Below are 268,023 nucleotides of genomic sequence, written 5' to 3'. Positions count from 1 at the left end.
GGAGCTGCGTTTTGGAGTGTTGTAATGTACCGTGAAAAAGAGGCATACGCTGATGTCCTTTGTTCCTTATCTCAAACTCAGCACACATTTTGGTCTCACACTAAGTAGGCTTCTTCTTTCAGCCAATAGCGGGCAAGACGACAACGATGATGATCTCCTTGACAGTGAAAAGAAACTAGATGGTGTCCAGTAAAACAGAACCTCTGTATCACAGAAAGAAACAATAAGAGCCCATCAGTGCTAATTGCAACTAATGACAGCATTTCAACCCAATGCACATTTACAGTGCTTCAAGTGTGTGATGCATGCATTTGTTGTGCGTAAGAACTTATGATTATTTGTGTTTTTTTGTGTGTTGCAGCGTGTGCTCATGGCTGTGTGTATGAATATGTGTTTGGCAGGACTCCGGTAGATTCCGTGCCGGTGACTCCAGAGTCTGAACGGTGGTAGTTTGGCCGTGGCTCCGTGACACATACTGCCCCAGTGGCTGCACTAATGACGGGAGGGAGGAGGAGTGGCGGCACTTCCGAACAGCTCAGTCTGGACTGGGACTGGGCCCGGGTGGGTCAAAGGAGGCGTCGCGGCCTGACAGCACTGGGTGTCCCACGATTGAGCCTGAATGGAACGGACGACCCGCTAGAGAGAGAGAGAGAAAGAGAGAGTGAGAGAGAGAGAAAGAGAAAGGAAGAAAGAAAGAGATGAAGAAGGGGATAGAGTAATTCAGAAATATGGAAAGGATTTGCGCAGGGGCCAGAATTAGAGAGAGAACCAGGCCAATCAGAGAACAGTAATCATGTGGTATACTGACAAGTACCCATGATACCCACTACATCCAACTATACCCATTATATCCAACTATACCCACTATATCCAACTATACCCACTATATACAACTATACCCACCATATACATCTATACCCACTATATTCAACTATACCCACTACATCCAACTATACCCACTATATCCAACTATACCCACTATATCCAACTATACCCACTATATCCAACAATACCCACTATATACAACTATACCCACTATATACATCTATACCCACTATATTCAACTATACCCACTATATACAACTATACCCACCATATACATCTATACCCACTATATTCAACTATACCCACTATATCCAACTATACCCACTATATACATCTATACCCACTATATCCAACTATACCCACTATATACAACTATACCCACCATATACATCTATACCCACTATATTCAACTATACCCACTACATCCAACTATACCCACTATATCCAACTATACCCACTATATCCAACTATACCCACTATATCCAACTATACCCACTATATACAACTATACCCACTATATACATCTATACCCACTATATTCAACTGTACCCACTACATCCAACTATACCCACGATATCCAACTATACCCACTATATCCAACTATAGCCAATATAGATCCAACTATACCCACTATATCCAACTATAGCCAATGTATATCCAACTATACCCACTATATCCAACTATAGCCAATGTATATCCAACTATACCCACTATATCCAACTATACCCACCATATCCAACTATACCCACCATATCCAACTATACCCACTATATACAACTATACCCACCATATCCAACTACACCCACTATATCCAACTATACCCACTATATCCAACTATACCCACTATATCCAACTATACCCACCATTTCCAACTATACCCACTATATCCAACTATAGCCAATGTATATCCAACTATATCCTCTATATCCAACTACATACTGTACACTATGACAATTTTATCCACCTGCAACAGAGGCCAGTTTTTATTCTAGTATTACATTGTTGCATTGATGCTACAAAACTCAATACATGGTTTTAAGTCCTGATGTCCCTGAAGTATTTAATCTCAGATCTTTCCATTGTACTTGTGCAATTGAAGTATATTCAGTCTTTCAACTGATTTTGGTTAACAGTAAAGAGATATGCCAGTTAAGTGAATGTTAATATTATATGTTTTTCTTTAGAATGTCACATTGTGATTAAAATGTTCTACCATGAGTGAGCAGGTATAAGTACTGTATTGCGTTGAAATATCAGATAAAGTACAGAATACAGTACAAGGCCTAAAAAGACAAGCACTGTCCTGATTCTACTGTTCATAACCAGTTGTGTCTCTGAGGTGTATACAATTTTAGATACACAGCAAGTTCAGGATTTTCCAAAATTAGGTACCTCACACTTGCTCCAGCCAACGTTACCAGAAAGAAATAGCCAAAGAGATATTTCACTTCTCCACCATCTCAACTACTACTGCGCTACCTACTTTCACTGACTTAAGTCTGCCTGCCACCTAGTGGCAAATCCAATAACTGTGAATTAACGAATGACTTGAAGATCTGGGGCCTCTGTTCCATATGGTGGGCCGTAGGAGATGTGTTAGTTTGTCAGTTCAAAGATAGTTGTATCGGTGTACTTGAATTAAATGTTATTGAATTGATTATCAGTAATTCCGTGGAGGCTTGTATCTAGAGCAACTCACAGTAGTGGGTGTATACACATTAATATTTCATTTTCTCACCAGCCCCCAAGAAAGTATATTGGGCTTGCACAATAACATATCACCCTGTGAAAGCAAGGCAAATAAACAGAGGACAATGGAGTACCAGATGAAGCTCTTTCAAGCCTTTCAATTAGCTGACCGGTTGTTGGTTTGCAGTCTTTGCATAAATAGGCAGATCTTTTTGCTTCCTCTGGTGGCTCTTGGCCCTGCCTAGTGCCAGTCCTTTCGCAGTGTCCAGTCACTGTGAGTCCTGGGGGTTTGTCTTGTTCTGGGTCAAACTGCTCTGATTAGACCAGTCTTCCAGTTGGCAGTTCTTTCACTGCAGGTGAGTAACAAATCCTTGTCTTTCTGTCAACAAATCTATACTGTACATTGACTGCTCGATTAACAAGAGCTACTTAAACAAAGTTACTTTCACATAGTACTGAAAGCATTCCACTGATAAGTTGTCCCATGCAGAACTATTTTGAAAATATTATCATCAATTTAATCTTCTTTGTTTCATCTTCTTTGTAATTTCTTAGTTTTTCAGTTGCACTCTCTCTCTTCCAGGTATTTTAAGTGAAATATCTCTCTGGCTATTTCTGAGTTAGGTGGAGCAAGTGGAATGTACCAATTATCTAAACAATTTCCTAGTTTTGTGCCGCATCTGGGTCATGCAAATTAAAGCATGCCACAAGAGGTTTGTGTGAGGTTTTGTAAAAGACAACTTAAAGTAATATTTCCTTCTTTCTGTCTTTCTCTTCTTCTGTTTTTCTTCACTGTATAGTGAGATGGTAGTGTTGATGCATGATAAGCTATCCCATGGATATTCAACATTTCATAATGACAGCTGGAGGCAGAGGGGTGCTTTTAAATCTGGGGCCTAGAGGTATGTTCAGCAGCCTGTTGACAGCTGTTGTTATAGCAGACATCTCAACTTTGAGAAAAATGTTAACTCTCAAGTGTGACATGTTGGCTGAATCTAGGAGATTAGTAAACTGTTAGATTAGATATGATCTATGCTATCAGATTCTGGTACAAAGGCCCAGAAAACAAGTAAGCCATTGAATGATTTGTCTCAGTGCTGGAGGGATAGACAGATAATGAAGGAATAATGATGGGATGAAATAAAGGAAAAAATGGAAAAGAGAGGAGAGATAGTAGAGAGTAGATTGTGACTTCATTGATCCCAATTTGGGGAATGTTTAATCTCCCTGAATAACCTAAAAAGGACTGTGGTAAAGATATTTTTTAAGAAAAAAAAAAGGTACCACTGCCACAAAGCCACAGTTGACTGTACAATAAGGTTTCACAGACACAAATTAAAAAATCCAATTCAACAGAAAACTCAGCCGAGCTTGTTTTAGTCCTAGACTATATGTAGGATTATTCCGTATCTGCGAAACTGTCCCTAAAAGTTTCTGTGGAGAAAAATTTACCAGGATCAGCATTGTTATATTAAGAGAATGCAGGGCTCTGTCAGAGAGTTACCTTTTGTAAGGAATGATACAGGTATGAATAGCACTCCCCCCAGAAATAAAACAGGAAATTGCTAACTTTTTCTACATCACCACATTAATTTTATGAAACCAAAATGAATACCTACTGAGTGAGGCTAAGGAAAAATGTTGGCTCAATTCAAATTCACGTTTTCTTAAAACTGTTTCCATGTACAATTGTCTAACAATTTGATGGTACATTATAATGACATCTGACTATAAATCAGTTGGTGAACATTGAATATCACACAGATTTAACTTATATCTAGCAACATTTCTAAACCTCCTAATGTATTTTTTACTTTTTTTATTCTGCTTTGGTAATAGCCTAAAATAGATAAATGCTTTGTATGACTATCTTTTCTTAGTAGATGGCTCAAATGAAGGGAATCAGCCTAGGGTAAATTCTAAATAAATCTAGAATATGTTTAAAAAAAAGATATATCACATACTGTTTACCAGGGGTTGGTAATAACTGTCGAAATCCAGCCCAAGTTAAAACGGTTTGCATAGTGTAAAAATATATTTTGCACAGAATATAATATATATATATATACAATAATAATGATGAACTAATGATGAAATAATTAAATATTGGCTTACACTGATGATTTGTAATCTTATTTATTTGGTACTAATACAGTATGTATTACATCAGTTTTTAGTTTAGGCAATTAATTGCCTTTTCCTGTGGAACGTTAGCTCCAAAAAATATGTCCCGAGACCTAAGCGATTTTGCAACCCCTGCTGTCACTGGTCACTTACAAATAAAGATATGAAGTCTGCATTGGGGTGAATGTTAAGTTATGATAATGTGTGTGTTTCCAGGACTGCGTCCGTGACATCACAGATGTTCTGATTGTGCTCTGGGAGGAGGAGAAGGAGGATGAAGACACAACAATGCTGTCCAACACCCAGGGTATTAACACCGTTATCAACACCTTTGGTGAAAACACAACAATGCTGTCCAACACCCAGGTTATTAACACCGTTATCAACACCTTTGGTGAAAACACAACAATGCTGTCCAACACCCAGGTTATTAACACCGTTATCAACACCTTTGGTGAAAACACAACAATGCTGTCCAACACCCAGATTATACACACCTTCATCAACACCTTTGGCGAAGACACAGCAATGCTGTCCAAAACCCAGGTTATACACACCTTCATCAACACCGTTGGTGCAGGTGAGAGAATTGGAACAGAAACATTAGGCCACAGCATATTTGCTTTTACACAGTTTGCTAGTTCTTTACAAAATATTTTTGTAAACAGACCTTGGGGTTATTACATTTCCTTGTTTGTAATACTATGGGGTTATTACATTTCAAATCCAGATACGTTTTTTTTTTCTATCAATCAATCAAATTCAATCAATCAATCAAATGTATTTATAAAGCCCTTTTTACATTAGCAGTTGTCACAAAGTGCTTTTACAAAACACCCTGCCTTAAACCCCAAGGAACCAACAACAGTAGTGTTGAATTTCAGTGGCTAGGAAAAACTTCCTAAGAAGGCCGGAATTTAGGAAGAAACCTAGAGAGGACCCAGGCTCAGAGGGGTGACCAGTCCTCTTCTGGCTGTCCCGGATGAACATATTAAGAGTACAAATTGTAATAATTAATAAATGCATGTGGGCTGAGTCCAGAGTCTATTTAAACTTAGTCCAGGTTGGAAGCATGACCAGATGGTCAGGGAAAAAGACAACACAGGGGAGGTGTCAGCACAGTGACAGCTGAAATCGTCAGGTATCGTCTTGATCTGCAACACAACCAGGATGACTTTGGACAGGGACAGCAACGCGTCTTTCGAGCCAGGTACTCCTCAGGTGTGGGCCAGGACCAGACAGGGAAGATTTAGAAAATGCATTCCTTATATCTACAAGGATTTACAGTGGAGAAAGAAAACAGACCCTACTCCCCCAGCACAATAATAGACCATCTTCAATGCTCTTACTGAGGGAAGGAGGTTGTTGGCCAAGATCTCGCGATAAATTGCCCCATCCATCCTCCCCTCAATACGGTGCAGTCGTCCTGTCCCCTTTGCAGAAAAGCATCCCCAAAGAATGATGTTTCCACCTCCATGCTTCACGGTTGGGATGGTGTTCTTGGGGTTGTACTCATCCTTCTTCTTCCTCCAAACACGGCGAGTGGAGTTTAGACCAAAAAGCTCTATTTTTGTCTCATCAGACCACATGATCTTCTCCCACTCCTACTCTGGATCATCCAAATGGTCAATGGCAAACTTCAGACAGGCCTGGACATGCGCTGGCTTGAGCAGGGGGACCTTGCGTGCGCTGCAGGATTTTAATCCATGACGGCGTAATGTGTTACTAATGGTTTTCTTTTCTGAGACTGTGGTCCCAGCTCTCTTCAGGTCATTGACCAGGTCCTGCCATGTAGTTCTGGGCTGATCCCTCACCTTCCTTATAATCATTGATGCCCCACAAGGTGAGATCTTGCATGGAGCCCCAGACCGAGGGAGATTGACCATCATCTTGAATTTCTTTCATTTTCTAATAATTGCACTAACATTTGTTGCCTTCTCACCAAGCTGCTTGCTTATTGTCCTGTAGCCCATCCCAGCCTTGTGCAGGTCTACAATTTTATCCCTGATGTCCTTACACTGCTCTCTGTTCTTGGCCATTGTGGAGAGGTTGGAGTCTATTTGATTGAGTGTGTGGACAAGTGTCTTTTATACAGTTAACGAGTTCAAACAGGTGCAGTCAATACAGGTAATGAGTGGAGAACAGGAGGGCTTCTTAAAGAAAAACTAACAGGTCTGTGAGAGCTGGAATTCTTACTGGTTGGTAGGTGATCAAATACTTATGTCATGCAATAAAATGCTAATTAATTCATAAAAAATCATACAATGTGATTTTCTGGATTTTTGTTTTAGATTCCGTCTCTCACAGTTGAAGTGTACCTATGATAAAAAAATTACAGACCTCTACATGCTTTGTAAGTAGGAAAACCTGCAAAATCGGCAGTGCATCAAATACTTGTTCTCCACACTGTATGTTGACAAATTTTACCCTTCTTTGAGCATTATGATAATTATGACGATTGTAACAGTTCTTCAGTATATCTTTAGGTTTCAGAATTTGATGCCATCACAGTCGGTTTGCAGTGAAGGTTTTTTACGCCTCATCAAGTTTCCTGAAATCCAGGTCAAAGTTCACCAGCAGATTGGTCCTGAATTAATACTTTCTTCTAATTACATAAACTACAGAACTAATGTTGTACAGACTGGTGCTGTACATTGTGTAAACTTCTCATTTATGACTAAACAGGACAAGAGACCTATTGTATGAATTGACACTGTACTTTTCTGTAATCTTGTTAATAATTTTCCCTTACTAAACAGAACTAAAGAACTGATATTGATTAACATTATTTAGCTAAATAATCTCCTTACACCCCCTTATACACTAGCTACCTGCCAGGTATTATCACTTTGTTTTATAGAAATGTGTGGGAGCTGTTTAATTAAAGTCATGGGTGTGAGCTGTTTCATAAATTAACAGTACTTCCCTAGTTGACCAACAGCTGACGATCCTAACGACTAGAACTTTCTACAGTACCAGTCAGCTTGACAATTTCAATGGCCAATTGTATAGTTCCACATAATGACTCAGTATTTCGTAGACTGATTAATCCGCTTCCCATCCTGTTCTCAATGGCTAGAGACCATTGCTCACCAGACAAACACGCGAAAGGGCTGAGAAAAATGGTCTACCCAGAAAGGCACAAAAAAAATTGCATTCAGGGTCCCCAGAAATGTCACCACACAAGGAATCAACCACGTAAGTCATCCGCTCATGTAAGAACGGAAGTTCAAAGACAGACAGCAACAAGGCAACAGTTCCTGATTCTTATTTGGTGTCACATCACTGTGGACAGTTCTTCTGTAGATAAATATGTCATGTTTCAGCTCTGTCCGGTTCATGCGTCCACATTGGCCCTGCCAGGTCATCACGTTTTGAGGATGACCGCAGAATGTCTTTTACAGAAGCCTTCATATACAAGGTCTCAGTATCCAATGACTCAGCCTATGTCCTTTTCATCTTGTCACACTGGGGAAGCACTGACAACACACACGGGAAAGAAGACATTTGGAAACGACAGATTCAAACATTTACTACCTGTAATACAAAATAATATATTTCTTGAAAAATGGTTCAGCAAGTAAAGCAAGTGTTCCAAATAGTTCCAAATAGTTCTGTTCTGGTTAGGAGTCATTTTCTTAATTTGTGGCAATTTGTGGGGTGACTCAAATGTGTTTTAAAAAGTTGCCTTCTGGGTGAAAATGGACTGCTCAACACAAGACCGACAGAGAAGGTCATAATCTTTTGATGGGGGGAAAAGCCATTGCCAGGTAGACATGTTTCCCCAGTTTGAGATGTTTGTGTTCATTACCAAACGGCCCCACCAGAATGTTCTGGGGCTGGACCTCACTCCCTACTTTGGGCTCACCATGAAGCCGTACCCCTATAGGATCAGTGTCTCTTCACACCCCCAGATCCGTCCTGTACATATGGCATCAATTACAATAAGGCCACACCTGACATGACAGGCAGCACCCTTTCCACATCCTCATAACCTCAGGAAGCATGAATACCCAAACAAGAAAACATTAACAGTACAGACTGAATAAATCCTTACGGCTTTGGCCTCATGTCTTTTAAGAGTCAATTCAGAGTTAAGGAGACATGAAGTGTCCAGATCACACTTCGTTTGTCAAATGAATGAGTCATTATTGATATTAGCATAGAAGATTTTAGTTGAAGTATGTTAAATCCAACAATCCAATATTAAATAGAAGTCTCTCTAGATAACAACATCTGCAAAATTATAAATATTCAAAATGTAAATGTAGGTGGCATATTCTATAATGAATGTAGAATTTGAAAATGTAGAATATGATGTGTCAGTATTATCTTAAAATATGCGTTCCTGTGTTTGTACAGGGTCATCCCCAGGGTTATTTTAACTACTTGGGATGGTGATTGGTCCATCCACCTTCATCAAGTGGAACAAGCTTAGAAAGGCCTTTTATTAAAATCCTTATCTCCAGTTATTAATTACAACTAAACGCTTAGGGAGGGAGAGAGGAAGTGTTGTTTTAGATAAGGCATCAGAGCCTTGGGAACTGCGCAGCGTTCACTCAGAGTTCATCCCTACCCAATTCACTCTTCCACCATCTAATAGTCTGTTACTCCAGGGTGTAACGACGTCTCTTCCCCCTTCTCATTTAGTTGCCAGAGCTACTTTTAGTTAGAAGAGAATGGCCTTTTTTTCTCTCTCCCACAGACTAGATTAGACACAGTCCTTCGATTCTACCAGACTTTTTCCAGGGAGGTTAAGAGGACAGAAGAGGAACGACTTTAAAATTCTAATTTAGATGGCATGATGTTCTATTTTAATGGGATAAAATGAGAACTAAAAAGCCATGACAATAAATGTTTGAAAAAGATAAGTGTCTGACATTATCTGACATAATCTAGACTTGATTGCCCGTATAAGCATTCCACGGATGTCAGTGAAGCCGTTTGAGAGACGTCCTCTTATTCAGAGAGAATCAACAGAAAAAATTATGTTCTGTTAGCGCTTGCCTTGTGAAAACAACTTTAATATTTTTGTCATTTTTGTCTGTAAACAATTCTTTTTAATTAATAATGTGAAATGTGTGACTGAGAGTGCAAACGTTTTGTTTTCCTTTGTTGGTTTTCGTTTTTGTTTTCCCCTGGCATTCTCCTCAAGCAACAATGTTTAAATCAGGATTTAAACCTACAAAAGCCCGGGGATTGGATTTGAGAAATGTGACCTAGATAAAAATGATAACTTCATACATATTGCATAGTATATCTATCCTCACAACCTTAGTTTAAACATTTTGGCATATTGTTGTATTATATTGTTTATTTAAAAAATTGGGGGGAAAAACACTGTTTAAAAAGCAAGATTGTGAAGAAAATTTTGTGAACAAAATCCAATGTGAAGAAAATCTTAACAATATCTCAAATATTTTGAGTCAGAGACTTACCTACAAATTCAAGACAACTTTGAAGAAGTTAGGTTTTAATTCATTTTGGAAGAAAAATGTCCCTAAACCTTTGTTTATATAATATAGATATGTATTATAGTGTACAATATAGATGCACACTGGAATATTCAATTTGGTAACACTGACATTGGCCAAGTTACAACTGGATTCAACTAGTTATGAAGAATAACAAAGCATTTCTGATCATAAAGAGCCAATAAAGCAGGAAAACCTGAGGGAGCCAGTTGACTAATGGAGCTTCAGTTTTTATGTTGCAGACTGACCAACATGAGAGATTGCTGGAGCGCAGTGTGAATAGAAAATCCCTCCAGCAAGATTTCTACCCATCTGGGCAGTGATTGGTCAATACGCGCAGGGCCGGACTGGGGCCCCCTAGAGGTTGGGGACCCTAAGCGACCGCCTATGTTGCTTACGCCTTCAATATGCCCTGAATATGTGTCACCCCTATAGGACTTCTGCTTACGCCACTTATAATGCATAATAAAGAGCAAATCTGCGCTACACTGGAATGCAGTACTATAGACATTGTGCCTTGTGGGTGGCTGACATTTCTTTATTTAATGATTAGCACTATTAGAATATTCTCAGTGCTAAAAGATAAAAATGCTACAAACAAGTTGATTTAATTAGAATGTTTATTTGACTGCTAATTTTCCTAACCATCGTTACATGATAGGAGAACACAAAACTCTCAAAATACTAACTCCGAACACTGAACTCTGTGCAAACCAAACAAAAACCCACTGGGTTTAGACCCAATGCAGATTCAGTCAACCTGGGGTTAGATGTCCACATCATCCACTGGCTGTCCAGCCTTCAATTTCAAGATCACCTGTCAGAAATAAAAGAACAGTAAATCAGAGTGCAGGGACGTGTGCGTGTGTGTCTGTATGTGTGCGCACACACTCATAAAGGCGATACCACACATTTTTTATTTGCTGACAGACGGCTAATGTTGTATTTCATAATACAACATAATACAACAACTCACAGCCACCGCTAGATTAAGTATTTACACATTCAGTATGTTAATGAATATATTAATGAACAAAGCTCATACTGGCAGCGACTAAAGTGCAAACAGCCAAAATGACTTGGCAAAACGCGAAACCAACATGCTAACAACCACGCCCCATGTTAAACTGATGAGGCACTTAAACCAGTTAGATGACATGACACAACATTCTTACTTAAGGAAACAGCAACAACATACATCCATGCATTCAAAAGGTTTGTGATGCGTTGGCCCAGCCATGTAATCGCTAGGCCACCTGCCGCCCTGAGACACGCATCATCACATTCATGACAAGATTATGAACATAATAAAGTGAATGCGTTTCCAAGTTAATTAAAATACCACATTTGACGGCAAATGAGAAAGTTAACATTTTTATTTGAATAAAAAATTCGAACTCCACAACATAACGTAGGCTACTATCTTTGACAGCTTGCCAGTCTTTCTATACCCCGGCCCGGACAAAGACATTTCACTCGCCGGATAAAGAGGAGAGCAGGGAAGAAAAGAAAGCTAACCTCTTTGAGCTGTGCTATCTCTTTACTCTCCAGGTTTCTTTGTGCACTGTTGGTTATGGCTTTCACTCGTGTGGCGTAGCTAGAGGATCAAACGTATGAAACGGGGAGATGGTATGTGTTACATGACATCAACACACATCAGTCAAACATAATCAGGGAGAACAACCGAAGCAAGGAACACTCCGAAATGGCAACTTTTAGTGCGTCGGAATTCCATGACACTAGACAAACTGATTACCTATACTCTGCATATTACCACAGTGTTTACAGACTCCAGAGGCAAAAATAACAAAAAAATACAAATGCAACATTCAACAATTGAAAATGATTTTACTGAGTTACAGTCCGTATTAGGAAATTAGTCAATGTAAATCGTTTCCTTACTGGGTTTTCAATTGGTTTCACATGAATGGGAATATAGATATGCATGTATTGAATTTCTACAGTAGAATCCTTTTTCGGGTCATGAGACACTTAGCACATCGCATTTCTATATTTTTTCATTCTACAGTATTATGGGTTTAGAATGGGTCATTTAGGGCATACATTTATCTTTCGATATAATGTTTTGGAGATGTGTTTGGGAAGGTTCTCTCACGTCAGGGAAGTAAGCGTTTCTTCCAGGTTGCAGTCACAGGGTGAGACGTTAACGATCATGAGCGTCTTGGCGTTGCCGCCCAGAGAGTCCTGCATAATCTGGGTGAGCTTGCTGTTCCTGTAGGGAATGTGGGGCAACTCCAAAGACAAGGCAGAGATCACATCTCCCAGAGCACTCAGAGACTTGTTAATGGAGGTAGCTTCCTATAGAGGCAGAGTGAAGGGGGTAGTCACCAGGAATATCCATGGGGGAAAAGTAGTGCCATTCGTAAGGAGAAAATAAGGCTGTACCACATAGATATAAGACATAGTAACCTTGAGCTGGTCGTCTCTGGCCCCAGTTTTGGCTGCTCTCTCGCTTCCTGCTAGGTCCACCAGGCTCAACTTCCCAAAGCTCACGCTTCCATTTGTTAGATTTCTGCTCTCCAACATGATCCCAATGATCAGATGTGACCGGGAGCTCTCCACATTCATCTCTGTAACAACCACACAGAGGAGGGAGTCACATTATGATGCGTGGTACACAACATGAACCCTGGGAACTCCTGTCACGTCCACTTGGCAGTGCTCCCTCTCTGAGCCTGGATGTGTAAGTTAGCACCTAGCATCCACTCACTCTCTCTGCGACTAAACCAACCCATCCAAACCCTTTAACAGAGCCCTTTTTGGAGTGGGCCGTGAGCATTTGGACGTACTGGTGGCTGTGATATGGCGGCTGGCGCAGGCCTGTTGAAACATGGCGAAGAGCTCCCCGGCGCTGGAGGCCTCCTTTGTCTCTGCTCCCTGGGCAAACACAAGCCCCTTTCTGTTCCTCTTAATCTCCACCCGCCTGGTCTGGGCTCCAGCCCCACTCACAAAGAGGTCCTGGAGCCGGTCGTTGTACAGCTCCAGCATGTAGGCCGAGACCTAGGGAGAGAGGAGCATGAAGAGGAGAGAGAGGGAAAGAAAGGCGGAGAGAGGAGGAGCATGAAGAGGAGAGAGAGGGAAAGAAAGGGGGAGAGAGGAGGAGCATGAAGAGGAGGGAGAGGGAAAGAAAGGCAGAGAGAGGAGGAGCATGAAGAGGAGGGAGAGGGAAAGAAAGGTGGAAAAGAGAGGAGCAGAAAGGATGTCCTTTTATATTTACCATAAGGTTTACTTTGTTTTTATTTCATATGTGCACCCTTAGCTCAGAAATACTTCTAAGCCCTCACCTTGCACTCAAACTTTGTTGCATTCTCCTGGATAATGTCAAAAATGGCGTTGAATGCTCTCGGCATGATGCCTGGGTTCCTCTGGTCTCTGTCACCCACCATAGAAAAGGTCTTTCCAGAGCCCGTCTGACCATATGCAAAGATGCACACATTGTAGCCGTCGATGGCTGACTGGATCAGCCTAGAAACAAGACCAACACACATCAAGTTGCATGATGCCCTCATGAGCTACTGTGGGATAAATCTACATGATTTAAGACCAGGGTATTCGGTTTAGTTAAACAACAAGATGTACAATAAGCTGGTATTGTATATATAGACATTTCAATCACATTGAGACTAGAATATTCCACTACAGTCGTTGACCATTTCCAGTTCCACTATACAGTCGTTGACCAGTCTTTGACAATTGGAGTAATTTAACTTGCTGTGTTGAATTAAGTAGAAGGGGATTGTGATGGGCTTTGGCAGAATATTTGAAAGGGGTGGATATCTCCTTTAGACATATTGGAACATCACCTGTTGATGTCCTGGAAGACATCTTCCTGGGAGCTCTCCTCACTAAATACCTGGTCAAACTGGAACTCTCTGAGCCCCCTTGGGGTTACCACAGAAACAGAATATTGGTCTAGACGCTCCACAATGATGGCACCTCCCTGGGCAGTCTCCGCCCAGCACATGGGTCGTATCCGACAGTACACACGAATTTTACCTGCAGCAAGACGGAACAAGGCAATGGCCCCATAACAAATAATATTGTTTTGTGGCACTAAAACAACAGTTGAACACTTAATCATTCACAAAGATAGATACCCACCTTTCATATCATTCACCATGTTGTAGTACTTCTTCCTCATGATCCTTTCTGAAGTGTAGTTCTCTACGAGTTGCCTATTCTCCTCCCTCAACTGTTTCATCTGCCCAGAGGAGATAGAAAACAAAAACTGAGTACAGTGACACTGAGTCAACCAATGTTGAGACAACAACACTGAGACAACCACCACTGAGTCAACCAATGTTGAGACAACAACACTGAGACAACCAACACTGAGTCAACCAATGTTGAGACAACAACACTGAGACAACCAACAGTGAGACAACCAACAGTGAGACAACCAACAGTGAGACAACCAACAGTAAGACAACCAACACTGAGACCACCAATAGTGAGACAACCAACAGTAAGACAACAAACACTGAGACAATCAATATTGAGACAACCAACATTGAGACAACCAACAGTGAGACAATCAACAGAAAGACAATTCACAGAGACAACAACAGTTCAAACAACCAAGAGAGCATGCAGAGTGAATGAGATCCCTAAACACCTCCATAACCCTCTTATGAATAATGCTTGTTTGATTTTCAGGTCAAGTATGTTACTAGACACACATGTTGATGTTTTATCTAGGTAACTATGGGATAGTCACCCCACATCCCATTTCGTGCTTGGACAGCTCACCTGGTCTTGCAGGATTAAAAATTGCTGGCAAACGCTTTTCACTCCCTCGCCCTTCACCAAAATCTCCTCCAACTCTGGAGCTATGATACAGAGAGAGTGGGTATGAGAGTACATTATGGTGCTCTAATATGGTGCAGGGTTGCATTACATTGAAATGGAATTCAATCAATTTAGGAAATGAAAAAAGCAACAAAGAAACTGACATTTGCCATATCATGTTGAGACGTTATCTGTTTTCATGTAGATAAAATATACACACCTAATACTTTGAAGCACTGTGAGATGTGCAAGAATATACTGTGTTGGTGTTTTAACAAAAATACATAAAATAGCATTTGGAAATGGACACATGACCGCATGTATACTGCTTACTGTCTACAGAGGTTTCCCGGTACATAGTAAGTATGCTATAACAAAATACATATCTTGGTTGTTTGTGATTGGTTACTGCTTTTTTGTAATCGAAATGACATATTTTATTTGATACGCCACATGAGGGGTGCAGTACTCCAGAAGATACATGACATTTGCATGCGTTGCTACAATAGTGTATTTGTTATGAATAGAAAATGATCTAGTATCAATGATGCCCATTCACACACACAGATCTATAATATTACCGGAGAGAGAAGGACTGGCCCCAACTCTAATACAGTCCAAAGCCATCTGGGTAATCTCACATTCTCTCAGTGTCTCCTGTAGCAACAGTAATTTAGAGGCACGCTCATCTGATGAGTCCGACCTGTGGTACAGAACATTACAAGAGAGGTATTTGTTTGTCAAAGTATCTACAGTGTACATTACAGGGGCTAGGTGTTTGGCTAGTTATGGTCAAGTGATTCCACTCAGATTTGAATGAAAAAGGTGTCGGGTTTAAAATGTACCACAAACCCACAGCATAATCCTTAACTTAACCAACCCTATTTAGTTTCTACATTCAACCCAATCACTTATCCTAAACTCATATCTTTAGTATGGTTGAAGATTCAAGCCTGTACCTAGCCTTAAACTTAACTCTTCTCCTTGTTTCGTGCACATATCCTGCTTCAACCCTTAAACCCGAACAGTTTTAGCAAAGTCACCTCATCTGAGGTTTGATTAAGTGCTGAGGAGTGAATTAGGAGATATGTAGCTACAGTGAATATAAAAAGTATACACACCCCTGTTAAAATGCTAGGTTTTTTTGATGTAAAAGAATGAGACAAAGATAAATCATGTCAGAATTTTTCCACTTTTAATGTCACCTATAATGTGAACAATTCAATTGAAAAACAAACTGAAATCTTCGAGGGGGAAAAATGAAAACCTTACAATAACCTGGTTGCATAAGTGTGCACACCCTCTTATAACTGGGGATGTGGCTGTGTTCAGAATGAACCAATCACATTCAAACTCATGTTAAATAGAAGTCATTACACACCTGCCATCATTTAAAGTGACTGATTAATCACAAATAAACTTCAGCTGTTTTAGTAGGAATTTCCTGACATTTTCTTAGTTGAATCTCAGAGCAAAAGCCATGTCCGCAGAGAGCTTCCAAAGCATCAGAGGGATCTCATTGTTGAAAGATATCAGTCAAGAGAAGGGTAAAAAAGAATTTCCAAAGCATTACATATACCATGGAGCACAGTGAAGACAGTTATCATCAAGTGGAGAAAATATGGCAGAGACATTACCAAGTCATTACCAAGTCCCTCCAAAATGTATGAAAAGACTAGAAGAAAATTGGTCAGGGAGGCTTCCAAGAGGCCAACAGCAACATTAAATAAACTGCAGGAATTTCTGGCAAGTACTGGCTGTGTGCTACATGTGACAACAATCTCCCATATTCTTCATATGATTGGGCTATGGGGTAGGGTGGCAAGACGGAAGCCTTTTCTTACAAAGAAAAACATCCAAGCCCGGCTGAATTTTTCAAGTCTGCCAAAAGCACATGGGAAAATGTGTTATGGTCTGATGAAACCAAGGTTGAACTTTTTGGCCATAATTCCAAAAGGCATGTTTGGGGCAAAAACAACACTGCACATCACCCAAAGAACACCATACCCACAGTGAAACATGGTGGTGGCAGCATCATGCTTTGGGGCTGTTTCTCTTCAGCTGGAATCAGGGCCTTAGTCAGGGTGGAAGGAATTATGACACAGTTCCAAATACCAGGCCATTTTGGCACAAATCCTTCAAGTGTCCATTAGAAAGCTGAAGATGAATGAGGAAGTTCACCTTTCAGCACGACAAGCCCACATCCAAATCCACAAAAGCTTGGCTTCACAAGAAGATGGACGTTTTGGAGTGGCCCAGCCAGAACCCAGACCTGAATCCAATTGAACATCTGTGGGGAGGACTGTGCACAGGAGATGTCTTCGCAATCTGACGGATTTGGAGCGCTTCTGCAAAGTGGGCAAATATTGCCACGTCAAGATGTGCCATGCTAATAGACTCCTACCCCAAAAGACTGAATGCAGGTAATAAAATCAAAAGGTGCTTGAACAAAGTATTAGTTTAAGGGTATGCACACTTGTGCAACCAGGTTATTGAGTTTTTTCCCCCTCAAAGATTTCAGTTTGTTATTCAATATAATTGTTCACTTTATAGGTCACATTAAAGGTGGAAGTTCTGACATGATTTATCTTTGTCTCATTCTTTTACATCACAAGAACCTGGCATTTTAACAGGGGTGTGTATACTTTTTATATCCACTGTAGTCTAAAATCCATGATATTAAAATTAATCATCTTTGGGGCTATTCATTGTTTGTTTACATTGTCTCCAAACGTCAGAGTAAAACAAGTCTATATTTTGGATCAAACCTAACCTCGATACTTACCCGGACTCTCACCCAAACCCAAGCCTGATCTCCATAGCTGCAACCCTAAAGTCAACCCTAACTCTAACCTACTGTGACTGCTTTGCTAAACATAACAAGAAATGTTTCAGCCCTTCAGGCAGAGTCCTCAGAGCAATTGCACTGAAAGATAAACAGTGGGACCATCCAGTTATACAGCTAAAAATAAAACAAACATAAGTCAAAGTAAGTCAAACGTTTTAGTACGTATAGTCACCATTCTGGGTCAGGATTGTCTTCCTCTTTGCAGTTTGTGTCATCTTCAGTTATTGGTGACATATGGTCAAGAATGTCTCTTGCTTGGGCCAAGGCCACACAGTTATCCTCCAACATGTGGTCAAGAAGGAGCCTCGCCTCGCTCACTTTGCTACAGACATGATGCGCCTAAGACAAATTGTCACACAAATGATGCTAGATTAAGCCTGACACAGATTCAGCCTGACACAGATTAAGCCTGACACAGATCAAGCCTGACACAGGTTAGGCATGACACAGGTTAAGCCTGACACATATTCAGCCTGACACAGATTCAGCCAAACACAGGTTAAGCCTACACCTGGTAAAAAAAACATTGTCTATTGAGATTCTTCACTGAAAGGGTTCATTTGTCCGGGACTATATTTACAATGGCATAAGGGAATATGCTTAACCTTGTGGACCAGTTTGAGTTCTGGGTTTCTAAGACTGGGACTGTTTAACGGAGATGTTTCCATACTGCCCCACCTTCTCAACGACAGTGCGGAGCAGGACAGCACACGGGGGCTGTGCCACAGGGATTGGTGGGATGGGTGTCTGCTCCGCGTCCAGGAGCTCAGTAATCTCTCGCTCCCTCTTATACAGGCTCTCCTTCAACTCCTCCAGACGGGCTTGGGCCCCCTCCAGTGGCAGCTCTGTGTCACTGCACCCCTATGGACATCAAAGCCTGCTCAGTGCTGTCACAACACTGCACTCCGCTGTACCTTGCTTACATGCCATTAACTACTATATCAAGGGTCAGATTGCTCTACCCCACAATCTGGATCATGAATACAATCTATCTCAGTTTCTGTGAGTTGGGTGAACTTCTGTGAACTCTTCTTAAGAGTGAAAACAAACATACAGTAAATACACAACTAGCTACCTCCGTTTGATGGACAGGACCATAGACGTTATCTAAGGCGTGACCCGCTTCAGTGGAAAGGTCTTGTTGTTGGTTCTCCACCTGTGAGGAGGTCTTGAGCATCTCCTGGACTTTCCCCACCTCCTCTCTGGCCATCTGCAGCTCCTGCAGTGCTAATCACCATTGTGAACCATTAACAGCAGATATTAACCCTGTTATAAATATGTTGCACACGGCTGGTAATAGCAGATCTACGCCAGGGCGGCATAATGACGCTTAGAATGATACCTACAACTCAGGAAGCAATCCTTCTATCTCTAACACACACACACCAACACACCGACACACACAAACACACCAACACACACAAACACACAGAAACACACTGACACACACAAACACACAGACACACAGAAATACACTCACTAGATGCCTGGTGGCTGTGGAGAAGGTCTAATCTGGTAGAGAACAGCTCCAGCATTTTGTTCTGTTGACAAAGATGAAACAGGATGAGATTGTCTGAGCAGGGCCAGCTGTCATCAGTCCAGACTGGGTTGCATTGAATCCTGGATTCTGATTGGCTGATAGCTGTGGTATATGAGAACGTATACCACAGGAATATGATGATTACTTTTTACTGCTTTTAACTGCATTGGCAACCAGTTTATGCAATAAGGCCAAAATACCATGGTTAAATGCTGTTTCAAGTCCCTTTTAATGGAAAGAGCTTGTGAAATCGCATGTTAAAATACTTTTAAAAAGCAGAGCATTGGGACATGTGGGGTCTGTCCTTGAACAGACCTTCTCTCTCTGCCACTGCAGAGCTTCCTCTCTACTCCTGTTCTTCTCAGCTCTTAGATCTTCCTGCAGCGTCTCATTCTGCCGACTCACACTCTGAATGGAAAAGGGCCCAAATGAACCTTGGTACATGAACTCATGTCAAGGAAACACACGGAATGGTTAGTGAGAACAACAATGGTGGATAATCTGTAAATTGTCAGTTCATGGCACTGCTCTAAGGTCCCTAAATTTGCATCGTATGAGAATCATGTAATGATGTTTACATGTTCTCTGTACTGGATAAGGAAACGTATCTCACACTACATTCAAAGAATGTAACTACTAGCTACCCATGTTGGGGCATCAATGCAGAGTACTTCCAAAGTGAACTGCTCATGTAGCAGCAAACCTTCTGCTTTTCACTGGACTACATGCTACTACTCTTTCTATGCCCACACAAACGTATTGCATTCTCCACACTAACAGGCTATAGATTTGTTTTTCTTCACTTCCCATCCCTAATACTGACTCTCTTGCTCGGTTGCACATCTTTGTATTTATTCTGGTTATTTTGTTACAAAAAACAGCCTTCTGAGGGACAATAAAGACTGATGGAGTGCCATAGGATGGAGCCTTCTGATCAAGTTGTTCCTGGATGACAGATTGTGACGGATGATTGGTACAGTATGAGGGGACTCACATTGATTCTCTCCTCCCAGTGTGAGTTCTTCTTCTCTACCTTCTCTTGGTAAAGATCTAAGATCCTCTTCAGGGCATGCAGCTTGTTCTGGTAGTGGGAGCAGATGGTCTGCACTGTCCTCTCCTATAAGCATTAATCATGTTGAATTAAACGTGTGTGTGTGATGACAACAAGTCAATACACATATGCAGATACGCACATGCACGCGCTCTCACAACACATGATCACCTGATTCTCTCGTGATGCGATCCGGTAGTTCTCCTCCAACTCTTGCACCATCTCCTGATGTTTATTTTTCATAGTCTGCATGTCCCCGGCTATCTGTTGCCATGAGATACCATTAACTACAAGCAGGGGTGTACTTACATCATTAATATTTACCCAATAGAACAACAGTGACTTCCCAAGAATCAGTCAGCTGATAACAGGCCGGGACACATTTTGACTCAAACAAACAGGAATAAATACCAGAATTATAGACTTGATTACAAATGACATGGTGAAAGGGTCTGATACATCACAAACACTTGGTCTGCCCATACACGCAGGCACAAATGCATGCACACGCACACAAACTCAAACACACACACAGGCACACACACACACACAATGTCCCTCTCGGGAGAAGGAGCAGAAGCCATGTGAGTGAGGAGGACACCATCTTAACAATGAGCTCACTTGTGTATTTCTATTTACAAAGATACACATCCGCCCAGTCCTTTAGTCACACGATTGACTGTCTTATCTCATTATATCTCTGTAGAATCCGTAATATTTCGGTTACTGTGGGTTTACAGAACTGCTACTGTTATACTTGGATTAAAGACTATTTGAAAGCAATTTCTTCCCACGATCCTCTCTGACACAGGGATGTGACTATGTACCTGCATAATGCAGAATTCAGCCGACTCATAGGGGATGTAGATCTTGGCGTCCATCGCCTTCTCTGCTTTCATCCCTGGACTCGTCCCACTCTCATTAGAAGGCAGTGATTCAGTGATGACTAAAGGACAGCATTCACACAGTCAATTATTTTTCGAACAAACTCCTAAACCAATTATTTTGTTGGTAAATGTTTGTGCTATAATTTGGTATATTGTTAACAAAAAATTATTTGCATTTGAAAATGTTTGGCAACTCTTCCTTGATTACATATTTAATTACAACGATGTGTACCTCCAGTTCAGTGCCTTGCCTGTACCATACAATGTATGGTATTAAAATCTTTACTGTCACTGCCCACCCTGCTTGTCAAATGTTCAGTTTCTCTTCCCTTCCTGTATACAGCACCTTGCTCAACAGCCACACCTCCTGGCTCTTTTCTGTGGTCAGCTCCAATCCAGCGCCGAAATGCAGACCACCGCTTCAACCACAAGGCTTTTTGTGGAACTGCCACTTAAAAAGGCAAAAGTGGTTACAATCCGGATTATTGTTCAAACCTATTGTTCACAGGTTGGAGATGTAGTGTATGGACACTTTGGTCTGTTGTTGGTCTGTTGTGATCCGGATTTTCACAATTTGAAGCCCTGTCTACATGGAACTCTAGTCCACCTCACAAACTCATCTATTCAAAAACTTTCAAAGAGCAGCAACAGAGAAAGATCAACACATCACTGCACAGACTCAATCACACACATTTTAAATGTTTTCTTGTGATTTCCAGATGTTTTATTTAAGTTTGGACACCAGCTGGGGAAGAATGTGAGATCTACTAGTCAATATTTGATCTAGTGAGATGGGCTGTTGTAGATATACATAGATATTTACTGCATTGTGTACACTACTGTAAATATACTCTCCATCAGACACACACACACTCATTTGTTTTAAGTCAAGCGTTACATTTTATTCATTTTGTTTAAAACATGGTTTACATGGCTCTGATAATAACGGTTTAATACAAAGTTATGTTTTGTTATTATTAGGCACATATACAGAACACATCTTTAAAGGTGTGCTGTATGTCTTCAACAATATACTTAGTATTTAAATGCAGTATTTATGTAGAGGTTGGTCCCTAATTATGAAACACTATGAAAGGAACTTGGCTAAAGACCAGCAACACTGTTCATTGCTTGAGATCCGGCAGCCCTTAACACTTATCTTTCTTTCTGTCTCTTTAACTCAGTAGAAGAATGAGGGTGTAACCTCATGTTGCAACTCTCTTCCCAGAAAACCATTTTTGTAGAGAGAGTGAAATGATGGCATGAATAAAGGGACATTTGTTACATATACTAGATCATTAAGAGATATACAAGCTTTCTGCATTTCCATATTGCCTTCATACCTTAGGACCGTGATTCATTTACTAATTACAAGTTTGGATGAAAACAAAATTTGGAAGCAGGAAAATAAATTACTTGTTTTTTATATAATTTAAATGATTGACATCCTTATAAGCACTGTATAAAACACCATATATAAAATATTCCATACAAATATTGAACAATACTGTGTGCTCTAGATTTGGTTAATTATTATATTATGAGTGCAAGACTACTGCAGCAATACCAAGCATCCCATTCTAAATATTTGTCATACTTTGGTCTTTTAGAAGAAATGTCAACTATTTGGATGCTTTATTTGAAAGGAAAGTGGCGAGACGAGAGATTCTAACCCAGGTAGCTGTTCATGAACACAGTATCAGAGTGGATCAGAGGCAGCTGTTTTGACCCCTGGACCACCCTGGGACAAAGCATTTGTCAAACCTCAACAACAGGGATGAGATAGAGTAGGTCTACTTGAAAACTGGGATTAAAAAAACACTGTATCTTTCTTTTGCTTACTTTTGTTAAAATGCTTGTAAAAACATTCAGAAAACATTCATTGTGTATCTGGCTGTAAAAATATAGATGTTGTGTTTCTGTCTGTCAAAAATATGCATTTATTCAATAAAGAGCAACAAAAACTTCTAGTCTTGTCCAAAAGTAATACTTTGGTGCCAGATGACTTCAATGGAATTTTTTCTGTCCCTCAAGGAAGTAACCTTGAAGTACCATTGATCAGATGCAGAACAAAATCTGTATTGTAATCCTGGCGTAAGAAAGACCTATTAAAACATAATTCCGATAATTTTTACCCCTTTCAATAAAAAATAAAAACATTATTACAAGTTTCTTGGAGCAGTTGTAATGTATTACAAAATGTTTGATTATTTCTCACTCTTCTGAACTTACAATACAGTACAATGTGGCTTATTTGTCCCATTTATTTGATACAGTGTTTTTTTGCTCATCTTTATCAAATGTAAATTACTGTACCTAGGAAATATATAAAATCATATTAATGCATGGATCATATATCTTATATATCTGCAATATATGAAGATATTTGGTTGTGACTGGATCTCGAGGAGAAAATGTGTACGACTGATTTAAAGTTTAAAGATATAGAGTTATGTTGGATTCTAATTGGGTATTAGAACAAGACTTACTCATAAGGGAATGTTGGGGCAGGATCAAATGTTGACTGTAAATCACTTTCTCATGTTCCCGTTTATGGTGTGATGGCAGGTTTTGCTCTTGTGCTGACCTGTGTTCAGCTCCAGATCCAGGTGTGTGTTGTGTACTACCGGGCATGGTCGGCAGTGTTTGGCCTCCTCTCTCAAATCAGGTATACTCCCAGGTAACTCCTCCCCAACTCTCACTGCCACAGGGGCGTGGCCATTCCGCAAAGACCCCATTGGGACCTCAGGACATGGTGACCTGGTGTTTGTTTCCCAAGCACCTGAATAAAATACAAAACAGGTAATATTCCAGTAATACTACAGACTGGGATAAAAAAAACTGAAGGATGCCCAATGACTTGGAAGAAGCAGGTCAATGGTAGTTCAAATAAATGTGTAGGGGGGGTGTCTAGGGTTGTGTGTGTGGGGGGGGGGTGTCTGGGGTTGTGTGTGTCTGGGGATATGTATCGGGGTGTGGGTGTATGGAGGTGTGTGTGTCTGGGGTTGTGTGTGTGTGTGTGTGTTTGTGTGTGTGTGTGGGTGTGTGTCTGGGAGGGGTTTGCTGTGTGTGGGGGTGTGTGGGTGGGGTGTCGGGGTGTGTGTATGGGGGTGCGTGTGTCTTTGGTTGTGTGTGTGGGGGTGTGTGTATCTGGGGATGTGTGTGTGTCTGGAGTTGTCTGTGTGTGTGTGTGTGTGGGGGGGGGGGTATGTCCGGGGGTGTGTGTGCTGTGTGCATGTTTGCCAGTTGGCAGAGTACCTACGTAGTTTTGATGCTGGGGCAACAGAGCAGTGCCTCCCTACTTTCTTCCCCAGAAATGTCAGTGACAGGGATACATTCTCATTCCCAGAGGAATTCACATACATGATGCAGGATGTGAGAGTGTGGATGCCTGTTTGATGTGTGAGAGATTTTAGCTATTGTCCCAAAACTGCAAAACAGGGATGATGGTAGATTAATGACAGAACCACATGCATTTTCTAAATTACATAATATATTTGTGTGTGTGTGTGCGTGCAAGATTTATGCAAGAATGAAAATGTTCTAAGCCCAGAGATAGCAGATCTACCTAACATTAATACAGACTTCATAAGATTACATTACGAGTCCTGGAAATCTTTTGTGGAAATGCAATACATTCTAGTCATGGCATTCTCTCTTAGTTTAATGCTTACAGTTAGCCTGGTTGTATACATTATTAACTAATTGACATAGCAACATTATGAAATACAACATGTTCAAACATTTTCATCAACAATTTGCACACCATACTAGTTTTGATCTGTAACAAAAGGCTACTATCACTCAGCTACAGATACCTCGGTGTCACTAAGAAACAAAGACATTGCACCTTATATCAGACCAGGTCCCTGCTGTAGCCGTGTCGGAGACCTGCTTCTGTCCAAGTAAGAAGAGGGAAAAGCTAGATCTCTGCTTGCTTTTCTGTGGAACCGAGCTCTGAACACTCTTTAATTATTAAATTTTAGTGATCAAGTTTCACCCCTATGTATTAGATTGGCCTGGTTGTAGTGGAGACCGAGCAACAATTAGTCATCAGGTTTCCAGTGTGTGATTGAGATTGTTACTTGATGCTGTCTCTCTGGTCCATGCGCCCCACTCACCACCAAGTGCATGTATTCACAAGAAAGCCTCTCAGGTTGGTAGCACTGAACAAGGACCAGGTCTCCAATAAACTCTCATTCATTATCAACTGACAAGCAAAACTAGTTCCAAGAGCTTATTAAGTCGGAGATGCCTTACGGATATGGGCCAGGTCTGGGATCAGTGCCGTGCTATAGGTCCCTTCTCACAGTTGACATCACATGACTGGTAAACATATTGCCCTTGAAGCCAGTTCCACTACAGTTTTTCATTGCAACCCTCTAATCAGGGACTTATTCAGACTCAAGACACCAAGTGGGACCAATTAATGAGGCGGTAGAACAGAAAACCAGCACGCTCCGGACTATGACATATGGTATGCCAGAGATGTTACAAGTAAGGGAGGCAAAAATAAATAAAAAACGCTTTGGAGAGGTTGTTGCATAATCTATCCAAAGTACTGATGCTGTATCCAAATTTGATCATCCTGTAGTAATGTGTACTGTATTATCGATTAAAAAAGCTTAGAGAGTATTTATTTCCAATAAATTATTTGCCCCAATATCAAATGTATCACCCCTAGAAAATATAAGTTTACATAACAATTTACATTTCCAGTACCTGAAGCTATGTCTGCTGTGCCAAACTAGTTCTAATCAAGACATGGCATATGTTACTTGGCCAACCAGTTGTTCCGGTAGACTAAAGTAGCATCGGGTTCCAGACAATCTTTTGGCCTTGACACTAGCAAGAAATTGTTAGTAAATCACACACTTGAGATACTATTTTTTGACAGAAGAAACTCTTGAGGAATCGCTACTACAGGAGGATAGGGCTACAACTTCGAGAAACAAGTCCTATGAGCTCTTTCAAAAAGCCAGAAAAGAATTGTACTCTACTCAAATCCGCGACAGGAATGTATTCTCTCGACAAAGCTCAGCAATAAACAGAGCACGTTATTTTAGACAACAGGGCTATATAGTGGGCATGTTTGATTTGTTTTCTATCTTGTAATATTTATGAACTGAAGTTTCATTTCAATAGAAGATTAAGTGACAATAATCACAGATTGTTAAATGACTGCAGTTTCAGACAGGATGTATTGCCAGTCAGCTAGGTACCAAGCTAAAATGGGAGCTATCCAAAATTCAACATACACAACATTCTATAATACATTTATGATATTTCACACAACAAATTAAAGGCTATTTCCCTAATTTTGAGGTTGCTATTGAAAAATGGCTTCTGCCTGGTGGAGTTCAGTGCAATTGAACCAACAACCGGTTATATAGAAAAAAATAAACTTTTATTTTTGGTTGATCAGCTTAAAAAGCTTTAAACACACACCCATTCATTCAATCAATCACATTAAAATAATTTAGAAATATTATTTTGGATGGCACAATGACCCTCTACCCCTCTCAAACTACTGGACCTTGGGGCCAGTTCCAATCCACTCCATTTTATAATTGTTGAATATTTGGGGCTTGCTCATGTTGATGTTGCCACCGCATTGTCTAGGTAGACTAAGTGCATATTTTCAAGGTTGTTGCTAAAACCACCATTGTATAAAGCGTGGCACGTTTAAACAAGTTGAGCAGGTATTGTCAGGTAGTTTCAGGTCCTAGACAGAACTAATGAACCAAACTCTGGCACACTTCAGTTCCCGCCTCAAAGGAGAATGAATCAGTGCATTCATAGCTGAGTAGGACAGGGTTCATGCCTGTTTGGTTTAATGTACACCATGGCGCTGACATGACAAAAGTCTTACAGTGCAAATTTCCCAGGATTACAATAATATTTGTCAATTAAATAGTAAACGTGTTTTTACATTTAATAACTTTTTAACTTGCAGTTTGACTGATTTGAGCTCCCTCGAGATAGGGTTATGGTTATCTGTAACAATGCACAAACCATCTATGTATATGCCATCAATGCACAAACATCTACCAATTTCAGGAAATATTAATCCTTGAAAAAAATTATAGATACACTTCAATAAACATTTCAGGGTGGGAAACACAAACACAATTGGTTCACTTGGGAGGATCAAACAAAATGTATCCAGAAGAAAATGGTTTGTACTAAAGCTGAAAGATCAAAGTTGTAACTCACAGAGTTACAAATATTATTAATGTACTAAAGTGAAAAACTCCTTTGTGACTACAAGAAAATCAGATTCAACCCTACCTGTTACAATAACAAAACAGAAAATGCCAAACTAACTCAAACCATGAACACGCGTCCACAGCCAGCCCTCAGTGTTGAAATACGGGAGTTTCTGCATAACGGGGTAATTTCAATGGCAATGTGCGGGTAATATAGTCACTAATATCTGGCAACCCTGCCAGCCCTTACTGCACAAGCCAATCATGAGCCGTCTTTTGCTGAGTATATTCCATATTTTGTTTTCGCTGTGACGGAAACGTCGTGGTTTTTTAACCTTGACAATCGTTATTTCTATCACTAATCGTTAGTTCCATAGACATAATAAAGAGTAGACCCCGCATTGGCTGCTGGGCGCGAGAAATACGGCCGCCATCTTGGACCGGTCGTACTCCTAGTTGCGTAGCAGCAGAAGCAACGGCGCCAGAGCACTATGCAGCATATTCCTGCTCAAATCGGCGAACCATCGAAAGCAGGGCTCGGTGGATTACTTTTCACAAGTAAGATTTAACATTACCGTACTATTGGTTGTATTTTGTGACTAGAATATAACCAGAGAGTTGAGAAGGAGCAAGGTTCTTTGATATTACTGTACTGCACCAGCCGGTGTTCACCCAGCTATGAACTGAGACTTGATTAGTCATTTTCCATAACACTGGCTTAGATTACAACTGACATAAGAATGCTATTGTAGAAATAAAACAAATATTACTGGTATAACATTGGCCAGCTAATTTTACACAAGTGGCACAGACTGTATCATATATAGTCGTATATATAAATAAAAGACAGTATCATCAGTGTTGGGCAATACTAGCTTAGCTAGTAACTTAGTATTTTGGTGGTAGCTTCTCTATTTCCAGAGTCAAGGAACTTTTCAGTAGTAGTAACTCCTTTATTTACAAAGTAGCTTGGCCACACAAGCTACACTTTTCTTGTCATGTGAAATTAGCGCAACTTAAAGTAGCTTCCTATGTAGTGAACTAGCCTACTGCTGTGTTTTTTATATGCATTGTGTTCCTAAGATGCTCCTAACTGCTTTAGTTTTGTTTGTCTGAATTGTTATGTATTCAGTGTTTTTCAGGTCCTAGATGCTTCTAAATGGTATGTATTACATAACATCAACTTTATGCAGGTGTCAGAAAGATTGGTATGTATGTTGATATGATGTTATCTTGTTTAAATGTTTTTCAATATGCAGTTTGGTTTCTGTTGGCATTATCTTGTATTCAATGTGTTTTTCAGGTTCTAGATGCTTCTAAATGGTATGTATTACACAACATCAACTTTAGCAGGTGTCAGAAAGATTGGTATGTATGTTGATATGATGTTATCTTGTTTAAATGTTTTTCAATATGCAGTTTTGTTTCGGTTGGCAGTATCTTGTATTCAGTGTGTTTTTCAGGTCCTAGATGTTTCTAAATGGTATGTATTACACAACATCAAGTACATGTAGGTGTCAAAAGGGTAGGTATTGCATGTGTTGTTTTCAAGTTATCCCAGTTCTGCAATTACATTGTTACAAGTTAATGTTCCTTTGTGTACAAGTATACTGTATAAGTTAAACAAGAAACTGATCCCATTCCTAAAAACATGGATGCAAACTAATTATCTATCTGCCCATGTAGCTGTTTACCATTTTCATTCTCTTTGAGTTTGCACCCCTGTGATAGGCACTTTACTGCTTTGTATTAACAAAATCACATGGGGCTTTCTTGGGGTGTCTTTTCGCCATGATCAGAGTAATAAAACTTTTTTCTTTTGCAGGTACTTGTCGGTCATCGGATTTGTCATCTATAACGACGTGTGATGCTGATGATTCCTGAACTGCTTGGAGCTCCTATTTAATTCAATCAGAGCATCAGGTAGGGTTGGTGTTCTTTTAATTACAATTAATTTGGAAAATATACCTAATGAATAGCTTTATGTCTTGTGAGTAATGTATGTATTGTGTGCCTGTTATCCATACGAGGCGGCTGGAATAACAATCCATCGGCACGCCAGTTCCAGGCCATCTTCCGCCGGCTGATGGTTCGGTGTGGTGTCTCACCTGGTGAGACAGGCAATGTGGCAGCCCAGGATAACACTGTGTCCCTGTCTGCTGTGGAGATCTCTTCTCCTGAAACTGCTGAAGAGCACCCATCTCCATTCGCCAACATTTGGCCCTTGTGTGTGACCACAGTTATCTCCCCACTCGGTTTGGTGGTCTGGTGGCAAATGCTCTGGTCTACATAGCAGGGTTTGTAGTCCGGCAGATTCTACGGAAACTGTCCTGTGATGTGTGCCGTGCGAGCTTGGTCAGAGATGCTGTACCATCTTCATTTGACAAGAGCTACCACCTTCTAACCCTGAAAAACAACGGCGGCCTAGTTATTCCATCACAAGGCACAGTGAAGGCTTTTTTTATTTATTTTTTATTCTTTTAATCTTTGTATATTAAGGTTGCTTTGTTCTTATTTTCTCTGTTTCGTGCACTGTGTCTTTGAGCATTGTGTAAAGCGCTATATAAATATAATGTCTTTTTTATTTTTATTTTAATAAGGTGCTGAGAGCTGCAGAGGGGGTGATTCACCAATGCAAGCTCCTGAGGTGTCGACAGTCACACATATCGTCCGGGAGGAGATTGTAACGGAGGATGTTTTTTGCTTGGGGAACACATTGAGGAGACAGTTTGGCATCGACAACCATCAGTCTGACTTGTTGTTATTGGTTCTATCTGTGTTTCTTAAAATAAGTCCCGTACCACATTGCCAAACTCACCTCTCTTGAACTGCAGAAAGGGAGCACGAGGAAGAAGCTCTGCAAAACTGTCCTCTTTCAGGGGTTTTAGAGCGTGTGGGTGTGTGTTGTTCCATGACAATTCAAGACTTTAATCCTAAATTCCGGCATCCCAAAACTAATTCTAAGCTTTATATCTGTACTTTAACCTTACTCATCACATAGTATCTTTATGTCATATCTGTCATCATTCTGACAAGATTAACACTGAAACTGAAAGCAATTGTTTAAGAATGCCTGGAAACAGTGGTCTGTCACATTATATGTGAATACTGCTGTAAGTGCTGGTGGGTCTGTAAATACCTCTGTTTGTTTGTGTTTCATGAACTCTAGCCTCATGGTGTGTCTCCAGGAATCCAAATGTTGGTCTCCTTTGCCTTACACTGGGTTTGTGAGGTTGTGTATAGTGAAATGTATCTTTACATTATGTGTTTGTGATTGTCTTAACCCTGATCTCTTTCCCTCTGGGTTCTGTAAAGCACTTTGTAACTGTGTTTTGAAAATTGCTACATTAAGTTTGCAGACTTTTCTAGGGAGTTTCAACATAGTAAATGTGCAGTTTAAATAAAAACAGTCACTTTTCATTTCATCCTGCTATTTTAGACAGAGTACTGGGACCTGTGTGTGTATGTTGGGAGTGGGGCTGCGAAATTAAAGAGAGAGAGAGAATGAAAAAAAAAATATATGACTTTACTGCCACTATTTACACATTAGGTGTATCAATCAGAATGATCTGACGTCTGGTCACTTTATATCATATATCAGAAAATGATATTACTGTTAAGCCCACTATGAATATTAAATACCCTGAACCATGTGTCCTGTATCATAGCTACATGTATGACCTTTGCAGCAAAAAAAAAAAACGCGTGAAAATCAGTAAGGTATTCACTGAGGTATGATTAATTAAATGCGCTGACAGCTCATTTCACCTCCCAAAACAGATTACACTGAGTGGAGCGGCTGACCGGTCCAAGATGGCGGCCCCACGGCTCGTCAGCGCGAGTAGGAAGTAGCGGTCGATGCGGCGTCTACTCTTTATTATGTCTATGGTTAGTTATATCAAACTACATTAGTGGGTGGAGAGCAAAATGACCGGATGACCCTGCTCTTGAGTGTTGCTTGCGTCGAGACACGGCCAAACATATTACTTAAAGCGATGTAAAAACTTTGACAAATTGTAGATATTCATCATTATTCCCATTTAACATGAATTAAAAACCTTTACTACAACGGTTGTCATATATGCAACGTAAGGTAGTTTCCACGAAACATTGTGTCGGTGCTATTAGTTATTTTCTGCCGCTATTATAAATTTTCTCACACAACTGTACTGTACTGTGCTTGGAATGTTTCACGCAATCTTGCAATGATGGTAAGTGCCCGAGTCCAATACTGTCCAATAGAAGCGTCGAACGGGGGTGTGGGCTGCACGGTTGCTAGGTGGGGTTCATCATAAATACACGAGTGCAACTTCCCAACGCCCCTTAAATCTAGTCTGAGACATTTTCACAGTTGCATACCTCTGGACAAAAGGTAAGATAATGCCATTTTTTTTCTTCTTCAATAGAAACAATGGGGAACTGAGATCGAGCTAACAATTACTTTTCCTTTTTTCGAACTTTGAAACTTATTTAGATGGTGAATTAACCTTAACGCTTACGTTTTAAATATTACAGCGTAACGTTGATGTTGGGAACTCGTACATTTTGTTTCTTTGCTCATAGTTCAGGAAACCAGGTTGGTGAAATGTGGTAACATTTAATTGATTGTTTGATGAAGTGGCTCATGCGTAAACGAGGAACCACTCAAATATTCCTGAGAACTATTTTGTCTCCCCAAATAAGCACACCCTGTTAGGTCCTGGAAACCTTTGGAAACTAACAGTAAACCACTGTGAAGTAAGAGAGGATTTGTTGATACTAGTTAGGCGTGGTCCATACCACATTTCTCTTGCCATAACATTGCAAAATATACATTTAGACTTTTCATAAAATATATCCAGCTTGTTATGATGTGACCATGTATAACATCATCATATCAAATTTCTATTTTGATTTAATTGGGCATATCCTACTTTTATGTTATAGAATGATGCTGAGCTTGTACAAGTATCAATCCTGGCAACAAAGAATGAGCATTTCCACTAATTATTTCAGAAATGCAATAGACTTCCATGTTTAATACAGAGGTTATTATTAATACTGTTCTGCGGCAGCTCTTTAATACTCTTTTCTTTTTGCAGACGCCTGCCACCATGTCCTTTATTAGTGAATTCCTGCAGCAGACTGTGTATATGGGCAAGCGAGATGACTCAGTACGGTTCGGTTTCACTTCCTAGAGGGAACGCCTCAAATCTGCTCTTTCCCCCCCCCTCTTTTGGTACGCTAGTGTGGAAAAAATGACCCAGCAGTGTGGGGAGCTACAGCAAAATAACTATCCAAAAAGGATAGCGGATAGACAGATGGGTCGTGAGCTGGTAGAGAGAGAGAGAGTGAGAGAGAGAGCGAGAGAGAGAACCATTCTTAACTTGTGACTCAGAAGCAATTAAGGAGTAAAAGCACTTTCTGTTAAAACAAAAAAATACATGTCTGCTCTTATTTCCCCCGCTATCTTTAATGTAACCCATTTGCTCTCATACTTTTGCTCTGCATTTTAAGCTTTTCATTAATTTATGTGAAATTGTGCTCTCTCAGGCCTTTCCCAAACAGGGTGGCACCGTGACCCCTGACCCTCATTTCAGTGCCGTTGGGGACACTGGCATCTTGGATAAGGCCATCAAAGCCAAAGGTGAGAGAGAAACAATGTATGGTACGAAGCGGAATAGCTCCAGTTAACATAAGGATGTTGTTTCCTTACACGAGGTAGTGTAGGGGGACATTCTGCAAGGGAATATGAACGTGTGTGTATGGGTTCCTGCGGGTGACTAGTCGGAGGTCATGGCTTATGGTTAATATCCCTTCCCTCTCGTCTGTGACGTAGGTGTGGATGAGAACACCATCATTGATGTGCTGGCTAAGAGGAGCAATGCCCAGAGACAGCAGATCAAAGCTTCCTACGAAAAGTCTAGTGGCAAGGTAAGATGAGACTCACTGTATTTGGTTCAGCACGAGGCACATGTGTAGTTTGCACTTCAGGATCAGTGGAATTATGCAATACTTCAGCCAACGGTTAAGCTAAAACACACATACTTGTGTATGATGGTTGAAGTGTGTATGAACCCTCTCCCTGCAGCCTCTGGACGCTGCCTTGAAATCAGCCTTAAAGGGGGAGCTGGAGGATGTGGTTCTGGCACTGCTCAGAACGCCAGCCCAATATGATGCCCAACAGCTCAGACTGGCCATGAAGGTACCCATGCGCTGACAAATTAGTTTTTTATATTACAGGCATTTATAAGTTAGATCATTCAATAATCGATCCAGAAATAAATTTACTCCAGATGGGCCATGGTTCTTTCTAAAGAGGAAGCAATGATTCATCTTTTTATTTTGGGTCTACTGCACATCACACTCACTTCCTTTCAGTCCATTGTGACTCATTCTGCTTTATTATGCTGTTGTCCAACATGAAACACAATACATTACCAAGGGTGGGACTGTTTTAATCAGTAAGGAGGACATGATAAAAGGTAATGTGCAGTGTGTGTAATTAGGGTTCAGTGATCACCATCTGTGTTTACAGTAGCCCATACCTGGTACTACCTCCATATTGGAACCTTTTTGTTCCGTTTGAGGCATAATGAAGATGGCCCTGTGGCCTTTGAATGCTTTGACCTGACCATTACCTTTGACCCCTTTCACCCTTCCCTCACCCTCTCTCTCAGGGATTGGGTACCGATGAGGACACTCTGATTGAGATTCTGGCCTCCAGGACCAATAAGGAGATCAGAGAGATCAAAGTAGCCTATAAGGAAGGTTTGTACGTAAATGTAAATGTCCCTTATGTGATGTGATATTTACTCTTAGACCATAATCGTGTCCTTTTCTCATTGTTAGAATACAAAAAGGAGCTGGAGGATGAGATCAAGTCTGACACAAGCGGAGACTTTAGGACTGCCCTGCTCTCACTCTGCAAGGTGTGTTTTCGCAGGCACACAGGTTATAATTAGGGCTAGGCGAACCTTCTGAGTTGGGCTTGGGTCTGACGTGTATGTTAACCTCCCTCACAACCTGTAGGCCAACAGGAGTGAGGACACCACTGTGAACCTGGAGCTTGCTGACAGTGATGCCAGGGTATGGAACCAAGAGTGTCTAACAACCGTATGTTTGACTCCAGAGTCGGTGTGAAATGCATTTTCACTCCTGTCTTCCCCCATTGGTCCACAGACCCTGTATGAGGCTGGAGAGAAGAGGAAAGGGACCGACTGCTCGGTCTTCATAGACATTCTGACCACCAGAAGTGCTCCTCAGCTCCGCCAAAGTGAATATACAAAGAACATTTTTATGTAGTATTTCTGACAAAGGGTTTGCTTTCGGATATTCAACGTGGATCAGACGGTATCTTTTCCATGCATGTCAGCCTCCTGAATTAGAAACTATCAGTTAAAGTTACTTAAATCAGGTAGGACAAACATGGGAGATTGACAGACATGCTTGGCCGTGTCTTGTCTACGCATTATCTCAAGAACTGAAAGCAAGTAAGCCAACTTTAGCTAACTTCATAAAATGGAAACCTGATGGAACCCCAAACAATGTTTCAAGTTGTATTTCCGAGGGGAAATGTTGTAGGGTTACTAAGAATGGGAGACCTTAACCACAGACAACTGAACTGTAGTAGCCCAAAAGACATTCGATTTTTAAGTTTTTCCATTTTCAAGCCGGGTCTAAAACGACATGTCATTTCTTTTAACAAATTTGCAGATTAGGCTATTGTTAAAAATATCACCTTTTGCCTAATTAAATGCTGAACCAGTGTGGGTCCCAGATAAACTGTGCTTTGCAGGGTATTGTTGGGGAAAGTGTGGCTACTTTGAATGATCAGTGATGATTGATAATTAGTAGGAAGCCTTTCGAAGTGGGTTTTCAGAGAACATTTCAACGTGACACTAATGCAACATTGTAGAAGGAAACTTTGCCTGGACAAACCAATCTGGACTCCTTGGCCCCTCCATTATCTCAGCCATTCACCCGCTCTTCCTCAGTGCCTTCTCCTTGGCTAAACTGTGTAATTTAGGCTCATATTTACAGATCACATATGTTTGTTAATAAGGTATGTGACAGTTTATGCTCGGTGTGCTTTATAAGTACACTCAACAGAACGTCCGGGGTTGCTGTGATCCATTTGATGGTTCTAATGAAACCAGGACAGATAAAATTGCAAACTGGGGAAGGGGAATATTAAAAATCCCATCTTCAATTAGGCATTTCTGGAAAATGAAACGATGATAACAATCCTAATGTGACGTTTGCTTTGTTTTTGTCAAGAACATTGTTTTTGTCATCAGACACTAAAGTCAGTTGCAGTGTTTGCCAATACACCACATACTACTAAAATCTGCCAACTCTTTCAGCCTTTGAGAGGTACTCCAAATACAGTAAAGTGGATGTGGGAAAGGCTATTGACCTGGAACTGAAGGGAGACATTGAGAACTGCCTGAAAGCTGTAGGTGAGTAATCACATAATGGACAAAGCTTTAATGTCCCACTGCCTTTGTACTTCACCCACTAAGCATGTGTTGCAGTTGTATCATGTTTAATGGGTCTTAGTACCACAACGATCCACAAGGGATGCGACTGTCCAGATGCAGAAAAAGCACATGCTGTTGGTGGAATGGAACATTTATCCAAGGCACATCCAGTTTTCCAAACACTCCAGCAATGCACTGGTTTTTGAGTGTTTCTTTTGTGCTGTTTTTTTTGTCACCTAACTGGATTTCCTACCGGTCTTTCAGTTCAGTGTGCTGGAAGCAAGGCTGCTTTTTTTGCTGAGAAACTCAACTTGGCAATGAAGGTATGTATACTGATAAATGTATGTTTTGTATCAGATGACAGGTTGTTTAATACGGTATGCGAGTGAACTGAAATCACACTTTTTGGACAAATCCAGACTAATCATTTTGAATCAGTTTTTAAATATGACAGTCCTCACAACACCACAAACACTCTATAACATTCTATAGGACTAAACAAACAGACCAGGTTCAGGCTAAGGAGCTTGCTATACCTTGTATAAATCTTCCATTTGTGTGCCTGTCTCATTCCCCAGGGTAAAGGAACTAGGACCAAGGTTCTGACCCGGGTCATGGTGAGCCGGTCTGAAGTTGACCTGGCCTGGATCAAACAGGAGTACAAGAATAAATTTGGGAAAACCCTCTACCAGGATATTCTCGTAAGCCAACCTCTCTGTTGCAATGAAAGACAAGGAATCACTTTCCCGGAATCAGATATTTTAAAGTTACTTTCACAACCAAACTTATTTTGGACGCTACTAGGGTTCCCAATAGCACCTGAAGCAGCAGCAACACATTTCCCAGGGTACACTCATGACATCTGACATAACGTTCATGGACAAGTAGCTGACCCGTTCAAATGTAGACTATAGCAACCCTAGGATAAACTGTGTCATGCCCAATTACAATATGCAGGTCCATCAAGAAATACAAGACTGGTTTCAACCTGGAGATTTTCTTATTGCGTTCGCATTACAAAATATCATTGCCTGCTTGAGCCATGGACATGTCTACAATATTTTATAATAGTAGTAGCTTATGTTTAAGGGGCTCCCAAGTTTTCTTTGTCATGATGGCCTCACAGTGCATCTGCATTATAACGGCCAGGAGCCGCACTGTACTGACTGTTCCTCAGTGGGTCACATCGGCTCAGCTCCATCTGGTGTAAATGAGTAGGATGTCAAACAGGACTCCCTTGCCACACTTTAGGGACTCCTAGTCGGTTTGGCGCCTGCAACAATGGTATCTGCTTTTATCTCCCCAGATCTATGAAACACCACTTTGGTGCTTGTTTAAGGTCGCAACTTTGCACAAGTGGACAAATGTAACTTTTACATTTCAAATGGGGATGGTTAGAAAATGGGGAAAATGTTGTGCATGCTTTTAAAATGTTAAATTCTGTGTTTGACACAAGTGCAGCCCTAACGCCAGCCAAAAGGGTCTCAAGTGAAATTGGGAAATACATTTGAAAAACTAGACTTATGTTATGGCGTGAACATGATCAGAATTTCTGTAGTAAATTTTTGCTCTGTCCCTTACCCCTTTAGGATGACACCCAGGGAGACTACGAGAAGATCCTACTGGCCCTGTGTGGAAGTGAGAACTAACTTCCTCCAATCTCACCTGTCAATTACTATAACCGTGCCAATGGAGAATCCTTCCCAAAACATACACATCCAATGTGCATATTTCTATGTGCATAATATAATTATTCATGGCAACTGTTGGAAATTGCGGTCAACAGCAATGAGTATCTGTCAACAGCAATGAGTATAGTGAAGTGCAAAATTGAATGGGAAACATTTCCCTGTTGCTGTCTACTATATTAATTTAGTATAGCTTCAGCAGGCTTAGTAACCCATAGTGCAAGATTTCTTCACTTTTGTGCTCAAAGAATATTAAGTGGCATTGTACCAATTATGACTGCTCCTATGGCCAAATAAAGCTTTTTGTAATTTCAAATTTTCTATTGAATTTGTATGATTCCAATTATATGCTACATTGCACGTTTAATAGCCTATGCGTCTACTTTAAGAGACACCCACCCATTCAAAGTCTGTGAGATTACAACATTGTAAAAACACTAATATGCTGTGTGTAGTTGCAGCCTTATCTTGTTAATGGTTAGTAATTTATAGGCCTTGGAGTTATGCATATGAATATCCATCGCCTCCTCCTGAATCTTGACCAGGTGATACCATTAGCACATGTATACAGAACTGATGTTCTGGCTATCTCAATCTTGGAAATCTCACTAATCGAAGGTCTTCATTTCTGCATAGAATTTATTCTGTCAGGAAAGTCCTTTAAACGAGGAGGGCGGGGGGGCATCTATTGTAAGGGCTATCTACAATGTGCTGCCAAAATAAAAACTCCCATAGATCATCTTTACAGAGGTTCTCATAAGTATTCACCTTGGACCTCTCCACGTTTTTTGTTACACCATGAAATAAAAATTGATTGGGGTTTTTTCACACTGATCAATACAAAATCCACAATGTCAATATTAAAATGTTATCTACATATTTTCCTAAATTACAAATGCAAAACAAAGTCATTGCCTAAATATTCACCCAAATTGGTCAAGGCAGCCATAAGTATTGGGAGGAGTCTACTGGCTTTACACATCTGGACAGCATGTTCTGCCATTCATTGCAAAATTGCTCAAGCTCTTTCAAAACCGATAGGGACATTTGGTTAACAGCACTTCTACTATTTCCAGATATTCTTAATTGGTTTCTGTTCCTGGCAACACAAGGACATTGACCATTTTATTTTTAATCCACAATTGCTTTGGCTTATGTTTGGGGTCATTGTCCAGCTTGAGAGCCATTTCATTACTCTTGCAGTCTGCTATAGACCTCCCCTGCTAAGTGAACCTACTGTGCCTCATTTGCTCAGAGATTGTGTTACTAAACAACCCAAACCTGTACTGATCCAGTGGATGCTTTAAATTTTTCTCAAACTGTATAGATCCCACCAGATTCAACCCAAAGTCTATATACTCAGATATCACTGATGCAATTTATATACTCAAGCACATTACCCAACATAAATTGAAACTGCAACACCTTGCTCACCTAACATGTTCCTAAAGTTTCCTAAGGACTAGTCTTCTAATTCTTTGTTTTAGATGATTGCAACCAACTGGTGCATACACCAACACCTACTGTAAGGCCAGTCACTGCCTATGCATTCTTCATATTAAGCCTGTCCCCCCGAAAAACTTAAAGGTGCAATATGTACGAATTTGACTGCGCTACCAGAATAAACACAAGCCAGAATGACGATAAGACATCTGCAGTTATTTAAAGTTATTGTTCTAAAAACATTTAAACGTCCCTGCTGGTCCGTCTATTAGTTGAAATTTACTTGGACACCCACTGTACTGTTCTTCCAACCCTAAACCACCCTGAACTAGCTAATACTATTCCCGTCTCGGTCAATAAGGGAAGACAAAGAGGAGACAAGTCTTGTCATTGGCCGGATTCTACAACACAAACCTTTAAATAGCTAATGCCCTAATTAACCACCATGCCTGCACGCCACATCCCTCTACAACAACCGTTTTGCCTTCTTGAACCTTTCATAAAACCTTTCCCTCTCTAGTTCATACAATTCACAAAATTAGTGATGGGCAACTGAGGCTTTCTGAAGCCTTTGAGACCTTCATCAAAATGGTTTGAAAATCTGTTCAATTTCTCGAGGCTTTAAAACTCACTGCCCAGTGGTGTCACCTGTTAGTCAGAAATAAATATCCAAAGTTTAATGATCATATAGACGTCTTTTCCACATTATCCAAATATGTCTTTGTAGCAATTCAAGCTAGCATTTTTCAATACTGCATCCGTTCTAATTCAGAGGGTGATTAAAACAGCAGAGAGCATCACAAGGTCTGACCTGCCATCCCTGCAAGATCTCTACACAGAGAGGTCGAAGAGGAGTAAACGGATCATTACAGATCCCAGCCACCCATGCCACGGACTGTTTACCAAGCTGCCATCAGGCAGAAGGTACAGTAGTATTCAGTCCAAAACAAACAGGCTACGGGACAGCTTCGTTCCACAGGTTGTAAGGCTGCTCAACTCGGGAACCCATCTTCCCTTCCATCCATAGTCAATGCACACCTGTCACTTTATATCATTCACATCTGCCACTTATATCATGCACACCTGTCACTTTATATCATGCACACCTGTCACTTTATATCATGCATACCTGTCACTTTATATCATGCACACCTGTCACTTATACATTGCACTACGGTTGTATAGTTATTATTGATGTGTGTTTTTGTATACTGATTCAGAGGTCAGGGATTGGGAAGTCGATCCTGCTAAATCTATTTCAAAACTTTTATGGAAGAACAAAACCTGAATTTGTCCAGTAGAAATGCTTGCTTTCTTTCCTTTTATTTGGCAATTGAATAGTAAACAATTTGGTATGAACACACACGTACAGTAGCACTTTTGATAGAAGCAGCTTCTGGCAAAGTTAAATATTTAGCCAATACCATTGTGGACTGTGGCGTTACAGGGGCACTTTGGTAATGGCATAGTTGTATATCTTTAAGAGTCCACTACTGCTTTTCACTGTGTCGGTATTATCATTGTCAATAAAGAAATGCTGGATTTGACGTTGGACGAACATTTGTCACTAGGCAACGTAAACTATCAGTCACAATCTTGACCTGCATTAACCCTGCTAGTCTGTCTGCTACCTGTGTGCAGACCGCTTCCTCATAAAGTAGTACATTTTGGTTGATTTGTAACATGACTGAACACAATATTTAGACGAAATAAAAAGCATTTTCCTACCCAACCATAAACAAATGAAATAAAAACGAGTGGTAGACTGTCAATCTAACATTCTATGCCGGAACAGAATTCTCACGTCTGAAAGAGTACAGCCGCGTCTATACACTGCGTTCCAAATGATTATGCAAATGATATTTTACACTGATTTTCCAAAATAGTCGATGCAAATGACAGTCAGTATAAAGGTCAAGTCATCAACTGTCAGGTTACAAGTCCAATATCATTGAACAAACCACCCAATGAAAACAGTATGTTTTCCAAAAACAATAAAAAACTCAAAATGCACTCTTCCAAATTATCATGCACAACAGAGTTGCAAAACATTTTGCTTGCTTGCTTGCTTGCTTGCTTGCAAAAGAACTGAAAATGTTCATTGGCCACCAACCATCCACTACATCCATCTGGACCATCCAGGGTTACACGGCGCTCATCAGTGAACAAGACTGTTTGAAAATTTGTCTTCATGTATTTCTGGGCCCACTGCAACCGTATCTGCTTGTGAGAATTGGTCAGGGGTGGTCGAATATTAGGTTTATGCACAACTGCAAGCCTCTGGAGGATACCTGTCTGCTGCTTTATAATGGCAGTTTAGCAGCTGCTCTCTTAATCCGATTAATTTGTTTGGCAGTAACCATCCTCACTGTGCCTTTATCTATAGGTTTTCGTGAAATATCTAATGTTTTCATACCTTTTCCAAGGCATTGCACTATTTGACGCTTTTTCACAGCAGCGATATCCTTTTTCTTTCCCATACTGCTTGAAACCTGTGGCCTGCTTAATAATGTGGAAAATCCTTCTTAAGTAGTGTGCTTTTAATTGGGCTCACCTGGCAAACTAATTATCACAGGTGTCTGAGATTGATTTCAGTGATCCAAAGAGCCCGGAGACACAACACCATCCATGGGTTTGATAGAATAACTAAATATTTAATGTTTATGACACTAAATTCCAATTTGCATAATAATTTGGAACGCTGTGTAATGCGCCACTCTTTAATTGTCTGAAAAGTTATCAGTTGCTGGAATCTCATCTCTATAAATTAAGTCTCACACACCTGCACATCAGTATTTTTCTCTGTCTCTCTCTCTCTCTGTCAGGAGTGTTCATGTTTGGAAGTTTCCATGATGTCCTCTGAGGAAGAACTGACTTCCTTTACCCCTTCTTTGCCCCCTCCATCTGCACACTTTGTTAGCAGGAAGGAAAACTTGGTCCTGGCCAAGCATGTTACCAGGTTGGTCGGTGGAAGGGATGTGCTGGTCCTCTGCCACAAGGGCCAGCTCCACGCCACGGACATGCGCTGCTGCCGTAAGGATTGGGACAAAAATATATGTATGGGGAATGAATGTTGGGGAACAGAACAAATTGGGACTAGAGGATTCCACACCTCGAACTACCACTACCTTTGTCATACGATGGACAGCATACTTGTAAGGCCTTTAAAAGCAATTTGAAATAGAGTCTTTGTTGTAGTACAATTTCTGTGCCGGACATTAAAAACCAGGGATGCTGTAGTATATTGAGGTTCTATTCATCCTGTCTGGACAGATTCCGGTGGGCCACTGCAGGAGGGAGATATAGAGGTGAGGGTGAATTATCTGGATTTCCCTCTCACCTGCTGATTGCTATTATGTGACTGTTGAGTCTGTGATGGACAAACTGTATCTGAAGCGTCCATCATCTTAACTAAGCTGCCTTGCACTGCTTTGGCTGCTATTTGTCTCCAACTCTCAATAACTACACTAACTACTGTCTCAGCAAAAACACTGTGGTGGATAATGTCAGACCGCAGTCTAAGGACATTATTCAGCATTGTGTTTTTAGAAGGAAAAAAGAGTTGACATAAAGAACCCAACTCATCTCATCCCATTCTCATAGCTAAGCATGTCTTTTAAGTTACTAAAATGTAGATGTAAACACTAATGTCCACTATTTCTGTGTTTCTTTTGTTTATTATGATGAGTTAACTCTGATGTGACCAGGAGTTTGACGGGCGGATTTGCATTGTGTGTCCGTGGCACAAGTACAAGATTACCCTGGCGGAAGGCGAGGGGCTGTACCAGGCGGTGAACCCCTCGGCTACACCCCCCAAACCCACCTGGCAATCGAAAGGGGTCAAACAGAGGGTTCACAAGGTCACAGAAGTCAACAAAAATGTGTATGTCACCATCAATGACTCGCCAGATCCCATTGACTCTGACTTCTACCAGACTGAGAGATACAGGACCACTATGAATAAGGCCCAACCTAAGAATAAAAAATGACACGAAGGTGACTCACTGGAGTGTAAGGATTGTGATCAGGATAAAACCCCTGGTAATTTGTTCTTTAGCATTTGGGAATGTTATAAGGTAGCTACAGGACTATTTCAACACAAAACTAAAAGCCTCCCTATCATCAGCTCAAAGCATAATCTGGGTAAGATATTTATGTATTCTCCAGGGCAGCTGTATCTCATAATTGTCCCCAAATGTTCAAAACTTTTACAAATTTTTTCTGATGATGCTCTATTTTTGTACAGTTACATTACACCCCCCCCCCCTTTTTTTTAAACCTCCTCAAAATGAATGGAAAATGAAATCCCAATATACCTTAAAAATGTTGCTGTGATGATATAAGATGTGCCCTAGTTAGGTATACCCACACTGTGTACTTGGTGATCTGGGGTGTGTAGATAATACATTTAAAATATCTGTGAATCTAGTAATGTTATCCCGAATGGAACACTTAGATTACAAGTTGAATCATGTTAATAGAACATAGACATTCATCAAATTCAAAGGAGGGTCATTATTTTAGTTTTTGGTGGTGGATTTGCCCTTACTGATCTTATGTCCAATTGTCTTGCGGGGGGTGATGGGCTTTATCCTCTCCCCAATAATATGACATGATGGATTACTTTTTATTGCAATACTTCAGACCCCACCCAAAAGGATCCCATTCATAGTCCACCAAAATGCTGCATATTCCTATGTCTTACAGAAACATTTGAGTTACATTTGAGAGTTGCAGAAATACTACTTTGGGAAACTGTGATGAAGAGAGACTGACTGTGACTCCTTAGATAACATCTCTGTTGTGTGCAAATTTTTTATGCTTGTCTGAATTATTTTTTATGGGTAGATGAAATCTACCACTGGGAAAAACAAGCCTATTGTGATGTCATAACCAGTGTTCATGGAACCTGAATGGATCACAACATGATGTTATTACGTTAATTACCATTATGACATCACTAGTTGCTATGAATACGTGTCATAATGGCTGCCTCCTTATATAAGTCGTATAAATCACTTTTCATTCATTCCTTATATTGCTTACGGGAGCAGCAAAGTATTTTGTGTTTATTTTTTACCTTGACTAAAACTCAAGACGAGGATTAGACTGAGTAGACCTGCTTTAAGCTCAGATGGGTCAAATTCAGAGCCCAATTGTCCCCAAGAGGCAATCTGAGCATATTGAGGAGGATGTTCAAGTGCAGAAGAAGAAGAAGAAGAAGAAGAAAAGCCATCCGATTGTGGCTGCCTTCCAGTTTCTTTTAATGCTGTCCTGTTGTGGAATCAACTGTGATGAAAGGGAAGATAATCACGCTAACTCTGAAAATGTAAATGAGAACCAGAGCAGAGAAACCTTGTCTTTTTCCTCTGTTAAGTTTAGATCTTCCTCAGACAGAAAAAAGCCACCAGACCGTGATTTTGAAAAGTCGAACAAGAAATCTTCCAAATCAACATGTCCAGAGTCCTCCAGAAGAAAGAAAAGAGATCAGCGGAAACCAGACCCAGAAAAGGCCAGACTGTCTAAGGACAAGAACAGAGGATCAACCAGATCTAAAAAATTAGGTCATCCTGGTGGAAACCAAACTCAAGTTGAGGAGATCAGCATTTCCCCAGAATTGTTTCCAAACAGGCCTGTCAGCAAGCCTCCTAGCAACGTATCCGTCTGGTCAACAGTTTCAGTGTCCGTACATTCTCCCAAGACTCTCCAAACCTCAGCTTTAACCTCATGCCAATCTGGCACATCACTGTCGTCAGTGCAGACGTACACATGTTCCACGGACTGTTCATTGGACTGGCAGGTGTTGCCAGGTGTGCCATCCCTATCGTTTCCAGGAGATGAGAGAGGCAAAACCACTGGTGAGAAACAGGCTGGCAGCACATTTAGACAATGTTTGATAACCATTATTTCAGAAGATTCCAGCACAACTGACTCAGATGACATCTCAAGTGACAACCCACCCAGCTCTCTGACATCAGTGATAAGCTACCCCTGGTCAGAACTGTCAAGTCCTGATCTGAGCAAACTTGGAAAGGAGACTCTCATCGCTGGTGTACCTAAAACTGCTGATGAGAGTGATCAAGACCACAACAGCACCATCAGAGATCTGAACCCTACCAGGGGTTGTCAGAGCAGGTCAGAAATTGATACCAACCCTTCTGCCAAAGAAAGCACGACTGAGGGTGACGCCGCTGAATATAAACAGGACCCGAGCTCTAGCAGGCACACTACTCCTGAAAACCTGAGGCTGGAGGAACTGGAGAAGGAGGTTTCTCTGAGGGACATCTCTGATGATCAAGCAACTGAGCAACGACCAACTGACCAAGCAACCTAACAACCCATCCATCAATTCATCCAGCTATTCAGCAACCCTCCATTTGACTAGCAAGCTATCCAACTAATAAGTCTTTAACTTAGGACACAGCAGTCCTAATCATGACCCTGCAGAAGACCTAATAATCTAAGCACATTGTTCTGATTTACTAATAAATCAATGTTAGCATAAAATATAGCAGTTGATGTGATTCTGTTTTAGTGTAAGATAAGTGTTGAGCTTCAGGATAGATGGGTTTATATTAAAAAAGAGAAGCTGGTGACAAAGAGAAGAAACCCAATTAGTTTGCCATAACCCACTTACAGAGCAGAATATGAAGAGAATATACACTGCTCAAATATTTTAAGCGAACACTTAAATCACATATCTGGTCTTGATAAACTAAATATATTAAATATGAAAATTGTTACTGTACATTGTGTAATTCGTTGAGAACAAAATGACATAACAATCAATGGAAACCAAAATCACCAACCGAATGAGGGCTGGATTCAAACTCCCACCAAAAATCAAAGTAAACAATTGAAATCACAGGCTGTTCCAACTTGCGTGAATTTCATCACGGCAACTCATAATGTGACTCAGTAGTGCTGTTCTTTTCTAATGGCGACGTGTATCGTTTGCTTTTGGCTTCTCGTAATGGTTTTCATCCGATCTAACAAACAGATCCCTGATGAAATAAAGAAAATGGAGCAAAAGTACAGGGAGGCAAAGAGTCGGAAAGTGTTGGAACGACCGAAGGTGATACGATGCCATTGACTCAACATAAAAACGGAGCGCTGAGACTGAGCCCACAGAACATATAAAAACACAAAATTACCTCAGAATTCTCCCAAACCCTTTTATTAAAGATAGGTCGTTTTGACAAAATACTTATTAAACTGATTTAGTCGCAGGAGTTTGAAGAAGAAATTCATTTTATTTTTCAAGTTCAAACGCAGTATTGTAAAATGGCGTCATTGTATGTTTTGATACCAGAAAAATATCGCCTTTTATTTTTCGTAGTCGAAAAACCAAATCGCGTTGATAGTTTATTTCTCCCTCCCCACGCGAGCGCCTCCGTAGAACCATGGTACCAAATGTATTGTGAAAACAAAAGTCTGGAGACAATTAGCATAAATAAAATCTCGAAGCGAGCCTCGACACTACAAAAAATATCAGCACATGTTCCGCCATTTCCTCCTTAAAACTGTCACCACAGACCGGTATGGAACGCACAACTCTGAAAATGCAACCCGGTCTGATCCAATTGAAAGGGCCGAGGCCCTCGGTTTATCAATACCACAAGTTCAATGGCATCCGAAAGCTTGGTTTGATCACGTTTTTTTCAAAGCCTCTTTGAAAATATTTCAACGTATGTTGGACGTCTGAGACGATCAAACACCGACCTCTACTGGCCACCTTTTTAATAATTTAGCTAAAACAAAGGCCATAGCCATTGCGCCAAGAGTCTTGTTGGAGTTTCTGGAAAATACCTCTAATAACAAGTAAGCCCAAATCATATTCTACTCCACTCAACTTCCTCCCCTGAACCCCATATTCCACACCTGCTTCCATACCAGGTGCACACTATAATAGGGTTGCCAGATTGTGTGGACAGTATAGTGACTAATTCACAAACGAACAAACGCTGTTTTTACTATACATCCTGCATATCGACCCGCCCAAGCCCATTTTTGACCGCTCATGAAAAATAGCTGAAAATAGCCCATTTGGCCAGGAAACCACCACACCTGGCAACACTGCTGTGGATGAACAACTACTCTATCTGCTCTGTGACTGGATACAGACCTCCATGTTGTATGGGATGACTAATTTGCATTTCCACTTACTCTGAAACTAAGGACTTGTCCCCTTGACTTTATTTCCTTTCATCACTGTTACTCAAAATGTTTAAATATTAATTAATTGTATATGTTGAAGTCTAACACTTCCCCGAGTTGGTTTGATGAAAAGGAGAATAACACACCAGGAATCAGGTCAATTCCAATACCGTGTATTCCGTTTATTACAGAAGCTTCTGGAGACAGTGTCGCCCCACTATGTCCGAACATCAGCAGTAACACAAGTATTATTTATACTACCAATACGCCTAAAAAGCGGGGTATTGGTAAGCACGCTATATCTCATAGCGTCATGACTCTTGCGCTAGCTTTCCTACTCCTACAACAAGAGTTCCAGTTTTAGGATTTTGCCATCAAAATAAAAGTCTATGTTTAAACGTTACAAGGCTCATGCACCACCTCGATGGTTCGTAACATGGTTAGGAAAATCCATTTCTTATTTATGGACCCTTAACTAAAAAGAGTTTGCATTACTCTTTGAGATGGCAATGTTAGCATTAGCTAGCAAAGTTATGACGAATAATAGCGATGATAACATAGCTTGGTAAATTTTTGTGTACTCAGTATTAACCAGTTGGTTAACATTAGGCTATAGCTTACTGCTTCTACAATTAATTTGGTAACATCAAATTATGCCAAAAGTTTAGCTAATAATTATTTGCCTTATTTATTTAGAGATGGCCTTTTTTCTGAATTCTATTATATAATTTGAGGGCTTTATTTTCTACCTACTCATATTTCTGCAGGGCCACCTACCAACACAATATGTAAATATTTCAGAGGGTAATTCGTTCAGGGCATTTATTTAACATTGGATCATGTCTTAAAATCCACATTCCATGGAAAATGAATTGTTCGTGTTAGACACATAATTTTTGACATAGGACACTTTTCCACAATTACGGTACCAGTACCAATATTCTGAAATGCCTTGACCCGGAAGTACTTTCAGTATCGCTACTGTAAGCGAAACTGAAAGACGCTAGAATAACATTGGTATAGCTGCAGCGGCGAACATATTCAGGCTTCCCAGTATGTAACATCTCAATTATCAAAAGGGATTGCAGTCAGTCTAAAGCAAACAATTTATCTCGAATTCGCTAGCTACCTTTGGCACACGCAAATACTAGTTTTAAGTTGGTTGTCATGTCACTGGCTTATAGCGTTGCAACGGATGTTTATAGTAATAATTGCTTGCAAGTGTTTTTACCAGGACGTTATTAGCCTGCTACGCTTAAGGTCAACTGTTATTTCATTAAATTATATAGAGACTGTCCCATATATTACACAAATTAACTAGTTCAGTTTTGCTATTGATTAGGCTTGACACAACTGATCACTTTACCATAGTGATGTTCCTCTAGATACTTATTTTTTGTTTCATTCATTCAGATATGATAAAACTCAAAACTATTATGTTGAGTGCAAGCATGTTTTTGTCAGTAAAATAATCACCACTCTTTGTTCCCTATCTCTCCTAGGCTGATCGACCCATTTGATCAGCTCCCAAGAGATCATCGGCATGACCTGACAAATTGTCCCTCTTTTATTAAATTATGAATGACAAGCTGGTTTTCCTGGGCCTCCTGTACTTTGTCCAGGGGATCCCGTATGGGCTGCAGTCTTCTCTGCTCCCTGTCTACCTCCGTGGGGCAGGTCACTCCCTTACCCGCATCGGCCTAACTAAAATCCTCTACTTCCCCTGGGTGCTTAAGGTCCTGTGGGCGCCTTTAGTGGACCGCGTGGGCACCAAGCGGCGCTGGTTGGTGGCCACTGTTTCTGGCCTGGCTCTCACTTGCCTCTCCAGTGCTGCCTTAGCCCCAGAGGCCCACATCTGGGGTGTGGCAGGAACGCTTCTTGCCATGAATGCCCTGGCGTCAGTTCAGGACATTGCAGTGGACGGAGCTGCTGTGGGACTGCTCAAGGGCCGCAGCGAGCTGGGTTTCGGCAACACAGCCCAAGTAGTGGGCTACAAGGCCGGCTCTGTGTTTGCCGGGGGCGGGCTCCTAGCTGTGATTGATGTTGCTGGGTGGGGACCTATGTTCATGCTGTTGGCCTTTGTTTACTTTGGGGTGGCACTGTTTGTGTGGGGGGCCCCCATTCTGGACGACGACCTGTTGAAAGGCCAGGCAGAGGCGAGGAGGGGAGTCCAGTCCGACGCTGTGCATCCCTGGAGGGTGTGGCGAAAGCTGCTGTCCGTACCCGGGACACCCTGGACCATGCTCTACGTTCTCACATACAAACTGGGTAAGTCAGACGGGACTATACATGCAAACATTTAACTTTCTATATCCCTTGCTTCACCAGTAGGGCAAACAAAGAAAACACACTGAACGGGTTTAAGCATTCTGGGATTTATATCGAATCAGTGTATTTCATCACTGTTTCAGTCAGTTTTTTGGTGTCTAATGAACACGAACCAGGTGTCCTCTTGCATATTTTGTTAAGATTTTTACCACTAGATGTCTCTCTTGCCCTAACCAAGAGGGCTCGGATCTCTGCACTTGTCTACTAGTTGATGAATGAAGGGAACATGTAGGATTTGGTAGTAAGTCTAGAACCTACTGGAAATATGACATTTTGAGGAGAATTAGTAGTGTTAAGTATTTATTTGGCCTAGTACGACTTTAGGAATTGTCTTAAATGTTTCAGTATTTATTTACCTTATATTTGCAAGAAGAAAATATTATAAAGAAACAGTTAATTCTTTGGCTGTGTGTGTAGGTACGTGTGAGCGAGAGTTGATGTGGACAGTTTGGTGTTTGGCAGCAGAAGGGGATTATGTAAGGATTAGAGTGTCTTTGTGTCTGTGGCGTTTTATTCATGGAAACTGAAATGGAAGATGCAGCATCACCCTGGTCTGTGTGGGTGGTGGGAAAACGTGGATTTGCACATTTGCATGTTCTTGTTTATGTATGCGTGTGCCATTGTTTTTTCTTGTATGTTTGTAGGGTGTGGCGCAGTAATCGGATGAGCCCAGACAGACAGTAGACCAGACATTAACACTAGTTGCTAGCCCCCCCCCCCCCCCCCGCCCCTGTAATCTATGTTTGGGGTTCACTAGCATCATTATCACCATTGCAGTCATTGTCATCAGCCTTATGAATGTTAACATCCTCATAATGTTGTATTATCTTAATAATTATATTTAACAACAATTTTGTGATGATAAATAAACAGCTTAGCTTTTGTTCCTTTAAGTCATTCTAAAAGTTCAGTCTGTGTGTGACTAGCAGGTGAGTGTCAGCAGTCTGTGAAAATGTATTTTGCATGTTCAAGGGTATATCTAACTAACCTATTTGTGTTAGAGTTTGAACACACCACATCTCTCAGACCTCTTTCTCCCATCTCTTATTGAATGGAGTGTGTATACTCTATGTAACACTGCTCAGCCAATGGGAGTTAGCAGTGTTGATGACCCTCGTGCCATCTGAGGTCACGACCATGGGACATGCTGTCTAGCCCGGGAGTGGGGGTCGGTTGTTTCACTCCGAAATCACACACACACACACACACACACTCGCGCGCACACACACACGCTAGTTAGAAACACACAAAAACCTCCTTGAATGCACACCATACAGTGTACCATGTGTTAGTGTGTGTTGGAGTGTGTTTGTGAAGGGACAGGATGGAGCGTTCATCTGGGAAGTGGCCAGGTGGGTGAGGGAGAGAGGAGGGGCCAATGGTCGGGGCTTAGAAGAGACTGTCCCTCTGTCCCCGCCCATCTCTCGCCCATCAGAAAGATGATGATAATTAGGACGGCAGAGTGAGAGTGAGGGGGAGAGGGAGAGGGTGAGGGGGACAGAGGGGGTGTGCGATGAACGGAGAGAGAGTGCGGGTGAGAGGGTGTTGGTTAGGGGGATGGGAGGTGAGGGGGACAGAGGGGAGGTGAGGGGGACAGAGGGGAGGTGAGGGGGACAGAGGGGAGGTGAGGGGGACAGAGGGGAGGTGAGGGGGACAGAGGGGAGGTGAGGGGGACAGAGGGGAGGTGAGGGGGACAGAGGGGAGGTCAGGGGAACAGAGGGGTGGATGAGGGGAACAGAGGCGTGGATGAGGGGGACAGAGGGGTGGGTGAGGGGGACAGAGGTGTGGATGAGGGGGACAGTGGGGAGGTGAGGGGGACAGTGGGGAGGTGAGGGGGACAGAGGGCAGGTGAGGGGAACGGGATGGGTGGACTTGGGAACTGAGCAGTGCAGGCGTTAAGAGGGATTAGAGGATGACTGCAGCAAGACTGAAGGGATGATGAATGAATGAGGACCACTGCAGGGTAACCAGTCAGACAGAGAGATAGTGGTCATGTGTGGCTCAGTTTGGAGAGCTGGCGCCTGCAACGCCAGGTTGTGGACTTTCACAGCCGGCCTGTACATAAAAGTATGAACATATATGCACTAACTGCTGAGTGTCTCTTGGATAATAGTGTTAATTAACTGACTACAATTGAATTAATGTAAAAGATCAGATGGAATGATGAATGAAGCAACTGAAAGGGAGAATAGTTATCTTGGGGAACCATGCTTGGTAAATGTTTTTGCTAAGTCATCAACAAAAAGGTATAACATTGAAATAGGAAGACTCATATTTTTTTCCCCTAAATATGGTCACTGTCAAGTTACAAGGGGCTGGAAATAGTCTACCTACAGGTCAAACGTACTACCCACAGGTCAAATGTACTATCCACAGGTCAAATGTACTACCCACAGGCCAAATGTACTACCCACAGGTCAAATATTTTCACCCTACTAGTATCTGAAAGTACTAATTTCTCAAGTGAAAAAAGATCACAATGAGTTATTTCTTTTAGCTTTGTGTATCAGTATCTCATTATTACATGTATTGCTTGGCTTGATGTTAGTGTTTCATTTATACAGTGGAGAACACATTTTCCTTTGTTGATAGATTTTTTTAGTTGAAAGAAACATTTCCTGTAGCATATGTGCTTTATGTTTGTTCATCTGATTTGATTCTCCTGGCAACCTCACCTGCCTGCTGTGTTCACCGCTATGTCACCCTGAACGTCAGATTTGGTGGTAATTGGATCCGTCTGCTATTGGTAGAGCTGCAGAATGCTATTTGTGTTGCTGAATATCAGATATTGCCACTGTTTTGCTTGAAAGTGGCTCACATTTCCTATGTGGCTCTGTCACCACTTTCATTTGTTGAAAAAGATGTATCTTCCAGTTTAAAAGCTTTCTGACACCGCACTATATGTAAGATGACAGAACAGTAATCAGGGAGATTTCCATGCAAGAAAATCCCAAAATATGTTTTGTTATCTCTGATTGTTATGGCAACTCTTACATAGGCAATTCAATAGTTTTAACATGTAGCGCAACAATTCATCTGGGTAGTCATAATAAAAGTGGCCTTTGTGTGGAAAGATACATATTTATTATCTAGACAACATTAGTGTGACCACTCTGTGCAGACCCTTCTGTGACCTGTGTCCCTTCACCCTCCTCTCACTCTGTTTGTCTCACCTCCTGTTCCATCAGCAACTTGCCAGCTCTGCTCTGCCCCCCCCCCCCCAACTCCCCATACACACACCCACCAAATTCCTCAAACTTCACTGTTTCACACATTCTTCCCCCCTGAAACTCTGTCCCTGTCTGTCTCTGCCCCTGTCTGTCTCCGCCCCTGTCTGTCTCCACCCCTGTCTGTCTCCGCCCCTGTCTGTCTCCGCCCATGTTTGTCCCTGTCTGTCTCCGCCCCTGTCTGTCTCTGTCCCTGCCAGTATCTTTGTTTATCTTTATATAGACACAGACAGCCTTCCTCTTTTACCTGTTCTCTTTACCCCATCATTTGGCCTGTCTTTTCCCTGCTGTTTCTTTCCCTGTCTCTCTTTCCCCCTCTTTCTTCCCTTCTCTTCCCTCCCTCTCTTTTTCCCTTTTTATTTCCCCCCTCTATCTTTCTGTTTCTCTGTAACCTCTCCCTGTTTCCCCCTGTTTCCATCCTTTCCCCATCTCCCCCGTCTCCCTCTTCTCTCTCTCTTTCCCTTCTCTAGCTTTCCCCTTTCCCTATATCCCCTCTTCCCTATTCCCCACCCCTTCACTCTGTCTTCCCTAATTTTTCTCCCTTTTTCTGTCTGTTTTCTATGTCCCCAAGTGTTTGTCGTCTTCTGTCCATTTTCTACCAATCCGTGCATCTGTCTTCATCTCGCTGTCTTTCTTCCTTATCCCCCTCTACAAGTTTCTTCTTTCCGGATGCCTAATGAAATCCCCACTGAAATGGACAATTGTTGCGTTGAGAATATTTATAGTAATGAATAATCATCCTTGTTGTGTTTGTCTGCGCACCCATTTAGAGGAAATAATGAGTTTACAGCGGAAGCACTGAGTGCTGTAGAGACAGAACCACTGGTAAAGTATGAAGACATGGGTAATATTAGAAATAATTTGGTATGTGTTGTTTATTAGACATTAAGAAAAAGGCTGATATAGGCTTATAACAACATTTCCCAGAGTCAAACGTTTGATGTTTGGGAATAGTAAGCAGTATAGTGTTATAGGCCTGCCGTGCAGCTTCTGATGTAAGGGCTGTCGTGTAGAAACCGACATGGAATATGGAAGCTGAATGTGATGAATATGTCATCATAGCAGCCTCGGTTCATCCCACTCATTCTCCTGCCATACGTTTTGCCGGGCTGTCACACAGTATTGTCAAAACGTTTACATGCATGTTCTCGCAGCGTTCCGGCTTGCCGGGAGGTTTTTCAGCGTCTTCTCTGAGAACTATTTTCTTATTTCCTTATCTGTTTAATGTTGAGGATTCTCCCTCCCTCTCTCTCTCTCTCTCTCTCTCTATTTTTGTTCTTCTCCTGGCCAAGTTGGGTCGGTGGGGGTGTGTGTGTGTGTGTGCGCGTGTGTTTCGTCTCTTTGACAGCAGTCTCAGAGCTGTCACTCATTGCTCTGTCTCCCTGTCTATGTGAAGTCGCTCTCCATTAATAATGGCGGCAGCACTGAATATTTTACAGTCACTCTGCAGAACATTATCCCGCCTTCGATGCCACACAGCAACTGAAAGACTATTGTCTGGCTGACAAAAGTTGGATTTCAAGCAACAGCTCTGTGACTGAAGCATGTGTTATGTAAGGAAGTTTTGCGTTTCAAATTATATAGGATATAAACAACTTTGAAAGCTCCAGACACAACTATTGTTTAAAAATTGCCCATATTGTACCATTGACATTAGTGTTGTAAGCGTCACCATTTAATTTCATGTAATGGCGTAGCAATGGGTTCGGATTGTTACTTCGGTAATGTTGGTGCCAACTTGCACACACTACTAGAACAGGGTTTTAAAAAATACTGGTAGATACAGGACCATGAAAGAATACACATTGAAACCCCTCTGAACCTTTCTCCAGTATGGCTATGGCATATCGATGAAGCATCTACAACCACGTGAGCTGGGTCTGCCAGGTATAAAAAGACGTTAAATGATTGACAGAATGTATGTAAGAATGTGTCCACTCCTTGATTTCTGAAGATGCAATGATCAATAATTTTGATATTTGCAATTAAGATATTCATAGTGCTGACTGAGTTGTTTGGTGACCATATTGGAGAAATGGTACCAAACCCTTTTCTAGCTCTGTGTGTATGCAAATGCAATGACTCGATCACCAAATTCACAAATTTGACTCGTGAAAGTGTTTTGAATTTGTGTCATTCTTGTCACAAAACTGTGAATATTTAACCTTAGTTTACTTTTTCAAGGATATAGGATCATATTATAAAAAAGATGTCTTAATATTGATCTAAATCTTTATGCTTTTTTTACACTGTGCATTTGAAAAACACAGTGCAACCAAAAATCGATCAATTTCTGATTATATTAAGTTATCTTTCTCCATTTGTTTATAATATAACATCTAATCCTACGCTATATTGGACCCTCCAATTCGGCAGAAAGCTCTTGCCCCTCATATGTCCAGTGGTTTTCTACATAGCTTCCATGCAAGCTATATATGTATGGCTATGGAAATGGGAGGGAAAACCCTGAGTTCTCCTTACTCCTTTATTCTCTGTGTTAGAAACTGTTGGGAAAATCCATGAAATTCCATTCCCAGGGTTCAACATTAACGCTGGCCTGCTGGCGCTGGACCAGAGGTGGCACCTTAAGTCCAAAAGTGGTGGGGCAAAATTTGGGACTTCGGTACATTTCTCGGGGCCCAGACCATTTTTCCTCAACTTGTGAGGCAATCTGTTGTCCTACTTATATTCTTAGTTGACGAAATATAATTGTAATCATTCACATACATTTGAGTAACTCAGTAGACAATTCTCCAGACATGTAACTTTTATAAATAAGTATACAATCTTGTATATCCTATTATTCAATTAATCAACAGCTCACTTCAAGAAGGTGTTTATAAAATGATATTCCCATTCCGTACATCAGATTATATTGAATCACGTCACAATATACTGCACTGTTCTTACTAACTCTACTCTACTCTAACACTACTCTATCGCTGGATGGCTATCTGAGAAAGACAGTTTTGTTGTCGCTAGAATTCATTAGCTACTTATCCTAGTGCATTAGTCGTCATCCATCTGTTATGGTTGGACAAAATTATTTATATTTTCCGTGTATACGACTGGAATCTTTAGCTGGTTAGGTTTTGAAAGATTTTACAAATGTCAACGTAACAACCTCACGTCACCTGTCTTAATTTAACAAACTGACTTAATTAGTGTCCCTTGCCTTACCTTGTGTAGCAGCTGCAGCAGATAGTTTCATCTGTACTCGTCTGTTTACCGTGGCAAACATACTGCAATCAGTGAGCTTAAAATAATACTACTTAGCTAGCTAGTTAATAATGTTGTAAGGGTACTATATGTAACAATAGCAGTTTTGTCAGTTACGGATATGGTCATTCTATTATGATGGGGGCAAGTTAAGGGAATTTGACATACCTTGTTTTTTAACTAATAAAATGTCATCAGACTTGACGTTTTCACCTGACAAGGAGGCAGGCGATAGGGGAGCGTGAGCAAAGAAAAGTAGCTAGTAACCTTTTGCAATGACTCGATTCTAACGACCACCTGCGTTACTAAGCAATGATTTGTTGAGAGGCATTGTCGACGCTCTGCATCCGGGGCCGAGTTGGCTGTAGCTAGGAGATAAAACTGTGTGGTGCATTCACCTGGTGCAGTCAGCGTTTGAGGTAGTGCGTTATATTCAGCAGAGTAAATGGGCTGAAATTTGTGTTTTATCAACTTGTTCAATTGCAAAAAAATCACGTTTATTTTTAACATTTAGAATATTAGAAACATTGAATGCCCTCGATACTCTGCTGTGTTGAAAGTGGTGGGGTGGCACCACACCACTTTGGAAAGTACTGGGGCAAATGCCAGCTGGCCACATATTTTCCTGCGGCTCTGCCCTGGACCAGTAAGACCTAATGTCTGGCCAGTAGACAAAAACCTTCACGGGCCAGTGCTCAATTTCCCCATTTAAATTCATAGTACTGTATTAAAATGTTTGCTTAGTCAATCTTCCGACTTAAATTTGCATTCAAATGTGTATGTACCGCGCCCCCCTCCATCTGTTACATTACCAATGTTGTCATTTTGACCAATAGTATTCAATAGCTCGTCTGTTTTGACCAATCATAGTTTATAGTGCATTTTAGAGTGGGCCCAAACATCGTGTCATACGAAACAAAGCGAATGCAGTCATTTTTATTTTCGTGGAAAGAACAGGTTCCATGGGTCGAGAACAATAATGATAAGACGTTCCTGTTGTGCGTTCCCGACGAAACCTGATGTCCATGCACCATGTCGGGTGTATTACGGCCAAACGGGTTGCTGACAACCCTGCGGTTGCACGTCTGCCTGCCCTGCACGAATAAGGTGGCACGTAGCCAAATTGAAAACTACAGTGGGGCAAAAACGTATTTAGTCAGCCACCAATTGTGGAAGTTCTCCTCCTAAAAGATGAGAGAGGCCTGTAATTTTCATCATAGGTACATTTCAACTATGAGAGACAAAATGAGGAAAGAAAATCCAGAAAATCACATTGTAGGATTTTTAATGAATTTATTGGTAAATGATGGTGGAAATAAGTATTTAGTCAATAACAAAAGTTTATCTCAATACTTTATATACCCTTTGTTGGCAATGACAGAGGTCAAACATTTTCTGTAAGTCTTCACAAGGTTTTCACACACTGTTGCTGGTATTTTGGCCCATTCCTCCATGCAGATCTCCTCTAGAGCAGTGATGTTTTGGGGCTGTCGCTGGGCAACGCAGACTTTCAAATCCCTCCAAAGATGTTCTATGGGGTTGAGATCTGGTGACTGGCTAGGCCACTCCAAGACCTTGAAATGCTTCTTACGAAGCCACTCCTTCGTTGGTTTGGGATCATTGTCATGCTGAAAGAGCCAGCCACGTTTCATCTTCAATGCCCTTGCTGATGGAAGGAGGTTTTCACTCAAAATCTCACAATACATGGGCCCATTCATTCTTTCCTTTACACAGATCAGTCGTCCTGGTCACTTTGCAGAAAAACAGCCCCAAAGCATGATGTTTCCACCCCCATGCTTCACAGTAGGTATGATGTTCTTTGGATGCAACTCAGCATTCTTTCTCCTCCAAACACGACAAGTTGAATTTTTACCAAAAAGTTATATTCTGGTTTCATCTGACCATATGACATTCTCCCAATCCTCTTCTAGACCATCCAAATGCTCTCTAGCAAACCTCAGATGGGCCTGGACATTTACTGGCTTAAGGAGGGGGACACGTCTGGCACTGCAGGATTTGAGTCCCTGGCGGCGTAGTGTGTTACTGATGGTAGCCTTTGTTACTTTGGTCCCAGCTCTCTGCAGGTCATTCACTAGGTCCCCCTGTGTCGTTCTGGGATTTTTGCTCACCGTTCTTGTGATCATTTTGACAGAGTGAGATCTTGCGTGGAGCCCCGGATCAAGGGAGATTATCAGTGGTCTTGTATGTCTTCCATTTTCTTATAATTGCTCCCACAGTGGATTTCTTCACACCAAGCTGCTTACCTATTGCAGATTCAGTCTTCCCAGCCTGGTGCAGGTCTACAATTTTGTTTCTGGTGTCCTTTGACAGCTCTTTGGTCTTGGCCATAGTGGAGTTTAGAATGTGACTGTTTGAGGTTGTGGACAGGTGTTTTTTATACTGATAACAAGTTCAAACAGGTGCCATTAATACAGGTAACGAGTGGAGGACAGAGGAGCCTCTTAAAGAAGTTATTAAAGGTCTGTGACAGCCAGAAATCTTGCTTGTTTGTAGGTGACCAAATGCTTATTTTACTGAGGAATTTACCAATAAATTCATTACAAATCCTACAATGTGATTTTCTGGATTTCTTTCCTCTCATTTTGTCTCTCATAGTTGAAGTGTACCTATGATGAAAATTACAGGCCTCTGTTATCTTTTTAAGTTGGAGAACTTGCACAATTGGTGGCTGACTAAATACTTTTTTGCCCCAGTGTATTTAAGACTGCCTATCATGTTGTGAAGAGGAGATGGAGAAACAACTCACGGACTACATAGTAGGTGATCACTGATAGAGAAACCATACGGTTCTCCACTCATTACCTGTATTAACTGCACCTGTTTGAACTCGTTACCTGTATAAAAGACACCTGTCCACACACTCAATCAAACAGACTCCAACCTCTCCACAATGGCCAAGACCAGAGAGCTGTGTAAGGACATCAGGGATAAAATTGTAGACCTGCACAAGGCTGGGATGGGCTACAGGACAATAGGCAAGCAGCATGGTGAGAAGGCAACAACTGTTGGCGCAATTATTAGAAAATGAAAGTAGTTCAAGATGACGGTCAATCTCCCTCGGTCTGGGGCTCCATGCAAGATCTTTCCTCGTGGGGCATCAATGATTATAAGGAAGGTGAGGGATCAGCCCAGAACTACATGGCAGGACCTGGTCAATGACCTGAAGAGAGCTGGGACCACAGTCTCATAGTAACACACTACGCCGTCATGGATTCAAATCCGGCAGCGCACACAAAGTCTCCCAGCTCAAGCCAGCGCATGTCCAGGCCTGTCTGAAGTTGTCCAATGACCATCTGGATGATCCAGAGGAGGAATGTGAGAAGGTCATGTGGTCTGATGAGACAAAAATAGAGCTTTTTGGTCTAAACTCCACTCACCGTGTTTGGAGGGAGAATAAGGATGAGTACAGCCCCAAGAACACTATCCCAACCATGAAGCTTGGAGGTGGAAACATCATCTTTGGGGATGCTTTTCTGCAAAGGGGACAGGACGACTGCAACGTATTGAGGGGTGGATGGATGGGGCCATGTATCGCGAGATCTTGGCCAACAACCTCCTTCCCTCAGTAAGAGCATTGAAGATGGGTCGTGGCTGGGTCTTCCAGTATGACAACGACCCCAAACACACAGCCAGGGCAACTAAGGAGTGGCTCCGTAAGAAACATCTCAAGGTCCTGGAGTGGTCTAGCCAGTCTCCAGACCTGAACCCCATAGAAAATCTTTGGAGGGAGCTTAAAGTCCTTATTGCCCAGCGACAGCCCTGAAACCTGAAGGATCTGGAGAAGGTCTGTATGGAGGAGTGGGCCAAAATCCCTGCTGCAGTGTGTGCAAACCTGCTAAAAAACTACAGGAAACGAATGGTCTCTGTAATTGCGAACAAAGTTTTCTGTACCAAATATTAATTTCTGTTTTTCTGATGTATCAAATACTTATGTAATGCAATAAAATGCAAAATAATTACTTCAAAATCATACAATGTGATGTTTCAGGATTTTTGTTAGTGGGAAAACCTGCAAAATCGGCAGTGTATCAAATACTTGTTCTCCCCACTGTATATGTGTTTCCCGGAGGAAACAGCTTGGACACCTGGACCACCCTTGGCAACACGAGTGCCGTTTAAAGTGATTGTTGTCTCCCACCGAGGAAATTGGAAGGAGTACATTGTAAAAGGTTCCGTTTTTTAGATTGTTCATTTGTACACCTGTTTTAATGGTTATTTCTCTAGCCCTACTATGCATTCTTTGACAAAACTTGGGTAAATTATGTGTTTTACTGTTGTGAGCTGGCCTTTTCAAAATTATGTTGATTGGCACATGGAGAGAACAAAAAGAAATCCATTAACACGTCTGTTTTCATAGTTGTATATAGAACATTTGCTGGCCTGCTAAGCTGCTGTACATTTAGGAGGTCAGAGCAGATTTTGCTGCGTCCAAGCTCTGTGAGTTGGCAGCCAGGTTGAGGCTATGCTTTGGATTTTCATAGAAATTTGCCTACTCCTATATGACAATACTGTATTTTACTTCTAAACAACTCTTATCTTAACAACTCTTAATTTAAATGCACTTCAATCACTGATTGAAATTAAATGGTTACTAGGCTACTATGGAGTATGTCCTTCACGAATTCTGGGATTTTTTTGTGATGCAATGCTATTGCAGTGTTTTTTTTATTACACTATGCTATTAAATTTGTTTCTGGAATGCAGCACATTCTGACAGAACTTGGGTGAATGATGTGGTTTGCTTAGACGTTATAAATCCATTAAGACGTGTGCTTTCATATTTGTATATGGATAATTTGTATGCCAAGCAAAACTGCTGCATTGCTCAGCGCAACCCTCTATAACTCAGGAAGACTTAACCCCATGAAACGGTTTGAGATCAAATCGTTTGGCAAGTACTGTGAGTGAGACAACAAAAGTGGGGAACAGCATGTTTACTGATGCGTTGTTTAAAACTCCCATGAAAAGATCATGACTGGTCAAGATTAGGCCGTATTACAATGATAAAAGTTATAGGCCTAGGCCCACGGAAATCATAGACTACTTAAAAGTAGTGGAACATTGAAATGAATGGGATGGAGGGATGAAAAAGTGATGACACAGAAAGCTGCTATTGCTGCACTTTTATTATACATTTTGCAACTCTGAGGACCAACGCATTCAAAAAGTTAAACCCGGCTCATGGACTGTAGCTTTGATTGGTTCGTTCCTTATCTCTCTCCCTCCCACAGGTGAGCAGGGTGCCGTGACCATGTTCCCCCTCTTCCTGTTGGACCATCACATGACTGCACGGGAGCTGGGATTCTGGAATGGAGTGATTGCCATGGGCTTCTCCATCTGTGGCTCTTCACTTGGTGGCCTATTGCTCTCCCGGTTCAGGTAGCATTCATTGTTAACATTCTCCTGGTAGCATTTGTAGGCAACAGTTTCCTGGCTGCGTTCATAAGCAACACTGTCCTGATAACGTTCAAACACAACAGTGTCCTGGTAGCATTGAAAGACAACCCTGTCCGTGTAGCATTTATTGACAACACAGTCTTGACATAATTTATAGGCAACAGTCTTCTGGTAGCGTTCAAAGACAATATTGTCCGGGTAGTGTAGGCCCCAGATCAATTTCCAGACAAAAATAACTCACTTGTACAGAACCTACTGCTAGGACATAGAATAGTATAGTTGAAAAAGAATAGTAGCATAAACATTGTGCAAATTCAAATATTTTCCTTTAATTGCTAGTTTACCTTACAGTACATTTCCTAATTGGACAGTACTGTAACTGAACTTCTATTGGATAAGTCCATGCACCTGTCCATAGTCGCTTCCAACTTTGGTAGGTGATGCAATGTAGGCTAAAAACCTATGTATCCATCACTGGCACTTAAACTATAAATTGATTAATAATAATACTACCATTATTGCCAAGCCAAATAAACTATGGTCTGTACTATTGTATTAAGATCTCATTGTGGTTTCCACTAGTTATCCCAAGCTTTTTTTTACTTTACCTGTAAAATATGCTACAGAATACCACGTAATCCTTCAAGGGCAAACCTTTTATTTATAATTGTTTTTCACACCATGTTTTTTGGGTGCTTCTAGTCATTCTTTTGTTGTTAAGGACTGTGGCATAACTGTCACGTTTTCATACACAAGTGCGTTCACCTGACACTATACAGTCCCTAGAGATTCCCACTGAGTGACTCCGAGCCCCTCCACCCTCCATACACAGGAACACACACACACCAACCAATTCACACACACACGATACAGAGCCTATCCACCAGGCCTCCTTAATGCCCTAAAAGCTCATTTGGACATTTATACTGGGCCCCGTCAGAAATGCGTGACTGGCCAGAGACTGACTCCTTCATACAGGTCCCCATCGGCAACCTGAGAGCCTCTATCATAGCGGAGCACACCAGTGTGAGGTGTCAGTGGCGAGGCAGGTTCACCTCTCTCACTCCCCATCACCACAGTCACTCCCCCGAGAGGCGGATTTGAAAGCAAGTCATTGAGAAGGGAGGGAAACAAGGGAAAGAATGTCTTTAGCATGTGAATGATGGCAGATTGGTTTACAGGTTCTAAGGTGAAGCAGGAAAAGGAAAAAGACGAGAGGTGGTAGATCCTCTAGTATTGGATGCTGACAGAATTGACAGATGTGGACATGCTATGACTTGCCTTTAGATTTTGATACGACTTTTGCGTAGTTCCTGTCTGCTCATGTTATTAGCCTAAGTTGCATGGGATAGTTGGAGTTTTTGGTAATGAAGACCTTAACCGCCTTCCCCAGAGTCAGATGAACTTGTGGATGATACCTTGATTATGTCTCTGTGTTCAGGATAAAGGAAGTACAGATATGTTTTGTAAGCCACTGCTATGACTGGAAGTCTAAAGGAACCGATAGCTGTTCTCAAATAATCACCTCAAATTATTGGCATTCCTTGGGAAAAAAAGTCTGTGTAAAATAACACCTGCACTGAGCTTTATTGTTATTTCCCAATGGGTGAAATTGTTACAGAGAGAGAACGCAGAGAATGTACACAGGCTTTGAGGGTTAGGTCCTTTGGGGTCATTCATTGAAAAAAAAACAAAAAAAACAGTGAAAACGGAGTCAAATGGATGAATAAGTCAAGGCTTTTTTGTCCTGGGCTTCCCAGAGTGGAGGTTCTGGAGGTATTGGTGCAGGCAGCATCAAGGGCAATGTGGCCCGGCGTCGCACACACCCCTTCTTTCCTCTTCCCATTTCATCTCCTCAGGGGGAGCCCTTTTATCTTTACCCAAATGAGGCGTTGTTGGCTTCAGGTGTGCCTCATCATGAGGTGGCAGCTGAGCTGCATCTAAGAGACCCATGTTCCTGCAGTATGAGCCAAATGCTTCTCATAAGGGCATTGGTCCCACAATGATATTGTAGAGGGCATGCTTACATCACAGGAATTAATTTCAACTCATTAATGATTCACAGGAATCAAATAAATTACACATCTCAAATAATTTATTTATCCAAAATGTATATACTTAATGTTTTTGACAGCATCCTTCAAGCTGAATGCAGAGAAGAAAATTATCCATTAGTTAATCTGGTTCTGGGGAAGTAGGTAATGATAAGGCTTCATTGGACAAAATTGCAATTTCAACCTCAAATCAAACTATGCGGTAGTGTTTGATGGGGTACATAAACCTCAGATATTCATCTAAATGGCATGGTCTTTTCCTCAGTGGAAACCCTGTCTCAGACACAAACACGCACAAAACACTACTCTGAGGAGGTGAGACCACTGATAGTCATTAATTAATTTCAATGCTGGGGAGGTCCTTAGGATATTGATTAACTCATGGGACAGTCCCACTGGGAGACACAGCTCTTAGAATAACAGAGAATCAATAAGCCTGTGCGGACACTGTGTGTGTGTGTGTGGGTGGGCACGTGCATGCATGTACGTGTGGTTTTTGATGTGTGTAGGGGTGTATGCTCATTTGTTGAAGCTGCTGTAGAGAAAAATGTGGTGTTTAGTCTTTGTGACTGCTCATTGGATCTCTGATTTGCTTGGTCTTTGTGATTGGTCGTTGGTCTCGTGCGTCTGTCTCCACAGCATTGGTTCTCTAATGAGGCGGGTCTTTGTGATGCGGACGGTCAGCATGATCTTCCAGAGCTCCCTCCTGAGCGTGCTGGAACCCTCCCCGCTCATGAAAGGTGAGTGAGGACCAGATCGCTCCAGAACCACGGCCTGACTAGGAAGCATTGTGATCTGTTCCCACAGCTTAACCACAGACTTATATCATTGACTCCAACCTGCCTTACATGTTCTGCTGATCAACATTGATGCATCCCCAGTCCCCCGCTAGCAACATATATTTGTATCATCCATAGCTCAATATCAGTCCTTCACCTTACACGGAGGAGCACATGGCCAGCTTTTTATTTTTACTCTACCTGTAAAATATGCTACAGAATACCACGTAAGCCTTCAAGGGCAAACTTTTTTTTATAATTGTTTTTCACACCATGTTTTTTGGGTACTTCTAGTCATTCTTTTGTTGTTAAGGACTGTGGCATAACTGTCACGTTTTCATACACAAGTGCGTTCACCTGACACTATACAGTCCCTAGAGATTCCCACTGAGTGACTCCGTGCCCCTCCACCCTCCACCCTCCACACACAGGAACACACACACACCAACCAATTCACACACACACACGATACAGAGCCTATCCACCAGGCCTCCTTAATGCCCTAAAAGCTCATTTGGACATTTATACTGGGCCCCGTCAGAAATGCGTGACTGGCCAGAGACTGACTCCTTCATACAGGTCCCCATCGGCAACCTGAGAGCCTCTATCATATCGGAGCACGCCAGTGTGAGGTGTCAGTGGCGAGGCAGGTTCACCTCTCTCACTCCCCATCACCACAGTAACTCCCCCGAGAGGCGGATTTGAAAGCAAGTCATTGAGAAGGGAGGGAAACAAGGGAAAGAATGTCTTTAGCATGTGAATGATGGCAGATTGGTTTACAGGTTCTAAGGTGAAGCAGGAAAAGGAAAAAGAAGAGAGGTGGTAGATCCTCTAGTATTGGATGCTGACAGAATTGACAGATGTGGACATGCTATGACTTGCCTTTAGACTTTGATACGACTTTTGCATCGTTCCTGTCTGCTCATGTTATTAGCCTAAGTTGCATGGGATAGTTGGAGTTTTTGGTAATGAAGACCTTAACCGCCTTCCCTTCACTTCACACGGAGGCGCACGTGGCCAGGGATTGTGAGAGTCATAGATGACAGACACCTGGATGAGACCCCATTGACACGCAGCCGTGAAGCTCTATTCGCTAAATGCTACAGTGGTTGTTAGAAGTATTCACCCCCCTTTGACTTTTGCCAATTCTTTTTTGTTTTACGACATTAAATAAAAATGGATTGAATCAGGAGTTTCTTGCCACTGATCAACACAATGGCCTCGCTGGTCTCCCTGACCGGTGCCGGTCTCTTCCGGATACTCCCATTCACAGTTGCCGTATTCTCTTCTGACTTCATTATGGACTTTACTGTGCCACACACATGCCATGATACTTTGCATTAACCTATTGGCCGTGCGTACAGCCAAACAGGTGTAGTAGTAGAAATAGTTCCAGGAAGCCCTGCCAGAGTAGGACAGGTGGATGTGGACGTTTCATATCCTCAGCGTCTCTTGTCCATTCAAGGATTTCACCATTTAGCCCACTCAGCCCCCCCCCCACACACATGAAAATCCATTACTTGCAGATAATTGTCTGTCTTAAGATGAATGTCGCTCAGGATAAGAGCAAGAAGGACTCAGTTAAAATAACTTCTCCCTTGCCAATCAGCTAACACCACTGCGCACGCACACACACACACGCTACACACTTACACGTCATTCTTATGACCAGTAGCGTAGCCATGTATTGAAATGGCTACAGATGAACACACTTCTTATTTGACCTTGTAACTTGCTATTTGGACAGTCAGTTTTTCAAAACGCTTTCAAGAAGAGGTATGTGAGCATTAAGGCCTCCAGTGTGAACAAAGCTTTGCAGCAAGAACAATGTCGACGCTGTAGATCCTAAAATCAAACCCAGAAAAAAAATGTTTTTCTGCAAGAATTCTCAATATTCCATGAGTGCCCCGTTCTCTCACTGCTGAGCTGAGTTACTGTCTCGTTCTCTGAATCCTTTGAAATGTCTTATTCGGCAAAACTCGACATCTCCTGTGAATAATTCAGCGTCAATGGGAGCTGAGAGACACTCTGTGTCGCCTGTGTTCTGCTCCCTTCTCCTGAGAGGGAACAACTTTGTTTGGGGGAACGCGAGGAGACAGCGCCCCTGTCACTTCCACCTTTGTTGTCTCGGTTCAGCATCAGATCAGGCTCCACTGATAGACGCTGCGCCGCTGAGCTTTCGTCACACCAGCCATCCAGAAGGAGGCTTTGAGTGAGTAGGAAAAGATAGATTTAGATAGCACCGCTTCAGGACAGGACTTGACATAATGTCTTGCAACACTGCGCCGTTGTGTCGCGTCTGAAACCGTTTCCAGACTGTTTCTCAGGCTTCTGTTTGCCCCTCAGGTATGGCCGTGTTGAGTTTGAGCGTTCAGCACTTCCTAGGCGGCCTCATCACCACGCTCACCTTCACGACCATGATGCACTGCACACAGAGGGCGGAGGAGAGCGTACAGGTAAGAGCCAGCCACTGTATACCTGTCAGTGTCACAGCAGCAATGCTATGGGGATGCTCCGTTGTCTTTATTTTCGTCGTTGGCTGACTCACGGAGGGTATGCCCATTGACACTGAGACTCTGATCCTAAGAAGGCGAGATTCTCCGACCCCTGGAGGCCTCAGGGTTGGTCTGTTATCTGAGCCGAACAGAAACTCTCGACTCCGAAACAAACACAACAAAGAGCACAGGGCTTACCTGCCCTATTCGGTTCCTTCTCCGTTCTCCTCACTGTTGTCTTTTTGAAGCACTCATTCTATAGAGCTAGATCATACCCGGAGGTGTCAACAGGCAGGACAGATAGCCCTGCTTACAGCAATCACGCAGACACGACAGCTGGGACTGACCAGCTTCTTTTTTAATACTCTCCGTGTTACTCTCCCTTTTCCTCTCTTTCTCCATTACCATGTTTCCCGCTGTTCGTTCACATAACTTCTTTAGTCCCGCCAAACTGGGCCAACGCTGCCTGGAGGTGATCCGTTTGCAGCATCTCAAACGTCACTCAATCATTTCTGAAGGTGACGACTTGGCTGTGGTTCTACCAACGAGTTGGAGGACTAGGAAAACTACACCAAGGAATATACAGGGCTGTCTGGGCAATTAATGACACAAAAACTAATGAAACAAAGTTAATCACAAATCCTTGACTTTAAGGAGGGGTGATAACCTTCGGGGTTAATTTGAAATGTTCTCATGACACATATAGAGCTCTACCTGTTTTTTTTTTTTTTTTTTAAGGTCATATCCAGTGACAGAACGCTGATACCGTGAGTGCTTGTTGAGGGCCCAGGAGAGAGAAACAGAATCCCGTTAACAAGTTAGCCCGAATAAAAGCACTTCACTTAACTCTGGTCTACAGGCTGTGTGAACCCAGCTCAACCCAGCACTGGACTCAATACCCAGACACAGCAAAGATCCCTGGGAAATGTCTAATTTACGGGTTGCTTGTTTTGTCGCCAGTGACATTTGTCCGAGTCAGGTAACTGGTTAAGTTACTCATTGCCGCACTGGAGCTGTGTTTCACAGAGCCAAAGGCACAGCGAACGAATGCCTTCTCGCCTTTTCACTACCCAAATAAAATAATCATAAAATAATCAAAGATATCTGCTGAAATATATCCTTGTAAATACAGAGTTGAATTCTTTGCCGGACTGGAAGTTTATGTCTGGCGTGCACACCTGAGGTCTTGGAATTGAGTAGCCATTGTGCGACCTTGTTTAAACCCACGGCTGTCTATGCTGCCTTGTTGTGTTAATGTGGGCCTCAGGGGTGGAGCCTGGGGTCTTAGGAAACGGTTGGTCTGCCCTCGCTCCCTCCCTCATTCATTCAGTCATTTATTCAGTTCAATTGAAAAAGCTTTATTAGTGTACAATGTGTTGCCACATACATTGGCAAAGCAAAGCATTAAATCAAGGAGAAAGCATACATTGTAACGATAATGCTTAATTATAGATATATGCAAAAACACAGTTTTGTCCTGGTCGATTATTCCGTTGGCTGTCCATAGAGCTACCTGTGTTGCAGAAACGTACATATTGTGACTGTTTCCGGTGGCCTACCTATGTTTTCTGAGTCAGTGTTTTCGACAGTCTCTCTTGGTGTCTCTCTACCTTCCTATAGATAACTAACTTCAGACTGCCCAGCTGGCCTCAATCCATGCGTTGATGACAAGGATCTTAAGCTTTCCCTTTCCCACTCCCTCTTTCGTTATCCATTTAGTTCATTTTAATCTGCAGTTTTTCTTTCTGTTAATCTGTCTGCTGCCTCTCCCTTTTTGTTATTTGAATTTTTCTTCCAGCAGGTTTTTCCGGTAAAGCCAGTAAAATACAAATGGTTTTCATCATCGATGTTGTGACTCCTCTTCTCCCTACAGGCCACCCACTACAGTTTCCTGGCCACTTTGGAGGTGCTGGGGAAGCTGATGTTTGGTGCGCTGGCTGGGAGCATGGTGGACTGGCTGGGTTTCCCTACTGCCTTCCTTTTCTTCTTAGTCCTCTCGGCCGGGACCGCTCTCCACGTCTGGAGGGCCACTGACATGGGCGCCCTCAGGGAACAGTACAAGGAACAGCCCAAGTGATGAATGATCTCCCAGCAGATCGCCCCAGAACCTGTATTATGTTTATTAAGCCTTGTGTATTCCCGTTAATGTACTGCTATGTCAGCATTGTTTTAGATTTCTAAAAAGCAAAACTTATTCTTCCAGGAATGACAGGTAGCTACATTATGCTGTATATGGAGGAATGGAATAGAGGGAAAAGTCATTACAGGGATACTGTCAGATTCTTTGAAAAAAAGTTTGTGTTGTTGTTTCTGTCCACCCTAAGTCAAATATAGCCTTGCACAACTGAGGGTAAAATACTCTTCTCGAAAGCAGGCAAATAGACCCAACCATTACCAAGCTTGGTGATTATCATTTTGTACTTTAAATATTGTTTACAAGTAGATATTAAACCATACCATTTTGTTTACACTTGTTTTAAATTGAGTTATTTAGTTTTTTAAGTGTATTCTCCAGAGTTGGCGTTTTATTATTCCGCCATGGGCAGAAAGATCGTCAGTGACCTCCCAAGTCACCACGGTGTTTGTAGGCTTTAACACTGAACACACGCAGCAACATTGGTTGGATGAGGAAGGTCTTCATTCTATGCTACAGTATTCTGTTTTATTAGGTGGAATACTATCAGTTGGGTTACACTAACAATAGGCGAACTTCAGGAGTCTCCAGACGACAAGCATAGCTATAACAGTGTTATCCATATGATCAAGTTAATCGGGGTAATCAGGAAAAAAACGAGTCGTTTCTTAGGGTGGTGCAGCAGTACGGCCCCTGTCCCTAGTACACATACTGCTACAGTCCGCCTAACACTCGTCCAGCAAAACCTGTATCATTCACATCTTTCCTGTCCAATGTATCTTAAATATACCCCCAGAATATTAGAATACAAATAAAATAGCTTTTATGATGTCCTGGCTATTTTACTCTGAGACTTTACTCAAAACTAGCTTCAGTTCTCCATACTATAAGCGTATATTTAAAAATGGTCTCTATATGTACTTCTGACTCCAGGCATGAAAAAGGAATCTCAGAATCCCGCAGTATGCCTCCTTATCTGAGCCATTTTCATATTTGCCAAGCCAGCAATAAGTCTTAAGCCAGCAGTTACATATTCTTGGGCAGGGAAGAAGGTTCTATGTCATATGTGTTTGCCATTTTTCTTGTTCTTTGGTGATGTTTACTAATGAATCACTACTACCTCTTATCAACATTGTAAGGTACGCAGAAAAGGCTAGCCGGCAGTAGAGTGCAACATTTGCTAGCAGGTGTATCATTTTGATTATCAGCTTGAACCATTGCACTGCGTCTGCTAGCCTAAGTAAAGTTGTTAAGGCAATCAAAGAATTGTATCCTTCAGTTCTGTTGGATGGGTTAAAGAAAGGGTGTAGAGAAGCCATTATTGTATATATCCAGGTAATGTTTTTAATATTAACGGGTGAAACAATTCTGATTTGTAATGTTACATAAACTCCTGTTGCTGTTTAATATTACTTGTCTGTGAAAAAGTTCTTAGAGAGAAAACATTTTATGTAATCACTTTGTAGTGGTGTTGAAATAGTACACAGCTCACAAGTTATGTGAATCCACTTGGTTTCAACATCATTTTTCAATGTATTTTGATGTAGGATTTATGTGTAGAACACATCTGGTAATCAACCTGTATTGGTGATCTCATTTCAACCATTTCAACCTTGGAAAACTTCTAAATTTCAGTCCTGGCACCAAATGTTTGATTCAATGCAGATTCAACGTTATTTGACAAATCATAATGTGGTATTTACATCTCAAAAACATTTTATTTGCAAAAGTCATCACCATTAACCCATTGTTAACAGTAAAGGTCACCCTAATTTTGGAGTCCCTGCCTATAGTCTGAAAAAAAACTACCTTTCCAAAGAGTACATAAAATAACTGATTTGAATTTAAGTTAGTCATACTTTAACTCACATTTTTGGTTGAAATGGAGATGTGGGAATCATTTATAGGCACAATGGATATTCAGTTGCTTATTTTATTCTTAAGAAACCAAATTTCAACATTTGAAGAGGATGTATTTTCTGCTTCTATAGTTCTACCTGTGCATTGAATTAGTCTGTCGTTAATGAATTTGTCTACTAATTAAGTATAATTTGATTTAGTCCTATTCTTTTTTTTGTTGAGATGGAGACCTGAATCCAACACATCTAGAAATGTTAATTAACTCAGTGGCACAAACATCCCTTTGAAATTGTTATTTGGTTGTTTTTACAACTTAACAGAATTCAAATAAAATATACTATATTTGGAATTTGATTAAAAAAATGACACGTTGCGCTCAAGTCTCCAACTAAACCATAAATAATAGAATAGGATTAAGCCAGTACCCATGATGAAACTGTAAGCATAAATATTGATATTTGGTTCTTTATCAACCAAACAATTCAATGTTGCTTTTTTAATATAGTACATAGGCTAAAGTTAAGGCTTACAAGCAAATGCAAGAAAGTTTCTTCAGTCTTAAAATGACTTGCACATCCATGGCAACATTATGATGGTATGGTAACTACATGTTTTATCCAATCATTAAAACCATGCTAAGGTCTTTGGATATCGATACACTATATCTTTGCTGTATTTTAAGTGACACTTATGTGCTCTGTGTATGTTTAATGAAAATTACCTTTAGTCAAGGTAATTTGGTTCTGCTATTAGATCAAGCACAGTGATAAACAGTACAAAGCATGACAGTATGTTGAAATGAAACAGTGTTCCTTATGAGGCAATTTAAGAAATGTTGGTGCCTTTTTGTTTGGTTTACAAACAGTTTTCTTTGACAAGAGGTGTCTGTCTACTGTAAAAATAACAAAAATATTTATTTTATCACACTCATTGAATAATTTGCATACATCCTTGTCTAACATGCTGAGAGGCTAAATAAACCTGCTATCCAAACGTGTGTGTGTTTTAGGTCTGACTATACTCATGGGGACCAAATGTCCCCATGAGTATAGTAAAACCAGAAAAAATTTACTCATGGGGACCTTTTGCCAGTTTCTCTACATAAATATTATTTCAATCGAAGGAACACCATAATGACATACTAAGAATGGTTTCTAAAAGGTCTCAGTCCAGACGTAAAAATCTGAGACAAGTTTTTCACTGCTCTCAAACAATGGTGCTTAATTCATTTTTCTGAGCTTGGGCAATTCGGACAAATAACTATGGGCATAATTTATGTTGCAAAATTGTTAGAATATATTCAAAAATATTCACAGCTGTAATGGCTGTCGAAGCTGCCTCCACCAAGTATTAACCCTGGGGGTGAGCCTGTGGAGATATCTGTGTTTCTGACTGAATGTAGAAACATTTCTGTAACAATCATCACTTTTGAAAATGTGGGAGAATGTTGTGAAGTTCTTTAGGTGACAAAAATGAATATAATCTCTTAAGATGTTAAATGTTTTGCCACCCATTTCTGTAATGAAGGCATAACATCAATTTCAACATAGTGGCCGTATATTAGTACCATCAGATGATCTGAACTGGATTCAGGCTAACCACTGTTGGGGACATTCCACCATGTCAAATATTGGGAAAAAATATATAACCTCTTATATATCCAGTATATATCACTTTAGATTAAGATCTCATTACATCCTAACAACCATAGACCCAATTGTCTCCTATTAACACTTCTGCCCTGAGGGTAAATCCTCTGCAAAGTCAAACTGTATCTTCCCTCTGTCTCCTATACCTCTCCTCATGCCGCACTCAACACACCCATCGCAGTGTAGAAACTGCATTTATATTTTGAGACCATGGGGTTGAAATATTAGTCTGCGTAAAAGCAGAGATATACACTCACCTAAAGGATTATTAGGAACACCATACTATTACTGTGTTTGACCCCCTTTCGCCTTCAGAACTGCCTTAATTCTACGTGGCATTGATTCAACAAGGTGCTGAAAGCATTCTTTAGAAATGTTGGCCCATATTGATAAGATAGCATCTTGCAGTTGATGGAGATTTGTGGGATGCACATCCAGGGCACGAAGCTCCCGTTCCACCACATCCCAAAGATGCTCTATCGGGTTGAGATCTGATGACTGTGGGGGCCATCTCAGTACAGTGAACTCATTGTCATGTTCAAGAAACCGATTTGAAATGATTCGAGCTTTGTGACATGGTGCATTATCCTGCTGGAAGTAGCCATCAGAGGATGGGTACATGGTGGTCATAAAGGGATGGACATGGTCAGAAACAATGCTCAGGTAGGCCGTGGCATTTAAACAATGCCCAATTGGCACTAAGGGGCCTAAAGTGTGCCAAGAAAAACATCCCCCACATCATTACACCACCACCACCAGCCTGCACAGTGGTAACAAGGCATGATGGATCCATGTTCTCATTCTGTTTATGCCAAATTCTGACTCTACCATCTGAATGCCTCAACAGAAATAGAGACTCATCAGATCAGGCAACATTCTTCAACTGTCCAATTTTGGTGAGCTCATGCAAATTGTAGCCTCTTTTTCCTATTTGTAGTGGAGATGAGTGGTACCCGGTGGGGTCTTCTGCTGTTGTAGCCCATCCGCCTCAAGGTTGTGCGTGTTGTGGCTTCACAAATGCTTTGCTGCATACCTTAGTTGTAACGAGTGGTTATTTCAGTCAAAGTTGCTCTTCTATCAGCTTGAATCAGTCGGCCCATTCTCCTCTGACCTCTAGCATCAACAAGGCATTTTCGCCCACAGGACTGCCGCATACTGGATGTTTTTCCCTTTTCACACCATTCTTTGTAAACCCTAGAAATGGTTGTGCGTGAAAATCCCAGTAACTGAGCAGATTGTGAAAGACTCAGACCGGCCCGTCTGGCACCAACAACCATGCCACGCTCAAAATTGCTTAAATCACCTTTCTTTCCGGAGTTCAGGAGATTGTCTTGACCAGGACCACACCCCTAAATGCATTGAAGCAACTGCCATGTGATTGGTTAATTAGATAATTGGGTTAAAGAGAAATTTAACAGGTGTTCCTAATAATCCTTTAGGTGAGTGTATTGTGTATCAGTTGTTACATTTTGGATGTCTGTTATGGTTTCAGCAAAATGGCTCTATCTGGACAAAGTGTTAACATTGTTTAAGTTTCAGTAGAATGGCTAGGCCATTTAATTATAATTTAGCGATTCAATAAAGAAAATCCCCTTCTTTGTAATCATGTCCTCATATATGCTATTAGCCTTCAAAACATTATTTTTATAGTGCTATTAATTCTTGATTAGGAAACAGATATTTTTCAACAGCCAATGTCAGTACACCACTTGGTATATTTAAAAATAAAATTGCACTTTTGTTATTTTTGGTCACATGCCCATTTAATAGAAGTTTTGTGTGAATGTAGAACCAGACTAAAACACCTACACTGAACTTAAATCAACACAGACCTACACATGTTATGTCACACATGAGGAGAAACATAGAAGTCATTTTCCTCAGTAGGATAGAGTTGTATATTTTGAGTGTTGGTTTATATTCAATATCACTAACAAGGATGTGCTGTTGGTCATTCCATTAGCTCCTTTTCCTTACCAAAAGACTTTTTAGGAATATTGCACCAATACCTTGCATTTAAAAGCATGTTATATAAAATAAAGTGGTCTTAAATTTGTCTATATAGAGAATTTGAAAAATTATTTCATTCATTACACTTAAAGTGTTGTGGAGTCATTTTCCGCTTTGTGATAGCGGTACGGACCGTTTCCATTCATGAATTTGGAAGATGCTAATAATGCTAATTACAGACTGAGACAGAGCTGAATAATGAATTGTTTGAAAAAATGACTCTATGTGCCTTCAGGAATATCTCTAGGTAAGTGGACTTTAAGGAAATATAAATGTTTTATGAACTATCCCTTTAAGTTTTGAGCCTTCTATATGCTGCTTGTTGACATGGGGCTGAGAACCTTCATATCTGAAGCAAATCGGCTAGCATTGTGTGAGAAGGTTGACAACCATTTAATAAGAAAGTCTTGTTTCAGTGAACATTGAAAGTGATGTTGGGATGGTGAAATTCTGAATACTGCGATAGAATAATTAGACTGCAACACATCTGGTTTTAAAAGAATGCAGACATCCCAAGTCTCCCGGAAGTTCCGGGAGTCTCCCGCATATTGATAGCGGCTCCCTGATGCCCGCAAATGAGTTAAAATATCCCGGAATTTAGAACGAGTGATCAAGGTCGCGCATGCGAGACAGAGACTGTGCTTCAAACCGTGTAGCGCGCGCACGGCAGAGAGGGAGAGGGAGCGAGAGACCTTGCGTGTGTGTGTGTGTGTGCTAGTCTGCGTGTGTGCCTCATGAAGCGCATGTAATACCGAGAGCATCCTGATTGGCCTGTTTCGGTAAGTCAACCAATCAATTGTCAGTGTGGGCGGGCTTTTATCTCTTCCCGAACTGAAAACTCAGTCAGTTCAGTATAGAAACAAGAGCGCCATGGCAGAGGGAGAGTGCCCCAAAAAACGCAAATACAAGACACATTTTACGCAAGACTACACGAATGTGTACCCCTGTCTTATAAGAGTAAAAATAATGACAGTCATGCACGGGGGGGGGGGGGGTGTTTGATCTGTATGATCTGTATCACAGACTGATGATGGTAAAGTGGAGGATGTTGCAATGTTTGATGGAGGCTTTGCAGAGAAGATGGGATAGATTGTGGATGAAGCAGAATCTGCCAAGGGTCGTGGAATAGAAAGTGGGGTTAGGGGCAGACAGAGATAGGTCACCCCCCCCCCCCCCCCCCCTCTTAGTTTAGCTGGGTTTAGATGAAAGTTGGAGAAAGGGGGAGGGACACTGTATCTTTGGTGGTGGTTTCAACCAGTCTGAGAGATCAGTAGAGAGGTAGATAAGGAGGGGGACGCTATCATGGATGTTAAAGAGCTGATGTTCTTCGATGGGCGCCATTGTCTGTTGGATCATGAAGAGAGGTTGATCTTGTCAGAGGGCCATGAACCGGGTTAGAAACCGACGCAAAGAGAGATATTCCAAATTCCACGCATCCATTGAACTAACAGATGTGAAGCCTCCTAACACGTTGTTAGGCAGAATTCATAAACTAGAACTGGGTAAACTAGAGCCGAGCATTCGTGACACAAATGCCTTATCTCCAATGATATATAAAAGAAATACACGTAAAGCTCTCAGGACAAATCAACCACAAGTAAAGTTGGTAAACAGTAAGAGCTGATGAGTAACCTACTACAATCCTGACAGTTCCCATTAAAGTCAAACCCTAATTATGGATGGCTCTGATGCTCAAAAATGTTAAATGCGTTAACGATGACATGTTTTTTTTTACCAGCATTTGGTTAAGTAGGATATTTTAAATTAATCTCATACAGTAAAGCGTTAACTTTGACAGCCCTAATAAAAAGTAAAATGATTAATTGCATCCATCTCTTAACATCTCTCAGATGTAAACTTGTAATGACGTCTCATCAGGTTACTGACAAAGGTCAGCCAACAAGTATAGCAATGATAAAATTCCTTTCCCCCGACCCTGGTCACTGGCCCAGCAACCAGCAGCCCAGCAGGAATGATCCCGATTCTTCCAATTACTCACTCCATTGTGCTAGGATTCGGTAACACATGAAAAATTATGTTAACTGCAATGCAAACATTCATATTGATCATTAACATTGATCAATATGGCAACATCTTGTTGCCTCCTCATCAATTATTGCTGCCCTTAATGAAGTAATTTCCAAACCAATAATGAAAACAGAGATATTTGGCCTGCGTCTGGTTGGTTAAGGTTGGGACAGCCTGGGAAACTCAACATTGTAGCCTTGAGGCTAATGTTATTGCTAGAGAAGCTCATGCGCCTGTGGACCAACAACTCCCGTCTTTTCCATGTTGCACTATATCATTATTTCCCTATAAAATCATAGCCAGAACGTGCAGGAAATAACACAACAGGCTACAGTGACACAAAACATGCATTATCACAATTTGGTTTGACGTTATTGGGTGGAAATATAATCAAAAACAGAATGTTCATGTGTTTGAATGTGCTCTCTTCAGGTTACACAATCTTTATTATATTTGCCCACACAGCTACACTGATACACATTCATTCTAACTTTATGACCAAATACTGTAACCTATAGAAAAGACACTAATTGGGTTTAGCTACATCCATTGTGAAAATAAGACACAATACATTTATTTGACTACATAGGCTACTGGGATCTAACTTGCTTACAACTGTTTACATTGCCTTCGCTGACTCCATGATGATGATGACCTTCATGATGGCCGGTTCTTTCCCCTACAGTAAATCAAGCAGTCCAAGACAAACTCCGGACAACATTCTTCAACCAGCCAAATCAATGTGTTTCCTTGGAAAATGAAGAACACGTATAAACACAATAAAATAGATTTTCTGGACAGTTTTGAAAATGATACAAGTGCAATAAAGATTCTACTCCTTTGAGCTTCAACAAGGCGAGACAGAATATCCCGATGGATCACTTCAGTTCAATCATTCATGAAAATGCAGTTGAGTCCTACAAATGCCTGGCCATCGCCTCCTAAGTGTTGTGGAGTTGCTACCACTCCGGTTGATGGACGGACTTGTAATTTATGACATCTACGGACATGGCGGTTCTTAACACACCCTAAATGCTGTGGGTGCAGTGCAGTTAACCTCTTACAGTGTCATGACCGGTTGTCTCCAGACCGAGGAGTTAGAATGGATAGAATAGTAGAGGGAAGGGGATTGGAGGAGTGGGGGGGGGGGGGACTGAAACATGGGGCGTCTTCTGCCATGGCCCTAATGGCTCAAACGAGGCTGTGTGAGAGTGGGGTGAGGCCCAGAACAGGGGCGAGAGTGGCCTGCAACCAACAGTGAAGTGACTCAACCACAACACCATATGAGCTGGCAGCTTGTCACATCTCCACCCATCAGAAAGGACTCTAAAGCCCACTCTTTATTGGACTTTTCCCTGCAGACTATTGTCAATCACTTTATAGTGTATACCTTCACTATCTCCCACTACCAAAAAAAGATCCACATGTAAACATGGTATCATTATTTTCACAAACAAGGCACTGAGCAGACATGCAAACACATTTAAAGATAATATGGGGCTATTTTCAGCACGCTGTTATCTATTTCTCTAATTTGAATAATCCTGCTTAGAGCTCCTTTACACTGCAGTGGCTAAACACATTTAAAAAAGGCTTGAGGCAAGATTTCTGTCGGTAACATAATTAAAAAATATATATAAAGGGGAAGAAATGTAAATTGTACCTCCTGAGTTAGCACAGGACACCTTTCCCTCAGATACTCCCTGGGGTCACCGAGTTCTTAAGACAATGTGTCACTCAATGTGAATTTTACACATGTTAGTGGGGACCTTGGAGGTCAAGGAACGCTTCCTGCTGTTGACACGTAGCAGAGATTATAGTAAGAAGAGGCAAACTCTCCATGACACAAACAGATTGCTTCGTAAAGCTATAGTTACACTCCTCCAACATTTCTGAACTGATCCTTGGGGGGGTACCATTACGAGTCCGAAGAACAGACAGCGCTTCTCCACATCATCTGGTACTTGCCAGAGAGGATGCAATCCAAGAGGGTCCTTTGCCTGGCACTGAGAGTGAGCAGAGGAGGACCTGATGGTTCACCGGGTGGTAGACAGCGGGGAGATATAGAAACATGAGAAGAGAGGAAACAGAGTCCACCTGAGCAATGTGATGAGCCTTCGTGACACAGAAGAGAGCTGTGCTGATTGAGTTACCCATCTTGAAGCCTGACTGAGAGAAAAGAGGAGAATTGGCCCGAGACAGCACACAAGTGACTTTAGTTGGTTCCAGAGGCGTTGCTAGGATCACTATACATTCGGGGCTTAGCCACCCCCCCACCCCACCACGGGACAGAAAGTACAGGGTTTTGAATGTACATGATGGAAATGTTGATGTGCACGCGGCGGCCTACATGTGTACATTGTCATAATGCGCAACTGGAATTATTGATGAATAGATCAAGGGCAATTTTTTTATTCTTATTTTTTGGGGTCAATTTGAGATTCAGGGTTATTCATAAAAGATCCGGGGCTATAAACCTGGACGCTCAGGCCTAACGACACCACTGGTCGGTTCTCCTATTTCTGTAGAGAGACTGTGAATCTCTGTTAATGTTGGCACCTACCTGAATAAGGCCCGAGGTTCGTTTATTTGGCTGGATGGAGCTCTAGGGAGAGTCTACTTTAGCCTACTGCTCCTGGGAACTTTCAATGCTTTTGAAATGTTTTTATTACCTTCCCCATATCTATGCCTCAACAAAATTCTGTTGCAGGCCTATGTTAAGTTCCCAATCACTTCATAGCTTGTTTTTTTCTTTAACATGCAACTTGAAGTGTAGGACCTTATTATGTGTATGCCTTTCTAAATCATGCCCAAGCAAATGTCTTTAACACAGGCGGACTCCAATCATGTTTTAGAGACATCTCAATGATGTTCAAAGGACACAGGATGCATCTGAGCTCAGTTTGGATTGTCATGGCGACGGCTATGAATACTTACATGAGATATTTCGGTAGGACGAATTTGCCTCACCATCCCTTAGCAGTTCAGCGGTAATGTTCCTCATTTTTACTGTATTGTCCCCACTTTTCCTCAGAGTATTTTGTTAATAAACGTCCTCCAGAACATTACACGCCTCTCCTGAGTAAATGCCATGATTTTATCACCAGTATGTACATGAATCAGGAACACCAAAGAGAAAGAACTGAAGATGTGTCGACACTGAAGTGGATGTCATGAAACTGCAGTACATACATAGATATCTAAAGACAGTCTAGTCTATGGTGACTCAAACTTTTTTTTATAAATCCGAAACAATATATTTCAGATTGACATTTCAGAAATGTGAAAGAAGAAATTTTTTTAGTGTTTAGGATGAGGAGAGTTAAACAGCACAGGTGACAGGAGCTAGAATGTGGAAGGTGGATCAGATCTGGAGTGATGTCAATGTATTTTAATATTCTGAAAGAAAACAAAAAGTCAACGCTGAGAGGAAACACTTCGACACCTGATTCTCCGTGGCTCGCCCCTTACTTCCCAGCTCAGCTTACCCAACACACCATTCTGCCCTCCGCGGGACAATAGCCCCGTAAAAAGACGACACCTATTCTCCCTCAGGGTACTCGGAGGCAACGAAATAGGCAGGGAAACAAGACCTTTGTTGGGATAAAATGTTTGCCGTGTTCATTCCCTCGTTGGTAACTCGATCTAATGAAAGATGTAACACACAGAGAGCCATGTCTCTTCCTCTCCGTGTTTTAAATAAAACCTTTTTATAAAAGGTCTGTTTAGCTTCTGTACTATTGTTTTGGGGTGCTTTTGTGTCTCGTGACGGTACTCTTAGCAGCTTAGTACCCACTAGCTTGGCACATGCTGAATGGGGTAATCCGTTTTTCCCTGGACGTCTATGTGATATGGGTATAAGGTTGGTGTTATGGCCACCTCCATGTCCCATCTCGATTGTTATTGTGTGAAAGGAAATAGCTCCAAGATAAAAAAGAATCACGGGCGTTGCTTCCTACTCTGGGAAAGCTTTTTTTGGAAGATAACAGTCAAAGAATTCACAGAAATGCACTTAATGCCACCCACCTGACTTACTGGGGGAAATTACAAAAGAGGTTTCTGTCAAACTCCATTTAGGTTTCCCTGCAGGTCTCACATTTAAATTCCATAATAAGACGAGCTAAATAACTGTCTGTAACTGTCAGTCTATAACAGTGACTAGATGGCATGCCATGCAGACATAGATCCATGCATCAGACATAACAATGGGTAACCTTGGCAGGAGGGTATATTCCTAGAGGCACTCCCCTCTCTGGGGGATATTCTGCCAATATGGCACCTGCAGTGGGAGGTCTCTCTCTCATCTGCGCTGCAAGAAGCAGACCATTCTTCTATACCTATCCTTTCTCACCCACCTTCTTTTGCTCCTCTCACCACATGCCCTCCCTCACACCTCAGGCTCAAAACCTTCACTCTCCAAGAAAGATGGGGAGGCTTCACCAGATCTGCCCTCACATCTCCCAATGCCTGAGTGTGTTATGTTGACAATGCTTATGATGCATTTCATAGGACCATGGTTGCCAGATTTCAGTGAAAGTATACAGCCCAAATCTCTGCGGACTCCACAAAAAAAAAATCCCAAATGCAATTTTTTCTATACAACCCTATCTGTAAATCATGCAGCCCAATTGTGTGGGAAACAACCCCATCTGGCAACACTGCATTGTCCTGTGTTGGTTTCATATTGCTGTCTCTCTTGTAGATGGTCTCAAACTATTAACCTGTCGCTCTAGTGCCCAGCAATAGCCTGATGTATTGTATCTTGTTGGCCCTCTCTGAAATTACTTCCTGTTCTATGCACTTTTTCTAGGTAATTGTAAAAAAGTACTGTATACAGGATATACGGTATCCCCCGACACACACACTCACAGACACATGAACACACACACACGCGCGCACACACTAATTCACCTGCCTACTTTCAAATGAAGTGATGTGGGAAGAAAGTGGAGTCTATTGAGCACACATGTAAGCACCTCTAATCCCCTTCGCTTGTTGTGTCATTTCGAGCTCTTTGGGGGAGGGATACTCCGACAGTTTTAAGCGGGGGAGGGGGGGGGGGGCTGCCCCATTCACTGGAATAGCCCTTAACCATCACACACAGCCTTTAAAATCGGTGTGGGGGTCATTCACAGCCTCATATGGCAGCCATTTTGGCCTTTAATAACTGGAGGTTAATTGCCCGTCGGCCAACCTTGAGGATGTTAGGCTGATGAACGAAGTTGGTTTGGTCCCAAAGAGACAGTGGCCTTATGAGAAACATGCAGCAACATTTTGATATTACATAGCAGGAACCAATGTATCTTTCACAAAAAAAACAAGTATTAGCCACAAAAAACACACACAGAAATGTGTTGACATATATTTTGAGGAAATGTGTTTGCATCTGTCTATACAAAAATAAAATATACTGTGAGTGAGTATGTATGAATGTATTCTACACAAAAAGGACTTACAGACATGCTCAGAAAAAAATAATTATCTCTGGGGATTGAATTAGACTGGGGGTTGAATTAATTCAGCAGCAAAACCCACTCTGACACCAGTCAAAAACATCTAGCACTAAATTAAATGGTTATGTTAACAAAGCAAAAATGGCAAACAGGTTGCCATGACACAGAGAAAAACAGAGAGACTGATGGCCATTTTGGGTTAAAGGATCACAGAGGCAATGTTTTTCTGATGTAGACAGCTGGACGTGGGTCCTCTAATCTGTCTAAATATGATCTGCCCAGAGAGGGTCTGTCTGAGTCAGCCCAGCCATGAGGATGTGACAGCCAGACCACAAGACAGGACGGCAGGAAAATAATGTGTGTGTGTGTTTGTGTGTGTGTGTGTGTGAGGATGCCCCTCAGACAGAACGACCGGCCTGGTACATTAAATCAATGCCTCTAATGAGTAGGATTGCTTATAGATACAGGGGCAGGCATGTGTGTGTGTTTTATAGATACAGGGGCAGGCATGTCTGTGTGTTTTGTAGATACAGGGGCAGGCATGTCTGTGTGTTTTATAGATACAGGGGCAGGCATGTGTGTGTGTTTTATAGATACAGGGGCAGGCATGTGTGTGTGTTTTGTAGATACAGGGGCAGGCATGTCTGTGTGTTTTATAGATACAGGGGCAGGCATGTTTGTGTGTTATATAGATACAGGGGCAGGCATGTCTGTGTGTTTTATAGATACAGGGGCAGGCATGTCTGTGTGTTTTATGGATACAGGGGCAGGCATGTCTGTGTGTTTTATAGATACAGGGGCAGGCATGTCTGTGTGTTTTATAGATACAGGGGCAGGCATGTCTGTGTGTTTTATAGATACAGGGACAGGCATGTCTGTGTGTTTTATGGATACAGGGGCAGCCATATCTCTGTGTTTTATAGATACAGGGACAGGCATGTCTGTGTGTTTTAGGGGGCAGCTTTGGGACGGGGACCAGGGATATGTTCTGTATCTGATGGCGTGTGGGGTGTGTGTATCTCGAGGTGGATGTGTATGTGGGAAGGTGGGGGTTCTGTGACATTGTGTGGATCTATGCTGGGGGTGGGGGTGTGCTGGGTCTGTCAGTGTGGGCTAAGTAAACTGATTCAGACAGGCTTCCGGGCTGGTGATGGGAACTGTTGGATGGTGATGGGAACGCTGCTTAATTGGGGTAATCGGCGGGCTTTTACGGACCTGCTCGTTAGGGGCTCCCAGTCTTGCCCTCGCGCCTCCTTCGCCACAGACAGACTGACAACTGAAGCGACAGCCTCGTTTTCTCCCTGCGCCTCTCTTGTGTCCAATGCGAATCCCTCCCAGAGTTTCAGGCGCGAGGCCTGAGTTTGGGATGAATGTGTCGGGGATGTCCCACAGCACATTAACGATGTTTAACAAGGCTTAATGCCAACCACTTCACTTGGTGTTCATCCCGTGAGACTGAATGTTGACAATCTCGCCATGTTCAGTTTTTTGTTGTGTGTCATGGTTGAGGAGAAATATCTTGGAATTCAAAATGTTTTGGTGAGACAAAGAAGAGCCATGGCTTGAGTTTGATTTCAGGGTACATCTGTATCAATGTGTGTGATGCAGGCCTATAACAACCCTACAAATCGACCCGCCCAAGCAGATTTTTGCCTGCACACTGTTATTAAAAATAGCCCAATTGTGCAGGAATCCCCCCCATCTGGCAACACTGAACACACCGTGATTGCCTTCACTCCAAAAAGTGTGTCGCTAAGATAATAATCCCCGATAATAAACAGTTCTTAGTCACGTAGTTTCCGCTTGTCTTACCATTTCCCCCGCATAGCAAACACATAAACAATTCAAACAAACACAGCAACATAGACTGACAAGTTAATTGTCAGTTACACCAAGGATTCCCGTCCTGGCCTTGGCCTCTCCTGAGCCCATTGGGAGATGTTGCTATGAACCATCCCCCTGCCTACCAAATTCCTCCCTGTGGTCTATTCACATGATCACATCATCCATGCATTCATAATTCTGTTTAATTCTATTTTTCACCCTTGTCTACAGAATAGGAGAGAAGGGAGAGAACTGAAAATGAGTCTCTAATGTCTGTGTTCCCCTCCTAAGACAAAAGGCATTTTATCTGTGCTGTTGTTATCTGCTGGTCTTAAAGCATAAGCAGAGATGTCGCCCCCACTGTCGCAAGGTCAATACATATTGTTTATGGAAAACAAAAGGATAAATGTGATGTCACGTCTAGACAAAATGCTAATGAATTTGTGTTTAGAAACCTTTGCGAGCGTGTATACAATGTTTCCGTGGCCACACAGCACCACAAACCCGCACACGGGCGGATGAAATGTAATGATTATGGTAATGATAACAATCATCCTTCTCATCAGCAGCTTCTCCCCTGCCATGTTAGAAATTAATCTGAATTAACTGTAATCCAGAAATATTCATCAGATTACTCATGGCTGTGGAGGAGGGGGGTTGACGCGTTGGGCTAAGGGTCCATCTGTAGAACATTAAACCCCCCCCCCCCCCCCCCCATCCTGCCCAACCCTGTCTTTCCTTCATCACTTTTCTGTCCTCTATCTTCCCATTATTCCCTTTCTTTTTTTTTTTTTTTAGGTTGTCCAATCACATCATCTCTGTACCTTGCTGCTACATTTCCTCCTACTCCTACTGGGTCTTCCTCGCTGTCTATGTTTGCTGAAAAACCGGACCTAAATCCACCATCTCGCTGTCTCTCGCTGTGTGCGTCTGGTTGTTGTGTCCAGTTCTTCAGGTTTAGTATCTCTCCCCGCTACATAGGGATGCATGTACGCTCCCTGTAGGCTCGGCCCAGGACCCCACTCGAACACGCCCACACCCCCTCCCCCCAGCACACACACACAAACCTACATCAAGCCTCACTGCACCATGGGATTAAAAAGACCAAGAGGATGTATGGAGAGGTGGAGGGAGTGGCGTAGAGGGGTTGAGGGGAATTAAGGACTATTTTACTGAGGCCTCTTGTCACTCCAGACTCGCTCATACACAACCGCCCCATGACTGACCAACACATCTGGCTCTTTCTCAGACACAGAATCAAACACACACGCATGAAATAAAACGCCACCAAAATAATAATAATCAGAGGCATGCGGCCACACACTCACACACCTGTGCACACACAGAAACGCAGACACACACTCACACACCTACGCACACACAGGAACGCAGACACACACACACACACACCTGCGCACACACAGGAACACAGAAACACACAGTTGCTTTAAGGTAGACCACAAAATCTGACAATGACTTCTTCTACTGATGGCTCATTGATGCCAGGGTTATTGGTTTGATTCCTAGAGGGGGCCACTATGAAAATGTGTGCAGTCACCAGGTTGAACATTTCTGTCATGTTCCCACACACAAACACATCGTACCGTTGTAATTAAACATCTGGGCTTATATAAAGATACATACAGCTTTTTCAAAAATTGCTTCCTGTTCTGTTCACTCTTACTGAATTCAGGATAGAGGGTGCCAGGTTGAATATATGTTCTCAGTGGGTTTGACTCTGGTTGATCAACCAATCTGTCATGTAACATATTGAACAATAATGACATATTACAGTTCTTTGAGCTGCTGAAAAAACAATTTATAAATGAAGTCAGCAACACATATGATCATCAGAGAACATAGTCCTCTTTTTGTGCAAATAGTTTTTAAATGTTTCTAATGTGTCCTGGTAAACCATGTTCCACAGATTTGTGGAAAAAAAGAGAAGCAACAAATCAAGTCTCCTTTGAAGAGCCATTGTATCTTGTGTATTGATTTTGAACGTCGGTAAAAGCTGAGCAGTTTGGCCTTTCCTTTGGAGGTGCAGTGAGGAGTGTGGTAGAAAAGACAGATGGTTGTCATTGTATGAGAGCTTGTTTGCACATTTATGTAATGGAGGCAAAAGAACATACCAAACATATGTAGTGGACAGCAGGACTCACTGAGTGGAACTAAAGAATGCACGTTGAACTACCACAAAGCAAACACACACAAACACATGCTTCTGCCCTGCATAGTCACCTCCAAAATGATTGGTATCCTTGATAATTAGCAAAACAACACAGTATAAAATAAACAGCACAGGTAATGAGCTATATTGTACTTTTCCTACATGTGGATTAAATATACTTCATTAATTATTCAAGGTAACCAACCAAAACTACGCCTTTCTCAAGTGAGGATTTTCCCCCCAAAAATGTGTGTTTGGGCACCCTTCATTTCAATACTTTGTGCCCCCTCTCCCTTTTATATGACATTTGTGCACACATTGGATGAAGTTTTAGACAATTTCTCCACAGATCCTGTAAATATTGAAATATTTGAATAGGGAAATCCTGCTCTATTCAAACTACATTACAGACACTAAGATAACCATTGCCAAAAAAAAATATTTCTTTATGGATTTAGTGTGCTTGGAATAATTTTCTTGATTAAAATACTTTCCATATGTATTTTTGAATGCAAGTCATTAACTGGGTTTATTTTTGGCAGGCTTTCTTGCTCCTCTTCAGGATGTCAGTCATTCTGGAGATGTGACAGCATATATGGGACCATTCGTGCACTCATTCGTGCACTCATTTTGTGTTTATTAGTTGTTGTGTGTTTACTGTGCTCTGTGTGTGTATAAGCACGTCTGTAGTCTGAGTTGACCGAAGCATGCGAGGGGACGAGAAAAAACAGAGACAGGGAGAAAGAGGGGGACAGAGAGATAGTGATAGAGGATAGAGGGACAGAGAGAGGGACACAGAAGAGAGACAGAAGGAAATAGAGGGACAGAGAGAGTGACACAGAGGAGAGACAAAAGGAAATAAAGGGACAGAGAGAGGGACACAGAGGAGAGAGAAGGAAATTAAGGGACGGTGAGAGATTGAGACATATAATGACTGAAAGAGAGGGACAGAGAGGGAGCGGATAGAGGGATAGAAATCTGAAACAGGGAGAAGGGGAAAGACAGATACAGAGGGACTGAGAGAGGGGGATTGAGAAAGATAAACAGAGCAAGGAAGACATAAAGGCGGAGAAACCCAGTCAGAGATAGCGAGGCAGCGACTGGGAGAGACAGATGTAGAGAGGATGACTGAGGGAGAGAGATGTCATCACCCTTTGCTAGCTCCGCCCCCCTGTGCACAGCGCTCTAACCGTTCCTGACAGCCAGTCGCTCATTAGGACTGCCGCACACTCTGTTCCTGTGTCCGCCGGCTTCAAGCCCCCCAAACAATGCCTGTGTGTGTGAGTGTGTCAGAGCTCTGCACTGCTGCGGCCCGGGCTATGGTTGGCTGTAGTTGAAGATGGGGGGGGGGGGGGGGGTGGGGATGGGGGAGTCAAGCCCTATTCACTGGCACAAAGACATAATTAACCAAATTGGCAAATGGTACGCAAAACTGCCTCCTGAACATTCTGTGCTAGTCCGACGTTACCATAGAAACTTTATATGTGATATTTTTGTGCCCATGTGTGTGTTTGTGTGCGCGCGTGTGCTTGTCATGAAATTATTAAGTCAGACATGCACTAATTATCAATCGATTCCACTAAGAGCACCACACAGTCAGATTCACACACTGTCAGACAGAGACGACCCATGTGCTCCACTTCTCATTCAGTCACTGTCTGACTCACTCTCGCTCTTTCGGAACTCACTCTCAATCGCTCACCTTTTGGTAAAAGTTAGTGCCTTGCATTACAGCCGAAACATTGTGGCCTGGAGTTCAAATCCCAAAGGAATACTGCGGCATACTGGCAATGTCAGGTGGCCTTACATGCGCCGGTACAAACTGACGCTGCAACGTCTGGGTTGCCTGAGCTGAACACCGGAGGCCTTGCCTGGTTGCACTCTAGCAACATCAAGTGGTTGTTAGCTGATAAACGCTTGCTCCTCCGAGCGTGTAGGTGTTGTTGAGTACTTCCTGGTTGAGTGAGCAGCGTGATAAGAAACAGAATGGTTGGGCAAAATGTGTATTGGTGTATGCATGCACAGTATCTCAATCTTTGATTCTTTCCTGCGAGTTGCTGTAATGAGGCAGGGTCTAGAAACTGGACCGAGACGTGTAAATAAGCAAATGCAGCGTCTGACGTTCGTTCTGTGTGTTTGCGTGTGCAGGTGCAGGTGTGGGTATGCACAAGCGAGCACGTTTGCACATCTGTGTTTGTGGGTATATGTGAAGTGTGTGTGTGTTTGTGTCTCTCTCAGTTAAAGTCAATTAAGTATCGATCACTTCTGATGAGGGAGGGAGACACATCAAGGGCAAACAGCCAGCAGATCAATGTGTGTGTGTGTGTGTGTGTGACATCATAAGCAAAAAGTGCTGTTTATGTGTTTTTTCTGTCTTCCAATTGTTATATTAACTCTCTCAGACTGATCTTGGTTGCTTTTTGAAAACGCAGAACTTACCACAACCAACCCTTACTAACCCTAACTTACTCTAACCTCTTACAGGTACGCTTTCACTATTTAGAATTAGAGGCGTGCAGGGCACGGGAGGGTTGTTGTAATTTAAATGCGGCCCGAGCATTGTTATCGCAGGTTTGAATGAATCCCCATCCTAAAGTTCTTATTGCCTGCAAATACAGAATTGTTCCTGCAAAGTTGTAACCATCTTATATCTTGTTTTGAGGTTAGTTTGTGTAAAGTTGTGCCTTTTGGCACACAGCAGCACTGTGGTTTGGGACTCAGAGCATGGTTTAAAGATAAACTTCAGGTCTGACTGATGAGTGCACTCTTTCGCTCTCCTACCCTCCCTCTGTCTCTCTGCCTCCCCTCCCTCCATCTCTGAGCCCCCCGAGTCACAACAACAGGCACCAAACAGCTTGAGCATCCATTTTACCAGGGAAAAAAATGCCCCATTTTTATGTCTTTGAATCTGACATTTTTGGCACATTAAATATTGGACATTAATAAATTAAATGTAATGAACTGACATGAAAGCAGAGAAAAGTCTAATGGTACAATGTAAGAAAAGTATAAAAGGGGAGAAAAAAATGGCAAAACTTTTTTTACTCCAATTAACTATTGCTTTCTTTAGTCATCAGAGATTATTTTCCATGTTCACTTATTGAAACAAATATTGAATAATTAAAAGCAGGGGGAAGAAAACAACACGAGAATCACAAGGAGAGTTCATGCCAGTGAGGGCTCGCCTATGGACTGAAAGATGAAGACCATTTGAATAAGTCCATTTTTTTATTGGTCATTTACTGTAATGAGATGTCCGCGGGGTGTTTTTGTAACGTTAAAATAATCATAACGGCTTCCTTGGTTGAATGCCTTGGCAGTCCAGAGCCGCTCCATCAGACCGCTCTTATAAGCCCTGAGTATAACTCTGAATACTGGAAACATCCACCTGTTATTGGTAACTATCTTTTATTAAAGGAGTATTTTATAAGACTTGGGACAAAATGCCTATAAAGAAAATGCACTTCAGCTTTGATCTACTGGAGTCCAGATCAGGTGTAGCACACTCATCTTTTGACAGTAATGTGCCCCCCACCACTCCTCTGACCCGTGACATATCATACCATACAGAACAGGTCGTCTTTATGCCGACCATGACAGAATTATAACATTGCCTCAGTCGGCTTTGCTTTGGCAAGGCCATAACCGATATCCAACTGGCTAGCCGACCAAATGCAGTGGCCAGTGGGTAAAGTAGATTAGAGTTAATCATATTTATATGAAGGAGCCAGTTCCATGTACATGAATCACGAACAAACCGGAGAAATGTGCCGTGTCGCATATTATTGTCACTTAAGTCTCAACACATTAGTATCAGTGGTATCTTTCTAGCCCCACTGCACATTCAGACCATAAGAGTTATACCATAAATATAAGTATTTTAGAATGCATTCTAATCACAGGACCAACTAGCGGAAATGGACCTTGCTTATAATAATTAGAGAAACATCTTAGCTGCAAAATGTATCTCTTTATTGTTGTACTCTTTGTTATTCATACTAGAACTTCATACTAGCATTTTTTACAAAAATGTACATAAATAATAATTTTATTTTGGGTGCATTGTTTTCTTTGACATTCGGATATTAATCAATTTGGTTTAATTATTAGTATTTTACCCTTCATGTTTTCTTATGAACAAATATTTCTTAAGGCAATTTAATTGAAAGTTTTAGTTTAAAGTAATCATAATACACTCACCTAAAGGATTATTAGGAACACCATACTATTACTGTGTTTGACCCCCTTTCGCCTTCAGAACTGCCTTAATTCTACGTGGCATTGATTCAACAAGGTGCTGAAAGCATTCTTTAGAAATGTTGGCCCATATTTATAGAATAGCATCTTGCAGTTGATGGAGATTTGTGGGATGCACATCCAGGGCATGAAGCTCCCATTCCACCACATCCCAAAGATGCTCTATCGGGTTGAGATCTGATGACTGTGGGGGCCATCTCAGTACAGTGAACTCATTGTCATGTTCAAGAAACCGATTTGAAATGATTCAAGCTTTGTGACATGGTGCATTATCCTTCTGGAAGTAGCCATCAGAGGATGGGTACATGGTGGTCATAAAGGGATGGACATGGTCAGAAACATTGCTCAGGTAGGCCGTGGCATTTAAACGATGCCCAATTGGCACTAAGGGGCCTAAAGTGTGCCAAGAAAACATCCCCCACACCATTACACCACCACCACCAGTCTGCACAGTGGTAACAAGGCATGATGGATCCATGTTCTCATTCTGTTTACGCCAAATTCTGACTCTACCATCTGAATGTCTCAACAGAAATCGAGACTCATCAGACCAGGCAACATTCTTCCAGTCTTCAGCTGTCCAAATTTGGTGAGCTCGTGCAAATTGTAGCCTCTTTTTCCTATTTGTAGTGGAGATGAGTGGTACCCGGTGGGGTCTTCTGCTGTTGTAGCCCATCCGCCTCAAGGTTGTGCGTGTTGTGGCTTCACAAATGCTTTGCTGCATACCTCGGTTGTAACGAGTGGTTATTTCAGTCAAAGTTGCTCTTCTATCAGCTTGATAGCCCACAGGACTGCCGCATACTGGATGTTTTTCCCTTTTCACACCATTCTTTGTAAACCCTAGAAATGGTTGTGCGTGAAAATCCCAGTAACTGAGCAGATTGTGAAATACTCAGACCGGCCCGTCTGGCACCAACAACAATGCCACGCTCAAAATTGTTTAAATCACCTTTATTTCCTATTCTGACATTCAGTTTGGAGTTCAGGAGATTGTTTTGACCAGGACAACATCCCTAAATGCATTGAAGCAACTGCCACGTGATTGGTTGATTAGATAATTGCATTAATGAGAAATTGAACAGGTGTTCCTAATAATCCTTTAGGTGAGTGTATAATCAACATCTTTACATGATTACAATTTATTGTGTGACCATGGGTTTTTGAAACATTTCTGTAATGTTTTCTTGCTAGATTTTGTAGTCAGTGGATGATGTACCTAGCTAACCATGAGTTGGCCCTTACACATTGGCAATAACAACTTCTATTATAAGCGTACATGACCTTTAGGGTCACATCAATATTTGAGCATGTCCAGATGACCAGTAGGTCAATAAATACTGGTGGGCTTTGTCCCGACACTGTTGGCAGAATTCAGACGAGTTGCACAACCAAAAGTACGAGGAAGGGGATAGCCCTGTAGGCTGTGGGCAGTGACAGCAGGAATCATCAGGCAGTCCTAAGGCGTGGTCCAAGGACTCACGTCCTCCTAAGATTCATCAGGATACCAGATAAATGGGAACATCCAAAAAGGATAGTTCAGCATAGAATTTAGTCTGAGCCTAGTCCTCCTGTTCATAAACTCTTGTGACGTAAGAACATGGGACAGAGACGGACGGACAGGCAGACGGGGTATCCATGGTCACCCTGGCCCCGGCCGATAACCCCTGACAGGGCCAACCATGCAGAAAATAGCTCCACCCACATTGCCAAGCACCAGAGCACCAAAGAGACACCAACCAAATGCGAAGCACACTGAGACAGGGTGCTTTGACACACAATCTTACAGTGTACAGACAGACAGACAGGGATAGTGTTTCTGAGCCGTAAGGAGGCCTGCATCTTTTGACCACAGCTACGTATAGGTATGTACGACAGGATCATGCACGACAAAGAAATAAGTGGGAGCCAGCCCAGGTACTGTTTTGTAGGTTAACAGTATAACCTTAGAATCTACCCTAGCATTAATGGGCAGTCAGTGAAGAGAGGATAGTACAGGAGGAATGTGATCACATTTATTGGTTATAGTCAAGATTCTAGCAGCCATATAGAACACAAATTGAGTGTTCTTATCAGCATATCCCGAGAGAAGACCATTGGAGTAGTTTGATCTTGAAGTAACAAAAGCGTAAATGACATTTTCTGCAAACAAAACAATATATGTATTTCCAATTTATGGTGTGGTACATTAAAAAGAATCACTTGAAATGTTATGTTCATTAAATGACAGATCAGTGTCAGTGTTACTCAGAGTTCACAGTTTCTCTGGAGATGACCACAACTCATTCATTCATTGTGGGATCTCACAGCAAAACTCATTTTAGGAAATCAAATTAGCACCGCAGTGAAAATTGACATTGTGTTTCTGGATGACATCACCAACACGCAGCATATCTAGTGAAAACAAAAGTGATCCCAAACAGAGTCCGGCAAGGTCCTGGCAGTTCTGCGCAATCTCTGGACAACTGGGTTTTAGAAAATAATGCTTTTTTAGGTGAGGAGTGTGTCATTTGTTTTCTAGTGATCAACATGTTTTTATCAAAGTAGGTAATGATTTCATCACTGCCAAAGCGAAGGCCAACTTTGTGTGTGCAACGTTGCAGCTGCATCACAAATATTACACACCTCAAGTGTTTTTCTGTATACCAGGAAGCCAGTTTCTTGTTGCATATTTTTATTTTATCTATGGTGTAACACAGGGCAAAGTCTAAATCCTGTAGACTCTTAACAGTCTGGAAGAGCATCCAGAAATCTTAAGTGTTGTCTCAAAACAGATTTGTTTCAGGTAAAAGTGGGTTGGGCTAAAATCAAGTTAGTTGTTGTGATCTGCCTACGTGTACGTGTCACACAGTCTTTTGTGTACGTGTCACACAGTCTTTTGTGTACGTGTCAGGGTGTCTAGGAAGTGTGTGTGCAGTATGTATAATGCATGTGTGAATGAATGCATGTATGTGTGGCCTGCCGACCGCGTGTAAGGAATACCCTGTCACACCCCAGCAATTATGTCACGTTACACTTAAGCATCCGCAGGGCCATCAGTCACTCACCTGTTGGCGGGCTGCTGCTGCCTTTGTTTCTATTTGGATCACCATTTGTTCACATTTCCGTTTGGAGTTTTCCCGCTGCTACCTCATGTCAGTTACTAGCACAATGCTGACAAAGACTTAAAGAGGGTCTCGTAATGGCCTCGTAAGATGGCAGATGATGTCTAAGTTACATCTCGAGATGTAATGGTCTTTTTAATGTGTGAATAAACTGTTTGATAATGTGAAAATACTGTATAAATATTGTACAAAAAACGGTGGAAAACATCGTGTTGGTACCAAATCTAAAATAAATTACGATTTTCTTGCTCTGACCAGAAAAGCCAATTAGATGTCTCTATAGAATTAACAATATCCCCGCAGCCAAAAATAGAAGCGATACAACAAGTTCACAGCAAATGAACGTAATGTGCACCTTTGGAAAACAACCAAACTAACATGTATGTTCATGGTAAAATGAGGCCCTCAGGGCTCCATCTAGAGCCTCTTCTGACAGACAGAGACTGACGCAAATCTTTCCAACTGCACCTTTTTAAATTGATTTGTTTGGGTTTTTTAATAATCTGCTGTAGTATTAGTATTGAGCTGTTCCAATGTGATAAATTGCAAATAAATAGACCGTGAATTTGTACTAGTGTGGGTCAGAAAAGCTGACCCATAGCTTACCTGTCTTTCAGCTCTTAGAACGTGCATATCTTCATCTTGACCTTGTCAAGGCGCCAAACCTTCTCAATCTTATAAGTAATAATGAGCCTCATTTGAAAGTGTGTTTACCAGAAGCTCAGTGTGAGTGATTGGGCCCATGCCAGTCACTGTGAGTGAGGGGTTTTGGCCAGAACCCCAATACAGATATACACCAAACCATCCAGGACTCCTCCCGTGGAGCTGCTCCATCCTACAACACAGCAGAGCAGAGAGCCATGGGTGTCCGGGGAGAAGGGACAGATTAGGTCGGGTCAGTACCCGAGCGGGGAACAGGAACCAGAAAGGAGGAGAGGAAGAGAGGAAGAAAGGACCGGGGACGTGGGAGAAGGAAGAGGAGAGGGAATGGAAAAGGACTTCAAAAAAACAACAAGAGAAAAACAAACAAGAGGAAAAAACAAGCGCAAAGAGAAGGGATCGCAGAGACACCCAAGGTCCTCTGTCTAATTAAAAGCATTTGCATATATTTATGAGGTCTAATGAGGAGATTTTCAATAGTTTGTTTTCCCCTAATATGAATATTTCCTTTTCATTATCACGTAACATACAGTACATGTAGATTCTTTCCAATGATCAAATCCTGCCTGGTCCGTTCCTGCAGGTGCTGGACTGTACTGGGGAGAAGTGTGTGCATGCAGCATTATTTTTTGCTAACTTGTCAGTTATATTTGTTTTGTGTGTGTGTGTGTATGAACAATGGGTTTCTCATGTTTTGATGTTCTTTTGTGTGTGTGTGTGTGTGTGTGTTTGCTTGTGCAGGCACGCACATGTACAAGAAATGTACTTAAGAAAGGTTCTGATAAAAATGCTGTGAATAATTCGAACCTACTGTGGCAATGCCCTGCCTATGTCTTTATTCCTCTCCTCGGGGACCCCCAGACATTTCACAGTTTGGTTGCAGCCCTGAACAGGCTCACCTGATTCACCAATCAAGGGCTTGATGATTAGCAGACACGTTTAATCATGTGTGCTAACTGTGGAATAGCTCAAATACATAGACTGGCTTGGGGTCCCTGAGGAGAAGTAGACGACCTCTTAGACTGGCTTGGGGTCCCTGAGAGGATGTTGACGACCTCTTAGACTGGCTTGGGGTCCCTGAGGAGGTGTTGATGACCTCTTACGCGACGTCTTTATTTTCAAAACTTCCACAGAGTCCTAAATCTGACAAGTAAAAGCATGACAAATTTTCAGTCGCCCTGGTCGAAATTGTCTTTTTTTTCACATGGTATGCAAGACCACTCTGCACTGTAAAAAGCACTTGATCAGCAGTTGGGTGAACTTCCAACAGATGAGAAACTCAGCGACAAATGTGAGATAATGTGACACTGGACAAAAGTGTGACGGCGTTAATGCCGCAATGTCGTGTTTGATTGAAATGAGCCCACATCGAGTGGTTTAAAGCGATTAAAACAACGCCTATACAGAGCATGGACGTCAATCAAACCAATAGCCGTCCACTATTTTAACCAAATTAACCAAAACAGGACTGTGTTTCCTAGCAGATGATACTGTCCTGTGTGTCTACAGAGGAACTAATAAGGCCCAATCTAGATGACCATCATTAGTGGAGGTCGTATTACCGTCCTCATGCTGCATTAGCCAGCCTCTGGCTACCCCAGTGAAGATGAATGAATGGGTAATGGAAAACACACTGACAACCCAGCCCACCCTCTCCCACACAGTAAAGCCAAGACCTGATGGCCCAGACACGAATCTACACAGCCGTACGGGTTTGTGCGGTTGTATCGAACAACATAATTTCCTGTCTAGTGTTGCCTGTTCAATTTGCTCAGGGTGTCCGTGTGCTGTCTGGTTGTAGCCCTGGGCAGATGGAGATTATTTTGGTAATGGTATTACCCTGTTAAATAGGGTTCTTTAAAGGATAGTTGGGTATGATGGACATCTTAATTAAGCATATTTGAATTTAATAACAATGTTTTGATGATTATAAAGTGTTAAACATACATTAGAATGTTTTTTTATGTGTTTTGTTTATTCATTTTGAATTTGTTTGAAAGGTGTGATTCAATGTTTTTTGTAACTAATTCAAAGCAAACATGATATCATGATACGGAAAGAACCAAATGTCGACCAAATGCCTCATTTCTAAGGTGGTGTATTTTGCATACCTGCCCAATTCTGAACCCCATCAGCCTTCCTCCTCCTGTCAGTTAAAGAAAAAGATAACTGACTCAAGGATGGGCAGAGGGCTGGGTACATGGGCACATCCAAATTACAGGTACTGATGTTATGTAACTGATAAAGGACGTGAAATCGTGGTGACACCTACAGGCAACTGTACAGTTCTGAAGGTATTAATGAGGGCTCTCCCTGGTTTATGTCTGCCTGTTTTTGTTAGTGCATGTATCTTATCTGTCTGTCTGACTTATCTGTCTGTCTGTCTTATCTGTCTGTCTTATTTGTCTGTCTGTCTGTTTTATCTGTCTGTCTGTCTTTCTGTCTGTGATTGTCTTTCCATTAATCTGCTTTCCTGGTGTGGGCTGTTTTTAATTAGTGTTGATATTATTTCCTCAGTTCCAACTCTGCTTCCAAACCCACCATCACAACCCCTCCCTCGTCCCCGAACCCTCATCAGTGCTTAACCCCCACCTGTGGTGGGAGAACAGCAGATATCAGAGACACAGTGGGAGGGCATGCAGACACACTAGTGGGGGGTATACACCAAAATTAATTTGAAGACCTCTGTCAGTAAATCTCTAAGTAGTCCCCAAAACATATACTCCTCACTGCAACCATTATCACATGCTAGACACACTCGTCTGTGTTATTTATTTGTCAGAGTTCTTATTTTAGGTGTTTAAATGTGTTTATGTGTGTATGTAGCACCTCTGTGTGCGCGTAAGAGTGCGTGCGTGTGCGTGAGTGTGTGTGTGTGTGTGTGTGTGAGGGCGATGACTTGTGACAGGTGCTGTGGCCACTGGTGCAGAGGGAGGAGGGAGGAGGTGAACAAGGGAAACACAGATGAGTATTTAATTACTGTCTAATATGGAATAGCCCCCCACTCTCCCTCCCAAACTCACCCTCTCCTCAGTCTCTTTCCCCTTCTCTTTCTCTCCCACTCCCTTTTAGTCAGCCCCTCCCCCAAACCCCCTTCCCTGCCCCTCCCCCGCCCTCCCCTTAACCCCCCCGCCCCCTTCTAGTCTCATCCTTTCTTTATTAATGAACAATCCAGGCCTCTCTGAAATCCGTCAGAGCTTACTGTAGCTCCCCTAGACAGAGCCAGGGAGGCTGCGTCCCCAGGAGGATGTTTTAACCCGCCCTCCCCGCCCCCCCCCCCCCCCTTCTCCTCCACATCCCAGGGGAATAGTTATAGTTGTTTAACGTGTTTACAGTAGTCACTGAGCAAGTAATAAACAAAGTGTGTGTTCTGTGTGTGTGTTTGAGTGTGTGTGTGTTAGTATGCTAGTCGTGTTGTTTGTGTAGGATTAGATTTGATAGAAATATCTACTGTCTCCATGCAGGTCGGTATATCGTTGTATTAGCAGTGTGTCTGTATAAGGTGACAACATGAGATTCCATACACGGCATTCTGTGCTCCCAAGTGATTTATCTAACAATGTTCCAGCGCTCAGGTCTTAAGGGCGCGACCCACCATTATGTTCTCAAAGCCTCTCTCTCATGTGAGGAGGCTAACATTTACAGGTCATTGTCAGCATGCAATGAGGTAACCCATATGACTGGGTTGTGAGTGTTAGCTGGGTGTTTCCCCACTGTACATGTCCTTTACATGTTGGCGCCATGTGGACACAAACAAACGTAGACCCCTATTAAGGACCCTGGTGGAGACTATTGTTTGGCAACGTGTGATCGGAAAAAGCTTCAGAAAACACTGCAAAGTGAGTTGACCTGGTATGTGTGCATCATAAGTATCAATGCTATTATGTCTGTTGACCTAACCACACTATGGGCTAACAACTCAGCACCATCTGAAAGATAGTGTCAATCGGGAGTCAAAGTATTTCCATATTTTTGTGAGTGTTTGATGGCTGCCACACCCCAGGAGGCCTGGTGCTTCATGTCTCTAACCTGGTCAGGGTACATACATCCAACTCTGTGCCAAATCTAATGCTTTTATCACAAATGTTCTCTACCCATTCTAGGTTTTCAGCTTGTATACCTTTGCGTCTGATCACCTGATTTCACATGCCGAAGGCAAGAATGAAGGCTAAATCAGGAAGTGGAGATGACTGCAATGCAGGCGAAGCGTCACCAGCGTCTGGTAGGTAGGCAGACCCAGTAGTGAACGTGCCGAATTGATTGTGCATAATGTTAACGAGTCCAAATCATTTGCAATTCAGTCCTACCGTCACATCGCCCCAACCCTGATGCCGTAATGACACAATGTCAGCACCATGGCCAGCACCATAGACACTAAAGCGAGGCAGTGTGGGTTGTAAATACCTGTGTTTAGATATTATTTTACCTATTACAATCAGCCTACATGAATGCAGGGAATCCACATGCATGCAACAAACTGCTATCATACCAAAATAATGCAAAACTATATGTTAAAGGTAGACTAGTTATTCATGCAAAAAGCAATAGCTTCCACTGGCAGCCTATTTAATATTATTCAACAAAAAGTCACTGTTCATGTCAGCCAGGTGAAGGTATCCCGCATTCAGTTACAATTACAAACTGAAATCTAGCCTGGGTGCTTGTGTTCTCACTTCAAATAGAAGGCCAGAGTGTACTGACCTTCCGCCAGTGGTGTAATAAGCTCCAGAACCGCATTGGACATGTGATAGTGACTCTCCCACATAAATAACATGTCCATCCCATAATGGAATTCTTCTATTTTTTTAATTGCCAGTCCCCGACTGCATGTTTTATCACAGGTGTCCATGTGTCGCTTTACACTGTGAAATGGCAGGTGCTTCTTCAAAATGTCACAGCATTCCATAGACAATCTTAGCTCTGTTGCCTGTGGTTGAGGTCTCCCTTTCTGAATCAGTCGTTGAATATTGTGCATGCAAAACCCAGCTTGGAAGTGTATCTGCTAGTACTCTGCGATCCTGTGCATTATAAACACTAAGTCAGTGCTTAGAGAACAGCAGTATCAGTGCTTAGAGAACAGCAGTATCAGTGCTTAAAGAACAGTAGTATCAGTGCTTAGACAACAGTAGTATTTTCACTGTACTTCACTCTTCTGCTATTCCTCACACACTTTTCGTTTCACTTCCTCACCCGGTCCACCCTCCCATCTAACATCACCTCCTCACAGCTCTCCTCCCCTACTCAAAACCTCATCATCTTCTCCTCAAGGATCTCCTGCCTTACTCAAAGCCTCATCATCTCCTCCTCATAGATCTTCTGCTCTACTCAAAGACTCATCATATTCTCCTCACAGATCTCCTGCTCTACTCAAAGCCTCATCATCTTCTCCTTACAGATCTCCTGCTCTGCTCAAAGCCTCATCATCTTCTCCTTACAGATCTCCTGCTCTACTCAAAGCCTCATCATCTTCTCCTTAAAGATCTCCTGCTCTACTCAAAGCCTTATCATCTTCTCCTCACAGATCTCCTGCCCTACTCAAAGCCTCACCATCTTCTCCCTACAGATCTCCTGCTCTCCTCAAAGCCTCATCATCTTCTCCTCACAGCTCCCCTCCCCTACTCAACGCCTCATCATCTTCTCCTTACAGATTTCCTGCTCTTCTCAAAGCCTCATCATTTCTGCTCCTCTCACTTCTTTTCCCATTTTCCTTCCTCCTCTCTCTCCTGAATAATTCATTGGGGATGCACACATGAGTGGTCATTGCAGGGATTCAGTTCGGGAATCTGGGGAACAAATGAACCATGATAGCAAGAATTAAAACTTCCCCACAGCCCACCCAGAGGGGCTGAGGAAACCTCAGCAATGTCCCGTCCCTGGCGGGAAATGTTAGGAGTCTTGGTTTAGGAAGCTTAAATGCTAAACATGCCCTCAGTATGAGAGGTGGATGGCTACGGACGAATGGTGACATTTGCTTTTCTCACACTACATGGGCTCACATTAGGGGGTACTGTAGTGTAATGAGAAATGTCTGTTGAGGAAGAGTGGAGGTGTATTTGAAGAAGAGGAGGGTCTGGCCCCACCAGGTCTCCAACAGACCATTGGGGATGTTAATCAGGGGTCCTGCATAACATTGGATTCTCTGAAGATCTGGAACACCAGATGTGGGCCATCAGCCCCACCTTCCTGAGCTCACCTGGAGAGGTGTGAAACTCTGAATAAACTTGAATGTAACTACAGTGTGGAGAACAAGTATTTGAAACACTGCTGATTTTGCAGGTTTTCCACTTACAAAGCATGTAGAAGTCTGTAATTTTTATCATTGGTACTCTTCAACTGTGAGTGACGGAATCTTAAACAAATATCCAGAAAATCACATTGTATGATTTTTAAGTAATTCATTTGCATTTTATAGCAGAACTGAATTTTTGGTACAGAAACCTTTGTTTGCAAATATAGAGATCATACGTTTCCTGTAGTTCTTGACCAGGTTTGCACACACTGCAGCAGGAATTTTGGCCCACTCCTCTATACAGACCTTCTCCAGATCCTTCAGGTTTCGGGGTTGTCGCTGGGCAATACAGACTTTCTGCTCCCTCCAAAGATTTTCTATTGGGTTCAGGTCTGGAGACTGGCTAGGCCACTCCAAGACCTTGAGATGCTTCTTACGGAGCCACGCCTTAGTTGCTCTGGCTGTGTGTTTCGGGCTGTTGTCATCCTGGAAGACCCAGCCACGACCCATCTTCAATGCTCTTACTGAGGGAAGGAGGTTGTTGGCCAAGATCTCGCAATACATGGCCCCATCCATCCTCCCCTCAATACGGTGCAGAAAAGCATCCTATTTTTGTCTCATCAGACCACATGACCTTCTCCCATTCCTCCTCTGGATCATCCAGATGGTCATTGGCAAACTTCAGACGGGTCTGGACATGCGCTGGCTTGAGTAGGGGGGCCTTGCGTGCGCAGCAGGATTTTAATCCATGACGGCATAATGTGTTACTGATGGTTTTCTTTGAGACTGTGGTCCCAGCTCTCTTCCAGATCTTGCCGTGTAGTTCTGGGCTGATCCCTCACCTTCCTCATGATCATTGATGACGAGACGAGATCTTGCATGGAGCCCCAGACCGAGGAAGATTGACCGTCATCTTGGACCTCTTCCATTTTCTAATAATTGCGCCAACAGTTGTTGCCTTCTCACCAAGCTGCTTGTCTATTGTCCTGTAGCCCATCCCAGCCTTGTACAGGTCTACAATTTTAACCCTGATGTCCTTACACAGCTTTCTGGTCTTGGCCATTGTGGAGAGGTTGGAGTCTGTTTGATTGAGTGTGTGGACAGGTTTCTTATACAGGTAACGAGTTCAAACAGGTGCAGCTATTACAGGTAATGAGTGGAGAACAGGAGGGCTTCTTAAAGAAAAACTAACAGGTCTGTGAGAGCTGGAATTCTTACTGGTTGGTAGGTGATCAAATGCTTATTTCATGCAATAAAACGCAAATTAATTATTTAAAAATCATACAATGTGATTTTCTGGATTTCTGTTTTATATTCCGTCTCTCACAGTTGGAATGTACCTATGATAAAAATGACAGACCTCTACATGCTTTGTAAGTAGGAAAACCTGCAAAATCGGCAGTGTATCACATACTTGTTCTTCCCACTGTAAATGCATGATATTATGGACATTTATCTGAAGTGTTTGGATTTTCCCTGTTCCCCATAAAGGGCAGAATAGTCTGATATGCTTTATTGTACTTACAGGTTATGGATCAAACTTCACAAGAACATTGTAGAAATGATTGTCCTTGTTGCATATCTGACAATGTTGTCTCTTGATGAAAGGAGTAGCTAACCTTTACTAGGGACTTCCAACATATGGTCATCTACGATAACATTTACTTAAAAATATATGTAGTCAGATTACACACTGATCAGTCATAACATTATGACCACTGACAGGTGAATAACACTGATGATCTCGTTATCATGGCACCTGTCAGTGGGTGGGATATATTAGGCAGCAAGTGAACATTCAGTCCTCAAATTTGATGTATTAGAAGCAGGAAAAATGGGCAAGTGACTTTGCGATCTGAGTGACTTTGACAAGGGCCAAATTGTGTTGGCTAGACGACTGGGTCAGAGCATTTCCAAAACTGCAGCCATTGTGGGGTGTTCCCAGTCTGCAGTGGTCAGTACTTATCAAAAGTCCAAGGAAGGAAAAGCAGTGAACAGGCGACTGATGCACATGTGGAGCGAAGGTAATCATGTTTTCTTCACATCACGTGGATGGCCGGGTGCGTTTGTGTCGCTTACCTGGAGAACACATGGCACAAGGATGCACTATGGGAAGAAAGCAAGCCGGCAAAGGCAGTGTGATGCTTTGGGCAATGTTCTGCTGGGAAATCTTGGGTCCTGCCATTCATGTGGATGTTACTTTGACACGTACCACTTGAGCATTGTTGCAGACCATGTGCACCCTTTCATGGCAATGGTATTCCCTGATGGCATTGACCTCTTCCAGCAGGATAATGCGCCCTGCCACAAAGCAAAAATGGAACACAACAACGGGTTCAAGGTGTTGACTTGGCCTTCAAATTCCCCAGATGTCAATCTAATCGAGCATCTGTGGGATGTGCTGGAGAAACAAGTCTGATCCATGGAGGCCCCACCTCGCAACTTACAGGACTTGAAGGATCTGCTGGTAACATTTTGGTTCCAGATACCACAGCACGCCTTCAGAGGTCCATTGGAGTCCATGCTTCTATAGGTCAGGGCTGTTTTGGCGGCAAAAAGGGGACCTACACGATATTAGGCAGGTGGTCTTGATGTCATGGCAGATCTGTGTACATTTATATTTATTTATCACTAAGGTTACGTTCCCTTGCACTCATTTCCCTAGCTGTCCCCTGGTAAGCTTCTAAGTGGTAAACCTTTTGAACCCCTCTCTCTCTCCACTCACTACAGTACAGAAGAGGGTGTTCAGTGTTTTTTTTTAATCAGTGACGCATACTGGGAGAAACACAGCATTTAAAAATGAAGGACAAATTACATGTAATTTATGATGGTATTTTTGGGTGTGGATATTTACTCAGTGAGGTAAAACTTGTCTAGAGTCAACAGGAGTTGATGGGCAGATATCCAGGACTTGAATCTCTGTATGATTTTTTTTTTTACTGTAAAATCTTTCTGCAAATGTACAATAAAAAAACATGATGCGGTGCAATTCACTCGTGTGGTCTCTTTTGGCTAGTTTAGTATTATAATTTGGACCCCTGACACCAACAAAACAGTCAAAGCAGTATCAACAAAGTAGCTCTTAGAAAAGTCAAACCATAAAATAAAGGAAAGGCAGAATGGATAATGGCTGTTGTTTTGGATGAGTATTGTTTTCTTCCTGAGGGTCATAACTTGGGCCACCTTGAAGTCAGAGAGAACAGTGGTCAGGGCTGTGTTGATGAGGAGGGACTTTCTCCAGAGAAGAAAGGAGGGGATGGGGTCAAGGGGCAGATGATTGGGTGGCCGAACATCACTAATCACAGCATTTCATTTGGAGACAGAAGGGAGAAAGAGGTCAATGCACAGGGCAGTTCTGTTTGTGAAATACAAATAAATTCAGGAGGCTGAATCAATGAGGTGCAGAAGTCATCAACCTCTTTTGTAAACGGCTGACAAGTCAGCTTGACATTTGGAGTGATGAAAAGCAGTTTCATAGAGAGAAGGTAAGCGAAGAGAGTGAAAGAATGATAGGTCATCTGGAAGTTTAGTTTTCCTCCGTTTTTTGCTCAGCTGCCTGCAGCCATGTTCTGTGAGCTCACAGTGACAGAGCTGGATGGGGGGGGGGGGCAAGTCCGTCAGGAAGAATAGGAAGAGATTGTGTAGAGAGGGTGAGAGTGGGGCGAAGAGGCAGAACCAGGAGACAGAAGGGAGAGATGATAACATAGAAGGGAGGACTGTAACGATACATTACCATAACAGTAGGTGCTGAGTGGATAGGGCTGGAGGAAGGAGAGAGAGAACATTTGGCAAAGTTGTGATCATAGACGTGTGCATTGAGTTGCATTGAGTTCAGTCCACAAACAAGATCGAGCGAAGGGAGCAGGGAAAGGTCAAAAAAGGAAAAGAGTAGCGAGATAGATATGGATTTTTTTTTCATTGAAAGGGTGGGGAATTAGCCGATGAATATGGTGTGGTGAGCCATCAGTTGAAAATGCTTATCAAGGTGTCAAGTTGGGGTACGTCTTAGTAAGGTATAAAAAGGCTGAGATGGACTTGACAGCAGATGGACTGCTGCGAGCACTGCTGGGGCCTGGGACACCACATGCTTATGCAGGCAAGGAACATGGCTGCATGGAGAGTGTCAGTAACATACACACGGAGTCATCAAGGAGAAAAAACACACATGTTAAGAGTTACAGAAACAGTCTTCTTTTTGGGCGACAATACCTCCACTAGCTGCTTCCACTGAGTAAGCAGTGGACTGACAATTAACCACGATGGCAATAATTAAAACTGTAGTACTGACAGTAATTGCTAATTGCCTATAGCAGAGGTGAAGAACACACCTCCTGTCAATAACTGATAAATGTCTAGGAGAGGAGAAACCACTCCCTGTCCAATACAGACACTGATAACCAAAACAATCCCAAATTGCCCTGCCCCTTGATCCTAGATTTACTGTCAATATTCAGCTGCAAGTCAACAATTCACAGGTCAAGTATGTTTTACTGGAAAGATTGCCAACATTTAAAGAGTATCTAGCATCTAGTACACTACACAACAGTAGATTACCACAGAAACGACACATATAACGCTTGAGTAAGACCCCTAGTCTTACATGCAACCGCACACACACAAACACCCACATGCTGCTAGTATAGATCTACATTGAAATTAAATTGGAGTTTTTTAAGGAATTTGTATTTCAGTGGCCTAAACCACAGTCCAATGTATTTTGTAACAACACACTTTAGAGAGTGGTATTTTGAATACCCTGACAAAGACAGGATGTTTGAGTACGGTATCCAGATTTTTTTGTGTTCATCTAAATGTACAAGTTTTTACAAACCTATTCAACTTCTGTGAGTGTGCAATCGTCCCCTTTTTGTCTCCTTTAAATAAAACACAAAAATTACGAACACAAAATTGCTTTCAACAAAATGTTCCAAGTGTGATCTTGTTTCAGGGCACAGCTATTTAGAATAACAATATCTAACATGCACATTTTCTTTTTAATATTAACATAAGCATTTAGTTTCTTAGTCAATTTAAAGTCAATAGAACAAACTATAGTAAAAGAACATATCACAGTCATAGAACTTAAAAAAACTTCAGATACTGACATTGTTGAGGTTAAGGTGGGGGTACCTGCAAATTTATTTTGTTATTTAATTTCTTGTATTTTGTTATTGGGTTTTCACACACACACACACACACACACACACACACACACACACAGAGGTGTGAGATTTGTTACCAAAGCATTTCTGTCTCTTGATATCAGTAATAGCGCAGATAAGCGGGCATATGTCGCTGTGTAGTCGCCATGGCGATGACAAGTTGACTGATGACTCAAAGTGACACATGGAAGGCAACAGCATAACACTGGAACACAAAACCGAAATAGCTCTGTTGGAAACCAATGCGCACAAACACACACACACACACACACACACACACACATAGCACAGCCGAGGCACAATTAAAAAAACAATAATATACAAATGCCTTAAGATAAACAGCACAAATACAGCTTTAGGAGGTGTCTGACACAGGACACAACCAATGCTATCAGACCTCACACACCTTCAACAACAGTCTGCACTGGAAACCCATTGTTCAGGAAGAGGTTACAACCAACAAAAGGATTAAAGAGGCATATGACAGAAAAGTGTTCATGATAAAGACAGGATATCACCCATTGGCTTTGGCCGATGCAACCCAAAATCCCCCAGGGGCATGTTTATTATGCACCAAAACAAGAGAGGAAAACATTTTCTTTTGCAAACTGTTTAAAATGTTTTCTATGAAGCGTCCTTAGTGTCCTAAAAGGACCCAACTCTTTTCTGTGTGGTACTGGCACAGTACCGGTGTGTCTTTCACAGAGGCTGTCATTGAACACCGCTGATCAAGTCCAGGTTTCAATGAACGGATACCTTTCATGAACAGTATGTACTTTACAATATATGTTTTGATTCAGTTGTCCCATGATCCTTTGCCTTAGTGTTCCTGGAAAGTCCTCTGCAGCAAACTCTGTGTCATCTCTCTGTGTGTACAACTGGTGGGACCACACAATGAATTTCAGACTATGAAAAGGAAATTTGAGAGTGGGCAGATATTGGTTCTTCACCGCAAACAAAAGCAACATTAGCAAAGAGAGTGAAAAAAAGCTTTCTATTTCCCCTCAAAAGAACCCAGTCTGTAACAGGTCTGCCTATGTGCATGTCTTCCATCCATTTTCCTGTAAACAATCTGTCAATAGTTGCCAAGTTCAGAAGAATCATATCTAGTAATCAAACCTGTGTTATTCTAGTGTTTTCAAGGACAGTATTGTGAAGCCCAAACATGTCCTCTCTACATTTGGCTAGTATTCTGCCATGTCAACAAGCTTGGCTGTGTAAATGTATGATTGGTTGAATCCAGCGGGTATCTCGAAGCCACAGCACAACCATGATTCTCTTCGTGCACCTTTGTTCACGGCCTGGTCATATTTGGGATGTTTAGGCTGTCTGTGAATGAGCTGTCAGTGAAGGGGTTGGGGCTGTGAAGGTGATATCTGTGAAGGGGGGAATCTATGGCAGTGTGGGGAAGGCAGTAACCACATCTGTACAGAAGCTAGACACACTAAAGACATTTCTCAAGACCTTAGGCAGTCAGACCCAGTCAAAGATGAGCAACTACAGAACGCAAGAGGGAAAAGCAGTGAAGGGTAAGTGAGAGAGCAAAAGAGGGCCATATTGGGTGATGCCAAGACACTGTATAGAAAAAGGGACATTTTAATTGTTTGAGATCAAGTAGTTGTATTGATTTGTTTTATTGTTGCTGATTTCTCATCTTTACCATCTTTACCACAATTCCCAAGTCAAATACTGAGGTAACTGTCATCACAAAAAATGTAAATAACATATACCCCCCTTACTCAATAAGAAAGCACGAGCAACTACTATGCATAATTTCAGCATCATTCATCATACCCATTTAAATTAATTACCAACATTTTTATAAATATTCTTTCATCAAAAGCCATCAGTAAGTTAAAACTAAGTGCATTGTCAATGTCACATGGGTAAATCGTGCTAAATTACTATTCATTATAATTTATTAAACTAAATGAATAGAAATGTCCGTAGCAAACGGCGGACTTCCCAGGCAGACGTGTGATGTTGCAGGCTGGACGTCTCGGGGGGCCGACAGTGAGAGAGTGTTGCTAGAGAGACGCAGTGAGCAAGTTTGAGATGGCCTGAGTGAAGGAACGGAGAAGGAGAGAGGTTTTTAAGAGCATCAGAACGAGCTTTACATGTGGGCATGTCTAGACACTCGGGGCTGTTATTCACCATTGGAAACCTTTAGGAGTGGAGAAGCCGTCTGAAGCCTTATCCTGCCTTATCTGCACGCACGCACGCACACACACACGCACACACACAGCTCAAGGCTTCCACATTACAGTATGCCTATTAGATTCTCTCTGCAGGCAATGGGGGCGATGACCAACTTTGTGTACAACAGTACCTCACGAACACCAAACACAAATTAATTGTACAAAGACAAGTTGTTTGCCATTATCTTAACATCATATATATGTAACTGTGTGTAAAATATGTTAGCATTAGACTTTTCGTATCAAGAAGGATTCATTTGTTAACTCTTTAGACTCTGCTTTTTCACAGCAGTCCGTTGAGGCTTTCTTTCACTGCCTTCTCATTGGCAGTCAAAAAAGAACATAAATGAATACAATGTCAGAGTATGTTATCGGATTTGTCTTTATACTAACTATTTGCATTTTAATCTTAAAGAGCTCAAAACAGCACAGACTGAAGTTTGAATGGAATGTTGTAATCTTGTAACATAAAACAGCTTATTGTACATTTTATACCTACAGCATATTTTGCAGTGTACATTAAAACATTGTTGCACAACATGGCACTTGCTGTCAGAAAGGTGTGTATGTGTTTTTGTTTGTGTGTGTGTATGTTTAAGGGTGCACAAAATCATACAAGCATGAATGAGTGTGAATGTGTGTACATGTGTGTGTGTGTGTTTTTGTGTGCCTTTTTGCGTGTGTGCTTGTATACGTGTATGAGTGTGTGTGTCTTCCCAGCACTGTGATTGGAGGTATCCATTATTGATGATGTCCTGATGAGATCAATCAAGCTAGAGATTATTTTTTTCCTGTTGAATCCGATAATAGCGTTATGACATACTAATCGTCCTGTCATGAATATTTTAATCACATATAAATCGGCATTCCATATTCATGACATCTGTTTTTGTTTTGCTTCCCTTTCTGAAGTTCTATCACTCATTCATTTTGTCTTCTGCCCATTTCAGCATACCCTGCATGCATTTGCTTCATGAAAACGAATCATGTCAACGTCAAAGATAATAGTTGACATTCGTATTTCAGGATGAAGAACTGCCCATTAAAATAAACAAGTATAATTCCAAACTCTGAGTTCACCTCAGTAGTAAATCTAGGAGGGAGGAGCTTAGTTGTTCTCTGACATGAAATGTTATCTATTTCTGATAGTCAGCGGTAGTGAAAACACAATGACCAACGAGCTCGTTGCTCTTGCTTAGCCAATGTTAAAGGTGCCTTTTATTGTTTTAACATTTAAAAGGTAATTCATGCTTGAGTCAACATCAAAAGTGTTTAACTTAAATATCATCTCTGCCAGCATTGGGGAAATTCTAGATTGTGGATAGTTCAGTGTGCAGTGGTAGAATACACTTCATAGATGTACAGTTGAATGCACTTTGAATGAATTCCAGCCATATGGAGTGAAAATCAGAGACAGGGCATCAGATCCAGGAGATGCCTTTAACACAGTACAGTATGTCTCTGAAGCTGATGTTTTACTTATTTACTTTAGAAAATCAAAATGCATGTGGTTATATTTATTCATTACTTCCTACAAAGACATAGCAACTGACAAACATTGTTTTCTTTCCAATTCAATGTTCATTTCAAAATGAATTGTTGTCTTTGGTTTTGGCTGCAAAACCTGGTTTCTTCTCTGTATTTGATATGAAAAGAAATTAAAAACAAAAATATTTATATTAGTTGGCTTCATGCTGTAACTGCATGTGTTCAAGCTACATTTTTTTTGTTGCGGCAGAAGGGCGGATCAGTAATAATTCATAAACAAAAGAGCTAACTGTTTTCATAATTCATAAATGGAGAAACATATACACTGCAAGGCTGGGAGTGGTAGTGTTCGGCAGCAGTACAGTAAAACTCAACACATTCTGAGGGGGAGGTGAAAGGGACAGCAGCTCCACAAACATAAGCCGTGAAAAGAACTCAGGCATATTATTTTCAACGTAAACACACAAGATGGGGCTGATATGTGAGACTTTCTGTTTTTGGATTTTCATTCCAAGTCAGATTCACACAGTTTCAGGTGAAGCCAGTGGGATGACTAGATGAAAAAGGCCTTGTGCAAAATATATCACAGGGCCCCTCACAAAACTAAAGTCCATTTGTCGACATAGAGTCCTCATAAACAAACCACCAGCAAATAAATAAACATTGCAGTACAAAAATACTTTGTTTGTGGTGCCATCTGAGCATTCCCAATGACTGGTACTGCCTTGCAATTTGACAATTATTCAACTCATACAAGGTCCTTGTGACAGATCAGACACTATTTCAATTAAAAGTTGTGACGTCAACCAACTATGACAACTGAAGCCAGTGTCAGTTTGACTGAGAGCTGGTGGAGTATGTGTAGGAGCAAGGTGACATGGGAGAACCGAGGACGATTCAACACTTGCCACAGTCTGAAGAAGTGGCAGGGATTTGACATCTGCCCAATATACAGCGCCAGAAAAAATTAAGAGACCACAGCAGCTTTTTCTTTCCTTTCCAAAAAAGTCAAGAAGGAAGGTTTTGAGTGGGGAACAGAGGGGTTAAAATTAAGAGACCACTGCAAATTGAACGGTTCTGTTCCTCAGTCAAAACCTTCCTTTTCAACTTTTTTGGGAAGGAAAGAAAAAGGTGCAGTGGTCTCTTAATTTTTTCCGGAGATTATAGGCCTATATGTCTCTAAATGCAACAAACTTCTAATTGTGTACTAAAGATGAGATCACCCGATAGGCACATGTGCTTGTATCATTTGCTCTTCACATGTTGGTCACAAACATATTGTACAACATGGAAACACTAAATCTGTGCTCTGTAATGTTCAAATTGCAATGAATGCCACATGATTACATTTACATTTTAGTCATTTAGCAGAATAACTTACAGGAACAATAAGAATTAACTCTCTTTCTCAAGGACAGAACCACGGATTTGTTTCACCTTGCCAGCTCAGGGATTTTAATTTACAAACCTTCTGTTTGGTGGTCAGATGCTTTAACTGCTATCCTCCGGCTTACATATAGCTACAGACCAGGTTAGATGACCCATTACGATAGCTAGAAAATGGTTCAGAAATATGTGTGGCCACTTCCCCTGTCCCCTTGAAGAACATGTTGTGCATAGCACCAGTAATGGTGTTGGATGCACTCCAGAAGTCCATATTCTGGTCAGACCAAAAAGATTTTGACATCATAAGGTAAATTCTATTAGACTATCCTGAGTTTACATAAAAAATCTACGTTAAAAAAGTTTTCTCTGAACACAGGTACGGAGGCAGGTAGATTCCAGTCCTACAGCGTTACCTTGACTCTGTTTACATGTTAATATGACAGCCGTTTACGCTGAATCACTGGCTGTCGTCATTATCTGTAATGAAGTCTTACCAAAACGTCAGATGAGGGAACCTTGAAAAGAGCTGCTTTTAGTCAGCTGAGGTCTGAGTTCTCTCTCTCTCTCTCTTTCGTTCTCTCTCGGCCTGTCTCTGTCTCTTTCTCTCTCTGTCTCTCTGTCTCCGTCTGCCTATATGAGAGTCCCTCTTCACATGAATGTTTCAGGGCCAAATGGAGGCAGACAGAGTGGATCCCCTGTTCCCTGCGAGAGTCCTCCCCCCCTCCACCCCACACTAACGCTACGGGGAAACACTGGACGGGAATGTTCACAGTGTATTAAACAGTAATGAATTATAATGCAGTGTGTGTGTGTGTGTGTGTGTGTGTGTGTGTTTGTGTTTGTGTGCATGCGTGCGTGCGTGGCAGGGGGTTGGGTTTATGTCAGGCTGATCATCTAGCCCTAACATTACATCAGTGTCTGATGCCGACAATATTGTAAAAGTGTTGCGTGGGGGACGCTGATGATGTTTTAAAACATGACATGGGTGAACCAGAGTTTTTGTGTGTGTTTGTGTTTGTGTGTGTGTGTGTGTGGGGGGGGGGGGGGTTATGGGCACCAAGCCCCACAATCGGTGTTTCTTTGTGTCAGTGTGCTCTGACTGTGCTGTGCGGTTGTGTCTATATATGTGAGCTGTACTGTAGGTGAGGGGGGGGGGGAGGGATTATAACAGTCACATTCTCTAAAAGGAGCTGTCTAGACCTCTTGGGAAACCGGCAAACATGAAAAGTGGATTTTATTCAGTGCCCCCCTCCCCCAGCCCTAATACCCATGCTATGTTTGTGTAAGTTGTACACAGCCCCCAGGCCGAGTGCAGTAATATACAGACACAGTTCTCAGTCGGAGGACTAATGAATAGATATAGGAGAAGCATTAAGTCCATGCTGACTGACCATGGTGTGCTACAGATTGACCCCTCAGGCCTTTTCCTCTCTCTCTCTTTCCTGTTTCTCTCTCCCTCTCTCTCTTTCCCTCTATCTTTCACTCCACATTTCCTCTCCCTCTCTCTGTCCTCCGTATTTACTCTCTCTAGTCCCTGTCTTTCTCCCTCTTTGTTTGTTGCTTCCTCTCCCCCGAATATTTCTGTCTGTCTCTGTCTGTCTCTTTCCCTCTGTCTGTCTGTCTGTCTCTGTATGTCTCTCTCCCTCTGTCTGTCTGTCTGTCTATGTATGTCTCTCTCCCTCTGTCTGTCTGTCTGTCTGTCTGTCTCTGTATGTCTCTCTCACTCTGTCTGTCTGTCTGTCTGTCTCTGTATGTCTCTCTCCCTCTGTCTGTCTGTCTGTCTGTCTGTCTGTCTCTGTATGTCTCTCTCCCTCTGTCTGTCTGTCTGTCTGTCTGTCTCTGTATGTCTCTCTCCCCCTGTCTGTCTGTCTGCTTTTGTATGTCTCTCTCCCTCTGTCTGTCTGTCTCTGTATGTCTCTCTCCCCCTGTCTGTCTGTATGCCTGTCTCTGTATGTCTCTCTCCCTCTGTCTGTCTGTCTGTCTGTCTGTCTCTGTATGTCTCTCTCCCTCTGTCTGTCTCTATATCTATCTGTCCATATCTCTCTACCACTGTCTCTTTCTCTGTCACTTTCCGTCTCTGTCTGTCTATCTTCCTCTCCCACTCTCTCCTTCATGTAGTGGCTCCGTGCCACTTCTCTGTACTCCTCATGTGTTCTGGCTCTTTTATTTATTTTCTCTCTTGCTGACACTATAGGCTTACATTTAGTAGTTCTCTTTCTCTCATTGGTTCTTGTAGACTACAACAGTCTGTCAGTAAAGATACATCATGTCCCCCATCGCCCACCCCACACAGACCGGGGGGATTCCATTAGCTCTACCACCTGCTGTGCCCCCCTCCCATAAGTGCACACACACATGCACACAGGCACACACTTGCCTGCACACACAAACCCACACACAGAAAATACACAAATTCACGAACAGAACTTAAACGGAACACGATATACGCATAAGACATATGCACAGCACACACACACAATTCAGGACTGATGTGCACTAGATACAATAAAACAAACACGCACATAGTACTTCAAAACAGACACACAAACAGGAATGCACAAAAGCATGAGTGCACACAGAAACAGAGACAGACAGACACAAACTGTAACCTGTAAACCTGCAAAAAGTAACAGGACAGAGACTGGGGAGCTCCACATCTCTTCCAAACTCAAATATCCCCCCTGCTCCTCCTCCCACCTCCCTCTCTCTCTTTCTCTCTCTCTCTTTCTTTCTCTCTCTCTCTCTCTCTCTCTCTCCCTCACTCTGTATCTCTCTTTCCTTCACCGGAGACTCTACAGCAAAGACAAGGCGATGCGCTGCAATTACTCTAATTGGTTGTGACTTCTTCATTTACATGACAAGTGCGTGCCCGGCCTGGGAACCAACGGCCGGCCCCTCCTGGTCAGCCGCGGTCTGGGCCTGAGCATGGGGGTGTGCAGGTTTCCATGGGCCTCTGGGAGTTTCCAGGAGGTCTGGCAGTGAGAGAGGGGACGCCTGCAGGCCCAGCCTGGTGGTGGTGGTGGGGGTAAGAGACAGGGGGTGGGCACTCGCGTGGACGCTGCCGAACAATATAGTCTGCTTCACGGGGCATTCCTTTTGCTCATCGTCACGGCGACGCAGTTGTGGTCATCAACACTGACGGGAACATCTCTCTTAAGCAGTGAAACCAGTCATTAGTGTGTGTTGGTGCCGTCGCTGCCAGCCTTGCCCCTCCGTGCCCGCTCGACCCACCCTAATGTTAGTTTAACATTACAGCCGCTCTCAGCTGAGCCATTCTTATGGTAATTTGAGTGTAGGTATTCATTCCCCCCCCCGCACTAATGTTTGCTTAGCAGATAAAGAGACGCTTTTTACTACCCAGTGAAGTTCACATGTCAGGATGAATTGGATTTAAATGGTCATTATGCAGAGAAACACAAGTGAAAAGGCCAAAGCTTTATATTCATAAAGCACTAGGTAGTATTTTCAGTGACACACTAACTATTCTTCATCCAATTAGCTCTGAGAGAAGCCGACAAGAAAAAAACTGACATATTTTCTTGTATTTTCATTGGTGTCTCGAGGTCCGTAAGCGGTGTCCTCCTAGAATGGACACTACCGGAGACCTATGAAATCAGCCTTCACCATTTGGACCTGTGGGTAGTGTGGGGGCCTGACCCTGCCCTGCCTTCTCACATGTTCTCTCTCGGAGGCCAAAAGGGAGTGCTTAGGACATGTCCCCAGAGACACGATAACACGACTGCCAATTTTCATTGATTCAATCTGAACAACATTTAATTTAATGTTGTAAAGTTAAATGTTATCCTTCTGAAATAATAGCTTAGCCCCATTGGAACTTGGTGCAGATAAAATCTGTAGTTTTTATAACTATATAGAATCACCTGTTGGGCATCTTGATTTAGTGCTACTTGGTAAGTGATGAGGATATATACATGCCATCTGACTTCATTTTGTCCACATTTTGTGTAAGTGCATGCGTGAATATGTGTGTGCACAGGAGGAGTGTGTGTGTGTGTGTGTGTGGATGAATATATTCAGATAGCACTTTCACCTTAATAGATGAATATCTAATTACATTTTTCTCAGATCCAATTAGACTATGATTGAACACAACATTCTTTTCTCCCAAGGTGAAGACAGATTAAAAGTGTTAATTTCAGAAGATGTAATCAAAATAGATGTCATGAATAAGATTATCTGTAGATGTTTGTGACTTTCGGAAGGACTGCTTAATATATTTTTATGCTATGACTGCATAGAGGTATACTGTATGAGTTAGGTACGAGGATCGAGGTATACTGTATGACTTAGGTACGAGGATCGAGGTATACTGTATGAGTTAGGTACGAGGATCGAGATATACTGTATGAGTAAGGTACGAGGATCGAAGTAAACTGTATGAGTTAGGTACGAAAATCGAGGTAAACTGAAAGACTTAGGTATGAGGATCGAGGTATACTATATGAGTTAGGTACGAGGATCGAGGTATACTGTATGAGTTAGGTACGATGATCGAGGTATAATGTATGATTTAGGTATGAGGATCGAGGTGTACTGTATGAGTTAGGTACGAGAATCGAGGTATACTGTTTGAGTTAGGTATGAGGATCGAGGTATACTGTATGACTTAGGTATGAGGTATCAGGAGTAGTATACCATCACAGAGAAATTAGACACAGATATATTAGTGTAAGGACAGGAACATGAATAACACAAAATATATGTCTGAAAGATCGCTAGTTTAACTTGTGTATGCAACCATACTGCTTAGCTTAAAACGGATAATATGGTCTGTGTGTGTAGGGGGGGTTTACAAACTGCCAGTGACCTTCTGAAGGATTAATTATAAAAATAACATATTCATTCTGACATTTTTATCATATGACTTTGTATCAGTAGCTTCCTACATGACTGTCATTGTCAGTATCTGCCCTCCCCTGGACCGTGGTCATATTGTCAGTATCTGTCCTCCCCTGGACCGGGGTCATATTGTCAGTATCTGTCCTCCCCTGGACCGGGGTCATATTGTCAGTATCTGTCCTCCCCTGGACCGGGGTCATATTGTCAGTATCTGCCCTCCCCTGGACCGGGGTCATATTGTCAGTATCTGTCCTCCCCTGGACCATGGTCATATTGTCAGTATCTGTCCTCCCCTGGACCGGGGTCATATTGTCAGTATCTGTCCTCCCCTGGACCATGGTCATATTGTCAGTATCTGTCCTCCCCTGGACCGGGGTCATATTGTCAGTATCTGTCCTCCCCTGGACCGTGGTCATATTGTCAGTATCTGTCTTCCCCTGGACAGGGGTCATATTGTCAGTATCTGTCTTCCCCTGGACTGTGGTCATATTGTCTGTGTCTGTCTTCCCCTGGACTGTGGTCATATTGTCAATATCTGCCCTCCCCTGAACCGTGGTCATATTGTCAGTATCTGCCCTCCCCTGGATCGTGGTCATATTGTCAGTATCTGTCTTCCCCTGGACCGGGGTCATCTTTTCAGTATCTGTCCTCCCCTGGACCACGGTCATCATTGCTTTGGGTGCAGAACTGGCTGACGAGGAGCTCCCACTCTTCTTCCGTTACAAGCAGCAACGTAGAGCCAGGCGGTGCATGTGCAGCAGGGGTAGCGGTGATGTACCGGCCATGTGTGTACTGGCCCTGTGTGTACTGGCATTGTGTGTACTGGCCTTGTGTGTACTGGCATTGTGTGTACTGACCCTGTGTGTACTGGCATTGTGTGTACTGACCCTGTGTGTACTGGCCTTGTGTGTACTGGCATTGTGTGTACTGACCCTGTGTGTACTGGCCTTGTGTGTACTGGCATTGTGTGTACTGGCCTTGTGTGCATTGGCCCTGTGTGTATTGGCCTTGTGTGTATTGGCCCTGTGTGTACTGGCCTTGTGTGTACTGGCCCTATGTGTACTGGCCCTTGTGTGTACTGGCCCTTGTGTGTACTGGCCCTGTGTGTACTGGCCCTTGTGTGTATTGGCCCTTGTGTGTACTGGCCCTGTGTGTACTGGCCATGTGTGTATTGGCCCTGTGTGTACTGGCCTTGTGTGTACTGGCCCTGTGTGTACTGGCCTTGTGTGTACTGGCCCTTGTGTGTACTGGCCCTTGTGTGTACTGGCCCTGTGTGTACTGGCCCTGTGTGTACTGGCCCTGTGGTCACTTCATGCTGGCAAACCTGCAGAATCTTGAAAGGGCAGCTAATCACACAATTAAAGCAAACCAATCACATATTTCTGCCTTTAGGGCAGATTTGCTTCCAGAAATAATATTTATGATAAAACACTCCAAGCTGTGGTTTCTCTCTCCCTCTTTAGGTATTTTTCTTCATTTTGTTGTTATTACCATTATACTAGAAAGTAGAGGTAAACCTGTGCTTGTCATAGTAATTCAATGTAAATTACTGTAAATTCCACAAATTGAAAATTTTAAACAGGCTATTTGTATTGTGGTCCGCCAAGGCAAGTTTGCTTGCTGTGTTTCAGAGTAGTGAGTCTAACGAAAATCGCAAGAGAGGCAATTATTATTTTTGTCATAGATGTGTCTTTCCATTCATTACATTACAGGTGCACATTGCATTGTGGGGATGCACGTTTTTTGTGTGGACAGACCTTGTTTGTGGGTGGCCAATAGGAGCTCCTTTAAAAAGATTAACAAACTGGTTGTATTTCTTCCCAAGTACATAGTTATAATAAGTAGACGGGACAAACATTTACCAGACCTACTAGATCGACAGAAATTCAGTCTGGGACGTTTTCAAGAAATATCATATTTTTGTGTTCTTAATATGTTCAGTGCTGTAATTGCTGCCAAAGGGTCCTGAAACGGGAGAGCCAAAAATATTTGATTTATTGAAGAAATGACAAGCGACTATTCACATTGAAACCCTTCCATGTCCTACTGAGGTATTTTCAGTACTTCCTGGTAGAACAAGGACCCCTCCTCCCCAAGGATCTACAAACAATTGTCCGTTTAAATATCACAATATAGTGTTACACCGTATGATATGCGTTTCTGGGACAAAATCTTTTTGATCAGAGCTGACTCATAATATTATGCCTGGACTTATATCAGACTCACAAATAGTCATCTGTGTTACCATTCTGTACTTTATTGAGGAATAATTGAGGAGAGTTGAATTTATTTCCTTAATTTTATTCAAGTTTAAACACTGTGAAACGCGTTGGGACAGTCATACCATATGAGCTTTCTCATGTTTGGTTGAACACTTTTGAAAAAGTGATGAATTGCATGATTGTTCAGTATGTTCACATAAAGCAGCATGTTCTGAACAATTTTTCTTTTTTCTTTTTGACAAAAATATTTTTTTTAGTTTGTGTTTGACACAAAAAGGCCATGTCACATTAAAAAGGCCATGCCACATATATTTGATTACAACCAAAAAACTAATATACTGGGAACACTACATTTCTCAACATCAAGTTTCTTATCTCTCTGCTGTCACACATTATTAAAGTATAACAAGATTGTTAATGTAAAAATGTGTATAATGGTATAACAGAATTATTAATGTTACCAATGTATTGACATGTCCCTACAGTATGTTAGATTATCCTGTTTCATACCCTATACCAGGGCTATTCAACTCTGGTCCTAGTGGACCAATACCCACATTAAGAAATTAGGGACTTTTGAAATTTTAGCAGATGATGGATTTCAAGGTTGTCAGCAAAGCACTGATTATCATGTCACTAGAATAAGACAGTCAATGATACGTACTGAAAAGGAACAAACACCTCATCACCTTACATGTACACCACCCTGTGGCATTCATCATGAAATATGCCATTTCTAGACTCTACAAACTTTCCTGAGTTATCGTGAGAGGAGTTCAACCTACTTCATGTGGTTATTCTACCAATATTTGAACATAAAAGGGTTTTCCGAAGCATAATTAATAATAAAGCAACAAAAAAACCCTACCATCTGGAATGAATAAACTGTCTGTCAAAATATTTGCAGTTTTACCAACATAAACCTTTGCCACAAGGCTGGGTGGTGATTTTTTTTCATGCATCAGGTAATTCATCTGTAACAAATGGTTGGATGGAAACCTGGTTTATGTCTGTGTGTGTGCAAGTGTTTGCGCGCGCGCGCGTGTGTGTGTGTGTGTGTGTGGAGGGGGTGGGTTCAAAACTATTGCTACAACACCGACAGATTAACTTACTTTCTCTCCAGTCCCAGTGGGGAGCTATTCACTGCTGTTCCAGCATTACACCCTGAATGCAGCATTTCTAAGAGGGATGTGTGTTCTCAGACAGAGAGATGCCTTTGTGAAGTGTGTGAAAGAGACACTTTCAAAGTAGCCTTTTGAAGCTAGATCCTGAGATGCATACAAGGTATGATGCTACTGGATACACACACCCTGACACACACATTCAGTCCGACACACACACACACACACACACACTTGTTTTACTATACTTGTGAGGACTTTGTTTGGGATAATATATCACAAAAATATTTTGACCCTTAACTTGAACTTTAACCATTTAAACCCAATTTTAACCCTAACCATAATTTCAACCCAATTCGTATAACTGAGGGTTATAATACTTGAGGACTTCTGAACCCACTGACACACACACTCATACAAACATACGCCACCTTATACACAAACAAACACACACACTGTCACTAATAACCTGACAAGCTCACACCATGACACACTCTCTCACACATATATATATATATACACACACACACACACACACACTCAGACTCTCTCACACACATATACAAACATTCTCTCTGACACACACAAAACCTGACACACACACACACACACACACACACACAGAGAACCGGCTGCCAAATTCCCTTTAAACAAGCCAACGATGAAACCCAAAGCGAACGTGTGTGTTCACTGTCTGACCACAGCTGCTCCTCTCTCACGCTCCCTGAGGTGTGTCTCTAACACGCAGACAATGACACACATGCGTGCACAATAACACACACGCGGACACACACACACACAGACACACACACACCTACACTCACATGTGCAGATCATTATGAGCATTTGGGAACCAACAATACTCCAAATATTCTGTCCTAGTGAGGACCGGACCTGTCATATCAGTGCTTACTCTCTCTCATCAGGACCCTCAGCAAGGTCATTATCTACTGCTGGGGACGGCAAGAGAGAGGGAGAGACAGGGAGGCTGGGAGAAGAACAGAAGGGAGAGGTGAAGAAAAAAGTGATGAAAGAGTTGAACAGAGAGAAAAGAGAGAGACAATGAGAGGCAGGGAGAGGTGGGAGCTTGTTAACATATTACCGGGAGGGCGTCTTTGGAGATTGCCCGTGTGATTGGCTCACAAGGCTTCTGTGGCACACAGCAATTAGGAGCCCAACGACCCCAGGTCTCTACCGAAATCCCACCGGAGATTCCCGCTTGTGTTCCGCCATGCTATTGGAGTGTCGGCCTGCTCCCAGACAGGGTGAATATTTGGATATGCTGAAACCGAAGAGGGAGGCTGCTGGGTTCTAGCAGAGGTTAATCGGTTTTTTTTTTTTTCTGTCAGGGAGCACAGAGTGTGTATCAGGTAATTATGGGTAATTGGTAAATGTTACCGTAATGAAACAATTACCGGCTACACTAATGACACATTCCACGTGCACACCTAGCCTAGGATAGACAGAGGAAAAGGGAAAGAAAGCGGAATTCAGAGAGCAAGATGCAGAGACAGAGACAGAGAAGAGCAGTGCGAGTGACGGAAACAACGACCCCAGTCGACTACAGTGTCAGAGACAGTAAGATAAAGACGGGGGAAGAGTTACTAACAAAGGAAGTGAGGGGAACTGCGGAGGGGAACTGCGGAGGGGACCCAGTGTAGATGTAGATACGCACTAGCAGGAATCGTTTCATTTTAATAGAATGGCCTCCAGCTGTGAGTTAAAAGAGTCCCAATATAGCCCCACATTAAACTGCTGTCTGTGGCCTGGGTGCGTGTGTGGGTGCGGGTGGGTGTGTGTGAGTGTGTGTGTGTGTGTTGTTAACTCTCTAAAGCACACACAATTGTTGCCGGATGAATAAACGGACAAATCTACAGTTTACCAGACGAAACATCACAGAGACAGATGAAGATCCTAACGGCCCCACTTCTCAGACTTTTCTGTGGTAGCGTGTTGCGTGGTTTAACTCGAAACGGTATGAATGAAAACAAACCTCGTCGCTGAACCAGTGTACCGTGTGCAGTAGGAAGAGGGGTTCAGGTGAAGCTAGATGACAGCTGAAAGAGACATTTGAGCTGACCAAAGGGTCGGGATCTGAAAAGAGGAAAGAAATGCAGTACAATAGAATTCACTGTGTCTCTATTTTTATGACGAGGTGTGAGTCTGTCTGTCTTTTTGATTATGGGGTGTGTGTGGGTGTGTGTGGGTGTGTATGGCTGCTCTTGCTCATTTCCAGTCAGAGCAGCCCTAAGGCAGTGCTATGTGGGCCCAATAGCGTGTTCTGTCCCCTCTGTGCTCTCCCCCATCCCCGCTAACCCATTCTGACACATTCACAGCACTGCCTCTATGTGTGCATAAGTGTGTGTGTGTGTGTGTGTGTCTGTGTGTGTGTGAGTACATAAATGTACTTAAATGCCTGCATGTTTATTCACCTCTAACCTCGCTATTCTTTTATTCTACGTCTTTGAGTGTGTGTGTGTGTGGGTCAAGTCCAAATCTTAAAAGCGTGCACAAATGTGTGTGTGTGTGTGTCCATGTTAACAGAAACGGATGAATGACCTTGATTTCCAGTGTGTCACTGTGACAAGGTTGCTTACACACATGTGCACACTCACATACATGCAGTCCCAAACACGCACGCACACACACGCACACATACAGACACACACACACACATGCACACACACCACACACACTCGAACATCATACTCAACTCCATTTTCCAATTATTCTGGGTTCTCCTCCTGTCAGGATTATTGCGGGAATCATCAGTTGTGTTTCAGTTGAATTACTGTGTTACAAAAGGAGGGTTGGGCTGAAGAAATGGAAGACCTGGGGTAAGGCCAATACCTTTGGTTGAGAGGAACACTGCATTATACTTTTAAATCCAACATGTACCATTTTCTGTGAATGTGATACCTGTAAATGTCTAGGACATGTGCCCCTAATGTTGAAAGAGCATATATTTCCATGAAACATCAAACTAAATCCCACAATATACTTTTAACAGCCTATTTGAATCATTGCAATTGATTTTGGCAAACACAATTTGTGCTGACATCTACATTGTGACATTTCAAATCTAAAAATCAGAGGACCAAAGCTAAGAAAAAAGGTTTTGTAATATGTACGAATTTGGAATCTGATTGGCAGCACAGTGCACAAGTGAAAAAATGATGAGCAAAGTTAGCAAACTGTCTTCATTTGAATGTTACTCTCAGAAAACTTGTTTTATTTTATTTTTTCATTTTTTTCCTCACTCTAATTCCAGATGCCAAAAGTTGCACGGGAAGTTCGCGCAACTCCTTTGGCTTGGGTGGCTTTTTAAGTGTTCTTTATTCATGTGTTATTTGTTTATGCGGATTAATTATTAAAAGTTTGCTGCATTTTACAAAGGTTTTAGTTTGCGGGTAATGATTCCCTCCATTCTCTCCCAATGGGTTGTGTTTGTAATTTTCTTGAATATAAAAGTTACATTATTCATGTGTATCGGCGGGCCGCATCTATTAATTATGTCTTTCTTTTTAGGTGTTCACGTCTTTACCACGTCGTCTTTCTCTCTTTCACTCCCCCCTCTGACTCAAAACAACAAAAAGGGGTGCATAGAATATCTTTCCATTTCCCTCCCCATCTTTCTTTCTCTTTTTCTTTGCTTCTGACTCAGCACATTGTGTTACCTCATAAGGGTCAGGTGGACATTGTTTCTCCGCACAAAACAAAACTGAAAAAAAAAAAAGAAAAGAGAAAAGTTTGCTGTGGCGCTGTGATGTAAATGTCCTTATTTAGTAATTTATGGATGTGGGAATTGAGTGCAACTCTGTAGAGTCATCAACTATTGATGTGTCTAATCTTTCAGATCCTGCCAACATGATAATCATGATCTGTGTTGGAGTGAGAGGCACCATCTTCCTGGCATTCTCCTCCTTCCTCCTCCAGGAGACTCCGCTTATTGTTTATATCAAATCTGTAATTCCACATTTGCAATGTGCCGTTAATCTGCTCCAGCCAAAGTTAATAAATGTTTTTTCTTCTTTATTAATAAACATGCTTGGGTTATAATACAGATGACAATTCAATGGAACAAGAAAAGCCATTATTTAAAAAGAAACATGTTTCAGACACAGGGTTTTTTGAAATTATATAGGCCTACTGTACAGATATATTTTATTAACAATTTCCTTTTTGGTAAGTGTTTAGAGGCGTGACCGGAACCCTGCTGCGACTGCACCCTCCAACCAAGACGCTGGACATGAGGAGCAAACCAAACAGAAGAGTTCTGGAGATTAGTATTTTATACTGTATGTACTTACACTACAGCATGCAGGTTCAAAGAGGAGGAAGTTAACTGTGGTGACCTTTGCCCTTTTCCTTACCTCTGTGCCCTTAAGCATCTGGCCAGCTCTGCCTCCCTCTCGAATCCCCTCCAGGACCAAAGCCCGCCGGAGCACCGACTGACAGACGGAGAAAGACAATCAGACAGGTGGACGGGCGGAGGCCAAAGAGGCACAAGGAAACAGTCTAATCTGTGAATTCCCTTCCATCTCTCCCTTACTGTGTCTTCCATCGCCCTCACCACTGAAATCCTTATCTTATTATCATCAACAATGGAGGCGGTCCAAAGGGATCTGCCCATCATACTCTATTATCCATACAGCTGGAGAATAAAACGCAGGCAGCACTGCACTACCTCACTATCCCATAATTCCCCTTGAGGCGTGTGCCCACCGATGATTTGTATACAAAACAAATCAAATACATGCTTTCAACACGATATTTAACATACGCCACTCAGAATGAATAATTGAGAAGTGATGCTAAATGTTTAATGGCTTGTGTTTTCCCTCTATGAACGTTGAAGGGGTTGGGGGGAGACAATAGGCCCGGAGAGAGGGAACTCAAGACTAGCCAAAAGTATTGGTACCGTTGGCTAATGTAATGGGAATGGAAGACTGAGCATGCTGCACACACGACACCAAGGAGGTGTCTGACTGTTTCCATGTCATAGGCCCCGTTCGATAGACAAGAAACCAAAGACAACGGCAGAAAGCAGTATGACACCCACCTGGCCCTTTTTACAACACTTTTTACTACATTGTGCCCCAATGAACATGGCCTTTGTTCTTTGATGATGGACAGTCATGTTTCCTGCGTCTTGGTCACGCCAATATAGCATGACCAAGGGCTACTGTACAGAAATGAACTCAAAATGTAGATACCAACATGCACACACGCACACACACACTGAAACCTGAGGCCTGACACACTCAGGAAAACTCAGAAATGACTCATACCTACATTATGCATTGACTAACACATGTAGTGGAGAGGTTATTGAACCATGAAGGTTAACACTGTTCATACGGTCACTCTGGACACACAGATGCTTTGAAATGCAGTAATGCAATTGTAAACACACAAACAAACAGACAGATACCGAGAGGCGGAGAGACAGATAACTAATGTTATGAATAGACAAAAGGTTAGACAAATACACATATTGGCAGTTGTACACAAAAAACGTTTTAACTGTTGACTCAGATAGGATATAGGATATTCAATTAATCATACTAATTTGAAGTGATTTATTTTGTTGAAGCTGTCCAAAATTGCAAATTACTTTTCTATACTATACAATACCATATCCTACTGCTGTACTCTTCTATACTATACTATACCATATCCTAGTGCTGTACTCTTTTATATTATACAGTATCCTACTGCTGTATTATACGGTATCCGTTACTCTACATGTAACGGATCCATTACATGTAACAGATTACTTGGAGAGTAATCAGTTATTCTCCAACTCTGAACATTACATCCAACTCAGACAGTACCGTTAGTCAGCTGTCAGGTTGAGTGCATTGTCGCTGTTAAGAATTTCAGGTTCATTCCTTGATGCCAGCAGATACAATAAGAGCTTGTCTCAGAGGCTGGAGGCCTAAAGAAGCACAAGGGATTAGATCGATGGAAGCTCGCAGGAGAAATCAGTGGTATTATCTGCTGGCAGGTTGGCATAGGAACAGCTGGGAGACAAGGGCAGACCACACTGGGAGAAACAACAGTTCGGAAGGGCCAAGCGAAAATGAATTCAAATGAGCTTTTACTCAGCAGGACGACAATGATGAAGCCTCCTCGGAATGTGAGATGCCTAGGAAAGACGACAGGAGAGACAGGAGTATCACTTATTTTGGCATCAGGTTGGCAAAGACGAAACAGAGAGACCAGGGCAATGCAAAATAGGGTCTGAATTGAGAACTGAGGCGGCAAAGGGTATGTAGTGATCAGAGTGGATGTAGTGATCAGAGTGGATGTAGTGATCAGAGTGGATGTAGTGATCAGAGTGGATGTAGTGATCAGAGTGGATGTAGTGATCAGAGTGGATGTAGTGATCAGAGTGGATGTAGTGATCAGAGTGGATGTAGTGATCAGAGTGGATGTAGTGTTCAGAGTGGATGTAGTGATCAGAGTGGATGTAGTGATCAGAGTGGATGTAGTGATCAGAGTGGATGTAGTGATCAGAGTGGATGTAGTGATCAGAGTGGATGTAGTGATCAGAGTGGATGTAGTGATCAGAGTGGATGTAGTGATCAGAGTGGATGTAGTGATCAGAGTGGATGTAGTGATCAGAGTGTACCTAGTGATCAGAGTGGATGTAGTGATCAGAGTGGATGTATTGATCAGAGTGGATGTAGTGATCACAGTGGATGTAGTGATCAGAGTGGATGTAGTGATCAGAGTGGATGTAGTGATCAGAGTGGATGTATTGATCAGAGTGGATGTAGTGATCAGAGTGGATGTAGTGATCAGAGTGGATGTAGTGATCAGAGTGGATGTAGTGATCAGAGTGGATGTAGTGATCAGAGTGGATGTCGTGATCAGAGTGGATGTAGTGATCAGATTTTTCCAACCTTTAATTTACACCACTTGTAGATCTACCTATATACAGGAATATATACTGGAACAAACACACAAAGAAGGAAAGAAATAAACACGGACACAAATACACACACCTGCACCCTTGCTTAAGAACATAGCGATGCCTTCTGTCAGTCGGCCTCTTTCCTGGAGTGATCAAGAGGAGTTGTGCTTTTTTTGTTGATACCTTTGTCTTTGCCATGGGCTTGTGTTCTAATAAGAACATGTCCTCAATCACACACACACACACACACCCACACACTAGCTGTGTTTTTCATGGTTTCAGAAGAGTCACATGGCTTTGCTGTGACAAAGCAAAGCACAACAGACTCTCTTAAGGTCAGACCAGAGAACATACCGTTCAGGAGTCCTTCATGTGTCTGATTTGACTACGATTATCAGAGGTTATCATAGAGAACCTACTGTTACGGCTGAGAGCTGCTATGATCACATTAGCCTATAGCCCCATGGTCATGGTGGGCACAACCTTTCTGGCCATGATACACACATAGAGACACACACACACAGAGGTTTATTTTTACACCCATCTCTTGTCTTCCACGTTTTTACATACCCTCTTTTTCCTCAGTCTCTCTCCCGCACGTGATTCCTCCATCAGCCCTGTCTTTCATTCTGTCCCATTCTCTCCTTCCCTCTCTCATAGTAGGAACACAAGGAGCGCTATTCATTCTAGTAATTACAGTTCTGTCTTTTGTTATTGCTGTGTATTCTTTTCCTTTAATGGATATAGACAAATTATATAACTACCTCTTTATGGAAGTAATGACACACGACCGCGGAGATGGCTGACGGGGACGCGTATCGGTTTCTCTCACTGACACACACACACACACACACACACACACAACGGAGACAACATCGGCTCTGAGACACCAAAAACACTCATGAACACAAACACATGCACGCAAACACGCCTACATACGCACCTTGCCATTCAAAAAAGGAAGAAAAATGCTTTGGCGATATGCTGATGCAGGGTTATGCCCTTTTTTACAGTATGTTTTATTAATCTGTTGTTTGCAAAATGCTGTATGAAATATGGATGGTCTGAGCCTGGCTTTAATGTTTTATACTACGCTGCTTGCCGGGGTGAGGTGACAGGAGATACAGGAGGACGGCTTCACTATAAACCCAGGATCACAGTGTGGCAGTAAAATGGATGGAGGAACTGTGAGTATACATGGATGGATGGATGGTAAATATCACAATTGATTGGAATCAGCTGGGAGTATTCCCGTTGGGCTGGAAGTGAGAAGTAACAGAATCAATGTGTTTTGGTGCTGATCATATTCACTGTATATGGATATGTGGGAGAAGTGTTTAACTGTAAATCTGTGACAGTAAGTCAGACTCACATTAGTTGTCTTCCCGCCAGAGCTAATGTACCTTAACGTTGCTTATTGTTACTGTCGAAACATCATCAGCAGCAGCAACAAAACCAGGCCAGCCTCTTTTGCTCCACGCCCCAATTTTCCTTTCCATGATTAGTGGAGGCCATTCTTCCAGTCCGTCATCACCCTTATATCTTTAATGGAGCACCTCCTCTCTGGTTCTTTGATGGAACACCTCCTGTGTGATCCTATGATGGAACACCTCCTGTTTGGTTCTTTGATGGAACACCTCCTGTGTGATCCTATGATGGAACACCTCCCGTGTGGTTCTATGATGGTGCACCTCCTGTGTGGTTCTATGATGGAGCACGTCCTGTGTGATTCTATGATGGTGCACCTCTTGTGTGGTTCCATGATGGAGCAAGTGCTGTGTGGTTCTATGATGGAACACCTCCTGTGCAGTTCTATAATGGAGCATCTCCTGTGTGGTTCTATGATGGAGCACGTCCTGTGTGATTCTATGATGAAATACCTCCTGTGTGGTTCTATGATGGAGCACGTCCTGTGTGATTCTATGATGAAATACCTCCTGTGTGGTTCTATGATGGAACACCTCCTGTGTGGTTCTATGATGGAGCAGGTCCTGTGTGGTTCTATGATGGAACACCTCCTGTGCAGTTCTATGATGGAGCACCTCCTGTGTGGTTCCTTGATGGAGCACCTCCTGTGTGGTACTTTGCATGGTTCCTCTTTTTGTTGGTATATTTCCACTTTCATTATTTGCTCTGAACAGAGTTTGAAGACATGACTGACCTGAACATGTGTGCAGGTGAGGTTCCTTAGGCTGAGGGAGAAGGAAGTCATGCTGTAACCTACGGTGGCCCAGAAGTGCAAAACACAACCACATACAATTACACACCCCTAATAAAAATACTCCCCACATAAGCACAAAACACATCCAACTAACACAATTGCACAACCCCAATAAAAATACTCCTCCCAAAAGATCAAAACATAACCACAAATACAGTTACAATAAAAATACTCCCCCCAATAGTGCAAAACACAACCAATAATACGATGACACACTCCCAATACATTACACCTTCCCCAAACCTAAACGCATTCCCCCAAAATACGAAACAGCGTTAAGTCAAAACGGAAAGACTGTTCAAGACTGACGTCGCTGATTGGATGCACAGCCTGTTATTCAAGGTAAATTGGAAATGGCAGTTTAGTAACTAGCTGTTTAGCTATGGTTTCAAAGAGGCAAAGAAGTGACATAACAAGATAGGAACATGTATTGCCGTTACTGTGGCAATCATTTTAATGAACGTACTCAGTTTCAGCGGTTATAGTGAGCTTGGTAACACCACTAATCTTCTATATAATTAAGATATCCCTGTTTGAAGTACTGGTAAATATACCTGGTTAGTTCCAAAGGCGTAGGTTCCAGATACTGTCTGTCAGAATGTGGGCGTTTTTTCACATTTTAATGTGAAAAGTTGACGACATATCTAAGAATATCACAGAATGGAGGTTATCTAGCTCTGGATGGTGATGCTCATGCATTGCTGATGTGTACAGGGTGAGAGAGTTCATCGTGTTCACAAATGAAAGATTCCCATGGTATTTAGGCCTATGTATTTACAAGAAATGCAGCATTTGATGGCTGATTTATTTTTATTGTTGTATTTATTTTAAATAACTGGACATACAGACAGACAGCAAGGTGTTTATCTTTGGATATTATCTAATTCGACATGTTCACGATTAATGGCCGACCCAGTAGGTTGCTGTCACAGTTTTCACAAAGCTGACCTCTCGATGTAAAACATGGAATACGATCCATTCAATCTTTCTTACGCACAGCTGACCTACGTTCTAAATGCAAATGTCTCGATCTAAGGCCGACATCGGCAAGAAGACGTATGCGCCATTCTTAAGATTAGATTAGATTCAACTTTATTGTCATTGAACAATATTGTCATTGACTTAAGTAAGCCTGTAGTGTAACGGAATGCGGTTAGCATCTAACCAGAATTATTAATATTTCATAGCAGCAATGAAATAATTTCCTATGTCCCGTTCACCCTGAATAACAGACCCTGTGCATCCAATCAGCGACGAGTCTTATACCTACAGTGGATATAAAAAGTCTACACACCCCTGTTAAAATGCCAGGTTCTTGTGAACCTGACAAAGAACGAAACAAAGATTAATCATGTCAGAACTTTTTCCACCTTTAATGTGACCTATAAAGTGAACAATTCAATTGAAAAACAAACTGGAATCTTTGAGGGGGAAAAATAATCAATCACAATAACCTGGTTGCATAAGTGTGCACACCGTTAAACTAATACTTTGTTGAAGCACCTTTTGATTTTATTACAGCACTCAGTCATTTTGGGTCTATTAGCATGGCACATTTTGACGTGGTAATATTTGCCCACACTTCATTGCAAAAGCACTTCAAATCTGTCAGATTGCGAGGACATCTCCTAAGCACAGCCCTCTTCAGATCACCCCACAGATGTTTAATTGGATTCAGGTTTGGGCTCTGGCAGGGCCATTCCAAAATGTTAATCTTCTTATGGTGAAGCCAAGCTTTTGTGGATTTGTATGTGTGCTTTGGGTCGTTGTCGTGCAGAAAGGTAAACCTCCTCTTCATCCTCAGCTTTTTAAAGGAAGCCTGACGGTTTTGTGCCAAAATTGCCTGGTATTTGGAACTGTTTATAATTCCCTCCACCCTGACAAAAGGCCCCGGTTATAGCTGAAGAAAACAGCCCCAAAGCATGATGCGGCCACCACCATGCTTCACTATAGGTATGGTGTTCTTTGAGTGATCTGCAGTGTTATTTTTGTGGATAACATACCTTTTGGAATTATGGCCAAAACGTTTCAACCTTGGTTTCATCAGACCATAACACATTTTCCCACGTGCTTTTGGGGGACTTGATGTTTGTTTTTGCAAACTTCAGCCAGGCTTGGATGTTTTTCTTTGTAAGAAAAGGCTTCTGTCTTGCCACCCTACCCCATAGCCCATTCATATGAAGAATATAGGAGATTGTTGTCACATGTAGCACACAGCCAGTACTTCTCTTGGAAGCCTCTCTGACCAGTTTTCTTCTCGTCTTTTCATAAATTTTGGAGGGACGTCCAGTTCTTGGTAAAGTCTCTGTTGTGTCATATTTTCTCCACTTGTAGATGACTGTCTTTACAGTATTCCATGGTATATTTAATGCTTTGGAAATTATTTTGTACTCCTGACTAAGAAAATGTCAGAAAAATCCTATTACAACAGCTGAACTTTATTTGTGATTAAACAGAGTCACTTTAAATGATGGCAGGTGTGTTATGACTTCTATTTAACATGAGTTTGAATGTGATTGGTTCATTCTGAACACAGCCACATCCCCAGTTATAAGAGGGTATGCACACTTATGCAACCAGGTTATTGTAAGGTTTATATTTTTTATTTTACCCCCTCGAAGATTTCAGTTTGTTTTTAAATTGAAATGTTCACATTATAGGTCACATTAAAAGTGGAAACAGTTCTGACATGATTTATCTATATCTCGTTCTTTTACATCTTAAAAACCTGGCATTTTAACAGGGATGTGTAGACTTTTTATATCCACTGTACATTTTACGTTTTGACTTAATGTTGTTTCATATTTTGGAAGAATGCATTTTTGTTTGGAGAAGGTGTATGGAATTGGGAGTGTGTCATTGTGTTAGTGGTTGAGTTTTGCGCTATTGGGGCGAGTATTTTCTTTGGGGGTGTGTTAATTGTATTATTGGTTGTTTTGTGCTATTAGGGGAGTTTTTTTATTGGGGGCGTGTAATTGTATTTGTGGTAATTTTTTGCACTTTGGGGGCCGTATTTGTGTTGGGGCTGTGTAATTGTATTACTGGTTGTGTTTTGTGCTATTTAGGGGGAGGTTTTTTATTGGGGGCGTGTAATTGTATTCCTGGTTGTGTTTTGCGCTATTGGGGGGAGTATTTCTATTGGGGGTGTGCAATTGTGTTAGTGGTTGTGTTTTGCTTAGGTTAGGTTGGGTTGCGTGTTTTGTTCACACAACCTAACCGGTCTGGAGAGCTTGAACCTTATCTCCTGTAGGATCCTCATTAGGAAGAAGGAGCAGAACAGGGATGACTTTGATTAATCAATACACACATATATATATATATATATATTTACAATCCAGATACGTTTACAAATATTACAATAGGGTTTCATTGCCTTGCTTACAATAAAGGTCCCTGTCAGAAGGGAGGTACATATAACATGCCCTAATCGTTGCGATCTAAACAGGCGAAAAGACTGTCAGGTGTCTGTCGCCATTGTAACCACCTGAACCTAGCAGCCTAGTTTTGGGAGCCAGTTTATGGTACCAGTGTCAATAACCCAGTCAGGGAAGGGTGGAATGAGATGTAACATTTGATGAGAGTGGATAGCACTACTAGCAGAGGGAATTCAATTCAATTTAAAAGGCTTTACTGGCATGGGAAACACTGGTTTACATCACCAAATCAAGTGGAAAATAAGCATGACTTAATGAATAAAATTGAGGAAAAAATTATAAAACGTCTGAGATTAAATTAAGAGAGGTATATTGGTTAGGTCGACAGTGTTGTTTATGGTCTACTGGTTGCCTTTTTTTTCAATCTTCTCTCTCTCACTCTCTTGTTTTAGTGTAATAAGGATGTCTCATGTAAATAAGACCAAAAGTCAACAGGTCTCTCTCTCTATCTCTCCCGCTGTCTTTCTCTCAGTTCCATTTCAATGTGTATTGTTGTATTGGCATGGAAAACATTTGGTGACATTGTGAAAGCAATTAAAAATAAGAAAGATATGACATATAGTGAAAGTGAAAACCCAAATGTAAAAATGAATCATTATTATGTTCAGTGTCCAAATAGTTTGAGGTACGAAGGGACAAGGTCCTAATTGTTCCTTTCTCTTGGCAATTAGTCACCAATGTTGCCGGTGTGATTGTAGATTGATTGTACATTCTGTCCCCCCTAAGTACGAGGTCCAAAAGATATGTGAACATAAGTACAGAGGAATCTTTAACCAAGAGACTTAATGAGAGAGCTCATTACCTTATACTGTACTAAATTGGGATGGCAACTGAAAATGTCCTCTAACACACAATCTGATGTCTGCAGGATCACAGTGTGTGTGTGTGTGTGTGTGTGTGTGCGTTTGCAAGCATGCACGAATGTGTGAATGCTAGCATGTGAATATTTGTGTATTTGTGCTGTGCATTCATGCATGACTCTGTGTGTCTTTGAATAAGGGCAGCAGAGACACCATACATTGAGGTGGGTTGATAGGTATTTCACTGTTTTGTTGCAATTGTAGTAAAATATATGTCAAAGTTCAGGGCTGGTTTATTCCATTAGCACAGGGAAAAAAATCCTTGTGTTCCATGAATAAAATATCTAAACATACTGTAAGTCAGACTAGAGCTTTTATGGTTTTAACCATTGAGCCACCAAAGAGCAAGAGAGAGAGAGAGAGGTAGGGAAAGAAAGAGGGAGAGAGACTGAAAAGGGGAGAGAGGTAGTGTTGTACTGGTAGTTGTGTGATGAGATGGTAGAAATGTTGTCATGGCAGTGGTGTGATGTGATAGTGGTGGGGTGATTGTTGTGGTGGGATGGTGGCAGTGTGATGGCATTGGTGTGACTGCAGTAATGTGATGGCAGTGGTGTGATGGTAGTAGTGTGATAGCAGTGTTGTGATGATAGAAGTGTGATGACAGCGGTGTGATGACATCGGTGTGATGACAGCGGTGTGATGGCAGCGGTGTGACGGTAGAAGTGTGATTGCAGTGTTGTGATGATAGAAGTGTGATGACAGCGATGTGATGACAGCGGTGTGATGGCAGCGGTGTGACGATAGCAGTGTTGTGATGATAGAAGTGTGATGACAGCGGTGTGATGGTAGTAGTGTGATGGCAGCGGTGTGATGGCAGCGGTGTGACGATAGCAGTGTTGTGATGATAGAAGTGTGATGACAGCGGTGTGATGACAGTGGTGTGATGGTAGTAGTGTGATGACAGCGGTGTGATGACAGCGGTGTGACGATAGCAGTGTTGTGATGATAGAAGTGTGATGACAGCGGTGTGATGACAGCGGTGTGACGGTAGTAGTGTGATGGCAGTGGTGTGATAACAGCGGTGTGATGGTAGTGGTGTGATAGTGATGGGGTGAAGTGATGGTAATAGTGTGATGGTAGCGCTGTTGTGATAATGTGATGGTAGTAGTGTGATAGTAGTATTGTGATGGTTGTAGAGTGATGGCAGTGATATGTTGGTAGTGGTATGATGGTAGTAGTGGTGTGATTCATTCAGACACTCACATTCACCTTTCTCACACACACACATCCACCCTAACTCTTCATGATTCAACTATTAATATTTCAACATTGCATTAAGAGGCAACAGCTGTTGCTAGGCAGAATAGCAAACCCCAGAAATGTGTGATTTCTAATGTCTTCATCCTTATCCTAGAGTAAAATGAAAATATAAACATTACATGGGTGACACTGAATAATATGTTAAAAGAAAATACACACATTGATTCTGAGATTGGGAGCTGACAGCTGGTGGTTCTTGATCATAGTAGTCTGGTGGGCGGAGCTGTGATCTGTTAGTGATTATCCTCATTTAGTGGAATACTGTGGGGACCAGGCAGCCTGTCTGACTGCCTGTGCATTATGTGATCTATAGCAATAATTATTGTAAATATCTTTCGGACAAATCGTCGTGGTGTGTCAATGCACACATCCTCTGAATATACACGTTGTGTGTCAGGTGCTCCTCTCTGACAGTACAGGGCGTTGTGGGCCGGCTGGGAGGCATCAGAAGGAGACCTGAGGGATCACATCTGGACTGCAGACTTGGAGGGAGGATGGGGGAGGCTTCCATGGGTAGATTCATTTTAATGAATCATTGCCCCGCACCACTCATCCCCTCCCCCACCGTCCCTCCTCTTCGCCCCCATCTACCCTTCCCCACAGCTACCTACACCCTACAGCACCCACTGCCATGCAGCTGCCCCCCGCCCCCCACCCCACCCCATCACACACACCTACAGTCCTACTTTATTCAATTTTAACATGCCCACATGTTCCGTAAAACGTGCTCATTTCAGAGAAATTATAAATACCTCCTTTCTTTTGCCAGTCTAACTAAATGGAAAACACGGCAAGCTTACATGTACACTTTGTATTCATGAATAAGTGCATTTGCATGGATGTGTTATGTGAATTTCATATTGTGTAATTAAAAACAAAAACTGCCTGTAGTTACATTTGCCCTGATGTAAATATCAACCAATGGCATTTGACTGACATTTCACTCCGGTACGTTTTTTTCTCACAGACCGTGTTAATGTTTTTGGCAATTCTCAAAGTGATTGTTGGGTCTCCTGACAACAACGATTGCCCTGTGTTTGTGTGAGTAAATGTGTATTATGTGAGCATGTTTGTGTGTGTGTGTGTCTCTCTCTCTATGTGTGCCTGGTATGTATATCTTTGGTTAACCTTGTGCTGTTCAATTGGGTGCTTACGAGTATCTCGTTCTGCCTCCTGCTTCTGTTTAGGGAAGTGAGGTTTAATGCTCATCGTCTGACAGTGGAAAGTGCATTGGAGCGCCTCTTGTGCTTTGCTCATTGTAATGGTCAACGTGCTTCACTGTGGGACTGCATGCCCCCAAGACTGAGGCTGAGTCTAGACACGAGCCAGCCAAGCCGCCCTGCTGACCTATATCCTACAGTAACACTGAACACCCGTGCTGAGAGAGCGTCAGAGAGAGAGAGGGAGACAGAGAGGGAGCGCAGGATGGGATAGACAGAAAGTGACAGAGAGAGAGGGAGACAGAGGGAGAGAGAGAGAGTGGGACAGACAGAGAGAGAGAGAGAGAGAGAGAGAGAGGGAGGAAGAGAGGGAGGGAGAGACAGAGTGGATAGACAGAGGGAGAGAGAGAGAGAGAGAGAGAGAGAAGGAGGAAAGGCTAAAAGAGGAGAAGGGCCTGAGACATAGAAATAAAGAACAGAGAAGAGTAAAAAGCGATGGACAGTTGAGAGGCTGACAAGGACAGAGAGATGCACTGTGGATGTGCAGAAATGAGGACAAGAGAGTTATTCGGAAGACTTGAGGGCAGAAGACAGATGTCTTTTGTGCCGATTTTTTGTTTTGTTTGATATTTCATTTTTAAACACTGACACTCCAAATAATGTATTGGTTTTACTTTTGGGAAATATTTATAAGAAAATTACAAACAAAAAAAACTTAAATATGTGGTAACATAATTATTCAACACCCAAACATAAAAACTGGTGATTGTAGCCAGTTCTTCTGGCAGATTATAACCAGGTATTCTGGGGCACCGCAATTTTTTTGTACTCCGCTCACAGCCACTAAACTCTGTAGCTCCTTCCATGTGATTATTTGCCTCTGAGTTTCTCCTTGTTGTTTGAGCGGATGTTTGAGGGATGCTTTTCATGTCAGTGCCTGGCTTCCATTTCCAGGTTATTGATCCAACCGTGCTCACTGGGATATCTAAAGACTAGGATATATGGTCCTGGTTGTACTACTTCCTCTAATGTCTATAGAATGTTCATTGCTCTGCATTTTCCTTCAGATTCACAACGATCTGTCAACAGTGGGGTTTTAATCCATGAAATGTGATATCTTTAATGGCTCACAAGGTTAATGCCACAATCGAGTTAATTGTGTTCTCGGTATGGCAATTCTTCTTGGAAGGGCAGAAGTCACTGTACAACAAATTATTTTCAGTGTCGGTGTTTCAAATAAAATCTTTCAATATTTCAATTTACTGTATAACTTGTAATTCAGGAAAATTGAAGAATTGGGAATGGGTTTTAAAATAGTTTTAATAAGGCACTGTATACTCTAGATGTCCAGACAAAAACAGTAGAGTGGATAGATTGGTATAGATAAGTCAGAACAAGGTCTAGAGTGGTGGGGGGGGTGCTGGGCATGAGGAGAAATAGAAGTCACTGAAGCAAAAAGAGAAAAAGGCTTAGTATGTGGAACAAACCCCAGAAAATGAAAAAAAAAACAGAGAACGCTTTTTGAAAACACCCAAGGAAAAGATGGATTGGAGAACATGTTGTATAGCATAATGTCACTGAATGCCATTACAAATTCTATAAGCAAATGTTCTACTCTATTGCCCAACTCAAGTGTATGCCTGTGTTAATCTCCATGGTAACGCTTGTTAAAGTTTTAATCAAGATCCACAGTAGGAAATCACATAGTATGTGAGTTGGGTGGATGGATAGACTAATGGCTGCAAGTTTAATTTCGGGCAAGTTTAATGTGTGCAAGTTTGTTCAGGCAAAAAAACTCAAAGTGAACTGAATTTCAAAACCTTCTTGAGTACATAGTGAATATAAATTATTGAATACAACATTTCCATTTTTCTCAGCATGCTTTTTTGATTTTGGAAAGTTTTGTTTTAATACATTTTAGTGGTATTTTTGCATAAACACCATTTGGTTGATTAATTATAGACTACTCAAACATATATATTATAATGGTTTAAACAATTCCAGTCTGTTGAATTCTAATGGCGGTCCATGAGTTGAACAACATACATGCCACAATGCTATAAAGTAATCACATGTAATATTTGTTATAAATCATTCTCACATCAACTAAACAGAAGAGACACTACCATGTATGGATTCATACATATCTGAAATACATTGGCAAAATATTAAAACAGATTATTTTCCCTTTTGTACAAAACCCTTGCATGTGCTTTTGGTGATTTTCCAGTGTGCTCGTACAGAACATCAGGTTTTGCCATTTAAATAAACAGAGGCTGAGAGATAACAACGATTGGATCGTATAACTGATTTCTCTTGCAATTGTCATGAACAAGATATCTCAAGATGCAAATCTGTTTCTCAATGTAAATATCCCCTTGTTTAAACTTTTCTGAAATATTCCCAGAATCTCAGACTGCCATCAAAAGCAAAAGTAATGTACCATGACATACTTATAGTTTGTTCAATTCTCAATACAAATACATCCCCAATTCAAATACTCAGTATACAGTACTACAGAGAATTCCACCCACATCTCGTGACTTTGATATTAAATCTGGAATCCTTAGCTGCAACATTCATTTTTGGACTTATGAATTAATTATATTTTGTCATTGATTCTTGAAGAATATAAATGCCTCATGAGCTTAGTTCAACTGTCCTACTTAATCAGAACCCAAAATATACAAATGTTTTTGCTCCAATGTTTGTAAATACTGTACATTTAAATAAACACTTAATATCCTAAGAATTTGTTAACACTTATTTTTTTTACTCATGTTGATATGATACTCAGTCATTCATCCAAAACTCTGTCAGTGAATTTGGGAGCGGTTGCATTTCTTCAGGCCCATCCCTCACCGTTTTACAAAACACAGGTGGGGTGAACATTTGGTTATTTTATCAGTTAAGGATTCTAGATGTAAAACTCTAGAGTGTTGTTAGATCAGCTGCAAATCAAATGGGTAAGTGTGTCAGTGTGCAGTCAAGTGTATAAAGAGTTCTTCCTAATACATTACACTTCCTGTAGTGTTACAATTTTCATAGAGTAACTAAACGGTTAAAATAATTGTTTTGTAATGATGGAAAAACACAAAATCTTATTAAAATATCTTGAACAAAGCATGTTAGGTAGGTTACATGTAACATGACTTTTGAGCAACAAGAAAATGTAAAAAAAGAGTATATGTAAAATGTATGTCTAGAGTCTTGGAGTGGAGTGGTGCTCCCATTGTATTTGGTTATGAAATGACTCAGTATGGTCAATGTAAAGTGTTTACCACTTCAACCAGAAACTTCAATGAACTGTGTCCACTTTTTCTTTCCCATCCCTGCTCCCATAAGCAACAGAATGAATGAGCCAGACAGAGGAAGACAAAGACTTTACATGTTTTTCTCTCCTTTCTTCTGTGTATTGAGAGTATCAGCTGGACTGTACTGATGGTCTTTGTGTGTGTGAATGGAACGGCGTGCTTTGTGTGTGTGTGTGTGTGTGTGTGTTCCAGACAGCAGCACATAAGGCAGGACTTAAGTAGATGCTCATCAAAGCGTACATAATACCAGAGAAATATCATGTAATCCCTGATGCGTCTCCTCCTTATTTTAAGTATGACATCCCAAAACCAATATAACTGTTTTACTCGTTATTGTTAGTAGTGTGAGGTGTGTCATACTGCAAATCCAACAACATCAAAAGTTATGTCAGGTCAAAAGTTAAAATCAGAACTTACCAGTAGTCAGAACTCAGAACTACATTTTAAAATGCACTTATACTGCTTTGCTTTCTTCCCAGTATACATTACCTAAGTGTGATGCATTCTGACAATGGGTTGATTTCACCTACTTAAATAAGATAATGTTTTTTAACTCCCTCACCGGCGCACACGCGCACACACACACACACACACACACACACACAGTCTACGTGGTATTGCTGTTGCTTCTTAATCCTCACAGATTAACAGACTAACAGACTCATTTTACCTCATTCCAAACGAAGAGAGTCAAATCATCCCCCAACAGTTAAAGGTGATGGGGGGGTGGGGTGTCAGGAGGGGATCTAGGCTCACCAGTGAGCCGGAGAGAATTTAAAATGGGATGCCATTCTCTCGTCTGGTGGATGGGCGTCATAGTTTCACTGATGGGCACATAGTCTGAACGATAATACACTAATCTACATACTGTCCATTCATTAATGCGTGCATACAGGCATTCAGACAGAAATAAATATTTGGGGCTGTACATTCCAGCACGTTGGATTTGAAACTACATGATGACTATGAGGTCAGTATTCATTTTATGGTATTTACAACAATATTTGTTTGAATGAATGCACTCCTGTAAGTTGCTGTGAATAAGGGCTTGTGCTAAATGATTACAATGTATATTAAGTACAAATTGGTCACCCCATTTTATGTCACCCCGTTTTAGGACACCAAAAGCATTTGGGCAATTGTTTTAACATTTAGTTTTAACATTTTTGTCAGTGTGTGTGTGTGTGTGTGTGTGCTCACATCATTAGTGCTTGCACAAGAAAGCTGTCAGTGTTGTCTTGTTAATGTAGATGCCTGATGCTGATGTCAACATGAGGATCAAAGACTGGTCAGGGCAAGTCAAGCTGGCCATCATCAGACATTCCAATATCAAATGTTTCCTACATTTACAAGATCAAAGAAAGCTCTGGTGAGCTTACCAAGGACAAGTGGTGGACTAATGGTCATCTATAGTGGATGACCAACGAAGGCTTTCAGTGGTGGAACCTATCCCCCCAAGAACAGGCCAATAGTTTGGGAACAGTCCACAGGAGGTAGGCATAAATGTTTGAAAACCTCAAAATAGCACAAGACAATATTTATGATGCATTTCTATTGGGCACAAAGTAATCTGAATAGAACCAAAAACAAACAGCCAATGCATCTAACAAGTTTATAGAGTATCACAGTTGATGCAGTCATTTCAAGCTAGGAATATAGACCAAAAATAGAATTTGTCAAAATACAAATAGCACAGACAGGGGGAATATTCACAGAAAGGGGGACTATGCACAGAAAGTACTGTTGTTTTTAAATTGTTCACCCTATATGGTTTGGAAATACTTTCACATTAAAGCTGAATGTCACAGTTGTTGTGTCAGAGTACAAAACAACAGGAAATGTGTCATTGCCCAAATACATGTCACTTCACCATACATAAATATTTATGCTATCTTGGCGCTTATGTTACAAGTTAATCTGACACAGTGTCAGTTATGGCAACAACCTGGGGAACAGGTGAATGTGGGTGGAGAGAGGACCAATGAGCCAATCAGATCCAGGGAAGAATTGGCGGCCATGATGATACATGGTATATACATATATATATATATATATATATATATATATATATACATACACACATACATTCACCCATGCTGTACCAGACCCATGCTGTATAGTGAAGTCATTAGACCCATGCTGACTGTAATATTATTGCAGTGAGGGGAGGTTGAACAGCTTATGGATGTAATCTTATAGATCTTCCTTAAGAAACGTTGCTTTCTGTCAAACAGTGGTGTGGCCCTATGGCCTCTAATCCCCCTGCTAGACTTGGGATTAGCGAGGAGCTGGGCGAACGAGGGGTTAAAAACATGAACCCCCTCTCTTTTACCCATGACCCCCCCCCCCTCCCCCCCAATTCCATACAGTCGCTATCTCCAGATTATAGTTCTGAGTGCTACTCCTGTGAAACAGACAGCACGAGGATCTCTGGGCGTCCCTCAAGGCACTGTCATTTTGTCCCTTGTAAAAACCAATGGATGAGCATCCCTCTGTTTGGGAGGAGGTCAATGGGTAAGGTTTAGAGTTCGACAGGACCTGATGATATGGGGTGTGATGCGTCATCAATCTGATTACAGGGATTTAGTCGTTCTAGGGAGTGTCAAGGTATAAATGTTTTAAGATTTCATTTTGCTGAATAGGAAAACAACATGATATTTCATGTTATCAATATTTTCATAATATTTACAATAACTTAAAGGTGAGTACAAATCAGCATTTTTAACTACTTATACATTTAGATTAAACAGACTCCACAGTTATGTTGCATTACTAGTTATTGTTTATGGCCATGTCATGAGATATTTTTATTGATGTTTTATTTTGGGGTATTTTTATCCAGGCTGACATTTTTTAAAAACTGCTCCTTCATTTAAAGGGAAAGTCAAGCTGTCATATAACATTACTGTTGGAGAGTAAATAACAAAAACAATGTAATAAAGGTCTTGGTCCTTTATGTTACTCAGAGCAGCTAATGACAATATTTTCAATATTGGCTGATGGGAGAACAGTTATTACTGAAGTATTTTGAAGTGCTCAACCTTTAGAAACTGATCTGAGAGGAGTGCATGTCTCCCGTGCCACAGCCTTCCAGAAAATATCCAACAACAGGCCCTGAACATGAAAGCTTTTGAGTCTCTGATTGCTATTTCTCATAATTTCGACGTCAACGTTTATTAAGCTCTCCGAACAAAATCAACGGCTAAATTATTTTCAGTGTGCCTTAGGCCATGCAAGCATATTCCAATGAGTAGCAAAATAAGGACAGGGAAAAAAATTACTGAATCAAAGTAAAACTAGATTTAATATCTTAATGGCTTTGTGTAGAAAAAAACCGGGACAATACAGAAATCCAATTAAAATCAGATGATTGGTACTGTGAGGTATAGTGTGGGAAATAGGCCTGTTTTGTTTAAGTGACTGACTCTATTTAAAGCTTTGATGAGATGACATTGGTTACCACAGCCCTTCTCCTGTCACAGGAGTACAACACTGTTTATCAAGTGCTGGATTAGCCCTGTGCCATGGCTAAGCACAGAACCCCAACCTACAGTAGCACTCATTATTCAATGATATTGATGTTACATTCCCAAATAATGATTAAATACTCAAGAGCAGACATGATTGAATGTGCTTTTTGATTATGTATGAAACCTTGGAATTTACATGTGTGTGTGTCTGTGTGTGTGTGTGTGTGTGTGTGTGTGTATGTGTGTGTGTGTGTGTGTGTGTGTGTGTGTGTGTGTGTGTGTGAATAAGTGTGCATATGTGTGTCAGCTGAGATTTTCTGTAATGCTTCTCAAGGTGACATGGCCTTCCTCCTTCAGGGCTTTCCTTTCAATTCTTTTTGGGATTGAAATTATGATGAAGTGATTTTTTCCAGAAATTGCCTGTGTCACTTGTGGTACCTCTGCAAATTTCTCAAGTGTATTTTCAATCTCTCTCTCTTGCTCCCTCTTTCCCTTTACTTTGACACCTAAGTAAATGTCATGTAACAGTTCAACAGATGTCAAGCAAGAGGGCAAACCCTTCACTTCAACTCAGAAAGTCCAAGGTAGAGGATATGCACACAGACACAAACGTTTCCTCATAAATGGATGCCAGCACACGCACGCGCACATTCATTGAAAATCACCTGCTTGTTTCAGGGGGAAATAAATGGCAGTGTTGTACATGTCGTTTGAGACGAGAGGGGGAATCCTCAGAGACCAGTGGCCTAATTTCTAATTTTCAGAGAGAAACGTATCTAATTATATGTAAGTTAACTTCCTGATGGTCGACTCAAGGGCAGGACAGAGCAAACTGAACGAGTTTTACCCTAAAAAAACAAGTCACGTCGGGTTTTCGCTCTCCTCGTCTCTCTGCCTCTCTGCCTCCATCCCTCTCTACCTCTCCTCTCTCTGCCTCCATCCCTCTCTACCTCTCCTCTCTCTGCCTCCATCCCTCTCTACCTCTCCTCTCTCTGCCTCCATCCCTCTCTACCTCTCCTCTCCCTGTCTCCATCCCTCTCTACCTCTCCTCTCTCTGCCTCCATCCCTTTCTACCTCTCCTCTCTCTGCCTCCATCCCTCTCTACCTCTCCTCTCCCTGTCTCCATCCCTCTCTACCTCTCCTCTCCTTGTCTCTCATTCTCTCTCTCTGATTCTTTCTCTCCATCTAGCCTTTTTTATCTCGAGCACACAATCCCATAACTTCTGGTTTCTTGTTCCTACGCACAGACAATATGTATAAGTAGCATCAGAACTATATACAGTGTACATTTCTAGACTTGGAACTGACAGGAAAACTCCCATAGCGTAGGTTTACTGAGCTCCTCTTTAGCATGCTTGAATGTCAGGATAATATGGATTTGGAAACAGGGAAAAAGAGAGAGAAAGACAGTGATTATATTTTAGTTTTCACTGTTATTTATTATATGTTGTTTTTTTTCACTTGATTTGGCAAAGTGAACAAATGATTTCCATGCCAATAAAACCCTTTAAATTGAAGGAAACAGGAGATTCTCCCAGTGCTCGGTCAGTTCAATAGTCATTCTGCTTAGACAACATGACTTAGCAGACTTCTTCAATTCAAAATGACAAATTACATGGAATATTCCAACAGTGACATTTACAAGGATGATTTGTAAATATCTAAATTTTTTCCATAATTCTTTCTAGAGGTTTAAATTCCGTTACCTATTTAGAGGGGTCTCAATAATATCTACAGAAATATTATCCTGCATCTTTTCCACGTCATCAGTAGGTTTTCTCTCCATTGATAAGAAATATAGATGCTTAATGGATACTTGGTGCTCAGATGGCTGCTGCTTACTCAGCTGTATGCCATTAAGATCACATGAGGACAGGTTTTATTGCCCCCAACAAAAAGGAAAAGCTTTTTGTATTTTGACAGAGCCCCTTCCTCTCTTTCTGCCTGTCTGTCACTGTCTCAGTCTCTCTTCAGGACCATCTCATTTTGACCAGTCTAGGCTTTTGTCACGCTTGCTTTGGTCATTACATCACATTTATGGAGCTGTTGGTATGAGAGAGAAAGAATTATGAAAAAAAAGTGGATGAAAAAAGCAAAGGATGAAATGTAGGTCAGTGGAGATGTGCTCTGGGCGGTCTGTCTCTCTCCCTATCTCTCTCTCTCCGCCTCCCCTCGCCAGGTCCAACGCTCTGACGCTGCGACTACAGGGTCCGTGGGACGGGGGGCTCTGTAGTCTGCATGAAGCCAGCCATCAACACACCAAAACACATGGTCTTGCGTGTGAAGGTGCTTACATCTGTGGCAACAGTATATCGATCAACAGTGTTCTTCATGGAATGTTACTGTAATGCATCTCATCTGTGTAGCTGAGGAAAACAAGTCGTGGTGTTAGAATATCATGCCACCAAGGCCCATTCAGTGTCAAGGTACAGTCTTGGTCGAGCATTGCTTATGACGTTTACAGCTGCCGTTGTACAGTGAAACCATCACTGCATAGGTTCACTGAGGCCAGACATTAGAAGAAGTCATATGGGGTCAATCAGAGTTCAAGGGTCAGCGCTGGTCAGGCTGATGAAAGTGGCATAACACATTCTGTACGGAACAACTTCATGATCTTCACTATACATTAATGTTAAGCTACTGTTCATTACGCAGGGGTGAATATTTTATATTTCTAATTTTTCTCTGCGATGCTCTGCTGGAAACACTCTTCTAAAACACAGACTCATCACATTTTATCAATGGGTAAAATGTCGTGAAAAATCGTTAGTACAGAAAAATTACCTGTAAATACTCATGAAACAATTTGACATTCATTTGTGTCCTAATTTCATGCCTCAGATGCATGATTTGTCACTGGTATTGTGCAGGTGGTAAAATACATGTTTCAAAGTCACTTCATCAGAAGAGCTAATGTTGGCATACAGCCAGTTCAGGGCCTGATTGAGGCCTGGTATTTTCACTACTCTGTTAAGCTTTGAGTTACATTCTGGCCTGGTCTGTTTTGATCTTCATGTTTTTCATGTCACTATATACATACAATCTACATAGTGTGAAGTTAGTTACTCACGCACTGTCAAGAAACCCAATCACCCTGGCGAACCACTTAATGTGCCATGTGGAGGAGACAAAGGCACATTATAGGTGACATATAGGCTGAGGAATCATAACATTGAAGTGTCACTGATTTTCCAATCAAACATTTAATTTGACATATATATATATATTCATAATATTCATAATATGCTGTCCATGTATATTGCACATACATAAAGTGAATACTGTATAGATATATTATTTATTTTAATTTTTGTTGCATAGTTACTGTTTTTACTATTTAATTCACAGATATTAGTCTACAGCATTTAACATCCCAGGAAGAAAGGCTATGAAAAATTTACCAGCAAGTGTTAACTATGTAACTAATAAACTATTTAGATAGAACCATTTATCAAATCCCAATTCTGAAAGATTCCAAGAGTTGCAAATATAGAGAAAGCAGCCTCATCTAACTCATTGTAAAATATGTATAGGCTTATAGACCACACTGTTTTCCACTGTCACCACAGCTTTTTGGTGACAATCCAAAGGGAACTAGATGGAACAAAAGGGGTTCCACCTGTAACCAAAAGGGTTCTACCTGAAACCCAAACAGGGTTCAAACAGGGCACCCAAATGGTGACAAACATTAGCAGTGCATTTATGTGACCTATTTGACTATAAACTTGCTGTGCTGTTTACCCCTTATTAACTTAAGGTTTATGATGTTCATACAGGCCTAACACAAATGCTCTCACTTTGGACAATACAATTCTTAATGAACATGGACATTAGGGTTACTGGTCATTTCTGACCAAATAATTGTTTTTATATAAATATATTTTAAATATTTGTGTATGAATAATATTGTTAAACACAATATATTAGGAAGGGTACTATAACCTCGGTCTATTTACTTACCGCTGTTTTAGGGGTGCGTTATGCATGATAGTTCCATCGCGCGAGTGCAGATGGGCCTTCATACATACTACTGTACACACATTATTGGGGACGTTTAAGAGTGGGAGGAGCAGAAAGTGCAATAGTCCAATCCCTGCTCCTTTAAGCCTCTCTAGCGCTCTCCCCTCCGCCGGAGAAACAGTGAAAACCTCCCGTGGATGTGCAGGCGCAGATGTCATGTGAAAACCCGCATGCTCGCTGCGCGCACGACTCAAACCGTCCGACTACGCTCCACACTGCTCCGCTCTGCCCAGCGCGCGACTTGAGTCAGTTCTGGTCTGGAATGCCTTCGCACAGAAACAACACTCCTTAAATGAACGTGGACGACGCCGAATATTACAACTGATTTATTTTTCTTTGCCCGAGGATCTTGCTTTTTTCAGTCTTTATGTTTGTTTCTTCATGACTACTGCATTCAGAAGCGAGTCGCAACACCACTACCATGCGAGGTAAGGATCCAACTGCTTTTGACAGCTAATTTAAATAACGGGACACGGACTGCGAGTGCCGCCCGGCAGTTATATTCTATATTCTATCACTCCTCTCTTTCATACACTCACATCACACTGTTTTCTACACGTTCATTTGATAATGTAGTTATGTTGTGAGCTATGTAGTCTGAACTTACTCGATAAGTTTTTTTTGTCAAACTTTGTTCCCACACAGACTTAGGCCCTTCGCCTATTAGGAGTGAGAGTAACATTTAATTCGGATTATTTTCTTTTGGACGTGTGTTGTGTTTAGCTAAGTTATCGTCTCAGTGTTATTGTTTGGAGGCACGTCTAGGTTTCAGGTGTTTTGAGTTATATGTGGTGTGCCATTGCCAAGATAACATTAGATTTTTAACCGAGTCCTAGCCTAATGCCGCGCAAGGTTTATGTTGCCATTGCCGTAAACGAATTGCCTGTGATGATTCAATAAAAAAACGTGTTTCATTTTCTCAGACGACAGCAGGTAGCCTATAGGCTTGTGTGTCCTACAGACCTCCATGCTGCTAGGGCCAAGTGTGGAGGTTCTGCGTTCCAACATGTCATGCGCTCTACTAACCCATTTCCGTCAGTCAAGCGCCGCACCGTGCCGAAAGCATCGAAATGCAACATCAGTGTTCCCCACATTCAACGCACACATACACATACTAACACGCACACACACACACACACAAGTTCATGCAACCAGAGAGTGTCAGAGAGAAAATGTCCCATTATTTTAGAACGAAAGTTCACCCCACAGCTCACTCCACATTCTCTGGTCCCAATTATGTGCACTGGATAGATGACTTAATTAAAATACTGCTTATTTTACGACCCCAGCAATTCCTGCGAGAACTTGAAAACGGTGGCAATACCGATTTTCCATTATTATAAAGGTGCATTTACATGATGACCAATTGTGAATGCAGTGTATAGGCCTAGGTATAGTGGAAATGTGACTATCATTATTATAATATCCAGAGGTGCATTATCCACAGCGACTAACCGCCACAATTAGGGTTAACCGTCTTACTCAAAGAAGGAACGATACATTTTTACATTGACGGATCGGGTATTCGATCTGTCAACCTTTTGGTTAGTGATCAGATGCTTTTACAGCTATAGGCTATTTGAAGCCCGTATGAAAATAGTAAATCTTTTTTATTAAATTACACACTTTTTATGTGTAAATAACACCAGAGCAAAGGAAAAGCCAACCGTAAATATAGTGTTACAATAAAAGTGAATAATTTCTAAATTAAAGACGGACAGTATTTTGTTTAAGGCTGCACTTTCAATATTTATTTAGAAAGATATTATTACGACAAAACGTTGTTGCCTTAATTGGCTATTTCAAATGAATTTTAAAAGCATTTAAGGTTAATGTACATTATTTTGCTTTATACGAGTTTGTCATCAATAAAGATGCAATATAGAGAGTACTTGGCTCGTTATTAGTAGGAATAGAAGTAGGCGTTAATTGTAGCCTTTTATGTTCCATTATGTTTGGCCTTTATTTAACCAATTTAACCTAACTAATCTCGACAGCGATATTATCATATGTGTTCAATGGGCCACAACACCTTGTGATAAACAGTGGGCTATTAATGTTTTTCTAGTGCGAGTATTATGAAAGGCAGTGGCTTTGAAAGTCAAATGCTTGCATCAACACTGAACAAACCTCAGTTTACATCTGCGAATCTGCGAGGAGCAGCCTGGGTTTTTACATCCCTTCCGAAATAAAGATGCCCCTCTCCTGCGTGGGCTTCCTGGGGGGGTGCCGAAATGTCCGGCTTTTACTTTATAGCCGTGGTGGGTGGAAGAGGCCCCTGAAGCTCTCTCTCTATCCCTCTCTCTCTCTCTGTTTCTGTTTCTCCCTCTCTCCTTTCCTCTGTACGCCCCAAAGGGTTTTGTCAGATAGAATTAAATCAGTGTGCGCCGCGCTGCCCCTCTCCCAACGTGGTAGTGAGTTGCTTTTGGAGTCTATACTCCACTCACAGAAATGCACTCACATCAACGAGTTTATGAACAATACAAGCACCTCAAAATTACTTGTTTAATTTTAATTTAGCAATTGCTTCTCCTGGCCTGATCAACACATGCGATTACATTTGCTGACTTATATAAACTAAAATATGAATACAGTGCTGTTTGATAATAACATTTGTCGAAGATTATCCAATTCAATGTGCGACAACAATCTTACTGCGAAATGACCGGGTAGGCTGTTAAGAACAAGTAGTTAATTGGAAACTTTCTAAAATGATTAGGCTCTAACCAATGCGATATATGACTTCATAAGAAAACACATTTTACCGACAATTTGCATGGCAAGAAAACAGTTTAAAAGACAACCAAGCGTAATTCATACAAGCTGTTTTCATGGCGCTGTCTTTTTATTTATTCTCTAATAATCAAATAGCTAAATTATATTTAATTTGAGCTACTCCAACTTCAGTTCACTTGCAAGTCTAAAATCGTATTGATGCAGATTAGTTTATTCCATTCGATTTGATTGTTTGGTCATGTGGCCTTTCAGGAAACGTGCACATTTACTCTGTACCTGCACTTAATGTACGTCCCTGACTTTACATACAAACCCACACCTGAACACAGAATAGGTGCATAGGCCTCCCACACTTGACCAAACGTTCATAAATTAATAATATATGTTTGTGTACATGCATGAATTCATACCCCCCCCCCACATACACACACACACACACAAACTCCCAATGCCTTCATACTGCTTTCCAGTTTTCTAAACTTCATACTGTTTTCCAGTTTGTGTGAGTGTGTTTGTGTGTGTGTGCGTGGATGAGCACAAACATGTACGTGCTTTTGTGTGTATTTGGGTGTGTAAGTTCAATGGGATAGACTGAGCCTTTGCTTTGTATTGTTGATTAGATTAGGCTGTTGCAGCCAGGACGTGCCTCCATCCTTTCAGGCAAAACAGACGGAGGATGGTTCAGGGGTCAGGTGGGTTCAGGGTTATCGAGTTGTCTCTGTGAGGGGTAGGTGTCAATCACAATCCTCTCCAGTGGAAAAAAACAAACAATAATGATAGAATGAGAAAAAAGAAGGTAAAGGTGGAGACGTCGTGGACCAATGTGAGAAGGAAAGTGGAGAAAGACTGAGAGAGAGACAGAGACAGATTGAGTGCTTGTGAGAAAGAGAGAGAGAGCTAGAAAGAGAGGTTGAGGTAGAGGGAAATAGAGAGAGATAGGAGAAAGAGGTAGAGAGCAGTATAGAAAGAGGTGGAGCTAGAGAGACGTAGATGAATGTGGACAATATTATGTTCATCAAATCAGGATACATAGTTATCTCACTCAGGCCAATAGCACCATTGACAACTCTCTCCTTTCTGTGACAGCACTATTAATCGCACTTCAACACCATAGATTTGATAGTTTTCTCATTTACAATATGTTACTTCTCCCTCTCTCTCTCTTTCGCTGTCTGCATATCAACATGTCTTCTTTTTAATGTAAAATATCTTCTTTACCCATCACACTCCTCCCCCACTCTCTTTCCCAGTCTCTGTCTGTCACTTTTTATCTTTCTGTTTTGAGCTCAGGGTCATGTAGGCAAGCACACACACACACACACACACACACACACACACACACACACACAGACACACACACATATATACCAGGCTCAGCACTGGCCTGTAAAACACAAATAGCCACAATGCCATGCATGAGGTCCCAATGCCAATAGAATTATAGGCATCCTGCATGTGCATTGATCAGCCAATCCAAGCGTGATCAGGGAATCAATACTTCCTGAAACTCTACGGAAGCAATCCACAATATAATCTATACTGTGGTGCACATAATCTACACTCCTCATCATTTAGATCACATTACATCATCTATGTCATCAATTCACCAACATTACTCCTAGCATGGACAGAATTCTGTATCTTACATAGGAACATTCATCTAACTTTAGGTGGGTGTCATTCGTTGTGTCTAAGAAGCTTCCCTACACACCTCGGTTGATGGTGGTCAAATGTTAAAGATGCATACTGGAATATTTGACCACTTATTGTTGAAGTGGTTCTGTCCTGCCAAAAGAGGACCTCGAATGTGTGTACAATGTGATTTACATACCGATATGTGCCTCATGTCATCAAAACAACAAATTTTCCAACTTGGAATTTGATGGTAGTCATTGAACTTACAAATTATGCACATATAAACAATTTAGTACACATCCACTCCAAAGTGGGAGCTTTAAAAAATAGTTTGTTATATGCAAAAGCTCCAGACTGCATCTTTACGTTTGTCAATGTACCTAAACAGAATAGCAGACAGTTAACCAAAGAAATGGTATAGAGGAACATGTTTTCATTGTGAGTGTTGCTGACTAATGGCCCAGTGTTATGCAACTGGTAAAGATTACTCAAAGCCTGGGCCAGGGGAGGTAATCCTCTACACACTGAGACATTACATACAACCAACCATATACAAACACACACAAACAGTTACGCACATACGCACAACCACACACAATAATCCACATATGGCAATAGTATAATGTCTATCTATCTGTCTGTCTATCTAACTAATCTGTCTATCTATCTATCTCTGTTTATCTATCTCTGTCTATCTATCTTTAGCTGTGTTCCTCTATTCCTGTATTTCTGTCTCTCGATATGTCTACATCAGAAATGCAACTCACACAAGGAGAGGTGATGCGTGTGATAGAGGGTTTGTGTGTGTATATTAGCGTGTGTTAGTGTGTGTCAGCGGTGCCTTGTGTGTTGTGGATTAAGTAGCCACCAGTAGCTTGTAGACCATGCATGTGTCAGTGTGTGGTCCCGTACACGGTTCTGAGCATGAGGGTGGCATCCAAACGTGTTTGCTTAGCGACTGCGTCTGAGGGAGTCTAGACGAAACCCTGCTGAGACCAGTGGAACGCGTTCAGTCAGTGTGTCTCTGTGTGTGTGTGTGTCTCTGTGTGTGTATGTCTCTCTCTCTGTGTGTGTGTCTCTGTGTGTGTATGTCTGTGTGTGTGTGTGTATGTGTGTGTTTGTTTGTGTATGTGTGTCTCTGTGTGTGTGAACCTAGCAGTATATTTCTTCTACTTGATCTCAGCTATGAGGGATCTCTTGATAGCATCCAAGCTCTGGCTGATTCTGACTTAAGTTCTGCCCTTAAATATGTAGCATGTCCCAGGAGATGTAGTGTATTCAGGCAGGATTCTTCATCCATTCAAATACAGTCGTTCTGGTTGTAGTGTTGTGGTGCCGCAGGGGATTGAACTTTGACTTCACCACTTTTGTGCAGTAGCACCTACGGTAGATGTGTCCTGAGTGTACAAGTCAAGGCAGAGATTGGAGAAGGAACAAGGAACATGCAGAGAGCTGGAGCGACAAGAGACATTGAAAAAAAGTTATGCAACAGTGAAATCTGATCTTGTGAGCCATTGATTTATGTTTCTTTTGTGTGCAATTCAGTAGCAGTGTGGGAGCGTGTGCGTGTGTGAGTGTGAGTATGTAGATTTGAATGTTTAACGTGGATTGATGTATCTGATCATAAGAGACAAAAAATACATTTTGATCTGATGAGTGTATGCATGGTGCAATAATCAATATCATTTATTTTATAATTGAGCGTTAGACACAGCTTTATAGAACCCAAAAAAAATGATAACCTCTGCTTAAAAAACTTGTGAGTGATTAAGTGATTCATTCAATTGAATTATTTGCACAGCTGGTAGCAACAAGTTTTCCAGCAGTAGGGTCACTAGCAGGACTCCTATACAACCATCCTGCTTAATGTGACCTTCTTAGGAAGGTTGCTGGACACAGGTGCAGGGGTTCTTAAACAAAAGTAGTTTAATCCAAGGAAATCAGGGTACATCCAGGAACATGATACACAAAAGTCACATAAAACTATTACAGAAGAAGAAACACTAGGACAGGATTGACTTAAATAGGGAGACAAAAAGAGGAAAATGAGACACAGGTGAAGACTGAACAAGACACAGGTGAAGACTGAACTAGACACAGGTAAAGACTGAAGTGGACACAGGTGAAGACTGAACAAGACACAGGTGAAGACTGAACTAGACACAGGTAAAGACTGAAGTGGACACAGGTGAAGACTGAACTAGACACAGGTGAAACTAATCAAAGAACATAGAAACCAAACGAACAGAACTAAAATACATTGAACATAGCAATGTAACAGCCGACACAGCTGGTTACACTTAATGCACCACCTCTGATAAACAAGAGAAATAGATCAAGCTCCAAAAATGAATGCAATGAATTGATTGTTACATATTGTAGGAGCATACCATACACTATATAGAGGCTCAGCTCAACAAACTGGAGGACAAATGAGGGGTGTTGCTGCAGTTAGCGAATTACATATACTCATCAACCTGCATTAGTCTATATGGCCTTGGTAAATGACCGCAAAATTTGATTTGACATTTATTTTTAATTATTGTTATGTCTTTCATTAGGGCTTCAGCTGTATATCTTTGTTATATTGTAGGCATATGGTCAGATATATCAGTCTAGCTAAACTCGGTCTAGCTAAATGTGGTTTTGTTTGGCCTAGACATGATGCTGTTGTGGGGTAAAAACAACGGTGCTGATTGGCTCATTGCAGCCATGCTATGGCTGGTAATCTATGCATTATCTTTTCATTGTGAATTTGTGATGTTTTGTAAAGTGGGCTAAGGAGTAGAGAAGGAACTAATTACGGGAAAATGCCTAATTTGCCTTGATGGTGGCACCGTCGGTACATTGCTGAAACCCGGGAAGCTGCTTGCAGCTGCAATTATTGTTGTTGTTGTTGCTTTCGTGAATTTCAGCTGAACCCAGAATATGCTTTAAGGTATGTCCGAATGTGTCCTAACCCGAACGCTAACACCAAAAGGGCTTTCACAACAGTCCCTTGAAAACAAAGATATTCAGCCTGATGGTGTTTCAGAAGGCTCCTTCAGTGGTGTTTCCATTCAAACCCCAGTAAACACCAGATCACAGGTTTGGTGCAATACATGGTGTTTTTTTAATTTGTATGTGTTTTTTTTTATATATGTACAGTGCCAAAACACAGAGCTTAGGTGTGGTGTATATAGACATGGATATATGACACAGTATACCACTGATATGACATCACAGAACCTTTTACTACTCTACTTGTATTCAAACCACCGTTTTATATATATATACAGCTATGGAAAAAATGAAGAGACCACTGCAAAATTATCAGTTTCTCTGGTTTTACTACTCATAGGTATGTGTTTGAGTAAAATGAACAGTTTTGTTTTATTCTATAAACTACTGACAACATTACAAATATTGTTATTTAGAGTATTTATCTGTAGAAAATAACAACTGGTCAAAATAACCAAAAAACAGATACATTGTTTTCAGACCTCAAATAATGTAAAGAAAACAAATTCATAATCATTTTTCAACAACAACATACTAATGTTTTCATTTTGGAAGAGTTCAGAAATCAATATTTGGTGGAATTACCCAGATTTTTTATCACAGCTTCCATGCGTCTTGTCAAGCTCTCCACCAGTCTGTCACAGTGGGTTCGAGACACTGCGGCTTGTAGGCCTCTCCAGGTCTCCATCTAACCATTAGATGACCAGGTGTTGAACAAAGCTGAAAATGTGACTTGTCAGAGAAGATGACCTTACTCCACACATTCCTCTATGGTCCAATCCTTATGGTCATTTGCAAACTTCAGCCTGGCTCTTCTTTGTTTCTTATTGATGAAGGCCATTTGTTTAGCCTTGCACGACTTCAGCCCTGCCCCTAGGAGCCTGTTTCGAATATATAGTAAATATATATTTGAAAACAGGCGTGTATATATATATATATGTATATATATATATATATATATATATATATATATATATATATATATATATATATATATATATATATATATACACCAGCCATAACATTATGACCACTGACAGGTGAAGTTAATAACACTGATTATCTTGTCATCATGGCACTTGTCAATACGTGGGATATATTAGCCAGCAATTGAACATTCTGTCCTCAAAGTTGATTTGTTAGAAGCAGGAAAAATGTGTAAGGATCTGAGTGACTTTGACAAGGGACAAATTGGGATGGCTAGACAACTGAGTCAGAGCATCTCCAAAACTGCAGGCCTTGTGGGGTGTTCCCAGTCTGCAGTGGTCAGTACCTATCAAAAGTGATCCAAGGAAGGTAAAGCAGTGAACTGGTGACAGGGTCATGGGTGGCCAAGGCACGTGGGGAGCGAAGGCTGGTCCGTGTGGTCCAATCCAACAGACGAGCTACTGTAGCTCAAATTGCTAAAAAGTTAATGCTGGTACTGATAGAAAGGTGTCAGAACACACAGTGCATCGCTGTTTGTTGCATATGGGGCATCGTAGCCACAGACCAGTCAGACCCCTGTCCATTGCCGAAAGTACCTACAATGGGCACGTGAGCATCAGAACTGGACCACGGAGCAATGGAAGAAGGTGGCCTGGTCTGATGAATCACTTTTTCTTTGACATCATGTGTGTGCGTCACTTACCTGGATAACACAAGGCATCAGGATGCACTATGGGAAGGAGGCATAGGAAGTGTGATGCTTTGGGCAGTGTTCTGCTGGGAAACCTTGTGTCCTGCCATTTATGTGGATGTTACTTTGACACGTACCACCTACCTAAGCATTATTGCAGACCATGAGCACCCTTTCATGGCAGTGGTATTCCCTGATGGCATTGGCCTCTTTCAGCAGGATTATGCGCCCTGCCACAAAGCAAAAATGGTTCAGGAATGGTTTGAGGAACACAACAACGAGTTCAACGTCTTCAAATTCCCAGTCCGATCGAGCATCTGTGGGATGTGCTGGACAAACAGGTCTGATCCATGGAGGCCCCACCTCACAACTTATAGGGCTTAACGGATTTGCTGCTAACGTCTTGGTGCCAGATATCACAGCACACCTTCGGAGGTCTAGTTGAGTCCATGCCTCGACGGGTCAGGGGCTGTTTTGGCTGATCGCTGTATACTTTATATATACTATTACAACTGTAGTAGTTCACTGTAGTCTCCACTCCCTGATCTCAGTTACCATACCACAGCTGAATGCTCATAATGTTGACACTAGACTCTGCTTCATACAAAGAGAAACATTTGTGTAATTTCTATTCATTATGAAGTGTGTTTTTAAGCATCCTTACCATGTATGTATCTCATTTGTATTTACATTAAGCCACTTCTTGAAGACTAATGGTCTGTTTATAATGCATGACGCATGCATTTCCACTGTTAAACATTTTAAAATGCATTGCCCCACCATTATGTCATATAGGTTAGTGTCTGTACATAGCCCCACCATTATGTCATATAGGTTAGTGTCTGTACATAGCCCCACCATTATGTCATGTAGGTTAGTGTCTGTACATAGCAGCATCTTAGTCAATGTGGTGGGGTTTCCAGAGATTGGAAAAAGAAAGAATGTATTAATGTTGGTGGCTAAGCTCGTTGACAAGAGTTTCCAGGGCCTCATTCGTTATATGTCTGCTGTTTGCTGTACGTGCACTTTTTAACATCTGTACCCTGCGCTTCATTAGGAATGCAATGTAACCAATAAACTGCCAACACTGTAAACCACCCCCAAAAGATGCTTCAGGGCAAAAGCAATCGCTCTGAGTATTTGAAATATTTCTAAACCTCGTCTGCTCTAACCTCCGCCATTCTCTATGAATATTGTATAGACATTTTTATGAATACTCGTAAGAGAGAAAGGAAAAAAAAGAGTTACAGAGAGTGAGAGACATAGAGCGAGAGAGAGTGCAGGTGAAGAGACCTCTTTCATTGTCTATGTGATCAATTTGTCTCTTTGAGAAAGATGCCCCTGGGGCCACTTTAGGGAGAACCTTGTTAGACTGAGTTAAATTGTGGCCTGAGGCAAGCTATTACACACACATACACACAGACACACTCACTCACCTTTTCTTTAAAACACATTTTCTCTCTTCTGCTCTCTGCATCGCACAAGCACGCATGTGCACACACACACACACACACACACACACACACACATTCTGTACACAAACATTCTATGGCAAATCTTGTAGTTTGCCTTTCCATGTACTGTCCTGCCTGTGGATTTCAGAAAGACGTAATTGAGTGTTTCTGTATTTACCCTCTATTCCTCTGGGTTAGTGGTATTAGTGTCCTCCAACCAACACGAGCAGTCCTCTGCACGCTCCTAATCAAAGTTGTAAGCAGCTCTCCATTAGTCTACCCTCCCCCCTCTCACTGACACACGTGCACACGCTCGCCGGCCCTCACGCGCACTCAGAATGTCAACTACAATTACGATCAAGGCCGACGCCATAGGAAGAACAGCGTGAGGTTAAGGGAGGGTTAGGGAGCGGGCAGTGGCCACCAAATATTTCATTCTCACACCAGAAAAGGCGGGATGTAACAATGGCTATGTGTGTCTCTGCCTCCACGTGTTTGAGGCATTTGTTTACCCCGGGTACATTCCGGCAACCGAATGATTTGGATCCTCCTCATCGTTGGCTGTGTAACAATCCATGTGTAGGATAGCGCGGCTCTCAGAGGGGGAGAGACCAGATGCTGTGGTCACACAAGTCACCCTGGACATGTTCATTCCAGTCCAGTGCGCTCTCTCTCTCTCACTCTCCCGGTCCTAATGGAAAGTTCAGAGGCCAATCCTGTGGGAGATCCTACCGGTCATGGAGGAGGTTGGTGGGGAGGACATGGTACAGTGTATGTGGGAGATAGATCTGAGGGGACAGGGGTGGGAGGTGTTCGGGTCAATGAGATTGGGTGTACCAACGCCTCCCTTCCCTATCTCAGGGCCACTCACCAGGAACCCTTTATAAGCCTTATAACACTATTAGCATAAAATCTCTATTATATATTACCTACTGAACAACAGTGTTAGCATAGCATCTGTAAGTCATTTGTATTACCTAAAACAGTGTTAGCATAGCATCTGTAAGTCCTTTGTATTACCTAAAACAGTTTTAGCATAGCATCCCCAAATCGTATGTATTACCTAGTGTAATGTTAGCATAGCATTTCTAAATCCAATGTACAGTATTACCTACCACTGTTGGTGTCTACAAGACATCTCTGTGCCTTATTTTGTGCATGCACTCTATATGTATGCAGGCATGTGTGTCAGTGTGTATCGATGCGTTGGATGTTAGCCAGAGGCCCCCTTCTGTTCCCTCTCTGAGGTGTCCTATCAGAACACAGAGCTGGATTCCATGAGCCCAGAGCAGCTGATCCCAGAACTGCCTTATGAGCAATTACCCACAGAGCACGGCGGCTTCGCGTCAAGCTGGACGACCCTGTTCCCTCTAACATGTGAGGCAGGGGAGGCACCACGGCCACTGTCACCACGGCCACTGTCACCACGGCCACTGTCGACCGGACAAAGACGCGTTTGCCCAAGAGCGCACAGGCTGGCGTTGGGATGGGGGCGGGGCTATCTCTGTACTCAGGGTAGTGTAATTTATCAATGTGGCTGCTTAGTTCTTAACCCTGGTAGAATGCACGGACCAAACGGAGGCAGAACCAAGCAGACACCTTCAGCCTGACACAATGCTTCCATGTCACTGTGCCACGGTCATCACAGTAGATTGGTGTACACATCCGTGACCCCAGTGCAAAACACAGGTGCGACGGTCAGTGTGTGTGTGTGTGCGTGTGTGTGTTAGTGTGTGTGTCTGTCTTTGCATGCTTGTGTGTTTGTGTGTGTGGTGTGTGGGTGACTGAGCAACAACACAAGCTGCAACATAACCCATATTTTTCCTTTCCCGGGTGCTATAGCCCCGGGTGACTCTTCTCTAGCCCCTGCTAGCAAATGGATGAAACATGCATTTCCAGGCTGCCCCTCCTGTTCACTATTATGCAACAGTGAACAGCAATGGCTGTTGAAAGGCAACAACACCTAGAAGTAGAAAACATCACCCCACAGTTTAAGAGGTACTTAGGAAGAGCCCACAATTTCTGGACTAATAAGAGATGAATCAACCTCTGTATTGATGTTGTCTTGCTCTGTGCTCATATCCCTTGTGAGTGTGTGTGTGTGTGTGTGTGTGTGTTCACTATAAATTGAGTTATGGCAAGCCAGTGCTCATGTGAGATGCTCCCATCTCTTCTAATGAAGCTAATTAAAGCTCTATTTAGAGAGTGGGGAGCCCAGGAGACTGAGCGGTGTTCCTCACTTCATTAAAAATCAATTAACACACTCCACGTGCCAGTTCACTACCCATCACTCACTGCACCAAGCAGACATCCATGGGCGGGGTCCACCTCACAGAACTCCCTTACTCCCTTGTCTGTCTGTTGTCGCCTGTCTGTTGTTGTCTCTCTTTTACTTTCTCTGAGAGATTGTGAGGCTGATCTCCTCTTAGCCATGGAATCGCCAGCTCTGCACCCTGGCTCTTACATAACTTTAGGATAACACAGACAACAAGCCAGGGCCCAGCCCATACCACACAACCAGCCAGTCAGAGGGCCAGGTATCAACTTTCAGCTGCCAATCAGACGGTAGCCACACCCACACAGCAAGTCAGTCGGAGGACCTAATATCATCAGGGCTTCAAGTCAGAAAAAAAGAATATGTACTGCACTATTCCAAATGCACACACACACACACACACTTTACCGAATGGACAAGTGAAATAAATCCATGGACATGGAGCCGCTCCAACTTGCATCTGAATTAGTTCAGCCCAATCTTTGTACTTAGAGATTTATTTCACTTGTCCATGGATTTATTTCACTTGTCCATTCGGTAAAGTGTGTGTGTGTGTGTGTTTGTGTGCTGTGATTTTACCCTCGTTCTTAAACATATAGTTTGTTGTATTCAAGTTAGTCAGTTTGAGAATGTAAAATATGTTTCCACAAGCGCCTTAAGCTGGCCGTGTACCAGGCAAGCACCCAAACGCTTTCCAACAAGAAAAACATTAGGGCAGCAATGAAGACTTTTCTTTAGGACAGGGCTGTCAGTGTGCCTCTTCCGGCTGCCGGTTGGTTTCACTGACACCGAGCTCTCTGTGAGGATTTCACTCGCCTTTTTTGCAACAAAAAACTATTTCTAAAGCGAGAGTATATGCAAGTTTTGACTGTATTCACAATATCTGTAATAGCTTTTTAAAAATAATTTCTGTCATTTCTTTTACTGACTGGACATAACATACCCTGTTTTATTTAAGCGTGTGCAGCAGTGGAAGCCAATCGGCTGTAGGCTACCAGAAAGTGGAGCGATGAAATATTCATGACAAGCCCTGCGAGGGAATATTCATCTCCTTAAGTGAGACTTAATCTCATGTTTCTCAGTTACTGACATTGTTTTGTTCACGTGCATGGTGGCTGTTTAATGCCATGATGTATAGTTACGTGATTTTATTTTTAGAGATCGACAGAATCAGTGTGAGCTGTCTGACAATAATGGTCAAAATTGGCAAATATATTCTTAGTCTGTGGATATTATGGCATGTGGCCACAGATTAGATTTTGTAAACCACTTTATCACAGTAATAGCTTATGTTTAGCTAAGTGGTTTTTTTTTTTAGCAATGTAATTGACTATTTTGCTTGATGGTCATAGAACCCTGGCCGATGGTCTTAGTACCCTGGCTGATGGACTTAGTACCCTGGCTGATGGACATAGTACTCTGGCTGATGGTCTTAGAACCTTAGTGTCCTAGCTGATGGTAGTACCCTGGCTGATGATCTTAGTGTCCTGACTGATGACTTAAGTGTCCTAGCTGATGGTCTTACTGCCCTAGCTAAGGACATGTTAAATTAGGCCCCTATAAAAGCCAAGTGGTTTTGCTACTAAAATTTAATTATTGTTTCCCTGTCTTTGACGCAACACAGAGTTAGAGATGTTCTGCTCTTTCCCAGATATTGCAGACACATAAGTTCATCTAAAAGGTAAGTTAAAAATGGGACAAGAATATACCACTTGTCTGAAGGAACAGGTTAATGTTAAGCCCTTATCATTAATGCAGCACTTCAGAATACACTTCTCTGAGCAGCCATGTATCTGCTACTGATCTGCTGACCATCTGTGAAAAATGAGTTGACTGAGCTCCTTGTGCACATGTTTTTCATTAATACGGTATTAACAGCATTGTTTTGACAATTTACCTTTCTGTGTTAGCTCTATCTCAATCCCCATGGTGTTGAATACTAACATAGGCTTACTGATGCAAACAGCTGTCAGAGAAGGCAGTAAAAAGTAAGTAGTTGGTCACAGCAAGCAAGACATCTTCCAAAGTTTGATGACATCACTTCCTGTAGGCGTGTGTGTGATGGCTCAGCAAATCATTGCTCCGACAGCCAGACGACAGGAGTGAGTGGGTGGTCGCCTTAGCAACAGCCAAGCTGTCATGACCGACTCCTTATCCCACCTGACAGGCCCGGTGGCTATGCACACACATTCTGAAATACACACGCTAAAACACACACACACACACACACACAAAACAATACAGACGCCTACACACATCACTAACTCACAGACACAAAATTACCCCAAAATCCTACACACTTACCCACTTGAATACAGAAATACTGACAGACGGATTCTAATCTTTGTGAGTCCACACACCCCTCCAGCTGTGATTATAAACTGTGGTGTGGCCAGTGGATGAATCCCTTTATTCATGTCCATCATTTAAGTCCAGTTAGATGTTGCTCCTAAGTGACCACACAGCCACATTCAGAGATGTGGCTCCTATACATAGTATATGAAAACGTGGTTGGATTGGCATGGAAAACAGAGGGTTGTAGCATACACACATATGCAAGGGCACTCCCGAACACAGACACACACACATACATACAGACACGCACACAGACGTGCAGACATGCTCACATACAGCGTATGTTTTGTTCTCTGTTTGTTTACTAGTTGTATTCAGTCTGTTTATTTCAGCCGTGGCCTGCAGCACAACTGACCTGTTTTTCACACTAAAAATACACACTGAGACTCAGCCTCCGTTGACATCTTCACCATAGCGCTCTGTGTGTGTGTGTGTGTGTGTGTGTGTGTGTGTTTTATTCTCCCAGTCCGGCCCAGTTCAGTCAAGCCTGCTGTGCTGTTCTGCTCCGACCCAGTTTGGTGCTGGCCAGGAACTGGTTGGAAATGGGTCACCTCTAGAACAAACTCAGAGGGTACAAACTTCACAACGCTTACAGTTCCAGTCCACCACAAACACATAGGCACAGGCCCGCACACCACATTCACACACACACACACACACACACACATAAACACACACACTACACAAAAGTAAAGAAGTCCAGCTCAACAGTTGTAGGTTGTGCTACCTGTTCATATTTTGAGCATGAAGGAGATGCTTGTGTTTGTTTTTTTTTTTGCCTTGTGGGCATTTGGTTTTGCTTATCAGATACTGGACCTTTGTAAAGCCACATTCACAGTGGGTACATCAGATAGCCTGGTGGCCTCCCAGGAACAAAGCAAGTCTTATCCTGATCAGTCCTGATCTCTTCTATACTCCACCTTCTCTCCACTTGTTCATGAGTGCCTGGGTGTGAAGCAAACCCAAAGTGATGGCAGCAAGAATGTCACAAGAGCTGTTACACTTACTGTGTGGAGACTCCATGACCCCTGCGTGAACTCTCACGTTCTTCAATATTGACTTTTGTGTCTAGCATGTTGATTAGCCTGTATGCCTGTCTGTGTTTCTGCTTGTTGGTTCAGTGTAAGGTCAGGGGATCGGGTGGTCAACCAGAACTTCTGTCAGCATGTTCTTAGGCTTAGGGGTCACAGACGGGTCAAGGTCATCAAGGCCACTCGTCAGACCCTCACTTCATGTGGGGAACAGGGGATCTCTCTGGGGTAAACATACGACACAGATCCGGCTAAAACTGAAGACGTAGCTCTGAGTAGTCATCAGCTCCCTGGGCTAATCCCATTATGACACTGCACATACACACACAGATCACAGACAAACCCCATACACACACTTCATCAGCATTGCTGATGCTCATCAGACCAATTAGACCCTAGACATAAACCAATCAGACACACACTACATACCTATGCACACATTAAGCAGCACACACAAACATTGGAACACCTGTCGCCCTGCTACACCTGCAACAGAGAGCGCTGTGTCTACATGTTCTCAGGCGTTTCTCTCCACGGAAAATGAAAACGGATGTTGTAGGTAAGACATACCTTTTAGCAGCGTTCTCTCCGCTGACACCAGAAGCCTAGGTTAGAACTTAACATGACCCTCACAGTCATTTTCTCTGTGGACTTTTCTGGTATTGCTGTACAAACCAAACAAACGTTTGCAAGGAATGTTTTCAATGTAGAACAAGTGCATCTTATTGGATAAATCCAGGTGGTCCACCAGAGATTTACTCTGGTGTTTTCTTCGGTTGGTTACTACTGAACATAATCCATTTTGTGCTAAACCCTGGGTCACGAAATCTACGTGTTTCCATGTCTTAGACTGAATGTGAAGTCTATTTATTTTTAATACATTTGTTGAATATCATTCACAAACTGAACATCGGATGTAAGTAACAGTTCTAGTATGTTTCTGGGGTGATCCAGGTGCTTCTGATAAGCCAGTGTGCTGCGCAGAGAAACTGTACTTGAGGAAGAAAATCATTAAGGATTATATTGGGTGTCTAATCCCTTTATAGTGAGTGTGCAGTCTTAGCGGATAAAGTCTATCTGTCTCTATCTGTTTCTATCTGTCTCTATCTGTCTCTATCTGTCTCTGTCTCTATCTCTCTCTATCTGTCTCTATCTCTCTAGCTGTCTCTATCTGTCTCTATCTCTCTATCGGTCTCTATCTGTCTCTGTCTCTATCTGTCCCTATCTGTCTCTATCTCTCTATCGGTCTCTATCTGTCTCTGTCTTTATCTGTCTCTATCTCTCTATCGGTCTCTATCTGTCTCTGTCTCTCTATCGGTCTCTATCTGTCTCTGTCTCTATCTGTCTCTATCTCTCTATCGGTCTCTATCTGTCTCTGTCTCTATCTGTCTCTATCTCTCTATCGGTCTCTATCTGTCTCTGTCTCTATCTGTCTCTATCTCTCTATCGGTCTCTATCTGTCTCTGTCTCTATCTGTCTCTATCTCTCTATCGGTCTCTATCTGTCTCTGTCTCTATCTGTCTCTATCTCTCTATCTGTTTCTATCTCTCTATCCGTCTCTATCTCTCTATCTGTCTCTATCTCTCTATCTGTCTCTATCTCTCTATCCGTCTCTATCTCTCTATCTCTCTATCTTTCACTATGTCTCCCTCACTGTCTCTTTCTCTCCATCTCTTTTCTCCTTGTGTCATTATTTCTGCCTCTCCTTTTATTTCTCTGTCAGTATCTCTCTCTCTTTCTCTCCGTTCAATGTATATTTATACGTGGGAAATAGGAATGCTATAATAAATAACAGGAGTAAATAAAAAGGAAAACATTTCTACATTTGAATTAAATAAAAGGATGAAGGCATCCAAGGGAAAATAAATTGAGAGATTAATATTGGTTGATTTCAATATTGGCTGGATTCTATGTCTCTGTCTGTTGTTCTATCTTTTCAAATCAATTCATTAGAATATGCTGACATGGAAAGTTACTGTTTCTTACTAACTTAGTTTCAAAGTATACATATAAGAACAGTGGTTGGACCAGTTGTACTAAAGCGACAATACTATTATATATAAATACTCGTAAAAATAATAATGAGAATAGAAATGAACAGAATGTCAGTCTCACCATCACTGAAAAAACAGACGCCTTGACAGGAAAATCGTAAAGGCACATAGGTCTCATATTATGTTAGCATTTTAATTGGCTATCCCTCAGATAGTGTCAGGAGACCTCTACCTATCTATTGGCCTCTATCCTGCTCTCATTGGCACTCTATTATCTCTGTTCTTCTCCACCTCAAACTATGGAGCTGCCATGGTTACTGTAGTCAGTTGACGGGGCTTAATGATTCTGTGTGGGCCCATATCAGTCCCACAGTACAATGCATTACATGTGAGTAAGTGACTGAGTGAGTGAAGATATAGTGCTGATTTAACGCCGCTACAACCCCGGACCCCCATTTGTCCTCAATTACTGCTAAAATGAACAGCATGTCCAAATGTCACACTAGCCTTTTGACCGCAGAGGTTCCTATTGAATGGAAGTGCTGTGAACCCTCACTGGGTCAAATGTGAGAGAGACACACACACATCCAACCAAGCACAAACCCTGACGAGTCCTGTGGCAGCGGAGGGAACATGGAGGGTCTGGCCGGAGTGACACGACGTTTCTGTAACCCAGGTGTGTTCTCCCCCCCCCTCTCCGTCTGCAGCCCAAATCGAAGTTATACCATGCAAAATCTGCGGGGACAAGTCATCAGGGATCCACTACGGAGTAATCACGTGTGAGGGCTGCAAAGTGAGTTCTCCAAAACACCTCGGTTGTGGCCCTTGTCAGAATCTATTCCCCAAACACTCGTCTGTCAACTCTGTGTTACCCGTTCCTTCCTTTGCCAACATCTGCCTCCGACTCCCTGTCAGCTCTTTTCTATTCTATTACTGTGTTCCTTAAAAAAAAATCTGTCCTGTCCAAAACATACTCGCTGTTATCTGACTGCCGTTGGGTTTGTGGTTGTCCTGTAGGGGTTCTTCAGACGGAGTCAGCAGAACAATGCTGCGTATTCCTGCCCTCGTCAGAGGAACTGCCTGATTGATAGGACCAACCGAAATCGCTGCCAGCACTGTCGCTTACAGAAGTGTCTCGCACTGGGAATGTCCCGAGATGGTGAGACGGCCCACACGAACGCCCACACAGACACTCATGAGCATGCACACACACACACACACACAAAAGGGAAGACACTTCCTCAGTTAGGACTGTCGCCTACACAAATAATGTCCCACGTGCATTAACACTGTGACCTGTGGAGTGTGAAAGCATGTGAGGTTAAGGGATAAAAACACACACAGTGACCGATGAATCCCCCCCCCCATCTCTCTCTCTCTCTCTCTCTCTCTCTGAGTGTAGCGGTCAAGTTTGGCCGCATGTCCAAGAAGCAGCGCGACAGCCTGTACGCCGAGGTGCAGAAGCACCAGCTGCGCATCCAGAACGAGCGGCAGCAGCAGGCGGGCGAGGCCGAGGCCCTGGCGCGCGTCTACTCCTCCAGCCTGACCAACGGCCTCAGCACGCTCAACCACGAGATCGGAGGCACCTACGCCAACGGCCACGTCATCGAGCTCCCCAAGGGCCAGCTGAACGCCGCCCCGGGGGGTTACTACCACGGGATGGACTCCACCCAGCCCTCCCCGGACCAGTCGGGTTTGGACATGGCCGGCATGAAGCACATCAAACAGGAGCCGGTGTACGACCTGACCCCCGCGGCCGACCTCATCAACTACAGCCCCTACCAGGACGGTCAGCTGGGGCCCGGTAGCGTCAGCATGGGAGAACTAGGTGACCAAGGGTTCATTTAGGTTCAAGGACCTTCGGGTTTGGCCTCTTTGTGTAAATGTAGCACAGATCAGGAGGACTGCAGCCTTGACTGATGATTGGAACAGGAGGGTGTCATGGCGGCTGAAGGAGAGTGAGCCAGTGTGATAAGCTGCGGGAGGGACAGGGGATCAGACGGCCTTAAGGGAGAAGAAAAGAGAGGGAGGTGGGAGATAGAGGGAGGGAGGGAGAGAGGAAGCCAGAGTGATAAAGAGAGGAAAGGAGAAAGGGGGGGATAGGAATGGATATAGAATCAGGAGGAGGGAGGCTGAAGGAGAGAACGAGAGCTGACCATGTGACATTTCTAAGCTTAGCCCATTATTGCAAGAAAACCCTGTGAGAGTGAACCACGCTGTACTGTGTATTTACATGCACATATAATTGGACGGGGGTTTACAATGCATTTCCTGATTCTTGTAAAGATGACAACCTCTGTTTTTAACCCACATTCAAAATGTAATGATGTGAGTATAAAACCACAACATAAAAATAAACCTTCCCCCAAAGATGATGGATGAAACCGTACTGTATATAACAAACTGAGACTTTAGTGAGCTTGAGGACGGTTGAATAAGTGTGCCAGGTTTTTAAAGGGGGTCGTCGGTTGGTCTGTTTTCCGTTCCCATACAAAACGCAGGACGCTAACTGCTAAACTACCAATTTTCTTCCATTTGTGAGGAAGCGCGTCTGACCTTTCCTTTCCCCTGTCCCCCTCCACAGATCGTATTGCCCAGAACATTATAAAGTCTCATCTGGAGACGTGTCAGTACACAGCAGAGGAGCTACAACAGCTGGCCTGGCAAACACACTCCTACGATGACATCAAGATGTACCAGAGTAAAGTGAGTGTGGGACAAATGCGTTTGTGCGTGTGTTTGAGTGTTTGTGTGTGCTCTGTGTAGCCGGCCAAGTTTGTGCTCCTCGCTCACCTACAGCACAGCCTGTGAGCACCTCCCAACTCAATATCCATTGTCGTCCAGTATGTTTGTTATTCCTCTGGATTCACTTTTTCATTAAATGTCTCTTTCCTACATAGTCACTATTTAAATCACATTCCCCTTCTATATTCATGATTTAAATGTCTCTTTCCTACATAGTCACTATTTAAATCACGTTCCCCTTCTATATTCATGATTTAAATGTCTCTTTCCTACATTGTCACTATTTAAATCACGTTCCCCTTCTATATTCATGATTTAAATGTCTCTTTCCTACATTGTCACTATTTAAATCACGTTCCCCTTCTATATTCATGATTTAAATGTCTCTTTCCTACATTGTCACTATTTAAATCACGTTCCTCTTCTATATTCATGATTTAAATGTCTCTTTCCTACATTGTCACTATTTAAATCACGTTCCCCTTCTATATTCATGATTTAAATGTCTCTTTCCTACATTGTCACTATTTAAATCACGTTCCTCTTCTATATTCATGATTTAAATGTCTCTTTCCTACATTGTCACTATTTAAATCACGTTCCCCTTCTATATTCATGATTTAAATGTCTCTTTCCTACATTGTCACTATTTAAATGTCTATTTCTACTGTAGTCACTATTTAAATCACGTTCCCCTTCTATATTCATGATTTAAATGTCTCTTTCTTTTAAATTTATGACTCTTTCGTTTGGTTCATTCACTATTTAAAACTGTCTATCCCTTGTCTCCCCTAGATTTCTTTTTTCTTTATATTCACTATTTATATATGCCTCTTTACACTATATTCACCACTTATATGCCTCTTTACACTATATTCATTATTTATATATGCCTCTTTACACCATAGTCACTATTTATATATGCCTCTTTACACTATATTCACCACTTATATGCCTCTTTACACTATAGTCACTATTTATATATGCCTCTTTACACTATGGTCACTATTTAAATCTCTTTCCTCCTCTTTAAATATCTCTTTCCCTGTCTATTTTCACTATTTAAATCTTACCGTTATTACATATATTTATCTTTCCTCTCTATTCACTATTTAAATCTGCCTCCCCCTCGGTATTCAATGTATACATTTATTTTTCCTCTATATTCACTTTTTCAGTCTATATTTTCCTGGGTTTATTCTCTCCCAATCTCTGACCCTCTATGGTATCTCATTCCTCTATTCTTCTCAGCTTTTTTCTTCTTTTTCTATCACTCTCTGGCTCCTCCTCTCTGCCCGTGGGTGTGTGTGTATGTGTGTGTGTGTGTGTGTGTGTGTGAAGCAGAGCAGTAGTTCCTTTATATCATCGTGACCCCTTTCATTCCTCTGTGTCTAATGGATTATGGGTCATTACAGAAAAACCCTTTGAAATATTCTCCATGGATATTCATCTTACAGCCAGAAATTATAGAACACACAAAGGCAATTTGCTGAGATTGTACTTTTGATATTCTGAGTGGAGAGGGAGCTGACTATTTCTTAACTATGCATTTTACAAATTCCTGTCTTTGTATTGTACTTCAGTGAACAGCACAAAGGGATTAGTTAGCCAAATTCATGTCTGTGTGTCTCCTAGTGTGCACGGTCATGAGGTGTGCGCTGGTGGGTTAAAGTGCTCTAGTCGTGTTTGAAGAGTGCTTACATGATATGTAACCAGCTGTCATAACACACACATAACGCACCCCCTGACGTGTCCGATGCCCCTAACGTGCCGACGTGTGCCTTCCCCCCTGCAGACGCGAGACGTCCTGTGGCAGCAGTGCGCCATCCAGATCACCCATGCCATCCAGTATGTGGTGGAGTTCGCCAAGCGCATCTCGGGCTTCATGGAGCTGTGCCAGAACGACCAGATCCTCCTGCTGAAGTCAGGTGAGCCGACCCGGCCTGACCTCTGGCCACGCGCCTCCTGCTCAGAACAACTCCGTTCCATTCCGGCGAAATAAAATAAGACAACGTTGTGTCAACGTGAAAATGTACTGGTGTCTTTCTCTGTCTCCAGGCTGTCTGGAGGTGGTGTTGGTTAGAATGTGTCGGGCGTTCAACCCGCTGAACAACACAGTGCTGTTTGAGGGGAAGTACGGGGGCATGCAGATGTTCAAAGCACTAGGTAAGGAACTGATCGTGCTTCTATGCCACAGTCACCTTCAGTCAGTGTGAGAATGCATTATAACATGATATTACAATACGACATGACATTACAATATGACATGGTATAACAATACGACATGAGATTATAGCATGACATAAGATTACAGTATAACAGAAAGACTTGAGACAGCAGTATAACATAAATAACATGAGATTACAGTATAACAAGACTACTGTGCTTCAACACTGTTGTTGGTTACTCCTTGGGGTTTAAGGCTGGGTGTTTTTGTAAAAGTACTTTGTGACAACTGCTGATGTAAAAAGGGCTTTATAAATAAATGTGATTGATTGATACAGTATTTCATAAGATTACAGTATAACAGAATAAAATGAGACTACAATTTAACATGAAATTACTTTTATAACATGAGACTATGGGTGTACAGTGTAACAGTGTTACATTATATCCTGATTACAGAACAGCTGAGACCACAGTATGAGACCACAGTATGACAGATGACAGTATAAGATGAAACTACACTGTAATAAAACAACAGTGCAACAGACATAGCATGAGACTACAGTATAACACAAGACACCAGAGCAACCGAGATAACAGCAGAACACCAGTGTGTTCATACACATAGTGTATAATATGTGAGAGTCTACAGTACATAGTGTATAATATGTGAGAGTCTACAGTACATAGTGTATAATATGTGAGAGTCTACAGTACATAGTGTATAATATGCAAGAGTCTCCAGTACATAGTGTATAATATGTGAGAGTCTACAGTACATAGTGTATAATATGTGAGAGTCTACAGTACATAGTGTATAATATGCAAGAGTCTCCAGTACATAGTATATAATATGTGAGAGTCTACAGTACATAGTGTATAATATGTGAGAGTCTACAGTACATAGTGTATAATATGCATGTGTCTCCAGTACATAGTGTATAATATGCAAGTGTCTCCAGTACATAGTGTATAATATGTAAGAGTCTATAGTACATAGTGTATAATATGCAAGTGTCTATAGTACATAGTGTATAATATGTATGAGTCTACAGTACATAGTGTATAATATGCAAGTGTCTACAGTACATAGTGTATAATATGCAAGTGTCTACAGTAATATGCAAGTGTGTACAGTACATAGTGTATAAAATGTAAGAGTCTACAGTACATAGTGTATAATATGCAAGTGTCTACAGTACATAGTGTATAATATGCAAGTGTCTACAGTACATAGTGTATAATATGCAAGTGTCTACAGTACATAGTGTATAATATATGCAAGTGTCTACAGTACATAGTGTATAATATGTATGAGTCTACAGTACATAGTGTATAATATGCAAGTGTCTACAGTACATAGTGTATAATATATGCAAGTGTCTACAGTACATAGTGTATAATATGTATGAGTCTACAGTACATAGTGTATAATATGCAAGTGTCTACAGTACATAGTGTATAATATGTAAGAGTCTCCAGTACATAGTGTATAATATGTAAGAGTCTCCAGTACATAGTGTATAATATGTAAGAGTCTCCAGTACATAGTGTATAATATGTAAGAGTCTCCAGTACATAGTGTATAATATGTAAGAGTCTCCAGTACATAGTGTATAATATGCAAGTGTCTGCAGTAAATAAACCTCAATCTATTCTGACTGCCTCATTATTTACTCTCCCAGGCTGTGACTCCCTGGTCAGCGCAGTGTTTGACTTCGCCAAGAGTCTGTGCTCCCTGCAGCTCACCGAGGAGGAGATTGCGCTGTTCTCTGCAGCCGTGCTCATCTCAACAGGTTGGTGCGCGCTACTAACAGCAACCGTCGAGGTTCTGCTGCCACCTACAGGCAGACACGGCCGAGGCACTGCCCGGCTGGAGAAGTCTGGCCCTCTTACACAGCGACTGACATGTGCCGCGCTAGTTAAGTCGTGCTGATGAATAAGTGTGACTGACGCGGTGTGATTACGTGTTCCTTACCCAGACCGGCCGTGGCTCATGGAGCCCAGGAAGGTGCAGAAGCTCCAGGAGAAAATCTACTTTGCGCTGCAGCACATCATGCAGAAGAACCACATGGATGAGGACGCCCTGGCTAAGGTAGGGCTACTAGCTGATCGCAGCGCCTCATCGTCTGCGGCCCTTTTTACTTTAGTTGCAGTTTTCATGGACCAACTAAGACTTCTTGAAGCATCGCTTCTGACCTTTGACCCCTTTCTGTCCTCTGTAGCTGATCGGTCGGATCCCCACGCTGTCGGCCCTATGTACTCTCCACACAGAGGAGCTGCAGGCTTTCCAGCTGCTCCACCCAGAGACAGTCAACATGCTCTTCCCCCCGCTCTACAAGGAGCTGTTCAACCCTGACCCCAATGCGGCCATCTCCATGCCCAAGTGACTGCCCACGGTCCAGTCTCGGAGAATGGACATGGACGTGACCGCAGACACATCATTAGAGCAACCGCAAAGCTCGGACCCCAAGCCCGGACAGTCCAGACACTTACAGCCGCAAACACTAGGAATGTCCAGCACTTATCCGACCCAATACACCGATACAGTCTAAAGAATGTATATAACGCACCCACATTCATGGGGCTCTTCAGAACTGACCAGAAATGTACAGACTTTAACTAGCAAATGTAAGCTGTCTTTTAACTGGGTAAGTTGATTTGTTTATCTTTTTTTTTTTTTTAAACATGATATTGTTTTATTGAAGGTGGGGGAGGGATTTGTGTGGATTCAGAAAAGCTATAGTAGATATTCTTTAGTGCAGAGCGAATTCCAGTATTACTTATTTTTCTGTTAATATTTTAGCCCTAATTTAAAAGTGCAGCAACCGTATGTGGCTGAAACCTTGTCTATGTGTTTTTTATTTTATAGTTTCAGGAGTACAGAATTTTTTTATTGAAAAGAATTGTTGAAGAATATTGGGGTAACCCTGGGGGTAATTTTGTTATGTCAAGGAAGCCTTGTCTGGACCCTGTTGATACTGTATTTGTAGAGGATTTTGCGTCTTTCCAACTCTAAAAGGATAAAAAGTCTACTTTTCAAGCTGAATATATGTACATAAATATTATATTTTGGGCGAAAACAAACAAAAAAAAAACATTCTGGCAGATTGCTATCCTGTCGATAATTTTTTGTCGCCGCAATAACTCCGTCCATCAAAGCTGGACTGCTATCGAACAATCAGATCAAATTGCAGATTATAGTAGGAGGACCTGTGTTCTCCCCCAGCCCCACCACAACACCACAGCTGGCCGAAACTACTGTCCGGGGGTCTTTCATGATGACATCCTCAGCCAGGGAATAACAACCGCAGTCACTGCATGAACCTCATGTTTTCAACCCCCCCCCAAACCCCCACCACCAACCACCAATCCTCTCATTCCCGTTTTGCACAATGTCCGCCCATGATAATCACTGGGCCTCTTAAGTAAAGAAACTGTTTTCTTTCCCTCCCCGTATTTCTCTGTCCAACCTGATCCTTCTGCAATGGTCAGTCACAGAGTGGTCACGATTGGCTGCATGCACGCCAGTATGTCCGCTGGTCATTTCATTCCGTCTGGCTGGCAATATCCAGACATTCTATGTTCCTGAGTAAAATAGGACGTGTCACAGCACACACTGCAGATCTTGCACTGCTTATTCCCGGGACGCCTTTCCGGATCATGAAAAAAAAGAACAGGGTAATAGATATTCATCACTGAAACGTTTGCCACTTAAAATTGCAATACATTGTGCAATCTTTACAGTAAACTATGATCGACAATCACTTCCTGTTTTGTTTTATTTATTTATTACAACTTAGCATGTTTTTTTGAAATATTATTGTTAAAGATTGAATGGACATGTTTCTCGCACTGTGGCCAAATTATTCTGGAGACTAGATGCTAGCCAGTGTCAGTGTGCATAACAGCAGAACCTGCAATGTTTCCCTGTAGCTAGTTGTTCCCTCATATGCAGTGAATACTATGCCATGTTGTCATCCTCCGAACAAGCTGAGGATGAGCTTCTCCTAGTTATAGAATCCCATAATGCCTGGGCCCCATAACCCCTAGCCCAAACAAGACTGCCCACTCGTCCCCTCATAGGTCTGAGGTCAGTGGCTTGTTGAAGACAATCACTTGCGTCTCGATGCGCTACACAGCATCTCTCTCAGGGAGAAAACTTTTGTTTTGTTTTCGCATTAAAAAATATGATCTCAATATTTTTGAAAAATGTACTCGTTTTGGGGAAATATAAATATGCTGGTGGCTCCCAGTGAAGGACTCTACCCAGACAAGGCTTTGGTGTGTGTGTGTACCTGTGTCTGTGTGTGTGGGTGTGTGTATGTGTGTGTGTGTGTGTGTGTGTGTGTGGGTGTGTGGGTGTTTCTGTGTCTGCGTTCGTGTGTGTGTGTGTGTGTGTGTGGTCCATTGACTGAGGAGAGCCTATTACAAAAATAAATCAGAAAATCCTGAGAAGAAAATGTTCAGGTGAATTTGTAAAACCACCCTCTTCTATGTGTGCTGCTTGCTTTACAATGAAGGAAGACCAAGATGGCGTCCACCCAGACCATGCCTAGGCTGTAGGACAGTGAATTCAAGCCAACATTGTTTTTATTTTCCCTTGCTAGACTGTGAATTGGGGGGTGGGGGAGGGGGAGGGGGGGGGGGGTTGGGGGCTGGGTTGGTAATCTGAGTGACAAATCAACACTGTAAGGTACTGTAGCAATAATAACTGGAAAGCATTTACTACTGTCATGTTTGCATTGTAAGATTATTTTATTTTATTACTATTACTATTATTATTATTGTTGTTGTTATTATTATTATTATTATTATTACTACTACTCTTATATTACTATTAGCCTATTGTCATTCTGTTATCTTTGCATGCTGTTTCATGGCAATGAAACATTGGGGCTTTTGTGTTTTCTCATGCGACGCTATGGGTCGTGGGTGGGAGTGGTGTAGATTGGGGGGGTTATATTATTCTGAATGTTACAGAGTAGCGTTTCAGCGCGAGGGGCTGAACGCATAATGCGCCTTTTACCCCATCAACAGAGCGTAGACTAAAGGTGGTCCCTACCCTAACAAGACCACCAGACAAAGTGCGCTGACATTTCATATACTTAGTCAAATACACTCCACCCCAACGTCTCCCTCCACAGAGAACCTGTGTGTTCTGTACACGTGTGACTGAAGGAGAGTGAATGAAAAATAGAGTGGGATAAATTATGTTTCTTTTGCGCTATCGATGCTTTGTAAACCTTCTTAATGCATTACACATGCGTGCAATTGGAGTAGTGTTGACATTTTTAATTTATTGATTAGAATGTCTTTGCGTGTCAGGATGAGAAAGTAAAGTAAATGTAGCATCTGTGACCAAAAACCTAACAAAAGGTACTTGGGATCCAGAAACTTTTTTTTAAATGACTACACTGTAATATAAAAAAAATATACAAAAATGTTTTTTCAAGTGCCATAGATAGAGAGGAGGGGCTAGAGTGGCGACATGGGAAATAGTTGCTTTACTGTGTGAGTTTACTTGAGAACCAATCAAAAAGGGGAATTTTGAGGCAAGTGTGTATTTGATTACATTGAATTGTTTGTATGTTTGTTTTCTTCACTTGGTGAGTCGACTCAGACCTCAGAACTTTGACCCGGCTTTATGTCCACAAAGCTCATATGTAGCAACTACTGTATGTGTGTAGTGTGTGTGTGTGTGTGTGAGAGAGAGAGAGAGAGAGAGAGAGAGAGAGAGAAAGAAAGAAAGAAAGAAAGAAAGAAAGAGAGGAGAGTGATAAATAAAGAGCTTTGGTGATCTGGTTGTGTGAAAGTTCTGAGTTGTCCTGAGCCGTCTCAGTGACTCCTCGAGATGTAAATAATGAAGTCAAGGTTGGAAGTGATTTTTGTTAAATTCTATATTTTATCGCTTTTGTAGACATTTCTTTGTGGGAAGAAAAATAAAGGAAATTTTATGGATGCACTACTGTCTTGTTCTTCTGTTGCTCAATATATGCACTCAGTCAAACACAAACATCACTAGGAAGAGGTGGTGGTGAGATGATGCTCACATGAAGAACTGCATTATGGGTGAATTACTACAGGAAATAATAAAAAAGCAGTTCTATCCATTGTACTGCTTCCATCAGTTCAGTCAATGTTAAAGGCAGGGAGCAGTGCCAAAAACCCACCACAGCGACTGAACTCAAGTGACAGACAACTCAACAATGCTTTGATGACAATGGAATAAGATTAAAATCGATAAAATATTAAATATTCTTTAAATATTAAAACAAACATGTTAAGCTCATGGACCTTTTTGGTTCCATTTCTGTTATTATTCCTTTTTAAATGTATCTTTCTTGATGGTAAGAACAAGGTATTGATCATGAAGGATTTCTTCTAAAATGTTCTAAAGTGGTTGAAGATTACGTTCCTTCTAAAAGAGCTGTGGCACAGATTCTAGGTTTCTGTTGGGCGAAATGGAGTTCTCTGCACGCCCCACTGAGGTGTAAGGCTGCGCCACCAGCTGGAGCCTCTATCTCCAGGGTTACGGCTGTAACCGCTGGGGAGATGGACAGCTCGGCCCAGATAACACATGCGTCCTCCTCTCCCTTTCGGGTTGGCCCCACCTTGGGCGGGTTGGCAGTTTGCAGACGGCCCCCCCGCGGCGGTAGGGGCCCGACTACGCGTACAGTCAATGGCTGGCCACAGCTCCCCAGCTGCGTGTTCGCCCGCTCTCTCTGTTTTACTCAGAGTGGCGTCGGCTATGCACACTGCCGGGCTGGTTAGACAAGACGCTGAGGAAGGGGTACATGCTGCAGTTCCACTGCCCACCTCCCCCATTCTCAGGAGTCGTAGAGACCGTAGTGGTTTCTCCTTTGAAGGTCACCGCCCTGCAGGAGAAGATTGCAGACCTTCTGGACAAGGAGGCGGTGTCCCTAGTCCAGTTGGGGCAGAGGGAGAAGGGGCTGTACTCCCCTTACTTCCTGGTGCCCAAGAAGACGGGGGCACGAGGCCAATTCTAGACCTGCGCATACAAATTGGTGTCGAAGAGGCCATTTCGCATGCCCACGACGAAACGTCTCCTGGAGAGTGTGCCCCCTGGGGATTTTTGCATCAGCATCGACTTGAAGGATGCCTACTTCCATGTCCCTATACTGCTGTGCCACAAGAAGTTCCTGCGGTTTGCCTTTCAGGGCCAGGCGTACGAGTACACACGGAATCCGTTCGGGATACCCGTTGGCCCCCCGCACTTTCACCAAGTGCATGGAGGCGGCGTTGGGACCGCTGAGGTTTCCGGGGGTCAGGGTTCGGGCCTACTTGGACGACCTTTTGGTTCTGGGGCACTTGGCGGAACAGGCCCGGGTCCGCACGTTCCGGTCGGGGCGTTCCCTGTGCTGGGTCAGCCGCTACGGGCCTGGCTCCTGAGAGGGCCAGGTTGCTGCGGCGGGGACTGACCAAGGAGGTAGTCGTGACCATTCAAGGGTGTATTCTAGCTATGCTAGGCCGTTGAAAGGATCTGTGCCCGCTGGTGCGAGGACGCGGGTGTTGACCCCCTCTGTTGTGACGTGGGCAGTGTCCTGTCATTCCTGCAGTGTCTGTTTGATCAGCAAGGATCCCCTGGCACACTCAAGGTGTACGCGTGTGCGATCTCGGCGTGTCATGAAGGGTTCAGTGGAGTATCTGTATTTAGTCTTGGTGAAACGGTTTCTGGCCGGGTCCCAGCGTCTCCGGCCGGTGGCACGGTGGACATTACCGCAGTGGGATTTGGCTTTGGATCTGGTGGCGCTGTGTGACGCGCCGTTCGAACCGATTGATCAGATACCGTTGAAGATGCTGTCCCTTAAAACGGCGCTTTTGTTGGCTCTGACCTCTGCTAAGAGGGTCAGTGACCTTTGTGCGCTGTCGATGCTGCCTGGCTGTCTCGCCATCAAGGGCTGTGTTGCTCCCTAACCAGGCCTTTCTGCTTAAGGTGATCAAGGCGTCGTTTTGTTCCATGAAGATGGTGTTTTGGGCGTTTTCTCCCCCTCCCCATGCGTCTGTGTCCAGTGCGCGCTTTGGTGCAGACCGCGCCCCAGCTCTTTGTGTGCCCCAGAGGCCCCAGGTTGGGCCAGCCGTTGTCGAAACAGCGTCTGTCTCACTGGTTGTATGAGGCGATTGCAACGTGACACTCCTACGCCCAGGGGGTTTGGGGCCCACTCCATGCGTTGGGTGGCGGCTTCGGCCGCCCTGTTCAGGGGCGTGGGGGTGGAGGACATTTGCGCTGCTGCGTCTTGGGGGACGCCGTCGCCTTTTGTCCGTTTTTACTTGCGTGACATGGCTGCGGGCACGCTGGCTCACTCTGTGCTCAGTGTGGCTGAGTCTGGGGTGTGAGTTGGGTCCGTTGAGCTACTGGGACGGTGCATTTTGGTGCACTTGGTGTGAGCGGGATGGCAGCAGCTCGGTGTCGTGGTTACTCCACGCCTGAGACACCCTGTTTTCGTAACCCCAGTTCTACGAGTGGAGCTTCGCCCACAGGGTTCATACCCTGACCGGTCACTGACTGCTTTTCTCGTGAAGAAAGGTATGTCGAGAGACAGAACAGAGTATGACGACATCTTTTATAGTCATGGGGCAGATGGCCATGAGAGGTGTGATTTGCATATTTACATTTTCAGTGCCTGCCTATTGGCAGAGGGGTAAACCAATAGGAGCGAAGCCCCAATGGGCGACGCTCCACTCATAGAACTGGGGTTACGAAAGTAACCATTGAAAGAAACAGGTAGAGGCAGGGGTGGTGTGTGTGGTCGCAACCGCATGCTAGTGAGACCAGCGCACCTCAGACAGAACAGGAGTAGCCTGAATAAATAGCATGAAATCTGATGTTGTGATAGGATTGATCCCAGCGTCAGCTGATACGTTGCTGACCAATGGCCACTCGGGTTTCCTGTCCGAACTGGCTATGCTAATGAGTCCCAGGAATACCCTATAGGCTACGTTTCCCTCTATTTTGTATTCTTTCTTACTTTTAGAAATGAGTATAGTTTCGTCTTACTTTGCCTCTTATCAAATCTTTCTTTTTTTTAACATTAGAGGTATTTACAAGACATATCGGACATGATATCACAGTCTACTGGTATGTGTGCGTTATAAAATAATTGGTCACATTCAGGTAACACATCAAACATTTTATATTATTCTAATTAAATTGGTCAGTGAAATGGTGGTTTGTCTTTCTAAGGCTTTATTGGCCAGTCAAATGTGCCGAAAGCCACTCGTTTTAATATTGTTAATCAATACAAGTTAATCTAATTCCATTGTTCTTCAAGAGTTGCTCAAACTTTCAAGTAATTTTTTTAGTCTGGGCATAGTGAATTCCAAACACCAGTTGAGACCAGTTGGTTATTGAGGTATTAGCATTTAATTCTAAGCACAAGCATAAGCCACACTTCAGTGTTAAAACTTAATTTAATATGGTTTGTATTCTCATGTAATAATTTTTTTAATGGGAGTGGAGAGCACTTAATCAAAATAAGTTCAGATGCGACCACAAAATTACATTCTCAAAGAGAAAATAGCCCAACCCTTGCCATAAAAAACGTCCACATATTACAATAATGGTAAAATGTAAGGGCACTGGCCAAAACATCTTAGCTCAGTTCATGAAATATTGACATTTTTAATATTGAGCATTGCACCTTTTTCTTACTATAATACGATTTTAACATGAGCAAAAAAACTACGTATTTTAGCACTCAGCGTTGTTAAAATGTGAAATTAAAATATTACAGTTTGAAAACATGAAAAAAGACATGTACTTGAAGAAATAAAAGACAGCCAGGTGTGACTCCAAATGGAGGTGTATCTCTGAGTTTCCTAGTTACAGCCAGCAAGTGAAATAAATTTGCACAGTGGCTAACCTGACTCTACTAGCATTTGAGCCACATGGTCAGGAGATTCAATAACAGGTAATACTACAAGGCACTGTGTTTGTTTGATTTGTAGGTTACCTGTTACCACTGCAGTCTCCAAACAAAATGGGCTCAGCTGAGCAAATTCAAAGTCATACAGCTGGTCCACATTACACTGTACTATTTAAATTTAAAACTCCTAGATTAGTGTTTTCATTCCCGTTAGAAGTTTCCCTTAAATATATTTCTGGATCCGCTTAGCTGACTCCCCTAAGGGAACCTTCCTTCCATCTGAAACAGTGGTTAGGATTGAGTGTGTCTACTTCCAGAGCAGAGGTCACATTCTGGTCATGATCACTCCACTCTCCTCTTCAGAAGATCTGTGTTCTGTGTTTTCATGGCTGTCGGTGCTCCTCAAATCTGACAACACAAACATCAATCAGCTACATGGCAGTGTACACAGTCATTACCACTAAAAAGAGAATTTGATCAGACCGGAGAGGAAGTCCATATATTTTTCATTAATAATTTGTTTTGATTTGATGGGAATCTTGGAGAGGACACAAGATGAAAAAACAAGAAGAAGAAAAATGAAGTACCTTTGAAAGTTTCCAAAAAAAAAAAGTATGGCTGAATGTTTGTGTGTGTTTGTTTGTTTGCTTGGTTGTTTGTTTTTGAGTGGATTTCCGAGGCAGGACTCCCTATAGATGCTGGTATCATGCGTCTTGGGTCTACCCAGAGACTGCAATTAATATCTAATCAAAGCGTATTTCTCCACAGCACTTTGCCAGCACAAAGCCCTGTTTAATATGTAATCAAAGAGAGCCTTGCACACCGCACAAAGCAAGTCCCTCCCCCTTCCTCCAGTGCTCTGTTGTCATCGAAAGAAATGCTTCCCTTGGCTTAATTAGCTGGTTTTATCTTCATTTGAAGTTCAGGACTTCATCTCCTAGCCAACAAGCCTCCCAAGTGACAACATAAAGGTGACATATTCACATGCTACAGGTCCCCCCTCTATTACTAACAGACCACACATTCTCACATGTTGCAAGCGCACACACAAATTCTCAAGTAGGCACACACAGTTAATATTGAAGTGGTCGCCTGAATGGTTCATTTCTCTCACCTGACAGTCCAAGCTTCTCACAGCAGGAGTTGCAGTTGTGTTTGAGGACAAACCTCTGGATAGCAGCGTCTCCAAGGTTGGCTGGACCAAACACCATATCACCACCCAAGCTACGAAAGGCAGAGGCAGGAAGGGGCAGAAATGAGCACTCTGAAATCAATCAGTGTTTCTCATAGAACTCATGAGAATGCCTGTCTAGATAACATTGATCCAACTAAATAGCGCGATTAAATTAGTTGCCAAATTATTTATAATTTATTGGCTATTTTAATGTGTGATATACATTCCCACGTGTACTCGGAACTTGGATGTTTCTTTTGGTAAATATATAATGTGGCCAAAGTTAGAATTTTTCTGTTTTTTCCAGTATCAGGTCGCACACCTTTTGTCCTCTGCTCGGATGACTGACGGGTCTGTAAGCTCCGCCCCCACTCCTGTGAAGGAGGGTAGAGGTTTCAGTTTTATCTAGTAGTTTACAGGACAAACCACGCGCAGAGTGTAATGGGTGTAAAACGCTACAAATTGATACAGAGCAAAGCACGGGGCGTCAACAAATTAAATCTATCCGTAGTCATACAGACAAAACAGACAGATAGACAGACCCTGTATGTCCAGCACCAGAAGCTCCCCGCAGGAGTATTGGTAGGTCCAGTGAGAAAAGGCCAGGAGTGTTTCCTCCATCGCACAGCAGGGGGCGATCTCCTCCCCTGTGTTATTGTTGTACTTCCTGAAGTCTCCGGTCATGTTCCTCTCTATGGTCAGCCACTGGCCATCTGAGTGCCAGCGGAGTAGAGACACCTCCAGAAACCTAGGAGGGACCCGCAAGGCTGTTGGTATACACATATGCACACAGGTGCTGGTGTTCAGTCCTAGGTGCTGGTGTTCAGTCCTAGGTGTTGAGTACAAACCTGGGAGAATGAGGCACATCGTCTGGTTTGACTTGGTTGAACACATGCATGAGTTTCTGAGCGGCTCTCTGTTGCTGTATCTCCTGTAAGGACAAGGAGCAGAAGGCAACAATGAAGCTATATGGGGACTGATGCTGTGGAAAAGGCATGTAGAGTATATACTGTCAGTAGGGTCCTTAGTTATCCCTACATGTACAGTATATACTGTCAGTAGGGTCCTTAGTTATCCCTACATGTACAGTATATACTGTCAGTAGGGTCCTTAGTTATACCTGCATGTACAGTTTATACTGTCAGTAGGGTCCTTAGTTATCCCTACATGTACAGTATATACTGTCACTATGGGTCCTTTGTTATCCCTGCATATACAGTTTATACTGTCAGTAGGGTCCTTAGTTATCCCTACATGTACAGTATATACTGTCACTATGGGTCCTTTGTTATCCCTGCATATACAGTTTATACTGTCAGTAGGGTCCTTAGTTATCCCTACATGTACAGTATATACTGTCACTATGGGTCCTTTGTTATCCCTGCATATACAGTTTATACTGTCAGTAGGGTCCTTAGTTATACCTGCATGTACAGTTTATACTGTCAGTAGGGTCCTTAGTTATCCCTGCATGTACAGTTTATACTGTCAGTAGGGTCCTTAGTTATACCTGCATGTACAGTTTATACTGTCAGTAGGGTCCTTAGTTATCCCTGCATATACAGTTTATACTGTCAGTAGGGTCCTTAGTTATCCCTGCATATACAGTTTATACTGTCAGTAGGTTCCTTAGATATACCTGCATGTACAGTTTATACTGTCAGTAGGGTCCTTAGTTATACCTGCATGTACAGTTTATACTGTCAGTAGGGTCCTTAGTTATCCCTACATGTACAGTATATACTGTCAGTATGGGTCCTTTGTTATCCCTGCATATACAGTTTATACTGTCAGTAGGGTCCTTAGTTATCCCTGCATGTACTGTTTATACTGTCAGTAGGGTCCTTTGTTATCCCTGTGAGATCTGACCAGAATATGGCTTAAAATAAAATTCCCTGGGTCTCATGGTCAGAAGACCCTGGCCCCCAAAAACAGTATACCAAATAATATGTTGTGAAGCTGTTACGGTATAGGAAGTAAATACCCGCAGACACAGCTGGAGGTTGGTGCCAGTGTGGAAGACCTTCTGCCAAGTGCGGACCACCTCGGGCCGGAAAGCTTTGACCACATACACGCAGCCCACCCTCAGGACGTCCCCCTCGGCCCAGGTGCAAAGCACACGCGTGGCCCTACGCAGTCCGCCATCCAGGCAGCCCTCGCTGGACAGTGGCTGCAGCACCGCAGACAGACCCTGGTGGGACCACAAGGACACGGACGACTCTGGGCCAGCAGCCTCCACCTCCTCCAGGGTGTAGACACTCACCCCCTCTCCCGCTGCCAGGGACCACATGATCAAAACTGGCATTAGCCACATTCTCCAGAAATGCTAACACAATTGTCGTAGACATTGCTGGGAAAAAACAGCTAATAGATTTTAAAACGGTTCGAACTGAGTAACCACACCCTAGGAAATGTTGAAAATGGTCAAGGTGACTGGTCAATGACTTACCCATTTTGGAGACAGGGGTGAATGGTATGGTGTAGGCAAGCCTCATCAGGTTGTTCCTTTCCATGGCTAACATGGTCACAGCATAACATAACACAACGTAATGCATAACCACACAAAAACACATGGACATCCGGTGATGTCGTTTAGTGGTCAGTAAAAACGGATGTGTGTACAGTATGTGTGTTTTTCTTTTGGTCAGTACTACCTGAGTAGTGTGGGTCCAGGTCTTCTGTGGATGGAAACGTAGAGGACTTTGCTAACAGACACATAGAGATTAAACAAGAAAGATGCCCACAGCTTGAAGGAGGACAGTTAACATACAGTATCTGCTTTTGATTTCCCACAGCAGTGGGAAAAATGATGTACAAAAAATACATTATTGTATGTACAAGCAAGGAATCCAGTTAGGTTTCAGATTGCTTACCTTCAGTTGTGATTCCACTCTGCATTCTGAAACAGAAGATCATACAGAACTGACAGAACTAAACTTCAGATTTGCTACTTCCCTTAAACAACTCCTGCACTTGTCCATGCACTCCTGAGATGAAACTGGTTTTCTTTCAAATATAAAATGTTCAAAGAATGAGCTTGTCTGACACAACGGAACCAATGGGCTATTCCCAAAGTTCTGCCCATCCAGCATTCCAGGTAGGCTAAATCCAACACTCAAAAGATTGGAAAGAGCAAAACATTCATTAAATCCCTGAATTGGCTTTTTACACTAACCCGAACCAGAACGAGCCAAACCAAGCTATACAGAGCCAGTCTAGTTAATGCGCCGAAGGGACCGGAATCATGCTGAATAGGACCGTGTGGAAAGGAAACATCTGAGCAAGCAGTGGTTTGTTCGAGTCAACAAGTTAGTGTAAAAGGGTACCTGGGACCTCCTGAGCCCAACCCATCCCAACTTACGAGGACCTGCAGCTGACAGAGCGTGCCCAGCTACTCCAAACAGACGGACTGGAGTCCTGCTGGACAACAGCAAGACACACAATAGAACATGTCGCACTGCAAAAGTCCTTTAGATTGACAAAACATTGCTACTTATTCAGTACAACATAACATCTCACCTGACGTGAAAAAGACACTTTCTGCATTGAATCCATGGGTTCAAAATCTGAAACAATATTCACATCGGAGGATGCGATAAAAGGTTCGAAAGCAGATGTCAATCAACATACTAGGATCTATACATTTTCATTCGGGTATGTTTAGAAATACTGTATGGTGCAGGGCACAACCACTGAAGACATTCTACACTTCTAGAAAATCAAGTTTTGATATGCAGTCAGAAATGATCGGCGGCAAAGGTTGGAGGTTTAACTTGGACACATACTAAGCTGGTTGAGGCTAGCAGATGCAGACCAGCATACAGACTCTCCTCCCCTGCGCCTCCTCTTCCGGCACACCTGAGAGCAAAGATACACAGAAAATACACAACTATTAATAGATATGGCTCTGCTTGGGTGGTGGCAAACTGCAGGACCAAACAGTATTTGGTGTGGACAGACTGAGTTGTATAACTGATCAGAAACCGTGTTCAAGTGTCGGTCTGTTGGTCTTACAGCCTCTGAGGAACTCTCCTCGAGGATCTTGACCGTCTTTCTGCCCTGGACCTTCTCCCTGCTCCCTGAGGTCGCTGCCAGGTCAAACCAGTTGGACCACTCTGCAAAACAATCAGGAAGAGGTGGAATCAATACAAAAAAATATATATATTGGTGAATTAGTAAATAAGCTCAAGATTAGATTATTTGATAGAAATAGTGTCACTCATATAGTAACATGTCTGTCATGTGGTTTATACTGTACCACCGCGGTCTTGTTTTGTGTGTTGTTGCCAATGCTAAGCAAGTAATAGAGAACGGTACCGGTGTTTTTACTGCAACCAAGGGGTGCCTCAGCTTTCAGACTTCCTCCCTCTGACAGGCAATCGAGGGCGGGGAAGGAGCCTCGTAAGGGGCTCAGAGGGGCATTAGAGAGTGCCATGTTCTCCATGCTAGAGGAAAGAGAGCGGCTGTATCTGAACTGCCGGTCCCTGGACAGATAAGGCCACCGATTAGGACTTTTTCTGCCCCACTGGCCTCGCCTTGAGCGAACAACCCCAGAGTTTTCATCTTTACAGAAGGCAGGGTTCACAAAGCCCCTGGCCCCACAGCCTCTCTCATCCTGGTGGTCCGGCAGCAGAAAGGTCTGACTAGGAGCCCTGGACACACTCCCATTAAAGCGCTCTTCAACCTCCTCTTCCTCCTCTTCCTCCTCCATGGACATTTTGGGGTCGTAGCAGACCCAGGGTTTGCTGTAGCTGGGTTCCAGAGAACCGTCTCCAGCCCAGACTGAAGGGTACAGAGGAGAGCCACAGCGAGAAGGCCCGCATGAATCACAGGGGGTCCTGTCCCTGATCCCTGCCCCGCCCATGTGTGGGAAGAAGCTGTGGGGGGCACCTGATGGCCAGACCTCACCACCGTGGTGCACCGTGACCCCATGCACCTCCTCCTCCCCATCACCTGCCTCGCCGGCGCCCGGTTCCCAATGCCCGCCACCCCCACAGGCGCCCATGTGCCACTCCAGTGACGAGCGTTGGCTTCGGGGGGTGTGGCCTCGCAGCAGGGAGGGCGGGGTGCTGCGGTAGGCCCGGGGGGTGTGGCAGGGCATGACGTCGACACTGCCTCCACCCCCGTGGGGGAGGGTCCAGCTGTGAGGGACATTGTGACGGGAGAGGGCAAATGGCCGGCAATGGCCAAGATGGGCCTTCTCCTGCTGCAGGTTGTCGGAGGCAGACAGCAGGGTGAGGGTGTCCACAGCCAGGGCAGAGGTGTCCTGCAGCTGGCCCAGCTGGCTGTCCAGTACCTGCAGAGTGTCCTGGATGAATTGCACCCTCTCCGATACCTCGTCCACAACACCACCCATCTCCTCAGCCCTGCCAGGTCAACACAGAGATAGTCACAACACCACCCATCTCCTCAGCCCTGCCAGGTCAACACAGAGATAGTCACAACACCACCCATCTCCTCAGCCCTGCCAGGTCAACACAGAGACAGTCACAACACCACCCATCTCCTCAGCCCTGCCAGGTCAACACAGAGACAGTCACAACACCACCCATCTCCTCAGCCCTGCCAGGTCAACACAGAGACAGTCACAACACCATCCATCTCCTCAGCCCTGCCAGGTCAACACAGAGACAGTCACAACACCACCCATCTCCTCAGCCCTGCCAGGTCAACACACAGACAGTCACAACACCACCCATCTCCTCGGCCCTGCCAGGTCAACACACAGACAGTCACAACACCACCCATCTCCTCGGCCCTGCCAGGTCAACACAGAGACAGTCACAACACCACCCATCTCCTCAGCTCTGCCAGGTCAACACAGAGACAGTCACAACACCACCCATCTCCTCAGCTCTGCCAGGTCAACACAGAGACAGTCACAACACCACCCATCTCCTCAGCCCTGCCAGGTCAACACAGAGACAGTCACAACACCACCCATCTCCTTAGCCCTGCCAGGTCAACACAGAGACAGTCACAACCCCACCCATCTCCTCAGCTCTGCCAGGTCAACACACAGACAGTCACAACCCCACCCATCTCCTCAGCTCTGCCAGGTCAACACACAGACAGTCACAACCCCACCCATCTCCTCAGCTCTGCCAGGTCAACACAGAGACAGTCACAACCCCACCCATCTCCTCAGCTCTGCCAGGTCAACACACAGACAGTCACAACCCCACCCATCTCCTCAGCTCTGCCAGGTCAACACACAGACAGTCACAACCCCACCCATCTCCTCAGCTCTGCCAGGTCAACACACAGACAGTCACAACCCCACCCATCTCCTCAGCTCTGCCAGGTCAACACAGAGACAGTCATGCAGTGGAGTCAAAAGGAAGTCTTAACCGCAATCCAATAAGGTTTCCAGAGGGATGCTATATAGCTAGTTTAGTCAATGAATGCCTCGCAATGACACTGCAGAGAATTGCACTAGTTATAATTATGGGAGTTGTAGGAATTGCTAAGGACAATAAAATCTAGATAAAGACAAAAAAGACATAACTCTGAAGAATGTGATGTGTCTATTATAGACTACTGAAAACAAAAGCAATTGATGGAGAAAGTGATTCTGCTTTAAGAGCTAAGCAATGACTATTTAACAGCTTTCTTTTTTGGGTGTAGATGAACTCTTTCTAAGTGTCAGTCTTACCTTTCTGCAGTGGCTCGTATCCTGTTGATCTGGCTACAGAGAACATCTTGGTTTTTCTCATGGATATATTCCACCACACACCTTCCTTCAAACTCATGCAATGTCTTATGGTCCTCTCTGCCCAGGTAAAGCTCTTACAGAGGGAAAGAGATGCCAAAATCCATATTTTAAACACACATTCATCCACTTAAATGTACTGTGACACTTTCCTTCCACATGGAAATGCTCTGAACCAATCCTGTCATGGAAACGTAATGTAGTAGGCTAAATCAGATACACATTTTTGTTGTACGTAACTTCATGAAATACAGAACTGTACACACACAGACACACACACACTCACTAAGGCCACAGGAGTCCCGCTCATGCCTGGACGAGCCCTTGTGTTTGCGGTAAAGGGCAGTCACACACTGGGCTATGTGGCTCAGGATGATGAATGGAGGAGGCAACCAGGGCTTCTCCTGATAGGTCATAATGTACCGGTAGCGGTTGTACTTCCACAACTTTTTGGATATGGACCTCATGTCAAAGTAAACGTTGCTGTTGAAATCATCCATAATGAGAAGTGCAGCATTCAGTACAATTTGCTAAATAACATTTGTACATAAAGCATAAGGATACAAACATTCAAGACTTGTTGATTTTTTTTTTTTAGTTGAAGCAGTTAGAGTCCCTACTTGAAGAAGGCAATGAGGATGTTGACCATGATGATGTACTGAAAAAACAAGTAGACGGCCTGGAGGAAGGGGGTGAGGAAGGCCCCGGGTGGGCATGGCTTTTCTTCATCCGCACAGGCTGACAAACACACGGGGGAGCAGATGTCACAGATGGCACCACATACCCGACTGTCGCTCCGACCACCTGAAGTTAGTGGTTACTCACCATCGATTTCCCCGGCGTACACTTCTCCAAACATCATCCAGTACGGCTGGTCGACCACATGTCTGAGCAGGTCCCAGGAGAAAACTTCACCAGGAGACAAGATGGCCTTCCTGGACACGCCAAAACTCAGCAAGACGATTGCCATCATCACCACAATGTAAAACATGTTACTGGTCTGAGCAGACGGTTTGAGAACAAAGTGGGGAAAAATTGTTTTCTTAAAACATGCCATGACAGAGTTCTAGAACAGCACATAGATATACACCAGCACTAATGGGAATCAACTCTTAATCATGGCAGATACACTTAACCTGGGCCGATAGGCATTTCAGCACCACTCCAGGTGTAACACCAAAGAAAGAAAAGGCACATTGCTTTACTCACCATTTTGGTGATCATGGTGAGGTATGGGCCGGCATGCTGATTAACTGCAAGTAGGTCCAGTACACGGACATACCAGAAGATGATGTCCAGGCAGTAGGTGATCCGTCCTGCAGTCCGGTAGGTCTCACTGAGCCAGCGCAGCACCAGCCCTGCCAGGAAGAGTAGGATGGCCAGGAAGTCGGATATGTTCCAGTACTCTCCAAACCAAACCTTCAGCTTCTGACTGGGCTTCCTGGGCTCTGACATGAACACCTGACAGATGATCAAAACACATCCATTTCTCACTAGTACACACGTTTCCTTTCAATGATATGTACTGTATCTTTACAATGGCTAAATGACAAACAGAAATGGATTTTGAAAGTTAGCAGTCACATTCAATTGAGACTATAAGTACGATAAGGGTGAGAACGTGACAGAAACAGAAAGAAGATCAGAGAAAGTCAGAGACAGAATAGAACAGAGAAAAATACAACGAAAGAGATCAGGTAGAATGTGCAAAAACACACTGTTATGAAACTAATTACTAGCATGCTAACACTGATAAAAAATAGCCTACTAAGTGTTGGAGTCACCAGCCTAATTTACATTTACACTGATGTACCCACAACCTCATGCTTTGCCAACCGAGCAATACTAACTGCGTTAGTTTCTTACTAGTTATTTGCTCTATAACCTGATTGAAGGTGTGTAATTCTGTCTGATATCAATGTATGAGGACTGTGTTGTATTTGAAACATGGGGACGGTCTGCTTGGCCATCTCAGAAGAGACTCCTCGAGTCGGCTAGCCCAAGCCGAGGCAATTGTTCATTAAAAAACGATGACCAAAAAGGTTTGAATATAAAACAAATAGCGATATGTCAGAAACCAAGGATTCAATCCAAAACCAAAATCCGCCAGAAAGCAAAACTGCTGCCTCCAGGCAGAAACTCGTACAGCTCCCCTGTACCACCAATCACGTTTCCCCTCTTCCACTTGTGGACAATAAGACTTGGCTCAGGACCCGCCCCTGTCTTGGTGCTCCCACATAGGAATGCAGAGTGGACGTGTATTCTGGTGGTGTCTTCGGTGTGCTAACTCCCTGTCAACGCACACACTCACCTCTCACTCACCTCTCGTGTTTTCTCCACAGCGGTGGATATGATATAGGCAATGACCAGCCATTCCTGCGTACTGGGCCGGTCCTCCATCTTCACCAGAACAGTGTAAGAGAACAGCATGAGAAAGGCCAGGTAGGACATCTAGACGACACACAAGTCTGCATCAGGTACCCAGCACAAAGTGGGAACGCCACCAATACAGACCGATCCAGTGTAACCTGACCAAGATATAACCTGAGCTTGTTGGTATGAAATGCATTTTCAGACGAACGGGAGAGCATTCTGAAAAATGTGGTGTTCATACTACTTAGCTCACCGTGTGAAACCAGAACTTGACGACAGGAGCGTTGTAGAACTCATACAGCCTCCTTGTCCATAAGAAACACTGTTTGGTGATGGGTGTGATTGATTCAGCTACAGGGTCTGAGAACCTCTCCCAGCACACTGAACCCTTCTCTGTATCCTGGCCATTGAAGACAAAATATTCAATTCAGAGGAGTGAGAAATGAACTCTCAAAGAATCTCTGACCGTTCCTTAATTAAAGCTTGAATTTTTTTAATTCAGTCTAGCACGGTCCTGACGTTTTGGGTGATGAAGTAGTCTTCCTTTATTGTAGAATGAAGTTGTTCACATCTGTTGATTCTGCTGACTCTCAGCTACAAGAACAACGGAATGAAAACTAACCTTTTCAGACAATCACAGAGGTGTGACAGTTATGTTTCAAATCAACTAAGACTGAGTTATGCTGCATGTACGTACACAGCTTATATTGTACACCGCCCTTTCTCACAGAATACACTTTCTCATTGGTCGGCACAGAAGAATCCTCACTATCTAAATACGTAGGGGATATGAGCCAACATGTTAAACTCTTCAACAACTCAAGATAATTGTCCAGGAGAATGTACATGTCAAATTTTAAATCATCAGAACCATATATCATCAGGAATACAGACTCTTTAACACAGCTCCCTTTTCCCCTGAAAAACAATTGTAGATCCCCCTCAGGCATTTCCTTTACAACTTTGTTAGGGAATTATCAATGGATAGAATTGATGGAGGAAACCTTGATTACCGTATTCTGCCTCTCCTGGGCCTCTGGTCTCCCTGTGTCCCAACCAAACTGCAAAGCCTCATGGGACTGGGGCACGTGGGACATTTCGGCCTGACTCTTAAACTCCAGTAGTACGATGGCAGGGGGCATGAGGATGCTCAGGATGATCTGACTCACAAACACATAAACACACACACATATAAACACACACACACAAACTCACACGTACATAAACACAAGTATGAACTCAACGCGCACATAAACACGCACATAAACTCACATGCACATAAACATAACACAAACTCATGCGCACATAAACACACACAAACACGCACATAAACTCACACACAAACACGCACATAAACTCTCACGCACATAAACACACACACATATAAGGAGGACAGAACCATTAAAGAAAATCCTGTTAACACAAATAATGTGGACCTTTGTTTTGGCCAAATAACCCAATCCTATTAGTTAGTGTGACACATATTGTTTCGATGGCAAGGCCAACAGACCACAACCTTGAACCAGGAGTTCTTTCTCATGTTGAGGCGGCCAGTCCACAGGTCGGTGAGCAGCATCTGGGTGCAGGAGTGGGAGACAAAGGGCCGGAGCCTGGAGGACACCGCCATCTGCAGACAGGTGAAGTGGCTCCAGGACTCCATTTCGGAGGTCAGTAGCTTCATGGCCATTCGCTCGTTCTGTCTGAATGCACGGTCCAGAACGTCCACTGCCAGCTGACCAAAGTCCCTGCAGCCATGCATGCCACAACACATAAACACTGAGAAACACTCAGTAGAAAACACACACCTATTAATATTAACATGCCAATATTTAAAATACACAACCGCAGATGCTCTGTCTGCTGAAAAGACAACATGAAAGGCCAGAGGTATTACGGTATGCATGTGAAAAAACTAACATTGAGTAGGATTTGAGTTGCTCTGCCGTGGTGTCGTCCATGTTGCTCTGCCGGACCTCATAGGCCATGGCGCGGTACAGCTTACAGGCCACTGTAGCCCGAGCCATGGCCTGCTCCCCGTGCTGCCACAGGAACAGCGCCATCTGCTGGCGCCTTTGCAACACTGCCCACACAAACAGGTCGTTGAAGTTGTACACAAACAGAGGCGAGTCGGCGAGCTCTGAGGTCTGCTGCTGGTCCCTTTTCAGGTCTGTTATGACCACGGATCTGTCCTGTTGAGAGGGTGGAGATATGAAAGAGGAGGTATTTGTAGGCAGCAGACTGGAACGCACAACTCTAGCAATCCTACAGCCCGTGCACAAGTGTGCAGCCTTTGAAAGATCTTATTAGTAGAGACATTTTAGCTTGGTCCAACATTTGTTTAAGCTGGTCCCAGATCTTAGACTGACCTTGCGTTTATAGGGCTGAGCAGTACGGAAGAAGGGCGGGCCAGATAGAGTGCTTTTAGCCCTTTGATGGGGGTGGAGTGTCGAGTCAGTCTTGGTCAGGTGTCCTGAACTGTCCCATCCACTCTCCTGGAAATAAAGGCCACTCAAATGAATACAACGTACACAAACACAAGTTTGAGTTATGATTTTAAAAACCAGATCATCCTAATTGGATAAAAAATAAATTTTTAGAAAGTGTTGGTTTGTGGAGAAAAGTGTAAGGGGTTATAGTTCACCCTGACTGCTTCATCCAGTGACTGCATGTCTGTCATCGATCTTGTAACTTGGCATGAACTATATCACATGACACCAACACACACAGAATGGAAAACGCTATGAGACATAACGTTACCACGGTCTCTCTCACCTTGCCGTGGGCATGTAGGCGGTGATAGCAGGCTCGGAATCGTTTCTGTGTGTATGTGCTCTGATAGGCTCCTCCTATCAGATACTCAATCACCTGGCCTACATCTATAAGGGAGATTCTGTAACCTTTGGGTACATGGGTCTACACAAACAAAAGCATAATGACACGCACAGAAACACACACACACACACACACAAACACACAGCTAGGTATTTTAAACATATTTCCACCCAAATTCTATACAAATTCATGTAAAAAAGGCACATCTCACAAATGTTTCACGTTTCACAGTACTCACCTGTTTCACGTCTTCCACAAGATGACGGAGGAAATTATCTGTTGGTCCCTGTTGCTATAAAAAGATTGATACATCTTCATAACCCACAATCAACTCATAAACTACCAAACACCAACCAGACTTGTGACACGGATTACAATGCAACACAGGCTTCTATTGAATGAATTGGTAAACTAGATTAAATTCAATCATTTATCCCGATAGAAAACAAACTACCCCAATTGCAAATTAATTACATTATTTCCAATTAATTAGTCAATATTGTTTGGAATGTGAAGGACCACCAATACAGCCAGTACATTGTAACTGAGCTAACAAGGAAAAAGAGAAACCATGACCAATTGACTACCGTGTTATAGAGCTCTTCCAGTCGTGACACGGTCAGGAAGCGGTTCATTGTCATACCGTTGTCGATCAGCAGTTTGACAAAGCCAACCCGGTCCATGACCAGTGCATCCAGCATGGCTTGCTCCAACGAGCCCACCTTACAGACAGAAACCACCAGCAACCACATCAAGCCTCACTGTCAAACCAACCAACACAGCAATTTCACTTTAACTCCTAAACTGAAAAACTATAAAAGTGAAACATGAAAACAGCCCTAGCCTAGGGTGACCACATTTTCAAACCCCCAACCCAGGACCCTTGTGTAACTGCACGTTAATGCACGAGCACATGAATGCTCTTATGTGGCCCTTTGAGCTTTGATGAGAATTGTTGCTTTGCTCTGCACTTCTACGCAGTTGTTTGTTTGGCTCCGACTCTTATGGGGAAACATTACAGTATTATTATTATTGTGGTGAAAACCGGGACAATTTGGTAGGGAAAGTCGGGAACCGGGACATTTTAGTGTTTTACAGATATTTGTCGGGACCCGGGACACCCAGCTTGAAACCGGGACAGTCCCGGGACGTCTGATCATCCTACCCTAAGTAGCCTTGCCTTAAGCCCAACCCCCCCCCACCCCCCCACCCCCCCACCCCCCGCGTGTTGCATTGAGACGTTAATGATAGTAATCCAAGCAGCGACATCTTACTAAGTCAAACTTTCCTCAACCAAGCAGCCACAGCACAATCCGTGCTTATAAGACATTACACGTGTTTGGTAGGTTGTGAGTGGTTGTTTCCATTGTTGTATTTCACCTGCCAGTGCTGGCCGTAAACCAGGATGTGTTTGTTAGCAATGTCCGCTCGATCCCACGCCAGAGCTGTACTGAGCTGTTCGGCCGGAGAAGCCTTGGTGCCTGTCAAGCATTGGACCCAGTCTTAACATGATCTTAGCTGTGTAGAAGTTACACTGTGGTGGATCATGTGTTACGATCCAGCCCAGAGAACACATACTGAATGGCACGTAGACACAGAAACGTTTACCTTTGAGTGTGGCCGTCAAAATGGCACAGTCTGCCTCCTGCTGATCCTCCGACTCGGAGTCAAAGATTGTGATCTGTGTTTTAGAAGGCATAGAAAAGATTGTGGATTGGATGGGTTCCCCAGTTTATGCCTAATCATGTACTAAGAATGATTCTTAAAGGAGACTCTATGGGCATCGATTAAGTCTAGACTTGGACTAGAAAATCAGGTCAACAGAGAACTGTGTTTTTTTTGTCCTAGACTAGCTGTGTCCATAAAACCGGCACTACACTTGGATTTTAGTGCATGACTAAAGGTTCATTTGTTTCAGGGAATGAGACCACAGTCACATTACTCACAGACTGTCTGTAGTCCATACACTCCATCAGAAGACTGTAGAGCTGCCTGGCATCTGCTCTCTCCAGACCAAACATCCCTGCTATCCTCTGAAGGAAATCCTCCTGGATGTCTGTCGCCAGCTGTCTGTATACCAACACAGAAAGAATCAACTGTCATGCAAATGACTCCCGCTGTCGCGTACTTGACTGTTAATCAGAGGAGATCCCCTGAAATGTAAAAACTCTGGCTCCAACCCAAATTCACAAGTCTCTCTACTCATTTGGTTCTTTAACAGAACAGACATCAATGTGGTCAGCGTTAAAGAGTGACCACGTCTACACAGTCGGTCCACACCTATCCATAGCAGTCTGTTTATGTAAGAACGCCAGCAAGTCAGCCACCCTGCCAGACCCCTCGAAAATGAACACAGGCACAGGGGGCACACTGCTCACGTATTCCAGCACCAAGGACACAATGTCAGGTCCGCCCTCCACCACCACACACACCACTGGCACACCCTGGTTCAACCCTGCCAGAAAGGGAAACATCGCACACCCAATTACAGAGATGGACGCATCCACATACTCTCTCTCAGTCACAGTCACACGCACTCACTAGGGTGGATCTTCTGCAGCTGAATGTGTCTCTCCAGCTTCCTCCTGATTCCCAGCTGGCAGCCATGTTTTCCCAGAGTTCCATCGTCCACTAACAGGAAGTGGGAGTGCAGGCCGTTCAGACGGACCCTTTTACTCAGTGGGTTTCCCACAGGCTGGTAGGGTCTAAGCCCCTGGGTCAGGGGTCGGAACAGAGGTCAGGGAACAGAGGTCAGGGAACAGAGGTCAGGGAGAAAACAGAATAAGCCAAGTAGATGAGAGCCCCTGGCAGCGTACTGACAGATAATTACAGAAGTGTACAAAGAAAATACTGAAACACTTTTTATAACGTGGCGATTTCATTCAAAACCGTTTTAAAAGCACTGATGTCTTTACAGAGACCAACACTTACATCTCTCCCTATAAGGTCACTCTGGTTATCAATGATGCCCCAGGGTGTGACCCCGACAGCGTTCCTTTTCCTGAGGTCATGGGTGCCGTAGGTTTTCACTGCTTCCCCTACATACCGGGAAACACCTAGGAGTAGGTGGATACTCAGTCCACTGTATAAGAACACATGCAAACAGATATGCACACAAACATGTTGTGCAGAACACCCCTCTACATGCAGTGTAATGCAAGTAAAGCGAGCTCAGAACACACACGCACCTGTGTTGATGCCGTCTGTGAGAATCCAGGCCCCAGTGCTGAGGGCGGCTGTGATGAGGCCTTTGCTGAAGGCCTGTCTAACCTTGAGGGGGAGGGGGAAGTTGTCCGCACCCCCGTGTACCGTTAACAGAAGTTTAGGTCGTTCCATCTTCCACTCTCCCAGCATGAGCTGCAGCAGTGTCTCAGCCTTGGCGTCGACCTCAACGCGAACGTACTAAACGGTCAACACACAAAGCATGGTCAGGCCTGCCGGGTTAACCAGATAACAGCGGGTCCTCTGGGTTTGGGAGACGCCACAAGTGCGTCATGGCGGCTTCAGCTACACACCTTGGCGTGGCAGTTACGTCCGGCGCTGTCCTGGAAGTCAATGGTCCCGTAGGCATTGGTGGTGCTGGCCTGTGTGTGACACCCCACAGACCACTCCTCCTCCTCCTGGCCTGACCCAGGAACATGCCGGCTGGACACGGATGGGCCCGTCTGCAGACAGGTGTGTTCCCCTACCAGACGTCCGCAGCAGCATCTGGGGGATGGAAGGAGAGATGTGAAGCCTTTACCCGTTGTAGACATTGGGTCAAGAAATGCATTAATGTCCTGTACTTAAACACCAAAACGAAATGTTTGACATTCTGAACACGCATGCACACGCAAACATAACACACAGACAAAACACACCCACGCAGTAACGTCATACCTTATCAGGTTTTGGCACACTTGACACGTTGGATAACACCTGAAACACACCGAATATGTCTACATTTGAACTGTTTACTATCATAATGAACATGTGACGCTGCTCAGCATGACAAGCCCAGCTCACCCGTGTAGGTCTCGGCAAGCCGGGATGAATTTGATACACTCTCGCTTGCAGAAGGTGTCTTCTATCCAAGACCTCCGTGACTGGAAGTGAAAACAGAACAAGTTAATGCAACGCTTTGTTGGAGAGGAATTCCTTCTTTGTATTTAATAAGATTATCTTTTGCCATTGTAACCCATAACAACCTTCTGAAAAAACATGAATACTGCGTTATAGGCAATTACGGAAGCTAGCAAACGCTATCGATACTTCAAGGGACTGGGAAATAGCAGAGAGCAGATATCCCTGGACTGTAGCCCAGCTCTCTCCCATTTAGAGTGAGCCTACAGTCCTTTGTCATATTACTTCACGTTAGTTAGAGCCTCACTCAAAAAAAATTCCCAACAATAGCCCGGCTCAAATAGAAACTTCCCCTTCCTGAGATCAGACGGGATGTCACGAGAGCGAGTGAGAGAGGAAAAGTGTTTCCAATGCTGCCAGAGCACCTCTGTTAGAGCATCGGACGTGTCAGCGAAAGGTCGCGGCATCAAATCAAAGAGCCGACAATGTAAAAATAAACCTGTTTTTCCGTTCTTGAGCGAGACAGTTAACCCAAATTGCTCCAGTAAGGGACAGTACCTTATTTGAAATGTGGGTGGCTGTTCAAATTCTAGGTATCAAAAAAAATATGCAACATCCTCCCCAATGCAAAAAACATGTCCACTTGGCTTTCCCCTTGAATTTGGCCCTCCCCTTGAATTAAAACACTTACAACACCCACCCCCTAGGAAGTAGGCCTACTTTATGAAATTAGTGTAAGTATGTTACTGTAACCGAAACATGTTTCAGTTCCAGACAGTCCGCCTGCTCACATAAGGCATGAACCAGCAACACATAAGGCATGAACCAGCAACACATAAGCTGTGAACCAGCAACACATAAGGCATGAACCAGCAACACATAAGGCATGAACAAGCAACACATCCAACCTCATTTCTAGACAAATGAAATATCAAACAGAACAACATAATGTATTAATTGTAATTCTATAATATGAGAAAATCGGTCAAGTGTAATGGTAGGACAGTTCAGATTACTCTACTGAATACCTATGATCCAAACATCAGTGATACCAAAGAAAAACACAAATAAACAATTACAATTGGATTCTTGCTGAAGTTGGTATATCTTTTCACTATGCCGAAATAAAATGTAATGAGTTTGGTGAAAGCCCCCCAAAAATAGTCAGCTGTGTAAAATCTAATGGCTGTATGATCTACAGGGTAAAATATGTGACTGGAGAACAACACTCTTCCAAGTATCTCTACAGCAGACCCCTTTTCCTTTAAAACATTGTGATGACCAGTAGACTTAAAACAGATCTCATTCATGAATATTCAAGCCTTACTTCTCAATTTGTATTTTCCATTTATTTAAACCCATCAAACTCATTCTTGATTCTTGCAGTGTACTGTTTGCTCATATGCTCAATAGTGTATTTTTTTTAATGAACAGATGAGCAAAGGGAACACTTCAAGAACCCACGTTTTGGATTGGAAGGGTAATGTAGGGGTTAAAGCATCTGAACAGCAAAATTACTTTGTTGCAATTAGGCAATGCTATCTGCAATTAGGACATGCTGCCTGCGTCCCCAAAAATACTATATTATTCAACAGACTCGTACATTCTACACACAAGCCTGAACAGACACTGGCAATAGCAAAGAGAAAGCACAGAATATGTTGTCTTATGCACTTCAACTAATCCAGTACATGTGAAGGAGGGGTAATATGATGAGGACATACATTATTGCAAGATCCATGCTTTACCTAAACGTTTTTACATCACGACATTCAGAGTTAAAATTGATCATGGAGTTTACAGTGAAATAGTAAAAGCAGCATGACATCTACTGAGATTTCTAAGGGAGCTATTTAAAATGAAATTACCAATTGCAATTTATCAGTGTGTTTTGTCCACAGCCATTCTACTGTTTTACGTCACTGGCCAAGAATGTCTCCTGCTTCCCATACAACAGGGAGAATGTTCCTTCCTTTATTTATGAGTCCAGGCTCTTTATTTGTCAGAGATTCTTTCCTGCTGTATTACGGAAAACCAAAACAATGGCAAGTCCATGGAAATGTGGGGGGAATGCTAAAGGGCAATTCACTGGCCCCCGGGCAAAACCTACACTTAGGTTTTGTGTGTGTATTTCACATTATAAAAGAATTGAGTTGAGGTGTTCAAATATCTGAAACCAAATTTAATAAAATTATAAACGTTCATTACTTATTGTTCATTAATGCTGAAATTAGAACATGTTTTTCACTTGCTGAAAAGTTGCCTATTGGGAGATACGAGGTTTGCATCCGACAATGACGATATAGAGGAGAGGGCAGGTCCAACAACGATGACTGAGCTTGCAAGCACTTGACCCCCCACAAGTAGCTAGAGCGTAACCAGACAAGACATACCTGTCTAACAACCTACCCATCCGCTCTGGACTGTGCTGAGACAATTTGCTTCTACTTCAGACAGACCCCGGCTTCCAACATTTTGAATTGTGTTTGGATCGTGAGAGTTATTTAATTAACAGCAACACAACAAGGGTCATTCCCTTTATTTATCTGCGTATTGGATGACCCCGTTTCAAAAACAGTTCGGACGCTGTGTAAAATGCAAATAAAAACAGAATGCAATGATGTGCATGAAGTGGGAGTATTCAGACGGACGCTTTTACTCAGTGGGTTTCCCCCAGGCTGGTAAGGTCTAAACCCCTGGGTCAGGGAACAGAGGTCAGGGAACAGAGGTCAGGGAACAGAGGTCAGGGAGGAAACAGAATAAGCCAAGTGATGAGACGAGAGCCCATGGCAGTGTACTGGCAGATAGTTGCAGAAGTGTACAAAGAAAATACTAAATACACTTTTCATTCGAAATCACTGATATATATAGGGTATATACAGCTCTGGAAAAATTAAGAGACCACTGCACTTTTTCTTTCCCTTTCAAAAAAGGAGAAAAAGAAGGTTTTGAGTGAATAACAGAAGGGTTAAAATTAAGAGACCCCTGCAAATTTAACACTTCTGTTCCTCTCTCAAAACTTTCCTTTCCAATTTTTTGGAAAGGAAAGCAAAAGGTGCAGTGGTCTCTTAGTTTTTCCCGGAGCTGTATATAGGGTTTCAATGTTTAAATTGGGTTTCATCATTACATTGTGTTTTTCTTTACATTTTACACAGTGTCCCAACTTTTTGAGAAATGGGGCTGTACATAATTGAGTAGCTCCTGTTATTATTTTGGATGTGTTTGAAAAAAGCCATCTTGTGAAAGCACACCAAACAGGTCTCCAAAACGCACCTCAACCACCACCACCTGACGAGGCCTTTTATAAAGGGGGGAAATAAAAGTGCCCTAGAGTAGTTCTGAACGTGTAGAGGATCAAGATAGTGGACGAGTGATTGGGTTATTTTAATGCACATATGCTAACGTTAAATGCTGGTTGATGCCTTAACTTCCAACTAATTTCTTAATGTAACCCCAATGGGTCATGACCCCACCCCAATATTACAGACAGGTCAACGTGACTCCCATGGAAAAGAGTGAAATTCCTGGGATCCACTGACCTTGACCTCCCCAATAAACAGTACAAACCTACGCTGTTGAATACAATAACTACCATTCCTGTTACTGCTTCCAAATCTCACCCCTCACACCTCACACCTTTCTGCCCAATCCTTACCCTTTTCATTTTGGTCTGAAGAATATTTCCACTCAATACTAAACAAAAACAACAAATATTATAATCTATTTTGTTTATACATACTACTTTTGTCTTCCTTACATTAATACAAGCAGTTCAATAGAAACACTAGCAGGCAATAATACTTTCATCTTTTATAAGTAAAATAACAATCATGTGAAGTTATTGGAAGCAAACACAAGGACAAAGTAGTATTTATCTACACTTGGATGTAATCATCTAACTTGTATTGTGCATAAAAATAAAATTACTGCACTATAGCCCTTCACTTCAATTGTTGTGCAAAGTGGGATAGCAATATGGGATTTGTAGTTCTTTGTATGATAGCTACAAGCAAGGAAACAAGTTGCACTAAACCCAAAATTTACCTTCATGATTTCTTTAGCAGTTATTTAATTAACAAGTTATGTTGACAAAAACAGTGAGGGATTTTGTAAAAATGCAGGTTTTTAGGTGTTGCAATAGATCTTATATTTTATGCCTCCTATGAATTATTTTTGTCCAGTCTTACTTTTCAAAACCTGATTGACGTTTTTTTATAAAACAGTATTAGGATCATTTGAATTGCAATCTAATAAAGTAATATTGATTTAGATTATTTTGTATTGTCATCTAATAAGGTAAAATGGATTTAGAATAATTTGTGCATTATTTGAGGACAGCTTTTTCCAGAATACCTTAAGAAATATAGATTTATTTGCAATCAGTAAAAGGTTAACTTTGTCTACAATTCACAGCATTAAAACCCTAATCATAGAAACTTGCTTATGAACTGGTTTGACAGAAGGAAGACATTTAGAAGATGAAAACCCTTACCGTTGAAGGAGCTGCTTTCATGTAGGCACACAAATGAACCTTACAAAAGTCCATACCTGCTTCCAACACAGGTAAACCATACAATAACCTCGTCCCCAGGCTACAAGATCACCTATACAGTAATTCAACACAACAGTTACTCAGCACCCCTGCTTCCTCATTGGCTGGTCATTCAAAGGGAGTGGCTACAAACAGACCCTGGCAATAATTACTTACAATAATAATAAAATAATGATCCAAGGTACAAGGGTCAGTCAGATTCCTTCTCGAAGACCTTGAGAAGTTCTTTCCTCCACCATAATTGCACAGGCAGAATCTCAATGAGGATTTCATAGATTACATTACATTCCTTGAGTCCACTCGTCTCCCCTCTTCATCTTAACCACAAATTCAGTGTTTTGTGTAAGTACACTTTGGGAGAATTGTATGACCTTTAGGAAAGCCATTTTCACCCCTCTCTTTAGTCAGGCTGTCAGCGCCCTATAAACATCTGCACAATCAAAACACAGGGTAATCAAGTGTTTGGTTTTAAAACATTTTAAAGTGTTTGGTTCATTGTCACGTATTGCCATAATGTAAAATATCCAGGCACACCATGAACTAATTTGTGTGAAATAGCAAAAGTTAAAAAAGTAATGTGTATACTTATGGGTTTATATTTCACCCATGGAGGCTGGATCGATTCAAGAGCCCAAGTAGCCCCTAAGTCCACAATATTTATTTTACACCGATGGGCGAGTGGTTCAAATGGCCCACGTTATGCACAGAGAGGCAGAAGGGAAAGGGTTCATTCGGGAAACACAGTAGCAATTATCCTTTTGTTTACATCAGAAGGGCTGGCAAATGTGCTTACTGCCCCAGTAGCCAATCAAATGCAATTGAGGGAAAAACATTTTACATTAGTCAGAATTGTATCCTTTTTTACAATGTGTGGACATACAGAAAATTTACATGTATGTTTTTCATCAGCTACAACATTTTGACCTTCCAAGGTACTTGCCTGTTTTATTAATGTGGCAGGTTAGGAGAATGAACATGACCTGTTAGGTACATTATTGTGGCAGGTTAGGAGAATGAACATGACCAGTTAGGTACATTATTGTGTCTGGTTAGGAGAATGAAAATGACCAGTTAGGTACATTAATGTAGCAGGTTAGTAGAATGAGCAAGACCAGTTAGATACATTAATGTGGCAGGTTAGTAGAATGAGCATGACCAGTTAGGTACATTAACGTGGCAGGTTAGGAGAATGAACATGACCAGTTAGGTACATTATTGTGTCAGGTTAGGAGAATGAAAATGACCAGTTAGGTACATTAATGTAGCAGGTTAGTAGAATGAGCAAGACCAGTTAGATACATTAATGTGGCAGGTTAGTAGAATGAGCATGACCAGTTAGATACATTAATGTGGCAGGTTAGTAGAATGAGCATGACCAGTTAGGTACATTAACATGGCAGGTTAGGAGAATGAACATGACCAGTTAGGTACATTAACGTGGCAGGTTAGGAGAATGAACATGACCAGTTAGGTACATCAATGTGGCAGGTTTCTGCACTTGTGGAAATGTGAAGAATCAATCTGCAAGGATATAATTAGGATCTAGTGTAAAAGACACTGCAAACATTTTTGTGCGTTAGCTTATACAGTATGCATATGAGGCATGTAGGGTGTGTACAAATATTCTAACGATGTTTAAAATAAAAATACTAATCAACAAATGAGACCCAAGGATTTTGATTGGACCCATAAAGTAATACATTAATGCCGCTAGTTTCCCTTGCGTCAACGATTTATTTACACATACAATATTTTTTTCTTACACTTGGAATGTAAATAGTGTTATATGGCCTGTGTTCCAACATTCTAAATCCCCATTAAGTCTTTCCATGTTCTAGAAGACAGAGACAACCACCTATGCTAATTACCGATCAACTTCACTCCTCCATTGCGACAAAAAGATGGACATTTAAATAATACTGTTTGCTGTCAGAGTGAGAAACCAAATTGAAATCATTACAGTATCTTTATCAATATTATTTCTCAATAAAGAATTTCCATGGTTTCAAAGCCATTTAATAAGCAATGATTCATGACATTCCTAAACATTAAAGAACATCAGTGTCTAGGTCACAAGATCCCAGCTATGAGCACTACATGCAGCTTGTGACTTCCAGAGCAAATGTACCAACAAGTAAAAATTTGCTGAATAAGCAACACATCCCATCCCATAATTCCAATAGAAAATAGGCTCCATAGAAAAAGACCTGTTAACATTAATGACACTACACCACTAAATGGCCACCAAAAGTACTACAACTTTATAAAAGCTACAGGTGGAAAGTCTTTTTCCAATGTTTTCATGCTGTATAGTCCATAGATATTATAATCTTGATGGTACAGTGGAAGTATTCCACAACATAGGACTTGCTCTATATTTATTGTGTTACAAAGTGTGATAGAAACTGATGTGATTGTTTGGTCAACAATTTCTACACAATATTTCTAATAAAGGGACAATGTTGTTGCCTCCAATAAACCTCCACCATCAACAGCTTCAGGAACTTTGTTGACAGTTTGGGAGAACCAGTGCTGAGACCACTGCTCAACTACAAATCACTGTAGCTGTTGCTTGGCAGACAGCACAAGTAGTTCAGCCCCATGAACAGCATCACACCTACAAGAGCAGGAATCAAAAACCACTGTCGGCCTTTGATATAACACACTACAGATAACTTGAAATACCACTCATCAAGACCTGCTGTTTACCCCTAACAGTCACTCATCACTTATGAATAGAAAAAACACCTTTCACAAAGGGGCTGGTTTAGAAGCCTAAAGTAGGCCTACCGATAAGGCTATAAGTATTTCACCTTACAAAAACAAATAACAGCAAGAATATTTGGATATTTCACCAGGAAAGCATGAATAATTACTGACAGTATGTTCCTGCACCCAAAACAATAATGAAATAGCACTACAGCCCCAGAGCAGAAGAATACATATAGTATAGATTATCTGTATGGCTCTGGTGGGGAGTGAGGCTATGGACACCTCTCACAAGAGTTCTATGGCAGGAAATACTTCATGACTCCATGGCATCAGAGGATAAGTATTTTACTGTGGGTTCTCCAATTGGTCCAGATATGTTATCAATCTGCACAAGTGAAAGGTCGAGCTTCGGCAGAGGGACCCTCCAGTACTGAAATGAGTTGAAAGTGCAAAGGTCATTGTCATCATCAGCATCATCATCATCATCTTTGTGTGTTTCCTAGAGGTAGAAAAAGGAAACGATAGATTTATTTAATGAGAATAAAAGAAATATTTGTCATGTTGACAATTTCATTATAATGGCATGGAGTACTCATAACGTTTCAGTTTTTTTGAACGAAGACTACGCACTGAAACAAACGCTGCAAGCTGCTAGCGACGTCTAGTGGACACATTTAACATTGCATTAAACAATTGAACATGCAGTTTAATACACTCCTCGTTTAAGTGTATACACAACAGTCAATGCAGTGTGACATTTACCTTTTTTGGAGCATCAAATTTTGTGGCAGTGTCCTCTCGAGCACGTTTCTTGGAGGTTAAGCTAAAAGAGTTCGCAGGTGGATTAATCTCACGGAAACTTCCAGAATTCTTTACTAGAACATTCTCTGTTGCACTGGCCCGATGATCACAAGCAGAAAGCTTACGCGGTTTTAGTATTTCTTGCTGTTCCTCTTGATCTTCAAAGTAGTACGGTCTCTTTTTGCAGCGTCTCCCCAACAAAGCTAGCAGAGATGGCGGATTCACGTGTCCGGCTGAATCCATGCTTTGTAACTGCGTATCTATTTTGTAAAGTGGACGACAGCATGATCTTTTAAATGGCGCGTCGTGGAACACACCCTGATCAGCGTGCCTTTTCGTCATGAGAAATATTTCAGCTAAGAAGATACCACGGATCAACAGGTTTATCTGTGATTGTTAGGACCAAACTGAAACGCTCGAGAACACACACACACATACGATCACCGGTCCAATAAGTGGATGTTTCTGCCTTCCGTTCCCGCCCCAAAACGAGTAGGCTATTTTCTCCCACCCAACAGCGCCACCTGAACCGAAGTCGGCTGCAAAAGCAAAAAAGGAAAATTGCCATTGCCCAGGGGAGGGCAAACATTTTGTTTTAGCTCGCCTCCAAACTATTTTATTTCCTACCTTGTGGGACTTGGTTTGCCCACCCCTGACATAGCCAGATAGGGAAACTGCGATAAGATGCATGTAGAATAATAAAATGCATATACATTTTCAAGTAACTGCTTTTCTGCTTACGCATTTTGACAATTGACAAAAGTACACCCCTCACATTTGTGCAAATATTTGACTATATCTTTTCATGTGACAACACTGAAGAAATGACACTTTGCTACAATGTAAAGTAGTGAGTGCACAGCTTGTATAACAGTGTACATTTGCTGTCCCCTCAAAATAACTCAACACAGAGTCTAAATCGCAGGCAACAAAAGTGAGTACACCCCTAAGCGAAAATGTCCAAATTGGGCCCAATTAGCCATTTTCCTGTGACTCGTTAGTGTTACAAGTTCTCAGGTGTGAATGGGGAGCAGGTGTGTTACATTTTGTAGTATCGCTCTCACACTCCCTCATACTGGTCACTGGAAGTTCAATATGGCACCTCATGGCAAAGAACTCTCTGAGGAGCTGAAAAAAAGAATTATTGCTCTATATAAAGATGGCCTAGGCTATAAGATTGCCAAGACCCTGAAACTGAGCTGCAGCATGGTGGCCAAGACCATACAGTGGTTTAACAGAACAGGCCTCACCATGGTCGACCAAAGAAGTTGAGTGCACATGCTCAGTGTCATATCGAGGTTGTCTTTGGGAAATTGACGTATGAGTGCTCCCAGCATTGCTGCAGAGGTTGAAGGGGTGGGCCTGTCAGTGCTCAGACCATAACGCCGCACACTCCATCAACTTGGTCTGGATGGCTGTCGTCCCAGAAGGAAGCCTCTTCTAAAGATGATGAACAAGAAAGCCCGCAAACAGTTTGCTGAAAGCAAGCAGAATAAGGACATGGATTACTGGAACCATGTCCAGTGGTCTGATGAGAACAACTTATATGGTTCAGATGGTGTCAAGCGTGTGTGGCGGCAACCAAATGAGGAGCACAAAGACAAGTGTGTCTTGCCTACAGTCAAGTATGGTGGTGGGAGTGTCATGGTCTGGCGCTGCATGACTGCTGCCGGCACTGGGGAGCTACAGTTCATTGAGGGAACCACAAATGCCAACATGTATTGTGACATGAAGCAGAGCATGATCACATCCCTTCGGAAACTGGGCCACAGGGAAGTATTCCAACATGATAATGACCGCAAACACACCTCCAAGACGACCATTGCCTTACTAAAGAAACTGAGGGTAAAGGTGATGGACTGGCCAAGCATGTCTCCAAACCTAAACCCTATTGAGAATCTGTGGCATCCTCAAATGGAAGGTGGAGGAGCACGAGGTCTCTAACATCCACCAGCTCTGTGATGTCGTCATGGAGGACTTCAGTGGCAATCTGTGAAACTCTGGTGAACTCCATGCCCAAGGGGGTTAAGGCAGTGCTGGAAAATAATGGTGGCCACACAAAATATTGACACTTTGGGCCCAATTTGGACATTTTCCCAATTGTGGGGTGTACTCACTTTTGTTGCAAGCGGTTTAGACATTCATGGCTGTGTGTTGTGTTATTTTGAGGGGATAGCAAATTTACACTGTTATGCAAGCTGTGCACTCACTACTTTACATTGTAGCAAAGTGTCATTTCTTCAGTGTTGTCACATGAAAAGATATGAAATATTTACAAAACTGTGAGGGGTGTACTCACTTTTGTGAGATACTGTATCTGTCCGGCCCTACATCCAGATGTGGACCCAAGCAAAAAGGTTTTAAGACCCACTCAAGTCATTTGTCAGATTCTTGAAGGGATAATTCATTTTCAATAATCCAAAATACATTGTTTCCCTTGCCCTGCGGCCTAAGCAGATTTGGTTTAGTATACTGTACATCATGATTGACCCTGTGGGTTACTTACCATCAAACTGATTTCCTTTTAATGCTCACAAAAATAGCAATAAACACCTCTGGGGCTTGTGGCTAATATACCATAAGTAGTATAACAGGCTGTATTTTTTTGGTATGCCTTTCATTACATTTGGTGCTTACCTTTTCTATAGCCCCACCCCACATACATACGCAACCCTCAACTGGACAAATCTTGCATTTCACATTTCTTGTAATTTATTAGTGCTCAGTCTACTGTATTTATTTATTTTATATAAATTGTTGCACTAAAGGGCCAGTACAAATTCCTTGTTTGTTGTGAAACTTACTTGGCAATAAAGCTCTTTCTGATTCTGATCTTGGTGGCTTTGTGTGTGTTGTATGAGAGGGAGTTGGTATTAGAGGTACACTTTACTGTATGTTTTTGTTATATTTCTTCACAGAAGTCAGTGACTGCACATACATGTCTCCGTTTTACTTCTCGTCCACATTCTGCCTAACTGTGAGGCTGGACGACACTTGATGTGAAACAGACAGGTGTGTGGGATGCAAAATGGAATCGATGTTTTGATTTGGAAGAAGCCTTGGGGGCATCCATCATTTGGGTGCCACACCTCGTTGTGCATTTCTCAGCGACGCAAACGCATCACTTCATTTAGCAGATTACAAATACTACCCTATATGGAACATGCATGCAGCCATTAAAAGTAAATCAAGCAATGGGTTTTGGCATCAATCACTGTATCTGCTAGCTGCATGTGTCCCCCCCACCATTACAAACACTCGATAAATGTTCCCTGATAGCCTTTAAGCGGTCGTCGCCAATCAGAACTATCTACCAATAACAGCTTAAGAACTGGACACAGAACAGATCCTGGATCACACTATGGAATGCCGTTTTACATTGAATGGCATTAGGAACAATAATGACATTTTAATCCAGCTCCATCAATTACACATTTATTATTGTTTTGAGTTTAAGGACATAGCTAGATCCAGAGTGTAATGCTCAAAATCTGTGTCCAATCAGAAAATGTTTGTCCACCCTTAGTACTCCCGGCTCCTGACACGCCAATAAATGACTAAGTGAGAGAAGACTTGAAATAGAAAGAATTGGTAGAACAGTTTTCCAAAATAAATACATTGGGAACATGTAGAGGCAGGTCTCCGGCACACATGCAACCACATCAGATCACCATGAAGACCAAAGGCGTAACCGTGCCTCTGTAACTGATGACTCAAACAGTTCGGCGATAGGAGATTGTCACTTCAGTCCATTTTAAGTGGCTGTCACAATCTCATAGGCTTGGGGGAAACAGAGGTTCCGGCGATGAGAGAACAGAAAAAAGAAACATGAAAGTAAACCTGTCCATTGTCTTCTCTGTCATCGTATTTCTCTTTTTGAAATGCTCTCAAAGGCCGGCGAGTAACGTTTTTCATTCGTGGCTCAGTTCATGACAGCCAGTGTCACGTCAGACTGTTGCAGCTCTCCTGCCGCGGTGACAGCTCCGGTCTATTGTCGTGGACAACCTGGAGCCCATTGGCATACAAATGGTCGGGTTTCCGTGCCACAAAGAAAACACAGTCATACAAGTACTTCAGCATGGACCGATCGTTCTCTGTGTAGGTGGTGGGGACAGACTCTCTCTCCACCTGCAGTCAAAGATGGTCCGTTTTAGACTCTAGGAGGATATTCAAAGCAACATTGACTGAACACAGTTACCGAATAAATTTTTACATTTACTCATCAAATGTGTGCACTGGTTATAGACTTTGCTTTACCTCCAATTGGAATCCATATTTTAAAATGGCCGCCCTGACGTCCTCATAACTGAGTTCGATCGAGAGCTCATTAGCCATGTTCTCAAAGTGATACAGCAGTGGCCCTAGAGGCAAGGGTGGAATTGCATCTTTAGTAAGTATTTAATCACACCAAAAGCATGTAGAGGAACAGGAAACATTTCACTTGTCGGTACGAAGGTCAGTAGAACAAATCGTTACTTACCAAGGTTAATCCACACTCCTCCAGGTTTGAGAATGTTCCAGATGGTCTCCACGTAGTCAATGACATTGTGCGCCGTATCAATGAAGAAGCAGGTAACCACACAGTCCCAAGTGTCTGAGCGGGAAGACAACAGTAATACATCTCTCACCTCAGCCTCACCTCAGCCCTAACACAAACCACAGGCGTAAAACAAATGTCTGCATTTACAAAAGCAACATAATTCAATTTTTTCAGCTAAGTTTTTCTATCAATTAAAATCAGCTCTTAAAGCTGATCGGATTAATAAAAAGACAAATTAGTGAATAAGAGAACAAAATGTAGACAGTCAGTCTTACTTTGAGAGGCTTTGTAAATGCAGGGTCTGATCTCTCATTGCTTATGTTGCTCTTTCAGACAGCCTGTGTGCGACTAGGCTCACCACTCACTAGGCTCTGTGTAGACCTCCTGGAAATCCCCGGCCACCATGGAAAAGTCCGAATTTGGAGGTAGGCTCTGTGGGTTAACGTCTGGGAAGCTGATTGACCTAGTCTGGTCAGATGACCTCTTATTATTGCTGAACTGATGGATCCAGGGGTACAGGGTCATGGAGTTGACCTTTTCACACCTCAGTAAGGAAGAAATAAATAAAAGTCACAGTAAGATAAGCTGTGAAAAGTGAAAAATTATTCAACAATAAATCTGCATATGGCTAATTTCATCTGTTCCAAGTTCCAGACACTGAACACAATTAAACATATTTTAACAGTGTTTAATGCTCTGCAAATTAAACATTTTGTAACATGCAAAGACTGAATTATTCAATATTCCAGCTAATAGCAAATAAAGTGAGGGCAGAGCTTGTATATTACCTGTTGAGGACAAAATTGGAAGAGAATAGCATGAAGAAGCTCCATTCATTGCCTTGACATGCGTAGCCCAAACGAGCAATTTCCCACGCCAGGCGACCGAGCCCTGCCCCCGGAACCAGCACACTCACCTTTGACACATCGCTACGGAAACAACCACGCCATCCCTGTCAGAACACGCGTATAATTCAGAATACACTTTTGTACTACTTCCAGTTGAAGAGGGCGTTTGCTCACCACTTATCTCTGGGAAAGAGTCTCTGGATCTCCTGGATGAGGGGCATGTAGCAGGAGTCTCTCTCCGCCTGGCCTGCCTCACTCCAGTCCCGTACGAACTGCTTTATGGTAGACTTGAGCTTGTCCATGTCAAATGTGGAGGAGGGTCGCACCTTTCTCAGGTCATCCTAGATAGAAAGGCTGATTAACTTCAATGTCTCAGTTCCTCCAATGATGACTACATCAGGCCAGGACACATACATTATGTAAAATTAAAAGTTCCACTACTATAAGAACTACAAATGCTTGCCGTGCTAGTATTGTATACCAAAACAGAAACAACATTTACTAATCCTCCTAATAGTTAGTTGCTGTAATTTTTACTCTGTTTATATTCTTACAACTGTAAAATTTCTATACATTTTGTTACGTTTACATTGGAAGCTTTTGTTACATAAAAGAAATGCACAAAGATAAAAAGCATGGCCATCCTGACCCTTTATCTTACCTCTTCACCATACTCCATGTTCTCAAACATGTGGACCGAGTTAAGCACAATGGCCTGCAGCACCTCCTGGTTGTGGTCCACACTGCGACGGATACGGGACAGGTTGGGCAGGACTCCCGGCAGCAGCTGCTGGTGGTGCTCCGGAAGGCTCCGGAACTGGCGCTCCGCTCGATTTACCCGCTCCTGAACATGCATCCTGAGATAAACGGGAGGTACAGGGACCCTGTTATGAGCACATTCTACTATGGTAAGTGTGGTTGTGTAGGCAAAGAAACAGGAGTAGATGTACCGAAACAGGTTTCTCTTTATGTCAACCAGGGGGGCAGCTGGATTTACTGTTTTCTAAAGCTAGCCAGCTTCAGTTACCTTGACATTCCAGTAGTATTATCCCTACTACGATAATGGATATTGCTGGTCTGTCTGCTGCTAACTCAAATGGCTTTCATATGGCCATTTGATAAACCAACTCTTCATTGAGACTATCCTGAACCACCAGGTGCAGGAGGAAGTAAAGTAGTAACCAGCCTCAGTACAGCAGCTTAAATATCATCCTATAACAGGTTTTGCTCTGACCAACAGGATGCTTGAATCGAAATGGCATATCAAATATCACTGTTACGTCACCAAATATGGAGTTTCTCAGCACAACCTTTATCATTATACATAGGAATGTGATATACCAGTCAAATGTGTCCAAAATGAGCAAAGATGAGGAATGTGTACACACTTCACAAATGTTCATTACTGAGCACCCGATCTTGGGTGCACAGTTTAGGCTGTATACTGCAATGGAAAGGTTATTTCCCAAAGCAAAATACATGCAATAACAGCCAATACTCTTGTGTAATGTACTACTTGTGTACTGTTAACACATTAATATTTTCTGTGTCACCAGGTAGAATTATATCAGGTAGCACAATCTCCATCATAGATTGTAGAGTGTATTTTAGTATGCTTCAAGTGATGGGATCCCATTAGCCTACTATAGGCTATGTAGTGCGATTTGGAATCATTGTGGGTAGCTTTTATCAATACACGAAGATGACCTAATTTTAGACATATATAAAAAAAATATATATATATACAAAAATAAAAAAATATTAGGTAGTAATTTCTATTATTAAGAGAAAGCCTTAGCTAGTAACGTAACGTTTGCTTGCTAACGTTTCTCCAGCAAACCACGTCGTTTGATGTCTCGGTCAAATGACTTTGTTGTGGGTTAAGACAAGCTAACGGCATTTAGCTTTAGCCTAGGTTTAAAATACGTAACGTAGCTACTGTAGTTAGAGAGCCAAGTTTTTGATTCCCAATACTCCCAAAACCCACTTCATTGATTGGGGTCTAGACTACAGTAGTGCAAGAAACAGCTGTTTACAAGTTATAATGCAAAACGTAAGTGGGAGCGTTGTAAAGCAAGTCGTTGTAATGTTCGTGTAAAAACGTTAGTAGTCAGTACAGTAGTAATAGTTTAGCGAGCTAACGGGACCATGTTTTGAAACATTCCGTACCTGTAATATCTAAACGCATCGATCACTTTCCAAAAGTGTTGCCTTTCGAGTCTTGTCTCCTCTTCTGGTGTACATTTCATCCTTTCCCGGTAAAAATATGATTCTTCTTGCTCGCCATCAATAGCCTGCTCCACGGTTCCTTCCGCCATGTCCCTCTAAATGTTGTAACATACTCAGGCCTTTCCAATCGAACAATTGAGTGAGTTAGGAAAAGCAATCGATTTTAAACTCTGGATAAAATTATTTGAAACGGCAACCAGCCCCTTACCCCTAACGTAAGTGCAATCATGTCTCTGATGGAACTCCGTGGGTGCCTTTTTATACTGCTGGAAAACCGTGTATATTGTGTTCCCAAGTAAAATTACTCAATTTAGTAGTCATCTCTCATAACTACTTAAATTACTACACAAATCACTGGTTTATGTTAGGGTCAGTTGTTATAGAATGGCGCTTACAACACCAGGGTTGTAAGTTTAATTCCCATAGGGGACCAGTACGAAAAAGTATGAAAATGTATACACTCCATATGATCGTACTGGATAAGAATATCTGCTGACATGAATGAATGTAAACATTTAAATCGTTTATTACATTTCTCGTAAAGATAGCAGCTGAAAAACCAGTGAAGATGAGCAGTAATTCAGTAGCACTTTTTAGGGAGAACTCAAACATGGCTACTAAACTGCACTACATTTCTTTTGTATTTATATTTTAACTACAAAACAGGAAAGAAAAAGGTGCAGTGGTCTCTTAATTTTTTCCAGAGCTGTATTGTGGTCAACTGGCTTGTTTTTGGCAGGGAAATAAATGCCATATCAATCAAATTAACTTGTCTCCTGTTCTGTGGTCAAATACTAACAATTTCTTAAATCAAAACATTTTGCTTGCCTTTATTTTCTTAAAGCATTTCCGTGTTGTATTTGACAGATGTGACGTCGTATTATTTCTGTTGCTTTGTGTTTCCTTAAGCATCCATGCATACAAATACTATGAAACAACTATCTCATTCAAAATAATTTTAGTGTTTGTGGAGCTTAAAAACCAGCCCCTCATATAACTATTGGACAGCCTGAAATCTAAGGTTTGGGCTTGTGGCCATGATATTTGTCAGTCTCCACCATGTACACAGGCTATTGTGGTCTTCCTAAATTTGCAGGATTCTTGAGAGGTAAAACATAGCAGCTTACTAGATACTTCTCTGTTTCAGCCTTTAAAGGGCACCCTGGGTGTGTGAAGAATATTTGTTTTTTGTAAACCAAACTGTCCTGACAACAACAACCTTTCAACCAGGAAAAGAGAAGCAACATCCAACAAACATTCTGTAACATGGTGAATAACACCTAGAAAAAAGGCATCAGAACATGATATGCATATATTAATCGTAAACATATCAAGCAAAGTGAACATAAAGGGTTTTTGCACTGGATGTGTTTGTTCACTGATTTTCAGACACAACCGCACAGACAAAACATATGTTCACAGTTCAATTAGCGCAACAATGTTCATTTGTTGGATGGGTTGATGACCTTGCCCATAAATAGAATGCCCTTGGTCTCCCGATCTACGACAATGACCATAAACGGACGGTTGAAATTCAACACGGGGGTGATGTGCATGGACAGAGGCATGATGACCACACCTGTGGCTGCTGCTGCAGTTGCCCCAGCCTCATCCACATCCAGCGTGGCCTGATGCACCACCTGAAACCAAGCACACATTGCAGTCTGTAATACACAGGCCTAGATTATGTGGTTCACACGTATATCCAAAATTTGGAAGTATAGAGTCACAATAACAAAAAGGGCAATTTGTGTATGTATATTGCTGAATGAAACCGTTCCTACCTCTGAGACTCCCACTTTTAATTCCTCAGATATTCCACTGAAGTTAGCTCTATCAGTGAATATATCTGGCATTCCCATTTCACTCAGGACGTCCTTGAGGGAGTATTTTGTGGTGATGGACAGCTTAGGAACATATACCTCGTATACCCTAAAAACCAATTACAAATACAAATACATTGACAGGACAAAGTAACACGTACAAAATGTATTATATGCCTATAGCAGTGTGAATTATTATTTTCAATAATATCTCAAATAATCATTGGCAGAACAACAGGTTTATTCCGTTGTCAGACTGGGTATTTAAACCTGGTCCAGCACTCTAACCTGTCGGCTATCTGCCATCCTGGGATTGTGTGTGGTTGTCACCCAACCGTCATTTGGTTTACTACAGTGGTGAATGATTAATAAGACGGGTCTTACCTGCTCCTCATCCACTTCTGCCACTTCATGATGTGGTTTTGGCATATGACCTCCTCCAGATTAGCAAGTCCATTTTTTGGTAACACCAGCATCATGGACACTGAGTCATTGTAGTGGAGATGCAAAACACTGGTGGAGGTCTCCCTGTCCTCATAGACCCAGAACTTCTTCTTCAGGGTCATCATCTGAACCGGAACAGTGGTGTTGTCATTGATATGGAAAGGTTTTGCCGTGGTGTCTTCGGGGTCAAATGGAATCTCCCATTTTCCTTTAGAATTAGAACATGTTAAAGTATTTCGGGCTGTAATGTGACGAGGGAAACTTTACTACTAAAAGCATTATATGATAAAACTGTCTAAGGTAGACAGACAGTGGCATCAACAGCACCTGCATTAATCAAAGACTTGAACTCAGTAAAGGACACTGTTTTTTTTGCTTCTAGTGTTTTTTGTCTTCTAGTTTGGAATAATATCTTACCTTTAAAGTAGATGTAGCTGAGGAGGTACATGACAGTGGCTGGGTCCAGATCTTTGACTAACTCGTCTATCTTGCCTCGCGTCTTGTCCTTCACATAGGTATTAATTGTATCAATGGCCTTGGCAGTGTCGGTAAAGTCAACAGTGAAACCCTCAGAGAGGTAGAAGCGTTTCATGGTGTCGAGGAACTCAGGATGCGGTTTCAATGTGTTGCGAAGGAAAAGTGCAGTTCCTACTGACAGATCCACTCCAGTCTTCTGGTTAAGCTGTGTGAGGATGGTCTGAAATACCTCGCCTATCTGTTCTTGGTCCCACTGGCTGCTGTTGAAGCCCAGACCAGTGAAGAGCTGCTCGTGGGTCTGACCCTTGGCCCCGACAGATAGAGCTGCCAGGGCCAGAGACACACTCAGCGGGGAGAAGAATATGTTCTTGTTCTGGTTGGTGGGAAGAGCAACCAGCTGTTTGTACAGCCTGAAAGCAAAGTCTGCATTTCCTTGGATAACTGATTTAGTAACGTTTTCACAGTGATGACGGCCATGTTCACGTCTGTGACCATGGTCGTGTTTGCGTCCGTGACCATGTTCGTGGTCATGTCCGTGACCGCGGTCGTGTTCACGTCCATGACCACGGTCGTGTTCACGTCCATGACCACGGTCGTGGTCGCGTCCGTGACCACGGTCATGGTCGCGTCCATGACCACGGTCTTGGTCATTCCCTTCCTCCTGGTCATCGTCTCGCCCGCAACCACGACCACGGTCTCGCCAGTGACCACGGCCATGCTCATGACCTTGTTGGTCGTCACTTCCGTTCCGTTTGTGACCACCCACTACTCCCAAACAGACCACTGCCATAACTATCAACAAACACAGGATTGTCCTCATCTTGGCAACTATAACAAAAAGAAAAAAATAATCACATTACTCAATCAATTTGGTTTTAACTACGCAATACTCGCTGCTATGACCCAGAGGCACCATCTGGAAAATATACTGCGCTAGTTTTACCACACAAACTACCTGGAAGATTCCTTTACATTTTTCTTTAAAATATATTTTATCAGGTTAAATTTAGCCTGATTGAGATTAAAAATATATTGTCCAAGAGAGACCTGGCCAACAATAGCAGAACACAGAGGTTACATACAGTATCTAAGCCAGGAAATATTTATTATTATTCTGCTGGACAATGTAAGAACATAAGAAAAATGGGAGCTGCCAAAGAATGGCTTTCTAAATGAAAATGTATTTAATCTCCCTAGAGCTAGTGACAGCCAGCCCACTGTCGTATAAATGGTACAGTGATGTTTGTGTTTTGGGGTGTGTAACAAACCTCAGCGCCCCATAGTTTCCAGTGTCCAGCATAAATTATGAGGCCATAAGGGCATGCATGTACAGTATATCACCACTATTGATTACAGGCAGAAAGGTAGCAAAAACAAGGTGTTTTCTTGCATCAAAAGATGAAAGAAAATTAAAACCCAACTTGAGCCTGAGCATATCACAAGATTTATTATATGACACTTAAAGGTGAGACACTCATCTATCAAAAATGTCAAGTACTTATAAGTGGTAAACCTCTCTATTATTGTGTCCCGCGGTGATTATACCTGGGAGATTCAGTGGTTCCAGACTATAGAAATACCATCAACTGTGTTTTTATCATTTAGAAAGGGAGCTGAATATTCTAGAATATTAGTATATTCCAAGGGTGATATTTCTAGAATATTCCAAGACAAGAGATACACAGAATATACACAGAATACTTTGCCAAGAGATACACAGAATATAATACCTTCAGAGTAAAGTGAAGTATTTATTTTGTGTAACATTTCCTGTTAATCTATTATTAATCTGTCATCAACCTACTCTGTGTTTTATCTTCTTGCATAAGTGTTCTTGTTATATTATGTTATTCTTTAGACTCCAGAACTTGTTCAAAAGAGCTACTAGATTATTAAACTGTTATAATATAATATTTCTTGGAGTAAATTGGCTCATTCCTAGTCATTTTGGCAATAATAAAAATGTTATGGACCAGACAAACCCTGTGAACAATATTTCAACATGCCTGTTACAGGACCATGGAGACAGTGACCACTAAAACATCTACAATATAGAGACAGATAGCAGTACTCACCCTTCCAGACAACAGCTTTGGGCTCTTTCTACCAAGATCAGTCTAAATACTGGAGTGGAGGGCTTCATTTGGGATTGATCCGAGGTTGAACTTTGACATGTTTGTTTGGTTCTTGCATGGCCCCATATTTGAAGAACGTAATCATTACCCGATTTAGAGAGTGCTGAGGGTCGGTTGTTTATTTAGGGTCAGTGTAAGGCACACAAAAACAAAATTCTAGCTTTTCATTTTCTGTCTCGTAATGTACATAATTCCTATGTTGGCAATGAGACCATATACAACCTTCAGACTGGCCGAATCAGAAGATAACAAGCAATGTTAGATATCCAAACTATTAATGGCTTTGATGTCTACCTAGAATTCAAGCAAATGGACTAATAAGAAAATATGATACATTATTCTTACATACAAAATGTTTATACTTGACATAGACGTCACACATGAGCATAACACAAATGATTAACATCCATTACATCACTCTGGGCCCGGGGACTGACCAGGTTTTTAGAACATTCTAGGACAAGGGGCCGCCAAACACGTATTCTGCCCAAAGATGAGGGAAGGGCTTTATACCATATTTTCAGAAAATGCTATTTATTTATTCAAACATGCCATTGATCTGTCTACACCGTTTTCTCTTACAACATCGGTATTCTCATTCTGTTCCCTTTTTTATTGGGTTTAACAGCGCTAGCAGCTTTTTAAACTCTTACATTGTCATTCTTTTCGGGGCTATATTAACCCACAGTCATTTGGGATTGATCAGGAGTTGGAACTTTGACATGTTTGTTGGGTACTGGCATGCCCCCATATTTGAGCAGTGTAATCATTACCTGCTTATGGGGATGGTGAAAGATTGGAGTAGGGCACAACATTATAAATTACAGATGCATAGAAAATCCAACTGGGTACATGGGATATTGTAAAAACATATTACACACAGCAATATCACACAAAAGCTGTTGCAGGCTACTGTTTGTGTACTTTTGTTGCATTATTTTATGTCTGTACAATCTGTGTGTTGTGACTTTGGGAGTCAGCAATGTTAAACATTATTTAAAACTACAATAGCACATAATACTTCCTTGGCAGAAGGAATTTTACAAATTTTACGTGTAATTTAAAAAAATTTATTGCCTTGCACTGCTCAGGTATTCAACATAGTCCCTTAACCCCTCAAAAAAAATGTATTGCAGTATAACAGACAAATACGCAGCACTGACATTAAACAACAGAGCAGATTCCAAAATGCACTTTCTGCACTTCTTATTGATTATTGATTTTTTAATCCTCAACTATTTTGGATTTTGGAGCCAGAGGGATGTGTCTTTTAACAAACTTTACATGATTCAAAACAAAATTTGACCAAAGACCCTTTTTAACAGTTAACAGGGCTTTCATTTGATATATAAAACTCATATTTGCCCAAAATGTCACTTACACCCCTCTGGCTCATACAAAATATATACTACAGGTTTTTGAAATAACTGATGCATTACAAGTTTAAAAGCAATGTAAACTCATCAGGGATTTAACTTTAAGGATTAAAATTAAAATGTATTTAACAGGAAAAAGGCTGCTCTGCATCGTCAAACAGCTCAATCATCCCCTAAAAAACAACCAACAAAATAATGGAACATTAGAGTACTGAGTGACTCCACATTCAGTTGTCCCCATTTAGTTGTGACTCCCCCATTTTTTATTTTAAAACTTACTGATGAGCCTCTGTATTTCCTGGGTTACATCTGCATATACATAATCCAACAAATCCTCCTTGGACTCCAATCCATTCAGAAAGTCTCGAAATTAAGAAAAAGTGACCAGGTCAAAAACTGGTAGCTGCAGAAAATAATGAACTGAACTGATATCAAGTTAACGGGACTAGAACCAGGAAAACAGTTACTACTACCATAAAAATATTAATATGCACAATGACTGATAAACTCATATCTGATACCGTATACTCCATCTCTTGTCTGTGTTTTAGCAAATAAAGATATTAATAAGCACAATGACTGATAAACTCACCAATATCTGATACTGTGTACTCCATCTCTTGACGGTGTTTTAGGTACATTGGCCACACATGTCCGTCAAAGTATCCTGGCGGATCAGGGGGTGTATAAATCCTTGAGCTGTCAATCACAGGAAAGGTGGGCTAGATTTTGATTATTTTCATCAGCAACAGGTTATGTAGACCGATGCGTGAACTATCTGAACAGACCATACTTGTGTCTAATCTTTGCAGTTACATTGGGAGTAGAGAAACGATAACACAACTTATTTATTTTTTAAAGAATACCCACCCTCTTCTCTCTTTGCAGATGTCATAAGGAATTTCAAGGAAATACCTCTTGTCAATTAATTCATTCAAGGGCCTGCCAATGAAAAAAAATTAAAACACATAACCAGATAAATAATTCTTCTCTTCAGACATACAGACCTTATATTATTTATTTGAGTATGAAGGAGAGTATATTGTGTAGTGGTGATCTGTTTACTCTCAGTTACTTGTAGTTGAAGATCAGGAAGCCCTCCACGATGAGCACAAAAACATTCTCTGAATCTTCTGATGTTGAAGAGCACTGTGTTCTTAGACCATGAGACAATAGGAATGAACCTGGGTTCTTCTGCCATAATTCAATCTCACTCATTATTCTGTCCATGTGGAGAGCATCAAGCACTAGAAAATCACACAGACATGGCCAGTCAAAAGTTTGGACACACCTACATATTTAATCGTATTCCTTTGTATTATTTTCCAAATTGTAGAATAATAGTGAAGACATCAAAACTCTGAAATAACACATATGGAACCCTGTAGCTGTAGTTGAGAGAATGTAAAAGAGTGTGCAAAGGGTGGATGCTTTGAAGAATCTAAAATCTGAAATATATTTGTATCAGTTTAATACTTTTTTTGTTCCTACATGAATCCACATGTTATCTCATAGTTTTAATGTCTTCATTATTATTCTACAATGCGGAAAGTAGTGAAACTAAAGAAACAGCCTTGAATGACTAGGTGTGTCCAAAGAAATGACAGGTACTGCATACATATACACATTGAGAGACAGAGAGAAACTATGCCTTTACCATCATACTGCTTGAACCCATTGCTGTCCACAGCTATCATAGAGTCCTCCTAAAGGGGGAAACCATGAAGAAATACATGACCACGGAGTATCTTCTTCACCTTCCTACTTAATGTGACAATAAGGAGAATAACATGGAGAAAGGAGAGGCACATTGAGGAGAAATGAGGGAGAAGGACCTTGAAGAAATCATCCTGTGCCATGATGCAACTGTTTGGGATCTGCAGATGCAGACTACTGGACAAGGTTGACTTCCCCGCATTGGTCATCCTGAAGACGTGAAATGCATATTTCAGAGTTTAGGAGATTCTAGTCCAACAGTCAGAATGGCCTCTCTGATGCAGACTGAGCCATTGGCATTGTATGCTTGTTTTGACAGACAAGGTCAATGTTTAATCTGTCAGGTAAACCACTGCCACGGCTTTGCCTAGTTAAAGACACGATAGAAACACCCCCACCATCAATCAGATACTAATAATAACTATGTCAATAGGTTAAAATAAATACATTGAACTTTCCCCCGAAATTGTAAAGTTGGCTTACCTGGCATCATGAGAAGTATGTAGGCCTACCACACTTATTATTTGTATATAGCAGCATCAGTAGGATACAGATTTATCAAAGACCAGCAAATGTCTCTATTGCTATAAAAGCACAATTAAAGGGTCAGAAGTGCGGTCAAATCTTCTTCTTTTTTTTTTTACATTTTCTTACAGACCTCAAACATGTTGTCTTCTGATGTGATTTAATAATTGAGACATGGACTCAGAACATCCAATGTTGTTTTCTCTCTATGAATAAATGTACTTAGAAGAACAATGAGAAAATAAAAACACACCAAGTACAACTGAGATTTTTTTTAAGGATTTATCAAAATTCAGAAGAATCAAAGGGTTTAAAATGGGTCCACCCATCGAGTTGTTAAATAAGAATTATTTTATCTGGAATATTAACAGAAAACGTAGTACTTTTTTATTTTAGATTTTGCAGGCAAGAAAATGTGCCAAAATAAGATAATTCATTATTTATTTTAATATCTCATAACCTATCTCTGTCCAAAATAAAATTTGCATTTTAGATTGAGAAGTCGGATTGAACGGAATTCTATAACTATGATTTGATCACAGTTTCAGATCAAATTTGCATATTTTCACGTACACATACCCGCCTATTCCAATGACAAGGGTCCGCATTGCTGAATCTAAATTGATCTTGTCTCCCGTAGTTGATTTGCTGACAAATGTAATACCAGGTGTAATATAAGGACTGAGAGGAAACTACGAATAATAACACTATCCGCCAGTGGTTCCGCCACATAAATGTCACACCCAAAAGCATAAAATCTCGAAAAGTCCAGGAACCCTTCAAAAACGGACTGGACATACCAATCGGTTTTGGCTTTCATAAGTTAAAGAAAGTAATGAAAAATTAGTTTTTAGTTGTCCTTTGCTCAAAGTTCAATAGCAAATCCTAGATTCAAGCCCATGGTGCAAGTTGCTGAAAGTGTCATTAACTACGTGAAAGCTACAAACTGACACATTTTAACATTACGTAAGAAAAAGAAACATGGAAGGAGTGCCTCGCATTGATAATCTGCACGTGCGCAGTTCAGTGTGACTGGACTGTTAGATTCGATTAGCCCACGGGTTTGTTCGCATTATTTGTTATATGTAACGTCGCTATCAAATCTCATACCTGCGCATTTGGGAGAAGTACTTTTTACGTATCTTGATATTGTTTCATATTCTACAATCTGTGATTCTATCCAAGACAGGATGAAGTCGGCGTTGGTGTATAGTGATTCGTAGCCCTGAATAAATGCATTCTCCCTACAAATTACGACCCCTGCTCTCAGTCAAAAACCAGAACAAAAAGTAAATGGAGGGAGGCTAAGGTGCAGACCATTATTTTTTCATTCATTAAACGTCAGAGACAGACTAATTAAAAACAATGTGTTGTCGCTTTCTGTCAGCACAGCACAGCTGGATTCACAATCGCATGGGAAATAGGAAACTATAGGTCCGACATGATTGTGTTCAAATACTATTTAAGTTAAAACGTCCAACCATTAAGGTTCGATCTGAAACTTTAAAAGTTTTTGATTGCACTCGCTAACATAAACCATATGGCCAGACTAGCACCAAACTACAGACCATGTATCCTTGTTCCTCCCTGCCTACATGCAACAGCTGAAGAGAGGGCTACCGCCAACATTTGGGACTGTTAAACGGTGGACAGGTGAAGTGGACTGTATTCTTCAAGGACTACATGCCATCATAGACCACAAAGTCAAATTGAGCTGCATGAGGCCTATTGAAGCCTCCCTATGGGATGAGATCATCATATTCTATGCTTGCTTTGAGGCTGACAATACTGAACCAATCAGAAAAACCCTTGTTGATCCCGATTACCAGGTGCTTTCGCTTTCTGAGGCTGAAAGGAAGGACACTTACAATATTGAACATTTACAATGCTGTGAGCTCAGATGGCATCCTTGGTTGCATCTTTACTATGGGCCAATTAAGGTGCCAGGTGTCTTTACAGACAGAATCTTCAAATTGTCCCCACCACAGGCTGGAGTTCCCATTTTCTTCAAGGAGACCATTATCATCCCAGTGGCCAAGAGTCTTAAAGAGATACGTCAGAGAAACATAATAGCACCAAAGCCTTGCCCAAGAACAAGCTGTGGCCCGAGAGGGAAAGTCAAATGGGCCAAACCTATAGGACCAAATCCTGAGGTCATGGGGACACAATCCAACCACTGGCTTGAGACAACATATACCATAGCAAAATTATGCCGGGCCGTGGTGTGAGCTCTCCTTACACCCCCCCCCCCCCATCACCTCCCCCTCCATTTTACGTATATACGCATGAGAGGCCGACCCTGGCATATATCAACCTCAAAATCGACGTCTGACTAAGACAACCACTTGGAGCAACACAGCATAAAATAAAAATAAAAATTTATTATAGAGGCCAAGAACAGGCCCCCCACCCACCGCGGGCCCTGCACCCCTGATAGCTACACCAGTGCCCACCGGACTGGCAGAGGCTACGGAAAACCGTTGAGCAGACAGACACTCTCTGGAAACTGGCTTCTTGGGGCAGCGAGGAGCCAGAAGAAGGGACAGACTCCCTGAGCAAACTCTATCCAACGTGGGCAGTATAGGATCAATTGCTGGGAATGCATAACTGAGAGCCTGTGGCCACTGCTTGCATCTCCCATTCACTTGAACAGTGGACAGTGCTTGTATTCCGGTGAGGCAAAGAGATCAATACAGGCCCTGCATAGCCTCTGCCTGATCTGCTCTACCACCGAGGGGTGAACCGTCTTTTCTAGAGAGGAAAAGGCCCCCCGGATATCCTCTCCTAGGTTAAGAAACGATTGCACCAAACCCCCAATTAGCCCACCACTGTCAACATTTAAATGGATTGCATCCCACCAAGCCTGCTAACATACACCACCACCAACCTGCTATTGGTCCCCAACATGGAGCACCAGAAAACATGAAGGGCTAGAAAAAAAATAATCAATAGCTCCATGTAATTGATATTGTAGGGGCATCAGGCCTGACTGTATGTCTTCAAAGGTGTGCCTGCTGCATGCGTGTACCACGCTAAGGCATTGACCAAAAGTTAATTTGGCAACATTGGATTTGGTAGGTCAGTGAATACAATTTCCAACTGGGATTTTAGAGCTACTGATAAATTAAATCGTACGTGAACGCGGCTTTTATCCCTACCAATGCTTAATCTCAGTGAGCATGCGCATTGCGCAATGTCAGTACTTCCTCATTGGAAGTGAGAAAGTTCCTATTTTATTTTTGGACAGTAGGTTAATCAGCGTTTTCGGCATAAGATAAGGTGTTGTTGAGTTACTGTTTTGAAAGTCTGAAGATGTCCAAACCGCCTCCCAAGCCAGCTAAACCAGGTAACGTTAACCATTTAATTAACTAGGTGATAATTAGCGAGCAAAAGTTAACTTGCTTGGTAATGTTAGCTATGTATTAGCTAGCCAGCTAATCTGAACTTCCTCTCCCGCCCCATCATTAAGCAAATGAAACCTTCTGTACACGCTACACACGTAGTTTATTTAGCGAGGCGGCAAACATTAGCTTGTATGCCACGAACAGTTACAGCACAGTATCTAGCTAACTTTTTACTTGATGAAATTGACATCACTGTCTTCCAGTCGTGGTTCTTTTTAAGGTTCATTCTGTATCTAAAAATGTGGCCGCCATAGTGTACTATAACTCCGTGATGCTGGACTGATTTAAGACTAATACACACGGCATGAAAACATAAAATGAATAGTAGTAAGGTAACTAGATACAGTACCTCCCAAAACTCGGATATCATTCACACGACTTCCCCATTTTAACAGTAGCTAGTAGCTGTAACTGTCCCATTCATAGGCGATATTTACTAGTTAACTGTATCAAGCTATTATTGTGCGTTATTATTAGCTAGATGCAAACAGTTGTCTTTCCATACATACATACATGCAGGCAATTGTTAATATATCAGAGCTAAGGTTATAATTTCATCCAAAAGGCGTCCAGAAACGTGTGCACTATGGAATGTTTTGGTTGAACTTTACCTGTTGTGTTAAATTAGGCAAGCGTTGACTACATAGTGCATGTGGTTATTGTTCTGTCTGCTGGAGTGTTCTGCTTACATGGTGGAATCAGTATTCACAGGTTTTCTTTGATCGTTACATGACTGAGTCCTCATTTAGTCCTAGTTTTGTGTGTCTGTCTGTCCCCGCAGTCTCACAAGTCTGTGCCTGCCCCAGAACATAGCCACTCACCTTATCTGGTGGCTCAACTACTACCTAGTTCTCTAGGTATTTAGAAACGTCTCTACACATCTTGAGTAGAGTAGTAGCTGGGACTCAGACAGACCCGACATTCTGTACAGCAGCAGGGTGGAGCCTGTCAAACTACACTGAACAAAGCTGAGCAGTGCAGTTTCTGTCAACTCAAAGGCAGCATCTCACTGGAATTCTGTGTGGTAATATGGCTCAGTGGTGTCGGTAGAGAGAACACATTTCTCAAGGCTTGCATACCGCTATTTACATTCCAGTCACCAACTGAGTCCCAGGAAGGATACATTTCTGTGTAGTTTAAAAAAAAAAAACGTTTTAATGTATTTTTCCCAAATGCCTTTGCGTTTTATGATTTTGTTCAGAAAGCTGTGGGCGGTATTGAAACATATACTTGCAGAATTACATGGGCCCAGACCCCTGGACCTCACTAAGCCAACCACCTTAGTGTTTCTAATTGAGCAAGTAGTCCTATAGGTACCGTCTCCTTGTGACTCACACGCCTTTCTTTTGGGCCAAGTGAACCCAACCCTGGTTTACAAACATGGTTTTGTGTAGCTTTCTAACACCACTCTGTTTACATTCCACGACTGGGATTCTACCAGGGCAGTAAAGTATGTCTTGCGACACCCTTCAGATTCATAGACAAACTAGTTCAACACCGTGATCAATGAGACGTGCTACATACAGTGAAGAAAAAAGACAAACATGAAAAGTGAGGTCTGCTTGAAACCATGTGGTTTGTGGCCTCTGGTCTGTTTTCCTGTTTGGAGTGTGAATGGGGGCTAAATGTCTGTGAACATCTGAACACTTCAATAGTGTGTGCAATATCATTGTCCGGTATGATTTTTGTGCTCTTAAACCAACTGTGTATTTGCGTGTGCGTGACTGTTCAATTGTCTGCACTAGGGTTGCACGATATTGGAAATAACTGACTTGATTTTCTGCAATATATATTGCGAAAAGAGAAAAGAGCTTTGGCTATCAATATGACAGTTTGTATCTTCTATTCTTCCCCAGCCCCATCCTCTACAATTAAAATTTATGAAAATTGTTATTTTTCAGAACCGGTTGCTAGGTAATATGTAACAGTAATAGTATAGCAATAGCAACAATAGTAAAATAGAATGAGCAATTGGGCATCATTTATCAACTGCAAGATGCAGTCTGTGGCCAAAGCACTGCAATCTGGTCCACTTGTTCAGGTGCAGCCTTCACCATGTTTGCGGCATTGTCTGTTGTTATACAGACTAAACGACTCTCATCTAGGCCCCAATCAGCTAAAGCTTCTCTCATCCCTGTTGCAATGTTCTCTTTTGTATGATCCTCTGGGGAAAATGCAGTTTGCAAACCGCGACTTTTCAGGGGGAAGTCTTCATTAATAAGTGTACGGTCAGACTTATGTAGGGCTCCGTTGTCCGGCTGGACCACAAGTCTGTTGTTGCTGTATAATATTCCACTTGTGACAGCTCTGTTTCAACTTGTCTTGCCTTTCTCGTACAGCTCTGGGATGGCAACTTGAGAAAAATAGTTGCGTGATGGCATTACATACCGCTTGTCAAGCAAACTGATCATATTTTGAAAAACATTTTTGGTAACTGTTAATTGTGCCATGTCTTTGGCAACGTGAAATGTTATTGAATCTGTGATTTACATTTTTTCTCTGCCATTTGGAACCTTTCTTGTATGGTGTTTTTGCTTTGGACGGCATTGAGACGCTTTGCACTTGTCATACGAAGATTTGTGGTGCCGCATTAAACGATCAAATTGTTCGTGTTGTGTAAATATTTCCATACGATGCATTTCTTTCTGCAACCAAATTTTCCATTTCAGTCTTTTTTGCCTGTTCCTCGCTCATCATTTCGTCACGTGCAAGCAGAGCCTGCATGTCAACCACGTGCAGCAACGAACTCCGTGTTTAAAATGATAATTATTATTAACTGTCTATCTTACTTTTTCAGACAGATATAATTCTAGTTTTCCACTTGAAAAACTAAATATTGTAAGCTGATATGTTTACCTTACTAAATTGCACATTCTGCGATGTCACTATTGCGGATGCGTACATGTCGATGCTGAAACGATATATTGTGCAGCCCTAGCCTCCACTGCACAGTCCCACTGTTAACTCATGCCATGTCTCCCTCTCTGTTCTCTAATAGGCCAGGTGAAGGTGTTCCGAGCAATGTTCACCTTTGACCCACGAACGGTGAGTGTTTCTTTCTAAAAGTTTGGTCTAGTCCCTCCACCACCTAACATTCTAAATGAAATGAAATGTTTTTTTTTTTTAGCCTGATGAACTCTACTTTGAAGAGGGTGATATTTTGTATATCTCTGATACGGTGAGTTATACCTTTTGTTTTATTTCCCTGTCCACTTTTTCTCATTTACTCCCTAATTTTATTTACCTGTTTCTGTTTTGCACTTTGTGTTGTTTTATTTTACTATTTTATTCTACCTCCAATTGCTCCCTGTTATCTTTTCTCAATCCAATTTGTTTTTTTCTGGCTTTCTGTTGTTTCTCTCACCTCAGAGATACTGAATACGAGAATTGTTCATTGCCATTCGCTCTCACTGCCTGTCTGTCATCCTTAGAGTGACAGCAATTGGTGGAAGGGGACCTGCAGGGGAAGGACCGGCCTCATCCCAAGCAATTACGGTGCGTAAACCAAACATCAAACTCCATGTGATAATGTGACATGGGAATTAGAACAGTAAACCAGGACAGTTGCATCAGAATACAGGTACAGGTTTTTGTTCCTTAAGCCGTGAGTCCATTGACTTGTGTTTGGATTGAAAAATGTATGGCCCGTTTAATCATGGTGGCAATAAATTCCTGTAGGCCTTGTAGGCAACTTTTAATAGCTCCATCTCCTTACTGACATTTTCATATGAACACGGTGCCTCTGTTTTCTGACCCACAGTGGCAGAGCAGGCAGAGTCCATTGACAACCCTATGCATGAGGCAGCTAAACGAGGTGAGGGCCCAGAGTGCTGCAGCGTCTGTCACTCTTCCCCATTAGCAGATACTGTGCCAACAATAAACTAAATATCATGCATTGTTCTTCATATAGTATAATCTACGCTTTCTGTAACATGTATGAATCAGACATTGGGAGACATTGTCTTTTTGTATGTGTGCTTTTTGATGGTTGTTTGACACAGGGAATCTGAGTTGGCTGCGGGAGTGTCTGGAGAACAAAGTGGGAATCAATGGACTGGACAAAGCTGGGAATACTGCCCTCTACTGGGGATGCCACGGAGGACACAAAGGTAACCAATCTATTCATCCCACACAGTCTGGTGGAACAATCTGGCAGGTTTGTGCCACACGCTGTTCGACACACTGTTCCACATGGCACACACTGCAGAGACATGTCAGTGGTGCGCTGCATGATGGCGTTGTTGTTTTTGTGACAGATGTGGTGGAGGTCTTGCTGGGCCAGTCCAATGTTGAGTTGAACCAACAGGTAAGAAAAACACTACCATTTGTAAATGGCTCTCTCAAGCAACTGTGATTGATACTATGTTTTAATGCCTGACTGGGCTGTTTGCCTCTCATAGATACATGAAACTGGAGTATTTAGGCAATTCTGGTCCCGGAAGACCGAAACACTTCATTTCATTTTAATCTGGGTTGGATTTGGACAAATAACTAGCAGGCAGAAATATCCTGATGTTTTGGCCTTTCAGGACTGAAGTTGGCTACCATTGCTATAAAGATTAAAAATCTGTTAGTCCATGTCTAGGTGTAATCTGTCTTTGGGATAATGGCTATGTGTGATAGATATGGGGGTGGTCTGTTTTGTTCTTACGGCAGAATAAACTGGGGGACACGGCATTGCATGCTGCTGCCTGGAAGGGCTACTCCGACATTGTGGACATGTTACTTAATAAGGGTGAGTACAATAACATAAAGCATTTGACCTTTTTACCAGTTTCATGTCCCATCTATGAGTTTAAGTCAAGGTTGTGGTGAATTCACAGAGCCACCAACTTGTGCACATTAAGGAGAGTCAGTGGTTCTGGGAATGTTGACAATGGGAAAATTGCAAGGATGTTCCCCTTTTTGTCACATTGCTCGCCCAATCGGGAGCCTATGCGCTAGGAAGAGAGCGCATTCTCCTGTTAACTACAGCCCTATCTGCTATCCAAGCCGCTCTCTGCTCGCGTATTTATTCAGCCAGTATTAGAATACATCACACTCAACAAGCACAAGCAAAATCGAATTTACAAATCCGGAAACATCCACCAAATAATTTACCATCTGCAATGCTGTAATGGATGAAAACTACACAGTGTGTTAGCATACATTTCGGGTTACTAAGAACTACTGTGGCAGTGATTAGTTCTGGCCGTGGTTAAGGAAGCGGTAACACCCATTTTGTTTGTCAAGCACAAAGGTCTCACATCATTAAATATTGTCGATCAGCTGCATTATTACTCAGAGTACAATAAAGTATCAATAAATGCATTTAGTGATTTAAAGGTGATTCGGCGTAAAAGACGTTTGACATATAGAGATTTATTACCCCTACTAATACAGTGCCCATACTATGTTTGCTAAATTGCTTGATTTAATATAAGAGTAGGTTTCCCTGTTGGTACATAACCCTGTTGGCACATCAGTTATTTTAACTTTTGAAGAGTAGCAAGTTACCGCTTAGTTTGCCTTCTGCCCAAATCATTATTATGGTGAAGAAGGCATTGGCTTGTGGTTTGCACGGTATGTGAGTTGTGGTCTGAGGCCAGGGATGCCCCCACCTCAAACGTAATTATACTGGTAATATTTCGGGGTTGGTTTTACTCTGGAAATGTAATCATTTGGAAACGTTTTAATTATTGCGCACACTTTTCTCACTTTACAAAACATTATATTAGTTGTTTGTTTAACAAAATATTGACCAAAACCCTGGTATGAGGTGTGTTATAAACTTTCTTTGTGTTTATCTGTTACTTTTCTCCCACCAGATGCCAGGATTGATATTAAGAACAATGAGAAGAAGCTGGCTCTGGATATGGCCACCAATGCTCAGTGTGCCTCTCTCATCAAGAGGAAACAAGGAGGCAGTGAGTCATTTAGGCCAGAAGGGGGCAGCGTTATGTCCATTTGGCTGGGTGTACCGGACACAGATACAAGTCTTAATCCCAAGACAGAAAAGCACTTCAATGGCGAATCTTTATTGCTTTTTAGTCCAGGACCAGGTTTAACCTTTGTCTAAGAAACCAATGCTCATTGTCACACAGTCAATGAAGTTAATTGACTGTTCATGATAAGCGTTGATGCATTTCTTCAAGAACTTATTATTCATAGTAATCCTTCGTAGATTGAACTTGCTGGGCATTTTAGTAAAACGACTAAGAATGTTAGATGTCAGCGCGAGGAACCAAAAATTAACTGTATGGTTCAGTCCACTGTGGAATGTAGTTTGCCTTTGGCAGTCAGGAATCATGATAATTGAACATCCAGCAGTCTAACAGGCCTAAACTATTCATTCCTGTTTCTTCTTTTACAGATGTTACACGTATACACAGCAACGCTGATGAGTACCTTGACGACGAAGACTCTGACTAATCCCCCCCTAAGAGTGAGGTCAGGCCAGTGTCGTGGAGAGGGGGCACGAGGGGGTTGGGGGTTGAAGTGTGTGGGGCTTTATTAGATGGGGGCAGGGGGAGGGTCGTTCCATATTCATAAAAATTTTATCGGAAATTCTCTTCAACGTTATGAAAAGAATCGGTTATGAAAGTAATATATTTAATGATAATGTGATGGGAACAAGGAATTTCTATAGGCTTTGGGCAGGTGATAGGGGGAGGTTGGGCTCCATCCACGGAAGCTTTGCAGAAGCCTGTCACGATCTTACTGTGTCTGAATAGGTATTTGAATGGATCAGCTAACCACACTCCAGCAATCTGTCTGTAGATGCCATGATAAATTACGTGGTACAGCTATTAATTGATGCACTCGGTCTCTTAAAAGGGGCAGGTGACCTTTTTCTTTGGTTCTGTTAGATTATCGGTGGTCCTGAGGGAACCAATAGCCTGGATTCCACTGTCCTGAGTGGAATTCAGGAGCTAGCGGTCATTATTACCAGTGTGGTCATCTCTGTCATGGATAATGGCTATATCAAGTGTCCTGTGCAAAACATTCTGCTCCAACTCAAATGAAATCCCTTCCCTGAGGTTTCAAGTGCTACTGCGTTTTCTTAATTTGCTTTCTGTCTTTCATTTATGTTGTTTGTCACCAACTGCCGCTCCACTGTTAAGAGAGACGGCCCCTTAAAGTGCCTTTTATATGAAGCCGTAAAGGGTTCGTTTGTCAGCATGTGATTGCAAGTGTGTCTGCGAATGTCACCTGAATGATGTCTTTCATAAAGATGTTTTCATCAATGTTGATCTTTTTGGTGTAACTGCTTTCTCTTTCCTGTCAACTATGCAATAAAAGTGTTTTATCTAATAATTTGACCTTGCCTATGTAATATTGATTGGGGAGGGGGGGTCTTCACCATGAGCTGCCAGAACAGCCACTTTAATGTTTCATGGACTGAATTGCAAATTTGTTTCCTGATTTGTATAAAAGACTACCTGTATTTACTTAAGTCGTTTTCCTTCCAAAGTGTTTTAATGCATGTTAATATGTAGATTTTGATATCCTCCTGAGCTCAAGTGAAATGATTTAGGTTACAGAAACATAATATTAACATTTCAGTTTGGCATTGCATTTTCACAATGAAACTTTTTATTTGGCAATATGTCCCAGTTTACTGAGATGACCATGAAACTTCAATAAAGCTGTCTTTGTCACTGAAAATCCTGCTAAACCTGCGCAAACATTCAGCCATAGTAGCTCAATCACTGAGATCTTTTAGCCTTGGTAGCAAAAATACTCCTTAACTTGATTGGGACCAGGAGTTCCACCCGTGTGGAAGCACCTTCCACAAAGACACAAGGTGACTACACTTGTAGGGACAAACTGTTACTTAGATCCATCAAAGTTGGTTCTCAAAGAATGACACAACCATGATTCAGCCTGTCAGGCCGTCTACTGAAACCGTGTGACCATGCAAGGAGGTTGGTGGTGACCACAGACGCCACCAAGAGGCACCTGGTAACTGAATGAGCTGTGGAGTTTCACAGCCAGGAGGGGCGAAACTGGCCATATTTCAGCTATTTCACAGGAATGCTTGAAGTTGGAAAAACCTGTTGCTAAAGATCTGTAACATCCTAAGGCATGTGGAGGTCACAGCGAAGCCATGGCTAAAGGGTCTCTGATCAGATGACCGTTGGACCTAAAATAAAAACTGCGCGGTAGAAAGCCAACACTGCTCATCTCTGTGAGAACATCCCTAAGGCAAACCATGGCAGTGGCATCATCATGTTATAGTGATGCCTTTCATCAGGAGCGACTGGGAAACCAGTCAAACAAGCCAGCTGAATCACGGTGAGTATTACCTTTTATTCCAAATGATGAATGAATTCCAACTTAGCTCATTAATTACATGTCAACATCTCATGGTCTCTTCCAGAGCACAAAACAGTGAAACACAAAATGCAGATGTACAACATTGTTTCTAAAGAAAACAGAATTGGAAAAATAAAAACAACTAAAAGATCTACAAGCCACCTACTCGAATCTAGGTATAAGCAGATTTGACAGAGTTGTAAATTAAATGTTGTGGGCATCTGGTCAGAGGACCTGAAAAACATCCCACAGTTTCACATTGTGCAGGACATTTGCCAACTGGACTGCAGACACATTGACACTACAGTAAAGAATATCGAGCCGTGTCATACAATCCTGTGACAAAACTAAGGTAACCACATTGGGGGTAAGCAGAAGGACGAGGCGACCTAGGTAAAATCTAATAATGTCCATTGACAAAAGAACCCAACATGTCAAATCAGACTAAAATAGGAAATATCCCTCTTCCATACAAACATGGTCCACAAATGAAGACAATCCAATGCCACATTCATCAGTTTTACAGCATACCACCGATGTATGCCATTTACAGTCAATCTAAATGCGTGCACTGGGACACAAAGATCTAGGAAAGCAGCCATCATTTGATTCCAAACTGTCAAAACCAAATGCGTATTGACTTGCCTAGATTTTAAAACAGTTTGATTATTTTGTAACCCCGAGCAAGAAAGGCACTGTGTTAGATGTCTAACATATTATAGCAGTCCCTTTAAGCCCTAAAAGATTAAAGGGAAGATTTGCTGGTCGACTCCCCCGTGACTCTTTCTTCAGTCCTTCACACAGACTGAGGAAATCTGTCGAGAGACAGAAACGTTAACAGAATGTCAGTGGCAATTTATACCTCATGCAAAAATTCAGACTTGTGTGTAAATGCGGGCTTTAGAATATGTAGCCTTAAATACTGAAATCTGAAGTTTGCAATGCATCGTGGAAGATTGAGCAGCAATTGTATATAATCGTCTATGTACAAAAAACATTAATGACCCTCCTCCTTTCCCAGTCGGATTCATTGCTTAGTTTGTTCCCCTTTGTTTTAACAGGATCTAAAGTTGCATATTATTTATGAAGAATGGAATGTTGCTTTAACCTATAAAGTGGAGAATTGTTTTGAGGAAAACAGAAGAATAACGGCATTTTGTGGAAAGCAGATGCTTGCACGGTTAATATGGAAAAATGTATACTTCTGTTTCTCTCAAACCTATTTTCAAAACCCGAAATGGGGTCATGACCCTTGGTATGGAAAATTTTTCTCTAGTCCTTACTACGATCCTGAATTTGCAGTGTACCACTTTATTTTCACCATTATCTCGCAGCTCCCGACCAGGTTGATATAACCAAAAAAAATCACCTGCATAGATCTATCCCTCCATGGTCACCTCGGCTGCCATGTGTCCGTTCTGCGGTACCTGTGCTGGGATTTCCTGAAGAACACGGATGGGGTGTATGTAAGAAAAAAGAGTGGTGGATTTGTAATTACTTGTGAAGACTTAACAAAATAGGTTGGGAGAGTAAAGACAGTAGGGTCACTATAGGTCCTTATACCATGGGGGCGGGCACAGTTGCAAGCTGAGCGTGACACTGCAGTTCTGAGATGATAGGCTGTGGGGAGGACAAATCTCCAGGAAGGACATCAGAGGCTTTTTTTTCATCCTTTTCTACCTCAATTTCCACCGCGGCTTCAATTTCCTCTTTAGTCTGTGAAAGGAAATGCGCTCAGTCAAGTCAGTACTGAATATACCCAACGCTATTTAAAGTGCTGGAAGAGTCCAGAGCAAGGAATGAACAGACTGTGAAAACATAACAGCAGTGACCCAAACATGGCCGACAGAAAACCCATATAGGAAAGTAGGGAAAACCCATGTGAAAATGTGCCAGAGCATCTAAATGCGTCATGAGAGAGGATAGCCTATACCCAAGTGTTTGATGTACACTCACAACTTTACACTGTAGCAAAGTGTCATTTCTTCAGTGTTGTCACATGAAAAGATACAATCAAATATTTGCAAAAATACTCACTTTTGTGAGATACTGTATGTAAGTGCTTAAAATAGCAGTGAGATTGCACAAAGAGCTGATTTGAGTTATTATACTCAGTATGTGTTTAAAGTTAGTAAGGGTAGATGCAAACGCTAATAGGTAATTACTGTTTAAGTCTGACCAGCAGCTTCTTTGGGAAGGAAGTGTGTCATTTCACTCCCCCATCTTTGCCACCTCTTTCACATTACACATCGCTTCCTGAGACCAACCAGACAACGGGGTCACAGGAACCACAACCAGAATTGAAATGTCATTGCTTAGAATGTTTAAATACTCAAATCCCAGACTCTACTTGGTATAATGGTGCCAGTAGTGGTAGACAAAATTCAGGGACAACATGCACAACCTACGCCAAGTTGACGGGATATTTTATGCAGTAATACGCATGGATTTACAGATGATGTGCCACATTGTCCGTGTTGTATGGCCACGTGCAGGGAGATGACCAGTGTTTTGAGTGTAGATAGGGGGTTTCCAGTTTGGGGAGGGGTCTTGACGTGATGCTCACAGTCTTACCAGTCTCTGTAGGAAAGATGCCCGGAAAATGAGGGCAAGAAAACGGACTTCTGTCATGATTGACCTGTACTTGTCCACAGGTGGCATTGACCTTTCTGTAGATTATATCATGTTACTTCAGTTAATCCCTGCAAGTAGGCACATGCAGACCAAAACCTCTGATGGAGGAGTTCAAGGTGGAGTGGAACCTCCGCCGGGATGACTTCTTACTGATGTTGTCCTCCCTCCCAGATGATGGTGCCTAGAAATTCGGGGGCGGGGCGGGGGGGCAAATGGGGGCGCTGCCCCGTCAGGTGGAAAGTCACGCCCCCTCAGTTTGGTTTCCCCATACACATAGCCGAGGGTATATGAATGCGAGCCGGACCGATGGTCACAGTCGCCGTGTCTCCGTCGGCTTTAAGCGATGTAGTAGTTCTGGGAAGATGCTGCTGAACGGAGAGCTCCTCACACAGTATCCCTGCACACATCCTTGGGCTGTGGAAGTGTTAGTGTGTACAGCCTAGCCGTCAGACCTGTTGGTGCTGCAGGCCAAATGCAGTGGCTTGTGGGGAGGTGTCAGTTATGGTACAGCAGGCGCCAGATGGGACAGAACCGGGCACTGAGATATTTTTATGATGACAGAGGTGAGTGCTACAGGTCTGTAGGGACCCAGCCGCGAACAGCCACCTTTCGGCTGTTTTTCTTTCCAAGGGGTTTATGCGTGTCATGCCTACGATATGACACCAGACACTGGACACCTTAGTCTCTGAAGAGAGAAACGCGGGGACTTACGTCAATGACTTCATCGGCTGTGACAAGGGTGGTCTCAGGGGCCGAGGCCACGTTGCTCCGTGACTCTGATGGGGCTTTCGATTCGTCACGAGGGGCTGCGAGCACCTGAACAGAGATGACACTCGGTCAAACTTGAGGTGAGGCCAACACGCTGTAGGTGTGTGTCCGTTCACGACTGAAGCCTTAACGTCACCTGCTCCTCAGCGGCTGGCGTGGTCAAGGCCGCCTTCACGATGGGGGCGGGCTCCACAACGACGAAGTCGCCGGCCCCTGTGTCAGCGACAGGGTCGGCCGCAGCCTGGACAGAGCAGATGGTGTTACGCATAGGTGCAACTTTCAGATGTACTTCCACTTTACTTTCATTAGTGACACTGACATGGCGAGATGAGGCAAAGGGACGACAAGGCTCAATGCATCAGTCAGCCTCACCTCTACAACAGGCTTTGCGGTAGCAACCTTGGCTACAGGGGCATCTTTAAATATAGCTTCCACAGGCTCCAGCGTTTCCAGGATATTTTTTATCACCTGAAAGCAATGGGTTGGAGAAGGTTTAGTCAGGTTGATGCCAGAGCAAGAATTAGGACATCTACCATTGGTTAATACAGGCAGGACTCGGGCCATCTTTGATCAAAGGGTCTGTGTGCACAGAAAAAGACTTGCCTGACCCAGTTATCCCACAAAGCCTTGCATTTATCATTTGGTTTTTACTTGACGGGACAATGTGCATATCTCTATGTAAATTTCAACCTATAAGTATGTACTTCAAGTAATTGAAGAATTGTATTTCAAGCAAACTTTATTTTTGGAGGCATTTGTCCCACTAGAATTGTAATAGAAAACTGTACATTACATATAGCAGCATGCCTTGATTTAATAATATTTTTCATTAAAATGTCCCATCTGGATCATTAACACCCTACTTACAGGAGATTTAATGGAGCTCTGAGCTAAAGAAAAAACAAAATAAAAAAACTAACTGGATGAAAAAAAAGCACTTTTGTCATTAATAAAATATTTACACCTACTGACCTGACCCTGTTATCATGTTAAGTTGGCTTTATTCTAGACAGTGGAAACTACAGACAGAAATAGTCCCACCACAATGAAGTAATATCCTGTCAATGAGACAACTAAATAAAAAGATGAAAAGAAACCACTTGTGTAACTGGAAATGTAGCTTATATAATCAAGTCAATGATTCAGTTAATGTTAAATCGTAGGGAATTACAAATGCTGCCTGCCAACAGTGATGGCAGGGATCCGCATACACCCAATATTGTCCTTATTAAACTTAAACAATTGCGTTGGCAGACAAGTGCACCAAATGTCCGAAATGCACCAGATGTTGCGTGGATGTTCTTTTGTGTCCAATGGAGCCCCCATGTGGCCAACCTTAACCATAGTTTATACACTAGCTAAATTCAAAACCTGGAGCATGCATGTCAAATGTAATCACATTGAGTGAGACCGATCATGAGATATCACAGTGTGGCAGCAAATGGCACCAACATTTGGCCAAACAATCTTTTTGCATGTTACGTATTATTTTGTTCTTTTACATTCACATCAGCATTATAACATGATTATTGGTGTCTGATTTATAAGCTTTCATGCCCCAGACTATAAGCTTGTAAAGTTTGCTTCGTTCAATAGCGCCACCGTGTGGTCATTGTGAATATGCTTTCATTAAATACTGGTGTGATTAGGACCCTTTGTACCATAATAACCTGATTTTCCAAGATGCAGTTCTGTAGAAATTTGGTCAAAACCACACCCACATTAATGTTAATTGGCCAGTAGCAGACAAGTTTATTTTTTCACACGAAATTCTAAATGTTTGTCAACCTTAAAATGCATTCCTTGTGAACGAGATTGCATTGCATGAGAGGGTGTGGTCCATGGGCCTTTAGTATGACGCTTTGGGCCATTCTGGGTGTTACCACTTCACTGGAATTTTCTAAGTGGCCAAAATGTCAGAAAAATTATAATACACCATAACAAATACAATAGTTTCCCCAATTTCAATGATTACCCCTAATTTTCCCTACATCAACGATGTAGCACATATTGTGTTATTTAAGACCAACTTTTTTAAGCCGCCTACAGTACCACATGGTTAAGTAAAGGTATAGCGATTGCATGGACGTGATGCACAATTTAAATTTCGTACAAAATTAGACCGAATTTGAGTATTGTCACATTCTAGAATTTTACATTACAATTATCTACGTAATATGTGAAATATATATCAATCTTCAGTTTACCAGCCTAAGAGATCTCCTGACTTGTGCAACATAATGTCAGTTGTTTCCAATAACCCCAATGTGTGTCCTAAAATAGAAAATGAATTTGCTTGATGTCCCATGTTATAACTTAATGTAAAAACAATTCCGTGTCAGTGTACTAGATATAATAAAGAAAGTGTTAAAAACAAATGTATTTTTAACAATTGATGAATCCATAATCAAAATGTATAAATGCGAAATCACAGTTTAGATTTTCTCTTCAAATGTCTATGATGCGGCATTGGATTTTACATTCAGTCAATCTTACAGAAATCACGGCTAGTTATAACTTTTCCTACTCAGAAAGTTGCTTGAAAACCCAGGCTGCATTGAGCAGATATTAACAAACATACAGTGGAGATGTAAGCTTACCACTTGAACCTCCTCAGCTGCCACTGTCTTGACAGGCTCAACCTGAAGAGAATAAATGACTCAGTGAAGAATATGAATGATCACAATGCTTTCGTTAAACTGTTAAAGAAAAAGAGGAAATATACCTCTGCTTTGATCACCACCTCTTCAGGTTCAACTTCGGCTTCTGCTACAAGGTTAGCTTCTGCCTTGACCACAGGCTCCTGTTGTGGCTTTACAGCAAGGGCCTCTGTTTTGACCGCAAGACTGGACTCAGCTTTAACAACCGCCTCTTCAGGTTGAACTTCAGCTTTTACTACAGGGGCAGCTTCGGCCTTAACCACAGGCACTGATTCTGCCATTACAGGAATGGGCTGTGTTTCTACCACAGAACTGGGCTCTGCTTTTACCAATCCTTCTTCAGGTTGAACTTCAGCTTCTAAGGGACAGCATTCAGCCTTGACCACAGGCACTGATTCTGCCATTACAAGAATGGGCTGTGTTTCTACCACAGAACTGGGCTCTGCTTTTACCACTGCCTCTTCAGGTTGAACTTCAGCTTTTACTGCAGGGCTAGCATCGGCTTTGACAACAACCTCTGGTTCTGGCTTTATAGGAATGCACTCTGCTTCGACCACAGGACCAGACTCTGCTTTAGCCACCGCCTCTTCAGGTTGAACATCAGCTTTTATTACAGGGGCAGCCTCAGCCTCAACAGTGGGCTCTGGGTCTGGCTCTTTCTCTACCTCCACTTGAACCACTGAAACTATTTCAGCCTCCACCTCTGCTGAGAGCGACTGCTGGTCATACATCTAAAAAGACAGTGGTGATATGCACAGATTACCACTGAAACACTCACATATTCACCACAGACTGGTTTGGGATCACCTGGACTAGATCTGCATGCATTATACATCATTTTCATTTTACCTGGGTGATCTCTGTTGTAATGGCGGCCGACTCTTTGACCTGAATAGGGATGACAGGGAGTTTGTCAGGACATTTATAAACTAAGAGGGTTCTATGTCCATTAATGGACCAGCTAAATGCAAGAGGACGGGAACTAGTTGACTATACTGTGGCACTGTAATATCAGTAAGACTTTTCTGTGTTAGTAAGTCTGATGCTTTGTTCTGACCAACGCTGCACAACCTCAGCAATGTTTGAACAACAGCAGGTTTGTGGGAGAATGTGTGTGGGGGGGGGGGGGACACAAGTCGGCTGTTTGACAGGTTCAGCGTGTTCAGCGACAGAGTTCAGTGAGCTGGAGGTAGAAGGGGGGAGGAGTAGTTCTACTTGGGGTTTACCTCAAATTCAGCAGGCGCCAAAACGGGAGCTTCGGGGATGGGTGCGTCCTAGAAAAGGTGAAGAGAAAGGAGCCGTTATAAATGTACAGGACATATTCCCACACTGCTACAGATCCCTTCTCGGTACACGACACACTGACATTAGGGATGGATTTGCGTTCCTTTTGGTGTAGAAAGACCAGCCCGTGCCTTCTGCACCCGTTCAAACTAGCCTAGATACAAGCGGATATTACAAAACATTTCTGGTGTTGGCATTTGCTAACAATAATTTTTGAATCAGCTGCTTGAACAATAAATGGTCACCTCTCCACTTTTTGTTAACTAGGTACATGATGTGGCTAGAGATATGTAACCACTTTTAAATTCATAGAGCTATGAATTCAAGGACTGACAATCTGTGATATGAAAAAATAGCAATGTCATCTCCAGGCCTTCCTGGAGTGGGTGACTGACTGACTGACACTTCTGTTGCGGGTCGGCTGAACTAGGCTTGCCTGGTTTCTTGTTCTGCTCCGTGTGGGTGTCGCCAATAGACGTCCCTTCCATTCTGCAACTAAATGATGTGCATCGCTCTCAAGAAACAATGTCTGCTATCACAGAAAGCGGTCCATACGCAAATGGTTATGAAGTTCAGCCTAGCCCCATACTGAGAGGTTGAGCAGCCGAGTCACTTTGGTTTGGACACGTTCATTTCAAGTCTAGGTTTCAGCAATTTAGCCAGGGGCCATATGTAAGACTTTACTGCTAATGTACTACTTGCATAACTACAAGCGTGAATGACAAGTTGACAACTGCTGTCAATGTTATAAATGTATGTTTTAATTATTCTTTCCACAAAATTGTTTGGCGTGCCTGAGACACTCTCCATTTATACTTTCTCACCCTCCATCTACCAGTTTGCATTGACTTGTAGTGTCCCCATTCTCACATTAAACACAGCACTATCACTCCGGCCCACACCGCCCAGGACTAGCTAACACTATTCCCGTCTTGTTTGGCAAGGGAAGACGAGGAGGAGACACGTTGTGTCATTGTTTAAACTCAGTCATGTAAATGGTCGAGCCAGGATTCTACAGAGTGCACCTTTCAGTTCTGACTACTACATAATGGTATTTAGTTTAGAAACGATAGGTAGGTGGTGCCCAAATGTTTGTCACCCATGTCTGAAAAAGGCAAGGTCATACTTTAAGAGACCATAAGCCTTCCATGGGAATACAGAATAGGGATGCCGACACCTCTGTCAGAGCTGGCTTTGTGTCAGCTGTGTGTGTGTGTGTGTGTGTTTGGGGGGGGGGGGGATTTAACGCAACATGCAGTAACATTACAGTCAATTAAATAACAGCACAGACCCTTCACCACTCTAACTCTGCATGGCCGGCAGGGAGCAGAGAACAAAGATCTATTATGAGCTCAAGATGGATGCTCTGGGAAAACACACCAGGGCAGCCATCTTTGCCCTCCACCTTTCCCCACAACTAGCCCTCAGTCTCCTGTGCAACATGTTTTGTCAAATGGTCTGTCCCTGCTTGCCATGCTTAAGTGACAACTTGCACGCTCAGTGGTGAACACAAACTGTTTTGTTAACTGTGTTTACCAACATCTGTCTACAGTATGTTAACAGTGCCGTCGCACAAAGTAATGTACAGTTTCTGGGACTGGTGCATATCCTCCAATGTAAAGTCTACACAGGCCAAATCAAAAATATGGTGCTCTACTTTTGCCCCTGGGTTAAAGAGGACAGTCACCCAGTAATGTGAGGAATGTGACCTATCTATCAGCAAGTCACCAATAATAGCTCCTTAACAAAACGCCCCCACCCAGTTCAGTAGTTGACTAAAAGATAACTTGGTCAAATATAGAAATCACACCCCTTTCTTACACAAGGCCAGTGAGGTCATCAGCCTTACTTTATCATGTTATGTTACCGGGACGAGACATCTGTAGAAAGAAATATTTAACAATGGAGAAACTTTGTTGGCTTGGGTAGAGCTGTGCAGGGGAAGTGAGGAACTCTGGCAACAGACCTACCATTTACTGAAGCACTAAGCCCTGGCAGCCTTTATTCACACAGCTGCAGCCATATCCTCCCCTTGCCATTGCGAGGCGCGGAACCACATGTACCAAACTGGTCTGGTCGCAGCTCTACTGTCTCATAGACCACATTAGTAGGAGGTTCTAAATGTACAGAACTGATCTAAGCGAAGCCCTAACTGACAGGGCACAGTTCAACTCCCTCACATAATATAATGGACATAACGTCCCTAGTACAAACAACCCTTCCTTGCAGCCATTTTGTTTATTGCATTATTCTATAAAAATGCTTACAGAGGTTAATGCCACCCCGGTGCTACTAACTGAATATTCAGAGAGCAAACTAGAGAAATTATTTAACACATGAATTTTGGGAGGCGTGACCTCATTAAACTCTGAAGAAACATCATTTTTACGAAGCTGTGGAAGTGACTCAGACTATACCAAAACCTTCTCTCCCTCCAGACTGAAGACCCTGAAGATCCTCTTATGCACATAAGGTAATTCTTAGATGTTTCTATTTTCCACATTGTGGAATAATAGTGAACACATCAAAACTATACAATTATACATATGGAATCATGTAGTAACCCAAAAATTGTGAAAATTACCAAAATACCTTTCATTAAGTAGATTCTTCAAAGTAGCCTTGCTGTAAAGAATCCACAACCGAGGGACACCAATAAGAAGAGACTTGCTTGGCCCAAAACAGGCAAAATGGACAATAGACAGCTGGAAATCTGTCCTTTGGTCTGATAAGTCAACATTTTGGATTTCTCTTTGTGATTTATTATGAACTCAAGGCACACTCAACCAGCATGGCTACCAAAGCATTCTGCAGCGGTACACCATCACATCAGGTTTACACTTAGTGGGACTATAATTTCCTTTTTATACAACCCTTGTCAGCTCAGTTAGGTAGACTACTATCATACATTATAAGTTTTGCAGGCACTAATTCACGAGAATATCCTGTTCTGTAGTCTCTTGTATAGCAGAGGGAGGTAAAGGTAACAAAAATATCTGTCTAGTGCAGTAGGTGATATGCAAATATAACAGAAGCTCCAGGCTAGCCAGTCTGTAGGAAAAGTTCTGAGAAAAACGTGGTCCTCAGCCCCTGGGTTATAACACTGATTATTCAATCTGCCTGCTGAACACCCCACCTAGAACATCTGAGCTCCCACAATGCTTTTGTTGGAAAGAAACATCTCCCCATTGCTAAGCTAGAAATAACTAACATCTGCGCTTCCACACCAGTAAATAAATAGCTTGCACATTATATATAGGCCAAGAGAAATTTGTAGAAATCAGTCCTGGCAACACACTGCCCTCCTCAAAACTCCACTTCCCCGTCCTCCAGTAAAATCTCATGCCAGGCAGAAAGTGTAAATTTATAGGGGCCCCACAAGCAAACACCCAAGCAGGAAGGAGCAGGAAAGGGGTAGGGGGAGCAACTGGAGCTGAGAGAAAAGCTGCCTGGTACAAAATGTTCTGTCTCCAAATGCCCCGCCCACTCCCTCCAGGATAAGATGACCACATCCCCTGTGAGAAAGGGTGGCTCACCTGTGTCTCTACAGTAACATCCAGTGTCCTGACTACTTACACCACTGACCACTGAAGACACTGTAACCAGCTGACTGACCAGAGACATCTGATGTCCGGCCTTTCTCTGCCAGCACCATGGTTATGGCATGTATGCACACATCTCAGCCCTCCTATGCAGATTACAAGGAGGTGCATATCTTTCCAACTAAATAAAGCTATTTTGATACTGAGTGGTTGGCTACTCTGATACTGAATGCGAAGCTGGTGTGTGTGTCTGGCTCATCCTGTAAAGAGGGACGGGAAGAGGTTAAGTTGAGGGATCAAAGCGTTAAACAACTACCTGGGTTGTCAGACTGTGCAGCTCTTCCCTTCATGGGCTGACCGCGAGCCCAGGTCATATAATCACAACCCCTTAATTTCTATCTCCACACTCACATATTATCACAGACCTGTTATCACATATCAGCAAGATTTCTAACAGAGGACAGAGTAAAACACACCCAAACAGTGACAGAATTCAAACAGTTACCATAATGGCAGATCCTACCACCAACATTTTACGTACATAGGATGTTAACCCCATTGAAGGGTTACCCAGAAGCAATACCAAGTAATATGTAGCAGAAGTGTTAGCTAATTCATTACAAAACCCTAACACAGCACTATCCAAATGTAATTTAATCTTACTTAATCGCTCTCACACAACCGAAGTGTGTGTTACTGTAAATTGTAGTGTGACAATAAGAGAGGTCATTCTTATTCTCTACATAGTTAATTATGTGTACATGTAAAACCTCAAATGGATGTAATAGTCAAAATGGATGTATTGAGGTTGCACAGTAATTGGGTCACCTGAACCTTTATCCTCTCCATCCGCAAACAAATTCTGTACAGGAGAGATGGTCCTTACCTCTGTTAATGGCACTGTTTTTGGAATCACGCGTTCGTCAACTTCCTGCATTGCTGCCATTTCTCCTGTAGCGTGCTCTACTGAAGCTTCTGCTGGCACTTCCACTTCTATTATTTGGGACTCAACTGGCACTTCTTCTGTGGCTTCAAACTCAACTAGTGCAACAACCAGGCCATCCACCACATCTGGAGTTTTATGTGGGGCAACAACCTCCAGTGGCGCAACTTCAACCTCCACTGGCGCTGCTTCAACCTCCACTGGCGCTGCATCAACCTCAATTGGGGCTTTTTCAATCTCCACCTGGGCAACTTCAACCTCGACTGGGGCTTTTTCAATCTCCACCTGGGCAACTTCAACCTCGACTGGGGCTTTTTCAATCTCCACCTGGGCAACTTCAACCTCGACTGGGGCTTTTTCAACCTCAACTGGGGCTTTTGCAACCTCAACAGGAGCTTTTTCAACCTCCACGGGGGCTTCACGGTTAACCTCATGTGGTATCACTACACTTTCTACAGCTGCCAACACTTGCTCAGGCTCCGGTACTTTGACTGGGGTCAGCGGCTCTACAACTGGAACCTTTACTACCGGAAGGGGGGGGGTCAGGGGAGGACACTTCGATGCTTTGGGGGTGGGGATAAGTGGGGGACATTTTGATATTTCAGGGGGGCGGACAAGGGGAGGACAATTCGACGTTTTTAGGGGGGGGGCTAGTGGGGGACATTTGGATATTTTAGGAGGGCGGACAAGCAGGGGACAATTTGAGGGTTTTTTGGGGGGTGCAAGTGGGGGACATTTGGATATTTCAGGGGGTGCCGACATTGCCGACACCCCTGGGGTCCCTTTGCCAGTGCCAGTTCCAGCAACGTGTTGATCCTCCAGGACTCTCCTCTGGGCCTGCTGCAATCAGACAGAGAGACAGAGAGTCAGAGAAGAGTTTTTTTTCAGATAAAACTTTCTTTAAATTGTGCTGCATTTGATAAACATTGGCTCGATAAAACATGGGGATGGCTGGCTGAAGGTAATGCAGCCAGAGGCCTGTTTGTTGTCGAATTCCTTGTCTAGCTGAAGTTTGAAGGGAGAAGAGCTTTTCTATTACATGAAATACCAGGGATGCCAAACTAGGACCAACATGTTTTTTCAGCGAGGACAGAGGACTAAACCTTTGGGCTATGGTACCAATCAGTGGGGGAATGGGGGGGGGGGGGGCAGGTTGGATAATGGTGATAAATTAGCTGAATCTGAGTGATTCTGACGGGTGAAGTCAGGCGGGACCGAAACCTGCAAGTCAGCAGGGCTCTGGTCTCCGGATGGGCCCCCACAGGCAGACAGTGAACTAATCACATCATAGTCGTATTATAATCAGTTTATAATCGCGTTATAATCACACCCTATGCCTTGTTAGCTGCTAGAGAGGGCCGACCAGCCAGCAAAGTTTTCACAGCCACCAAATGCATAAGCCTAGTGTGTGTACACACAAAAACTGTTGTGCCTTTGGTCTGTCAAAACAACTCTGCCCCTTCGTACTTCATATGATTGAATAGGAGTTTTGAGCAGGAAAATAGAAGGGGTTTTAAGAGTATTTACCGGCACTGACATTTTTTTTATTATAAACTGGAGAAAATATTATGAATGAGCTGAGGAACATGTAAAAAAAAAAAAATTAAGAAATGCACTGAAGCAGAACATGCTCACACCATCAATCAGCTACAAAGTGCCTTCCCTTCCTGAGCACAAAGGCACTATAACTGATTTAGGATACATTTTTATCTGGCCTTCTCTGAGAGGTTTCAAAGATTGCGCAGGCCCTAAAAAAACTGTCTGGCGGAGGGCATGCCTACAATTCAATACCAAATACAGCCATGGTTTGAGTTAAGGGCCAGAACTGGGGGAGGGTATTTAGGAGAACTGCATCACCATAATGAGAAGTATTTGCAGGGAATCTGTGTGTACAGTGTTAGGTGGCTTATTGCAGAACTATGACAGTCCTAGGAGAATGTTAATAATGCTAATGTTAATAATGCAAGGTGCTACGGAAAGTGATTTTTTGTGATTTGTAGATTAGGCCAACACAATCAAAAATTCATGAAAGTTCCCATAGTTGAGTACATAATTATTGTGTGCCGGAGGGGGAAACTAGGAAGACTTATCTGGTCTGCTTCATGTTAACGTGCTACTTTCATCTCATCCTACCTCACATCTGAATGCACAATATAGATGTTTAAAAAATAATACTTTAAATGTGGTGAACGAACGTTAAATTAATACGTTAGTTACGTAGGTTAAACGTTAAGTTGCACGTAAGCGATGTTGAACGCAATAGGGGCCAATATTAGAGTGATGCACATTAAAATCAAATTAACAAAATGTATATAATAGCATGACCGTGTCACTGTTTATGTCACATGTACAGATTATCTATTTGGCCTAGAAGGCTACAAATCACGATCAAACTTCACGCATGAATCTTGTTGGTCAAACGTGGGCAACTTTACGAATGGCAACGGACCGATGATATAAACTGCTTAACGAACCAATGCAAAGGTGCCCGTCATGCACTGGGATGGAATGTAGTGGATAACTAGGAAATTATTAAATGAGAGACAAATTGGCAGTGGTTTGATCGCAGATGTCCAGTTGGTTTAAAAATGCATGACTGTAGTTTGGGTTTCAAAAACAATTGAAGAGACTTGGTCACAATTATTTATCCTGTCCATTTTGTCTGATGTTAGTTCAACTGAAATGGATGAAATCATAAATGCTCACTAATTGCCGCGGTGGAGGGGAACATTTAGGGTTAAATTATAAAAATTAGAAAATCAGAGGTTAAATTATACACCGGTAAACCTGATGGAAACCCGGGTGGAGCGCACTTACCACCCTCCTCATGCGGCGCTTGTTCTTCTTCCTCTTGCTGGGCATTTTCAAGTTTGGGTTTTAGTCAACAAGAAATACCTAAGAACTTTGATTTGCGTCTTCCCGGAGATGAGAAGAAAGCGTGGGTCAGAATAGAGAATGTGGCGAACGTACCCTGGTCTAGTGACCAGACTTTACTGATGGACAGAACTATGTGGATCTTTTTAAAGCCCTCGTTAATGTTTTTTTCATCTCTGACTAGACCTATCGGAGAAGGGGATTGTGAAGGGGGTGTGTGAGCCGTTTATTAGCACGGACTGGGCTTGCCTGGCTTGCAAAGTTGCGCTGGTTTCTGATGTTATGTAACTCGCCGGGGGCTTCAAAAACGCTTTCGTGCTCGAATGTGTTGACACATGCACTGTCGCGCTGCACGGTTTGCTGAAATGCTTTGTCTTCCTCACTTTATGCTTGTCCAATTGCAAGGATCCCCCAATATAGAAATAAATGATATAGGGTGAGGATAATCAACGAACACAAATGAGAAACGTAATATAAAATAATCCGTTTTTTTTCAGATTTATATAGAATTGTAACTATATTAACTTACAATATAAGCAAAATAGTTTTCCTTTCTAAGAAATATTACCAATAACTACTTACAGTATGGGGAAGGTCGTTTTTCCCCCATAATGACAATTAAGTAAGTTAAAAGGCAGATTTCCTAGGCCGGAATTGATTTGGCAAACACAAACAACCAGAGCGTATTTATCATTTAAAAACATTAATGCAAGTAAACACTGATTGGCCAGCTTATCCTCCCCAGGATGACATCATACTCCTAGGACCTTTTCAAATGCTTGATATGTTTTTTTAAATCTGCATTCTCCAGTAAGATTCTTTTTTTTTTAATCCATAGAAAATTGCAAATTAGGCCAAAGAAGGGCAAAGCCTTTGAATGCCCAAATTGTTTTGGCTAACATAGAAAACCAACCAGTTGGGCTGTGGGCTGCAAGCACAAGAACATCTAGATCAGCACCAGAACCAGGTAAACGTTTGACAGAGATGTCCGGCCATCTAGTCCTTAGACATGGATTGTTAAACCGTGACTTAAATGTACCTCATAAAATGTTCAGTATATGCCAAATATCAAAATCGATTGTATTTCAATCATTTTAGAAGAACAGAACCATTGCTAGCCTGGCACGGAACATTCATGCTTGATGGATGAATAATAGGTGTCTGAGAGATTATGTACTTTGCTCAAGGGACTCCAATTACTCACCTATGAATGTGCACCATCCAAAATATATCTGCAGTCAATTTTGTTGGTAGCACTAAAAACAAAGAGTATCATTTGGCTGAAATTACATTTTATTTATAGAGTTTTTACATGTATTATGGGGTGTACTAAGGTTCATTTTCCCAATTGGATTGCATTTCCAGAAGTATTAAAAATTTGGACCAGATAGGTAATATAGTTTATATTGCAAGTACAAATTCCTTACAAGTACTTCTCAAAATGCACCTTATTTTAAGTAGTCAAATCCTTTGGAACAACAAGTAACTGCATTGTAATAATGCAGATTTGACATAATTTAGTCTGTGGTTTAATGTTTTAATTCTCCCACTTGGATTGTCAAAGCAGTCTTGAAGCAGTGAGTCAGCTGCCCCTGGGCCTCATCTCACAGTCCGTTCCACTGGTGGCTCCATTTTGAACTGTTGTTTCTAGGCGGGGTGAGGGAACAAGGAGACATGATCCGATTGGCCAAAATGGGGGCATCTCAAACATTAGTGTAAACATGGACCAACATATTTTCCCTCTCTTGGCGCAGGTTACATGGTGATTTTTTTAAGGAGTTTGTTCTCTTGCTGGCTGTTATTCTCTTGCTGTTCCCTGAGTGCTCTCTTGATGATAGCATCACCACACACAATATTTTCCAAGCTTTTTTTGTCAGCTATTCGATATTGATCCTGGCGGGGGGGGGGGGGGGGGGGGTCAATATCTAATACCTGTAATATTTAATCATAAGTCATATTTTGCCAGCTACTGCCTAAGGAATGTTTCATGATGTGTAACAACAATAATGAGCAAAATCTGTGGTTTTGTGTAATATATATAAAGGGGAAATCTCTCAGATGTTCCCACCTTGTTCAAGTTACCTGAATTACAGCAACAACCCATTCAAACCAACTGTCCACAGAAGGTAAGTTGTACTTTCACTTTTGCTCGACCAGCTTAAAAAAAGTTGTAAAAACAATATTTTCGGATGTTTAAAAGACTGGAGAAATAAATATTTTACAACGATTCCCTACACGTTTGAGTGCTTGCTTTGTCACTTGAACAGAAATTGAGTGAATAACAGCAAGCAGGAAATAGCAGAGGGTATTACGCTTGCCCTTGTCTGCCATTGCTTGTTTGAGGAGAGATGAACATGTGTCTTATGATGAAGATGGATCAGAGGGAGGGTGCCATTCTTCCATTTGACAAAAGAAGGTGGTGCACTTTCTGTTGACCAGTAGAGATTCTGAAGGAACACAATCTTTCCACTATTACTGCAGACATCCTTTCTTACATTACAATGCAAAAATAATGTATTTTTAATGTCTGTGGGACGGATGATAGTTCCATTTACGATCTAGATATATGTGCATTCCATTCCAAGCTTGCAAGCTGACTTCATCCACTACTTGCTAAAAATCGATTGGAATCACAAAACAACTCCGCACCAGTAAAGATTTACCTTATCAACCTGAAAGATACCATTATGCTGTACAACGATTTAAATAGGTTTTAATTTTAGTCAGTGTGGAATATTTTTCCTTGAAATGATACAAGTGTTATTTATCCTATTTATGTGGGCACCAAAACTTTTCCATCCCATTCAGTTATTATACATTACCAAAGTAACATGCTTCTTCAGACATAGAACCTAAACAACAATTTCCGATTTCAGAAAAGAAATACATCAAAATAAGGGCAGCCCACTGGTGGACTCGATAAAAGGCCATTTGTCCCTGCTAAGATGCCGCCATATCTTTAATAGAGTTTTAGCTTGATTGGCTAAATATAGCTGAAGCTGTCATTGGCAGAGAACTGAACCATTGGTTACAGTTTATCTTGGCTCATGGACTACTTTCAGGGTGAGGAATCATCTAACAACAGGTTATAAAGTCTCAAAATTCTCCAGAATTTGTTTCAGTGCTTTTCTTCTGTACCTGTTAGTATCAACACATGGTCAAACGACGCACTTGGGAAATCTTTGCTCTGCCTGATGTTTGCGTTTGTTGTAGTAACGACGCATCGTTAAAACACTCGTAAGCTGATGTTCCCTGCTATGAGGCAACCAGGCCCGGATCCTTCCTATACGGCTCCCCCTACCACACCCTCAGGGGGACTGGATGAATGTTATCTGTCAACAAACCCCAGCCACCGGCCTATGGCTCCTAGCACAACATACCTACCCCCCCCACTTCAATCTAATTTTACTATCCCTGTCCCACCACCTCCTCCGTCATGTTTGACCTCTGACCCTAACCTCCGCTCTGCATTATTACCATCGCCACCGGCTGTGCTCCCGGTACCTCCCGTCCCCTGGCAGGCTGCCACCGACTCACTGTGAACTTACAGCGCCTGTGATAATAATGCCCCTCTGTCCCCGGGGGCTGCATGGACAAAGATAGCACCACCCTGACTCACAAGGCTGAGCATGTTGAAAATTAATCTGAGTGTCTCTTCTAGGCATTCATACCATGGGAGCGGAGCGAGGGATGAGGGTACAGCAGTGATTCAGTTGGCCCGTCGCATGTTGAAAATTAATCTGGGTGTCTCTTCTAGGCATTCATACCAGGGAGCGGAGCGAGGGATGAGGGTACAGCAGTGATTCAGTTGGCCCGTCGCATGTTGAAAATGAATCTGAGTGTCTCTTCTAGGCATTCATACCAGGGAGCGGAGCGAGGGATGAGGGTACAGCAGTGATTCAGTTGGCCCGTCGCATGTTGAAAATGAATCTGAGTGTCTCTTCTAGGCATTCATACCAGGGAGCGGAGCGAGGGATGAGGGTACAGCAGTGATTCAGTTGGCCCGTCGCTCAATCCCACCACAGACGGAGTGCCAACTGCTGTGACCCGTTACCAGTCAACGGGCAGTGTGAAGACACACATGCATGCGTGGCCCCTTCCTTCCCTTGCTTCGATCCCCCCACTATTTCTGTCTGTCTTTCATTATCCGTCTTTCCTTTCTCTTCCAAGACAGACCCCCAGGCATGTTTCTTGAGCTCATTTCCGCCATGCCCATGTCCCAGATGTGGGTTGGATAGACATATATTACATATGAAGTAAGCAAGATGCAGCCAGAGACGGCAGCATTTCTGTTTCATCTAAAAATATTGAAACTTTTTCTTGTGTTTTTTGTGATTTCATTTCACAGGCCTGAAGTATTTTCCAAAGTGTTTTTGTAAAAAGGCAATTTAGAAGGCTCATTTTAAAAATTATATAAATAACAGCTCAGTTAGAAATGTGGTCTTGTTCGGGTGTGCAGGTAATTGGAATAACAAACGGAATACATTGCAATATTGCTTTTAATTTTGCATTGGTAATCTAAACTCAAATAAACAAAAGCATATAAACAACAACAGATCACAGTCATAGCAACAAATCATTTGTAAATACTGAGAAGCTTCGCTATGACACTCCAAATTGAGCTCAAATGCATCCTTTACTATCCTTGAGATGTCTCTAAAATTTAACTGGAGGTCAAATGAAATGGCAGACAAAATTATTGGACATGATTTATAAAAGCACATACCTGTCTATTTAAGGTCAGCATTTCACAATGTCAGAGCATAAACCAAAGCCATGAAGTCCAAAGAGCTCTCTGTCGAAAGTCCTCCAGAGCACAGTAGACTCTACTATTATGAAATGGGAGAAGTTTTGAACCACGCAGACTCTTCCTAGAGATGCTTGTCAGGCCAAACTAAGCAACACGGCCTTGGTCAGGGAGGTGACCAAGAACCCAATATCCACCTCAATTTCCCTGCAGAGATGGAAGAATCTGCCAGAACGACAACCATCTCTGCTGCAGTCCAACAAACAGGCAGCTAACACCTAACCACCATTCATATATGCTGGTAGCATAGCTAGATAGCATAAAGTAATCAGTGGGTGTAGCTGTTGTTGGCTGCAATGCAGTGGATTTTTTAGGATGAGATACAAGCGTCATACCCATATACTCTATTTACTGAAATGTGAAATTCACATAAAAGTCGTTTTGTTGAGGGTCAGTGAGGGTCAAACCTTTTCCCCGTGAATTACCGTGACATTTCCGTTGTTTGGGTGGGGTTTCATTATCCTCTTCATCTATAAGATTAGCAGCTTTAGTAGTGCTGTGTTCCGTGAAGAATGTCTCAATTAACTTTTCATCACACCAACAATGGTCTTTACATAATAAACATTATGGGATGATCATGAGGTACCATAAATGAAACCAAAACGGTTAATACCATATGTTGAAGCCATAGCTCTATCTAAAGAATAAGTGCTTTTAAGTCTGGTCTACTGTACAACAATGTTCAACTAGAGTGGAAAGTCAGGATTGTCTTTTAGCCTAAAACAGATGGAATCGAGAAAGATCAGCACAGCTTTAGCAAAGGGGAGGGTTTGTTAACAGGGGAAGGTGATCATTCGGTGGTACGCAGGCAGCACAGTTCACTGTTTTTAAGGTATCTCACCAGCGCTTTGCCGTTCCCACCATCTGACTGAAACTTTGTTGTTTCCTCTGTCTTATATGATATAAAGTTTGCAGTTATGTTCTGACTCAGTGTTCTGACTCAATCCACAAAAGTGAAGGGTCATCTTCATGCTACGGAATACAAAGTTCAGGCAACAGTTTGGGGAACGCCCTTTCCTGTTCCAGTATGACTGTGCCCTGTGCACTAAATGGGGTCCTTAAAGACATGGTTTGATGAGATTGATGTGGAGGAACTCGATTGGCCTGTACAGTGGCCTGACCTCAACCCCACTGAACACCTTTTGGATGAGGCACTCCAAAGTTTTGTGGAAGGCATTCCCAGAATAGTAGCAGTTGTTATAGCTGCAAAGGGGGGCCAACTCCATATGAATGCCCATGGTTTTGGAATGGGATGTCCAACAAGCTCATATATGTGTGATGGTAGGGTGCCCACATACTTTTGGCCATAATTGTATATTATCATGTGGGGGAATATAAAGCCAATGGTCACCTGCGAGCGGATCATTTTTGTCGGATCAAGATGTTGTGAAACGTTGGTCTTTGCAGTTTTTAAAGAAAAGGCACTACATTCCTGATTGTTTGAGGTTGCCACCTGCATATTCCTCAATTATTAATTTATTTCCCCCAAAATATATTTTGTTCAGGCTATGTTCAGATTTTAGGAAAATAGAGTTCTTTGAACAAGCACACCGAGCTTGCGGATTAGCTCAGGGTTTCCCACGGAGGGATACAATTGGCCAGCACCGCCCATGTTTGCAGGGATTAGAAATGGAATTTGGTTGCCTTGCCTTGTGCTCTAGCGGCTACCTGTGGCAGCTTGGGCACCTGTGATCTCAATCATAGTGAAACCCCTTCAAAAAAAATCTCTCATGTGTCTTGCAAGATGGATTCAGTGTTGTTCTACAAGAAAGGATTTACCAACTTTGCATAGAAGCACACACAGCCAGGACAAACATCACAATTAACACCAAATAACTAGAAAGACATTTCATTGAAAAAGGGGAAGGCTCAGAGGCTGATTATGATGTGATTTTCTTACATTATGGATTATCTTGGCCAGGGCCATTCAATTCCCATCCTGGAGGTCAGAAACACTTCATTTTCTCCTTCCAATAAGGGACTCATTCAGAGTTGGGACACTGGGTGCCAGCAATTAAATATTGAGTAGAAACAAAAACCATAAGTGTTTCATATGCCTCCAAGGAATAGAGTGCAATACCTTTATTCTAGACCAGTGGTGATCAACTCTTACCCTACGAGGGCCGGAACCAGATGGTTTTCTGTTCTACTGCAACATTAATTGGTCCCACCTGGTGTCCCTTTACTAAATCAGTCTCTGATGGAAAAATGGAGTGGAGCTGACTACGAGGTCCAGAGATGAGTTTGAGGGTATTTTTGTCTTTGAACAAAAAACAAGAAATTAAATGGTTCTTAAAGTCCACACTAAATGTGAAGTGTATTGCATTTTGGGTATAAAAAGAGTCTGACAAACTTGAAAAACACCATGCGATCAAAGGTCACAAGTGTTAAATACTTGTGGGAGGGTCCCTGCAGTTGCTACTCACAAACTTCGACAATTTACTCGTGTGGTTTGGGAGGCACTGTCATTAGGGTGTTTTTAGTTTAATTACACGAACATCACGTAAAGAACAGCACTTAACGTCGATGTGGATCATGAACACAGTATAATACAGATAAGATGTTTATTTCTATTTCAACATGACACTGGCATGCTGATCTGAGTCTTGAAAACGAGCCGACTCCGATTCACATATTGCAGAAGCACCTCCTCCGACTTAGCCGACGGACGTCTGTTTAGTAGCTTTTGTTGATAAAACATAACAGAAAATACAACCCAGACCATTTTTTGTTTCAGTTAGACGTTGTAAACGCAATACCGGGAATAGCCACTTAGATTGGTTGTATTCACGTCAAGTAATGCGAGACGGTAAATGTTTATTTACCGTCTCGCATTTGTTCACTATTGGCGGCTGGAGAGCTTTATCATTTCTGGATATAGGGCGGACTCTACTGGGCAAAGGTGCAAAGGAGGAATGATAAGGTGCGATTATTGATTGACTGACTGATTTGTATTGATAAGAAATGTGTTGGTTTTCTTTTAATTTGTGTTTGTTACTCAGAATTGCACACTCCAACGTGCTTTAAACAATGTCTGATTGTTGCAAAAAAAGTTGGTAGAAAATCATCTGAAATGTGCGTCAAATTGGTTACATCTTACTTATCCTAATTATGGAACATATTATTTCTCCCCACTATTGCAGTGCATATATTCAACATTTAGTAAATAAATGTGTAGCTTAAATTTGGTTTCATTAATGCTTAAAAAAGTAGCAAAAATAACCGCTCCTTTCGTCAATATGATTCTGTTGCCAACGTTAAACAAAAAGCTATTCGAACGACCCACCAGGTACATCAACATCAATATAAGTTGGATTTGAAACACGAAAAAAAAATCTGCAGGATCCGTCTGTAATTATATAACATAATATGCCATGAGACAAGACACTGTAGACATTAAGGGTACTTAGGTAGACAGCAGAGAGACAACAATAGGTGGCTGATTAATAAAAGGGCCATGTACAACAGCAAACAATGTTTTCAAAGGCAAACCCAGAGTGATGGAGCAGTAAATACCAGTTTCATTGTGGCAGAAGGAATAGCTAAATCCAACCAGTCACCTACCGGGGTTGTTTGAAGCAAATGCTTAAAAGCTATATTACTACATTGTGGAAGTTAACAGAATTAAATGTGCACATTGCAAGACAATTACGATTTATTAATTTAGATTAATCTTAAGTATAAAGTCATAATGGGCCTCATTATCTCCATGGACACCATGCCCCTCTGATAGCCAAGCTCAGCTGTGGCCGTGCAACAGGTAATGGATAAATGTCAGTCACCACTGCAAAATACATCTCTTGGGTGACTGATCATGGCTGCCTGCAGAATGTATGTACAGACAGCACATAACACAGTTAAATGCAGACTATATAGGCCTACTTGTTGAATGCTCGGTGGTCAGGCGGGTCTGGGCCCTGTTTGTTCCCTCAAATCTCCCGCAACAGGTTGCTTAGCCTACCTTCCTTGTCTATGGAAAACGTCTTGAACAGTCCACCCAACACTGCCAGTGGAGGATAATCTGCACTGTCATACTTGTTCTCCCCACGGATATGTACATATTAATCAGGGGTTAAACTCAATGAATGTATAAATATATATATACAGCTCCGGAAAAAATTCAGAGACCACTACACCTTTTTCTTTCCTTTCCAAAAAAGTCGAAAAGGAAGGTTGCTTCTGCGACATGGCTGCAGACACCTGTGTTTAACCCCTGATTTAAATTTCATGATTTGGAAACTGAAAATGAAACTTGAGCTGACGTGGTTATAAGGTCCAACCCACTTTCGTGAACTTCCTAGGCCTGCTTTATTTCTGTGAATCTTGCTCGTTGACCATAGTGGCTTCGCTGCCAGTTTGACAACTCTTAACAATTTAATTTTATAGTCTGTCGAAGATCACTCTGCATAACCCTATTGATCTCTGAACAACAACATGGCTCAGGAATTTGTTGCCGGCAAGATTAAAGGAGATAAAGTAGTCGTGTTTCTAAAACCGTCGTGCCCATATTGTGTAACGGCTAAAAATGTTTTGTCAAAGTATGGATTCAAATCTGGACACTTGGAATTTATAGACATTTCTGGACGTGATGACATGAGTGAAATCCAGGATTATTTAAATAACATAACAGGTGCAAGGACGGTGAGTAAACGCCTGTGTTGTTTTATAATTACCCATGCTTTGTCATTCAATTTATATATACTGTATTTTGTAATAAAGCATATTTCGTATTTGTTGTAGGCCTAGCAGTCGGCAGTTTTTCATTAAGAACCATTAAACATTTAGTAAAATCATTTTCAGTTTCCAAATCATGTTCCCACGCATACTAACCTATGTTTGCTAGGGAATCACAATGATTCAGGAAACAGGCCATGTATAGAAAAGGAAGGCAGTACTTGCGCTGCCTTTTTCTGCGGCCCCTTAACATTTTAATAATACAGCTGCTGCCCAATGATCAGTATGAATGTGTGTGCATGTTTTAAGGTTAATTTGTGTGTGCATGTTTCAAGGTGCCACGAGTGTTCATCGGTGAGGAGTGTGTTGGCGGGGGCAGTGACGTTTCAGCCCTGGACAAGAGTGGGAAGCTGGAGGGAATGCTTAAGTCAATCGGAGCGCTACAGTAAACTTCAGGTTGGCTACTGTGATAAAACATTATTTCACACCGTTATGTGCAGTGCTTTTGTATTGTAACTGTATGGATATCACTGGTGGCTCACCTATTTCTTTCCACACAGCCTCTCCTCTCCACCACTCCGCATTTATGGCTGCAGACACCTGTGGATATCTGCATCATTTGGAAGACCTCTTACCTGTCTGCTGAACTTAAACTGAGATACCAAACATGGTGCATAACTACATCAATGATGTCCTTGTTGAAGTAAAAGGAAGAATCTTCTGTCCCATGTTTTCATGACAGTATATCTTTTCCCTCAATGTCTTCTGAGATGTTGGCATCAAAACATCAACTAAAATAATGATATGTTTAAAAAAGCCTGTTCTTTTAAAAGGTTTGATGACATCAAATCTTTATGGTTGTGAGTACTGAAGTCACTGTGGAAAAGAGTTCCTGCTTAGTTATTCAAATGTATTTTAAAAAGTACTGATGGAGCCTGATGGTGGGACTCCTTCCCAGAAACAAATGCTGTTCAGGATGAACTATTAGCAACAATCTGTCACACTTTTCTTCACATTAATGTAAGAACACCATTATTGAGAATACACTGGGTACTCTAACTAGTGCTTAGATTAAACAAATATCTGCTTACACCTTCAATATAATTAGCAAAATAGAACAAAAGATTACATTAATGTGATCTGCAAATTGACTCCAGTAACCATTTACTGTAATCTATCTTCATGTCATAGCGTCATCTCTGATATACGCTATCTATACATCTACTTCCAATTTGAATATGGGCTTCCAGCAGCTTCCACACAAAAGCCAGACATACTCTGGTAGGCCCACTAGGTGTGGTCTCATCAAACTTGACAATGAAGCAGTAAATAAGTGAAATGTTTTAAACTCAATGTCTTTTAAAATACACTGCTCAAAAATATTAAGGGAACACGTAATCATCACAGTATAACACCAAGTCCAATAATCTTCAGGGATACCAGTCTGTCCAGTTCTGAAGCGATTGTGAATTAATGTCACCTGTTTTAGTGCAAATTAAAGTGACAACAGGGGCACTGGAGAGGCAACAGTAAGACAAGCCCCTTTTCTAGGTTTGCACTTTGCTTTTGTCCTTGTCACTACTGGTAGCATGAGGTTGTACCTGCAGCCCGTTCAGTTTGCACAGGAAGTCCAGCTCCTCCAAGATGGCACATCCCTACGTGCCTTGAAAAGAGAACCAGAGAACACCAGAATTAGCAGGTCCACAATTGGCACCTCGTTCTCTTAACAGATGATAGCAGGTTCACACTGAGCGCCCGTGACAGACATGAAAGAGGCTGGAGACGCCGTGGTGAATGTTATGCTGCCTACCACATCATCCAGCATGACCGGTTTGACGGTGGGTCAGTGATGGTCTGAAGAGGCATATCCTTGGAGGGTTGCACAGACCACGTGTACCCTGACTGCTGTTAGGTACCGGGATGAAATCCTCAAACCTTACATTGGTACAGCGGGCCCTGGGTTCCTCATGGTGCAGGAAAATGCCAGGCCTCATGTGGCCTGGCATTAGATGATGAAGGCACTGATGCCATTGACTGGCCCTCACATTACTCAGACCTGAATTAATTTGAGAAACTCTGGAACGTTATGTATCGGTGCATCCGCCGCCGCCAAGTAGCTCCACAGACTGTCCTGATCCAGGTCTGGGAGGAGATCCCCCACGACACCATCTCATCAGGAGACGTGTCATGAGTTTGAATCCAGCTCTCATTCGATTGGTGATTTTGGTTTCCAGTGAATGTTGTTACATCATTTCGTTCTCAACAAATTACACAATGCACAGTAACGATTTGGATCTTTAATATATTTAGTTATCGAGACCTGATATGTGATGTAAGTGTTCCCTTACATTTTTTGAGCAGTGTATATTCCCTTCATATTCTGCTCTGTAAGTGGGCTATGGCAACCTAATTGGGTTTCTTCTCCCTGTCACCAGCTTCACTGTTTTATATAAACCCATCTGTCCTGAAGCTCAACACTTATCTTACACTAATACAGAATCACATCAACGGCTATATTTTATGCTAACATTGATTTATTAGTAATTCAGACTGATGGGATTAGATTATTAGGTCTTCTGCAGGATCATGATTAGGACTGCTGTGTCCTAAGTTAAAGACTAATGAGTTGGATAGCTTGCTAGTCAAATTGAGGGTTGCTGACTAGCTGGATGAATTGATGGGTGGATTGTTAGGTTGCTTGGTCAGTTGGATTAATTCATGGGTGGGTTGTTAGGTTGCTTGGTCAGTTGGTCGTTGCTCAGTTGCTTGATCATCAGAGATGTCCCTCAGAGAAACCTCCTTCTCCAGTTCCTCCAGCCTCAGGTTTTCAGGAGTAGTGTGCCTGCTAGAGCTCGGGTCCTGTTTATATTCAGCGGCGTCACCCTCAGTCGTGCTTTCTTTGGCAGAAGGGTTGGTATCAATTTCTGACCTGCTCTGACCACCCCTGGTAGGGTTCAGATCTCTGATGGTGCTGTTGTGGTCTTGATCACTCTCATCAGCCGTTTTAGGTACACCAGCGATGAGAGTCTCCTTTCCAACTTTGCTCAGATCAGGACTTGACAGTTCTGACCAGGGGTAGCTAATCACTGACGTCAGAGAGCTGGGTGGGATGTCACTTGAGATGTCATCTGAGTCCGTTGTGCTGGAATCTTCTGAAATAATGGTTATCAAACATTGTCTAAATGTGCTGCCAGCTTGTTTCTCACCAGTGGTTTTGCCTCTCTCATCTCCTGGAAACGATAGGGATGGCACACCTGGCAACACCTGCCAGTCCAATGAACAGTCCGTGGAACATGTGTACGTCTGCACTGACGACAGTGATGTGCCAGATTGGCATGAGGTTAAAGCTGAGGTTTGGAGAGTCTTGGGAGAATGTACGGACACTGAAACTGTTGACCAGACGGATACGTTGCTAGGAGGCTTGGTGACAGGCCTGTTTGGAAACAACTCTGGGGAAATGCTGATCTCCTCAACTTGAGTTTTGTTTCCACCAGGATGACCTAATTTTTTAGATCTGGTTGATCCTCTGTTCTTGTCCTTAGACAGTCTGGCCTTTTCTGGGTCTGGTTTCCGCCGATCTCTTTTCTTTCTTCTGGAGGACTCTGGACATGTTGATTCGGAAGATTTCTTGTTCAACTTTTCAAAATCACGGTCTGGTGGCTTTTTTCTGTCTGAGGAAGATCTAAACTTAACAGAGGAAAAAGACAAGGTTTCTCTGCTCTGGTTCTCATTTACATTTTCAGAGTTAGCGTGATTATCTTCCCTTTCATCACAGTTGATTCCACAACAGGACAGCATTAAAAGAAACTGGAAGGCAGCCACAATCGGATGGCTTTTCTTCTTCTTCTTCTTCTTCTTCTGCACTTGAACATCCTCCTCAATATGCTCAGATTGCCTCTTGGGGACAATTGGGCTCTGAATTTGACCCATCTGAGCTTAAAGCAGGTCTACTCAGTCTAATCCTCGTCTTGAGTTTTAGTCAAGGTAAAAAATAAACACAAAATACTTTGCTGCTCCCGTAAGCAATATAAGGAATGAATGAAAAGTGATTTATACGACTTATATAAGGAGGCAGCCATTATGACACGTATTCATAGCAACTAGTGATGTCATAATGGTAATTAACGTAATAACATCATGTTGTGATCCATTCAGGTTCCATGAACACTGGTTATGACATCACAATAGGCTTGTTTTTCCCAGTGGTAGATTTCATCTACCCATAAAAAATAATTCAGACAAGCATAAAAAATTTGCACACAACACAGATGTTATCTAAGGAGTCACAGTCAGTCTCTCTTCATCACAGTTTCCCAAAGTAGTATTTCTGCAACTCTCAAATGTAACTCAAATGTTTCTGTAAGACATAGGAATATGCAGCATTTTGGTGGACTATGAATGGGATCCTTTTGGGTGGGGTCTGAAGTATTGCAATAAAAGGTAATCCATCATGTCATATTATTGGGGAGAGGATAAAGCCCATCACCCCCCACAAGACAATTGGACATAAGATCAGTAAGGGCAAATCCACCACCAAAAACTAAAATAATGACCCTCCTTTGAATTTGATGAATGTCTATGTTCTATTAACATGATTCAACTTGTAATCTAAGTGTTCCATTCGGGATAACATTACTAGATTCACAGATATTTTAAATGTATTATCTACACACCCCAGATCACCAAGTACACAGTGTGGGTATACCTAACTAGGACACATCCTATATCATCACAACAACATTTTTAAGGTATATTGGGATTTCATTTTCCATTCATTTTGAGGAGGTTTAAAAAAAAAAAGGGGGGGGGGGTGTAATGTAACTGTACAAAAATAGAGCATCATCAGAAAAATGTTTGTAAAAGTTTTGAACATTTGGGGACAATTATGAGATACAGCTGCCCTGGAGAATACATAAATATCTTACCCAGATTATGCTTTGAGCTGATGATAGGGAAGCTTTTAGTTTTGTGTTGAAATAGTCCTGTAGCTCCCTTATAACATTCCCAAATGCTAAAGAACAAATTACCAGGGTTTTTATCCTGATCACAATCCTTACACTCCAGTGAGTCACCTTCGTGTCATTTTTTATTCTTAGGTTGGGCCTTATTCATAGTGGTCCTGTATCTCTCAGTCTGGTAGAAGTCAGAGTCAATGGGATCTAGTGAGTCATTGATGGTGACATACACATTTTTGTTGACTTCTGTGACCTTGTGAACCCTCTGTTTGACCCCTTTCGATCGCCAGGTGGGTTTGGGGGGTGTAGCCGAGGGGTTCACCGCCTGGTACAGCCCCTTGCCTTCCGCCAGGGTAATCTTGTACTTGTGCCACGGACACACAATGCAAATCCGCCCGTCAAACTCCTGGTCACATCAGAGTTAACACATCATAATAAACAAAAGAAACACAGAAATAGTGGACATTAGTGTTTACATCTACATTTTAGTAACTTAAAAGACATGCTTAGCTATGAGAATGGGATGAGATGAGTTGGGTTCTCTATGTCAACTCTTTTTTCCTTTTAAAAACACAATGCTGAATAATAACCTTAGACTGCGGTCTGACATTATCCACCACAGTGTTTTTGCTGAGGCAGTAGTTAGTGTAGTTATTGAGAGTTGGAGACAAATAGCAGCCAGAGCAGTGCAAGGCAGCTTAGTTAAGATCATGGACGCTTCAGATACAGTTTGTCCATCACAGACTCAACAGTCACATAATAGCAATCAGCAGGTGAGAGGGAAATCCAGAAAATTCACCCTCACCTCTATATCTCCCTCCTGCAGTGGCCCACCGGAATCTGTCCAGACAGAATGAATAGAACCTCAATATACTACAGCATCCCTGGTTTTTAATGTCTGGCACAGAAATAGTACTACAACAGGGGTGTCCAAACCATTCCACGGAGGGCCGTGTGTCTGCAGGCTTTTGGTGTTTCCTATAAATTGGTTCCCAGTTCACACCTCAACAATCAGGTGAGGGTAGAAACTAACCAATTAGTAACCTAATTAGTCAAGCAAGTACAAGGAGAGAGCAAAAACCTGCAGACACACGGCCCTCCGTGGAATAGTTTGGACACCCCTGCACTACAACAAATATTTATTTTACATTTCTTTTAAAGGCCTTACAAGTATGCTGTCCATTGTATGACAAAGGTAGTGGTAGTTTGAGGTGTGGAATCCTCTAGTCCCAATTTGTTCAGTTCCCCAACATTCATTGTACACAAAACCTACATATATTTTTGTGCCAATCCTTACGGTAGCAGCGCATGTCCATGGCGTGGAACTGGCCCTTGTGGCAGAGGACCAGCACATCCCTTCCGCCGACCAACCTGGTAACGCGCTTTGCCTGGACCAAATCTTCCTTCCTGCCAACAAAGTGTGCAGATGGAGGGGGCAAAGAAGGGGTAGAGGAAGTCAGTTCTTCCTCAGAGGACATCATGGAAACTTCCAAACGTATGCGCACTCCTGAGAGAGAGAGAGAGAGAGAGAGAGAGAGAGAGAGAGAGAGAGAGAGAAAAACTGATGTGCAGGTTTGTGAGACCTAAATTATAGAGAAAAGATTCCAGCAACCTTTTCAGACAAGTAAAAAGTGTGGCGCATTACAGGAGTGGCAATACTCTAGTAGACGTGAGAATTCTGCTCCGGCGTAGAATGTTAGATTAACATTTTTATTCCATTTGTTTATGGTTGGGTAGGAAAATGCCTTTTATTTTGACTGAATATTGTTTTCAGTCATGTTACAAATCAACCAAAATGTACTACTTTATGAGAAATCGGTCTGCACACAGGTAGCAGACAGACAAGCAGCGTTAATGCAGGCCAAGATTGTGACTGACAGTTTGCGTTGCCTAGTGACAAATGTTCGTCCAACGTCAAATCCAGCATTTCTTTATTGACAATGATAATAACGACACGGTGCCAGTTAGAAAGCATCTCCAGAGAAAGTTTGGTGCCAGCCAAACTTTAGTGGACTCTTAAAGATATACAACTATGCCGTTACAAAGTTGCTCCCGTAACGCCACAGCCCACATGGTATTGGTTAAATATTTAACAGTGCCAGAATTGCTTCCATCAAAAGTGCTACTGTACGTGTGTGTTTATTCCAAATTGTTTACTATTCAATTGCCAAATAAAAGGAAACAAAGCTAGCATTTCTACTGGACAAATTCAGGTTTTATTCTTCCATAAAAGTTTTGAAATAGGTTTAGCAGGATATACTTCAATCCCTGACCACTGAATCAGGTTTAATTCTAATAATCCAAATAAGAGCATGTCCCTTCACTCAGTGGATTTACAGATTTTGAAGTCACAAACTGTGTAACTAAGTAAAAACCAAATCAAAAGTACCTAGTTGCCACTATTTCTTAAGCTTGTCCTCATGGGAAGAGGCAGGGACCCTGGGGCAATTTCAAATTGAAAAGTTTTTCTAATACACAATAGAAAATTGCAAAATTCAATAGTTTTTTGTAGGTGTCCTCTTTGAACAATTTTAACATGGTTTGAGGCTGGAAATTTGAAATTTGGAATGACGTGCAGCAAATAGTTGTTCTTTCCTTCAGTCACAGTAACGTCACTCCTTACTGTAAGATGACTTAGAGCTTGCATTGCATATTGAACTTGAATTTGTGCAAGCCTGTTAAGTGTAAACTCAGTTTGTGTTTATTACACCACATGTTCTGTTGCCTATGTTGAGGATTTAATTTTGGTAGGTTTAAATGGTGAAAGGATATGAATATGAAACATGACCGATGGTAGATGCAGATGTTGTATCACAAGTTAATTAGTGCGCACTGCACTCTACCACAACAACCTTATCCACTCTGCGATCGAGCTGCAGCGTCAACAAACATTTCAAACTGTTTCCCGTATAGGCTATACGTATTCTAAGTACAAACACATTAAACGCGATCATGACACATAAGAATGACAAAATGAACATTTGAACGACTTATTTACGTTTGCAGCGTTTTCAACAGGCATCGATACTGTCACCTAACACGATAAGTCCTGCCCAAAGATTCTCATGCCACGCCTACGTCGCATCTGGAAATGTCACCAGTTAATCCGTACACCACTTAAACCGTAACACCGAAAGGACGAACTTATGGTGGGGACTGTCACCGAATATGATTTTTGCACGAACTATATCTTGCACGAAGCATAACCAGCCTGCTTGCTAGTTTGTTTACCTCGTTATAGTTAGCTAGCTAGTTAGTTCATTTAATTAACTAATATTTCATTTCAATTGAGAACAGTACCTATCCGTACACGCATACGCATACATACTAAATATTTGCTAATGCAGATAATTTAACGTAGTCATTTGTCCATGCCAGACGTAACAAATAAGGAGACGTTTTAGCTCTTACCGCTATATTTTCATTTTAAGTGCCTTCGAAGTTGACAAAACTATCTTTGCTTGATTATTGTTCTGGGGGGTATTCCATCAAGGCAGATAAAGGAAAATCCAGGCTTATTTCGAGTCTGGCGAATTACAGTGAGAGTTCTGTTCAATTACTGTGGTTTAGAGTCCCTGCTCAGTAACTAGTTACCTTACATCTAAACTATCCTGCTCCCTCGCAGGCTAACTGTCAAGCTTAATTTAGCTGTGCTTCAAGGAATGTCCAACAGGCGGAAACAGACTCCCCAAAAAACGTTCCGTGTATTTTCTCGCTCGCATCACTTTTGTCCTGTCCGTGTTCGGAAACATAAATTCAGAATCCTGTGCTCAGGAGAGTTGTCATATGTGGGGTCAGGGTGCCTCTGTATGGAGGTCGCCTGGCCCTGGCCCCCTGTTTTTGTTCCCCATGACCAGAGTGTGGCGTGTTGCCTATATAGGGGACCATAGCAAGGGCAATTCCCATCCTCCTGTACCCATGAGAGTTTTCAATAGTTAATTGGCATAGGCCTAGACTATGGCTATATCTCAAATCGCATACTACTATGTACTACAAGTACAGTACGTACTTCGCGGATGATGGTAAAGTACGTACTGGTTAGTATAATAAGCAGCTAGTATGCCAGTATTGGGACAGTTTGATTATTTTGCTTGACACCATTAAGGATTGCGTTAAACTGACTAACATTTCTTATTAAGTTCACTTCCACCACAAATAACACCTATGAACTGTATGGCTTTCGCCACTGGCCGTTTAAAAGATTAAGCCAGTAGTTACTCAAACTTGGCGTGATGTTAAGCGACATACTAATCTGACTTTACAGATGGACATTGACCCAAAACATACTGCAAAAGCAACCAAGGAGTTTTTCAAAGGCATAGTGGAATATTCTGCAATGGCCGAGTCAAACACCTGATCTCAACCTGATCGAGCATGCATTTCTCCTGCTGAAGACAAAAATTAAGTCAGAAAGACCCATGAACAAACAACAACTGAAGACAGTTGCAGTAGGCCTGGCAAAGCATCACAAAGGAGGAAACCCAGCGTTTGGTGATGTCTATGCGTTCCAAACTTCAAGCAGTCATTGCCTGCAAAGGATTCTAGATAAAGTATTAAAAATGAATATTTTATTTATGATTGTGTTAATTTGTCCAATTACATTTGAACCCCTGAAATAAGTGGACTGTGTATGAAAATCGTTGCAATCCCCAAACGTTTCATCTGATATTTTTGTTCAACCCCTTGAATTAAAGCTGAAAGTCTGAACTTGAATTGCATCTTGGTTATTTCATTTCAAATCTATTATGGTGGTGTACAGAGCCAGAAATATGAAAATTGTGTCAGTGTCCAAATATTTCTGGACCGTGAATATTTCTCACTGTTGTTTGATGTATGTGATTACAATATGTTTTATCATTTTTCTGTTTAATTGTTTATAATACGTTTGCAAGCAATAAACATCTGTGGAAGAAGTATTTTGTCGCTCAAGTCAACTGTAAAACACTCAATAATAGGTTGTTACAGTGCCTTCAGAAAGAATTCCGACCCTTTCACTTTCTCAATATCTTTTGTTATAGATGTAGTTTTGTAATTGATTGTATTAGAATTTATTATGTTTAATGTATTTATTTCTATATGACTAAAAGAGAGGGACAAGCAACAGAATATTTCTCTGCTCTTTCTAGCTTTGTCATACAATTCAGTTCCCAATTACTTTCAAGTGATGGGCTAGATCATTGTTTTTACTTTATATGGCTACACTGTTCTAATGGAGAAAATACATTGATGCAGGTGCAGTCATTAACTAACTACAGAATCTAGAACCATCAGCCAAGAAATGACATTCTTGACATCCTTATCATAATATCTGTTATTTATTCCGTTGGAACAGAATGAAGACAAAACAGGGATGTTTTGTGTCACTGTTGCAAAACACTTTTTACAGTGTACTCCAATGAGTATGACCTCAGTGTCAAGAAAGATTTTAGTTTTTCACTTTACATGTAGGCCTCACGCCAATGCTCCAGCTCCTCCTTCCTGTTCTTCACAGCCTCTGGGTTGGTGTCATTGAATGTCAGGGTAGCTTGAAAGAAGAACGTATAGAATTGTCAATCAAACCAAGTATCAATAGACAGACAAAGAGAAAGACACAATTATAAAAATAATAATAGGTCAAGTGTGGTGGCAATTTCATCGATCAGAACTCTTAAAGGAGGAAGTACAGAGACAAAATTCTCTTTGCATAATTAACAGTTTATTTGCAAATTGAGAGATGCGTCAAACACTTACAAACAATCATCCAAGGAGTCTCTAACTTAATACATGAACAGTCATCAGTATTATAGTGGAAAAAGGGGTGTGGTAAGATGCTGCCCATCTGTCTTGTCAATAAAACACATTCCCTTTATTTTGTCAATACCTAGGCTTCACACAAGGGGCAAGCAGTCCTTCCCCACATGGGTAACCTATTGAACTCAAAAGAGCTCTTACAGTATCCGGACAGACAATAGATGCCCTGATGAGTTATACAGATGCGCAGATTAATGAGTAACCTTATAATCTGCCGATACCAGTCAATGATGCCCCCTAGGCAAATACCAGAACCCCCTCTCCTACATTCCTTTTCTCATCCTAACAAGGGGACTCAGTACCTTTAACTAGTAACACATTTATACATATATAGGACCAAGTATACATACACGGACTAAAATGTTAAATGATGTATCTTATTAATTTATGAATCATTCCTTTCACTTTATGCTGCATTTTTTTATCTCCTATTTCTGTTCATGCCTTTATGAGGGTTTAATTGCCTTTGTGTATGTAAAGCACTAGATAAATAAACCTGTTTTACCTTGCATTTCCTTAGTCACTCCTGCCTACAGTATTGACATACTTGAAGATCGTAAATAGTCGTTATAATGTGAGCTGGCATCTTGATAAGCTAACAAGTCTTCAATTGACTAGTGAGAGTTGAAATAAACCAGTGGTTGTGGGTCGAACCGTTACCATATTAATGGCAGAGCTTGCTGTTCTAGAGGACTGTTCTAGAGGAAAAAAGTATTCAGTGACCTCGCTGATTTGTTTCATGTTTCATATAATTTATGCTAAAAGTTGTCAATTTATAGGTTGAAGATCACCACAGCTGCATAAATTATGCGTGTCTTATGTGCAGTGCATTCTCGTGTCCACGACTTTATCCAATTTTCTAAGAGGTGTGTTTCGTAAATCACAATTGGAGATGGTCATATGTCTCTACCCAGGCTTGAATATGAGACCTTTTCTGAGAAGGTTTCATGAATGAGGGCCACTGATGCTATTACTGACCAACAGCATCTAGTGTGGTGATTTCTTAATCTAGTGTGGCAGAATAACCCATTATGATACAAAGCATTTCTTACATAAAATGCTATTTTTAGTGCATCTAAAGCAATTTCAATCAGTCAGAGCCATAAAGTATGAAAATTATAGTAATTATTTATTGCATGTTACAATATAATCAACAGTCAAATGAAAAAGGCACCATGGGTCCATGGTCCATTCATTACATGTTATAAATATGTAAGTTCATATACAGTGGGGAGAACAAGTATTTGATACACTGCCGATTTTGCAGGTTTTCCTACTAACAAAGCATGTACAGGTCTGTAATTTCTATCATAGGTACACTTCAACTGTGAGAGACTGAATCTAAAACAAAAATCCAGAAAATCACATTGTATGATTTTTAAATAAATCATTAGCATTTTATTGCATGACATAAGTATTTGATCACCTACCAACCAGTAAGAATTCCGGCTCTCACAGACCTGTTAGTTTTTCTTTAAGAAGCCCTCCTGTTCTCCACTCATTACCTGTATTAACTGCACCTGTTTGAACTCGTTACCTGTATAAAAGACACCTGTCAACACACTCAATCAAACAGACTCCAACCTCTCCACAATGGCCAAGACCAGAGAGCTGTGTAAGGACATCAGGGATAAAATTGTAGACCTGCACAAGGCTGGGATGGGCTACAGGACAATAGGCAAGCAGCTTGGTGGGAAGGCAACAACTGATGGCGCAATTATTAGAAAGAAGAAGTTCAATCTCCCTTGGTCTGGGGTTCCGTGCAAGATCTCACCTCGTGGGGCATCAATGATCATGAGGAAGGTGAGGGCTCAGCCCAGAACTACCCGGCAGGACCTGGTCAATGACCTGAAGAGAGCTGGGGCCTCAGTCTCAAAGAAAACCATTAGTAACACACTACGCCGTCAAGGATTAAAATCTTGCAGAGCACGCAAGGTCCCCCGGCTCAAGCCAGCGCATGTCCA

The 268,023-nt window shown here is 42.1% G+C and overlaps 14 protein-coding genes and 1 long non-coding RNA gene across 32 annotated transcripts; 6 read left to right on the top strand and 9 right to left on the bottom strand.

Annotated features, from left to right (window-relative positions):
• Positions 1-10,751: 10,751 nt before the first annotated feature.
• si:dkey-96l17.6 (kinesin-like protein KIN-14E) lies at positions 10,752-21,259 on the bottom strand. Its single transcript, XM_034296526.1, has 18 exons — positions 21,188-21,259; positions 20,532-20,624; positions 20,304-20,426; positions 19,625-19,717; positions 19,250-19,310; positions 18,845-18,996; positions 18,448-18,630; positions 17,942-18,108; positions 15,503-15,624; positions 14,883-14,962; positions 14,235-14,334; positions 13,937-14,129; positions 13,418-13,598; positions 12,923-13,133; positions 12,543-12,703; positions 12,229-12,431; positions 11,631-11,709; positions 10,752-10,929 (listed from the first exon to the last, which is right to left on the bottom strand). The coding sequence occupies exons 1-18, from the start codon at positions 21,257-21,259 to the stop codon at positions 10,879-10,881; spliced, it is 2,325 nt and encodes a 774-aa protein (XP_034152417.1). The 3' UTR covers positions 10,752-10,878.
• Positions 21,260-31,428: 10,169 nt separating this feature from the next.
• Positions 31,429-37,927, top strand: anxa1a (annexin A1a). Of its 2 annotated transcripts, none has more exons than XM_020052404.2 (13): positions 31,429-31,667; positions 32,538-32,609; positions 32,989-33,082; positions 33,275-33,369; positions 33,527-33,640; positions 34,116-34,206; positions 34,288-34,367; positions 34,468-34,524; positions 34,618-34,711; positions 35,802-35,897; positions 36,183-36,241; positions 36,497-36,619; positions 37,508-37,927. In XM_020052404.2, exons 1-13 carry the CDS (start codon positions 31,662-31,664, stop codon positions 37,565-37,567), a joined length of 1,041 nt encoding a protein of 346 aa, XP_019907963.1. In that variant the 5' UTR covers positions 31,429-31,661; the 3' UTR covers positions 37,568-37,927. The 2 variants fall into 2 exon arrangements, with proteins under 2 accessions (XP_019907963.1, XP_010875166.1); XM_010876864.3 differs by lacking the exon at positions 31,429-31,667 and adding an exon at positions 31,723-31,828.
• A 2,021-nt stretch (positions 37,928-39,948) lies between these two features.
• LOC105014479 (Rieske domain-containing protein) lies at positions 39,949-43,331 on the top strand. The gene is made up of 4 exons (XM_010876863.5): positions 39,949-39,973; positions 41,973-42,082; positions 42,323-42,357; positions 42,757-43,331. Exons 2-4 carry the CDS (start codon positions 42,070-42,072, stop codon positions 43,036-43,038), a joined length of 330 nt encoding a protein of 109 aa, XP_010875165.4. The 5' UTR covers positions 39,949-39,973; positions 41,973-42,069; the 3' UTR covers positions 43,039-43,331.
• A 4,831-nt stretch (positions 43,332-48,162) lies between these two features.
• mfsd3 (major facilitator superfamily domain containing 3) lies at positions 48,163-69,194 on the top strand. Of its 3 annotated transcripts, none has more exons than XM_020052400.2 (7): positions 48,163-48,259; positions 48,709-49,474; positions 61,233-61,380; positions 64,092-64,192; positions 66,368-66,443; positions 66,578-66,687; positions 68,600-69,194. In XM_020052400.2, exons 2-7 carry the CDS (start codon positions 48,784-48,786, stop codon positions 68,758-68,760), a joined length of 1,287 nt encoding a protein of 428 aa, XP_019907959.1. In that variant the 5' UTR covers positions 48,163-48,259; positions 48,709-48,783; the 3' UTR covers positions 68,761-69,194. The 3 variants fall into 3 exon arrangements, with proteins under 3 accessions (XP_019907959.1, XP_010875160.1, XP_019907960.1); XM_020052401.3 differs by lacking the exon at positions 48,163-48,259 and adding an exon at positions 48,271-48,466; XM_010876858.3 differs by lacking the exon at positions 66,368-66,443.
• Positions 69,195-145,309: 76,115 nt separating this feature from the next.
• Positions 145,310-172,827, top strand: rorb (RAR-related orphan receptor B). Of its 2 annotated transcripts, none has more exons than XM_010876857.4 (10): positions 145,310-145,627; positions 164,005-164,090; positions 164,315-164,456; positions 164,700-165,125; positions 165,882-166,003; positions 167,838-167,970; positions 168,101-168,208; positions 169,894-170,004; positions 170,191-170,303; positions 170,434-172,827. In XM_010876857.4, exons 1-10 carry the CDS (start codon positions 145,621-145,623, stop codon positions 170,596-170,598), a joined length of 1,413 nt encoding a protein of 470 aa, XP_010875159.1. In that variant the 5' UTR covers positions 145,310-145,620; the 3' UTR covers positions 170,599-172,827. The 2 variants fall into 2 exon arrangements, with proteins under 2 accessions (XP_010875159.1, XP_010875158.1); XM_010876856.4 differs by lacking the exon at positions 145,310-145,627 and adding an exon at positions 161,492-161,862.
• A 4,693-nt stretch (positions 172,828-177,520) lies between these two features.
• Positions 177,521-199,826, bottom strand: trpm6 (transient receptor potential cation channel, subfamily M, member 6). 6 transcript variants are annotated; one of them, XM_010876853.5, is made up of 39 exons: positions 199,741-199,826; positions 195,192-195,271; positions 195,066-195,104; positions 194,702-194,894; positions 194,375-194,588; positions 194,118-194,242; positions 193,728-193,899; positions 193,467-193,641; positions 193,133-193,256; positions 192,795-192,867; positions 192,567-192,667; positions 191,774-191,908; positions 191,425-191,478; positions 191,127-191,267; positions 190,721-190,846; positions 190,272-190,543; positions 189,871-190,099; positions 189,368-189,514; positions 188,608-188,754; positions 188,304-188,381; positions 187,191-187,442; positions 186,807-186,981; positions 186,602-186,719; positions 186,268-186,464; positions 185,925-186,057; positions 183,587-184,635; positions 183,284-183,384; positions 183,055-183,127; positions 182,789-182,835; positions 182,631-182,689; positions 182,143-182,168; positions 181,924-181,974; positions 181,719-181,784; positions 181,254-181,543; positions 180,118-180,200; positions 179,812-180,017; positions 179,592-179,643; positions 179,210-179,319; positions 177,521-178,503 (listed from the first exon to the last, which is right to left on the bottom strand). In XM_010876853.5, the coding sequence occupies exons 1-39, from the start codon at positions 199,792-199,794 to the stop codon at positions 178,421-178,423; spliced, it is 5,850 nt and encodes a 1,949-aa protein (XP_010875155.4). In that variant the 5' UTR covers positions 199,795-199,826; the 3' UTR covers positions 177,521-178,420. The 6 variants fall into 6 exon arrangements, with proteins under 6 accessions (XP_010875155.4, XP_010875152.4, XP_019907952.1 ...); XM_010876850.5 differs by having other exon boundaries at positions 177,522-178,503; positions 188,304-188,432; XM_020052393.2 differs by lacking the exons at positions 177,521-178,503; positions 179,210-179,319; positions 179,592-179,643; ... (12 more) ...; positions 186,268-186,464; positions 186,602-186,719 and having other exon boundaries at positions 186,813-186,916; positions 188,304-188,432.
• Positions 199,827-201,516: 1,690 nt separating this feature from the next.
• On the bottom strand, positions 201,517-203,976 carry LOC105014475. Its single transcript, XR_828305.4, has 2 exons — positions 203,275-203,976; positions 201,517-203,011 (listed from the first exon to the last, which is right to left on the bottom strand). It is a non-coding gene; the product is annotated as an uncharacterized LOC105014475 (long non-coding RNA).
• Positions 203,977-206,662: 2,686 nt separating this feature from the next.
• Positions 206,663-211,645, bottom strand: carnmt1 (carnosine N-methyltransferase 1). Of its 2 annotated transcripts, none has more exons than XM_010876848.5 (8): positions 210,871-211,645; positions 209,363-209,558; positions 208,876-209,042; positions 208,642-208,782; positions 208,219-208,397; positions 207,794-207,907; positions 207,571-207,674; positions 206,663-207,441 (listed from the first exon to the last, which is right to left on the bottom strand). In XM_010876848.5, the coding sequence occupies exons 1-8, from the start codon at positions 211,017-211,019 to the stop codon at positions 207,256-207,258; spliced, it is 1,236 nt and encodes a 411-aa protein (XP_010875150.1). In that variant the 5' UTR covers positions 211,020-211,645; the 3' UTR covers positions 206,663-207,255. The 2 variants fall into 2 exon arrangements, with proteins under 2 accessions (XP_010875150.1, XP_034152622.1); XM_034296731.1 differs by having other exon boundaries at positions 207,291-207,470.
• Positions 211,646-211,871: 226 nt separating this feature from the next.
• On the bottom strand, positions 211,872-215,834 carry LOC109614567 (serpin A3-3-like). Its single transcript, XM_010876847.4, has 5 exons — positions 215,750-215,834; positions 213,615-214,502; positions 213,138-213,405; positions 212,715-212,862; positions 211,872-212,570 (listed from the first exon to the last, which is right to left on the bottom strand). The coding sequence occupies exons 2-5, from the start codon at positions 214,492-214,494 to the stop codon at positions 212,373-212,375; spliced, it is 1,494 nt and encodes a 497-aa protein (XP_010875149.2). The 5' UTR covers positions 214,495-214,502; positions 215,750-215,834; the 3' UTR covers positions 211,872-212,372.
• Positions 215,835-215,922: 88 nt separating this feature from the next.
• Positions 215,923-221,643, bottom strand: LOC105014473 (nicotinamide riboside kinase 1). Of its 4 annotated transcripts, none has more exons than XM_029124828.2 (8): positions 220,006-221,642; positions 219,021-219,485; positions 218,843-218,891; positions 218,261-218,432; positions 218,056-218,127; positions 217,778-217,884; positions 217,465-217,548; positions 215,923-217,358 (listed from the first exon to the last, which is right to left on the bottom strand). In XM_029124828.2, exons 2-8 carry the CDS (start codon positions 219,108-219,110, stop codon positions 217,348-217,350), a joined length of 585 nt encoding a protein of 194 aa, XP_028980661.1. In that variant the 5' UTR covers positions 219,111-219,485; positions 220,006-221,642; the 3' UTR covers positions 215,923-217,347. The 4 variants fall into 4 exon arrangements, with proteins under 4 accessions (XP_028980661.1, XP_010875146.1, XP_010875147.2 ...); XM_010876844.5 differs by having other exon boundaries at positions 219,021-219,111; XM_010876845.5 differs by having other exon boundaries at positions 219,021-219,111; positions 219,385-221,641.
• A 976-nt stretch (positions 221,644-222,619) lies between these two features.
• On the top strand, positions 222,620-230,131 carry ostf1 (osteoclast stimulating factor 1). Its single transcript, XM_010876842.4, has 10 exons — positions 222,620-222,772; positions 225,829-225,875; positions 225,958-226,008; positions 226,262-226,325; positions 226,591-226,644; positions 226,832-226,939; positions 227,087-227,136; positions 227,487-227,565; positions 228,638-228,736; positions 229,183-230,131. The coding sequence occupies exons 1-10, from the start codon at positions 222,739-222,741 to the stop codon at positions 229,239-229,241; spliced, it is 645 nt and encodes a 214-aa protein (XP_010875144.1). The 5' UTR covers positions 222,620-222,738; the 3' UTR covers positions 229,242-230,131.
• A 971-nt stretch (positions 230,132-231,102) lies between these two features.
• si:dkey-164f24.2 (magnetosome-associated protein MamJ) lies at positions 231,103-245,969 on the bottom strand. 4 transcript variants are annotated; one of them, XM_029124646.2, is made up of 12 exons: positions 245,777-245,965; positions 242,903-243,799; positions 238,417-238,464; positions 238,040-238,078; positions 237,256-237,921; positions 237,131-237,172; positions 234,903-234,998; positions 234,667-234,771; positions 234,474-234,578; positions 232,692-232,844; positions 232,498-232,570; positions 231,103-231,943 (listed from the first exon to the last, which is right to left on the bottom strand). In XM_029124646.2, exons 1-11 carry the CDS (start codon positions 245,819-245,821, stop codon positions 232,508-232,510), a joined length of 2,259 nt encoding a protein of 752 aa, XP_028980479.2. In that variant the 5' UTR covers positions 245,822-245,965; the 3' UTR covers positions 231,103-231,943; positions 232,498-232,507. The 4 variants fall into 4 exon arrangements, with proteins under 4 accessions (XP_028980479.2, XP_028980480.2, XP_034152342.1 ...); XM_029124647.2 differs by having other exon boundaries at positions 237,140-237,172; XM_034296451.1 differs by lacking the exon at positions 242,903-243,799.
• Positions 245,970-254,939: 8,970 nt separating this feature from the next.
• Positions 254,940-256,124, top strand: LOC105014469 (glutaredoxin-1-like). Its single transcript, NM_001311003.1, is given in 3 exon segments — positions 254,940-255,281; positions 255,650-255,770; positions 255,875-256,124. Coding segments are annotated over 2 exon segments (321 nt in total). The 5' UTR covers positions 254,940-255,074; the 3' UTR covers positions 255,764-255,770; positions 255,875-256,124.
• Positions 256,125-257,553: 1,429 nt separating this feature from the next.
• Positions 257,554-260,096, bottom strand: LOC117592759. Its single transcript, XM_034296268.1, has 2 exons — positions 258,084-260,096; positions 257,554-258,015 (listed from the first exon to the last, which is right to left on the bottom strand). Exons 1-2 carry the CDS (start codon positions 259,242-259,244, stop codon positions 258,004-258,006), a joined length of 1,173 nt encoding a protein of 390 aa, XP_034152159.1. The 5' UTR covers positions 259,245-260,096; the 3' UTR covers positions 257,554-258,003.
• A 39-nt stretch (positions 260,097-260,135) lies between these two features.
• Positions 260,136-263,928, bottom strand: LOC114840657 (Rieske domain-containing protein-like). Of its 2 annotated transcripts, none has more exons than XM_034296269.1 (4): positions 263,681-263,928; positions 261,567-261,676; positions 261,075-261,109; positions 260,136-260,675 (listed from the first exon to the last, which is right to left on the bottom strand). In XM_034296269.1, exons 2-4 carry the CDS (start codon positions 261,583-261,585, stop codon positions 260,394-260,396), a joined length of 336 nt encoding a protein of 111 aa, XP_034152160.1. In that variant the 5' UTR covers positions 261,586-261,676; positions 263,681-263,928; the 3' UTR covers positions 260,136-260,393. The 2 variants fall into 2 exon arrangements, with proteins under 2 accessions (XP_034152160.1, XP_028980262.2); XM_029124429.2 differs by having other exon boundaries at positions 260,143-260,675; positions 261,567-261,776.
• Positions 263,929-268,023: the final 4,095 nt, after the last annotated feature.

This window comes from Esox lucius, chromosome 13 (assembly GCF_011004845.1).
Source record: "Esox lucius isolate fEsoLuc1 chromosome 13, fEsoLuc1.pri, whole genome shotgun sequence".
NCBI lineage: Eukaryota > Metazoa > Chordata > Actinopteri > Esociformes > Esocidae > Esox > Esox lucius.
The sequence above is the reverse complement of the archived record's forward strand: the minus strand, read 5'-3'. Positions and strand labels throughout refer to the sequence as shown.

What these genes read in the sequence shown, in the direction of transcription:
- si:dkey-96l17.6 (XM_034296526.1), bottom strand. Translation starts at nt 21,259, where the DNA reads ATGAAAGCAGAGAAGGCGATGGACGCCAAGATCTACATCCCCTATGAG. An exon ending in TCGCATCACGAGAGAATCAG is followed by an intron (nt 20,427 to 20,531) that starts GTGATCATGTGT and finishes TAATGCTTATAG; the next exon opens with GAGAGGACAGTGCAGACCAT. An exon ending in CAACAAAGTTTGAGTGCAAG is followed by an intron (nt 13,134 to 13,417) that starts GTGAGGGCTTAG and finishes CTCTCTCCCTAG; the next exon opens with GTCTCGGCCTACATGCTGGA.
- anxa1a (XM_020052404.2), top strand. An exon ending in CCCTGCTCTCACTCTGCAAG is followed by an intron (nt 34,368 to 34,467) that starts GTGTGTTTTCGC and finishes CACAACCTGTAG; the next exon opens with GCCAACAGGAGTGAGGACAC. An exon ending in GAACTGCCTGAAAGCTGTAG is followed by an intron (nt 35,898 to 36,182) that starts GTGAGTAATCAC and finishes CCGGTCTTTCAG; the next exon opens with TTCAGTGTGCTGGAAGCAAG.
- LOC105014479 (XM_010876863.5), top strand. An exon ending in TGCAGGAGGGAGATATAGAG is followed by an intron (nt 42,358 to 42,756) that starts GTGAGGGTGAAT and finishes TGATGTGACCAG; the next exon opens with GAGTTTGACGGGCGGATTTG.
- mfsd3 (XM_020052400.2), top strand. Translation starts at nt 48,784, where the DNA reads ATGAATGACAAGCTGGTTTTCCTGGGCCTCCTGTACTTTGTCCAGGGG. An exon ending in CATCCAGAAGGAGGCTTTGA is followed by an intron (nt 66,444 to 66,577) that starts GTGAGTAGGAAA and finishes TTTGCCCCTCAG; the next exon opens with GTATGGCCGTGTTGAGTTTG. An exon ending in GGGCGGAGGAGAGCGTACAG is followed by an intron (nt 66,688 to 68,599) that starts GTAAGAGCCAGC and finishes TTCTCCCTACAG; the next exon opens with GCCACCCACTACAGTTTCCT.
- rorb (XM_010876856.4), top strand. An exon ending in CGTCAGCATGGGAGAACTAG is followed by an intron (nt 165,126 to 165,881) that starts GTGACCAAGGGT and finishes CCCCCTCCACAG; the next exon opens with ATCGTATTGCCCAGAACATT. An exon ending in AGCCGTGCTCATCTCAACAG is followed by an intron (nt 170,005 to 170,190) that starts GTTGGTGCGCGC and finishes TTCCTTACCCAG; the next exon opens with ACCGGCCGTGGCTCATGGAG.
- trpm6 (XM_010876850.5), bottom strand. Translation starts at nt 199,794, where the DNA reads ATGGACTTTTGTAAGGTTCATTTGTGTGCCTACATGAAAGCAGCTCCT. An exon ending in GCGGGACTCCTGTGGCCTTA is followed by an intron (nt 186,058 to 186,267) that starts GTGAGTGTGTGT and finishes TCCCTCTGTAAG; the next exon opens with AGCTTTACCTGGGCAGAGAG. An exon ending in TGCTAGCCTCAACCAGCTTA is followed by an intron (nt 182,836 to 183,054) that starts GTATGTGTCCAA and finishes ATATTGTTTCAG; the next exon opens with ATTTTGAACCCATGGATTCA.
- carnmt1 (XM_010876848.5), bottom strand. Translation starts at nt 211,019, where the DNA reads ATGGCGGAAGGAACCGTGGAGCAGGCTATTGATGGCGAGCAAGAAGAA. An exon ending in GATGCGTTTAGATATTACAG is followed by an intron (nt 209,559 to 210,870) that starts GTACGGAATGTT and finishes CGTTTATCTCAG; the next exon opens with GATGCATGTTCAGGAGCGGG. An exon ending in AGGAGTGTGGATTAACCTTG is followed by an intron (nt 207,675 to 207,793) that starts GTAAGTAACGAT and finishes CCTTGCCTCTAG; the next exon opens with GGCCACTGCTGTATCACTTT.
- LOC109614567 (XM_010876847.4), bottom strand. Translation starts at nt 214,494, where the DNA reads ATGAGGACAATCCTGTGTTTGTTGATAGTTATGGCAGTGGTCTGTTTG. An exon ending in CAGCTACATCTACTTTAAAG is followed by an intron (nt 213,406 to 213,614) that starts GTAAGATATTAT and finishes CTAATTCTAAAG; the next exon opens with GAAAATGGGAGATTCCATTT. An exon ending in TAAAAGTGGGAGTCTCAGAG is followed by an intron (nt 212,571 to 212,714) that starts GTAGGAACGGTT and finishes GCTTGGTTTCAG; the next exon opens with GTGGTGCATCAGGCCACGCT.
- LOC105014473 (XM_010876844.5), bottom strand. Translation starts at nt 220,034, where the DNA reads ATGCGGACCCTTGTCATTGGAATAGGCGG. An exon ending in TGGGTTCAAGCAGTATGATG is followed by an intron (nt 218,433 to 218,842) that starts GTAAAGGCATAG and finishes GTGATTTTCTAG; the next exon opens with TGCTTGATGCTCTCCACATG. An exon ending in GTACACAGTATCAGATATTG is followed by an intron (nt 217,549 to 217,777) that starts GTGAGTTTATCA and finishes CTTAATTTCGAG; the next exon opens with ACTTTCTGAATGGATTGGAG.
- ostf1 (XM_010876842.4), top strand. Translation starts at nt 222,739, where the DNA reads ATGTCCAAACCGCCTCCCAAGCCAGCTAAACCAG. An exon ending in TCACCTTTGACCCACGAACG is followed by an intron (nt 225,876 to 225,957) that starts GTGAGTGTTTCT and finishes TTTTTTTTTTAG; the next exon opens with CCTGATGAACTCTACTTTGA. An exon ending in TTTTGTATATCTCTGATACG is followed by an intron (nt 226,009 to 226,261) that starts GTGAGTTATACC and finishes TGTCATCCTTAG; the next exon opens with AGTGACAGCAATTGGTGGAA.
- si:dkey-164f24.2 (XM_029124646.2), bottom strand. Translation starts at nt 245,821, where the DNA reads ATGCCCAGCAAGAGGAAGAAGAACAAGCGCCGCATGAGGAGGGTG. An exon ending in AGCGCCGCATGAGGAGGGTG is followed by an intron (nt 243,800 to 245,776) that starts GTAAGTGCGCTC and finishes GTCTGATTGCAG; the next exon opens with CAGGCCCAGAGGAGAGTCCT. An exon ending in CAGCTGAGGAGGTTCAAGTG is followed by an intron (nt 234,999 to 237,130) that starts GTAAGCTTACAT and finishes CATTGCTTTCAG; the next exon opens with GTGATAAAAAATATCCTGGA.
- LOC117592759 (XM_034296268.1), bottom strand. Translation starts at nt 259,244, where the DNA reads ATGGGTCAAATTCAGAGCCCAATTGTCCCCAAGAGGCAATCTGAGCAT.
- LOC114840657 (XM_029124429.2), bottom strand. Translation starts at nt 261,750, where the DNA reads ATGATGTCCTCTGAGGAAGAACTGACTTCCTCTACCCCTTCTTTGCCC. An exon ending in CATGGACATGCGCTGCTACC is followed by an intron (nt 261,110 to 261,566) that starts GTAAGGATTGGC and finishes CTGTCTGGACAG; the next exon opens with ATTCCGGTGGGCCACTGCAG. An exon ending in TGCAGGAGGGAGATATAGAG is followed by an intron (nt 260,676 to 261,074) that starts GTGAGGGTGAAT and finishes TGATGTGACCAG; the next exon opens with GAGTTTGACGGGCGGATTTG.